The following is a 288,358-nucleotide window of genomic DNA, read 5'->3' as shown; positions in this document are numbered from 1 at the left end:
GGGATTAATACTTACCTTTGTTATCTTCGGTGTGAAGAATCTCAAGAGCTGTTTTACTCAGCCAGTTTGGAATCCTGCAAACAAAGTAGCATTTTTTACAACATGGTGAAAGGAGTGGGATTCTGAACTGAAGAAAGAGTTACAGTTCCCACAACTTCCTGTAAAGCAAAGTGTGACAAACAGCATGAACAATGATGGACATGGGAGAAGTGGGGCATGCCCTTGTGCAAGCAATGGCGGTTCAACAAAAGTCAAACAGGTTGTTCATGGAGGAAAGCTGAGCACAAAAGTGCACCACTAAGGAGATACTGGAACATGTTCATAAAGCAAGAGCTGAACATCTGTTTCCTAAATCCTACCAAAATTGAGAGGAACAAGAAGTTACAGCGAAGCACTAGAACTGCCAGTGACTGTCTATACAGCACAGATACTTTACATGTTTTCAGGGTATTGGGGAGGCAAAACTTAATCAGCCAAAACCACCATTCCACTTCTAATGTGTAGTTTCCAACACTCTTAGGTGAAATGTAAAAAAAAAAGTCAATACCTGTCATACGGTAAGAGAAATTAGTCGCCATAGTAAGGTAAAAATGTCCTTCTCCTCTTTCTTATTCTTCCACCGTATTTTTGCAGACCCCAGGCACTTTCATTCACTCATATGTATATCTGAAACAAACACATTGGAAATGTGAAAAAACGCCAAGTTATCAAAAGTGCCCAGCCATTTAAAGTAGAGATATCAAAAACACAAGCTAAGTTTCAAGAAACCTTGCCCAGCACAAAGCAAATAGGCACAACTGTCCAGAGGACACAATCTTTTAGGGAACACTTGTCTTCATGTTCCCCTAGGAGATGCTTCAATTGCTGCTACTGCGAGACAGATCAGAGAGTGCCTTACAGGAGTTTTTTTTAGCCAATAGTATTTATTTATTTAGTCTTTTTTTTGTATACAAATTGTTTTGTAGGCTATCCATGTATTTTCTTTTTTCTAATTTTAAAACAATTAGTTTTTCCGGAAAGAGGACACATCTTTGTAAATGCCTGAGTTCACTCTAAAACTATCCATTGATGGGAATGGCATAAAAGGTAAGTATTATTGGCTACAAGCTAGCTTAGGTGTCTCTACTATTAACAAAATCACTTTATATTGAATGAATAACTGACAGCTTTAAACAGAAGTTCATTTTTATTTTACAATCGGGACAATTATCAGATTATTTTTTAATTGCTTTTTGTCTAGATTTTTACCAAAAAATTGTCTGAATTTTTACCATCTGTTGGTTAGTATCACACATCTGCCAGCAGAGCACTCGCTCTGCGTCCCGCCTACAGATAGAAAATCTGTTGGCTCTGATTTTTGAATTACAGTCCGCCAATACAACCTTGTTACGTTTTATTTTTCTAATCTCAGTAGATTAGACAGTGCCTATATATTTTTTATGTTTAATCATTAAAGTGGGCCTCCCCAAAGTTGCATCCCTTACACCCTCTCTAATGCCACTCTATGCTATCCCAGTCCTCCTCTCCGTTTGTGCTCGCAAAGTCTCTCACCAGCACCGCTCTAACCCTTCCAACCTGATCTCTCTACACCCCCCACCCCCCCCCCACCCCCCCCAGCTCCTCCCTCCTGCTTTCTCTCTGGAGCCCTGGAACTCCCAGTCAGTCTGTAACAACGCTGAATTAATCTCTGCCTACACCTCATTACTCTCTTGACTTTCTAGCCCTTACGGAAACATGGATCACTTCCGAGAACACTGCTACCCCGGGGGGCCGTTGTCAACGTGAGCTCAAACTTTTTCAAGTTACTATATTTACTAACTGAGCATTTATTAAGTACAAACACAAGTAGCACCAAATGGTAGAACCAGTTCCTGTGGCATATATGCACAATACTAAACCTATAATTTTTTTAAAGGTAAGTGCTAAGTGGTTAACAGTGTGCAGGTGCAGGAATGCAGCAGTGATCAATGAACAGACAGACAATGATAATCCAGGTGCAATGGTGTTTTATTTGTACAATCCAATGTCTGATGAGAAAACGGCAGTAAACAATAACAATGAGAACAGGCAATACAGTGGCATGTATTGCTCTGTTGTAATCCACGGGTTGGTCCCGAAATAATAACAGTCCCGTTTCCTAAACACCCACACGTAACACAAAACACAAACACAAGTCAACAGTGAGTGATTGAGTGTTCGCTGTGTAAATACAGTTTATCATGAAACCGGTGCAGTGATGTCTGGATATGTGCTGGCCCTTGATGACAGCGCCGGATCGTGTTCAGCCATCTAATAATAACTACACAGAAATTCTTTAGACAGAACAAAACAAACAAAACACTCACAATTACAATACACGGTCTCCTCCCGGTTCAGCTCTAACCATACAAAGGAACAGGTTACTTCGCTAAGCCCCCTTTTGTACCTATCATGACCCCTTGGTTAACTAGTGCAACCGCTCCTCCAATCTATGGCTGCCACATTGTTTCCCTTCCGGGTCGATGATTTAGTGTATCGTAGCTCCGCCCCCTTTTTAGATGACCGACTTCCTTCTAACCCTGGGAATTAATTGTCTGGCCATCCTAACTGGTTTTGAAAGTTCCAAAAGTGATATTTCTTGCTACTGTGTGGCATGAAAGGTCATCTCCTATGGACTCAAGGTCAAGTAAGTCAATAATTTCTTGGTGGGTGTGTAATAGAAGGATGTGGTTCAATCGTGACTGTGACATTGTGCTCCGCAGGTATGTTTTAAGTCTTCTCAGGCTTGAGAAACTTCTCTCAGTTGAGGCAGATGAGGAAGGCAAAGCCATAAAAACCTTTCGCACTGTATGCACTTGGCTAAATACTCAGGCAGTCTCTCCCATTTTATTTAATTCCATGTGTTGCCTTAATAACATCACTGACAGTGGTGATTTTGCTATCTGGGTTGGAAAGTAAGTCCAGCTAACTATGCTGCGTGAGATGACAACATTATTATTATTATTTATTTCTTAGCAGACACCCTTTTCCATGGCGACTTACAGTCATAAAAAAAATCAAGAATCACAGTACAAGTATTAATACAATTAAGAGCAAGATAAAATACAATGACTTCAGTTCTAGTAAGTACAAGTATATTACAAAATACGTATCAATATCTGAGCAGATAACAGAGTCAGTGATAGTTACATCAGGATACAATTAATGCAAATTCTACAGATTGAATAACATCTGTCAAATAGTGTGCCTCTATTACACTAAGCTCTTCAGTAAAGTCTTCTCCTCTTGCACATTTAACCCTTTGCGGTCCTATGTCAGACCAGGACCGACATTACAATTTTTCCTTTCTGGTCCGATGTCGGACCCTGTCTAACACCATCAAAAAGACATCAAGCACAGGTCCCTCATCGAGAAATGCTTTCAATGGCCGAGTGAGGCTGATAGAAGCCGGAAAAAAAAACGAGGTGGATCTGAGCAATTCGCATAGTCCCTTCACCCAGACATAACACAGACATAAACAAACAAGATAACTGCTTCCGCATCCAGCGCTCAAAGAATATTGCGGACATTTGCCAAGCTTTTTGAGATGTTCTAGTAATAAAATAATGACTTGGATAGCATTACTCTAGTTTACTCTTTCTCAAAGTAGTTATGTTTGTTATTTACAGTATTCAAACTTTTTTTTTAGGTAAGTGTGACAGAGAGAGAAAGGATCGATGCTGTAAATCTCCCTCCCGATTAGAAAGGGCGCTGTGTAAGGGGGAAGGTAAGCTGCCTCCTAAATCTACCACCTCAGTGGTAGGTGGAAACCGGAAGGTGACCATATTAGGAGGGGCGTAGCAGCAAGTACTCAGGACGATTCCATTGCAGTCAGCTGCGGGGCAGCCCTCTATTGGAGAAACCATGGCGACGTGTTGACTGCAGGGAGGAGTTTGCTGGGTACAAAGGGGAAGCAGCTACGTCAGTTCCTCCTCTTGCACTGAGAAACTGAGCCACCAGCCGGAGCGTTGTGTTTTTTGGATTACGTGTTGTTTGTTGTGTATTTTCAGAGGCGGAGTAGGAGCGCGGGACTGCAGCCACGGAGCCAGTTCCAGATCACAGAGCACTACCCTTCACCAACATCAGCACACCCCGTGTGAATTACAGAGCACTCTCATGCACAGGACACTCGGTATTTCATTGTGGACACTTTGTTTGTTTTTGTATTTTTGTTTGTCAGCCAGCTGTGTTCCCCCCAATACCCTCGCAGGTAAAGGGGAGGTTTATTTTAATAAACACAGTCGTTTTTTTGGGAGAAATACTGTTTCAGGACTGTTATTTATTCACACACCACTCGCATCCGTCACAGTAAGTGAATAAATATTTTTTTGTACAAACTCCACGTATAATAGTCATTAATCGGAAGCTTACTTAACATCAAATAACAACATACGTTTTTAGCATAAACTACATTTTAATGGTGTTGCTATACACTATTTTATTTATCCCATGCCAAAAATAAACCACTAATCTTGGCTCATAACTAATAGCCTGTATTGGTAAATATATTTGTATTTTAAGGAATATAACCGATCATTCTCTAATTGTGTTTACCACCAGCTGAAGAAAGTACTTTATTTATTTTACATGATACAATTTTTCTAACAAACGGCTGCAACACGTTGTTTTGAGCAAATTATAGATCTTAATAATAGAAAAATTCATACTGTGGTATATATTGTGCAACTTTAGGGTTCTTTCAAAGTTTTTAAAAGTCTTTAAAAAAATACATAAAATTGCTATGCTTTTTTTCAGCTTTTTGGTGTAGTAAAATATGAAATGCGAAAGTTCAAATCATTGTGTGAAAAGAAGTGTTTGGCAGCGCCTGGATACACAATCATTACACAACAGAAGCACATTGGCTCGGTGTGCAGTACAGGAGTTTTTCTTTTTAATGTGGTGGTGGGAATGCAAAGGGTCTTGTGTAGGGCTAGTTGTTTTAAAATATTTTATATATATGAAAAAAAAGTTCCCCCTTCATCAGGGCCTACCTTCGGGGCGTTGGGCCCCCTTTGAGGCGTTGGGCCCAGGGGAAATGTCCCCGCCATCTCGGTGGGCCTGCCTGACGCGCCTGACAGGTGCTGAACAAATGGACCGCAAAGGGTTAAAGATCAGCTGCTCCAGTGATACTGCTACTGAGGTTTACCCAAGTTGGTAAACCACCTATCTATTTCACTTACTAAAAAAAGAGTTCCGCAGACTATCGTCTAACTTCTATTTTTTTATATATATTTAGAATCTCCAATTATTTTACCCCTGATTTTCTCCCAATTTGGAATGCCCAATTGTTATTATTATTATTTCTCCTTCACCATGGTGATTCCCCACACAGCTCAGGGACATGAGGCTCAGTGGGCGTCCTCCAATCCCACGGGCCAATCGGCATCTTTTTACACCCAGGAACTCGAGAGCAGCCCAGCAAATCTCTGCCCCCAAGGTCACTCCGCCTATAGGGGTCACCGCAGAGCGGTGAAGAGAAACAGTCTAAGCCGGATCCCACCTCCCCAACCCCGGGAGTGCCAAACCCAATGCAGCGCCCCCAGGGAATCCCCAGCGAAGACCAGCTGCATCGCACAACCAGGATTCAAACTTGAGATCTCTGGTTTATCATCTAACTTATATACAAAATATATAATTTGCCCCCCCCATATTCAAAGTGGGGGGGCACGTGCCACTTCTGCCCATGGGTTAGGTACCTATGCTCTTTCCTCCATCTCTCAGCACTTTTGAATTTCACACCATTGAATTGCATTCTCCCTGTCATCTGTTCACTTCCTTGACAAGCTTGACTTCTTCCTCTCTGCTATCACCACCTCTACTCTTATCATTTTATTAGGCTAGCTGGACCTGGTTTTCTCCAGAAACTGCTCTCCTCCTTCCCCTACTAGCTGTTGCTGCGATGACGTCACGGACCAGGAAGGAGTAGTAAACAAAGGCAAGCAACGGATGGAATGGCGGTGGTGGAACTGAACGTTGTTGTGCACAGCACACATGGCCTTTTCGGTCACCTCCCCCCTTAGACCCCAAAGTCCTGGTTAGCAGTCCTGGCCAAGGAACAGGGGCAGCAAGGTGTCTCCGGGGGCGGCCACGGTGGGATGTCCTCCTCCCACCCAAACAGCTGTAGAGTCCCTGACCTCCCCCCCTTTCTTCGTGGCCGGCAGCTCCCCTTCATGGGGCTCCAGCCACAGTATTTCCTGCCGCATGGCAGGACTGGTAGCGACCGCAGGCGAAGCAGAGCCCCCGGCGACCCCAGGCAAAGCAGGACCCTCGGGAGGTGACGGCAGCAGTGGCAGACCCTCGGGAGGCGACGGCAGCAGCGGCGGACCCTCCGGAGGTGAACTCGGGAGGGGAGCCCCTGGCCATGGAGGCGGCAGCGGGAGCTCCACTTCTCCCTCGTACCCTGTAACTGGTGGCCCACAGGTGGGAGGGGCAAGCAGTCCTCCCACGGTGGTGGAGACAGAACCAGCAGGTATTCACCCTTTTGCTGGTGGAGGTGGCGGAGGCAGAGGCAGCTCCCGCTGCTCTGCTCCTGGTGGTGGAAGCGGTGGAGGTGGCGGAAGCAGAGGCAGCAGGTATTCTTCCTCTGCTGCTGGAGGCCTAGGTTCTGCGACCAGAGGACAGTCACGAAGCAGCAGATGCAGCATCCGCAGTCACGGGGCCCAAGCTCGCAATAGAAAAAACAAGATCTCAGGTTAGTCTGGATTTATCATTGGTTTTAATAAAATCGATTTAATAAATAATATACCAGGACTGCGTTGTGAAGTTGAACTAAAAAATACTTCAATTGGAATAAATAATCACCAGTTTAAAAAGAAAATACGTCAGTATGAAATATACATTCCTGGAAAATAAGAGTACTAAAATGAAAAAAAAAACAAAAAAACACAAAAGATAAATGTGCACAGTGGGAGGGATATGATAGGGATATGGACTGAATAGCAATATTAATCAATTGTGCATTGATTGATTGTTGAAGTGAAAACTGACTCTCATTTATTGGCATCTTAGCTCTGTGTTACTATATTAAAGCCAATCATTATTATTATAGTAAAAACACTGTTTGTCATGTTATTTACAGATATATTAAAATGTGTATAATCATATTGGCTTTTTCCGGAGAAAAAATGACTAGAGACCTGTTTTTTGCGTCTTTTTGATGATGTTGGACAGGGTCCGGCATTGGACCGGAAAGAGAAAATTGCGATGTCGAACCAGGTCCGACGTAGGACCGCAAAGGGTTAAACTATTGCTAATGGTTACTATTTTAGTTTAGTTAATATTACAAGGTGAACTATTTACTGTGTTGCTGCAAAAACCCTCTCTGTATATAGCTGGAGAGTTGATACACCAAAACCCAGGCCGCTGAAACCTCTACAACACCATAGAGGACATCGTGTAAGGGGCTCCTGTTTATTAACAACACTGATTATATTATATACACCCGAGAGAGAGGGAGGGAGAGGGATCACCACGAAGCAAGCAGTACTTGTGCAAACAGACAGTTAATTTACCAGTATTGTTCTTTTGTTTCTACGTTGTTTCTGAGCTGCCGTTATGGACAAAATTAAGTTACTGGTATGGTGCGGTGCCGAAGGCATTGCTCCACCTCATGCTTTTTGGGTGGGCAATATACCTGAGGACATTACTACACAAACATAATTAGATATACGTAACAATAATGATGTTTTGGGAAGAGTAAAGTGTGTAGGAAAACATTACAACCTGAATGATGATCAGTGGTCTGCACTGTGCTACAGCAACCAAGATCTGATTGACCTGGACCTTCCAGAGACCTTGGATACTGGGAGCAATATTTCCCCTTTGACACTGAAGTAATGCCTTACCCACAACCCCCAAGGCCAGATTTCAAAAAGAAGCTGCAAATGTTTTTGGAGACCGAAAGCAAGACACTGAGCGACCTTCATGAAGCTGGAGTTCAAGCAGCCGCCTCAACCAGTGCTTCAGATCACCTACTGTCTACTATTGGGAAAGCACTTGAAAGAGTTTTGAAACCACCCCATGAAGGCACCTCTTATAAAAGGCTTACAGTGTTTTCTGGAGTGAAGCCCACCTTTAGCCAGGAGGATGATTATGACACCTGGATAGCACAAGCAGCCCAATTGATCTAAGAGTGGCAGTGTGGAGAAGGAGAGAAGCGGAAAAGGCTGTTTGAAAATTAGAGAGGCCTGGCCCTTGATGTTGTCAGACCCCTGTGTGTTGGAAACCCTGATGCATCGGCTCAGGAGTACCTCATTACACTTGAACACATGTTTGGAAGCACAGAGAGCGGAGAGAACCTATATTTAAGAGAAAAGCTGTCTGTATTCCTGGCCCGGCTGGAGAAAGTTACAGAAAGCGTATCTGAAGGGAGGTATAGAAGTCAGAGCCTTAGGAAAAGCACACTTAACGCAGTTACTCAAAGGAGCTATATATTCCGACATGTGTCTAGTTAAACTCAGGCTTAACCCTTTGCGGTCCTATGTCGGACCTGGTCCGACATTGCAATTATTCCTATCCGGTCCAGTGTCGGACCCTGTCCGACAAAACACGCAAAAAATTGGTTTCTAGTCGTTTTTTCTCCGGAAAAAGCAGAGAAAACCATTCAATGGCCGAGTGGGAGCGACAGGAGCCGAGACAAGCCGAAAAAAATGGGCGTATCTCATGAATAGTCATACTTGCCCCTGGCATCTGATAATGGAGGCCATAAGGAAACAAGCTGGCTGTGACTGAATCAGTGCTCAGAGAATATCACGGACATTTGCAGAGCTTTTTTCAGATGTTATAGTAATAAAACAATGACTTGGATCGCATTATTGAGGCGTTTGGTGATAAAACGAGTGATCAGGAGATGATTGATCAGTATGTACGACTATTATTATTATTATTATTATTTATTTCTTAGCATATGTGAAAGCTATAGTGAACGAAAGGGAGGGGCGGGGCTGGAGATGCCTAGTGAGTGCTTTGTTGATATGCAGGGCCTTTTAAACCCGTTTGACTGTGGAAAAAAAATAATTTTTAACAGCGCGTCTAAAATTAACTGCGCGTGTGAAAATAAATCGGACCTGACACACACTTAATAAATGGACTGCAGAGGGTTAAGATTACTATTTGGCACCCTAGAGCTTGACGCCGTTACATAAGTGGCACCCAAACAGGGACAGAACTACTTAGGCTTAACTCTGGTAAAAGAGATCAGAGAGGAAGAGGGAAGAGAGAGAGAGCCTTAAGCAAGCACCCCCCACAGCGCCAGTTCAAAGTGCATCATGCTTACACTCCTGACGTCACACCAGCACCTAAAGCAGAAATGGATAGCATAGTAGAGCAGCTACAGGAAATTAGAAGGCAAGTGTCATCCTTGACTGCTCAGCAACACCGCTATCAAGATGCCCGACCCCGTCAAGATGGCCATTCCAGAGGTAGTCAGTCATTCCCTCTGGGAGAGTATGCAGCAGAAAGGCTGGAACAAGATGGCATTCACCCAAACCATGAAAACTACTACTGCGGAAAGTGCACCAGAAAATCAATGGCCTACTGGTTTGTGTGGCCCTAAAACTGAAGTAACAATGAGATTAGATGATCAACCATGCCGTGGCATACTGGACACAAGCTCAAAGTGACAATAATCTTTGAGAATTACTACTGGAAGCCTGAGTCGGGATTGCCTTGGTCGGAGGAGCTGGCCTGTGCAAGGTCAGCCTTGCCCGTTGTGGGCCAAAGGAAGCCTCCGCTCCCACCCCAGAGTGTGGACTGGGACTTTTGGGACTTTAAGGGGGGAGGTGGCCGTTGAGGCCATGTGTGCTGCGCACAAGGGGGGGGGGGGGGGGATATGTGAGTACACCCGCCCCTGTATTATTATTTGTATGTATATATGTTTGTATTATTATTATTATTATTATTATTATTATTATTATTATTATTATTATTATTATTATTATTGTATTTGTATGCGGGCGGACGAAGCCGTCCATCCTAATCATTATTGTGTTTATGTGCGGGCGGTCGAGCACCGTCCGTCTTTTATTATTTGCTGTTTGAGACTGGCGAGAGAGTCGGTCTTGTAATGTGTAGTAGGTGGGTATGGGGTTAAAACCCCTTCCCTATAACTCTTGTGGGAATGTGGCTGGAGCCTTAATAAGGTAATTTATTAATAGGTAATTAAGGCTTCAGCCATGAATAGAAAAGACCTACTCTCGGCTCAGAGGGGGGTTGGATATTCAGAGGTGGAACGAGAGCGAGAGCGAGAGAAGTGAGAGAATTAAAAAAACAAAACGTACAGGACCAGTGAAAGCATTTGCCCAGCCTGACCTGTATTGGCTGTTCGATTTTTGTGTTCGTGATTTTGTTTTGTTTAAATATTTATTTTGATCTGTGAGCAGTGTTTTTGTGTTTAAACTTTTTATTTTGTTTTTGTATTTAATTAAACGGTGCGCTGCGTCTTTTTGCCCTGCACTACTGTCTGTGTTTTCTTTCCGGTTCCTGAACCTGACGTCACCACCCACACGCCACACAAAGCCATCTGTGACAGGCTATAAATAAGACCTTCCTTGCCTGCCATGGCTTTAATAAATTGATGTGATAAATGCCCCTTTCATTTCGGCTATCAGGCTGTCTAATTTCATAATTCACTTTACCAATAGCCCGAATCACTTCATATGGCCCCTGCTATTTAGCACATAATTTCTATTCTGACGAGGGAAGCAGCAGCATTACTTTGTCTCCTGGTCGAAAGGTTTGAATTTGTGCATTTTGATTGTAATGTCGCTGTTACCAGTGCTGAGACGCTTGAGGTTGTCCTGGGCCAAATGACCGACCAAATCTAGACGATCTCCAAGTAGAAGCACATGCTGCACTAAATTTTTGGACAAGACTTGGTGCTCCTCCCACCCCTCTCTCAACAGATCGAGGATGCCGTGAGGCTGTCGGCCGTACAAGAGCTCAAAGGGGGAGAACCCTGTCGAACTCTGCGGCACCTCTCTCACTGCAAAAGGAGGTAGGGAAGAAGCGATGCCTAATGTTTGTGCTCCTAATTCACAAAATGTCTCAGCATTTGCTTTACGGTCTGATTAAAGTGTTCCACCAAACCATCTGCCTGTGGATGATAAACAGATGTCCTGATGGGACGTATTTTTAATATTGTATAAACCTGCTGTAACGTGTTCAACAGAAAGGGAGTAGCTTCTGCCCTGGATGGCCCAGTAACCTCACACTGGTCACGCTGCGTTCCGACCCCCTTTGACTGGCATTTGTTACCATCCAAGCGTTCTCCCACTAAACTCCAGCCTTGTCTCATTGATGCTCCCTCCCATTTTTCAGTCCTTCTCTCCTTGTTTGTTTTTCTAGAACAGAAAACAAGCGAAAACATTTCAGCTTGAAAGGGGAAAATATCATCAATCAGTTCCCCTCTTTCTTTTTCTGCCATGTTTACTTGTATGGCTGAGACTGCCATTAATTTAATCAATTCTCTAAATTTTGGTCAGTCTCGGCCAGAATAACTGGGTGTGGTAGCCTTTCGACCACCCCTACTACCAGGTGACATTTTATCGGATCTGCCGATAAATATACTTTTAGGGTGGGGTATGTCGGCGTGTCTCCATGGATACAGAAGATAGCCACCTGACCTTGTGGCTGCCATGACACACCGCCCAGAAGAGATGTTGGAATTAATGTCTGCGCACACCCTGTGTCCACTAATGCATGGCTTTTCACATTCCCTAAAACCACATCAAAAGCCCCCCCGCCCCCCCCCCCCGACCATTTTCCCCTCGCTCACCTATTTCTGGTGCCCAATTACACGCTGCCACGTCACACTCCATTGCTGCGGGGGATGACCTGACCAGGTGTCCTGGTTGGTTGCACCTAAAACAAGTGGGGGGGACAGAGGGAACATGGATTAAATATCACTCCCATTGCTGGTATGGCAACGGGGCAGGGGCAGCACCTCTAACCCAGCTGGGGGTCTCCATGAAGAGGAGGCAAAGGGGCCCATTGGGGTCGGCGGTCTCGGTCTGGATCCCGGTGCTGGTACTGGTGGTGGTGGTGGATAAAGAGAAGATGGTGCTCGGCTGCTCCATTGGGCTGGAACCATGAGTATCCCTGTCCAGGTGGAGACCAGGGAGTCTTCAAAATCCTCAGCCCGTTTCATGGCTTCTGCCAGGGTGTCAGGGTTGTGGCACTGTATCCAGGCTTGGGTTTTGGCGCCAACCACATGGCAAAACTGCTCCACTACCACTGCTTCCCCCATTTGTAGGTTGGTCTTCTTGGCGGGGGTCGGCCAGTGTACCATGTGGTCAAACAACCATTCCGTGACCACTCTGGCGCGTGTATCTGGAGACCTTTGGTACTCCCTGGATCATACCCAGTGGGTCTCCACTGCAATGTTGAGGCAACGGAGGATGGCCAGCTTCACAAGGTCGTAATTGGCGGTGTCCATGTCGCTCAGTGCCTGGTATGCTGCCTGAGACTCCCTGATCAGGCAGGGTCCCAGCTGGCTCACCCACGGCCATGAAGCGGTGGTGGCTAGCCGCGCAAAAGCGATCAGGTATGCCTCCGGGTCATCCTCTGCCGTCATCTTCAACACCTGAGCTTTCGGGCTGTCATTGCAGGTGCTGCTGTAGGGTGTTGCATTACTGCCAGCCCTACCCTCTCAATGAGCGCCATATATCGCTACTCTCTCCTTCTTTCCTCTGCCTCTTGTCTGCTATCTAGCTCCTTCAGCAGCTCCGCCAGTGCGTTGTGGCCCATAATCCTGTGTTCTGACACCACGTGTGTCAAAGTGGCTTGCAGTGTACAGGTGCAGGAGTAATGCGTTGTTTAAATGAAAGGCAGACAATGATAATCCAAGTGCAACAGGTTTTATTTTTAATCCAGGTCTGGTGACCGTAAATAATATTTTCCAGGCAATACCCAGCAATGGGTATTGGCACTGTTCAAAACAAGGGAATTCCAGTTCCAAAACAGTAAACACAGTCCCGTTCCAAACACGATACACAAACACAGTCACCAGTCCTCAGTGCGTGCTGTAGTGCTCGTGGTGCTTTACAATTATTTATTTGTGACACAAGTGGAGTGCTGTCCGGGTTCATGCTGGCCTCTGGCGACAGCTCCAGATTTAATATAACAGAGTAAAAGCTATGCCAAGAAAAACATATTTTATCAGTTCAAGGCTGTACCTAAATTCTGAACATGTGTTTGTGAAAGTCTGTGTTAACAGCCCATGCCATGAATAATGGGGTCGCAAGTAGGGCTGAGTGTCGCAGTGTCTTAATGATACGATATGTACGCGATACAATACAGTAAATTTAGCATGAAACATAAAAATCACACAGTTGTCTCATTTGCTTGTGCAAGTGTTTTCAATAACGCTGGTAAAGCACTTTTGGTCCAATAAGCTTCACGGCCTGTTTTGCTTTTGGTTTCTATTTATTCTTTATAATACATTTCTTTAAAACCAAATTACAAATCAGTGCGCCAGACAAAGCTTTTGCCTTAGGATCCAATGGCTCCAGGCCAAAAAAAAAATTGGTCAGCAAATCCAATTGCTGGGTGTCACTTCTGGAGCAAGTTGGTTGCTACCATATTCAACTGCTTAAAATACAACAACTTGTTAAGACACCAACATGATACTAAAACAGTAACTTAACGTCTGTACTCACTTGTTTGTTGCCACATTCTGCTGAATGGTTAATCTATGCAGCTGATGACTGCAATGAACTCAGCATGTTTATATTTGAAATATTTTGCAAATGTTGAGTGTGGAATTGTTGACAGCGCCTCTAATTGTAGCATGGGAATAGCATGCTGCTGCTCAGTTAGTGAATTCCTGATCTGACAGCATGTAACACAGACAACATGTTACAGTTTATTTTTCAATAAAAACAAGTTTAAATTGCAGTGAGCTGGTTCTGCTATTTACGATATTAAAAACTAAATCTGTACACAACACTCGAACTCGTTTGGTCACCGTCACAACTGTTGCTTGAAGTTAGGGTTACCGTATTCGTGTTAATACAGCACATATCTGCACTTACAAGCATTTGCATTTGATTAAATTGTTATTATTATTTATTAGTGTATTTGTTAGCATCCTTCTCGCACTTCAGTTTATTAAAACAAGTGATATAAGAACATAAGAAAGTTTACAAACGAGAGGAGGCCATTCAGCCCATCTTACTCGTTTGGTTGTTAGTAGCTTATTGATCCCAGAATCTCATCAAGCAGCTTCTTGAAGGATCCCAGGGTGTCAGCTTCAACAACATTACTGGGGAGTTGGTTCCATACCTTCACAATTCTCTGTGTAAAAAAGTGCCTCCTATTTTCTGTTCTGAATGCCCCTTTATCTAATCTCCATTTGTGACCCCTGGTCCTTGTTTTTCAGGTCAAAAAAGACCTCTGGATTGACATTGTCTATACCTTTTAGGATTTTGAATGCTTGAATCAGATCACCGCGCAGTCTTCTTTGTTCAAGACTGAATAGATTAAATTCTTTTAGCCTGTCTGCATACGACATGCCTTTTAAACCCGGGATAATTCTGGTTGCTCTTCTTTGCACTCTTTCTAGAGCAGCAATATCCTTTTTGTAACAAGGTGAGTTTGCTTATTATACCAGAATCTAAATCATTAATGTAGATTAGGAATAGCAGAGAACCTAATACTGATCCCTGTGGTACACCACTGGTTACCTCGCTCCATTTTGAGGTTTCTCCTCTAATCAGTACTTTCTGTTTTCTACATGTTAACCACTCCCTAATCCACGTGCATGCATTTCCTTGAATCCCTACTGCGTTCAGTTTGAGAATTAATCTCTTATGCGGGACTTTGTCAAGAGCTTTCTGGAAATTTAAATAAACCATGTCGTATGCTTTGCAATTATCCATTGTCGATGTTGCATCCTCAAAAAAATCAAGCAGGTTAGTTACACGATCTCCCTTTCCTAAAACCATGCTGACTGTCTCCCAGGATATTGTTACCATATAGGTAATTTTCCATTTTAGATCTTATTATAGTTTCCATAAGTTTACATATAACGCCTTAACGCGCACAGATGTTTCAGATAGTTTTTATTGATTTAATCTTTCTAGTATAGCTTGTGCATATCGAGTTATCATACCTTCACAATCTGATGCCATCTGTAACTGTAATGGCGATGATGTGCTGTTGATCTAATGGTGTCATGAACACTCAGATTAGTTGTATTCCCTGAATACTTGATTCGAGCCTTACACATTTTACACACAGCATGACTCATATTAAGAACATAATGTAAGTCCACACTGGCTTTTAAACTGACCAAGCCTGGATGGAACTGTCTGCACAGAAGAGGGTGAAAGGGAGGAGCAGCTGTGCCCGGAGAAGGCCCAGAAGGGGGGAGCCAGAGCATCCAGCACACAGAGGAAAGGAGCCTGAGCATCCACAGCCCAAGAGGGGTATGCCAGCGTCTCAGGAGGCCAGAGAGGGAGAGCTGCACCAGTCTCCAGTGACCAAGGGAGAGCCATACCAGTCTCCAGCGACCAAGGGAGTGCAGCACCAGTCTCCAGTGACCGAGAGAGAATAGCACCAGTCTCTAGTGAACAAGAGAGAGCATCACCAGTCTCCAGAGATAGAGGGAGACTACCTGTCGCTCTCTCCTCCACTGCTAGAGGGAGACTACCTGTTGCTCCTGCTTCCACCACTAGAGGGAGACTACCTGCCGCTTCCACCTCCACTGCTAGAGGGAGACTACCTGCCGCTTCCGCCTCCACCGCTAGAGGAAGACTACCTGCCGCTCCCGCCTCCACCACTAGAGGGAGACTACCTGCTGCTACCGCCTCTGCCACTAGAGGAGGACTGTCTGCTGTTCCCGCCTCCGCCACCAGAGGGAGAAGCTTTGTTGTCTCCAGCACCTGAGGGAGAAGCCCTGCTGTTTCCAAAGCCAGAGGGAGTCCTGATACCCAGAACCAGAATTAAAATAAGTCCAGAGCCAGAGGGAGAAGCCCCGCTGTACATAGCCACAATATACACAGGCTCTCGCTCTGCCACAGGTGCTATTATAAAAAAATGTGCATTAAAAAAATTCCAAAAAGGTCAAGCAATGCACAATGGGGCTGAAATACCCCTCAAGTGAACTGTGTAAGAGTGGGTGGAATGCAGATAAAATAAGTCCTGGTACCCAGAACCAGCATTAAAATAAGTCCTGGTACCGAGTACCTGTGAGTACCGGCAGAATATCACCCCTGTTCCCTGCTCATTAGTCACAACGGAATTCTGCAGTAAAAATTCTTAAAATCTGTAAAGACAAAAATGTATTTTCTGCAAATAATTTGTCAAATTCTGCAGTAATAAAAATACTGTTTATGAGTATTAATAAATAAGAAAAAGTAAGTTGGTTGAGTAGGCAGTAACCCACAACAGGGTGTGCAGGAAGATATAGACCTATTTTACACACGCCTGGGTGTCTTGTGGCTTTAAAAAGTCCAGGTTTTCAGCCACTTCATGTAGTGCAACACACGCAAAATACCTAATTTTCAAAATAACATAAACAACCGCTTTTAGTTTATGGCACCTGCAGCAAAAACAAATTAAAATAAAAAAAACAAGGTCTAGGGTAATCAAGAATTTTTTTTTTTATGAAGTGATTAACACAGGCGTACGTGCTTACTCCTCAGTGCGACATGCGTTTTCAATTTGGTTTATTCAAAATGAATCTACAATTGTGTCTAATAGTATACAGTAATTTTGTAGCTGTTCATTTCTTGCAGTATTTAGGCCAGACAGAGCAGCGAGAGGTTGCAAACATCCCAATCCACCAAGTTAAACCACATCAACAATGTCAATAAATAGAGTCTGATGTACTGAGAAAAGAAATGCCAAAATGTAAATGTATTTTTAATGATTTAATGTATTATTATTATTATTGAACTCAATATAAAACTATGCAATACGTATAACACAATATGGCTACTTAAACTAATTAGCCACAAATTATACACCCAGGAGTGTACTGAAATTAGCTAGCTGCTTTAAAAAAAAAAAAGATAATACTAAGAATGAAATATATAAATGGTTTAATTAGTCTTACCAATTATTTAACAAAGTGTCCTGGTTTTGAGCTTTGAAAATCTGGGGTACTGTGACAGGCTGGCTAAGTGGTGACGTCAGGCCAGATGCAGAAAGAAACAGAGATACAGGCACTGCATAGATTTAATGTAAAGGCGCTTGCGCAGTTTTATTTTGAAACACAAAAATAAATAAAATATTCAAACAATAAACACTTGCTCACTGAGACAAATAAAAAGGGTGAACAAAACAATCACGAACACTAACACAACACACAGGTCAGGCTGGGTAAATCACTTTCGCTGAGCTTCTGTTTTACTTTGAATTTTAGTTTAGTTTTAGATCCAGCTCGAACAGGGAGAGCTGCAGGCTTTTTAAACAGGTGACCATCTCCCAATTAGCAACAAATTAATCACTTAATTCGGGATGGCCACCTTCTACACAAGGTTTTCAAGCTTCCCATCCACACTGCAAAACAAGTCATATATATATTTTTAAATAAATAAAACAAACAATAACACAGCTACGCTGTCATATTTTTTTAAAAAAATAAAACATAACAATAATAAACAAATACAAAATAATACAACTGCACAGGGGCGAGGAGTACCCCATTCTAAAATAAACAAAAAATATTGTTATTGTTTTTTAAATGTGTCGGGCTTTACTGCCCTGCTACATCTGGGGCTACGTCTGGGCAACCAGGCGCCAGGCGCCGGGCTGTGGCACAGGGGTGGTGAAGGTGGTCTCCTCACCTCCCCCCTTTCTTCATGGCCTGCAGCTTGCCACACTATTTCCGGCAGCGAAAAGTGCTGCTGGGGGAGGTGGTCTCCTGACCTCTCCCCCCACTTCTTTGGAGCCGACAGCTCCTCCTTCCGGGACTTCGGCCACAGTATTTCCTGCCTGGAAGCAGAGCTGGCAGCGACCCCAGGCGAAGCAGAGCTGTGGGCGACCCAGGCGACCGCAGGAGGGGAGCCCTTGGCCATGAAGGCGGCAGCAGGAGCTTCTGCTCCTCTCCTCGTGATGGTGGTGGTGGTGGTGGTGGTGGAGGCAGAGGCAGCTCCTGCTCCTCTCCTCCAGTTGGTGGTGGTGGTGGTGGAGGAGGCAGAGGCAATTCCTGCTCCTCTCCTCGTGATGGTGGTGGCAGAGGCAGTTCCTGCTCCTCTCCTCGTGATGGTGGTGGTGGTGGAGGCAGAGGCAGCTCCTGCTCCTCTCCTCGTATGGTGGTGTTAGAGGCAGAGGCAGCTCCTGCTCCTCTCCTTATATGGTGGTGGTAGAGGCAACTCCTGCTCCTCTCCTCGTGATGGTGGTGGCAGATGCAGAGGCAGCTCCTGCTCCTCTCCTCGTGATGATGGTGGCAGATGCAGATGCAGCTCCTGCTCATCTCCTTGTTATGGTGGTGGCAGAGGCAGAGGCAGCTCCTGCTCCTCTTCTCGTATGGTGGTGTTAGAGGCAGAGGCAGCTCCTGCTCCTCTCCTCATATGGTGGTGGCAGAGGCAGTTCCTGCTCCTCTCCTCATATGGTTGTGGAGGAGGTAGAGGCAGCTCCTGCTCCTCTCTTCCTTATGGTGATGGTGATGGTGGTGGTGGTAGTGGTGGAGGCAGAGGCAGCTCCTGCTCCTCTCCTCTCCTCTCCTCATATGGTGGTGGCAGAGGCAGTTCCTGCTCCTCTCCTCATATGGTGGTGGAGGAGGTAGAGGCAGCTCCTGCTCCTCTCTTCCTTATGGTGATGGTGGTGGTGGTAGTGGTGGAGGCAGAGGCAGCTCCTGCTCCTCTCCTCGTGATGGTGGTGGCAGAGGCAGCTCCTGCTCCTCTCCTCCAGGTGGTGGTGGTGGTGGAGGAGGCAAAGGCAGCTCCTGCTATCATCCTCGTGATAGTGGTGATAGTGGCTCCTCCCCTGCTGGCTGCGAAGGCGGCAGTGGCTCCTCCCTCTGCAGCGTCCCCAACCAGGCCCTGGTTCCACGCCTCTTCATATTGGGGGTATCTGTAAGGGCAGTCCTCCCGGACGTGTCCAAACTCGCCACACGCGCCGCACATAGGAGCCCCCTCATTCCTCCACTGCTCCTGTTCAGCTGCCCAGTCTGGGGGTCCAAATGGACTTGGAACCCAGGACTAACACCTCTTGCCCACCTGTTGTTGCTGCTTCCTGTAGCTCTTCCCCATCCTCTCCAAAAAGTAAAAAACAAAACAAAAACCTGCAGTACCTTTTCTGGCCTGAGTCCAGGAGGAGCTGTGGATCACACGATGATAGCACGTCCGACAGGCTGGCTAAGTGGTGACGTCAGGCCAGTGAAAGCAACAGAGATACAGGCACTGCATGGAATTGCTGTAAAGGCGTTTGCGCCGTTTTATTTTCAAACACAAAAATAAATAAAATATTCAAACGGGGAATACTCCATTCTAAAATAAACAAACAATATTTTTAAAGAGCAGGGCTTTAATACAGGTGCATTTTCGCGTTTTGACCGCAGCAGAACCGGGTTAAGCGACCACAACGCAAGAACGGACCTGGTCATTAAAAATGGCAGAGGTTGAAAATGTAGCCACAGCAGTTATGAGTATTATTGATGAACCAACAAGTTGGTTATGTATATAACACTGACTAATGTCACAGATATGTCTGTAAGATGTTCTATACCAATACATAATGCAAAAATAAATCTCTAGGCAAACATGTTCGACTGCAATTGTTTTGAGCCTAGTGTGTGTCTATATATATATATATATATATATATATATATATATATATATATATATATATATATATATTGTAAAACGATTGCACTCACTTGCGTTCGTTGCCCCTTTAAGAACTTGACCCAGCACACAGAAATTGGATTTTCAGCGCTGACGCGCTATTTTTTTTATAACACAAAATAAAACAAACACAAAACAAACACCTAGCTCTTTCCGAGCACTACCTACACACGCAGGAACCTAACTACCACAGGACGGCTAAGCCGTTTCCCTGTCCCAAAACTAAACCACACAGGTTTGCACTATACCTTTTTACCTCGTGACTGCCAGGAAGCAGAGCACTCCTTTCTGCCTCCTTCTCCTTAGCAGCCCCGAGCAGACTGCGTGCTCTCCTTTTAAACTCCGCACCTGGGTCTAATTCTCCAATAACGCCCAGGTGCGGATGATCATTAATAATAAAAACAATTAAACAATTAAACAAACAATTAAACTAAACAATAAGCAAATTAAATGAAACAATAAAGCAATCCATCAAACCAAAAGGTGCATTCTTACATGTTTTCTTTTGCAGGGAGGTTTTAACCCCCTCCCTGCCGTCTCTCACAACCCGCTATATCACAATATATACACTTTGTGCTTTCACACGATTTGATTGGTTCTTGTAATGTTGAATTTGCATATGTCCCGATTAGCATTACAAGAGCCAATCAAATCAAGTGAAAGCACAAAGTGGGCGGAGCTCGTTTGCATACAAACTCCAGATTTAGCTGACCAGTTAAATATTTAAAAACATAAGAACATAAGAAAGTTTACAAATGAGAGGAGGATATTCAGCCCATCTTGCTCGTTTGGTTGTTAGTAGCTTATTGATCCCAGAAGGTGCATTCTTACATGTTTTCTTTTGCAGGGAGGTTTTAACCCCCTCCCTGCCGTCTCTCACAACCCGCTATATCACACACCTCCCCTCTTGTCTTTACAAGACACAGGCCACGAGACGGCCACCTCCTCCCCTAAAACACAACCACCCACCCTCAAGTCCATAAATGTCCTTTCTTGCCCTCTTCCACGGGCAGGCTTGAGGGTGGATCGGTCCACATCCCGGCTCAGCCAGGTAAGGACCGTGCACCGGTGACAAGGGGACCCAACGGTTCGACAGGGGCGACCGGAGCGTAGACCGTGGCACTGGAGGATGCAGCAGTGGACAGAGATCTTCCCCTGGGAACCGGCGCAGTGATGTCCGATCACCCAGGGGAAGTGAAGCAGCGAACAGGGGGAGTGACAGCGACGTCTGGCAGCAGCCCAGCGACGTCTGGGTGCTCGGGGAGAGCGGAGCAGGGAACCAGGGCCAAAGCTGTGGCCAGTGCTGCAGACTCCTGGGCTCTAGGTCCAGCGCAGGAAGGTCCAGGAAGACCGGCCGGGTGTCCTGGAGCAAGGAGTGAGGGACTGGACGCAGCAGCGCCGGACTGGACCGTAGGGGTGGTGGTCGGGGCTGTGGTGGAGGTATGCGTTCCCCCTCCTCCCCGGGCTCCAGAAGCAGCGGCTCCTCCCCTCTGGGCTCTGGCAGCGGCAGCTCCTCCCCTCTGGGCTCTGGCAGCGGCAGCTCCTCCCCTCTGGGCTCTGGCAGCGGCAGCTCCTCCCCTCTGGGCTCTGGCAGCGGCAGCTCCTCCCCTCTGGGCTCTGGCAGCGGCAGCTCCTCCCCTCTGGGCTCTGGCAGCGGCAGCTCCTCCCCTCTGGGCTCCGGAAGCGGCAGCTCCTCCTTTCTAGGCTCTGGCAGCGGCAGCTCCTCCCCTCTGGGACTGTGGAGCTACGCTAGCCTGCTCCCATTCCAGGAGTAACCGCTCCAATTCTGTTGGCTCCCTCCTTTTCATTGGAGCCAACCCCATCTCTCTCTCCCATCTCTCCAGCTGCTCCTTCTGAGCAGCGGCATTTCTATTGACCTGCTCGATCAGGTCCCATAAATCCATTTTTCTCTGGGTCGTAGGGGCGCCCACACTCTCTGCCACCATATGTAAAAGGATTGCACCCACTCGGGTTCGTTGCCCCTTTAAGAACTGACTGTGACAGAAATACAATGAGTTCTGGTGATAAATCTTCCTCCCGACCTGTGAGGGCGCTAAAGAACGGGAGGAGAAGTATCTGGAAGGGCTGGCCTGACAGTTCGTTTCCGGGACCGGAAAGTGGGTCAGCCTGGAAGGAAGCGAGACTCTGTTGTAAGACCGTATTGATTTGACAGGTAAACGAGGGGCAGCTGCAAGTAAAAGGCAGCTGCAACCGTTTACCTAGATATCATGCGGGATTACATATAGGGGCCGGGGTAACGCTGTTCTTTTCCTTCGTTTGGGTTAAACCAAGGACCGAGAAGGACCTAAAAATCTGTTCTGCTCTAAAAGAGCTGTGTGTGTGTGTTTGTGTGCTGGAGTGGCTGAAAACTAACTGTCTGTCTTGTTTCCGAATCACCAGACAGCTAGAACATATCCGGAGCTGTCGCACTGGGCGAACACAAGCCGGATCACCTCCTCACGTACTGTCACAACGTCCTGTGTATTCACTCACCACAATCACGACTGCACGCACCCGAGACGGGTGACCGTATTCTTGTTTCTTTTGTTCAGGACTGTATCCTGTGTTTTGTCAGCCCGAGCTTTACACATCGTTGTGTATTGCCGGGCTTATTATTTTGAGCACTAGACCAGTGCTGGCAAATAAAGCCTATTTTTCCACTGGACTACCGTTGTCTGCTCATTACTCCTGCACCGCATCACTGCTACACAGCTACCCCTCACCACCCACTTTGCCACACGTGGTGTCAGGAAGTGGGATCATGGACCGCGACGCGCTGGCGGAGCTGCTGCAGGCACTGGAGAGCAGACGGGACGCAGAGGAGAGAAGGAGGGAGGAGCGCTATACAGCGCTCATTGAACGGGTAGGACTGGCCGTGGCTGCGGTAACGACCCCGACTACAACACCGGTGATGTCGCCCCCAAAGGCACGGGCGATGAAGATGTCGGCGGAGGATGACCCGGAGGCGTACTTGGTGGCATTCGAGCGGCTGGCTACCGCGGCGGCTTGGCCGCGGGAGTTCTGGGCCAGCCAATTGGGACCCTGCCTGATTGGGGAGGCTCAGGCAGCTTACCAGGCCATGAGTGACCAGCACGCCACTGAGTATGACCTGGTCAAGCAGGCTATCCTCCGCCGACTCAACATTACTACCGAGACCCACCGGGCGCGGTTTCGGGAGTACCGGAGAGCCCCGGAGACACGCCCCAGGGTGGTTGCGGAGAGGTTGTGCGACCACATGGTGCATTGGCTGACCCCCGGGAAGAAGACCGTCCAGCAGATGGGGGAAGCCATTGTGGTAGAACAGTTCTGCCATGTGGTCGGCGCCGAAACCCAGGCGTGGATACGGCGCCACAACCCCGACACCCTGGAGGAGGCGGTCAAATTGGCCGAAGATTTTGAGGACTCCCTGACCTCTGCCCGGATCGGGATCCTGTCCGCCCCTGCCCTTCGGAGCAGCCGCGCTCTCTCTCCCTCTCCTCCAACATCATCGCCACCACCCCCCTCGTTCCAGGGACCCAGACCTCCCAGAGCACCGACCCCATTGGGCCCCCTTGCCTCCCCCCCATGGAGATCAAGGTTGGCCCCCAGCTGGGGTAGAGGTGCTGCCCCTGCCCCGTTGCCATACCAGCAGCGGGACAGATTTCTAACCCATGCCCCCTCTGTCCCTCCTATCTGTTTTAGGTGCCACCAGCCGGGACATCTGGCCAGGTCATGCCCCGCTGCCATGGAGTGTGACGTGGCCGCGTGCAATTGGGCACCTGAGACTGGTAAGCGTGGGGAAAATGGTCGGGAGGGGCCTTGTCTGATTAATGTGGTGTTAGGGAATGTGAAAACCCACGCATTAGTGGACACAGGGTGTGAGCAAACCTTGATTAGGACAGCTCTCCTGGGCGGTGTGTCGTGGCGGCCACGAGGTCAGGTGGCCATCTCCTGTATCCATGGAGACACGGCGGCATACCCCACATTAAAAGTATATTTATCGGTAGGACCGATAAAACGTCACCTGGTAGTTGGGGTGGCGGAAAGGTTGCCACACCCAGTTATTCTGGGCCGAGACTGGCCAAAATTCAAAGAATTGATGAAAAAAATGGCAGTCTCAGCCACACACGTAAACGTGGCAGAGAAAAAAAAAAAGGAACGGATTGGTGATGTGTTTCCTTTTCACACTGAAATGTTTTCCCCTCTTTTCCGTCCTAGAAAAACGAATAAGGAGAGACGGACCGCAAAATGGGAGGGAGCGTTGTTGAGACAAGGCTGGGGTCTGGTGGGAGAGTGCTGCAATGGTAACAAACGCCAGTCGAAGGGAGTGGGAACGCAGTGTGACCGAGAGAGCGAGGTTACTGGACCGACTAGAGCAGATGTTATTCCAGCCCCTCTCGATGTACCGGACCCGTGGTACTCAAGCGCGGACCTAGTGTGGGGCCAACATAACGACCCGTCACTGGTGCACGCTTGGGGACAGGTCCGGTCCATTGAAGGTAAGGATGTTGACGGCGCTGGGGCGCTAGTATATCCACACTTCAGTATCAAGGGGCAATTACTGTATAGGGTAAACCTAGCCGCGGGCACAGGACAGTCTGTAACACAATTGTTGGTTCCCCCGTCTTGTCGGCTGGAGGTCATGAGGCTGGCGCATGATATCCCTTTTGCGGGGCACCTCGGAGCCGAGAAGACGAGGGAACGGATATTGGCTCGATTCTATTGGGTAGGTCTTCATATTGATGTGTCGAAATATGTAGCCACATGCCCAGACTGCCAGCGAGTAGCGCCGGGTCGAGTGCGCCCCGTCCCTTTGGTCCCACTGCCGATTATTTCCACTCCTTTCGAGCGCATTGCAATGGACATAGTCGGCCCTTTGCTACCTTCTGACTCCGGGTATACGCACATTTTAGTAGTGGTGGATTATGCAACGCGATACCCGGAGGCAGTTCCATTGAGGTCCACTAGTGCCGCTGCAATAGCCACCGAGTTAGCACAGATTATGGCCAGAGTAGGGATCCCCAAGGAGATTTTGACCGATCACGGAACTAATTTTTTGTCCAATACGTTACAGCAGGTGTACAAAATATTAAAAATACGTCCCATCAGGACGTCCGTTTATCATCCACAATCGGACGGTCTGGTGGAACGTTTTAATCAGACCTTAAAGTCGATGCTGAGGCGATTTGTAACACAAGAGCAGAAACATTGGGCATCACTTCTCCCCTACCTCCTTTTTGCAGTGAGAGAAGTGCCGCAGAGTTCAACGGGGTTCTCCCCCTTTGAGCTCCTGTACGGCCGGCAGCCTCGCGGCATTCTCGACCTGCTGAGAGAGGGGTGGGAGGAGCACAAAGGCTCGTCTAAAAATGTGGTGAAGTATGTGCTCCTACTCAGAGATCGCCTGGATTTGGTCGGTCGTTTGGCCCAAGACAACCTCAGATCGGCTCAGCACCGACAAGAGCAGCATTATAACAAAAATGCACGGATTCGAACCTTTCGACCAGGGGACAAGGTAATGCTGCTACTTCCCTCATCAGAGTCAAAACTGTGTGCTAAATGGCAGGGGCCGTATGAGGTGATTCGGGCTATAGGGAAAGTAAATTATGAAATTAGACAGCCCGATCGCCGGAATGAACGTGAAATTTACCACATTAATTTGTTGAAGCCCTGGCAGGCAAGAGAGGTCTTATTTATAGCCCCAGGCAATATGGAGGATGATTTAGGTCCCTGTCCAGAGACCCCGAGCACAAGAGCGATTTCAATGGGGGAACAATTAGTTCCGGATCAGCAAAGAGAGCTGCGTAAGCTTATTGAGGAGTTCAGTGATGTTTTTTCTGATGTGCCCGGCAGGACGAACTTAGTTGAATATGACATTATCTCTCCTCCAGGTGTCACAGTGCGAGAGAGACCGTACCGGATCCCGGAAAGTCGACGAAGTGGCGTTCGCAAAGAGGTATGGGATATGCTCGAGCTTGGAGTGATTGAACCTTCCAGGAGCGAGTGGTGCAGTCCTATTGTAATAGTGGCTAAGAAGGACGGCACCAACCGCTTCTGCGTAGATTTCAGAAAGGTGAATGCTATTGCCAAGTTCGATGCGTATCCCATGCCTCGGGTCGACGAACTTTTAGACAGACTGGGAAAAGCGAGGTTTATTTCCACTCTGGACCTGACGAAGGGATACTGGCAAATCCCTCTAACCCGCAGCTCCAGAGAGAAAACCGCATTTTCAACACCCGAGGGGCTGTTCCACTTTAAAACCATGCCATTTGGGCTACATGGTGCGCCCGCTGCCTTTCAGAGACTGATGGACCAGGTTTTACGCCCACATCATGAATATGCAGCAGCGTATATTGATGACGTGGTGATTTACAGCTCCACCTGGCGAGAGCATTTGGCTAGGGTTGCAGCCGTTCTTCAGTCTCTAAGGGCAGCCCGGCTGACAGCTAACTTGAGGAAATGTGCGTTTGCCAAGGGGAATGGAAGGGTGAGACCTGTGGTCACCAAAATCCAGGCTTTGGTTGATGCGGCGATCCCCAAAACCAAGACTCAGGTGAGGTCACTACTGGGCTTAGCCGGTTATTACCGCCGCTTCATCCCCGAGTACGCCACAGTGGTTAACCCGTTAGTCGACCTCACCAAAAAGAGTGCGCCAAATTTAATTAAATGGTCAGCTGAGTGTCAGGGGGCGTTTGATACGATTAAGCGTAAACTTTGCCAGGCCCCCACTCTTATTACCCCAGATTTCACCAAGAGATTCATCCTCCACACCGACGCCTCGGATGTAGGGTTGGGTGCAGTCTTGTCCCAAAAAGTAGCTGGAGTAGAACACCCGATATTGTACATAAGCAAAAAAATGTTACCTCGGGAACGCAACTACTCCGTAGTCGAAAAAGAGTGTTTAGCCATTAAATGGGCTACTCACTCTTTACGATACTACCTGCTGGGACACTCATTTGATCTTGTCACAGACCACGCCCCACTCAAGTGGTTAAGCACAATGAAGGACAGCAATGCCCGGATAACTCGGTGGTATCTGGCATTGCAGCCCTTCATGTACCATATGGTACACCGTGCGGGGAAAGACCACCAAAATGCGGATTATTTTTCCCGGGAGGGGGGAGCAATGGGAAAGGTAGATTTAGCCGAGTGTTCCTTCGGCTCCACTCTGAGCGGTGGGATATGTGACAGAAATACAATGAGTTCTGGTGATAAATCTTCCTCCCGACCTGTGAGGGCGCTAAAGAACGGGAGGAGAAGTATCTGGAAGGGCTGGCCTGACAGTTCGTTTCCGGGACCGGAAAGTGGGTCAGCCTGGAAGGAAGCGAGACTCTGTTGTAAGACCGTATTGATTTGACAGGTAAACGAGGGGCAGCTGCAAGTAAAAGGCAGCTGCAACCGTTTACCTAGATATCATGCGGGATTACATATAGGGGCCGGGGTAACGCTGTTCTTTTCCTTCGTTTGGGTTAAACCAAGGACCGAGAAGGACCTAAAAATCTGTTCTGCTCTAAAAGAGCTGTGTGTGTGTGTTTGTGTGCTGGAGTGGCTGAAAACTAACTGTCTGTCTTGTTTCCGAATCACCAGACAGCTAGAACATATCCGGAGCTGTCGCACTGGGCGAACACAAGCCGGACCACCTCCTCACGTACTGTCACAACGTCCTGTGTATTCACTCACCACAATCACGACTGCACGCACCCGAGACGGGTGACCGTATTCTTGTTTCTTTTGTTCAGGACTGTATCCTGTGTTTTGTCAGCCCGAGCTTTACACATCGTTGTGTATTGCCGGGCTTATTATTTTGAGCACTAGACCAGTGCTGGCAAATAAAGCCTATTTTTCCACTGGACTACCGTTGTCTGCTCATTACTCCTGCACCGCATCACTGCTACACAGCTACCCCTCACCACCCACTTTGCCACACTGACCCAGCACACAGAAATTGGATTTTCAGCGCTGACGCGCTATTTTTTTTATAACACAAAATAAAACAAACACAAAACAAACACCTAGCTCTTTCCGAGCACTACCTACACACGCAGGAACCTAACTACCACAGGACGGCTAAGCCGTTTCCCTGTCCCAAAACTAAACCACACAGGTTTGCACTATACCTTTTTACCTCGTGACTGCCAGGAAGCAGAGCACTCCTTTCTGCCTCCTTCTCCTTAGCAGCCCCGAGCAGACTGCGTGCTCTCCTTTTAAACTCCGCACCTGGGTCTAATTCTCCAATAACGCCCAGGTGCGGATGATCATTAATAATAAAAACAATTAAACAATTAAACAAACAATTAAACTAAACAATAAGCAAATTAAATGAAACAATAAAGCAATCCATCAAACCAAAAGGTGCATTCTTACATGTTTTCTTTTGCAGGGAGGTTTTAACCCCCTCCCTGCCGTCTCTCACAACCCGCTATATCACAATATATACACTTTGTGCTTTCACACGATTTGATTGGTTCTTGTAATGTTGAATTTGCATATGTCCCGATTAGCATTACAAGAGCCAATCAAATCAAGTGAAAGCACAAAGTGGGCGGAGCTCGTTTGCATACAAACTCCAGATTTAGCTGACCAGTTAAATATTTAAAAACATAAGAACATAAGAAAGTTTACAAATGAGAGGAGGATATTCAGCCCATCTTGCTCGTTTGGTTGTTAGTAGCTTATTGATCCCAGAATCTCATCAAGCAGCTTCTTGAAGGATCCCAGGGTGTCAGCTTCAACAACATTACTGGGGAGTTGGTTCCAGACCCTCACAATTCTCTGTGTAAAAAAGTGACTCATATTTTCTGTTCTGAATGCCCCTTTATCTAATCTCCATTTGTGACCCCTGGTCCTTGTTTCTTTTTTCAGGTCAAACAAGTCCCCTGGGTTGACATTGTCTATACCTTTTAGGATTTTGAATCAGATCACCGCACAGTCTTCTTTGTTCAAGACTGAACAGATTCAATTCTTTTAGCCTGTCTGCATCGGTGCATCAGCAAAACTCATATCAGTCAACCTGAACAAAACTGCTCACTGAATTATAATATACACTGATGTCTGCTCTGGAATATATTTAACTTTTTATACCATATTCTTGAAAATATGAACCTGTTTTTTTTTTTTTCATACTGTCCTTTCGTTGTTAAGATCCAACGCAATCGACCTCCACCGTGATTTTTAGCTCCTGCAGTTCGGCGGAATTTGGTACTTAAGCCTGGGGCTTCACGGGAACTATCATCATGGCCAAAGAGATCGAAATTTTGAGATATTAAAGAAAATAAATTCAAGGAAATTGATTGATCTTCAACGATGATTCGCCCTTATACATGCATAAGACAATTCTTACTGCACGGTCATGTGATCTTGTTCATCCAATCCCTGCGTTTAACTTATCTAAGCGATTTGTTTTAAAAATGTTTTTTTTTTATTTGTAGGGCTTATATAATAAACTGCTTCATGCTGACGTTTGCAATGAATCCCGCCACACTTGTCACTACACTACAGATAGTGTTTATGCGCTATTCTAGTGCCACCTAGCAGCAGTAGTAGGTACCACTGAAGAAAAATGCACAACTTTTAAGTTTTTTTGCTATTGCAATTGTATCACTTTTTCTTTTTTTTTTCTTTTTTTTACCAAACAATATCAGTGTGCTCAGCACGTTAATAGCATAGTAATTTATTAGGTTTTGTTAGCGCCATTCAAAAATAAAATAAATCATTTTATTGATTTTTAAGCAATAGAACCCTCATAAGAGGGCTTTACTATCTGGTAAGGCCAAACTCGTTATGTTAAATACTTCTGCAATTAACATAATGATAAGGGCCTTACCAGACAGTAAAGCCCTCTTATGAGGGTTCAATTGCTATTAGAAAATAAATACGTTAAAAACATAACATTTAAAGTTTTTATGTTTGTTTTTGTCGTGATTTTATGCGGCACTAGTTTTTCTTGCTACTGAATACAAACGTTTTCTTCATTATTCCATGAGTAATGCGGTTTGCTCAGAATTCTATCTGTGGTCTGGTAGCCTTCACTCAGGCTTCATTATCCAAGATGTTGATGCTTCATGGGTATTTCCAGTTGCCAAATGATACCTCAATACTAAATGTTCTACTTACATGGAGCTTCAGTTCAGGTACCTCATACAGAAAAGCGATTATGGTTTGCTCTTTTGTTACAGTTAAAATGTTTGTCTCTCATATTTTGGGAATGTTGTCTTGAGTTCCTCTGAGTTTTTGAGTTTTGAAATCCCACTTACAAAAACAAAAGTGTCTGTTGTAAGTGAAGATAGTAGCGTGAAAAATAAAACTGAAAAAACAAAGGAATGTGAACCGGGAATGGAGAGGAGTTATTGATCGTTTTACCAAACCAAAATAGAGGAAGACTTAAATATCATTGCAAGTGATCAGTTTTTGAGAAGTACTTGTAATGTACAGTAAGTGGGATGTAAGTTTGTTTGAACAATGGTTATACAAAATAAATGCAAAAGCTGAGTTTACATCTAAATTGTAAACTGTGTAATTGATGGAGATTTAATAAGTGATGATGAAATTGCTTTTGTTCCTGAACCTGTCCAGAAGATATGTGAAATAAAAAATTAGAAGGGGGGTTTATGTGGAAATTAATTTGTATTTTGAAAACTTTTTTTTACATTATGTAAATGCTTAATTGTATTACTTTTAGCAAACAATATGAATGCTAAACTGAAATCGCAAGCCCTTTTCTAAGTGTTATGTTTGAAATGTATGGCAGCTCGTTGAGGCCATTGCAAAAAAATCTTTATTATGTCGAGATCACCAGATAACTAATCTCAGGATCTTGATATTACCATTCTGTTATCTTGTGATCACAAGATAATTTATCCCAGGATCTCCAGAAAACAGAAGTCATTACTTCTGTTTTCCTGAGATCATTTAATTTATCTTGTGACCTCGACAAAATGACCTGCACTGTCGAAATCCTGAGATAAATTATCTAAGGAAAATAAAAATAATAACTTCAGATCCTGGAATACATTTTCTTGTGTTTTAACCCCGTTTAACCCCCTTTCTACCCCCTAAGCCCGGTGTCCCCATTGTCCCTTCTCAGAGATCATCTGCACAGGACATCCCTGGCGTTAGGGCTTGCTGTGGGCAGCATCACTTGTGATGGACCCTCTGGCATTAACAGTGGCTTCGGGCACTCCGACAGTGGCAACGCTTGCAGTGATGCAGGGCACTCTGGTAGTGGCGATACTGGCAGTGGCAGAGGGCATTCCGGTAGTGGCAACAATGGCAGCGGCATGGGGTACTCTGGCTATGGTTGACACCGGTGGATGCGGAGGGCACTCCGGTAGTGGTGGTGCTGACAGTGAAGTGAAGCTGGCAGTAGCATGCGGGTTTCCGCCGTACTGCCCTCTGCAGCATGTGTAGTTGCTGCTCAGGGCGGCATGGCTGATGCATGTCATTCACAGACGACAACTCCTTCCCCTCTGGCCCAGGAGACAGGCGGCTCCTCCCCCTTTAACTCTGGCAACGACAGCTGCTTCTCCCCCTCTGGCGCTGGAGGGAAGAGAAGGCTCCTCCTTCTCTGGCTGTCGGGCAGGGGCTCCTCCCCCCTCTCCACCTGTCGGCCTGGCAGCTCCTCCCTCGCTTGCCTCCGGGAATGGCAGTTTCTCCCTTTCTTTCACTTTCAGGCAGGTAGCTCCTCCTTCTCTGGCATTTGGGCAGGCAGCTCCTCCTCTAGATCTTGGAGGGGGCAGCATACCACTATATGCCCAAACTCCCCACAAACATGGCACCAATCCTGGTCCTCAAGGTAGCTGAGGAGAGCTTCCAATCCGCTGTCCCACAGGGCTTGGAATGCATTGGGACCCTTCTCACGCTTTTGGGCAGATAGCTGCTGTTAGGCAACCATGCAAAGCCATTCGTTTGCAGACCGACCTCGTCCTTTGTGTAGGCATTCATAAAGCAGGGGTTTTCATATGAGCACTCTTCTCTATGGTGCCCACACTGCACAAGTCCCGCAAAGCGGAGCCCCTTCAACGGGCTTCCCACCGCCTTTGTTCTTCGTGCCAGTCATCCATTTTCTTTTCTGTAGTTCTCCTCTAAGTCACAAGGGGACGCTATTCCACTCTGGCACTTCATTTGGCAGGATAGCATCATGGTGAAGGCTGTTAAGCGGCTGGAAGGAAACCCAGAAGTGGAAGACTGCAGTTTAAGAGCTTTTATTAACACAAAACAGGAAGAAAACATGGTGTGACAGGGCGAGGAGCCCTGCACATGAAAAAGGGGCAGGGCAAAGCCCTGCTGTAAAATGTATTTGTTTTGTATTTTGATTTAAATGTATTGTTTATTTATTTTAGAACAGGGTACACCGCCGCCCCTGTGCAGGTGTATTATTTTGTTTTGTTGTAATATTATTATTATTATTGTTATGATTTAATATGATGGCGAAGCCATATGTTTTGTTATTTTCATTTAAATGTGTTCTGGCAGAGGCGAGGTCGGCAGCTCGTGCTCTGCCAGTAGTATTTAAAAACCTTGTGTAGAAGGTGGCCATCTCCCAAATTTATTAAGTGGTTAATTGCTGCTAATCGGGAGATGGTCACCTTGATAAAAGCCTGCAGCTCTCTGCACTCGGGGTGGGTGTTCAGAGGAGAGAACGAGAGCAAGAGCAAGCAGAGTGTGTTTAAAAATACAGGATCAGTGAACGTGATTGCCCAGCGATTGCCCAGCCTGCTCTGTGAGCAGTGTTTTTGTTTTGTTTCCTTCCTGCATTCTGGCCTGACATCACCACATCGGCCGTCTGTCACACATGGAAATAAAACAAGAGGCTTAGACAAAACAGAATTCTTTAGGCAAAACAGAATTCTTTAGACAAAACAGAATTCCTTAAACAAAACAGAATTCTTTAGGCAAAACAGAATTCTTTAGACAAAACAGAATTCCTTAAACAAAACAGAATTCTTTAGACAAAACAGAATTCTTTAAACAAAACAGACTTCTTTAAACAAAACGCTCCTTACTGTTCAGGCTGTGCATTCACCTTCACTAAATCATCTTCTCCCTAAAATGACCTCTTTATATACCATTGTGGCAAAGTGGCTGCTGATTAAAACCAGATGCAGAGGTGATGCAGTGCAGAAACAATCACACGTGAAAAATGTAATCCAATTTGGAAAATGTTCTTTTTATTTTTACAGAAATCCTGGTCTGACGACCAAACAATAATCCTCCGGCAATACACCCCTGGTGTAAAGCTCGACAGGAAAATAATAACGATTTGTAAACACAAACAAATAATAACATGTTATCCACTCCCACAATACTACTAACACAAATCACCGGTCCGGGTGCGTGCAGTAGTTAAATAACAAATAACAGTGACTGTGGTGTTGTTGTTCCTGGTAGTGCTGGCCCAAGGCGACAGCTCCGGAGACGTGTTAGCCGTCTAGTGAATTCACAAACAAAAGACAATTACTAACAGTGCTACAAACAAACAAAACACTCACGAATATTTATTATTTATTTTGGGGAACTCTCCCAGTCCTTCCAGTTCCGTGCGTCTCTGAAACCAAGCAAAAGAACCGATTACAAGTCTCTGTCCCCTTTTTATGCTGTCACGCATGACCCCTTGGTAAAGTAATGCAGCTGCCTTACAATCAGCGCCTGCTACATTGTTTACCTTCCGGGTCAATACGTTCTTGCAACAGAAACTCGCCTTCTTCCAGACTGGCCAACTCCCCGACCCTGGAAAGAACTGTCAGTCCAGCCTGTCAAAAGAACTCTGTCCTCGCTGTTTAGCGCCCTCACAGGTCGGGAGGGAGATTTACAACCAGAACTCATTATATTTCTGTCACAACCATGTGGCTGGGGCTTGATTGACCATCAATTAATCAATCAAGACTCAGCCACATTCCATACATGGGTTTGGCAGAAATGGGATTCTAACCCCATCCCTGCGAAATTTAAATTCGAAGCATTCAAACTTTATTTATACAATGCATCAAAACCACACTATTTACATGTGCAGGGGTTCTGCCCTGCCACAGTCTTTTATACCACAATGAGCTTGTTCTATTTCTTATTTGACCTCTGCTTAAGCTGTGTATTAAATGAAGATTGTGTTATTCATGTATTATGGTTATAATAAAGACACATTTTGTTTTTAAATCACAAAACCCTTTAAAGATTAAAAAAAAGAAAGTAAAGTTATCCCTGAACACTGTGTATCCTGTCTCCATTAGAACGTATTAGTAGCAACTCTAATTTGGTTGAGAAGGTAGATCTTGCATTCAGAAACACTTTAAACCACAAGACGTCTATATTAAAAGAATACATACATTAATAACAACTTTTCATGTGTTTTTCATTTAGATTGAATGGCTTATAGGCTGATACGTTTAGAAGTGTTTGGTGGCTATCTGTTGAGAGTGTATTTCTCTTATAACTTGAAACCCATACTTTTATAATTGACATTAGCCTACCTGTATTGATGTTACAATCATCTTCTGCATTGTACTGGCTTGCTCAGTTGTGCTCTGAACAATATTTTCTGGACAAGTCCAGTGTCTTGTTGCTAGGATATCTTTTGTCATTTTTTATTTTTACTTTGGCCCGACACTGTGTACAACTTCTTGTTATGCCCAGTTCTTCTAATCTTTGAAAAGTTACCAAAAACTTTTGCATTTTTATGTGTCATTTCTAATTGGTTTCTTTGGTCTGCCCAAGCTGTCCAAATTGTGCCTCTAGAGGACATTTTGATAGCCCACTGCTTTTTTATAAGTGCAAAGACAAGATGAAAGATAAGATGAAAGACAGTAATTACAGGGTTTATTGTGGCACATTGACACATTGGCAAACATTGATGCTTTTGGCATCTTTGTTTTGTTGGTCCCTGATCATCAGGCATTTGTCAATAAGATTCATGTGCTTGCAATAAAACAGCAAACAATGAGGAGACAGTCGTTCAGAATAAAGTGTTTATTATTATTATTATTATTATTATTATTATTATTATTATTATTATTATTATTATTATTATTTTTATTTTTACAGTAGTCTCTGCATATAGGAACACCTCCTAAGAGAACACTTCGCCTAAGGGAACACCCTTGTGGTGTAACAGATTTTTCCCATTGAAAATGCTCTGGCTAAAAGAACAGGAACTTCGCTTAAAAGAACACCACCTTGACACCGATAGCGATTCGCTCACAACGGATACAGTACTGTTTTGTAAAAAAGGGTTCTCTTAGCCGGAGACCAACGGAACATTTGCAAACATACAGCACTGTACATTTTACACATGTATGCCCCCCCCCCACCCCCAATTATTCCTTAGGTTAGGTGGAAGTCGGTCATTTAGGAAGGGTTGAAGCTACGGTACACAAACTCAATGACCCGGACAGGAAACGGCATGGCATCTGAGGATTGGAGGAGCCGATGCGCTCGTTAACCTAGGGGTCATGGGGGAGGGTATATAAGGAGTTGTAGTGTAAGTGACCTGTTACTTTGTAAATGGTTAGCATACAACCAAAAAGGAGAACCTGCATCTGTTGTGTTGTGTTTTGTTAGTCTGTCTTGTAACACTGTCTGTTTGTGTCGTCTTGTCAAGAGTACTAACACTATCCGGAGCTGCAGCCGCAGGCCAGCAACAAACCTGGGCACCAGCACTTCACTGTTTCACAACATCTTTTCACCACAAGCACTGGTTTCACGCATTAAATAAACACTGTGTTTGTGTTCTGTGTTAGTTGTGGGTGAGGAAAGAACCTGGACTTTTGGTTTCTGGTCAAACCCGCAGATTACAAACAGAGTGATACACGCCGCTGTATCACTTCCATCATTTATTATTTACAGGTGTTTGCCATAAGGCTATGGACATTGTTAATTATTCAATAAACACCCTTGCACCTGGAAACCATTGACTGTCTGTTTTTTATCCACTCTGCACTGCATGCACCTGTATTCACTCACCACTTTGCCACACTTCCACATCAACCTATTGAAGGAATGGAAGGAGCACCCAAACCCACTCAAACACCGTTAGCGAGGTGAGCAAAGGAAGAACAAACAACAGAAGAATTCTTCCCATCATGAGAGGAAGAATGCCCTCCTAATCATCTCTGCCAGGTCAGCAGGGTGGACCGTCACGAAGCCACGCCCTTCCCTCAAAACCCAAAGACCTAGCGGATCCGCCAGCTCCACTTAAGTGCAGGAATAACACAAAAAAATAGACCCAACCCCCCCCCCCCCCCCCCCCAAGTTATAATAATTATTATGAATACCAGCGACCCCCAGGACTGCGAACCCGCATGGTGGCGCAACAACTGGTGGCTCTGCCCCGGCACCAATAGCACAGAGCAGGTCACCAAGCTCATTGCCATTGAGCAATTCATTAAGGTGCTGGGGCCAGACACAAGAAACTGGGTCAGTCGCCACCGTCCCACCACGCTGGATGCAGTGGTCAGGTTGGCTGAAGGGTTCAAGGATGCTCTACCTGCCGCTCCGGTGGTTGCCCTACCTGCTCCTGCCTCCAATAAACCGCAAGCGGCGGCACCACCACCACCACCACGCTTCACCCCCACTACCCACGGACCAGCACTGCAGCATCACCCCATGGGCGGCCTCCCTCCAACACAATGGAGAGCGAGGGTGACCCCCAGTGGGGTAAGAGCAGAGTACCCTTCCCCGTTGCCCAACCGGCAACGGGACACACAGGCTCTGTGGGCACCCTTTCGCCCCTCTTGTTACCGGTGCCAGGAGGTTGGCCATCTGGCATGGAATTGTCCAGCAGCCCTGGAGTGTGGGGTGACCTCCCATTTGGTTCTGACAGCACCAGGTAAGACCAGGGGTAATGATTGGGAGGGGCCTTGTATTGTTAATGTACGGGTTGGTGAGGTGAGCACCCACGCATTAGTGGACTCAGGATGTGGCCAGACTTTGATTAGGTGAGCTCTATTGAAGGGGGTACCTTGGTGGTCACGAGGGGTCGTGGTCATTTCCTGTATTCATGGGGATAACAAGGACTACCCCCTCACTAAATTAGATTTGACAGTTGGATGTCATGCCCGCCGCGTAATCGTGGCTGTGGCAGAGAAGCTGCCATATCCAGTTATTTTAGGCCGAGACTGGCCGTATTTTGACAGCATGATTAATAAAACGGTAAAGCCAGTCTCCGGTAAGACCATGGGAGCAGCGGGGGAAACTATTGGGAATATCTTTCCGCTGCACACCGATTTGTTCCACTCTCGATTTCCCCCCAAAAAAACTAAAAAGGAGCGAAGGGTTGAAAAATGGGAAGGAACATTAATGAAACAAGGCTGGGGTTTGGTGGGGGAAGCCTCAAGATCAGTCAAATGTAAGGGAAAGGGGGTTGGGACCCAGTGTGACCTGCGGGGGCAGGTTACTGAGGCCCCCAGTGCTGAAGCTACTTTAGCTCCGCTCGATATCCCGAAATTCTGGGACCGAGATGTGGACCTAGCGTTGGAGCAAAAGAACGATCCTTCGCTGGCACACATCTGGGGGCAGGTTCGGTCTATCAAGGGGAAGGATGTAGAGGATAGCCGGCCGCTTACATATCCCCACCACATTATTGTCGGGCATTTACTGTATAGAGTATCCCAAGCCACGAGCACAAGTCAGATTGTAACACAACTACTCGTTCCCCAGTCTTTTCGACGTGAGATCATGCGGTTGGCTCACGATGTCCCCTGTTCGGGCCATTTAGGTATCGATAAGACTTGGGAACGAATATTGGCTCGATTTTATTGGATGGGAGTGTTTAGTGAGGTGGCGCGATATGTAGAGGAATGCCCGGAATGCCAGCAAGTAGCGCCGGGGCAGGTTCACCCGGCCCCGCTGGTCCCACTGCCCCTGATCTCAGTTCCCTTTGAACGCATTGCTATGGACATAGTGGGTCCATTGAGCCAGTCTGACTCTGGATATACTCACATTTTAGTAGTGGTGGACTACGCGACCAGATATCCAGAGGCAGTACCATTGAGATCCACTAGTGCCGCAGCCATTGCTAAAGAGTTAGTGAATATCATATCGAGAGTAGGGATTCCAAAAGAAATCCTCACTGATCACGGAACAAACTTCATGTCTCAATGTTTGAAAGAATTATACAAATTGATGCAAATTAAGTCGATCCGAACCTCCGTTTATCACCCGCAGACGGACGGTTTGGTGGAACGTTTTAATCAGACCTTGAAACAGATGCTGAAGCGGTTTGTCAACCAAGAGCAAAAACATTGGGCTAAACTCCTCCCTTACCTAATGTTTGCAGTGAGAGAGGTGCCTCAGAGTTCGACCGGGTTCTCTCCCTTTGAGCTGCTGTATGGGAGGCAACCACGAGGTATTCTTGATCTTGTGAAAGAAGGGTGGGAGGAGCAAACAAAAACCTCTAAAAACATAGTCAAATATGTAATTATGTTGAGACCGCCTAGCATTGGTTGGTCGTTTGGCGCAGGAGAACCTAAAACCAGCTCAGCAGCCCCAGGAGCAACAGTACAATAAACAAGCACGTATTCTGACTTTTCGGCCAGGTGATAAAGTACTGTTGCTACTTCCCACATCGGAATCTAAGTTGTATGCTAAGTGGCAGGGGCCATATGCTTTCTCTACCCCAGATGGCTTGTTCCATTTCCGGACCATGCCCTTCGGGCTGCATGGAGCTCCTGCCACCTTTCAGAGACTGATGGACCAGGTCTTAGCTCCCCATCATCAGTATGCCGCCGCGTACATTGATGATGTGGTGATTTTTAGCTCCACCTGGAAGGAGCATATTGTTAGAGTTTCAGCCGTCCTCCAGTCTCTGAGGGAGGCGGGGCTAACAGCCAAGCTGGGCAAGTGTGCATTTGGTAAACAAGAGACCCAATATCTTGGCTACATTATGGGTAATGGCCAGGTGAGGCCGATCGCCTCCAAAGTCCAGGCGCTGGTGGAGACGGCGATCCCGAGAACCAAGTCACAGGTGAGATCGCTACTGGGGTTAGCCGGCTATTACCGCCGATTTATCCCCGAGTATGTCATCATAGTTAACCCCCTGGAAGATCTCACCCGAAAGGCTGCTCCAAAAATAGTTAAATGGACAGGGCAGTGTCAGGAGGCATTTGATTTGATCAAGAAGTGACTCTGTCAAGCTCCCGCTCTGATTTCACCAGATTTCAGCAAAGAGTTCATCCTGCAGACCGATGCCTCCCACATTGGTCTGGGGGCGGTCCTGTCCCAATAAGTTGATGGGGTAGAACACCATTAACTACTCCGTCATTGAGAAGGAGTGTTTAGCCATCAAATGGGCTACTCACACTCTTCGCTATTACTTGTTGGGGTGTTCTTTCTCTCTCATCACTGATAATGCTCCTTTAAGGTGGTTACATACAATGAAGGACAATAACGCTCGGATAACTCGGTGGTATCTGGCGCTGCAACCCTTCCACTATACAGTGAAACATCGTGCGGGTAAGGAGCATCAAAATGCAGATTTTTTTTCAAGGGAGGGGGGACCATTGGGGAATGTAGAGTTGGCCTTCGGCATCACTCTGAGGGGTGAGATATGTGATAGAGAGAGAAAGGATCGATGCTGTAAAACTCCCTCCCGATTAGAAAGGGCGCTGTGCAAGGGGGAAGGTAAGCTGCCTCCTAGATCTGCCTCGGTGGTAGGTGGAAACCGGAAGGTGACCATATTAGGAGGGGCAAGTAGCTGCAAGTACTCAGGACGATTCCATTGCAGTCAGCTGTGGGGCAGCCCTCTGTTGGAGAAACCAGGCGATGCGTTGATTGCAGGGAGGAGTTTTCTGGGTACAAAGGGGAAGCAGCTATGTCAGTATCTCCCCTTGCGCTGAGACAATAATTGACCGGCCGGAGCTGGTGTATGTTTGTTTGTTTTGTTACGTGTATGTGTGTTTTCGTAGAGGAGCAGGAGGACGGGAGGCTGTCGCTACCAAGCCAGCACTAACCCCAGAGCACTCCCCTCATCGCACAGCACAGCACAGCACAGCGCACGCACCACAGTCCCCTTTGGAGAGAGCACAGTTTCATGCACGGAGGATTGTGGTTAAGGAGTGTCTTTTTGTTTGTTATTTTTGTTTTGTTTTGCCCTGATTACCATCGCAGGTATCAGGGGGTATTATTTTCCTGTCTGGATTATTTTTGTGGATATTTCTGTTCTTGTGTGGATTATTAAATTACTTATTTTGGGAGAATACGTTTGGACATTTGCAGTCTTTTGCACCACATCATTCATCCTGTCACACAGGCCTAATGGGGAATTGCTAATTTAATGTAAAATAAGGCATTCATATATTATAAAATAGTCTGGAATCTACAACATGCAGTTAATTGCGCTGTGTGCACTATATTTTATTGTAAATTGTGAGACTCACTTTCCTGCAGTGCAACCTACCTTAGCGTACCATGGATCTGTGAGCAAGCATGGGGGGTTGAATACATTAGTCAAAGAATCAGCAAGTTTTAAGCCATTTGTAAATTCAATTCCTAGAAGACATAGCATGAGGCTCAAGATCAACTTATGGAAAAGTTGAATTTCTGTATGACATTGGGGCATGGGGGCATTAGAATAACACAGCTGAACACGACCAGAGTTTTAATTTTGGCAATGAACCCCAAGCCAGCGGGTTCTCTCTGATCTCAATAGGGTTGTATCCCACTTGGGACTCGTAACATACACATTCATAGCAGTCAGTTTTCATAGTTACAGTCCTAAGTGAAGTCTCGCTAAAACTGGTGAAGTAATTTCCTCTAGGGATGACCTAAATACTCTGACATGGGGCAATCAATAATAAAGTAATCAAATCAAGGCATGCAGAGGTATTTCCTGTTAGTTAGGATCTTAATATACATTGCAAGGATATAATGACATTTACTTTGGCTGAAAAGGCTCCAATTATGTTGAAATAATTCAGTTTTGAAATGAAAAGCTTCCAATGAGATTTTTGTAATGATATATGGTGCTCCTGATATGTGCTGGATTAGCAGTTATGTATGTTGAAATCCATCTGCATTTCTTCATATTTCACCATCAGCCTTAGAGTAAGTACTTTTAAATGCCGTTTCAATAGATTTTTTTACACCCCTTACTTTTTTATAATGTGTTGATTATTCTGTGTGGTTCTTGGTCCTGTTGCTCTTAAGATTTTTACCTGGCTTTGAATGCTTGAAGAATCATTGGACAGATTTCCGTATTCAGTTCAAATCATGTGACTGCTCAACTTTGGCCTCTGTACTTTCTTATGCAGGATGATTTATAATTCATGTAACATTGTTGTTTTGTGTTGTTTACAATTCTACTTTAAATATCAATGAACAACCCATGTCCTCAATTTGATGTGCATTTTACAAAAGCAACTAAATAAATAGATAGCATGGTGTGTAAAAAGGCTGTCCTTTACATGACCAGATCATTTGTTCTTCAATTCAAATTCTCTAGTATGTGCAACATACAGTTCCCTCTTGTTAGTTTTAGTCACAGTTGTCAAGCAGTGCGTCTACAGATTTTGGTAGAAGGCTTATTGTAGGCTCAAGCCTTGGCTTTCCAAGTCCATGTCATTGCAGGACTTTGTTCCAATCATGTCATTCATTATTTAATTGATCTTCAGTCTGTAGAGCAAACTGCAGATTTCCAACCCAAAAACTAGAGGCCAATTTAAATCCAAAGTATTTAAAGGATTATGAAAATGGGTGTTACACAGTGTTACACAGCTACAATAAGCAATATCTATGTGGCTGTACAGAGAGCCTGTAGATCTTAAACTACACATCTTACATTGCACATGATCAATGGCAGTTTGACCACTGCTGGAGATGAAATCCTTCAGCCTAGTGTGATCTTTTTGCTGGTACTACTGGCACTGCCGTTGTACCTATGAATGATCTGGAGAATGTGGGAACTGAGTACAGGGTTTGACTTGTGTGTGTGTTTTTAAGGAATCGGTTTACTATTACCCAATACATTTGGTGTTTCTCTATTCTGAATTCCAAGTTTTTCTTAATAAAACATCCATAACTAGAAAAAACTAATAAAATCCTCTGACAAATGTTTCTACTTTTAATAAGAAGACAACATTTTTTTTTTTTTAATTGTACTAGTTTATTTTAGTATTACTATTCAAAACATAATATCTATTTTCTATTCTCCACAGTACGATATGCATGTTTCCTTGCTGAATTCGCAGAGCCATAAGCATGTTCAGTCAGCTTCTGTACTTTGCAAGGGTTTATACAATAACCTGTAAACATTTCAAATACAATGGGTATTATGCTACTGAAAATGGAGCTTGTTAATGCAGGTCCGGCTGTTAAGTATTCAGCTGACAATACAGCATCATCCATTTTTGGGGTTATTTTTTAAAGTTGTTCAATTAAGTAGTTTTCATCCTCATTGGCACTGAATAATGCTGTGTTTTTTTATGAACTGATTTTATTGTTTTTGTTTTAGATTTTTGTATGTGAATTACTGTGTGTTTGCTATTTTCAGACTTCTGACTGACATTCTTGCATTTCTTTGAAAGTGTTCATTGCATAACCTAATGTTAAACACTCAGAGAGTGTGGGAATGCTGCATGAAATCAAGAACTTGTTGGTCTAATGTTTCTTCTTCAAAGTAGATTTTGGCAGTGATATTATAAACATGATGTCATATTATGTATGCATTTTGCTTTGTGAATTCTTCTTTTTCAAATGCTTGTCAACACACACTATCTCATCTTAATAACCTGAGGTGCTGCCAAGACTGTGAGGAAATATACTGTATCTTGATCTAAGGAACGGCTGTATATGGGTCATTTTTCTTTGTTAACATCCTGACAACTTTTTACACTTTTAACTTTCAAGTCTGTTCAAAGATCGTTTCAAAATGGCTGTTCTAGTGCACTGATAGTGTAAGGATTATTGCCCACATTGTCAAATAGGTAATACAGCAATAACAATCTATGATGTGGTGTTTTTTTTGGTTTTTTTGTTTTTTTTAATCGTTCTTCCTGCAGTGATTTAGGGGACAGATCTCAAAACCCAGTGCACCAGAAACAGGCATTTTGAAAAAAAGCTTTGAAACAGACTTAAAAATTCTAAGTGTAAAAAGTTGTCAGGATGTTAACAATGAAAAGAAAAATTACAGGTAAGTTATTTAAGCAGTTGTAGAAATACTACTTACTCTTTAAACTAGCAATGTATAACCGGAATTACATAATGAGTAATTCATAATTATATGTAATTTTCTCTGTGTCCCAGTAACCTAATATTAGATTTGGGTTTGGGTACTCAGTAAGAACCTCTACTGACACTTGCATTGGAATTTGAGAGTTCTCATGGTACAATATAAGAAGCTTTCATGTGCATAAGTTAGGCAACAGCCATTATGATGCCCACCTACAGCCAATGATATTAATGGCACTTTCTTCACTTTAACCGCACTTTAAAGGCAGCAGTGTGGAGTAGTGGTTAGGGCTCTGGACTCCTGACCAGAGGGTTGTGGGTTCAAACCCCGGTGGGGACACTGCTGGTGTACCCTTGAGCAAGGTACTTTACCTACATTGCTCCAGTAAAAACCCAACTGTAAAATGGGTAATTGTATGTAAAAATAATGTGATATCTTGTAACAATTGTAAGTCGCCCTGGATAAGGGCGTCAGCTAAGAAATAAATAATAATAATAATAATAACCCTTTGTCCATGTTAAGGGATGCAAATGCATCGCAGCATGTTTAAAATTAACATACCTCATAACTCATTGAAGAACATGGATTACACTTGAATTGCTTACCTTTATTTTGATAGCAAGCATGTCCTTGTCCGACTCAGGAAATGGAAGTACTGTAATCCTTCTTCAAAGTGCACATGGTCATTTTTTGGGGTGCATTTGTACCCCTTGCCATTCTCAGAGGGTTGCATAAAATATACATTTTTTCACATACCACAATCACAGCTCCTGCATACTGGCAGAATACATTGTTGAGTTGCGGGAGAGCTGAGGGAGATGTAGAAATGGTGTATTGCTTCTGAAACGATTGAATTAGACCTATATTTTAATTTTTTTAGCCAATAGTATTTTTATGAAACTGTGTGGCTATGGGTATATAACACATTAGTTGCCAGCCCTGTATTTGATAACTTAATTTTTTACAGTATCTTGCTAATTACCTACTACAGTACAATATTGAAAAAAAATATGGAAAAGGTATGTCTTTCATATAGGCTAGCTTGCACAGCTCCTGTTGACTTGCAGAATATAGTACTGAGGTGCCAAGGAGCTAGGATAATGTACAAAAGGTATCGCTTCTAAAATGATTGATTTAGCCATACAAATGAATTTTTTATCCCTATGTAGATTTCCAATTTCCAATCTTAGAATGAGTGTTTATGTGTGTATAATACATTCATTTCCAGCACTGTGTTTGATGACTGCATTCTTTACAGTACTCTGCGCATTACCTTCTACAGTACGTTATATAAGGCTACCACTATTGTGCAGCTCCTGTTGTAGAATCAATACCCGAGAGAGACGATGGGCAATTTGGAGTAAATATGCCCTCATTTACAGGACTTTGAAGCTTTTAGGGCGCTATTTGGGTTGCATTCTTTTTTCTTTTTCAAGGGTTGTTGTCTTTCTATCTTGCTTTTTTATGTATTTATGTATGTTTATGTATGTTTATGTTCTCTGTTTTTTATGAAAAGACAGAAGCTGCTTTTTCATACACAATGCACAGGTATGTATAGACAAATTATTTTACTACATTTTGTACATGTTGAGTTGCTCTGTACAATGTACTGTTTATTTATGGTTTATATTTGTGTTTATGGCATTTTAAGACATTTATTGTTGATAATGCTTTAAAAAAATGTTTTTTTAAAATGCTTAGTACCTGTACTTTAAACAACAGTTATTCAATACAGAACTGATTAAATAATAATATAAACCAGGTTTATGAAATGTTTTTGCTTAAATTATAAGCGTTTATGTATATGGGGCGCATTTGCACCCCTGTCCTCCTGTGTGAACTCAATTATTACTGCTGACATACAAAAATGGCAGATTATAATGTGTTTCAGGGTCCCTCTGGTGGTCACAGTTAGTAATTGTTGTTTTAAATAACGGATTCATGTCAGATTTTTCTCTATTTTTGTGTGATCTCATTGTCATTATCTCACTCCAATAATGTTTCTAGCATATTTTTGAGAACAATTGGTTTTGCCCCCAAAGTGACATTACTACAAGCATCCTAATTTAACTGTTGTAATAAATGGTAATTATTAGCCAGTCAGCACATTTCTATTGATTGACCCTTTGGGGATAATATAATTCGTACCAATTGAAGACCAAGAATTCCATGACTTTGAAGGATAAAGGTAATCCAGTTCTTAGAATTATTAAAGAACAAAGTACAAATTGTTTGAAATTGTTCAGTAATGTATTTACCTTTTACATGTGGCAGGTTGTAAAATAAATCACTGGATTTTGCGATTTTATCCAGAGCTTCTCCATTGCCGTGAGTGCCTATCAAATTCATGCTCTGATTCCCTTTTCTGAAATTGCTGACAGCTGTAGGTTTTTAAGTGAGATTTTGTTCGAGCACCAAAGAAGAGGAACAGCTGGATGCTGTTAATCATTGTATACAGCGCTGACAAGAGGGGGGACAACTGTACCAGGGCAACGAGTTCGGGGGGTGCAAACAATTACAAGAATTAAACAAATTACAATTCCAGGATAATTTGGTGAGAAATAATAATTGCAAACTTTCTACAGACCCGACTGACAGCAACTCTGCCAATCGGAACCTTAAAAAAAAAAAAAAATTGAGGCATTTCAAAGCCGTAACTACCGACAGTCAGCACTCGGTTATATGCGTTACCCAGATACATACTCCAATGGAAATTTATAATTTCTAGTCATTTCTCGAAAAACAAAGAATTTTAGGCAAAAGTTGTGCTTTTGTGGATGATTAAAAAAACTTACAAGAAATAGATGTCTACAATTATTTATTTCAGCAAATTTTTTTTGTTAAACTCCAAAAATGCTAATTCAAAAGTATTCATACCCTTTGATGCTATGATAGTATTGTCTACTAGGTGCTAGAAATTTCAATATGATAATGCATAATCTAATTCTAGAAAAGTCTTGAACATGCTGGATTGTAGGTGAACATTCTTAGTATAAAATGATTGCTGTCATTAGCAATAAGTCAATATGGGAAAAAGTAAAGAGCTATCTGAAGACCTTAGGCAAAAAATTATTTATTGTCATAAAGCTGGAGAAGGATACAAGAAGATTTCCAAGCATTTGAGTATCCAAATTTCAACTATTGTTTCTCTTATTAGAAGTACAAGACTCATGGTACTGTCACAACACTCCCTCCATCTGGAAAAAAGAAGGTTCTTTCACCAAGAACAAGTAGAACTGTGAGGAAGGTTAATAACAATCCGAGATTGACTGCCAAAGATATTCAAAGTGAATTGGCTGCAAGTGGGACTGGGGTTTCCTTTTCAACCATAGGTCGAGTATTGCATGGGAAGGTCTCAATGGTTGCAGGTCAAGGAAAAAGCCACTTTTAGGAAAATGGCACAAAGGCAATCACTTAAAGTTTGCAAAACAGCATCTCGGATCATGTATATGAGTTCTGGTGAAAGGTTTTGTGGAGTGATGAAACAAAAATCGAGCTATTTGGTCATGCTGATCGTCGTTACGTTTGGAGAAAGTCTGGTGAGGCGTACAAAGAAAAGAACACCAAACCTACTGTCAAGCATGGAGGTGGTAATATCCTTCTATGGGGCTGTTTTTCCTCTAATGGCACAGGAAATTTAGTTCCAATACATGGTAAAATGTGTGGAGTAGTGGTTAGGGCTCTGGACTCTTGACCGGAGGGTTGTGGGTTCAGTCCCTGGTATGGGACACTGCTGCTGTACCCTTGAGCAAGGTACTTTACCTAAATTGCTCCAGTAAAAACCCAACTGTATAAATGGGTAATTGTATGTAAAAATAATGTGATATCTTGTAACAATTGTAAGTCGCCCTGGATAAGGGCGTCTACTAAGAAATAAATAATAATAATAATAAAATGGATTCCATAGCATACCAAAAGATATTGGCCAATCATCTGAAACCCTCTGCTACAAAACTTGGTTTAAATCGCAACTGGATGTTCCAACACAACAACGATCCAAAGCACACATCAAAATCTACTTCAGAATGGTTAAAGAAGAATAAAATCAAGGTTCTGGAATGGCCTAGTCAAAGTATATATATACAGTATATATACAGTATATATTGTGATAAAGCTAGAGGTAGAGTCGTTAATGGGAGGTATGTGAGGGCAAGTTTGCTGGCAAATTATGACCTCACGTTACCGGAAGTAAGATGGCCGACCCGAGGGAAACTTCATTTCCCAGACCACCTCATGGTGAAAAATGATGTCACAGAATTAAGGATGAATCATCATAAAAAGGTACAGCCCACAACAGGTTAGTGAAGGAGTAAGGAGACAGCTTTGTGCTGGGGCAGAGTGAGTGGAAACAAACGTACGTGCCTGTTAATACCTGTTTGCCTGTGATTACCGACCTTGGATTGTTTGACTACCCGACTTGTTGCCTGAATCTGAACTTTGCTGAGAACCCGTAACGTGTACCAAACCCTGCCTGTGTTTTGACCGACCTTTTGATTGTGGAAAATAAATATATCAGGTGATTTATACCGTATTACTGTGTTGTGTAGAACTTTGTTTACAGATCTCTGCTACTGTTTACATGAGCACTTCGTACTTACCTTCGGACCTGTCACTATATATATATATATATATATATATATATATATATATATATATTAGGGCTGGTTAGGGTGATTAATCAACTAATGAATTGATCGGAGATTAATTTTTTTACAATTTAATCGAGCACAATTTTTTTTTTCACGTTATAAAGTGTCACATATCCGCCCTGACTGCTTACCCTCTGTGATCAAAGTATCATCAACGTCAGTCATTTGAACAGCACCAATGCAAAAGGCTACAGCAAGTGTGTTTACAATTTTTTTAAAAAGAGAGGTGTCTATTTTCACTGCTGGAAAGGGCGTTAATAGGAATAAAATAGCACACGATTTCAGAATTGGTAGGAGTGCTGCTCTGACAGATAGAAAGTTTGCATCCGACGGGTGCCGACATTCTTTGGAAGTAAACAACGGAACTCCCCAACTCATTATGTAAGTACAAGTACAGCTGTGTGCAATTTAACTTCTGTGTTCTACTTTTCAGTTTTAGTCTTTTAATTTATTTGAGCAAATGAAAACAACCTGTAGATTTGTTTGTTTGTTTTATTGTAAACCCGCAATGCACTTACCCGACAATAACTGTCAGGCCAGCCTGTCAAAATAACTCTGTCCTCACTGCTTAGCGCCCTCACAGGTCGGGAGGGAGATTTACAACCAATATTCATTATATTTCTGTCACATAGGCTGTAACAGGGGGGATCTGTACTGACTGTTTGGAGTATGTATGGTGCTGCAGGAAGAGGGCAGCAGCCTCGTAAGATCTGCCTGTCAGTCATGGCAATGACACGGAGAGGTGGAGAAGAGGGTGTGTTGGATTTCCCTCTCTCTGAGTGACTGAGAGGCGGGGCTTGGAGGATTGCTGAACCTTTAAATAACGCTCTGTTGTTCTCACAGATCTGCCCCTCTAAGACGAGAAACAAGCCAGTGGAAGTGCTGCTGCCGGACCAAGCACAGCCGGAGAGGACCAAAACAAAACAAAATAAAAAGAAAGATTATTTTTAGTAGCGGGGAAAAGACTTGGGCAGAACCCTGGAGAGTATCCGCCTAGGTATTGAGGGAACAAGTGAGCGTAGGACGGAGACCCGGGCCGTATGGGTAGCGACGGTCGGGGTGAAGCTGTAGAGTGCAGCACCTTTATTTTGTAGTTTCTCCCTTTTTCTTTCACCTTTTGTCATTCATTATTATTATTTTCAGAGCACCTGTGAGTGCAACAGCATTGTGAACTGTTTACCTGTGTTGGTATTCCCGTGGACCTGATTACTGTTGCCGGTACTCAGACCACGGACAACAGCGCCCTCTGGGGGCTAAAATAACAGTGCGCCTTGTGCGGCATTACAAATTAAATTCTGTCTCCTGTGTTCCAGTGAATTGTCCACCACCCTTCCAAATAGGCCTACTGAGTAAACAATGGAATTACTAGGAATAAAATAGCACAAGATTTCGGAAATTGCAATGCGCCGCTGTGACAGATAAAAAAAAAAAAATGTCTGCCTCCGAGATAGCATACAGTGAGTACCGTACGGTATACATTTATATACTGTATATAAACAAAGTTTGCATTGGATGCCGACAGTTTCTTCAGATCTAAACAACGAAACGCTCCAACACATTAATGTAAGTGCACAATGTAACGTTTGTGTTCTACTTATATTCTATTAATGTCTAGTATTTTTTTTTTAAGTATTACTGTTGCAATATACTTGTTTATCCATCACAGCCCATGTTTTTTTTTTTTTTTTGGGGGGGGGGGGGGGGGGGGGGGGTTTCTAGCATGCCAAATAATTTTATTTTATTGTGCAGTTACACAGTGCTTCCTCCAATTTTACATGACAAATGCAGCAAAAACAAAGCGAACGAGACAAGCTATGGTAATGTAAAAGTTAATAATTAAACCGTTTTAGATACTGTGATGCATTTTTTTTTTAAATCTGTGCTCTTTAGTTGCTTTTGTAAATTTTCATTTGCAAGTGAACTGTGACATTAGTGCCTTATCGAGCACTATATTCTGCAATTTTGAAGACTAACCTTGGATACTGTTTTAATTCTGTAAACTGTTGTTGTTGTTGTTTTTTAATATTTTGCTAAATTGCATTGCCTTTTACATTTTACGCAGTTCTGTGCATGGGTAACATTTTAATTTCATTTGGTGTTGGGTGGTTAATGGGGAATTTTACATACTGCTACAATATGTACCAGAAATTAAAAGTAGGTACTTGTAACAGAACTACAATTACTCTTGGTTATAAATATCAGCATAAATAACTAAGCAGTGAGAACAGAGTTGCCTGGACGGGCTGGCCTGACAGTTCTTTCCCGGGTTCAAGGGAAGTTGGCCAGCTAGGAAGGGGGCGGAACTCCGTTGTATTAACTCATTGACCCGGAAGGGAATCGACGTGGAAGTCGCAGATTGGAGGGGCGGCTGCACTCGTTTACCAAGGGGTCATGTGTGGTGGCATAAAAGGGGACAGAGAGACGCAATCTGTTCCTTCGCTTTGGTTTTGTTATTGAACCTGAAAGGACCCATGAGAGACCCAGTGATAAAAACTACAGTGAGTGTTTTGTTTTGTTTGTCTATAATTGTTTGTTTGTTATTATTAGATGGCTAACACATTCTGGAGCTGTCGCCAAGGGCCAGCACAAAACCCGGAACAGCACTTCACTTTTGTCACAAATAAACCTTTATCACCCACCACAAGCACTACAGCACGCACCCAGGACTGGTGACCGTGTTTGTATATTGTGGGAAAGATACGTGTGTTTATTATCTGGGACTGCAACCCGTTTATTTACATCCAGTGCATTACACATTGTTGTGTATTGCCTGGAGTTATTGATTGGTCACCAGACCAGGATTATAATTAATAAAACCCCTTTCCAAGTGGATTACAATTCTCTGTCTGTTCATTGCGCACTGCATCACTCCTGCACCTGTACACAATCAACCACTTTGCCACAGTACTGTATTACAGTCCATGTGTCCACAGTCGTCTCTTCTGGCAAGTGATATTTTCAGAATCATATCGTTCTGAATTAAAGTACTTCTGTGGAAAATATAGTACTGTACCAACAAAACCAGCTACAGTACATCTAAATGGAAGCCTGCTAATTTTAAAACACAGTCCTTTCAGCTATGTATCTTTTTTGTGTTCTCTGAAAAAACTGACAAGGGTAAAACAGGCCAAAATGAAATAATCAGATATGTGTCACACTCGTTTAACCGTCACTGAAGTCACAATTTGTCAGGAAGACATACCTCTTTGATTCATTAACCTATGAGGTGTGATTTTGGAGTTATGGGGGTGGGAATAATTGCTTTCAAGTTTGACTGGCCCGCCAGTGTTGCCAGATCAGAGGTTTTCCCTCCAGATTTAGAGGTTTTTATTCCTTACTCAAGGATTTCTGGAGGTAAGAATTTTGCAATGGTTTCTTTTAAAGGTAAATATGGATTTTAACAGGTTTTTCTGGATTTTTTTTTTTTTTTTAATGTTTTAAAGCTCATAATGAATTCAAACCCTCCCAAGCCCTCCCTTTACAAACATGGCAGATGTGGTTGTGATGTGAAATATCACGTGCCAATGTAAGAAAATGCCACAACCCCAGGAGAAAATATACAACGTTGCAAAGCCCAGGAAACTGCACTCACAAGACACACACTGTTCCTTCTCTTTTTTGAGCTTGAAAGCACTTAAGAGAAGGAGGTGTTCGCAATGGCTCCACCTTATAAGCAGAAATACTCACCAGCTTGGAAAGTTGAGGAGGCTTCAGTATTAACATCTAGTTGGAAATATGGGTAGTTTTATTGCAAATCTAATGCACTTATTGATGTTATAACCTCAAGTAACTACGGTCATAATCTTAACAAATCAGTTAAGCTTTTTTTCAGGTTTTATTTTTGTCTATTCATGTCTGACTTTTTTTTTAAATGTTTTTCTCAAACACCAGTAAATCACCAAAATAAGCAAATTTTTGCTTATAAGCGGCACATACTTTAATCCATTAAAAATCCAAATGGGCAGTTTGTGCCTAGACCCAATATGCTTTGCATGTCAGACAAATCATTATTACTTCTCCATTGGTACTAGGACTCTGGAAATTATGCTTTTTAAAATAAATTCCATGTTAAATCATTAAAATACGGCTTCTTTAAAGTTATTTGCAGAAAGTAGTCAAATGATATTTGTCTGCAGCAAGCAACACTGACATTGTGACCTCTTTGATAGAGTAGCAACATTTCCCAGAGTTCTGTATTTGGCTGGTTATAATTAAGTGCAATAAATGGGTCATTTAATGTAATTGTACTTTGTCAAATATGCATGAGAATGTTCTACTAGTGTTTAAAAGGTTTAAGAACCATTGGCACACATTGTATGGTATGGTATGGTAAACGGTATAAGGAGTCACTGCATGGGCGTCGCCTCCATGGGGGTCAACGGGGGCAGTATACGGTCTGGCCCCCTTACTTTCAAGTGGAGACCAGTATTCAGTGTAGCATAAGATTGGGTCATAATATCATTCTGTGTATGAAATTAAAAGAAATGGAATATACAGAGGGGGGTCCTAAGCCATTCATATCACAAACTCCCCACTGACAAATAATGCTTTTAAAAAAAAAGTCATAAACTAAAATACTGGACGAGTGGTTTATCTTCACTATCATTGAATAAATCCTGTGGTGCCGGCGGTGTCTTTCAAAAGGTAAAACCAGACGGCTTTGAATGCCTTGACACTACTGAGAGAGAACAGGACACCTCATAAATACAGCCGCCTGGGGGCGAAACAGTGGACCAATTGAGAACACTGGGATGTCTCAGAACGAGGACAACCAATGGGAAACACCCCACATGGACTCGGGCACAGCCCAAAATAAACAAACTATCCAATCACTGGGGTGAAGAGAGGATTACAAAAGAACAAACGCAACTTTCAAACAGGGCTCCTAACACGAAACCCAAGGCTCTTGACACACACACAAGTCTCTGAACTTTGACAATTTGAAGACCCAGCCTGCGACCGGCTTGAACAGAGATACCGTTTTCTGAAAATCTGATACAAGATAATTACTCTAGTGTTTGCCTTGGTGTGGGAGTCCGCAGCATAAGATGTCTAAAGTCCTAAAAATACTTGTAATCAAATCTCTAACTTAGCTCTAACAGGTTCTAGAGGCACATCATGTCACGAACAAAAGAAATTCCTGAAGACCTCTGGAAAAAAGTTGTTGATGCCTATCAGTCTGGAAAGGGTTACAAAGCTATTTCTAAGGCTCTGGGGCTCCACCGAACCACAGTCAGAGCCATATTGTCCAAATGGAGAAAGTTTGGGACAGTAGTGAATCTTCTCAGGAGTGGCCGTCCTGCCAAAATCTCTCCAAGAGCAAGGCGTAAAATCATCCAGGAAGTCACAAAGAACCCCAGAACAACATCCAGGGATCTGCAGGCCTCTCTCGCCTCAGTTAAGGTCAGTGTTCATGACTCCACCATCAGAAAGACACTGGGCAAAAATGGGATTCATGGCAGAGTAGCAAGGCGGAAACCATTGCTCACTAAGAAGAACATGAATGCTCGTCTCAAGTTTGCCAAAAAGCACCTGGATGATCCTCAAGAGTTCTGGAACAATGTTCTATGGACAGATGAGTCAAAAGTGGAACTTTTTGGCCGACATGGGCCCCGTTATGTCTGGCGAAAACCAAACACTGCATTCCACAGTAAGAACCTCATACCAACGGTCAAGCATGGTGGTGGTAGTGTTATGGTTTGGGGATGCTTTGCAGCATCAGGACCTGGACGCTTTGCCATCATTGAAGGAACCATGAATTCTGCTCTGTATCAGAGAATTCTACAGGAGAATGTCAGGCCATCCGTCCGTGAGCTGAAGCTGAAGCGCAGCTGGGTCATGCAGCAAGACAATGATCCGAAACACACAAGCAAGTCTACATCAGAATGGTTGAAGAACAAGAAATTTAAAGTTTTGGAATGGCCTAAACCCCATTGAGATGTTGTGACAGGACCTGAAACGAGCAGTTTATGCTCGAAAACCCACGAATCTCACTGAGTTGAAGCAGTTCTGCATGGAGGAGTGGGCCAAAATTCCTCCACGGCGCTATGAGAGACTAATCAATAACTTCAGGAAGCGTTTGGTTGTAGTTATTGCTGCTAAAAGTGGCGTAACCAGTTATTGAGTCTAAGGGGGTGATTACTTTTTCACTCTGGGGCATTGGGTGTTGCATAACTTTCTTTAATAAATAAATGAAATATGTATCATATTTTTGTGTTATTTGTTCACTCAGGGTCCCTTTAATCTAATATTATGTTTTGGTTGAAGATCTGATAACATTAAGTGTCAAAAATATGCAAAATTGCAGAAATCAGACACGGGGCAAATACTTTTTCACTGCACTGTATATACCAGTGGTTCTCAAATAAAAACATTTGGTGGCCTCATAGGCAGATACCAACACTACTGGTGGCCACACTGCTATTTTTTTCATAAACAATACTAAGTATCTCATATGGAAAATAAATAAATATAGACATATGCCTGTCTATTTTTTTGTCATGTATTTCTAGAATACATTTGTGTAAAAATATAGCAGTCAGTCTCAACTATATACCTAAGCTAAATTATATCAGTAACGTATTGAAGTTAAATAAATCTGCTTGAAATTAAAACAAAACAGAAACTACTTTCACTTTCCTGTTCCAATCACTTTCTACCCAATTCACAGCTAAATCTAACAAAAGTATAATGATTTGCAATGCTGTTATATCATAATATTATATGTATAACTGGAATATTTCAAAATAATAGATTGTGAATGCTTTACTTGCGCTTACCAGATGTAAAAAACGTGATCACATCACCCCCCGTCTTGCCCAGCTACACTGGCTACCTGTAAAGTTCAGGATTATTTTCAAAACTCTCCTGCTCACCTACAATGCCCTTCATCACACAGGTCCCCGAGTACGTCCTCAACCTGCTGACCCGCTATGTCCCTGCCTGCAAGCTGAGGTCCTCTGACTCTGGCCTGCTTGTTATCCCCAAGCAAAAGTGCACCACACTTGGAGAACGCTCGTTTAGCTTCATGGCTCTGACTCTCTGGAACTCTCTCCCAGCTTTGGTGCACGATACTCCTACCGTCACTCACTTTAAATCAGCTCTCAAGACCCACCTGTTCTCTCTTGCTTTCCATGCGCTTTAAGCCTGATATCTGCTATTAGCTGCTGTGTTGCTGCTTATATTGTATTATGCTACTATCATGTATTGTGCACTTTCCACTGTATTTAATGTATTATGCATTCGTTTTTTTTTTACTGTATGTCAGGTATAATGCATTTCTCTGTATTTAAAGTCTTATGGATTTCTTGTTGTTACTGCATCTTGTAAAGCACTTTGTGATGGTGGTCCACTATGAAAGGCGCTATATAAAATAAATATTGATTGATTGATTGATTTATTACTTTGCCCCACTGAATTAAGTATAAAGCACAGGCTGTCAAACAGTAGTTAACATTATAATTTTTTTCATCAGTGTATTTCAGGCAGAAACAGTACAAAATTAGACATCACTTTTTTTTTTTTAAATCCATGCCATTGTAGTTTCTGCACAATAAATGAAGTGGCAACAAGAGTCACAGCTGTTTTCACGTCACTTCTCTCATTGATCAACCAATGAGCACTGGCAGAAATGGGCAGAGATTTGTGATGCATGCCTAAATGAAACTGCCCGATTGGTTTAATAATGATTGGCACCAAAGCTGCCAAATAATTTCTCATGATCTTGCTACCAAGGATTCAGGTCAATAGGTCATCCATTGGTTCATTTTGAGAATATTTTAATGAGTTGTGTTATTTTGTGGTACGTGTTAAAACATGGTACGCAATGTACTATGCTTGCCCGGGCATGAGCAAATGATTTTAGCTCAGAAAACAAGGAAACACCTATCTGAAGAGGGTGCAATATACTGAGTTTGGCCCTTAAAGTTATTTTTAATATCATTTTTTTCAAAATTCAGCAAATGTATGTGACTTTAGCTGATGAGCAACAAAATGGGTCATTTAAAATTGTAAAGATATATGATTTTGTGGGTGAACTACAGTTTGTCTTGTCCATAGTGAGTTGTGCAGTAGTCAATCACAGCATTGACAGCGTACCACTTTCTGGTGTTACACGGGTCAAGTTTTGGTAGGCGTACCACATTCTGATGATGTACCAATTTCTGGCCCGACACCGGCATCAAAATAAGTCCCGTTACTGAGTACCGGCAGAAATGCAACCCTGTTTCTAAACATAACAAACCTTATGCACTTTCATTCAAAAGAGGGAAGAGTTATGAAGATAATTTCTACCTTGATTTTGAGTAGTGTCTCAGGTATAGTTTTTTACTTTTAAGCTGGTCACCTAAACCATACTATAGCTGTGAATGTATCAGATTTGTATTTGTCTGAAAACTCCTCAGAAGTACTAGTTTGTTTATTTGGTGAAATTGGTTGAAAACAGAATGTCAGTAGGAAGTACCTCTCAAGGTCACAAAGTCACTTCCATTATCACTGTCATTGCCACATTTCTGCATCAATCATGCTGGGCTCTCCAGAGAGATCTACAGCAGCAAAAAAAAAAGTTGTTTCACAGAGACAGGCACCAGAATGTCTAGCTGGCTTGACTACCTGTAACATTTCAAAGCAATGATCCATGAAATCATCTCTTCTAATAATTATATTTAGTTGAGCATGCAACAACTCAAATTTTTTTTTTTAATCCCTGTTTGTAAAAGTTCCTGAGTAAGAAGTCCAAAACTATTAAAACAAAACTAGTCCTTGTTGTTTCAACATGGACTTTGATGCTGTTATATTTAATAAGTTATAATTAGAATGTGTGGAAAGTTTGGAACATTTAGTCACTTATGGGGTTATGGGACACTACTGGTAGACATGGTGATAGCATTACTGGATTGAGGAACTAAAAGGTAAGATACAGTTTAAAAAAAAAAAGTTACAAATGTAATTTGAAGCTACTTGTTCTTTAGAGAGGTTCAATTCAGTAAATATAATTCAACTGTAGGGATTCCTAAGAGGGAGTAACCTTTTGATGGAGTCTGCCAGGCGAACAGCAAGGTTTCAAATGAATGGTCATTATGATAATAAGATGATAAACTGAGGCCCTGTTTACTTTGTGAGCATTAGGATCCCATGGCACTATTTCAGTGAAGGGTAGTGGTGCAGATGAACTTAGCAGATGTATCCTGTATAAATATCTTAAAATAAACAATGAAAAAGTAATTCAATGTAGGATAGATAGTAAATGTACAACAGGTAAATAATATCAGGAAAACAATGTAAAATAGCAGATTGGTTATATTACTAGCATATACATATCTATATATGTAGGTGGTATGTTTGATTTTGTTATTAATTTGGCTCTCAGTGAGGTAAAACCTTTACTTATAACAAGCAAAACAGCTGGGATTCCTGGGATCTTTGTCTTTATTACAGAGCAGAGATCTGTATTTTAACTGTAGTTTAATCTTGAACAAAGATTGTTTACATTGAATGTTTCAAAGTAAGAGTTGTAAACTTTAGTGGTCAACTAAAGGTCAGTTCTGGTAATCATGTATGAATTGAATAGCCAGGGGAATGGTAATTGAATAGCGAGGGGAATGGTGTATGAATTGAATAACGAGGGGAATGGTGTTTGAATTGAATAACGAGGGGAATGGTGTATGTATTGAATAACGAGGGGAATGGTGTATGAATTGAATAACGAGGGGAATGGTGTATGAATTGAATAACGAGGGGAATGGTGTATGAATTGAATAACGAGGGGAATGGTGTATGAATTGAATAACGAGGGGAATGGTGTATGAATTGAATAACGAGGGGAATGGTGTATGAATTGAATAACGAGGGGAATGGTGTATGAATTGAATAACGAGGGGAATGGTGTATGAATTGAATAACGAGGGGAATGGTGTATGTATTGAATAACGAGGGGAATGGTGTATGAATTGAATAACGAGGGGAATGGTGTATGTATTGAATAACGAGGGGAATGGTGTATGAATTGAATAACGAGGGGAATGGTGTATGAATTGAATAACGAGGGGAATGGTGTATGAATTGAATAACGAGGGGAATGGTGTATGAATTGAATAACAAGGGGAATGGTGTATGAATTGAATAACGAGGGGAATGGTGTATGAATTGAATAACGAGGGGAATGGTGTATGAATTGAATAACGAGGGGAATGGTGTATGAATTGAATAGTGAGGGGAGTGGTGTATGAATTGAATAGTGAGGGGAATGGTAATTGAATAGTGAGGGGAGTGGTGGATGAATTGAATAGTGAGGGGAATGGTAATTGAATAGTGAGGGGAGGGGTGGATGAATTGAATAGTGAGGGGAGTGGTGGATGAATTGAATAGTGAGGGGAGTGGTGTATGAATTGAATAGTGAGGGGAATGGTAATTGAATAGTGAGGGGAGGGGTGGATGAATTGAATAGTGAGGGGAATGGTGTAGTGATGTTTTTTTCTGACTTGCCTGGTAGAACAAATATTATTAAACATGCTATTATTACTCCACCAGCTGTCAAGGTCTGGGAGAGACCGTACTAGATCCTGGAAAGCCGCAGGGGTCCTGTCGGCAAGGAGGTGGGGGAGATGTTCAGGCTTGGAGTCATTGAGCCTTCCCGGAGTGAGTGGTGCAGTCCAATAGTGATCGTGCCTAAAAAGGACGGCTCCACTTGGTTCTGTATGGATTTTAGAAAGGTCAATGCTGTATCCAAGTTTGATGCATATCCCATGCCCAGGGTCGACAAACTCCTCAACCGACTGGGAAAGGTGCAGTTAATCTTGACTTTGGATCTGACGAAGGGATACTGGCAAATTCTACTAACTCAGAGGTTGCGAGAGAAAACTGCTTTCTCTATCCCAGATGGCTTGTTCCATTTCCAGACCATGCCCTTTGGCTTGCATGGAGCCCCAGCCACCTTTCAGAGGCTGATGGACCAGGTCCTGGCAACTCATTAGCAGTATGCCGCCACATACATTGATGATGTGGTGGTTTTCAGCTCTACCTGGGGAGAGCATATTATTAGACTTTTGGCCGTCTCTAAGGGAGTCGGGGTTGCCGGCTAATCTGGGCAAGTTTGCATTCGGCAAACAAGAGACCCAATATTTTGGCTACCCTTTCGTTTGCTATAGCTTTCACATATGCTAAGAAATAAATAATAATAATAATAATAGTCGTACATACCGATCGATCATCTCCTGATCACTCGTTTTATCACCAAACGCCTCAATAATGCGATCCAAGTCATTATTTTATTACCATAACATCTCAAAAAAGCTCTGCAAATGTCTGTGTAATTCTCTGTGCGCTGATTCAGTAGCTTGTTTCCTTATGGCCGCCCCTATCTGATGCCAGGGGCAAGTATGACTATTCATGAGATACGCCCTTTTTAATTTTTTTTCGGCTTGTCTCGGCTCCTGTCACTTCCACTCTGCCATTGAATGGTTTTCTCGGCTTTTTCCAGTGAAACAACGACTAGAAACCCGTTTTTTGCATTTTTTTTGATGATGTCGGACAGGGTCCGACATTGGACCGGATAGGAATAATTGCAATGTCGGACCAGGTCCGACATAGGACCGCAAAGGGTTAAAGGGCAAAACGAACCTGAGCTGCAAGGCTCGTTCACATATGGTGGCAGCGGTACAGAGCCCTACGGACCGAGCACAATCTTTTAAAATGGAAATTGAAGACCTAATAAGGAGGTTGGAGCAGTTTACTGTGATGCAGCAGGAAGAAAACTGCCTGCAGCGAGCGGCCAACCGGGTACAGAGACAAGAGTGGGGATTGCCGGAACCTGAGGTGTCGGAGCTGCAGCAGGTGCTGGCAAGAGTGGTGCAGCCGACGGAGCGAGAGGTGCAGCCGCCGGAGCGAGAGGCGCAGCCGACGGAGCGAGAGGTGCAGCCGCCGGAGCGAGAGGTGCAGCCGCCGGAGCGAGAGGTGCAGCCGCCGGAGCGAGAGGTGCAGCCGACGGAGCGAGAGGTGCAGCCGCAAGAGCGAGAGGTGCAGCCGCCGGAGCGAGAGGCGCAGCCGACGGAGCAAGGGGTACCGCTGCCGGCTACAGACAAGGGGAAGGAGGTGAGGAGCCCACCTCCAGCACAGCCCCGACCACCACCCCTGCGATCCAGTCCAGCACTGCTGGGTATGGTTCTTTGCCCCTTGTTCCTGGACACCCTGCCAGTCTGCCTGGACCTCCCTGCACTAGACCTGGAGCCCAGGAGTCGGTAGACTCCACCTGGTTCCCTGCTTCGCTCTCCCTGAGCACCAAGACGTCGCTGGGCTGCTCCAGACGTCACTGAAGTTTCCCCTGTTCGCTGCTTCACTTCCCCTGGGTGATCGGACATTGCTACGCTGGTCCCCAGTTGGAGACCTCTGCCCGCTGCTGCAGCCACCTGTTCCCTGGTCGTCGCTTTAGTCACCCCAGTCAACCCGGTGGGGTCCCTCATCACTGGTTCACGGTCCCTACCTGGCTGTGCCGGAAAAGGAACCAACCCTCCCTCAAGTTCGCCCAAGGAAGAGGACGAAGATGGGACTTGAAGGAGGGTGGTTGTGTTTTGGGGGGGGAGAGCCATGGGAGAGAGCCAAGATGGGGTTCACCTGGTTCCAGCCTTTAATCATTATCACCTGTCTGTAATTAGAAGGCAGGTATATAAACCTGCAGAAATGCTTGTTCCGGGCAGTCTCTAGTCTGTGTAAAACGAGGCTGTCACAGTGAAGAGTGAGAAAAAAGGTACTGTGTGAACCTTTTATTGTTTAGTTTGTGTTTGTATTTATTTTGTGTTTTGACACTGTTTTGAAAAGTTTAGTTAGTGCTTCAGTGTGAGCTAGGCTCGTTCACAATATATAGGGCAGCAGTGTGGAGTAGTGGTTAGTGCTCTGGACTCTTGACCGGAGGGTCATGGGTTCAATCCCCAGTGAGGGACACTGCTGCTGTACCCTTGAGCAAGGTACTTTACCTAGATTGCTCCAGTAAAAACCCAACTGTATAAATGGGTAATTGTATGTAAAAATAATGTGATATCTTGTAACAATTGTAAGTCGCCCTGGATAAGGGCGTCTGCTAAGAAATAAATAATAATAATAATAATAATAATAATAATAATAATATATATATATATATATATATATATATATATATATATATATATATATATATATATATATATATATATATATATTGTGAGATAGAGGGTTGTGAGAGACAGCAGGGAGGGGGTTAAAACCTCCCTGCGAGAGAAATGCACAGTTTTGATTTGTGTTGCTTTATTGTTTCATTAGATTTTCTAATTGATTTCTTAATTGTATTATTGTTTAGTTTAATTGTTTAATTGTTTTATTATTAATTATCATCCGCACCTGGGCGTTATTGGAAATTAGGCCCAGGTGCGGGGTTTAAAAGGAGAGCAGGCAGTCTGCTCGGGGCTGCTAAGGAGAAGGAGGCAGAAGGGAGTGCTCTGCTTCCTGGCAGTTTGGAGATAAAAAGGTATAGTGCAAACCTGTGTGGTTAAGTGTTGGGCAGGGAAACGGCTTAGCCGTCCTGTGGTAGTTAGGTTCCTGCGTGTGTAGTTAGTGCTCGTAAAGAGCTAGGTGTTTATTTTGTGTTTTGTTTTATTTTGTGTTATTAAAAAAATAGCGCGTCAGCGCTGAAAACTCAATTTCTGTCTGCTGGGTCAAGTTCTTAAAGGGGCAACGAACCCGAGCGAGGGTTAACCTTTTACATATGGTGGCAGAGAGTGTGGGCGCCCCTACGACCCAGAGAAAGATGGATTTATGGGACCTGATCGAGCAGATCAATAGAAATGCTGCTGCTCAGAAGGAGCAGCTGGAGAGATGGGACAGAGAGATGGGGTTGGCTCCAGTGAAGAAAAGGGAGCCAACAGAATTAGAGCTGCTGCTCCAAGAATGGGAGCAGGCTAGCTGAGCTCCGCAGCCTCCCGAGCCAGAGGGGGAGGAGCCGCCGCTGCCAGAGCCCAGAGGGGAGGAGCTGCCACTGCCAGAGCCCAGAGGGGAGGAGCTGCCGCTGCCAGAGTCCAGAGGGGAGGAGCTGCCATTGACAGAGCCTAGAGGGGAGGAGCCGCTACTTCTGGAGCCCGGGGAGGAGGTGGAAAGCATACCTCCACCACAGCCCCGACCACCACCCCTACGGTCCAGTCCGGCGCTGCTGCGTCCAGTCCCTCACTCCTTGCTCCAGGACACCCGGCCGGTCTTCCTGGACCTTCCTGCGCTGGACCTAGAGCCCAGGAGTCTGCAGCACTGGCCACAGCTTTGCCCCTGGTTCCCTGCTCTGCTCTCCCTGAGCACCCAGACGTCGCTGGGCTGCTGCCAGACGTCGCTGTCAATCCCCCTGTTCGCTGCTTCGCTTCCCCTGGGTGATCGGACATCACTGCGCCGGTTCCCAGGGGAAGATCTCTGTCCACTGCTGCATCCTCCAGTGCCACGGTCTACGCTCCGGTCGCCCCTGTCGAACCGTTGGGTCCCCTTGTCGCCGGTGCGCGGTCCTTACCTGGCTGAGCCGGGATGTGGACCGATCCACCCTCAAGCCTGCCCGTGGAAGAGGGCAAGAAAGGACATTTATGGACTTGAGGGTGGGTGGTTGTGTTTTAGGGGAGGAGGTGGCCGTCTCGTGGCCTGTGTCTTGTAAAGACAAGGGGGGGGATATGTGAGATAGAGGGTTGTGAGAGACAGCAGGGAGGGGGTTAAAACCTCCCTGCGAGAGAAATGCACAGTTTTGATTTGTGTTGCTTTATTGTTTCATTTGATTTTCTAATTGATTTCTTAATTGTATTATTGTTTAGTTTAATTGTTTTATTATTAATTATCATCCGCACCTGGGCGTTATTGGAAATTAGGCCCAGGTGCGGGGTTTAAAAGGAGAGCAGGCAGTCTGCTCGGGGCTGCTAAGGAGAAGGAGGCAGAAGGGAGTGCTCTGCTTCCTGGCAGTCTGGAGATAAAAAGGTATAGTGCAAACCTGTGTGGTTAAGTGTTGGGCAGGGAAACGGCTTAGCCGTCCTGTGGTAGTTAGGTTCCTGCGTGTGTAGTTAGTGCTCGTAAAGAGCTAGGTGTTTATTTTGTGTTTTGTTTTATTTTTTGTTATTAAAAAAAATAGCGCGTCAGCGCTGAAAACTCAATTTATGTCTGCTGGGTCAAGTTCTTAAAGGGGCAACGAACCCGAGCGAGGGTTAACCTTTTACAATATATATATATATATATATATATATAATATATGCAGTGCCGGCTGGTAGCCTAACAAACTAGAGGGGCTGGGCTATTAAAGCAAACATTTATTTTCAGAATTTACTAATATTGTGCTCAGTTAAAAGGCGTGTTGTACATAATAACATCATAAGCATATTCAATGAAAGCCTACCTTATTTGTAGAGGAACTGGCCTCTTGGTTTTTTTGAGAAGCAAATACTCCTATGACCTGGTGGGTAAAGTCAGGAATACTGCAACTAATCTCCTTTCTGATCGATAATACACTGTGATGGGGTGCAGCCTATTTTGTGGTGGTTCTGTGTTTTTTGTATTGTTTAGAGTGGATGTGAGTTTGGGGTGTGGTTCAGTGAATTTATGTGTGAGGAATGTGTGGAATGTGCCTGGGCTAATGAGGTGCGAATTGCCCAATTAGCCCAGGCACTTGTATAAAAGGGAGTGGTTGGGTTTGTTAGGAGGAGAGTGTTTGTTAGGAGGTGAGTGTTTGGAACAGTGAAAAGACGTGTGTGAGAGAGTGAGTGATTCTTTCTGTATAGTTTATGTTTAAAGCCTGTTTTTGTGTTCGTCTTTTTGGTTGGCCACCGTGCCTTTTTTTATTTGTGTTTTGTTAATTAAAATATTTTGGTTTCACTGCACTTTCTGTCTCTGAGTCTTCCCTCTGCTGCTATCCTGCCACATACACCAAGTGTTGTAAGTCTTTCTTGGGTTATTGTATTGCGCAGGAAAGTCTTTATACGTTTCACTGTACTGAAACACCTGTGATTCCGCTGTTGTTACTGGGGGAGTAAGGGCACTCTCCACAGTTGAAAGGTCTCTGAAGGTTGTTACTGGGGGAGTAAGGGCGCTCTCCGCAGTTGAAAGGTCTCTGAAATGGCCCTGAAAATTCATTTTTTACAGTAGCATTTTGGAAATGGTGTCCATTTCTTCTGAACATTATAAAGCACTTCAGAAACCATACAAACTTTTCGTTTTGTTTTTCAACACTATTTTATTTATTTATTTATATTTTTTAAATGTAAAGTATTTTTTATTATGTATTCTGCTTAGATATATGTATAAAACGTGTATTCTATGACCAGAGTTATCTTACAATACTTGTTACAATACCTGAAAGTTTTGTTGAAAAATATTGATGTTTGGGCAAATTACAAGACATTGTTTCACCTAAGTGATTGCAATGACGTAATACACATTTATTCTCAGTGTCTTTATAAGCAATAATGGACACTACTCTCGATTATTTAATCAAAATAAATATTTATGAATATAATAATAATTCCATTATTTAAAAAAATGTGTCAAATAAATACCTTCCAGTAGTGAAACCATGGAAAGGAAAAAAGACAGCAACTCCCATCAACAAACTCCAGATCCGTAGCAGATGTTAATAAAACAAACTTTATTCTTGTATTATCAGATCAGAATAGTATTTTACTAACGCGTTTCGACAAACACATGTCTTCATCGGAGTACATGGTAAAAAGTCTCAGGCTATACATCCCACACCTGACAACAATAGTTAATCATTAGTAATTAGGAACATGGTCTTTGTGAGTTTACTCAAATATACAATGAGCATCAATTAAAATATGTAATATAATATAACTATATCCTTAATATTTTACATCTTCTTTGAAGAAGTTCTACAATTAGGTCACATATACATTCAATATATTAGATTTCCAGTTAATTTACAAATATCTAATTTAACATAAATCTGTTAAATTATAATAAGGTGGGCAAGGTTTCTTCTTAATCAGACCATCAATGTCATGATTCAACAGATTTTCAAATGAAAATGTAATGGAGTTCAAATATGACTTATTTTTAAACAGTGTTGGTTCTAGGTTTGCAGTTGACATGCAATCAAAAGCTGTATTTTGTTTAGAAAAATAGTTTTTTAAATGTAATTGACTGTGGCAAAGTGGTTTACTGTATACAGGTGCAGGAGTGATGCGGTGCGTAATCAACAGACAGAGGGGTTATAATCCAGTTGGAACCGACGTTTATTTTTATAATTTCCAGGTCTGGTGACCAAATAATAATCCCCGGCAATACACAACAATGTGTAGCGCACGGGGTAAATAATAACGGGGTTGCAGTCCCAAAAAATAAACACGCGTATCCTTCCCACATCTACTAACACGGTCACCAGTCCTGGGGTGCGTGCACTAGTGCTAGTGGTGGGTGATACAGGTTTATACGTGACAATAGTGCAGTGCTGTTCCGGGTTTTACGCTGGCCCTTGGCGATGGCTCAGGAATGTGTTAGCCATCTACTAATAACAAACAACAACAACAATTAGCCCTTTGCAGTCCATTTATTAAATGCGCGTCAGGCACGCCAGGTCTAATTTATTTTCACACGCGCAGTTAATTTTAGACGCTCTGTTTAAAAGTATTTTTTTTTCCACAGTCAAACGGGTTTAAAAGGCCCTGCATAACAACAAAGCACTCACTAGGCATCTCCAGCCCCGCCCCACCCTTTCGTTCGCTATAGCTTTCACCTATGTAAGAAATAAATAATAATAATAATAATATTCGTACATACCGATCAATCATCTCCTGATCACACGTTTTATCACCAAACTACTCAATAATGCGATCAAAGTGATTATTTTATTACTATAACATCTCAAAAAAGCTCTGCAAATGTCCGTGTTCTCTGTGCGCTGACGCACTATCAGCCATCTTGTTTAATTATGACCGCCCCATTATCTGATACCAGGGCCATGTATGACTAATCATGAGATACGCCTTTTTTTTTTTTTTTTTCGACTTGTCTCGGCTCCTGTCGCTCCCACTCGGCCATTGAATGGTTTTCTCGTCTTTTTCCGGAGAAAAAATGAATAGAAACCCGTTTTTTGCGTTTCTGTAATGATGTCGGACAGGGTCCGACAATGGACCTGATAGGAATAATTGCAATGTCGGACCAGGTCCGACAATGGACCGCAAAGGGTTAGCGACGAAACAAACAAACACTCACCATACGTTATCACAGATACTCACACAGGTCCTTCCGGGTTCTATTCTTAAACCAAAGCGAAGGAACAGATTGCGTCTCTCTGTCCCCCTTTTATGCCGTCACACATGACCCCTTGGTAAACGAGTGCAGCCACCCCTCCAATCCGCGACTGCCACACCGTTTCCCTTCCGGGTTGATGAGATAATGCACTGGAGTTCGGTCCCCTTTCTAGCTGGCAGACTTCCCTTGAACCCTGGGAAAGAAATGTCGGGCCAACCCGTCCAAGGTACTCTGTTCTCGCAACTTAGCACCCTCACAGGTCGGGAGGGAGATTTGCCACCAAGAGTCACTGTATTTCTGTCACATTGACGTATAAGTTTAAAACAGTTTATTTTGATACCCAATATGTTTACATTACTGGTTGAGACAAATCTAAACGAGACACTTCAGCTTTGCTTCAGCCCCGCTCCGGCAGCCGAACCTAGGCTAATTAAAATGATCCACGAGTGGGAATGTTAGGTTTTTTTTTGTTTTGTTTTTTTTTTGTAAAAAATATAGCGTTAATTACATGGTGCTTTATGCATGGTTAATTCATGGAAAGATATGCTTCACTATATGTGCATTATAGAGAGAGAGAGTTATTTTATTTTGTATTTTAGTCATATGTGTGTTGTGTGTTCCGCGGCGCCCCCCCACCCCCCCACCCGGGCTTAAATGGCTTCCCATTTAACTTTCACAAGTATATATATAGTGTTTAAAATTATTATTTTTTGTTTTATTATTAGTTTTACTTGTTTAATTGTAGTTTATATAGTTTTTAGCGAAAGCTAAACATGGCAACGTACGTGGAGAGCGACAACGGGACTGAAGTTGGTTCGGAGGATTTCGATACCAGCGACAGTGATGCTGACTTATCACTCAGCAATGATGATGAAGAGGATGTGGAGCCAAGAACAGTACAAACTGTACAAACAGAAGAGCATGCAGCTACTTTACAGGTAAGCCAGCTGCAAACGGGAAGCTGTTTGGTTTGAAATGGCAGTGCTGTGACGAAATATTATCAAAACACAGCACTGGGTACAAGGCAATAAAGCAGGCGTCTGCGGCAGTCAGATCCATCAGAATGCCTGCGCAAAGTAGGTGTGTACACGCATTTGTGACTATCCCTCCAACACAAGGGAAGCAGAGACCGCAAAAAAGGTGCAGGGTCGCCTACAAAAATGAAAACAAAAAAAGGACACGAAAAATGTGCAGTGGTTGTGAAGGCAAACTTGGGTTCTGTTATATTGAACATTTCAATAAATGGCACAGAGCAAGTCGATACTGGCACACGTTTTGATGTTGTTTGATTTTTATTTGATAATTACTGTTTACTGATTATTATTGTTATTTGCGTTATTAGCAGCATTTTTGTTTTCATTGAACTGTAGGCAGTCCCTGCGAGCCCCGACTAATGATGAAGTGATGAACACATCGAAATTTTGCCCTCTCCGGTCTGATAACGACGCAAGTCAAGGAATGTCAGGAATGCAAGAGGGCACACCTTCGCTGTAAATTTAAACAAGGGACTGAATTAAATAAATTGATGATGTAACAGGGTGAAGGAAGATGGAGGGTGGAAAAACTGGTCTCCAGACAGACTGAGGAACTCGGCTGACTGACAGACACAAAGAATAATCCCAGGCAATACACAGCAATGTGTATTGGACTGTTCCAAAACAATGGGTTGCAGTCCCAAAACAATAAAACAGTTTGTAAATAATAAACACAGTAGCACACACTATAGTGTCAGAGTGGGTCATAATATCATTCTGTGTATGAAATTAACAGAATCAAAATATATAGTTGGGAGTCCTAAGCCATTCTCTGTGTCTACTTGGTTTCTGGTCACAAACTCCCCCACTGACAAATATTGCTTTTATAAAAGAGTCATAAATTAACTGCTGGACAAGTGTTTGATCTTCCCCCATCGCTGAATGGAGGAACAGAGGACCAGTTGAGAACAAGGGTCCGTCTAGGAATGAGAACAACCAATGAGAAACACCCCACGTGCACTCGGGCACAGCCCAAAATAAACCAATTAACCAATCACAGGGTTGAATAAAGAATCACAAAAGCAGCCGCGCAACTTTCAAAGGACACTAAGAAAGCTCCAGGCAGGAAACGGAGCGCATGGTCCACACAAGAGAAAGAATGCTCCCAACATGAGACCTAAGGCTCCACACAGAGAACCAAGTCTCTGAACTTTGACAATTGGGAGAAGTGCTTCTGAGGGGAAGTGGCGAGGTCTGAAATGAAATGAAAGCTAAACTGCTCTGAAAAAAGTTTCTGAAGTCATGGGAGCATAATTGCTTGAATTCACGGAAGGCAAGGAAGAACCAATGTTCTGAAGAGTGGCTAAAATCAGCTTTGAAGAAGCCGTAGCTCTTTGCCCTACCTGAGACTGAAACAGTTAATGAACAGATGGAAGCATAGCCAGCAGCTGGGCCTAAGAATTGCAACGAGAACACCTCTACGAACTACATAACTTTTCAATTGTAACGCATTATCTGAACTGAGTTACGTCTGATCAACAGAACTATTTCCAGCTGGAAAACTGCTGACAAGTCAAAGATAATGCTGCCAGACTATTGGAAATCAACAAGCTGATCTCCATTTGAAAATAACGATTTGTTTATTGCAAGCCGATGCAATACAATGCGTACTTCACACAAAGTACCGTCTTCTTTCATTGGAACTTCAGATTCAGAGAGGGAAGCTGCAGTATTCATCAACAAAGAAGATTGACTACTTCTTTGTTGAAAATCTATAAGTATTCAGCATATTAGATACTTTATGACTCGAGAAATTAACTGTAGCAACTGCTATCAAGTTAGTGGATAAACTGTTCTTGGAATATAATATAACTTCCTGTTTTAGGGTGTGTAAGAAATGTATTTTGTTTGTTGAAATGTGCAAGTCAAAGGACCCTGGGAATGAACTGTCAGGCCATCCAGTCCAGATTTATCACTAAGAATCATTCTCGATTTAGTAAAGGAGGGTTGGGAAGCAAATCCAAAAGAGCACAAAATATAGTGAAGTATGTGTTCGAACTAAGAGACCGCCTAGAATTGGTTGGTCGATTGGCCAAGGAAAACCTGGCAGCGGCACAGCATCTCATGGCCAAAATGGTTTAATAGATCAGCTAAAAAAGGCACTTTACTGAGCGTTTAAAAGGGACCAAAAACAAAGTACACAGAAAGAGTACTTGGAACTGCAAACACAAGTCAAAAAGGAAGTTAGAAAGGCCAAGAGAGAGATAGAAATCAATATTGCTAAGGGGGCTAAAACCAATTCCAAAATGTTTCTCCAATATTATAACAGCAAGAGAACATTCAAAGAGGAGGTTAAATGTCTAAGAGACACAAATGGCAAAATCATAGACAAAGAAAAGAAATAGCAAATATATTAAATGATTACTTTTCACAGGTTTTTACAAAGGAGGACACAGACAACATGCCCCACATGTCGACCTGTTCCTATCCAGTTTTAAATAACTTTAGCATAACAGAGGCAGAAGTGTTAAAGGGACTAGGAGCTCTTAAAATAAACAAATCCCCTGAGCCGGATGAGATCCTCCCAATAGTACTCAAAGAAATGAAAGAAGTTATTTACAAACCACTAACCAAGATCAAAAAGTCTCTTGACACAGGGGTTGTACCGACAGACTGGAAAATTGCAAACGTAATACCGATCCACAAAAAGGGAGACAAAATCGAACCAGGTAACTACAGACCAATAAGCCTGACTTCTATTATATGGAAACTGATGGAAACTATAATAAGATCCAAAATGGAAAATTACCTATATGATAACAATAGCCTATCAGCATGGTTTTAGGAAAGGGAGATCGTGTCTAACTAACCCGCTTGATTTTTTTGAGGATGCAACATCGAGAATGGATAATTACAAAGCTTACGACATGGTTTATTTAGATTTCCAGAAAGCTTTTGACAAAGTCCCGCATAAAAGATTAATTCTCAAACTGAACGCAGTAGGGATTCAAGGAAATGCTTGCACATAGAAAACAGAAAGTACTGATTGGAGGAGAAACCTCAAAATGGAGCGAGGTAACCAGTGGTGTACCACAGGGATCAGTATTAGGTCATCTGCTATTCCTAATCTACATTAATGATTTAGATTCTGGTATAGTAAGCAAACTTGTTAAATTTGCAGACAGCACAAAAATAGGAGGAGTGGCAAACACTGTTGCAGCAGCAAAGGTCATTCAAAAACAAGGTCCTATTTGTGTATTTCCGGTACAGGACCATGTTAGGAGATAGCCGTGAATGCGAGTGTTTTGCAATGTTACTGCCTCGCTGTAAGACAGACCTACCTCGGTGCAGTAAACAAACATTTTCACACAAAATCTTTACAAAATAAGAGAAATGGTGTCATCGAAGGCACAAGGACAGTCTGGGCTGCTATATACTGCACCTATGCTGAATAGTTGAGATCTTGATTTAGAGTTGCTGTTAAGTCATTGCTCCCAGAAACACTGGAGGGTGGGAAGGGGGCATTCCTGTTAAATGACAGGATGGATGTGTGGTGACGTCAGGCCAGAGTGCAGGAAGGAAAAAATACTGACACTAGCACTGCAGTGCAAAAACACTGACACCAGGTACTGCAGTGCAAAAACACTGACACCAGGTACTGCAGTGCAAAAACACCGACACCAGGTACTGCAGTGCAAAAACACCGACACCAGGTACTGCAGTGCAAAAACACCGACACCAGCACTGCAGTGCAAAAACACTGACACCAGGTACTGCAGTGCAAAAACACTGACACCAGGTACTGCAGTGCAAAAACACTGACACCAGGTACTGCAGTGCAAAAACACCGACACCAGGTACTGCAGTGCAAAAACACCGACACCAGCACTGCAGTGCAAAAACACTGACACCAGCACTGCAGTGCAAAAACACTGACACCAGGTACTGCAGTGCAAAAACACCGACACCAGGTACTGCAGTGCAAAAACACCGACACCAGCACTGCAGTGCAAAAACACCGACACCAGGTACTGCAGTGCAAAAACACCGACACCAGGTACTGCAGTGCAAAAACACCGACACCAGGTACTGCAGTGCAAAAACACCGACACCAGCACTGCAGTGCAAAAACACCGACACCAGGTACTGCAGTGCAAAAACACTGACACCAGGTACTGCAGTGCAAAAACACCGACACCAGGTACTGCAGTGCAAAAACACCGACACCAGCACTGCAGTGCAAAAACACCTACACCAGCACTGCAGTGCAAAAACACCGACACCAGGTACTGCAGTGCAAAAACACCGACACCAGGTAATGCAGTGCAAAAACACCGACACCAGCACTGCAGTGCAAAAACACCTACACCAGCACTGCAGTGCAAAAACACCGACACCAGGTACTGCAGTGCAAAAACACTGACACCAGCACTGCAGTGCAAAAACACTGACACCAGCACTGCAGTGCAAAAACACCGACACCAGGTACTGCAGTGCAAAAACACCGACACCAGGTACTGCAGTGCAAAAACACCGACACCAGGTACTGCAGTGCAAAAACACCTACACCAGCACTGCAGTGCAAAAACACCGACACCAGCACTGCAGTGCAAAAACACTGACACCAGGTACTGCAGTGCAAAAACACCGACACCAGGTACTGCAGTGCAAAAACACCTACACCAGCACTGCAGTGCAAAAACACTGACACCAGCACTGCAGTGCAAAAACACTGACACCAGGTACTGCAGTGAAAGACGCTGTGGTGATGTTTATTTTTAAATAACAAAAATAAATGTTTAAAACACAAAACACTGCTCACAGAGCAAAACAAATATTTAAACAAAAACACAAAACCGAATAGGTCAGGCTGGGCAGATTGCTGTCACTGTCCCTATTCTTTTTGTTTTAAATCGCAATCGCAATCGCAATCGCTCTTCCTCTGAACACCTACCCCTTGCAGTTAAAGCAGCAGGTCTTTTATATCCTGGCCGAGGGGTTAACTGGTGATTAATTCTCTCATTATCCCTCGGCCGTAGTCTGCACAGGTAGAATTACTATGCGTGACTGCCAGCTAATTCAATAATTACTAGCTGACAGTCACTCATTCCCACAAGGTATTTTAAAACAACAACAATAACAAAACAACACACGGCTACGCCGTCATATATATATTTCTAAATAATATACAAAAACGAACCAAAACAGATACAAAATAATACACACTAAACACAGGGGCAGAGGGGTACCTAAAATAACTAAACAAATACCTTTGTTTTTAAATAACAAATCAAAACAAATACATTCATGGCAGGGTTTTGCCCCGCCCCCTTTCCATTTATGTTACAGGGACACATTTGTGGATCCATAAACCTTTTACATTATGCAATACACACACACAGTGTATGCAATACACACACACTGTATGCAATACACACACACACACACTGTATGCAATACACCCACACTGTATGCAATACACACACTGTATGCAATACACTCACACTGTATGCAACACACACACACACTTTATGCAACATACACTGTATGCAATACACTCACACTGTATGCAGTACACACACACACACACTGTATGCAACAAACACTGTATGCAATACACACACACTGTATGCAATACACTCACACTTATGCAACACACACACACTTATGCAATACACACACTGTATGCAATACACTCACACTTATGCAACACACACACTTATGCAATACACACACTGTATGCAATACACTTACACATATGCAACACACACACTATATGCAATACACACACAGTATGCAACACATACACTGCATGCAGTACACACACACTATATGCAATACACCCACACTGTATGCAACACACACACACTGTATGCAGTACACACACTGTATGCAACACACACACTGTATGCAGTACACACACACTGTATGCAATACACCCACACTGTATGCAACACACCCACACGGTATGCAATACACCCACACTGTATGCAATACTGTGGCAATGCGCCCCGCCCCTGTGTGCATTTGTGTGTTATGTGTTGTATGTTGCGTGCGTGTGTTAATGTTGGTGTATAGTCATTGGTACACGGGATATAAACGGGTCTGTGTTTCACGTGTATTTAAAAAGTGTAGATTTGTATTTAGGCACGAGGAGAGCACAAATCACTTCACGTGCTGGTTAAATGTAATATGTGAACACGGGGTTGCACAGAATTAATTCACGTGCTGGGATTCAAGTGAATAATTAATTAGTAATTGAATCCCAGCACAACAGTATATATAGATGCACATTTTCATTCAGTCGGGGTTGGGTGTTCGGTGAGTGGAGAACGGGAGAGAGAAGGAGAAAGTAAAACTAAATAATAGTAAAAATAGTGTTTTTACTCACCGTGTTTGTTCGTTTGTCTGTGCATCCACCGTTTGTGTGTTAGTACGTTTTGTTTGTCCTTTTATTTTGGCGTATAGTGCCGTGTCCTGTTTTGTGCTTGTGTTCTGTTTGTTAAACCTTTTTATTTATTTGTTATTAAACGCTGAGTGCAACCATCGCACTCAGTTTCTCTCATCATCACCGTATGTCTGTGTGTTTCTCTCTCTGGTCTGAGTTCCTCCCTGCAGCCACTGTACACACTACACACACTGTATGCAACACACACACACTTTATGCAACATACACTGTATGCAATACACTCACACTGTATGCAACACACACTGTATGCAATACACTCACACTTATGCAACACACACACTTATGCAATACACACACTGTATGTAATACACTCACACTGTATGCAACACACACACTTATGCAACACACACACTTATGCAACACACACACTGTATGCAATACACTTACACATATGCAACACACACACTATATGCAATACACACACAGTATGCAACACATACACTGCATGCAGTACACACACTGTATGCAACACACACACACTGTATGCAGTACACACACACTATATGCAATACACCCACACTGTATGCAACACACACACACTTATGCAACACACACACTGTATGCAACACACACACTGTATGCAACACACACACTATATGCAACACACACACTATAAGCAACACACACACTGTATGCAGTACACACACTGTATGCAACACACACACTGTATGCAGTACACACACACACACTATAAGGGTTCACTGGCTACCTCTAATCAAGTTCAGAGTGTATTTCTCACACACTCTTTGTCATACAAAGAGTGCAAGAGAAAAAACATATTATAAATCATTCAATCTAAATATAAAACAGATAAAACCCTGATATTAACATACGTAATCTGTTTATAGAACCTGTTGTGGTTTAAAGGTCTAGAATGCTTTGCCATTGACTTTCTGAGTGTGAGATTTACACTCAGCAAAATTATAAGTGCAGTTGCTGCTAATAGGTTCCAATGGGGATGTGATACTAATATAAGTATAATGGATGGCAGGGCATAAAAAACATGAAAACTTGTATGAAAAGCAATAAACAAGTCGGCACTTCCACCCTAGTGGGTTACAAGTCAACACATCTTCCCTAGTGGCTTACAAGTTAGCACCTCTTCCCTAGTGTGTTATAATGCTTTTCCCACTTAGAGCCATCACAGACATGAGCCGTATGGGTGCATGACTCAGATCCGATCAATGAGGAGCCACTTCTCAGCATAATCAGTGTCCACATTAATCAGTCAGCTACAATACCCCTTGTAACTCGTGCAGGTAGTCTTAGAATCTGGCTGTCCACTTGATACCCCCTGGTGTATTAGTATACTACCAGCCTTTAAAAAAAACATTTATTATGGGCTTCCCTGACATTCAGAACGCTTCCAGTTTACTATTGGAGGGATCAGCAACCACATATGGTAAGTATACTGAATACAGACTTTGTACTTCTAAATACACTTTTTGTTGTAAGGCAATAAACCATTACAGTATGCTATTTTTGGATAATTCCACACAATAAGTAAAATTTGCTTCATGAATAAACATACAGTTTGTCACAAACTTTTCATGGCAAAATAGATGGAAAACAGAACTTCTTTCAATTTATTCCAGACACAACAAGGTATGCCAGCATGTGCAATTTGTGTTCACATTACATGAACCTTTATATTTTCCAAACAAGTTTACCAATCTACACTTTCATCTATTGCTGACAATTATAATTTCTGCAAAAACTATTCAAAACCACAGCATGTTCCAAGTCTTAGTGCATCCATGCAAAAGACTAATAACGCTGTTTAGGAAAACTATCCAGATGCTTTTACTCTCCAAGTGGCAGCTGGTAATGCTTTTTCAGACACAAATCAAAAAGCAAACTCAGTAAACCGTACAATAACCTGAAAAAGAACATTATACACTACATTATCTAAACTGTTCCTTGATCCAAGTCCCAGCACATTTGAAAAAAAGATAGGCAATGATATTTTCTAAAAATTATTTGCAACTTCTAAGAATATGTTGTTATATATGTTATTTTTCACTGAAAGATAACACACTTCCATTCCCTGGAGCATGGATGTATATGGGTTCTGAGCTGTTAAATCATTATGAACCTATGGACATTTTTGAATATCTTGTATAACTTGAATATTCATTAGAAAATAACTACAAAACCAGGCACCCAGATTTTACTCCGATGACGTTATATTGGAATTCGTATGAATGTGTGGCAGTTACTGCACTTTAACATGTTACGAAAAAATATGGCGAAACATATGTTTTAAAATTAACCGACTTACCTATTTTCAAATAAAATGAATGATTTTTTTTTTTGTTTGCATTTTTTTATTTTTTATTTCTCATATAATCTCAGTAATGTTGTTGAAGCTGACACCCTGGGATCCTTCAAGAAGCTGCTTGATGAGATTCTGGGATCAATAAGCAGCTAACAACCAAACGAGCAAGATGGGCTGAATGGCCTCCTCTCGTTTGTAAACTTTCTTATATTTCCATTTATTGAGTTATGTTATTTGAAATATAAAAGAATGTGTGGATCTCTCAAGTTTACCTAAATATTTCACAATATAGAAACTACAATAAAGGATGTTAATAAGCAGTTAAGTAGCTGCCCAGATGTAAGTAAAATGCTATTTAAACTGCTCTAAGGCAGAGTGGTAATAAACGTGTCATCACCAGCTGAGATGACAATGGTAGCTTTTAGATGTGGAAGAGCTTCATTTGGTTACATGTATACTGTACTACCCCAGGTAACAACAACAACAACAACTGAAATAGTTCCTTATCATATTGCATATGAAAGAGCTTGAGTAATTTATAAACTACAATATAACTACAATATTACTAAGGACAGTAATCTATAAGAGGCAAGCATGAAATTATATCCATGAATACCAGCTCTACATGTTTGGAGTGCAAGCTGATATCAGTCTTTGCAATTAAATTGCTTAAACGGTAAGCAAATAACTGACAGTGAGGTTCATGCGTCAGTGTATCAGGGTATCAGTTTTATTTATGGCATCAAGCCAGAGTTATTATACTTACACAATGTGTTTTATAACCAATTAAAACCACAGTCCCTCAAACTTCAACTGTTTAAAAAAAATGCACACTTAGTAGTTAAGTAGACTAAGTAGTTGCACTCATGGCTTTAATTACAACCACCTCCAGCCTTCCTCTCTTTTTCTTGACCATGTTCTATGTTTACTCTCATTGTATATGATTAGAGTGTCTGCAGTTCATATTTGAAAGGATTTAAAAACAGGGAACAGTTTGTGGTTCATTCTTCTGGTTGATTATTTAAGTTCTAGCTCCCCTTAGTGGTCTGTCTTTATACTGTTACTGATTTGGAGAGGGGACAGTATAGAATTCTTCCATGCCACCCCATTTTCTTTTTCAGTGTTATCAACTTTCATTCAAGTTCCTTATCATTTTTCTCATTGGCCTTCCATGCTTCATTTTTTAGCATTGTAGATTCACTTCCTTTGCAGCAGATATTAGCATCCCACCTGTAACCACTTAAAGGACTTAGGCTGGGACCAAATCAAAACTGACAACCCGCTAATAATCGCACTTAACAAAACTGTATTTAACAGTGTTTTCTTTTTATGAGTAGAATAAATAAGATACTTACAAAAAAAAAGAAAACGCTATTAAATACCGTTTTGTTAAGTGCGATTAGCAGGTTGTCAAAGTTTTGATTTGGTCCGGGCCTTAGTTAGCATATGCAGCAAAGGGAGTTTTGGACGCGCATTTATCTTCTGACCAAATGACTTTAGATTTTTGTCTGATTTGATGAAAGGTGTTTAGGCAATCTGTCAAATTTTGACTATCAAAATGTAGTCAGTTGTACAAAAGACCGAACATTACTGTATTTCTAATATGTTTCTTGTCTTTCATATGGACACCTTTCATAGGAGGCTGTGTGGTCCAGTGGTTAAAGAAAAGGGCTTGTAACCAGGAGGTCCCGGTTCAAATCCCACCTCAGCCACTGACTCATTGTGTGACCCTGAGCAAGTCACTTAACCTCCTTGTGCTCCGTTTTTCGGGTGAGACGTAGTTATAAGTGACTCTGCAGCTGATGCATAGTTCACACACCCTAGTCTCTGTAAGTCGCCTTGGATAAAGGCGTCTGTTAAATAAACTAATAATCATATCAGTAATACATTTTTTGCATAGGCAGCTGATTGGTCGAATGCAGTGATGTAACTTTGAAAATCCAAATCGCCCAGAATGGCGGCAACTGGGGAAGGAGAGATGTCTTCATAAGTACAGGTTACCGGGTAAGAATTAGTTATTAGTTTACATAAACAATTACTTAATGACAATACTATCGAGCATTTCATGTGAATCAAAATATAAAACAAAAACACTGTGGTGTTAGATACAACATGAAACTCCTCCTAGTTAACTTATAATATACAGACCATAAATGATCCCATAATAAATTGATTATGTAAAAACCATGTATAATAACAATTTATTACAGTACACAAGCTACAATGTGGTCTTAAGTTCCGTATGATTGTTTTCTGAGGCAATGAAATTAAATACAATAATATTAACACGTGACAGTAATGTTTCTACATTGGAAGGCTTTTCACTGCCATGCTAATAATCGATTGAAAAAAAGAAAAACATCAAGAATGTTACATTATACATATCCAGTTGCACATAAACTTGACATTTTAAGAATCTAATACCCCAACTGGGACATACATTTTGCTGCAGATCATGCATTCTGACAAGTGGAACACGCCTGTCGCATCGAGACTTCTGGAATAATAATGTAGGATTTACTGTTTTCCAGGACACTCATGCTGTTCTCACATTATTTTGGTAGTAGTGCCTTTCGGGTAAAAGGGGGGTGAATACTTTTGAGAGCCACTGTATAGATTAGAAAGTACAGTGAAAAATCTTTTCAGTACATATTGATTGCTGGAATTATCCATCAATTAATTAATGATATGTAGCTACAAAACTAGCAGATGATATAAGCGAGCAATATATTTCAAAATTATTATTATTATTTTTACAAAATACAGGCACAGAGGAAGAGACCCTAAAACTGATCCAGCTGTGTGCGGCAAATGATGTCCTTTTCACGGGGGAAATGAAACGACGGGAAGCTGGGCTGGGAGTGACATTTGAAACGTTTATGTAGCCTGCACACTTTTATCACTTCCATTATACACTGAGTGTACAAAACATTAGGAACACCTGCTCCTTCCATGAAATAGACTGACAAGGTGAATCCAGGTGAAAGCTATGATCCCTTATTGATGTAATCTGTTAAATTCATTTCAATCAATGTAGATAAAGGGGAGACAGGTTAAAGAAGGATTTTTAAGCCTTGACACAATTGAGACATGGATTGTGTATGTGTGCCATTCAGAGGCTAAATGGGCAAGACAAAATATTTAAGTGCCTTTGAACGGGGTATGGTAGTAGGTGCCAGGCTCGCCGGTTTGAGTGTGTCAAGAACTGCAACGCTGCTGGGTTTTTCACGCTCAACAGTTTCCCGTGTGTATCAAGGATGGTCCACCACCCAAAGGATATCCAGCCAACGGCAGGCCAGTGGTCGAAAACGGCTCATTGATGAAAGAGGCCAAAGGAGGGTGACACGAATTGTGCAGAGCAACAGACGGCCTACAGTTAGTCAACCGACAGTCCAGTACAACATTGGTGCTGAAAGACCCATAAAAGAATGCACAACTTGACACGAATGGGGTATGTCCAAGTTCCACTTCTTTCAGCAAAACACAAGAAACTGCAGTTGCAGTGGGCTAAGGAACAAAAACACTGGACACTGGAGGATTGGAAAAACATTGCCTGGTCTGATGAATCCCGGTTCCTGCTGTTTCACGCTGATGGGAGGACTAGGGTCTTCAAGTGGGCACCTTCTATCCTCAGTGTTTCACTGACTAGCCCACGACACCTCAAGAGGGCTCGACGGTGATTCTGGCGTCCCAGCATCACCCCCCTCCATTCCCCACTCAACTCAGCCCAGCTTACTTACCTGTACATCAGCGTTTCTTTCTTTCTATTGTGCTTAAGATCCCCAGCCAGAATCTTTCCGTCTCAACCACAGCCAGTTGCTGCTCCTCTCTGCTGCGTCAGATAAGTTCTTTACTGTGCGACGCAACTCTTGGCCACTGAATCCGACGTCTCTGAGAAACCGGGTTGTAGAGTGTGCCACAAATCCTCGACAACCCACCTCCACTGGGTAAACCCGGACTCTCCATCCTCGCTGTTCCGCTTCAGTGGCTAGTTGAGCATACCGCAGTTTATTCCTCTCATACGCCTCATCTACAGCATCCTCCCATGGCACTGTTAACTCTACAAGGTGAACAAGGCATGCTGTATATCAATGTTTGAATTCTGGAGCATTAGCTAATATTGGTGAATTATTGTAAACAATGTTTAATATATAAAAGTTTTTTTTTTTTTTTTTTTTAAATTTCCTCTTTATGGCTAGATGTATTACCGTACTTAAACTAAAGGAACCTGTTGAAATCATGATTTGCATAATGAGGTTTCCTTCTTTCACCGTTTTCAGTCCTACACATTTTAATAATAATAATAACCACAACAAAGCATTTCCTACAACAGACAAAAAAAAAAACAGTTAGCTATACCACAGGCCATTGCAGGCCATTGCCGATCATTACTTTGATTACTCAACAACATACATTTGATATGTATCAAACGTTCTTAAAATAACAGAGAATAAACTTCATCCATTTTCTGATTAAATGATGTGTCACAGATGTTGTTTTAACTAACAATAAAGACTTAATAATGTGTGTACACTGTAAGGCTTAGGTAATGTAATGGAGCACAGAGCTTCTCCATCACAGAGCGCAGACGGTAAAATGCTATTTCTTTAAAATGACTTGATTTTCTTATTTGATGAAACTGACGGCTCAAATTAAGGCAATAAAGAATGGTAAAAAACAAAACAAAAAAACCCCAGTCAATCACAATTCTCTCTCAATCATTAATTCGCAGCAGACTGCATTGAAGATCACAGTGTTAGAAGATTTTGTATAAAGGCGGTTGTACATGTATATAACAATAATTTGGCTATCACCTTTATTCAAGGCGAGTTGTAGAGTAGTAATTGGTAGCTTTATTAAATGCAAAATGTGAGACATTCTATACAAACAAAATAAAATATAGTAACTTTAGAGGGAAAGTTCAGTTAGTGTGCCTCAAACAAATAAAATTATCAAGGTGTTGTAGCAGAAAAAAAAAGCTGGGAACTACTGATCTGGAAACAATGGTCTGAATAACTAATTTTATTTAGGAATTAACTTTATTTAAAAACGTGTTATTGAATTTGATGAACATCATATTAAATTTTCTCTGTCATTTTTTGCTATGTTTATACAATGTCATAATCTAACCTCAAAATTCAAAATTTAGTTTTTCATCAAATAGTTTGCTGTCCAAAAACTGATCTAGCCCTAATAATAAAATACATTATTATTATTATTTCATTTTCTTAATTGTATTGTGTAAAATTCTGATTTCCGATTTTCAGGGCTTCATCTTCTACAACTGTGGAAAGCTTTGTGAGTGGGAACAGCGTTTTCTCTGCTGAAATCTATTGGGCTCTCAATGTAATCAGTAAGCACAACTCTTTCAAGAGCTCTGAGGGGATGAGCAACCTTTTCCATCTGATGTTTCCTGATAGTGATATCGCATCCAAATTGGTGAAAGCAAGACAGCATACCTAACCACTTTTGGAATCGCACCATACTTCAAATCACTGATGTTGTCAAAAGTGAAATCTGCAAATAACTATGTCCTGTTTGATGAAAGTCTAAATGATCATCTGCAGTCGAAACAGATGGATGTGCACATTTGCTTTTGGGACGGAGATCAGGTGACTTTGAGATTTTTAGACTCACATTTCATGGGACATGCAGCTGCTAATGACCTGTGTGCTTGTGTTCAAGACAGCAGCGACTCTGTAGGAATTTGTGGCATTCTACAACTATCCATAGATGGCCCCAATGTAAATTGGAAGACTTTCAACATGCTTTCGACGAACCTTGAGGAGGAAACTGGCCATCAACTGCTTAACATTGGGAGCTGTGGACGTCACATAATGCACAATGCATTCAGAGCCGGTAGCAACAAAACCGCCTGGGGTGTGGAACAAACTCTGAGTTCACTCTTCTGGCTTTTTAAGGACTCCCCAGCCAGGCGCAAAGACTTCACAAAAGTCACTGGTTCCAATATCTTTCCAAAGCAGTACTGTCAGCATCGCTGGCTGGGAAACGTTGGTGTCATCGAAAGAGCTATTGAAATGTGGCCACATGTCCAGAAATAAGTGTTAAGAAATATGTCCAGTGTTAAGACTGGTAAACTGCCACAACCCAAGAACAAATCTTTCAGTGTTGTTGAGGAAAGCTGCAGTGATTCCATGTTCATCGTCAAAGCCAATATATTTTAGTCCATTGCTAGACAGTGTATGCCTTTTCTGACTAAATATCAAACAGACAAGCACATGTTGCCTTTCCTTGGTGGTGATTTGCTCAAGATTGTGACAGACCTAATGCACAGATACATCACAGCTGATGTCATGAAAAGGGGGAAATCTGCATCAAAGCTGTTTTTAGAGGATTTGACTGACAGTTCAAACCATAAAGAAGTCTCTGAAGTGAATGTTGGGTTTGTTGCAGACCAATTGCTCAAGGACTTAAAGTCCAAGCAGAAAATCCCAGAAAAAAGTGTCTTTGCAGTGAAAGCAGAAACAAAATAGTTCCTCCATGCTGCAGTGGCAAAACTACTGGAAAAATGCCCCCTTAGATACTCTCTCGTCAGAAACATGGGATGGCTGGATCCAAGGCAAATAATTAAGGATGCTGATGAATGTGAAAGGCAGTTAAAGAGATCACTCCAGACTTTAGCAAGTGCTAGACAAGTCAGAGAAATGCGATCAAGTGATTAGGCAGTTCAAGGATTTTGCCAGCTTTTACAGTGCCAGTGTAGAGTTCCTCCAATTTGATCACTCCCAGTCAAGACTAGATTGTTTTTTCCATGAGCACCTGGCAAGGAATGAGGGTTGGCAGGAGCTGTGGGAGGTGGTGAAGAAGGTTCTTCTGCTCTTGCATGGACAAGCCTCTGTAGAGAGAGGCTTTTCAGTGAACAAAGAAATAAGCGTTGAAACATGAAGGAGAAAACTCTTGTCGCTCAGCGGGTGATCTCAGACCATGACAAACATGTTGTTGGAGTAAAGAACTTAAAGATCACCAAAGAGGCTCAGGAAGGCAGAGGATACATGCATACTTAGATGAAGAAAAGCGCAAGCAAGATGAGATGCAGAGAGAACAAAAGAGAAAAGCTGTGATGGATGAGATGGATGCAATCAAGGAGAGGAAAAGAAGGATTGAGACAAACATCAAAGCTCTCATGGTATCTGCTGACAATTTCACAGAGAAAGCTGAGGGGAAGATAACATTAATTTCAAAATCAAATGACTTGAGGAGATCCATGAAAGAGAAACAGCTAGAGCTGAAGGCTATCAACAAAGAGCTGGACAGCAAGCTGCTTGAGTTGAAAAATTGAAGCAGGAACGTATACTTTGTAAATAGTGTCAATAAATGTTTCAGCAGAGTTTTCATCAAACTTTTGGTTAGTATTTTATTTTCTATTATTATTATTGCAGACATTTAGCAGACGCCTTTATCCGAGATGATCCACAGGGTATATCAAAACATAAACTACAATGTACTATAAAAACAACACTACAGTGTAACAACCTCATCACTATACCAAATTCAGTCACACACAACAGTGAACATTTAAAAGTACAGAGTAAATAATTAAACGAATATAATTGAAAATAGACAAATATGCCAGCAGACTAAATAGGACAATTCAGAAATACGATAGATGACAAGTCTGGGAAAAAACAAATGGAAAAAGTCTGGAATTTTGATGGTGAAAAAGTGTAAGAACCCTGACTCTGACAATAAAAGATTGCGTAGCTTCTTGCTCAGTCAAAGGTAAAGGCGCTGAATGATGATGCTGAAGTGCATCCCATTTAACACTTTTAGCTCCACCCTACAACCTACTCCCTCGCTCACCCAAGTGCACACTCTGTGATGTCAGTAAAACCTCATGCGATGTATACACTTGTCGAAGGGTGTAGGATGCAAGGGAATGGTTTGGGACGCAGCTCGGAACTCTTTGGATTCCCATGATGCACCGGTTCGACAGGGATGGAAGAAAAGGCGGAGTTGACTATCTTTATAGATCTTTGACTGTATCCCGTTAAGACCGCCCACGCACCATTTGACAGGCTGCACTAAATGTCAGTTTATCAACTGAGATGATTATTGGCTGTTAGTTACGTTGCAAGTTAATTATATCCTGTGGTTACTTACTAAAGCCCTGCCGTGCAGCATTTTACAGGCAGCGCAAAACGTGACAATAAGCAGATTTGTGAGATGATATTGAGAGGCATTTTCTCAAGGAACCTATGGTGCATCAGAGGTCATGTTACAAAAAATTTTGCGTCCCAGACGCCAAATAAATCCATTGGATGGAATTGCATTCATGGGAAGCACGGAATGGGAAAGGAACCATAAAATACTAGCTTGTTTAAAAAAAAAAAAAAACTTTTGTGGAATATAACAGCATTGACTAAGGTACACACCAGTCCTGTAGGTGGCAGCAATAAGTCTCATATTTGGCTTGCACAGCAATATTAAGAAGTTTGTTTACTTTTACACGTTTCTGGCGCCAGACCGGAGTCTGTGACAATGGTGAAGCAGCTGTCAATTGGAAGTTTTTTTGCTAAGCAGTCAGCGTCTTCTGGGGATTCTCATGAAAAAGATCAGCCATCTACTTTTGACTGTACGAGTACTACAGTGTCCGATAAGCAGTAGTAATGCAAAAAAACGCAAAGAAAAAATGCGTTCTTATAATTTGAATGGGCTTGTTTATTGAGATGACAAGATGTACTGTAGTGTGTGTGAAAAAGCTGCTAGGCAAAAAAATGCATATACACGCAGATGTACAGATTGTCAAGAATCTTCACTTAAGACGCACGCCGATGCTGTTATTGGAATGCAGAAAAATATGAAAACCTACGTAGATGAAAGCAACAAAAAGTGCTTAGAATCCTGTCTCATCATGCGAATGGTCTACTGTTAGTATATAACATAAAGAAAAGTGTGTCTGTGTTCATACGGATATCTATACACAGAGATTGTTTAAACTACGATCTAAGCACTGTTGCAGCAGCAAAGGTCATTCAAAATGATCTAGACAGCATTCAGAACTGGGCAGACACAAGGCAAATAACATTTAATAGAGAAAAGTGTAAAGTATTGCATGCAGGCAATAAAAATGTGCATTATAAATATCATATGGGAGATACTGAAATTGAAGAAGGGAACTATGAAAAAGACCTAGGAGTTTATGTTGACTCAGAAATGTCTTCTCTAGACAATGTGGAGAAGCTATAAAAAAAGGCCAACAAGATGCTCGGATATATTGTGAGAAGTGTTGAATTTAAATCAAGGGAAGTAATGTTAAAACTTTACAATGCATTAGTAAGACCCCACCTAGAATATTGTGTTCAGTTCTGGTCACCTCGTTACAAAAAGGATATTGCTGCTCTAGAAAGAGTGCAAAGAAGACCGACCAGAATTATCCCGGATCTAAAAGGCATGTCGTATGGAGACAGGCTAAAATAATTGAATCTATTCAGTCCTGAACAAAGAAGACTACGCGGCGATCTGATTCAAACATTCAAAATCCTAAAAGGTATAGATAATGTTGACCCAGGGGACTTTTTTGACCTGAAAAAAGAAACAAGGACCAGGGGTCACAAATGGAGATTAGATAAAGGGGCATTCAGAACAGAAAATAGGAGGCACTTTTTTACACAGAGAATTGTGAGGGTATGGAACCAACTCCCCAGTAATGTTGTTGAAGCTGACACGCTGGGATCCTTCAAGAAGCTGCTTGATGAGATTCTGGGATCAATAAGCTACTAACAACCAAACGAGCAAGATGGGCTGAATGGCCTCCTCTCGTTTGTAAACTTTCTTATGTTCTTCTTATGTTCTTATGATATAGCATAGAGTTTAAACGTTCATAATGTACCAAAATGCACACCCCTGGAGTTATTAACCTTTGTGTTTACAACTGATTGCTTTAGTATCTGATGGATGGGACGCAAATTTTTGTGCATGTGTGTTTGAGGAACCCATGAACAGAAACGCTAGCTCGACCTCTGGTGCATGCCGAGTCTTTTTTGAAAAATTGTGATAATAAACCAGGTATGATATTAAGCGATGTGAACCCAGTTAATCTGTATAGCAAAAAAAAAAGCAAGGGAAACGAAACAAAAACCAAGACATAGCGTTAAACAATTACAAAAAAAAACAACAAATACCAACATTCCATAAGAAACCGCTGTGCACTGGCCTTGTATTACTTGCTAAACATTTTGAGTGCATATATTTTATTAGGGGTGAGACGATACACCAAGGTCACGATACGATACGTATCACAATACACAAGCCATGATACGATGCGTATCGCGATACTACTTGACGGACTTGAAAATAATTACAATTTCAATTCTATAGACACAGATTCAGTTCAAAATAAATTGAGAGGAACGGTAGTTCCTCGTACAAGTTAGAAAAACTTACTTGAAACTACCGAGAGTCTCTATACAGCTCCAAGAGTTTTGCTGTTTTCACCATGTTGCAGCAGCAAAACTAAATCACTTAGAATTACCATCTGTACCAGTACCAAAAGTCTGAAATTTTCTTACATCAAATGTGAAAAAAAACATAAATACCATTTCATTTCATTCACCGAGCCATAATTAATGTTCAGGAACAGCAAAAGCCTCAATCTTCTAAGAGAACACTTGCAGTTACACATCCATTCAGAGGCTTGAGTAACCCCAATTTCACCTCATGCTATGCAAATGCAACATTGCAGTGCCTTCTTCACTTGCAACCTCTGAAGGATTCATTAAAACACAGTCAACAAGAGGCTATCCGGAGCTTTGCTCACAAATATGATCACTTGCCATCGACTGCGTCTCTAACTACTGTGGATGTTTGTCACTTCTTAGGAGAACCTTTCAATAGAGTTGAGCAGCAAGATGTTGCAGTTTCTCACCAAATTCTCTGAAATTTGTCCTGAAGTATCTTGCATGGTTTCAGTCACAATAAGTCATGACATTCTATGTACTAGATGTAACTACTGCTCATCAAACCGAGAGGTGTTGCATGTTTATCCTCTACATGTACCTGCTGGTACAGATTCCATGTGTTTGGAAGAACTCATTTATAGAAATGACAAATGGGCAATGATTCCTGGTAGCAAATGTAGGCAATGCAAAACTTCTCCAATCATGAAACGTGAACTTATTCAATCAGCAGGAAGAATGATTGCAGTCCAACTTATGCTTTGGGAAACCAAACCAGACGGGACCGTTACAAAGTGACGCAATGCTAAGTTTACTGCTATGCAGAAGAGCAAAATTACTGTGGACAACAGGATTTACCAATTAGCTTCCATTATCATACACCAAGGACAGGGTGTTACTTCAGGACACTATGTGTCTGTTCTTGCTGTGGGTGCTACTGGAAAATGGGTGAATGCAAATGATGCACTTATTGAATTCAAACCATGGCCAAGAAATGCAAAGGACATGTATATGGCCTTTTATGAAGAGATCTAATGATTTACAAAAGCCTTACATTAGCCTAAGTTCATAACACCACTATGACAAGGAGAATAATGTTTTTTTTCCAGCATTAAAATGTGTTAGTATACTACCCTTTAGCACTGACATGCATATGTACCTTTTTAACCATTCATAATATTGTAGTTTTTTACCTGTGTAAATATCAATACCTACCAAAATAGACATTGTTTTCACCACTGATGCAACTATAAGAATACAATGTTTACACTTTCAATACTATCCAAAAGTCCCTTCTACCATTATTTTATTTTCAAATCTTTTCTCATTTCTCTTATATTACTCTACTTATTACTCTCTTGTCTTGTCTGTCTTTCCCTCGCTTTGTTCATCATTTGATGAAGTAAAAAAAAGAAGTGATATCTATATCAAAAATGTAAAAATACAAGTTAGAAAAACGCAACAACCATTTAATCAAACAAAAAAGCCCAAGTTATGAGAAGCATTTGGGGTAACCTTGTCAAGCATCAAGCAAATAGGCACAATTGGAAAGGTGCTGGGGCCCAACATTCACACAATTGTTGCTTCTAACTTGGCTTCTTTTTTTCATCGCTCCACTTTACATTGAAATGCTCTTTGTACAACTTCAAGGGCATTGTGACCACTCCCTTACCAGCTCAAAAGTCACATCTGCAACAAAAAACATTGACAATGCACAACCAAAAAAAAAGGCTCCAACACCCCAGCCCTGGATCTGCAATGCCTGCCCCGTCAATTGTCACGTCCCATACACTTACCTTGCATTCTCATTATCCCTTGCACTCATTGCCATTATTGGTCTTGTTCATCATCTTCATTGTTGGAAATATACTGCTTCATGCTCTTTGAGGTATTCTTGTATGTATGGGCTAAATGTCTGTCCATGTGTGCCCTCATCTACCTGTGCCTTACCTGCATGTTGTCTGTGTGTCTTCCCAAAGCATACTTATCTGCGCCTGTGATGACGCCTCTCCCATTCCCTGTCTGTCTTTCTCTCTGTAGTAGTGCTTGTAAGGATAACCAAGAACACTTCAGTCTGTGCTGAGCACTTTCCTTGGCACATGTGTCTTAGCATCTTTAGTCTGGTTAAACCCAGCTGATAAGGGAATGAGCATTTCAATGTAAAGCGGAGCGATCAAAAAAAGAAGCCAAGTTATAGATTTTTGTTATAGATTATATTTATTTCCCACAAAGAAGTAAACCACTAGTTTGAATTAAGACAAAGCAGTATGTCAGCTAGAGTTCCTGGGATATCCATTTTAGCTGAATTAACCAAGTCTCCTTACCACATTTCTGAGAAAGGAAAAAATACTAAGCAATGTATTTGATAACTATTAAAGTACAAATTTTGTTCATGTGTTTCTTTAGAAAAATCAAAATATGAAGTTTTTCAGCATTAAGTTGTGATGTCTAATCAAAAAAAAATTCAATATTTTTAAAAAGTACATCAGCGTTTTTGCTTGCATCCTTAACTTGAACTCAATAGATTATTATACAACTTACTATTATTATTAAACCATACTTTATCACTAAGTATTTGTATTTTTGAAGTTAAGGTTGAGTATATTATTTTTTTGTATGCTATTCTATACTGTGCTGTTTTTAAATGTGGTTAGAAGAAAACAGAGATCCTCGCAACCCCCTGCAGGCGAGGCAGGACAAGTCATGCACATGCTTACGCTTTGTGGAAGTTGTCAGCATATATAATATTCTATATCTATGGTTGTCAGTAGGTAGATGCAGAGTCTGCGTCGTAGGATGACGTACTCCCTAGCAACGCATGGACGCCATTCCACGGAGGGGAAACTAGATTTTTGCAATAGTGTTATCGTTTCTGTCCGACTGAGAAACCTGTTTTTACCTTGCAAAACATTAAAATGGCCTACCGGTTTTCTAAACATTTTTTTTAAATTCTGACTCGTGTTTTTTTTTTTTTTTTTTTTTTCAATCATAGCCTACTGCATGTGAGTTGTATTTGTAGTTAAAATAACATAGGCTACTTATTGATTACTAAAAAAAGCTATACTAATAACGTGCATCGTCTCACATTTTAAATATTCTAATAAACTTTACTGTGATCATGTGATTGTGGAGTTTTGCTTTCGTTGTTCCGCTATACAGTGCCGAGAAAGTTTGTGAACCCCTTAGGATTTTCACATATTTCACATATTTCAAACCTAAAATGTTATTAGATCTTAATAAGTCCTAATAATAATTAATCTAAGTCCTAATAATAGCAGCTTCTTGAAGGATCCCAAGGTGTCAGCTTCAACAACATTACTGGGGAGTTGGTTCCATACCCTCACAATTCTCTGTGTAAAAAAGTGCCTCCTATTTTCTGTTCTGAATGCCCCTTTATCTAATCTCCATTTGTGACCCCTGGTCCTTGTTTCATTGTTCAGGTCAAAAAAGTCCCCTGGGTCAACATTGTCTATACCTTTTAGGATTTTGAATGCTTGAATCAGATCACCGTGTAGTCTTCTTTGTTCAAGACTGAATAGATTCAATTCTTATAGCCTGTCTGCATACAACATGCCTTTTAAATCCGGGATAATTCTGGTTGCTCTTCTTTGCACTCTTCCTAGAGCAGCAATATCCTTTTTGTAATGAGGTGACCAGAACTGAACACAATATTCTAGGTGGGGTCTTACTAATGCATTGTAAAGTTTTAACATTACTTCCCTTGATTTAAATTCAACACTTCTCACAATATATCCGAGCATCTTGTTGGCCTTTTTTATAGCTTCCCTACATTGTCTAGATGAAGACATTTCTGAGTCAACATAAACTCCTAGGTCTTTTTCATAGTTCCCTTCTTCAATTTCAGTATCTCCCATATGATATTTATCATGCACATTTTTATTGCCTGCGTACAATACTTTACACTTTTCTCTATTAAATGTCATTTGCCATGTGTCTGCCCAGTTCTGAATGCTGTCTAGATCATTTTGAATGACCTTTGCTGCTGCAAGAGTGTTTGCCACTCCTCCTATTTTTGTGTCATCTGCAAATTTAACAAGTTTGCTTACTATACCAGAATCTAATCATTAATGTCGATTAGGAATAGCAGAGGACCTAATACTGATCCCTGTGGTACACCACTGGTTACCTCGTTCCATTTTGAGGTTTCTCCTCTAATCAGTACTTTCTGTTTTCTACATGTTAACCACTACCTAATCCATGTGCATGCATTTCCTTGAATCCCTACTGCATTCAGTTTGAGAATTAATCTTTTATGCGGGACTTTGTCAAAAGCTTTCTGGAAATCTAAATAAACTATGTTGTATGCTTTGCAATTATCCATTGTCGATGTCGCATCCTCAAAAAAATCAAGCAGGTAGGTTAATTAGACATGATCTCCCTTTCCTAAAACCATGCTGGCTGTCTCCCAGGATATTGTTACCATATAGGTAATTTTCCATTTTAGATCTTATTATAGTTTCCATAAGTTTACATATAATAGAAGTCAGGCTTATTGGTCTGTAGTTACCTGGTTCGGTTTTGTCTCCCTTTTTGGGGATCGGTATTACATTTGCAATATTCCAGTCTGTCGGTACAACCCCTGTGTCAAGAGACTATTGCATGATCTTGGTTAGTGGTTTGTAAATAACTTCTTTCATTTCTTTGAGTACTATTGGGAGGATCTCATCCGGCCCAGGGGATTTGTTTATTTTAAGAGCTCCTAGTCCCTTTAACACTTCTGCATCTGTTGTGCTGATGTTATTTAAAACTGGACAGGAACAGGTCGACATGTGGAGCATGTTGTCTGTGTCCTCCTTTGTAAAAACCTGTGAAAAGTAATCATTTAATATATTTGCTATTTTTTTTCTTCATCTATGATTTTGCCAATTGTGTCTCTTAGACATTTAACCTCCTCTTTGAATGTTCTCTTGCGGTTATAATATTGGAAAAACATTTTGGAATTTGTTTTAGCCCCCTTAGCAATATTGATTTCTATCTCTCTCTTGGCCTTTCTAACTTCCTTTTTGACTTGTGTTTGCAGTTCCAAATACTCTTTCTGTGTACTTTGTTTTTTGGTCCCTTTTAAACACTCTGTAAAGTGCCTTTTTTCGCTGAATATTTTTTTTAATTGATCTATTAAATCATTTTGGCCATTAAACAAATTACACAAACAATTTACATTGCATGATACTTTTTCAACATTTATTTATCCACAAATGATTCAACATTCAATATCCATGTGTGAAAAAGTATGTGAACCTTTAGATTCAGTAACTGGTGGCACCCCCTTGAGCAGCAACTAAGCGTTTCCTGTAACTGTTGGTCAGTCTCTTACATCGGTTTTGAGGAATTTTGGCCCATTCCTCCTTTCAGAACTGCTTCAACTCTGTGACATTTGAGGACATCCTTGCATGGACAACTCGATTCAGGTCCTGCCACAACATTTCGATGGGGTTTAGGTCCGGACTTTGACTAGGCCATTCTAAAACGCGGAATTTCTTCTTCTGCAGCCATTCTTTTGTAGATCTGCTTGTATGTTTAGGATCATTGTCTTGCTACATGACCCACTTTCGGTTCAGGTTCAGCTTCAGCTCATGGACAGATGGCCTGACATTCTCCTCTAGAATCTTCTGATTGGATGCAGAATTCATGGTTGTGTCAATGATGGCAAGCCATCTAGGTCCTGAGGCAGCAAAGCAGCCCCAAACCATCACACTCCCACCATCATGCTTGACGGTTGGGATGAGGTTCTTCTGTTCGAACACAGTGCTTGGTTTTCACCTAACGTTTCTCATTGAGGCCAAAAAGTTCTAGCTTTGACTCGTCTGTCCAGAGAACATTGTTCCAGAAGTCTTGTGGATCATCTATGTACTCTTTGGCAAACTTCAGATGGGCAGCAATGTTCTTTTTAGAGAGAAGTGGTTTCCTCCTGGCTATCCTTCCATGAACACCATTCTTGTTTCCACACACCTGTATGGTGAAGACCAAACTCACAAAGTTTCTGATCTTTATATAGGGTGTGGCCTCCCAAACTCATCCCTGAAGATCTACCTAATTATTTAAACACCTGATTCTAATTATCCCCTTAATTGAGCTGATAAAACCAGGGATTCACTTACTTTTTCATACATCATTTTGTTTCAAAAGACATGGAATTGGTTAATATAAACCCTATTGGATATTTCAGAAAAGACTGGTTTTGATTTAAGAAGGCTATCATGGTAAAACTATGGAATTTCCATAATTATCATTGGGGTTCACAAACTTTTTCTCGCCACTGTATATGCTCACGTAGACAGCCAGACGGCAGTTCTCCAAGGAACTGATAGGATTACAATAGATATTTGGATAACACATATCTAGACTTCACAAGCAATATTCTATTCAAATACATACTGCTGTAACCTCCGCGGAGGTAGAGATCACAAACTGATTTGTGTACATGTAAAAAATAGCGTATTGTAAATTATATTAACAATAAAAGCATGTATTGTAATAAGTCGTCAAAATGACTACTTTTGGCGGTTCTAGGTAGAAGTGCTCATAACTTTTTGCGATTCTGACTTTCAAACGCTGTCAGGGTATTTAATATATGTATTTAGGAAAAGTCAAGAACAGACAACCGCGGATCTTTAACACAGGCAGAGTCATTTAAATTTTGGAAGTGAAAACCGTCAAAATGACTACCGTGGCGGTTAGGGTTAAAACACATTTTGGCTGTTGTCATCTGGCTGAAATCCCAAATAGCTCCACACCAAGCTTCTTTCACCGGCATTCGCCATTACTGCGGCAGTAATTTAATTTTCCCAAACGCTAAGTGGAAATGAGTAAGCTTAGTTCATATTGTTTTTAAAAAACACAATTATAGAATTACAGAGCTCAAAAAAATACACCATATCGTAAAATGCGACTCTTCGATATTTTTATTTTACCCCGATATTGAGTATTGTAGGATTTTGGTGTCATGATATACTGTAGCTATCGATATACTGCAGAACACTAGTGTGTGTGTATATTCTTCGGATGAGACGTGTGACTCTGCAGCAGTTGCATAGATCACCCCTAGTCTCTGGATAAAAGTGTCTGCTAAATTACTATAATAATAATAATAATAATAATAATAATAATAATAATAATAATAATAATAATGTGTTTAAGAGGTTTATAAGAAATATATATGCAGTCAGAAATGTTTAGCAAATAATACATTCCATAAGAAAGCGCTGTGTACTACCCTTAAACAAACATTTAAATATACCCTCCCGTATTTTTATATTAATTAAGTTATTTGCATTTAGAATCACAATATCTCTGGCTAAAGAAAAATACATGGAAACACACAATAGAATGAGAAAAAGGTTAGACTTATTTTTCTTTTTCCATGGAAATTGCCCCAATGTCTGTTTTGCCAATAAAAATAGAGGTAGCACACTAATGATGATATTTTTATTATTCCTGAAAAAAATTCCACTTGGTCCTGTCCTTTTAATTTTGACATTGGTTTACGACAGTCTTCGAAGTGCCATGTCAGTGGTGTCATTTTCAGATGTCAGGAATCAATAGAACCGTACTAGAAATTAAACATGCACTGCATTACAAAGGGTGTTTACAACTATATTTGTAAGATTTTATAATGATATTACAGAAACGTTCTGCAATTCTTGTAAACTGTGCAGGGTGTTCTGTAACACTAAGATACCCTCATAGCACAAAATAGATTTGTTAATGTGCTATGCTAAACTTGTGCTTATAGGCCACAGTAACCCCTCATCACTCAGCAATGCAACCACCAGTAGCAATAGCTTCACTCTAATATGAACTTCATGTTAAAACAAAATGTGTCTGGGAAAAGATGTACAATTCTTAACTCCAAATCAGTTACATTTTTAAAGAAAGGCTAGAGCTACAATTTGTTTTTAAAATTTGACAATTTACAATTTAAGAAGCTGCACACAAAAGCTTTATTGATTGAGCTATACTGAGAGTTGAAGTTGTGCGGTATGCCTTTCTTAACATGAGATTTGCAACAGTATTACAGGAGATAAGGAAGTGTATTTCTATCTCAGAAAGATAATTCTTTAAATTGTCCCTGAAATTTGACGCACATTGGCAAATAGAAAGGTGTCAATCGAACCGAATTGGAACGGCCTGCCCCCTCCAGACGTTCCACAATCGGAAAACACATCTCCAAAATCTTACATAGTACGATGACAGTATGATGACATCAGAAATCAAGAAAAAATGTTCCACTCTGCCAAAAGTTGTTGTAAACATCTTCTAGTTGAAATGTTTTGTCATTGAGTTTTAGTTTCTTTCAATACTTCTAGTCAAAAGGTTGTAATTGATTTATAACCTGTTTCAGCACTAAGTGAATTTGCAGGTACCCTATCCCAGGATGATTTAATTTAAATGAATTAATTTTTAGATGAGATTAAATATTAGATTGGTTTCCTGGTCTGATGTTTGAGTGGAGTTGTTAGACCTACAGTATAGTGGTGATTTTATTTATTTATTTATTTATTTATTTATTTATTTATTTATTTATTTATTTTCTCCCTTTCATGATTAGTTGGGCTTTGTCATTTCTTTCCCTTCTTTCACTGAGACCTAACAGTAAGATTCATTTACAATGAACTTATGATACTGGGTCAGTTGAAAGTCCCTCTCTTACCACCAAAGCACTCATTACGACTCTACACAAAGCAGAGATGGCTTGATCTTTTAAATCGGCCCAAAAGAGGGGCTCCACTGATATAGGATGGTATACCAGTCTTACAACTCTGGTATAGATATTAATATAAACCACTTTGTAAATGTTTGTTATTGCTTTTGCTAGCAACATATTTTGAAATAGGCTGATGATGAATTGGAGGATTTTGACTTCAGTTACAAGGTAAGAGAATTTATTTGGGGAACTGACTTATTTAGATTTTTCCAGAAATACTGTAAAAAGGGTTTAAGGTTTAGCCATGAAACTGCACATTCTACTGTTTAAAATCATATTTGACTTGGATCTTTCTGGTAATGGTTAAATGTTTAATACCTGGCCAGTGTTTAAACTATATCTTGGCTATTTACATTTTTTCTGTCAGTTTTTAATAACATGAAATTTAACTTGTATGCTGTGGCTTTAAAGATTGAAAGAAACATTTGAAGTGATGAGGTTAAAACCAAGGAAACTGACTAATTATTTACTCTATTGCTTCGCTTAAAGCAGTTAATGTTCAAAGTAACCATTTGCTGTGAAGGGGCAGAATTGACAACAGTCACTGTCCCAGCTGACAGACATAATCTCTTTGAATGATGCCTTGCTGTGGTTTGAACTACATTGCAAAACATGGAGCCGCTGAAAACAATAATTCTGCCAAAGAAAGTCACGTTTTGTGATTCTGCTTGAATAGTATGTTTTACACTGTTTGTTTGAATAAATGCATTGATCTGAAAGGATTTATGCTCTTGTTGTCTTTTGATTTCTAAGTGGAACTCTTCTTCCAGGGCTTGGAAATGGAGGAACCTGCTGTTGGTTTTTATACCTACCCTGTGGTGCCTGACCAGGGAAAACTCTTTCCTGTGAGGGCAGCAGTGTGGAGTAGTGGTTAGGGCTCTGGACTCTTGACTGGAGGGTTGTGGGTTCAATCCCCGGTCGGGGATACTGCTGTTGTACCCTTGAGCAAGGTACTTTACCTAGATTGCTCCAGTAAAAACACAACTGTATAAATGGGTAATTGTATGTAAAAATAATGTGATATCTGTATACTGTGAAATAATGTATAATGTGATATGTTGTAACAATTGTAAGTCGCCCTGGATAAGGGCGTCTGCTAATAAATAATAATAATAATAATAATAATAATAATAATAGTGAAACACCTTGAGACCCCAAATGTGGTAGGTAGTGCAAGTCCCATCTGATTCATCAGGTTAGAAAATATTAAATGGAAGGCTTTGTTGTTTTTGTTTTCTTTGCTCATAATTTCCATGTTTTAAGAAAATGTACCTGTTGAGATTTTGGAGAGCACCCAAAACATATTGACGTCTGATTTAAAGCACAAACTAATTAAAAATACCTGAGTAATGTTATGTAGTTAAGGCTGGAAGTTAACAGAACTAAAACTGAACTTGTTCAGTGATTTTTCTTTTAGTTTTATTGTAGTATTGAATGTTTTCTGGTATTCAGGTACATATAACTCGACGACATGCAGGACAAGCTCGATTCTGAGAACGTGAAGGAAGCTATAGAATTTGTTGACATGCAGACAGTCTTCCACCGCTCTCAGCATAAGTAGCATAAGCATGAAGTGATGATAACGAGCTGTTGAACTGTTTTGCTCATTTTTAAATGTATTGGTCTTGGTGATTGTCAGGATGTGAGTGGTGCAGGAATGACGGGAAGTCCAAATAGGACTGTGGCAGAGCAGGGCTCTGTCCTTGTAAATATTGGCAGGGGTGGGGTTAAATTCTCCTCCCTGCCCAGGTTTATTGCATCAGGTGGGAGCAATTATCAATCAATTAACACCCAGCCACCTGACATAAAAGGAGGCCTCAGCGCCTCAGTAGGGAGAGGTAGCTGAGGAAGCAAGGGTGTTTTTCTTTGTGTGCTGTTTTTTTGTTCATTTTGCAATCCAGTGAAGGCAAAGCTACGTACTGTTTATTTCCAGTGACAACACACACATGTCTCCAATGGTGTTTTGCTGCTTGGGGTGATATCCAGGGTGTTCGCTGGCTTCGGCTCCCAATTATTCGCTGTCTACAAAACAAACAACACATCAGGCTCGATTTTTATATTTTCAGCACAAGGGGCTGTACCCGCGTAGCTGCATTCCCTTTGTACTGCCAAACTCCGCCCTGCAATCAGCATGGTGCCACGCTTTACACATTTATTTTTCCCTATCAATCAATTCCTTAATTTACCCAGGTAACAATTTACAGTGGTGGCCTGGACAAGTAGGCTCAAGCTGCAGCAAGACAACAGCATCCATCATAAATAAGTACATACAATCAGTGTTGTTATAACGGCATATTCCATACATGCAATACTTAAATTACAAATAAAACTGCACCATAAATATTAAATACAGTAATCTAATACAGCCCAGTCATTCTAGAGTTAACCATTACAAGCATCAGTCAATAGCCAATCCAAATAATGACTAAAATATATGTACAAACTGGTTAATTTGAAAACCTTTTGTAAAAAATTTCAGGACCATAATTCTGTAAATGTATGCTTATTCCCACAGAGTGGAAATCTGGAAACCTTGGATAAAACTGTTGAGGTAGCTGTTTAAAAGGCAGTACACAAGAAGAAATTGCTTAATGGTGTCAGGCTGATCATTTTCAGAGTTAGAGTTGTCCAGATTACCCATTATAAGTTAGTTACAGGCGTTGATTCAGACAGGGGCGAAATTTACAGGCATTATTAACATCAGGTAGATTACGTTTACAATTAGGCATGTTTAAAATTGAAAGGTAGAGCCCAGCACACATTCACGCTAAATAATCAAGAAGTGCAGTTAACAGATGTATTGACACGTCAATTGCAATTCAAAGTTGCTGCAGTATGTCCACTATTTTGTCATTTCAAATATGTTCACAAAACAAACATTAAACTTTTAAAGCTACCGTGTGCAGCACAAAAGCACATCATGAAAAACCACATTTGTAGGTGAGAAACGGTAGAATAAAAGTCACTACATTTAAAAAAAAAAAAAAATACATAGAAAAACACATGAAATTATTGGTCCACTAAAATAAATGAGCGTGAGCCGCAATATTTCCCCAGGCATTATTAGCACATGATTATTAAAAAACGAAAACGGGAATGGTGAAAATGTAACTTTCATCTAATAGCTGGCAGTGTGTTGGTGACTGACTTGGCAGAGTCTGGTGTGTGTGTCTATATATATGACAAACTGCCATTTTATTTATTAGTTATCGTTTGCATATTCAGATATTTGTCCCAGCACTAATATATATATATATATATATATATATATATATATATATATATATATATATATATATATATATATATATATAAGGAAGACCGGGGTTGGTTGTCACAGTGCTCATAACTATGACACTAGATGGTGCAGGCAGGTGATACTAACACTGAAATGTGTGTTCCCTTTCAAGTCGAAAATAACCATCAAGGTATGGGATATTGCCGTCAGGCAGTAGGGATTGGCTGGTTATTTTCTCTTTCAGGGAACCGGGGTTGCATCCGCAGCCTATCGTTCTATTGTCTGGAACTTAACCATCTTCTAATTTGGGGTCAATTCCATCTAACATAAAGGTTAGCACAGATTTCATTTTTTTTCATACCCAAAGTAAAAAATGTATATCTTGTTATTTATGTTATAACTCTTAGTATTGGAGTTTGTTTGAACTGATGGCCATGTTAATAGAACCAGATACAGGCTATCTTTTGGTGTAAAAACAAAACCAGTAGGTTCTCCCAGTAGTACTGAGAGAATTAAATTGTCATGTAAAGTCGGGTTGGGGCAGGTTGTCACATAGTTTTTGGGGGTTGGTTGTCACGTGTAAATCCTATAGGATTTAGACCTATATATAGACCTATAGGTCTATATTTTTTATGTTCACATATAACTATAACATATAACTTTATACTACTTTTTAACTTTTTCTGTCATTGTAGACAGTAGAAACTTTATGTTATTTAAAAAAAACCAAAACATGTTGCATTATTGTCTACTGTAAAACCAAGAACATACTTTGTGACAACCAACCCCAGTATGGGGCAGGTTGTCACAGGTGACCGGCGCATTTTCAACCATCTAAATACCATATTTGGAATAAAGTTACACTGAAATAAAAAACATCAATTTGTACATGAAGAGTTATTCAATATAACGAGGAACAGAACCTTGCATAAAGTCACCAGATTGAGGAAAATAATAAACAGTAAAAAGTGTGACAACCAACCCCGGTCTCCCCTATATGTTTATATATATATACACACACACACAGACACACACACACACACACACAGTGCTCAATATATTTTTTTCTGTCAGTAGTCACTCACAGAAATTTGTCAGCAGAAGTAATTTTAAATTGCTTACGAACTGCAGTAGTACATTTATGTGATAATTAAAATAAGTCACAAAGGTGAAATTTTGCACAGGATTAATTTACTGGATTAAGTCAGCGGAAATGTAGCCATAAGAAACAAAAATAACGATGTTATAACTGTGTTTTACACTTTTTTAAAGCTTTAAATGTTTTACAATATTGATTGGCCTGTTAAAGTATAAAGGTAAGTGTTTTAAAGGTTATAAAGGTAAATGTTTTCAGATAGTCGGGCTGAACTTTTCTGTGAAGGTGTTTTCGGCTGCAACGTGTTCCTTACTTGCATTGTGTTTCATCCGTGTTGACAGCTGTTTACTGAAAACGGAGAGGCATACAATTAAAATCGTATATTATGATGGCAACGCTACCAAAAATCTATTCTAGTTGTTTTTTAGGAATTAAATGTTTGTGGTAAATAAATGCTTATTAAAAAAAAAAAAAAAAAAAAAGATTTGGGAACACACACAAACAGTACTTGGATCAGTGGAAAAATAGAATTGCAAGTATGTTCACAGTCCGTAAACAAAATGAAACGCCCCATACAAAACGAATGCAGCAAATACAGTAATTCTATATGATAGCATAAACATGTAAAAGTAATACATGATGATGTATTTACATCTCAGATAGCTCATCCTATATGAAAATGACAAACTGAAGCTACTGTAAACTATACATTTACTATATATTTAAACAGCAACCTTTGGCAGGCACGATAATGTAAAATGAAAAAACCCACAAACCTAAACCTCCTTTAGCAAATGCATTGTCCAGCTTAGTACCTGTGCAGATTGTGCAGTGAAATCTTGTCTGTTTGTCATTCCGCAGTGCCAAAGTCTTCGTCATCTTCTGTATTGGAATCGGTAACAAGCCAACAAAATTTGGCTTTCCAATCATCAGTTGTTCTTTGTGTGAGCGAGACCCCAGTATGTTTTCGTTTCTTTTGGTAGTTACGATTTTTTCATCATCTTGTAGAACCGTGTAATAATATCTTTGCAGAATTTTCAGCAAACTGTAGACTAGTATCAACTGGCTTGAAATAATTCAAAATGCTATGTGGTTTTCCAGCAGCCATAATGCAGGCTAGACTACTTGGTGGGCTATTTGCTGTTTGATTTACTGTATTTTTTTTATTTTATTTTATTTTTAATCTCTACATTGTTTTTTTTTGACATTTTCTTCTTTCATATTGCTCTTATGTATAAAACTTGCTTTTCCTTTGAAATGACGGTTGTTTATTAATATATATAGTTCCCTTTCAAGTCGAAGATGACCACCAACATTAAGTATGGGATATTCCCTGCCCTAGAGGTAGGTAGTACTGAGCTCTCTATATCAGAGCTGCCGAAGGCCCCTTCCTGTGATGACGCACTCGGCCCCGCCTGCCGAGGGTACAAAACCATCACTCACCGGAAGATCTCCCTCTTTTTCCTTCTCAAGACGGTAAGGTAAGACCTCTGTGTCTAGAACTGAGCATGTTGATAGGAAGAGCCCTAGAGTCGATTCGGGTCGGTTGTAGTTCCTAGCATTTGTGCTGAAAGCTAGCTTGCCGCTTTCCTGGAATCAACGACTCTTGAAAAAGACAGAGTCTTTCATCTTTCTGTCTTTCAATGGCCCCCCTTGGTGGGGCGCTCTCTTTTTACTGTCTGTCGTATGTGAGCGGCTGTCTGTGCAGCCACCTGCGAGTCAGGGCCGGATTAACAAATTCTAGGCCCCTGGGCACGAAGGCATCATGGGCCCCTCCCACCCCTCCTCCTATCAACTCAACCTCAGCTAGTTATATATGTAAAACTATGTCGGTTACAAAATGCAATTGATTGTTCAGTAGGCTACAGCAGCCAATGAAAAATGAACAGCACACCATCTATAAATGTAATTAAATCATACATTCCAGCAGCGAGCATAATAGCATGCAATTATAAATAAACATGCCTCTTACCTTAGAAGATCGGCCTCTTTCTTGATTCTTCCTTGAGAATTCAGTCACCACGTCATCAAAGTCCAGCTCTCTGACAAGTTCGGACTCAATAGCCATCAATGAAAGCGCACTAAGGCGTTTCTGACACATACTTGTTCTGAGTTCGTTTTTTATTCTTGCCATTTGCGAAAACAATCGTTCACCCTCACAATTAGTTACAGGTAGAATCAAGAAAAGTCTGAGGGCAACAAACACGTTTGGAAAGGTTGATTGTAGGCCATTTCTCAACAGAATCTGCAGCAGTTTTGAGGGTGATTTATCCTGCTCACCTCTTACAAAGAATTTAAATTGAATGAGCTCGTCTGCAAAGCTCTAATCTAAATCAGTTGGGTAAGCAGAGGAAAGTGTATTGGCCCGCTTACAAATATCACTGGTGTCAGACTCCTTGCCATCAAACAGAACTCCAAAGCAATCATTCAGAGGCCTGTATGCATCCAGTCATTGATTGAGACAGCTGAGTAACTGATCAATCATTTAGCGCTATGCACAAGCCAGACGTCCTGTCTCAGGACTCTCTGCCTAGCATCTCGAATGCAGTACACAGTGCGCTTGGGATGCACGGGTTATTGCATAAGCACTGCTCAACTGGCACATAGCTCACGGTGCTGCACAGTATCTGTGAAAACAGGATACTCGGTGCGCACGGGGCTCAGCATACCTTGCTGTAACGCTAGTGAGTGGACACACTACGTTAACACTTACCAGTGTTCAACGTAGTGCGAGCAGTGCCTCAGTGCTTATGCACAAAGTCAGCACCATATCGGGGTCCTTCCCTGTACGGCCTGCGACGCATCATACCCACAGGACGTATGGTGCTCGGTAGGCAGGTGCTTAGTACATCAGGGCGCATAACGCCTCGGGTGCTCGATGCATGAGGTGCCTCATTGCCTTCTGCCTGTAGAAGGTGCTTCACTCAAGCTACGCGTAAGCTACGCGCTGCCCCGGTCGTGTGACTGCACGTAGTCCAGGCTAGACACCCCTGTCCAGTTACTATGCTGTGTTTACTCTTTTTTCTGCTTAACAGCCTACATCGCTCTGCGATTGCAGTCTGCTGAAAGCCTTACAGCGATTGCGGTTTTCTGCTTTCCTCTGCTATTAAGTCGCCCTGGATAAGGGCGTCTGCTAAGAAATAAAATAATAATAATAATAATGTCGCAGTTTAAAAGAAAAAGAGACACGTGTTCCTCCACCGTGCCCCGGCTCTGCCGTGCCCCGCTGTGGAATTGACTCTGCTGGACTGCCTCAGCCCACCCTCTCGGTGCGCTTAAAATATTCAGTTCACCCAAGTAGCCGTGGTGTCTGCTTTATTACCCTCACAGCTTGCTGTTGTGTGCGTGTATGTGTGTTTTTACTTCACTGCCTTGCATTTTTAAAAATAATAAAAAACGATACAAGCGCGATTCCTCCATCGGGGCCGAGCTATGCTGCGCCCCGCTGTCGAGATGCTTACGCTAGCTTGTTTCAGCCCACCTACTCGGTGGGCTGGTAAAAACAAAACAAAATCAGTTGCCCGCTTTGCCGTGGTAACTATTATTTTCACCCGTCAGCTTGCGTGGAGGGTGTGTATTTTCGTTTCTTTACTGCCTTGCAGTTTAGAAATAAAAAATAATACAGCCGGGACCCAGCACTGATGGCCCCGTTGTTGAGCGGCTTCTGCTGGGTTGTCTCAGCCCGCCTACTCGGTACACTGTTTAAAAGCAGTCACACGCGCTGCCGTGGTGACCACTATTTCACCCTCAAAACCTTGCTGTTGTGTGTGTTTTATGTGTTTTTTCTTTACTGCCTTGCAGTTTAGAAAAATAAATAAATACATAAATAAATAAATAAATAAATAAATAAATAAACTGTAGTATGATATCGTTAGGTTACCTACCGTAACCCTGGTTCCCTGAAAGAGAAGACAACCACCAACATTAAGTATGGGATATTCCCTGCCCGCCTACCGAGGGTATAAAACCGTCACTCACTGGAAGATCTCCCTCTTTTTCCGCTGAACCCGTGAGGGTGACCGGAGCAACCTCATGGTTGGTGGTCGTCTTCTCTTTCAGGGAACCAGGGTTACGGTAAGTAACCTAACGTTCCCTTTCAAGTCGAAGACAACCACCAATGACATTACGTATGGGATAATGTATACCAGAGCCATCGCGAGGGAGAAGGAACGGCAGCATATGAGGGACGCACAAGCGCTGTCTAACCTAGAGGTTAGCGGTGTGAACTTACATCCTCAAGGACCCTTATGCCTACAGATGGCACAGCAGGATCTACCACATTAACACGGTAGAATCTGGTGAAAATATGCGGCGTAGCCCAGCTAGCCGCAGCACAAATCTCAGACATCGAAGCGCCCTTAAAAGGGCCCACGATGTAGCCAACCTAGTTGAATGCGCAGCTACTCTACCAGGTGGGGGTAACCCAGCACCATCATATTCAGTTGAGCACCGTGTCTGCAATCCAGTGTGACAGACAATGCTTAGAGGGGCTGTCCTAGGGTCAGTGTTCCATGACAGACAAAGAGCTGGTCAGATTGACGCAGCTCTCTTGTCCTAGCACGTAACATCTCAATGCCCGCACTGGGCAGAGAAAATCTCTCATCCTCCGTTGAAGCAACAGAGGTGGATGAAAAGACTCCAGTTCTACAGACTGGTTAATGTGGAAAGCTGTAATCACCTTGGGGAGGAAAGCGGGGTTGGTGCGCAGCAACACTCTGCTTCCATCCTCCCACATGCGCATACAGGAGCTGTGCACAGACAGCACCTGCAGCTCACTGATCCGCTTTACGGAGGTGATAACTAAGAGGAAGGCTGTCTTCACAGACAGATACTTCAGCTCAATGGAGTTTAAGGGCTCAAACGGCCTTCGTGAGAGCCTCTAGCACAATATTAAGGCTCCATACGAGGAGAACAGTCCTCCTAGGAGGGCGTAATCACTGTGCGCCTTTAAGGAAATGGGTAGCCAAAAATGCGCACCCGGAGATATAGAATCTATGGGGCATGGCAAGCAGAGATAGCCGCTGAATACACCTGCAAGGTGGAAGGTGACCGTCCAGCACCAAGTAGTTCTGCAGGAACTGCTATATGACTGGCCTAGGGCAAGTGATGGGGTCATGGTTTCTAGCCAGACACCAAGATTGAAAATACTTCCACTTATAGGTATATAAAAAACCTAGTGGAGTCTGCCCTAGCGCTCTGCATGGTACCCACAACTGCGTCCGATAGCCCTAGGGCTAGCCAGCAGTCCCTTACAGGGGCCAGACCCATAGCTGGAACCTGCGTGGCTCCGGGTGCCAAAGAGAGCCTTCCGCCTGACTAAGGAGATCCAACGAAGTGGAATCTCCCAGGGCTGACTAAGCAACAGCTGGCACAGGGTCGAAAACCACATTCTCTTGGCCACCTGGAGAACTGACGCTTTCTCTAACCCCACTTTTCCTAGAAAAGCCAGGAGCAGCGGTATAGGCGGGAAAGCGTACAAATAACGCTTTGGACCACTCGTGGGCTGTTCTCAGTTCCCACGCATTATGTCCAGCGATCCGACCAGGGTCCGTGAACTCCTCCACCTGCCCAGACCGGCCCCCCAATAGAGTTGGGTGCGTCTGTCATCACCAATTGACAGTTGTGTATCACTCCTATGCTTGCGCCTTCGCTCAGAAGAGAGGCTTGCTTCCACCAGCGTAGGGCTTCCCAGCTAATTCATCACCCTGATCACTTGCAGCCGCAAGGGAGCTAGGATGGCATCCATGCACTTTGAAACGTGCGGGGGCTAAGGAGAGGTTGAACCACAGCACAGAAAACTCAGGACGCTCCCCTGTAAGGCAAAGCGGAGATACTTCCTGTGCACTAGACGATTAGCAACGTGGAATCTGTGTTCTTTCAGTCCAGTGTGATAAACCATTCGCCCGGCCGGACAGCCTGGCAAGTACGGCAGATGCCAGTACGGCAACCACCGGTGCAGGCGGGGTCAGCTCCAGGGCTGACGCTATTGGCTGAGCTAGGGCCACAGCAAGGGCTTGAGCCTGCTGCCTGGCCAGGCCCAGCGCCGCGTACAGCTCAGCCATGTACTGAAGCACTCAGGCACCAAGGGTGCAGACGCTCCGAGGACACTGAGTGAGGTAGAATACAGTACTGGTGCACCGAAGCATCGGGGCACCGAGTGCAGGTATTATTCACATGCTGTGGTGCTAAGCACTGAGGCATGGAGCATTTAAACACCAAGGGTGCTGACTGGGGGCGCCCAGCCTTAACCGTGTGAAGTCAACACAACCTGGGGTAGCGCAAAGCATACACCGGGGTGGATACCCAGACTCGAGTGGCTACGGTAGGCAACCAGACAAGAGCAGTACAGGGGAGCGCACGGTGCTGCACCATGGTGCAGAGCGGCGATAACCTGGTTCTGGACCGCGTGCAGTCACGCAACGTGGATAATAATAATAACGTGGCAGCGCATAGCGTATGCCAGGGTGGAGCATAGGCTCAAGGAGCTGCAACCTGTTATTTCTTTTTAACTGCAAAGGCAGTAACAGGAACATACAGGCTTATACCCAGCCATTCAGCTATGGGAGAAACACATTCACCATGCCAGGCGGGTGACCAAGCGCGCCGAGTAGGCGGGCTGAAACAAGCCGGTGGATTCAACTCAACCGTGGGACACAGCAGAGCTGGTTTCCCGTGGAAGAATCAGCTTATTATTTATTTTGTTTATAACTGCCGGGCAGTAAGAAACAAATGTGCACACACACCACAGAAGCTGTATGGGTAAAAATATCAGTCACCACGGCAACGTGGTTAACTGATTTTGTTTTGTTTTTCTAGCCCACCGAGTATGCAGGCTGAAGTAAGCCTGCCTATGTAACTCAACAGTGGGGCGCAGCAGAGCTGCCGGTGGTTCCCTTTCAAGTCGAAGACGACCACCAACATTAAGTATGGGATATTCCCTGCCCTAGAGGTAGGTAGTACTGAGCTCTCTATATCAGAGCTGCCGAAGGCCCCTTCCTGTGATGACGCACTCGGCCCCGCCTGCCGAGGGTACAAAACCATCACTCACCGGAAGATCTCCCTCTTTTTCCTTCTCAAGACGGTAAGGTAGGACCTCTGTGTCTAGAACTGAGCATGTTGATAGGAAGAGCCCTCGAGTCCATTCGGGTCTGTTGTAGTTCCTAGCATTCGTGCTGAAAGCTGGCTTGCCGCTTTCCTGGAATCAACGACTCTTGAAAAAGACAGAGTCTTTCATCTTTCTGTCTTTCAACGGCCCCCCTTGGTGGGCCGCTCTCTTTTTACTGTCTGCCGTATGTGAGCGGCTGTCTGTGCAGCCACCCGCGAGTGAGTTGTCTTTTCCTATAGAGAGTCACACAAGTATCCTCCTCGGGGCTAGGCCTGCCATATCCCCGCTGTCGAGTGACCCAGCCACGCTCCCTTCCTCGGGGCTAGGTACTACCGTATCCCCGCACGAGCGGAGTCGCCGGCCGAACCTGACCGCTGCGGTGTGTCGGTTCATGTGCGTTCGGTGTGCTTGCTCTCCTTTTCTTCCTTCTTATAAACTAATTTTTGCTTGACAAAAACTTCACCCACTGCGGCTTCGGCCTCTGTCCCCCCCTGGTACACGCTTCGCGCTGACCAGGTGTGTGTGTTGACCACACGGTCTGGGTGCGCACTTTGCGTAGCTGTGGCACTGCAGCGCACGCATAGCCTGATTCTCTTGGCACAGGCTGCGTATTATCTGACGCCAGCGTAGGAGCTTAACGCACACGGTACTTGGTCCCAGTATGCAGTGTACGTAGAACAGTATTCACATACGCTCCCGCTGCACAAGGCGTCTGGAACATTCGAGGACGAGCAGTGCTGTGCACGTTGCTCGCATTGCGTAGGCGCTGAGCTGCTAGCGCATACCTCGTGGTGGCGCACGGTATAGTGCAGGCCTAGTCTGTTGTGCATCAGTTCCAAAAAAAAAAAAAAAAAAAGGGGAACAATGCTAAATATAAACAGACCCATGCAGGGGTTCCATGCCTGTACGGCTTGTAATGCCAGTATCCCACAAGAGGATAACCATACCCTCTATGCACGTTGCGCTCGTTGCGTAAGTACTGCTCTACTAGCGCATAGCTCGTGGTGCTGCATGGTAATACCAGTGCACACGGAGCGCAGCTGAAGCGCTGCACGCGGTGTACATATTACACGGTGCAGGCGTAGTTGGTTGTACACTAGTGCCCATACGCTGCGTAGTACACGGTACACTTGTGCCCACGGTACCCGGATCAGGGTAGGCGATGTTAATAGTCTTGGCTGTAGCCCTAGCGAAATGTACACTGTGTTAGTACCTGTGAAAGCAGTGCTTAGTGCTATGCACAAGCCAGACGTCCTGTCTCAGGACTCTCTGCCTAGCATCTCGAATGCAGTACACAGTGCGCTTGGGACGCACGGGTTGTTGCGTAAGCACTGCTCAACCTGGCACATAGCTAACGGTGCTGCACAGTATCTGTGAAAACAGGATACTCGGTGCGCACGGGGCTCAGCATACCTTGCTGTAACGCTAGTGAGTGGACACACTACGTTAACACTTACCAGGGTTCAACGTAGTGCGAGCAGTGCCTCAGTGCTAATGCACAAAGTCAGCACCATATCGGGGTCCTTCCCTGTACGGCCTGCGACGCATCAGACCCACAGGACGTATGGTGCTCGGTAGGCAGGTGCTTAGTACATCAGGGCGCATAGCGCCTCGGATGGTCGATGCACCAGGTGCCTCGTTGCCTTCTGCCTGTAAAAGGTGCTTCACTCCGCGGTAAGCTACGCGCTGCCCAGGTCGTGTGACTGCACGTAGTCCAGGCTAGACACCCCTGTCCAGTTAATACCATGTGTTTACTCTATTTTCTGCTTAACAGCCTACATCGCTCTGCGATCGCAGTCTGATGAAAGCCTTACAGCGATCGCTGTTTTCTGCTTTCCTCTGCTGTTAAGTTGCCATGAATAAGGGCGTCTGCTAAGGAATAAAATAATAATAATGTTACAGTTTAAAAGAAAAGAGACACGTGTCCCCCACCGGGCCCTGGCTCTGCCGTGCCCCGCTGTGGAATTGACTCTGCTGGACTGCCTCAGCCCACCCTCTTAAAAATATTCAGTTCACCCAAGTTGCCGTGGTGTCTGCTTTATTACCCTCACAGCTTGCTGTTGTGTGCGTGTATGTCTGTTTTTATTTCACTGCCTTGCATTTTTAAAAATAATAAAAAACGATACAAGCACGATTCCTCCATCGGGGCCCAGCTATGCTGAGCCCTGCTGTCGAGATGCTTACGCTGGCTTGTTTCAGCCCGCCTACTCGGTGGGCTGGTAAAAACAAAACAAAATCAGTTACCCGCATTGGCGTGGTAACTATTATTTTTACCCACACAGCTTGCCTGGAGGGTGTGTATTTTCGTTTATTTACTGCCTTGCAGTTTAGAAATAAAAAATAATGCAGCGATTATTTCCGCCGGGACCCAGCGCTGATGGCCCCGTTGTTGAGCGGCTTCTGCTGGCTTGTCTCAGCCCGCCTACTCCGTGCGCTGTTTAAAAGCAGTCACATGCGCTGCCGTGGTGACCGCTATTTTACCCTCACAACCTTGCTGTTGTGTGTGTGTGTTATGTGTTTTTTCTTTACTGTCTTGCAGTTTAGAAAAATAAATAAATAAATAAAATGTAGTATGATATCAAACGGCAGCGCAGCTGCACCCCGCTGTTGAGTTACATACGCAGGCTTGCTTCAGCCCGCATACTCAGTGGGCTTGAAAAACAAAACAAAATCAGTTAACCACGTTGCCGTGGTGACTGATATTTTTACCCACACAGCTTCTGTGGTGTGTGTGCACATTTGTTTCTTACTGCCCGGCAGTTAGAAATAAATAATAAGCAGATTCTTCCACGGGAACCCAGCTCTGCTGTGTCCCAAGATTGAGTTGAATCCACCGGCTTGTTTCAGCCCGCCTACTCGGCGCGCTTGGTCACCCGCCTGGCATGGTGAATGTGTTTCTCCCATAGCTGAATGGCTGGGTATAAGCCTGTATGTTCCTGTTACTGCCTTTGCAGTTAAGAAATAACAGGTTGCAGCTCCTTGAGCCTGTGCTCTACCCTGGCATACGCTATGCGCTGCCACATTATTATTATTATCCACGTTGCGTGACTGCATGCGGTCCAGAACCAGGTTATCGCCGCTCTGCACCATGGTGCAGCACCGTGCGCTCCCCTGTACTGCTCTCCTGGTTGCCTACCGCAGCCATTCGAGTCTGGGTATCCACCCCGGTGTATGCTTTGTGCTACCCCAGGTTGTGTTGACTTCACGCGGTTAAGGCCGGGCTCCCCCAGTCGGTGCCCTCGGTGTTTAGATGCTTCATGCCTCAGTGCTTAGCACCACAGCATGTGAATAACACCTGCACTTGGTGCCCCGATGCTTCGGTGCACCAGTACTGTATTCTACCTCACTCAGTGTCCTCGGTGCGTCTGCACCCTTGGTGCCTGAGTGCTTCAGTACATGGCTGAGCTGTACGCGGCGCTGGGCCTGGCCAGGCAGCAGGCTCAAGCCCTTGCTGTGGCCCTAGCTCAGCCAATAGCGTCGGCCCTGGAACTGACCCCGCCTGCACCGGTGGTTGCCCCGGATGTTACGCGCTGGCATCTGCCGTACTCGGCAGGCTGTCTGGCCGGGCGAATGGTTTATCACACTGGACTGAAAGAACACAGATTCCACGTTGCTAATCGTCTAGTGCACAGGAAGTATCTCCGCTTCGCCTTACAGGGGAGCGTCCTGAGTTTTCTGTGCTGTGGTTCAACCTCTCCTTAGCCCCCGCACGTTTCAACGTGCATGGATGCCATCCTAGCTCCCTTGCAGCTGCAAGTGATCAGGGTGATGAATTAGCTGAATGACTGCCCAGTCGAGGAAGGAGCAGTGGCCCACACAGTGCAAGCCTACCTGTCGGACGACAGAGTGGCTGCCATTTGCAACTGTCTGGCCCTGTTCAACAAGGGTTCACAGTATAATTGGTGTTGTGTTAAAAACTATTGGGTCTGATGGCCTCGGCTTCATCACCCACCCAACTAGGGTTACTCCACAAGCGCCCGATCCAAGTGTGGCTCAGTGCCTTAGGCTGCACTCCAAGCGTGACAGACACCGTCAGCTGACCGTGTCTCGCCTAGGCTGGGAAGCACGACGCTGGTGGAAGCAAGCCTCTCTTCTGAGCGAAGGCGCAAGCATAGGAGTGATACACAACTGTCAATTGGTGATGACAGACGCACCCAACTCTGGTTGGGGGGCTGGTCTGGGCAGGTTGAGGAGTTCGCGGACCCTGGTCGGATCGCTGGACATAATGCGTGAGAACGGAGAACAGCCCACGAGTGGTCCAAAGCGTTTTTTGTACGCTTTCCCGCCTATACCGCTGCTCCCGGCTTTTCTAGGAAAAGTGGGGTTAGAGAAAGCGTCAGTTCTCCAGGTGGCCAAGAGAATGTGGTTTTCGACCCTGTGCCAGCTGTTGCTTAGTCAGCCCTGGGAAATTCCACTTCGTTGGATCTCCTCAGTCAGGCGGAAGGCTCTCTTTGGCACCTGGAGCCACGCAGGTTCCAGCTATGGGTCTGGCCCCTGTAAGGGACTGCTGGCTAGCCCTAGGGCTATCGGACGCAGTTGTGGGTACCATGCAGAGCGCTAGGGCAGACTCCACTAGGATTTTTGTATACCTATAAGTGGAAGTATTTTCAAGCTTGGTGTCTGGCTAGAAACCATGACCCCATCACTTGCCCTAGGCCAGTCATATTTCAGTTCCTGCAGAACTACTTGGTGCTGGACGGTCACCTTCCACCTTGCAGGTGTATTCAGCAGCTATCTCTGCTGGCCGTGCCCCTGTAGATTCTATGTCTCCGGGTGCGCATTTTTGGCTACCCATTTCCTTAAAGGCGCACAGTGATTACGCCCTCCTAGGAGGACTGTTCTCCCCGTATGGAGCCTTAATATTGTGCTAGAGGCTCTCACGAAGGCCGTTTGAGCCCTTAAACTCCATTGAGCTGAAGTATCTGTCTGTGAAGACAGCCTTCCTCTTAGTTATCACCTCCGTAAAGCGGATCAGTGAGCTGCAGGTGCTGCCTAAGGCAGCAGCATAAGGAGGCACTGGTAAACCGCATTTTCTGCGAGTTTCCTGTGCAGAAAAATGTTTCTCCTGCAGCTCTACAGAGCGCTCTCCATCCCTCACCTCACAGAGAGGTGGCTCCGTCGTCACCCCGCGGCTCTGTGCCAAAGGGAGCCACGCACCCAGGAATAGAGAAGCTCTGGGCAGCAGTTTCCCACAGGCACATGTGCCTGATGGGGACAACGTTTGCTCCGTTCTATTTGGTTCTGGCCCGCTACCAACCAGTGTTCCCATCCCAGTCTGGTACCAAGCAGGCCTTCTTGACAGTCCTGTTACTGTCTTTAGCAGCTGAGGCAGCAACTGTACATTCTTAATGTACATTGCTTGCTATTGCATATGCCTGGGTTTATATCCTTGTGCCAGCAGCTTCAGGGACCAGCACAGCCAGCTGTGCCTGTGACCAGACAAGGTGCAAGAGCCTCAGACCAAACAACAAGATGAGCAGCGGCCCTAGGGGTTTGCTGCCACATGTCCAGGGCCCCTTCTCAGGGAGCCATCTGGAGCATTGGTGTCAGTGCACCATAGACATCCGGGTGTATACTACACTTCAGACCGGCTACTTACTGCAGTTCAAGTATGGCTACAGCATCAGTTATGGACTCACAGGACACTGCTGTGGTGTCTCAGGAGGTAGCAGCTCTGCTGCAAGAACAAGCTATTCATATGGTACACCCCCTCCAATTGGAGAACGGGTTCTACTCCATGCCCAAGCTGAATGGTGACCTTAAACCAATCCTCGACCTGTTATGAGCCAAAGGAGGTTCAAAATGTGACGATGCAACAGCTAAGTTATTATTATTATTTATTTATTAGCAGATGCCCTTATCCAGGGTGACTTACAATTGTTACAAGATATCACATTATTTTTTACATACAATTACATTTATTTTTTTTGACATTATTTTTACATGCAATTACCCATTTATACATTTGGGTTTTTAATGGAGCAATCTAGGTAAAGTACCTTGCTCAAGGGTACAGCAGCAGTGTCCTCCATCTGGGATTGAACCCACAACCCTCTGGTCAAGAGTCCAGAGCCCTAACCACTACTCCACACTGCTGATAAGACACAGACTCACAAATGAAAACAGTGCATCATGTATCCGCCTCAAAGTAACAAGTTACAACCCAGACATCGCAAAGCTTTGCTCATCCAAGCAACAGCAGAAGTCTCACTAAAGTTTCATTTATTGTTGTATTGTTGTTGTCTGTAGCAGAAAAACTACTAGAAAGTGTATTTAAGAAGTGAAAGCATGTTTAGCAGTCTCGCCATCTGTAAATAAATCCTGATATTATGTTCATGTCAAAACATGAGACATTTTTTCCATATTAGATTCCTTCCTACATCATCACCTTCTCCAGTGTGCAATGCCGCTTAATGTCAACAGCCAGCATATTTATCACCAATTACAACACGCACTGTAAAGTGGAGAATAGGCTACATTCAAAACAAAAATATGGACAATTTGAAAAAAATGAATTACACAAGAAAGAATTACAAAAGATGTAAAAACTGACCCAACACAGGTTCAGCGCTTACGTGCACTTTTAATAATACAAACAAAACAAAACACAAAATAAACACCTAGCTCTTTACGAGCACTAACTAAACTTACTGGAACACCCTGACTATAAGTGGGATGGCTAAGCCGTTTCCCCACCAAACACAACATCAGAAACAAAATCAAAACAGGTTTAAATTTCACTCGTTACCTCTCGACTGCTCAGAAGCCGCGCACCTCATCTGCCTCCTTCTACTCAGCAGCCCCGAACAAACTGACTGCTCCTCTTTTATACCCTCCACCTGGCTCTAATTTAATAATAAGCACCAGGTGCAGGGGCTAATTAAGCAATGAAACAATAAAGCAAAAACAATCAAACAATAACAAATACAATTAAACTAAACAAACGTGCCTTTCGCACATGTTTTCTTCCAGGGAGCATTTAACCCCCTCCCTGCTGTCTTACAATATATATATATATATATATATATATATATATATATATATATATATATATATATATATGCATTTTATCTTATTGTATTTTTATAGAGGGCATGGGCAGTATTTGCTGTAAATAGGCAGTTGATTAAAAAGAGTGGGGGGCTGTACGTTACCGTTACTGCCGCTAATGAGAAATTATGAATTATTTTTCTGTGTGAGGTCTGTTTGTCAAAATGTAAAAAAAAAATTATGTAGTTAAAACATGATGTATACTATACTATTATTTATATACATCTATTTGAGTTGTTTTATTTATGTGTCTAATAAAATGAAATAAAACGAAATTTGAAAAATACAACTCAAAATTATAAATAATAAAATTAATTTCACAGGGCTCTAAATAACTAAAGTTATTCTGAGTTACGTAGCCACACATGCCATATATAATTGTGTTTGTGTTTCAGACTTCGTCAGATCCCAGCTGAGCAGCTGAATTTTCCTTGCCAGGCAATCAAGGTGAATCTGGCAGGGTTTAGACCTCCTGATATAGATGATGAAACAAAGAGAGTTCCATACAAACCTGACTGGAGTCTGGAAGCACTGTGGACCATACTAAGCCTGTTGCAGGAGAAAAAACTTCTAGCTTTTAGGGTGGTAAGCTTTATATAAAAATCAGTTATCTTGCTAAAAAATGTTTTGGATTAAGTGTTTTATGGCATGCTAATCATCATAATACATGTATATATTAATTCAAATCTTACATGGTAGATCTCCTACACAAATCTAATTATGTTCACTACTGTTTGGTGCTTTATCTCTCATTGTCTTGCTATAGTATTGCATGTTATTATTATTATTATTTGTTTATTTAGCAGACGCCTCGATCCAAGGCGACTTACAGGAGACTAGGGAGTGTGAACTATGCATTAGCTGCAGAGTCACTTACAACTACGTCTTACCACTCCTGAATGACAGAGGACAAGGAGGTTAGGTGACTTGCTCAGGGTCACACAATGAGTCAGTGGCTGAGGTGGGATTTGAACCGGGGACCTCCTGGTTACAAGCACTTTTCTTTAACCACTGGACCACACAGCCTCCTCTATGTGTAAACTCATTATTTGTTTATCTGTGTGGTCTTTTGTTATGATCCATCGACATACTTTTCACCACAGGTTTACTGTGCTTGGAGATCGTTTTTTAATCCAGAGCGTTATGTTTGTAATGTGCTTATGTCTGTGGCTGTAAAGAAAATGCCTTTGATCATACGCTATGGGTACAAATTGAAGTTTATTGAGCGATAAAAGAAACCTATCACGTATATTTGAGCATCAAAAGAACCTTATCACTTATATTTGAGCATCAAAAGAAACGTATCACTCATCTTTGGATAAAATGCACTAGATGTGATCGAAAAATGACAAACTCTGTCTCAGAGCAGGTGCAGTGACTTTTTATTGTGCTCGCCAACAATTGACATTTTACTGTCTGAAGTTATGGGGGGATAGGATAATGTGAAAGCCACAGGCTAGTAGCGTGTGGGCACTGTTGGAAGCAATACAAGCAGTACCTCTGTGACCCATGCTTTGCACCAGGTTCAGATGTTGCCTTGTGGAATCCTGGCCCATTCCTCTTGTAGTGCCTGGATAAGCATCTGCCTGTTCAGTGGTCTCCGAGCCCTAGAAGCCACACATCACCCAAGTTCATCCCACGAATGTTCAATTGGGCTCAGGTCTGGGGAATAAGGCATCCATGGCATGACTCTCATGTTCACATTCTGCAAGACAGCTGTCGTGACACAAGCAACATGTGGACGTGCGTTGTCTTGCTGGGATGTTGTCACCAAGTGAGGCCTTAGGGCTTGGTCAACATATCGCTGTGCAGTCATGTTGCCATCAATCACTACCAGCGGACTTCTGTAGCGACCAGACACTCCTGCCCAGACCATCACACTTGGACCTCCCCACCGATTGGTCTCTCATACACAACAACTAACATATCGTTCACCACGTCTATGCCATACTCGCCGACATCCATCAGGGCAGTCTATGCAGAATCTCGATTCATCACTGAAGAGGACCTGGCTCCACTGAAGGCGAGTCCACCTAAGGTGTTGTTGGCACCACCTCATTCTGTTGCGACGGTGCACATTGCTGAGCCCCGGACCCCTGTATGGTCATTTGGCCTGTAGATCATGACTGTGTAACCGCCTTCTTACAGCTGAACTGCTGATGCGTGGATTGTTATGACCTGCAGTATCAGATGCTGTTTAACTAGCAGAGCGAAAACAGTCATGAAGATGCTGCATATTGATCTGTTGATCTTGGGCAGGTGTTGTGACTCTTGGTCTCCCAGTTTGTGGTCTGTCATTGACAGAGTGTGTCTGGTTATACCGTCTCGCCAGGTTTGAAATTGCTGGCTGTGAGCACCCAAGACGGCAAGTCACAGTACGCTGCCCTAATCCAGCCACCAACATGCTGATTGCATGAAGGCGCTGCTCTCTTGACAGACGTGGCATGTTGGTGTTTTTCTGTGATTTTCTTTATTGCTTTTATTCAAGCTTGCAATTCAACAGCAGAAATCACTGGTCAACGTCCAATCAATTGTCTCACTAATTAGGTGATTAAGTGCATATGCTTCAGTCATAGTCACTTAAGTGTGTCATGGTCAAGGATGAATGATCGAGTGATTAAAAAGAAACAAAAACCTTTCGTCAATGTCCATCATGTATATACCTTATTTTTTTCCAAAAATAAATGTTCCATAATAGTGATGTTTCTTTTGATGCTCAGTATAACTTGTTTACTGTCGCATATTATGGTACACATCATTTGTAACAGGAATAGTAGGTTTGTAACACTTACAAAAGCTGCTTGATTTTTCACTTGGAAAGCAGTATCATGTTCTGTGGGTATAAATACATAACTAAGTTAAAAAAAGAACTGAAAATAGAACTTCAGTTATAATAACCATCAAGTTCTATTACACATGGCCATAAAAATGGCAAAGTATGGCTTGTTATGCTGCACTACAGAATTGAGATTGGTGAGTATCTGGAACTCTTATCATCAGTGCTTGAAGAATTGCGTGAAATTCCAGTGCCTCACGCACAGTAAGCTCCATAAGCAAAACAAAAGCTTGTCACCATTGGTACCATTTTCAGGACACAACCCATTTTAAAGGTTATCTTTTCATAAAGCGAAGTTAAGATAATTAATTTCCAAAGAATGTGACAGTCTTGATGTTTTTCTTTTCAGTCAAAGGATCCAGAGCCCATTGTATACTTGTATGACGGGAGAACAGTAGTTCACGTGCAGTTTGTGGAAAGTGGTTTTGCAGAGTATGATTAGGAAAACAGGTACAGCAACACTTGTTTTCCTGCTAAACCTACTCTATTTATGCAGATGAAGCACACACATTCATTAATATTTAAAAATTATGTTTTTATTTCAGAAATGAGCAGAGCGAAAAAGCAGGACATTGCTGTGTTGTCCATTATATTTGCCTTTAGATTAAAATGTGAATGTTTTTTGTTTTATTACAGTTTTTGGTAACTAAAATATGTGCGTAAGCCTGTGTTCAGGAAATTGTTTACAAAAAGAAAAGCCAAATTCTTACTAAGATGACAGGCACCTGAAGGAAATGTTCTGTTAAATGATCATTGTTAATTAACTTTTTGTTGTTATTACTGTTAATGGTAATTAGTAACCAAAACATACATTTGTTGCAGATTTTTAGAGCAAGAAAGCCTTGTTTAAAGGTTTAATCTAGAAACACTGCTTGAAAGAAAATCTTCTGTTCAGTGACCATTTCAATGTTTATTTTTCTGCAGAGTGAAATGAAAGTTTTTTGCATTACGCTTTGAATCTGTATATTATTTAATCTCTTAGAAGTCAATTTACTTCCGGCCACAGAAATGAGGTGCGTCACCTGTTAATTCCTTTGTGTTTTACACTGTACATACAGTTGTTGCTAATCCAGACTATCTGTACAGTTTTTGGAGGATGGAAAGTTAGCTCAATTCCCTGCTATGATGGTTGTTTAAATAACTGCCTTTAACCAAAGTACTGTAACGATATAAAACAAAATATCTGGACTGACCATGCAACAAAACGTGCTTATTACAATATGCTGTTTGTTTTCCAAGATGTTGGGTCTACAGAATTGGGCAGATATGTTCAATACATCGTCCCACACCAGCAACAGAAATGTAGGATACAAATACAATACGTGGTAGTAAAATAGCTGGTCCACTACACCAGACCGATGTAGCATCCAGGCAGCAATGGTTAACAGAATGCTTGGTTATATAATAAAGCATTGTGCAATATAAATCAGGGGGGTATGACAGAGCTGTAAAATGCCCTGGTGAGACCACACTGCTCACTTTGGAGACACATTGGGATCCTTGATGAGCCATCTCGATGTGATTCTAGGAACAAATAATGGTTAAGAATGGGACAAGCATTGGTCTCTTGTTTTAATTTATTTATTTATTTTTTTTCTTGTCAGCAATTTCTCTGTCCATTTTCTTTTCATTGGAGATGTCCTTTTTCCAAAACGAATAGACACTACCAGCTAGAAGCAACATGTATGGCTATAGCCCAAGTCTTGGCTCATTAGAACAAATTGTGCTACAAATGTGAAATACCATCTGTACCCTGAAAATCAAGTTAATAATTAATACATTTTAATATAAAATTAATTTACAGTGTATGTATGTATGTATGTATGTATGTATATATATATATATATACACACATATACACATATACACACACACATATACACATATCAACACACACACACCTACATATACATACATACATACATGAAGACTTAACATTTCCACTCACATTTACTGCACAAAAAAACGTAGAAAGAAAATAAATAATTCTAAGCCATGTCAAGCCCTAAGCCATCAATCAGCTACTGCTTTTGTTAAATATTTTTAAACTGGCGAGCACCTTTTGACATTCAGATTTAAGCCCTGAACAAACTTCAGAAGTCCAGGTTGCTATGTTTTAGTGTCCATTATGATATTTCCATCTTTGTCTTTGCTCCTTACTCTGCCAGTAGGGTATTTAGTTTCTTGTTGACCATTGGAGTAGACAGTCTTCACCGTTCCATCCGGGTACTCTCTTCTCTGGTACTCTGGGGTATGCAGTTCTCTTTGCCCGTTGTTGAATTCAATAATTTTGCTCCCATCTCTGCATTAAATACAAATATGTATTTCATACATAACTTCTACACTCACTAGGTAATACCAAGTTCACTGTAGACAAACATAATTATGACTGAAAACAATTTATATACTAGGGCTGTATTTTCAGCTGGGCCTAAAATCAAAATATCAAAAACAAATTCTTACCCGTTATAGGCACTAGCAATATTATCACTGCCCTGCCCCACCCCTTTGTTCTGTTAAAGATCTGTGTCATGTTTAAGCTATAGCATTGTACCTAAGATCAATTGTTTGTGAAATACTCACAGCTTTACTCTTATAATCGTGCCATCTGGGAATATGCTTTCTTCCTGCCCATCAGGATACAAATTCTTTATGGCCTGATCAGGAAAAGTGATTTCTTTCCTGCCATCTGGAAAATGTTTTTCTGCAATAAAAATGTTGATTGAGTTGGGTAACTCAGATGCACACACTAACTTAAAGCAGAATTATATAACGTGTATATAAAAAAGGGATTAAGAAAAGTCTACTTTAAATTGGTAAACAGTTTGGGACAATGCAAATTAGGCTTTTTTTTTTTTTAATCCATCAATACCCTTAATGAAAGTATTACATTTAGAGCTACCGAGAATAGTAATGAATAGCTATAACATATTACTTAATTAAATGACATCAGATTATACTTAACTCCCGTAATAAAATTATTATTAATCAATTGAAAATTCAAGCAACAGATGGTCATTTTCAACAACTTATTTACAAAAAACAGTCCAGTATCTTAGTGTCCATTTCTAATACGTTTTTGTTAAGAAACAAGACAGCATCCACATTCTTTGCTCTAGCGCCTGGAGGGCTGCAGTGTCTTCTGGCTTTCGTTCCACACAAGCTCTCAATTACTCAATTGGTCTAATTATTTGATTAACTGGTCACATTTAACACTTCTCTTCAGACCTCAAAATGTTTCATAGGTAGGTACCTTGAATCAAGTGCATTTTTAAAACCATCAACTGTAAAAGACCTTGAAAAATATTAAATATGTCAAATTGAACAAATAATGGGGACTAACAGCGCTGAGATGTGATGCTTCTTTTGGAAAGGGAGTTTTTGTTTATGTGTAGTGGTATTTCAGGTTAATAAATTGCAATCTTCCGAGTGACGTCTGATCCTCTGGGGCTGATTGTACTTGAGACCAAAAAATGAGATTGGATCTGGGATCACAGGACCCGGATTAAGAGAAGGTGTTTTACTATGCAGATCCAGATCAGGCTCCACTGACCTGTAATCTGGAGCTGCACACGCCATAACTAGGGAAACTGACCAATGAGAAGCAAACATGTGTAGCGCTTAGCTGAAAGACCCCAGCTGTCATATTTGTATACAGTATGAGATCACAGCAATGCTGTGGAAATGTATGGCAAACTGATGGACAGAGGTAAAGGAGGGTACACTTGTCTTGCATCTCCATTTTCACCATCAACGTTGTGGTCAATTGCATTAGTTACATCACCTTTGGCTTACTCGAATAAAGTGAGCAGATAGGTTTGTTGATTGTTTGAGTAGTATTGTTCCTTGGGATAACAAAATACTGAGCTCAAGTCATGTGATTTCATAAAAACACCAGGTGCTCAGTGTTTGGTATTTGAGTTGAGTTAAAATTGCCAAAATGAGTTGATTAAGAATCTGTATAAAATAGCCATTCGAAAAGATTTTAATTAACGCAAGAACAGCATGCCCCGCTTGAGTAATGAAGATCGCCTGGTTGCTAATCAATATGATTGAAGGTGGCCTGTCTGTGAGAGAAGTTGCCCAGAGAATTATTATTATTATTTGTTTATTTAGCAGACGCCTTTATCCAAGGCGACTTACAGAGACTCGGGTGTGTGAACTATGCATCAGCTGCAGAGTCACTTACAATTACGTCTCACCCGAAAGACGGAGCACAAGGTTGTTAAGTGACTTGCTCAGGGTCACACAATGAGTCAGTGGCTGAGCCGGGATTTGAACCGGGGACCTTCTGGTTACAAGCCCTTTTCTTTAACCACTGGACCACACAGAATGAGATGTTCTGCTTCAACTATCAGCAGACTAGTCCAGAGAAACCAGGAAACTGTCTCTGTGAGGGACAGGCCACGTCCTGGAAGGCTGAGGGTCACCACACTGGCCCAGGACCGTCACATCTGACTGATCTATCTGCGTAATCGTTTTCAGACTGCAGTGGCTACAGCACGAGAAATCCCAGGAAGAAATAAACCGTGCATCAGCAGAATGACTGCAAATGATTTGCATGCTCGGAGGCTATTCAGGGGTAAACGTTGACAGCTGAGAGACAAAATCACCGTCTTCTGTGGGCAAGAGAACATCTGAGGTGGTGGCAGAGAGAGTGGAGGAGTGTTTTATTCACAGATGAATTCCATTTTGCCCTTGACAGACGGAAGACAACGTGTGTGGAGACGTTGTGGTGAGCGTTATGGTGACTGTTGCGTTGTTCAAGTCATCCGGTGGGGTGGTGGAAGTGTGATGATGTGGGGAGGAATCACCTTTAACACATGAACGCCTTTGGTGCAGATTGAGGGCAACCTTACTGCTCAGCAATACACTGACGAAGTCTTGATGCAACATTTTTTCCATTCCTGCAAGCCAATCCGGAAGTGTCGATTTTCCAGCAGGACAATGCAAGACCACACAGTGCTAGGATTACAATTGCATGACTTCAAGAAAATAATGTCGAGGTCTTGCCATGGTCAGCTTTTTCTCCTGACTCGAGTCCAATAGAACACATGTGGGACCAAATCGCCAATGCCATCCACAAGAGACAACAGCAATCAGCCAATCTTTGGAAGCTGGCTGCAGCTACACAGGAAGAGTGGCGGAACATCCCACAGCAGTCTATCCAGAGGCTGATCGGGACTATGCGTCAACACTGCAAGGATTGTGTTAATGCTCAGGGAGGTCAAACCCGATACTAACTTTGTAATGTTTTCATTTTGACAGTGTGTAGCGTTTCGTACTAAAAACATTGATTCTTGATTCTTTGATATGTATTTTTGTTCACATTTTCTGTGATTTTGTTTGATAAATATTTGATTATATCCATTAGATTGGAGTGTTGCTAAATATACTGATGCACAAAAGAAAACGTTTTAAATATTTTCTGTTTTCTTTTTTTTTTTTTTTTCTTTAAAAATTTAGTCGTCGCCAATTATTTTTACCCCAGTTTTCACCCCAATTTAGCATGCCCAATTATTATCTGTATCCCCGGCTCACCGCTCGCAACCCCCCCGCCGACTCAGGAAACGGAGGCTGAAACACGCGTCCTCCGAAACGTGCTCCTTCCAAGCCGTCATTTTTCGCACTGCAGATCCACAGCAATGCTACCAGACCTATAGTGCCGGAGGACAACACAGATCTGGCGGCTCCGCTGCAGAGCCACAGGCGCCCTATCGGCCACAGGGGTCGCTGATGCGCGGTGAGCCGTGGATTACCCTGCCGACCTAAGCCCTCCCTACCCGGGCAGCGCTCAGCCAATTGTGCGCCGCCCCCTAGGAACTCTCGGTCACGGTCAGCTGTGACATAGCCTGGATTCGAACCAGCGATCTCCAGGCTATAGGGCACATCCTGCGAGGAGCGCCTTTACTGGATGCGCCACTCGGGAGCCCCTGTTTTCTTTCAGAAGCCTGTATTAAGTTCGCCTCTTTTAAATAACAGGAGTCTTTTTCGACCGGAGAATATTCCGAGTGTCTCTTTGCTGTTGCTGTGTCTGCTTTTGCTTCACAGCAAACTAAGACTACTATTTTTTTCTAGTTGGCTCTTTCAGGACTTCACCTGCACGGCACATCTCCTGGTACAGAGCCGGTACCACTCGGTACCGGTGCAGGGCCGGTACCACTGTCCCGTTGTCAGTACCAGTGACCTATTCGGTACCAGGGCACTCCTACGGCAACCAGAGTCAGTACCAGTGGCCTGGTCAGTACCAGGGCCGGTTCTAGCTCTGGCACGTCTTGTGCAAATTTTTCTAAGAGGACACTAGAAAGCAGGCTGGCCCGCTGTTCTAGGGACCGTTCTGCATCCCTGTCACCTGCGCAGCATCCACACTCGCCCCATTCATCCCCTGCAGTGTGGTCACGAGAGTCCCCACTCCCTGTTACACCAGGAGCTAGGAAGCAGTCCTCTAGGGGTAGGAGCAGGACTAAGAGCCCTGACACAGAAGCTGCCATAGCAGGCATTCTGGCTATATGAACATTTTGACTGAGTTGCTGCGAGGCCCCTTCGTTGTCTCAGTCCCCAGGGTTCAGGCACCATTGTCTGACCCAGAACCATCACAGGAGAACACCTTGTCTGACGACATGGACACCCAAGAATTAATCTTCCCATCCGAGGACGTGGAATCTGATATCTTGGCTTCCTTATCAGACACGACAGAAGCCGCCAAGCCCATAAGCCGGCAAAGCAATGCTAGGGCTAATGCACAGAACCACTTTCAGAGTGTGCAGCGCGGAGGCTGCTGCAATTACCGGTGCCCTGCTCACAATAAGCAGTCACAGACGCTTCCAACCTAGGTTGTGGCGCCTTCTGGAATGGCCAAGAGGTGCAGGGTGTGTATAAACCCCCATGGAGCCATGGGCAGTTCATCGGACAACACTACAGAGATGGCTTATATCAACCACCAGGGCAGTCTCCGGTCTCCCAGTCTCAACCGTGTTGCCCGGAAGCTTTTGCTATGGTTTCACAAACACCTACTTTCTAGAAGATAAGTCCACCTGCCAAGGGTGAGGAACTGGGCATCGGGCCTTCTCTTGTGAGGTGCCCCCCCCACAGTTCAGAATGACAACTTCACCTGGAGGTTGTGAACCTCATCTGGGAGAAGTTCAGGTGCGTGGAGATACACCTCTTTGCAACCCAGGAGTCCACCGATTGTCCCCACTGGTATTCCCTAATGGAGAGCTGTCACTCTCTTGGCATAAACGCACTGGCCCACAGATGGTCCAAGACTGCTGTATGCTTTCCACTGTTGCCACTGCTATCCACTGTGCTTGAAGATCAGGCAAGATCGGGCTTGGGTGCTCTTACTAGCCCCGAAGTGGCCCAGAAGGTCTTAGTTCTCGGCACTGGCACAGCTCCTATACGGTCAGCCATGGGAGTTACCGGCCCGTCGCAACCTGCGGAGTGACATCCAGACCCAACAGTTGTGCAACTCTGGGTCTGGCCCCTGACTGGAAAACATTTGAGTCACCTCGGGTCACCCTTCAGAATGCCAGGGCAGCCTCTACCCCAGGGGGTTCCCAAATTGTGGCCCGTGATGGCACTGTCTGCGGCCTCGTCAAACATTTCTAAGATTTTTCTATATTTACTTGGAATGAAAAAACTTGGGCCATTACAAGTACATTTTCTGCTCAATATCGGTACAAGCAGCGCACATCACAGTGCAGCGCTACTGTAAGAACATGAAAACAAGACACGTGCAGCCAGGGGCACCGATCAACTGCAAGGGTGGCGATTACTGTCCCAAATGATCGCCGAAAAAAGTCAGCTGCATAAATCCCATTCAAGCAGAAACTAGGTAAATTCCTTAAAATCTAATAATACTAATTAGTCTTGAGTTTCATTAACATACACACTATAATAAATCACGTTAAGCCCTAAAAATAACCTGCTTAACTCTTTGCGGTCCATTGTCGGACTGGGTCCGACATTGCAATTATTCCTCTCAGGTCCTTTGTCGGACTGGGTCCGACATCATTATAGCAACGCAAAAAACGGGTTTCTAGTCGTTTTTTCTCCGGAAAAAGCCGAGAAAACCATTCAATTGCCGAGTGGTAGCGACAGGAGCCGAAACAAGTCGAAAAAAAAAGGAAAAAAAAAAAAAGGCGTATCTCATGAATAGTCATACATATGGCCCTGGTATCAGATAACGGGGCGGTCATAGTAAACAAGCTGGCTGAGTGTGTCAGCGCACAGAGACTATCATGGACATTTGCAGAGCTTTTTTCAGATGTTATAGTAATAAAATAATGACTTTGATCACAATATTGAGGAGTTTGGTGATAGAAGGAGTGATCCGGAGATGACTGATCGGCATGTACGACTATTATTTTTATTATTATTTATTTCTTACATAGATGAAAGCGATAGCGAAAGAAAGGGTGTGGCGGGGCTACAGAAGCCTAGTGAGTGCTTTGTTGATATGCAGGGCCATTTAAACCCGTTTGACTGTGGAAAAAAAATACATTTTAAACAGCGCGTCTAAAATTAACTGCGCGTGTGAAAATAAATTGGACCTGATGCGCCTGACGCGCACTTAATAAATGGACTGCAAAGGGTTAATTCTAACTGCACGTAATGTGAAAAGCGCTTAATGTGACTTAATGTGCAGAAATACAAAACGAATGCTTACAAACTGGGGCTCCTGAGTGGCGTATGCGGTAAAGTACTCCGCCCGGAGTGCAGGATGCGCCCTATAGCTTGGAGATCGCCAGTTTGAATCCAAGCTATGCCACTGCCGACCATGGACGGGAGTTCTTGGGGGCGGCGCACAATTGGTCAAGCGCAGCCCAGTGGGGGTAGGGGTTAGGTCGGCTGGGGAGTCCTTGGCTCACCACACACCTGCAACCCTTGTGGCTGGCCGGGCGCCTGCAGGCCAGCCTGTACGCAATTCGGAACTGTGTGGTCCTCCGACGCTGTAAGTTCTGAATATAGCTGCACGGCAGGCTTGCAGAGCGAGAAAAAGCAGACGGCTGACGGCACTCGTTTCGGAGGACATGAGTGCTCGTCTTCATCTCTCCCGAGTTAGTTTGGGGGTTGCAGTGGTGAGTCAGGTTCAATAATAATTAGACATTCCAAATTGGGAGAACTGGAAAAAAAAAAAGAATAAAAATAACTGTTTAAATTTTTTTTTTTTTTAAATAAATGTGTACATATATATATATATATATATATATATATATACATACAGACATGCTCACATTTGTTGGTACCCTTACAGCTCATTGAAATAATGCTTCATTCCTCCTGAAAAGTGATTTTATCATGTATACTTGCATGCCTTTGGTATGTCATAGAATAAAGCAAAGAAGCTGTGAAAAGAGATGAATTATTGCTTATTCTACAAAGATATTCTAAAATGGCCTGGACACATTTGTTGGTACCCCTTAGAAAAGATAATAAATAATTGGATTATAGTGATATTTCAAACTAATTAGTTTCTTTAATTAGTATCACACATGTCTCCAATCTTGTAATCAGTCATTCAGCCTATTTAAATGGAGAAAAGTAGTCACTGTGCTGTTTGGTATCATTCTGTGCACCACACTGAACATGGACCAGAGAAAGCAAAGGAGAGAGTTGTCTGAGGAGATCAGAAAGAAAATAATAGACAAGCATAGTAAAGGTAAAGGCTACAAGACCATCTCCAAGCAGCTTGATGTTCCTGTGACAACAGTTGCAAATATTATTAAGAAGTTTAAGGTCCATGGAACTGCAAGAGGAAAATCGACCCCAGACTGAACAGAAGGATAGTGCGAATGGTAGAAAAAGAATCAAGGATAACTGCCAAAGAGATACAAGCTGAACTCCAAGGAGAAGGTACATCAGTTTCTGATCGCACCATCCGTCGCTTTTTGAGCGAAAGTGGGCTCCATGGAAGACGACCCAGGAGGACTCCACTTTTGAAAAAAAACACTAAAAAAAACCAGACTGGAATTTGCTAAAATGCATATTGACAAGCCACAATCCTTCTGGGAGAATGTCCTTTGGACAGATGAGTCAAAACTGGAGCTTTTTGGCAAGTCACATCAGCTCTATGTTCACAGATGAAAAAAATGAAGCTTTCAAAGAAAAGAACACCATACCTACAGTGAAACATGGAGGAGGCTCGGTTATGTTTTGGGGCTGCTTTACTGCGCCTGGCACAGGGTGCCTTGAATCTGTGCAGGGTACAATGAAATCTCAAGACTATCAAGGCATTCTGGAGCGAAACGTACTGCGCAGTGTCAGAAAGCTCTGTCTCAGTCGCAGGTCATGGGTCCTCCAAAAGGATAATGACCCAAAACACACAGCTAAAAGCACCCAAGAATGGATAAGAACAAAACATTGGACTATTCTGAAGTGGCCTTCTATGAGTCCTGATCTGAATCCTATCAAACATCTATGGAAAGAGCTGAAACTTGCAGTCTGGAGAAGGCACCCATCAAACCTGAGACAGCTGGAGCAGTTTGCTCAGGAAAAGTGGGCCAAACTACCTGTTAACAGGTGCAGAAGTCTCATTGAGAGCTACAGAAAACGTTTGATTGCAGTGATTGCCTCTAAAGGTTGTGCAACAAAATATTAGGTTAGAGGTCCCATCATTTTTGTCCATGCCATTTTCATTTGTTTTCTTATTTACAATATTATGTTGAATAAACAATCAAAAGCAAAGTCTGATTTCTATTAAAAATGGAATAAACAATGGTGGATGCCAATTACTTTTGTCAGTTTCAAGTTATTTCAGAGAAAACTGCATTCTTCGTTTTTTGTGGAGGGGTACCAACAAATATGAGCATGTCTGTGTATGTATATGTGTGTGTATATATATATATATATATATATATATATATATATATATATATATATATATATATATATATATATATATATATATTGTTTCTTTCTTACAGGAAGTTAAGTATTGAAACCTGAGCAGCTACTGTGGGTGTGCCTACTTTAGCAGCTTGTTGCAGTTTTAGTGCAGCTATCCAAGCGCCACTATTACAAAGGCTTGTTCGCAAGCAGGCTATTTCTAGTCTCGTGTTTGTACTGACTAAGAAATTAGTCAGTGGCTTGTGCAGGTGGGCATCCCTGCTACTCGCTATATAACAGTAACTAGTGACTTTTCGCCCCCGATCCTAAGGGACTGAGGTTACTGTTTCGGTACAGGCTACTGCTAGTCTCGTGTTTGTACTGACTAGTGGTTTAGCCAGTGGCTGACTTGCAGGTGGGCATCCCTGCTACGTGCCACTAGCAGTAACTGCATTCATCGCCCCAGTTCTTGCTTGTGGATTCGAGGTTACTGCTTCGGTACTGAGGGTCGGTTCCGAGTGTCAGTATCAAGGACCCGTGTCGGCACAGAGTGTCCCGTGTCCGAGTGACGGCAGTGAACCGGGTCGGTACCACGTGCCGGTACTGAGTACAACCGGGTCAGTACCAAGTGTTGGTCCCCAGTCTCGTGTAGGTACCGAGGGTTGGTACCAGGTGCACTCAGTGTCAGTACCTAGTGTCGGTTCTGAGCACAATGTCTTAATACATGTCACAAAGACGGCCAGAGTGGGTGGCGTCAGACCAGAGAGGAATACACAGACAGAGACGGTGGTGATGATGAGCTGAGTGCAATGGCTGCACTCAGCGTTTATTAACAAATAAAAAGGTTTAACAGTACAAAAACAGGACACGGCACTGGTAGCCAAAAGAAACATATAAACAAAACGGACTAAACACTTAACAAACGGTGCACGGAGACAAACAAACACGGTGAGTACAAACAACTATTATATTTACGATCTTACTTTCAATTACTCCTCTCTCTCTCACCCGTTCTCCACTCCCGAACACCTAACCACGACTGAGTGCTACGTGTCTCTATATATACTGTTGTGCTGGGATTCAATTACTAATTAATTATTCACTTGAATCCCAGCACGTGAATTAATTCTGTGCAACCCCGTGCTCACATATTACATTTAACCAGCACGTGAAGTGATTTGTGCTCTCCTCGTGCCTAAATACAAATCTACACTTTTTAAATACACGTGAAACACAGACCCGTTTATATCCTGTGTACCAATGACTATACACCAACATTTACACACGCAACATACAACACATAACACAAATGCACACAGGGGCGGGGCGCTTTGCCACATATACCCCCCCTTGTGCGCAGCACACATGGCCTCAACGGCCACCTCCCCCCTTAAAAATCCAGCAGTCCAGGACAAAGTCTCGGGCTGGGAAGGGAGGCTTCAGTGGGCCCATGGCTGGCCATGCTGTCAGCACCCCTGCCGGTAGTGGCACGGCTGACAGCCTGTTGGTCCCGTCCTGCAGCGAAAAAGCTGCGGGGGCAGGTGGTCCCCCGACCTCCCCCTTCTTCGTAGCCGGCAGCTCCCTCCTGTGGGGCTCCGGCCACAAGAACTCCTGCAGCGAAACTGCTGCTGGGGAAAGTGGTCTCCAGACCTCGTCCCCCTTCTTTGTAGCCGGTAGCTCCCTTTGGTGGGGCTCCGACCACAGTACTGCCGGCAGCGAAGAAGCTGCAGTGGGAGCAGGTCTCCGGACCTCCCCCACGATCTCCGGCAGCGAAACTGCTGCAGTGGGAGCAGGTCTCCGGACCTCCCCCACGATCTCCGGCAGCGAAACTGCTGCAGTGGGAGCAGGTCTCCGGACCTCCCCCACGATCTCCGGCAGCGAAACTGCTGCAGTGGGAGCAGGTCTCCGGACCTCCCCCACGATCTCCGGCAGCGAAACTGCTGCAGTGGGAGCAGGTCTCCTGACCTCCCCCACGATCTCCGGCAGCAAAACTGCTGCTGGGGTTGGTGGTCTCCAGACCTCCTCCCCCTTCTTCGTGGCCGACAGCTCCCCTTTCTGGGGCTCCGGCCACCGTACTCCCCGTGGTGGAGGTATGGGAAGCAGAGACAGCTCCTCTGCTCCTGGAAGTGGCAGAGGCAGCTCCTGCTCCTCTGCTCCTGGAAGTGGCAGAGGCAGCTCCTGCTCCTTTGCTCCTGCCGGTGTAGGTGGCGGAGGCAGAGGCAGCTCCGGCTGCTCTGCTCCTGCCGATGTAGGTGGCGGAGGCAGAGGCAGCTCCTGCTCCTCTGCTCCTGGAAGTGGCAGAGGCAGCTCCGGCTGCTCTGCTCCTGCCGGTGAAGGTGGGAGCAGCGTGTAGTCTCCCCCTTTTTCAGGGGACTGGTGCTGCTCTGCCTCTCTTGCAGCGGACTGGTGCGGCTCTGCTTCTGAAGGGGAAACCAGCAGGCATTCTTCCTCTGCTGGTTGTGCTGGGGAAACCAGCAGGCATTCTTCCTCTGCTGGTTGTGCTGGGGAAACCAGCAGGCATTCTTCCTCTGCTGGTTGTGCTGGGGAAACCAACAGGCATTCTTCCTCTGCTGGTTGTGCTGGGGAAACCAGCAGGCATTCTTCCTCTGCTGGTTGGGCTGGGGAAACCAGCAGGCATTCTTCCTCTGCTGGTTGTGCTGGGGAAACCAGCAGGCATTCTACCTCTGCTGGTTGTGATGGGGAAACCAGCAGGCATTCTTGCTCTGCTGGTGAAGGTGGGAACAGCTGCCTCTCAGGCTTCGGATTCCCGCGGTCCCCCCGTCTGGGCGCTGGACGCTCGCGGTCCCCCCGTCTGGGCGCTGGACGCTCGCGGTCCCCCCGTCTGGGCGCTGGTTCCTCCTCTTCATACTGGGTGGGGCATATGGCTAACGTGTGCCCATAAGCCCCACAGCCAGGGCATAACTCTGCTGCGAGGTTCTTTAAAAAAACCTCCCAGCCATCATCCTCGACCTCCTCCCTTTTGGGCTGTGGACGCCCCGACTCCTCCCTTTTGGGCTGTGGACACTCGGGTTCCCCCCACTCAGGCGTAGGACGTTCGGGTTCCTCCCACTCAGGCGTAGGACGCTCAGGCTCCTCCCACTCGGGCTGTGGACGCTCAGGCTCCTCCCACTCGGGCTGTGGACGCTCAGGCTCCTCCCACTCGGGCTGTGGACGCTCAGGCTCCTCCCACTCGGGCTGTGGACGCTCAGGCTCCTCCCACTCGGGCTGTGGATGCTCAGGCTCCTCCCGCTCAGGTACTGGAGAGGGCAGCGACTAGATATCTACCTAGTCGTCTTCCTCTTCACTTTCCCCTCCTCCAAAACGGAGAAGGAAAAAAAGCCGCCGCTCACGTTCGGCAAATGGATAAGATCTGAGAGGTTGTGTCACTGAGCTACTACAAGAGCACTCAGCACCTACTCCGCCGGCACCCTTGCAGTGGCTAGTGGGCTAGAGAGTGACATACTCAGTGTGTTTACATGGCACTTCAAATAGTGTTCAAATCCGATTACAGAGTAATCAGATTCGGAATTCCTGCCATGTAAACTCTACAATCAGATTTAGGAATTGGATTTCTCTCCGTAATCTGATTCCAGGTAATCGGATTTGCGGACAGGGGTTACCCGATTCAAATCCTTTTCAAATCTAATGTCGCTGCCTTGCAAAATGATCAGATTACAATATTATTTTGGCACTGCACGTGTACTAAAAGCCGAAATCAGTTCTAAGCATGAGCAGATGTGTTTGTTTCGGTTTAACACGATGTCTTGTCAGAAAGAAGCAGCAACGTATTATTGGAGTGATGAGGAAACAGTTTTTTTTAATTAAATGTCTCGATGAATTAAAAATGATAAATCACCTTGATGGCCGAAAACAGCGAAACAACGACCCCTTCAAAAGAGTGGTGGAAAAAATGGCATCTGCTGGATACGACAGAACTGTTGACCAAGTGAAAACGAGATGGAAGCTTTAGAAAGCACAATACATAAAAGCAAAGAAAAATAATGAACAAGTGGTGCCGAGCCTTCTAGCTTCACGTTTTATGAGCTAATGAATCAGCTCCCGACCACTTGCTGTCCTTCCCAACCAAGGCGTCGACATAGGAGTTCCAGAAATGTCTGAACTGTCTTCAGATAGCAGTGGCCATGCTGAGTCTTTCGAAGGTAAACACAAGCTTTATACTTAAATCACACACACTTTAATAATTAAGTAATGTTTTTTTTATTGTTATTTTCGTTATGATGTTAATTGTGCAGCAATCTGCCTTCTTATATGGCTCAATAGTTGATAACGTAAGGTAACCTTGTGTGTATATATATATATATATATATATATATATATATATATATATATATATATATATATATACAGCATACAGTATTATGAAATGCATTGTTTTTCACCAGAATTTACCTGGTGTTAAGACTATGGTTATAGTTATACTAAAATATTAAACAGCATCATTACAGATGTACTATAAGTACCTATGAAGCCTCAACATATTTTTTATGTGGAATTATTTCTGGTAGTGTACTACAAATAAAATATTTGCTACAGATAAAGTTGAATGGGGGGAAAAAAAGAGGTACTGTTAAGCCAAAAACAGACACAGTATTGCATTCATTTGTACTTGGAGGCTGTGTGGTCCAGTGGTTAAAGAAATGGGCTTGTAAACAGGAGGTCCCCAGTTCAATTCCCACCTCAGCCACTGACTCATTGTGTGACCCTGAGCAAGTCACTTGACCTCCTTGTGCTCTGTCTTTCGGGTGAGATGTAGTTGTAAGTGACACTGCAGCTGATGCATAATTCACACACCCTAGTCTCTGTAAGTCGCCTTGGATAAAGGTGTCTGCTAAATAAACAAATAATAATTTGATTTTTATAAAATTTGTAAATGATCATTTTAATTTTTAGTTTTTTTTTTTCCCCAAAATTTTTTGAGCTTTGGATGGAATATGATGAATAACTGATTCTGTGCAAAAAATAGTTATTATTAATAATATTAAATTTGGTAACACTATTTTAATTATCAAATTTCATATTAATAATAATAAAACTGTTACAGTAACCTATTATAACCCTATCATAATGTTAAACTGCCCTTACAGCTGAAAGAACCAAAAAAAAAAAAAATAGGTCTACTTTAAACTTAATGTTAAAAAGCTCTGGATATCAGATCTCATACATTTGTATTTTTTTATTTTTAAGGTGCTGAAAGGGTTGAGTTTGAGAAATATTTTTTGTTACAATTTACATGTGATATATAAAGAGACACCATCAAAAAATTTAAAATTTGACCCACCAGCTAATCGCAAATTAATACAAACCTGGTACTGATGGCGTCTTTTTTGGCTGTCAGAGGGTTATTCCTTCTACCCCAGAGGGAACCCGCCATCAGTACCAGGTTTGTAATTTGCAATTTATATATATATATATATATATATTTATATATATATATATATATATATATATATATATATATATATACACACAAAATACTACAAAAATTTAAAGTTCAGTAGTAGTTTGCTTTTAAAAAGTTCAGTTTACTTTAAAAAGAGAAGCAGCAGTTGGAAGTGACAGTTAGAAATTGCAACAAATTGTACCAAATTCTCCCGGTTGCCATGGAGACCAGTCAGCGTGCAGAGAGCAGGGAGATCCAGTACCCTGTTGAACTGAGCAGTGCACAGGCCAGGAAGCAGCACAAACCGAGTGTGCTGAAAGCGAATCCGGAGTGTCTGTACACAGACTACACTGGGACAGGAGACAAAAAAGTTGAAAAGCAACCTCATCTTCTATACTGAACACATCAATGCCTGGCACACTGCTGTGTGTAAGAAGTACAGCAACACTACAAAAAAGGGAGACAAATCCGTGTAGGAGGAGATGAAGCGCAGAGAGAAGACAATCACCAAGGAGCTGCAGGGACTGAGGGAGCAGCTCCACAGATACACAGCCCCCCCCCACCCCCGCTCCCACCCCCACCAGCAGGAGTTCCCCGACTCCAGAGTGGTCATCTCCACGCTGCTGCCCCGAGCCGACACCCATCCACACACCATCAACGCTCTCAACAGAGATCACCAGAGGCTACTCTGCATTGCCCAACGTGCACCTGCCTAATGTACACGCGCACCCAACAGTGGTCCCCTGGCACCTCTACGACAAGTGCACCTCAACCAGGAGGGGGTCAAAGTCTTTGCCAAGACCCTGAAGGATGCAGCCATGGGCCGCAGCCCAGCCAGCCCCCCGCGCAGCAGTGCCAGCAGAGCCCAGCGCAGCATGCAGGCCCCCACACTGGAGCGCACCCATCCCACGCCCCCTCCTGCCCCCGCAGCACCGACCAGAACGCCCTCCCCCCCCCCCCCCCATCCGCCCCACTACCGCAAGGCCAAATGACAACCAGCATCAACTCAGCTACGCCGCAGCTCTAGCCCAGCCTGCCCCCACTGAACTGGGCGAGATCAAACAGCTCCTCAGCATCCTCTGCTCCAGGCTGCTGAACTGAGACCTGTATATCAATATGATTTCCATTACACGAGAGTAGATGTTAAAACTTCATGCTGATTTGAACTCGGCTCTCGCCAAGATGAGCACCAACTAAGACGTAGCTTTACAGTAAACTAATGTGATCCATATGCGTCTCCATCCATTTACGTTTCCTTCCATATGATGATGTAGATATCCTTCTGTCTGGTGTTAATGGCTGAAGTGTAATGCTGGCTCCAGGGATCAGCTTATTTTGCCTCCCTGGCGCATCAGCACACACAACGGCTGCGATGCTGGCTCCGGGGATCAACCAAAGTGCGGCCTCCCCAGCGCATCAGCATGACAACCGTCTGGATTGAGCTAAGTAGGGTACATCTCTGGGGTTTTCAAGTGGGCACCTTCCATCCTCAGTGTTTCGTCGACTAGCCCACAACACCTCAAGAGGGCTCGACGGTGATTCTGGCGTCCCAGCATCACCCCCATCCGTCCCCCACTCAACTCAGCCCAGCTTACTTACCTGTCCCCAGCCAGAATCTTTCCGTCTCAACCACAGCCAGTTGCTGCTCCTCTCTGCTGCTTCAGATAAGTTCTTCACTGTGCGACGCAACTCTTGGCCACTGAATCCGACGTCTCTGAGAAACCGGGTTGTAGAGTGTGCCACAAATCCTCGACAACCCACTTCCACTGGGTAAACCCGAACTCTCCATCCTCGCTGTTCCGCTTCAGTGGCTAGTTCAGCATACCGCAGTTTCTTCCTCTCATACGCCTCATCTACAGCATCCTCCCATGGCACTGTTAACTCTACCAGGTGAACAAGGCGTGCTGATCCAGACCACAAGACAATATCTGGTCGAAGGTTAGTGGTGGCAATCTCAGGTGGAAAAATAAGCCGTTGACCAACATCTGCCAGCATATTCCAGTCTCTAGCAGCTTCCAGTTGTCCTGGGCGAGGATTGGTTTTAACACCTTTTCTTGGTGGTTGCTCTCCTGGGCAGAGGAATGTTGTCTTTTGTGTGTAATGTTTTGATGGAACAGGTGGCAACTTATTGGTCATGTTACGCTTGTCTTCCAATGCTAAGGCCAAACATCGCAGCACCTGGTCATGGCGCCAAGTAAACCGTCCTTGGCTAAGAGCCACCTTACATCCTGTCAAAATGTGCCTTAATGTTGCAGGTGATGAACACAAAGGACATGAGGGATCCTCTCCTACCCAGAGGTTTAGGTTCTGTGGTGATGGGAGAACATCATATGTTGACCTGATGAGGAAACTGATCCTGCTCTGTTCCATTGACCATAGGTCTTGCCAGCCAATCTTGCGTTGTTCCACACTCTCCCATCTCATCCATTCTCCCTGTTTGGCCTGGGAAATGGCCTTTATACACCTCATCCTCTCCTCCTGCTTTTGCACCTCGTTGACTACCAGCTTCCTTCTTTGAGCTGGGGCCGCCTTGTGCCATGTAGGAGGAGTTGAACTGAAACCAAGACACCCTCTTCCATGCTGAACTTGCCCCATGATATCACCAATTTGGTGTCATTTTTCTCTCGGACTCCCTCTATATACTACTACAACCCACAAAAAAATCTGACCAAATACAATGTGAAAAATGTGCAAAAATGCAGAAAATCAGACAGGGGGGCAAATACTTTTTCACAGCACTGTGTATATATATATATATATATATATATATATATATATATATATATATATATATATATATATATATACACACAGACGTGCTCAAATTTGTTGGTACCCCTCCACAAAAAACGAAGAATGCACAATTTTCTCTGAAATAACTTGAAACTGACAAAAGTAATTGGCATCCACCATTGTTTATTCCACATTTCATAGAAATCAGACTTTGCTTTTGATTTTTTATTCAACATAATATTGTAGATAATAAAACAAATGAAAATGGCATGGACAAAAATGATGGGACCGCTAACCTAATATTTTGTTGCACAACCTTTAGAGGCAATCACTGCAATCAAACGTTTTCTGTAGCTCTCAATGAGACTTCTGCACCTGTTAACAGGTAGTTTGGCCTACTTTTCCTGAGCAAACTGCTCCAGCTGTCTCAGGTTTGATGGGTGTCTTCTCCAGACTGCAAGTTTCAGCTCTTTCCATAGATGTTCGATAGAATTCAGATCAGGACTCATCGAAGGCCAATTCAGAATAGTCCAATGTTTTGTTCTTATCCATTCTTGGGTGCTTTTAGTGTGTTTTGGGTCATTATCCTGTTGGAGGACCCATGACCTGCGACTGAGACAGAGCTTTCTGACACTGGGCAGTAAGTTTCGCTCCAGAATGCCTTGATAGTCTTGAGATTTCATTGTGCCCTGCACAGATTCAAGGCACCCTGTGCCAGGCGCAGCAAAGCAGCCCCAAAACATAACCGAGCCTCCTCCATGTTTCACTGTAGGTATGGTGTTCTTTTCTTTGAAAGCTTCATTTTTTTCGTCTGTGAACATAGAGCTGATGTGACTTGCCAAAAAGCTCCAGTTTTGACTCATCTGTCCAAAGGACATTCTCCCAGAAGGATTGTGGCTTGTCAATATGCATTTTAGCAAATTCCAGTCTGGCTTTTTTATGTTTTTCTTTCAAAAGTGGAGTCCTCCTGGGTCTTCTTCCATGGAGCCCACTTTCGCTCAAAAAGCGACGGATGGTGCGATCAGAAACTGACGTACCTTCACCTTGGAGTTCAGCTTGTATCTCTTTGGCAGTTATCCTTGATTCTTTTTCTACCATTCGCACTATCCTTCTGTTCAATCTGGGGTCGATTTTCCTCTTGCGGCCGCGCCCAGGGAGGTTGGCTACAGTTCCATGGACCTTAAACTTCTTAATAATATTTGCAACTGTTGTCACAGGAACATCAAGCTGCTTGGAGATGGTCTTGTAGCCTTTACCTTTACCATGCTTGTCTATTATTTTCTTTCTGATCTCCTCAGACAACTCTGTCCTTTGCTTTCTCTGGTCCATGTTCAGTGTGGTGCACACAATGATACCAAACAGCACAGTGACTACTTTTCTCCATTTAAATAGGCTGAATGACTGATCACAAGATTGGAGACATGTGTGATACTAATTAAAGAAACTAATTAGTTTGAAATATCACTATAATCCAATTATTTATTATCTTTTCTAAGGGGTACCAACAAATGTGTCCAGGCCATTTTAGAATATCTTTGTAGAATAAGCAATAATTCATCTCTTTTCATAGCTTCTTTGCTTTATTCTATGACATACCAAAGGCATGCAAGTATACATGATAAAATAGCTTTTAATTTCATCACTTTTCAGGAGGAATGAAGCATTATTTCAATGAGCTGTAAGGGTACCAACAAATTTGAGCACGTCTGTATATATATATATATATATATATATATATATATATATATATATATATATATATATATATATATATATTACTGGCTGTGTTCTGTTAAGTCAGCCTGTTGCAACCAAGTGCAGGGTATCACTTATTTTTCTAATTCACAGAAATGATGTAGTCCACAGCATGTTGCAATCATGTATGGACTAAAGGTGATGTGAAAGTCACTTTTTTTCATTAGAATTCTCCATCTGGCTTTCAGCTTTCTGCTTTCCAAATGCTATTTCAACACACATTCTAGCAGAACTCAAATACACACTGAATGATTCCTGTTGGGGTGTGGTTCTTGGTGTGGAGGGATATAGCTTCATCAGCCATTCGAGGAGTGGATAGGCTGGATCCCCAGAATCTGCAGAATCACTTCCTGACCATTTATCTGTCTTGAGCACTGAATGAAAATAAATTTACTGTTACCCACAACATATCATGCATTTTGACTACATAAACGATTTACAGTACATGGAAATGTACTAGTGCTCAGTAATCATCAGGATACTAACTTATAATGAAGCTCACTCATATTTATACTGTATTGGAAAGCTATACTGAGATACTAAAACAAGGTAAAATTCATATACTATACTACTAAGGTAAAAAAAAAAAAAAATATTGGATAATACTAATTTCATTAGATGTCTTTAGATTTATCTTGTAAAAATACCAAGAGTACGCTACAAACCCTAACTTTTCCTTACACACTTTTGTATTGACAATAAATAATTGTGTAAAGTATGTAATACCTAAAATTAATATTTTCCATTTATTTAAAAGGCTGCTGGTTGGTTTCGCATGAAAATGGAAATATCAATGCTAAACACTCCATTTGGTAGTTTTGATATTTCAATTTTCATGTGAATCTGATCAGGTTTAAGCGATTTACCTTTGGAATTTGATCAGCCTTTTCAAAAAGGGACGAGCTACGAAGAACCCTTGCGTCGTGTGCTGAGCCTGGCACGGAGCAATTGATGTTCCAGAAGCTGTAAAGAAAGGTGTTACACGTATCAGCATTTACTGGAAGACTGAGATCGTACCTGACGTGAAGTGAAACGGGTGATATATGCTTGTATAATATGGATTATTGTAAATCATTTTCTATTATTACATTTAAAGTATTCTAATGGTAATCTCAATAAAATACATTATTCTACTTGCAGATACTTATCGTCAACCACACCCTGCATGCAGTACAACGAAGTCCATCCCTCGCGTTTAACAAAATCTCGGTGACCGTCAGAAGGGGCGGAAATAAGTATGTGGGTACAGTCCACACACAATACTATTTGGGGACATTATTTGGCCAAATTTATCTTAGAATCTACAAGAAATAGATGTTGCTTCCTCCGCTGTTGGCACTCTAATTATATGACCAAGCACATCTGACACGAAACCCTTGCAGAACATATACATAAGGCCCTGTGAAAATCGCGGAAATTTTCTTTAAAATTCATGGCATTGTCACGGTTAAAGTATTGTATCTCGCGGAATGTGCACGGAAATATCAAATAAATTACGTGTACAGATTTTTTTTTTTTTTAAACAGCAAATATACAGATAAATGCACTGACATCAACATTAACATCAAAGTTACTCAAGCACTTTACAATATCTTGTGAAACGGTGTTGTAATTAACAGCCTGTAGGTAAAGTGTATCTGCAAGGACAGCTTTCAGTTCTAGTACGTCAGGTGCATGTTCACCATTTAGGTCTTGCAAAACAAATAAAATGTGTAACACATACTGTTCTTGGGCATCAATTGACTCGTCAGTGTGACCACTGACAAGCAACCAGCCTGTTTTACCAATTCCATAATCTTCTTGTGATACTCGGCAACTTTAGGTAAGTATTCACGTCTCAGCTACACTGTCTGAAGAATTTCCGTAGCTTTTGGTTAAAAGGGATATTTGCGCTAACAAACGCCTCTGTCAGCTCAAAAATTAATAAGTGGACTTTTGGAATATGGAAGTCACCGTTTTTTGTTTCTTTGCAAGTAAAGCAGTCGAGTTTCGGTAGTGATCTACAGTAACGTTGCAGGACATACAGAACAAGAGCTTCCCTCCATTGCTGTGTAAACTCCTGCTGGATACTGCTTTACGTGATCTGCTGCAGACACATTTTAGCCTTTTTAGAGACATCAATTTTCTTGTTTAGTGTGTAGTATTTTAATTTCCCGCTTTGATTGCATATAGTGACATGACATAATCACTGTGCGCATGGCGACTATTACACTGGAAGCAACAGCTGTATACAACATTGGGGTATCGTTAGTATTGCCCTGTCTGTCTTCTACTAGAGCTAAACACTGACAACGGAAAAGCATTAGCATTCCAATGTTAGCATTCGTATTTAATTGCATCAACATCATAAATGTTGAAATGCAAGTAATAATAAATGTGTAATCGATCTGCATTCTGACTTGAAAGAAGTTCTGAAAGGGTATAATAGCTGCAGCCTGTGTCTGTGACTTGACTGGCACTTCGCGCCTAAAGGTTTTAAAAACATCATCAGAAAGCATTTGACCCCTATCAGGTAAGAAAATGAATAAAGAATATACTATATTATAATATTTTTTTTAATATTTTCTTTTTTTTTTTTGACAAAAAGTTATTTATTTTCTTAGCTTTCATAACAACGTTATGAAACAGAAAATAGGAGGCACTTTTTTACACAGAGAATTGTGAGGGTCTGGAACCAACTCCCCAGTAATGTTGTTGAAGCTGACACCCTGGGATCCTTCAAGAAGCTGCTTGCTGAAACGGGGCTCCCGAGTGGCGCATCCAGTAAAAGTGCTCGCTAGAGTGCAGGATGCGCTCTATAGAATGGATGTCGCGAGTTCGAATCCAGGCTATTCCACAGCCGATCATTTGGCCGAGCGTCGCCCGGGGGGAGGGAGGGTTAGGTCGGCCAGAGTGTCCTCAGCTCACCGCGCACCAGCGACTGTAGTCTGGCCGGGCGCCTGCGGGCTTGCCTGTAAGCTGCCCAGAGCTGCGTTGTCCTCCGACGCTGTAGCTCTGAGGTGGCTGCACGGTGAGTCTGCAGAGTGTAAAGAAGCGGGCGGCTGATGGCACACGCTTCAGAGGACAGCGTGTGTTCATCTTCGCCCCTCCCGAGTCAGCGCAGGGGTGGTAGCGGTGAGCTGAGCCTAAAAATAATTGGGCATTTCAAATTGGGGAGAAAATAATAAAAAACTAATTGGCAACGACTAAATTAAAAAAAAAAAAAAAAAAAGCAGCTGCTTGCTGAGATTCTGGGATCAATAAGGTACAAACGAGCAAGATAGGCTGAATGGCCTCCTCTCGTTTGTAAACTTATGTTCTAACGTATATATATATATATAAAAAAACACATTACAAAGCTATATTATTGCAATATCAAAAATGTACAGTCAGTGGGAGATATTAGAAAGAAAGGGTTTTATGTTTTTATGTATAAACAAATATAACAACGGTGACGTATGCAAACCTCAATTTGGACATTTTTAAATAGGGAAATCTGATTACATCAACGTCATGTATATCGAGATAACTTGCCATGTAAACTCTGTATTGCGATTGCAAAATCCAATCCCGTGGAACCCGATTACAGAGGACACGGGGCTTCCTTCGGATGATGCTGAATCGGACATCCTGGTTACGCAGCTTCCGCTGTCGCCGGAGCTTATGCACTTGGCTTAATGCAGAGAGCTACTGCAGCATTACAGGTTCCTTGGCCTGAAACAAAGGACGCGAGGCGCTTCATTTATGACGAGCAGCCCTCTATCACTCCTGCTGCCCCTCCGGTTCACAAAGATCCCAAAGATCAGCCTGCTTCCAGTAGCTGTCACAGTCTTGGGTCAGTTTCTGCTCTCAGTGAGTTTGTCAAAGCCACCACAGGTGTGTCTTTAAAAGCCTGATACCTGCAAAAATTTAAATCTTGTTAGCAGAGCTTCCATCTCTACATTCCCATTCCCATCAACAGTGGGAAGACTTCAAATAAAGTAAACTGTTTCTATCAAAGAGACGTCTATATCTGCCGCATTAACACCTTTCACTCAAAAAAGGTGATCGCACCTTGTACAAGGGAAGACAGGTTTTACATTCATTCGTGACAGCTCTAAAGCACATTATGTGCAGCAAGCAAACGTTTTGTGCGTTCTTCTATATGCATTCTGTATAAATTAAGTTTACAGCTTTATCCCACCTTCCCACATGTAGACTTGATTAAATGACAAAAACTGTATTCTGTATATGAAGAGAAGTGTTCGTACTCATCTCCCCATTCAGATTATTGGAAAAGTTCAAAATCGTCGAGTAAATGTACAGTGGTGGTATAACTTAGTTCAAGTGAGCCTACATAAACACCTAAATAACTTAAATAACCCTTAAATACACCTTAACGATATTGTGATATTCTGCAACCTCTGTAACTCGCCCCGGATAAGGGCGCCCGCTAAGCAAATAAATAATAACAAATACCGTACTTTGTATGACAGAAACTACTTTTTTTAAATAAAAGTAAACGTTTGTTGAGTGATTTTAAGTACACACAAATACATATTATGCTATGAAAAAGACGTTTTTAAAACATTTATTTTTGCTAAAAACACATTGTATACTCAAATACAGCGATCGATTTACTTTACACCTTGATATTTAAAACAACAAATGTCACAGTTTTTAAATGCCAGAACCGTACACGCGCAATTATCTATTTTGTGTATGTACTGTATTAAAAAAAAAAAAAAAAACTGCGGGGGCAGGGTCCGTGGGTGGCTAGCGCCAGCCCTGTTCCAGCTATGCTGGTAATTGATTCAGGCACAAGGCAGTTTGGCTTGTCCTCTGTAGTTGTTTTTGCTCAATGTACTTGCGACAGTTTGGGTATACTCACCCATTTTGTAATGGTTAACATTCCCTACTTGAAAGGGAACGTTAGGTTATTATCATAACCCTGGTTTCCCTGAAATAGGAATATCGTCGCAGTTCTTGAAGGAAAACAACGATACTGTCAGGGTGAGTAGTGGCTTTATGCTCGCGAGGGCAGAGCAGCACTACGTCACCCGCCTCTGACGAGTGTCTTTCAGGTTTCAGGTTTCAGGTTCAGGTGTCTTAAAGGGGGAACACCCATTTTGTAATGGTTAATATTCCTATTTCAGGAAACCAGGGTTATGATAATAACCTAACGTTTTTTTTCCCCCTTCACTTTACAACGTCATTTCCACGTTTGTTTTTATTTGAAGTGTTTAAAGTTAAATTTCAATTTTCATTTGTTTGTTCAGCTTCAAAAAGGCACAAGTAAACCTCATGTTATTACTTTATGAAAACATGTCTATGGCCACGGTTTACTGTGAAGAAACGGCAATGGCAACGAATGAAAAAAATAAATAAAATGTGGTGTCAACGTTATGTACTATATTTCAGGAATAAACAAAACAACGTATATCTTGAACTGCTATTTGGCATCCTTTGTTTTGTAGTTAATTCAGTGGGGTAAAGTAAGTCCTACACAACTTACTCTTTATTCCTGGGATATTTTTCTATTTTAAAGTGTTACATATTATAAGGTCTTGCTGTAATATAAAGGCACACACACAGGGGCCACTCCCCCTGCCCCTGCTGCTATGCTGTGTCTCTGCCTGCGTTCAGAGCAATATAATGGCTTTTATTACTTTTTGAAAAACGAACGAATATTTGAATTATGAGCGAATATCCGAACATGAAAATCCTGTGTTCGTCCCAGCACTAATAATGAGTCACTGTTACTAATCTATGGGCTAGCAATGTCTGCTATTAGAAATGTACCCATATTACTCTAAGGGAACTTTTTTTTCCCCTCAAAATGCAAATTTTGCCCCTATGAAAATAATAAATGTAGAAAACTACCAAATGAAAGAACAAAAAGGATCTGGGAAAGTACCCTTTTCTCGTTTCTATATTGCATTAACCCTTTAGGGTCCAAGCTATTTTCGCCTGTTTTTTACTGTTAGATTTGTGCCTTTAACTCTTTAGCTATATAGGTTACAGGTTCATGTCATACATGAAATTAACGTGTACACACTAGGTACACTAGGTAGGTCTGCCATAGAGCGCAGCAGTAACACTGCAAAACACTTGCATTCATGGCTCTCTAGTGCCAAGGTACAATCCTGGGAATACACGAATAGGACTTAATTTTAAAGCCCTGAATCTCTTCTTTCGAACTGTAAGCAGGGCTGTCTTTTACAGTGTCTGAGTAATAAGATGTAAAGTGCCAGGTCGCCGGCACGATTTAACACTGTGCGGACCCTACAGAGTTTTTTTTTTTTTTTTTTTTTAATTCAAGGCATACCTCGGATACTGAAGCAGTTCTTCCAGGGTGGAAGCAGCAGCTTGTATCTCGTTCATCTTCAAAAAGTGAGCAGTGTCCTGTAAAACACAATAATAATTTGGTGGACCTTTTAAGCTAACAACTATAATATGAAAATGAGAAATAATCACTTTTTACAAATGTATAAAGTTAATAATTATCATAGATGTAATCTAACACTGTATACCAAGATGTACATACTGTATTACCAATATTATCAAATATTTAATTTTTTCAGTGCAAGACACAAAATATTAACTAAACGTTAGATTATTATCATAACCCTGGTTCCCTGAAATAGAAATGTAACCATTACTGCATGGGTATTTATCCTAAAAGACCCAGAAACCTGAATAAGATATCAAAGCTGCAAGTCAGAGCCTGTGACGCAGTCGTGCCCGCCCCCGAGGGCATAACTGGACCGCAGACACAGATCTCATCATCATTTTTCTTTCAAGCCTGCTGCAATCATGGACGTAGCGACCTTGAAGGTTAATGGTTACATTTCTATTTCAGGGAACCAAGATTATGATAATAACCTAATGTTCACTATCAAGTACGAAATGTAACCATTACTTCATGGGTAGAAATACCAAAGCTGTCACAAGGCAATATTGCAGACCAACTGGAATGCCACAAGGCTCGGCCAAGGCCACCTTGCTCGTTAAACTGAGGAACCCCAGTACAAGTAGCTAGGGCTAACAACTGAGGGAGAAACTCGCCTCTATGTCTATTTGTAAGGGTTGACCCGGAAGTCGTCCTTAATACTCTAGTTCCAAAGCCAGGGTTTTTGTGGATCCACGACCTAAGTCTATAGAACCTAGTAAAGGTATGGGTAGTAGACCACACTGCTGCATTGCAAATGTCATTGACAGATGAACCCTGGAATAAAGCCCACAAAGTTGCCCTGCACTTCGAAAAGGCATGGGGAGCTAGAGAGAGGCCAAACAGCAAGACCCTGAACTCGTACACTGTTCCCTGAAAGGCGATCATCAGGTGCTTAAGTGCACCGGTTTTTATGGGATTATGGAAATAGGCAGCTTTGAGGTCCTCCGTGGTGAACCAGTCGCCTGGCCTGAATGACTGCAGCAACATCTGTTGCATCGTCAACATTTTTAACCTCCTTCGGCTCAGAAACAGGCTGACCTGCCTGAGGTCAAGGATTGGTCTGAAGCCACCATCCCACTTGAGCATGGAGTAGAACCCATTCTCCAAATGGAGGGGGTGTACCATATGAATAGCCCGTTTTTGCAGCAGAGCTGCTACCTCCCGAGACACCACAGTAGTGTCCTGAAGGTCTGTGACTGATGCTGCAGTCACACCGCGAAAGGGAGGGGGACCGTGCTTGAACTGCAGTGAGTAGCCAGTCTGAACGGTAGTAAGCACCCAGATGTCTGTGGTGCACTGATGCCAATACTCCAGATGGCTCCCTGAGAAGGGGCCCTGGGCCTGTGGCAGCAAACCCCTAGGGCCGCTGCTCACCTTGTGGCTTGGCCTGAGGCTCTTGCCTCTGCCTCGGGCGGCTGTCTGGCCACAGACGCAACTGGCTGTGCCGGTCCCCGAGGCTGCTGGCACAGGGATAAAAACCCAGGCATTTTTGCAAATATCAAGTAATGTACCATAAGAATGTACAGTTGCAGCCTCAGCTTGCTAAAAACAGCAACTGGACTGTCAACAAGCCTTGCTTGGTACCAGATTGGCAATTGTAAAACCCCTGACGGTAGCTGGTCGGAATTGGGACTGTACCGGACGGTACGAGCTCGGTTTGGTACCGGTTTGGTGCCTGTAGCACCAGGTTCGTACAGTAGTGTAATGTTGCTGCCCTCAAGTGGGTGTCTGCTCAAGCAACAACGGCGCTGTACAGTAATGAAACAAGGCGGAAGCTTTGTAGACCAGGGCACCTGCATGACCGCAGTGGACCTCTCGATCAATGGCATAAGCTCTGCTGTTACAGGGTGAGCTTAACTGCAGTGGATGTGCTACCTGACTCCACATCCTCAGGATGGGAACGCCAGCTCCTTGGTACGCAAAGCGCTCTGTAAAGCTGCAGGAGAGATGAGCAGAAAAGGGTTTGATAAAGACACCAACTGGGCTGTCAACAAGGCCTGCTTGGCACCAGACAGGCAGACTGGCCTTGCATGCGTCACAGGGACAAAACCCAGATATTATGCAAATAGCAAGCAATGTATAGTAAGAATGTACAGTTGCTGTTCGGTACGTGTACCGGGTCACCAAACGGTGTAGGTCTGCGACCCACAGTTACCGCAGAAGCAATATATAGGGTGCCCACCTGTATAGCTTCAGGCAAACAAACATAGCCCTAAGACTAGGGGAAACATGCTGTCATAGCCCTGACAGCCTTCGCAATGGTACTGCAAGGAGGGACCAGACGCAGAGCTGAGCCCAGCAACTGAGTAGTGAATCAGAATGGTAACCTTGTTCGTTGTACATTACTTGTACCGGCGGGAACAGGGTAGGTCTGGACCTACAGCTACCACACAAGCAGTCTATAGGGATGCCTACCTGTAGGGCTTCTGGCTAGCTGACTGTCAGAGCCCTACATTACAAATTAACAAATTGGATAATAAATAAGCATTTATGGCCATATATACAAAAGGGACCAAAAGCAACCAAAAAAAAACGGAATAATTGAAAAACTTGCAAAACAAAAAGAAAATAAGACATTCAGATTATTCGTGCTAGGGACCCTGATCATGTGGTGCAAAATGGAGCTATTCACTGTGGCTACTTGACGACCATGGCAACCTGACCCTGACAGCTGACTTGCGACGTGCATCTGATCCACAAACACTTAAGACGAAAGACAAATTTATATTTATCGGAAAATAGGTCCTTTTGCCTTCAATGTTACCATTTCTCTTCTTTTATAAAGATTTTGTCTAAGAATGTTTGTTTACTGCACCGAGGTAGGTCTGCCATAGAGTGCACTAGTAACATTGCAAAACACTTGCATTCATGGCTCTCTAGTGCCAAGGTACAATCCTGGGAATACAATTAGAAATTTGTCTAATTTTAAAGCCCTGAATCTCTTCTTTCGAACTGTAAGCAGTGCTGTCTTTTACAGTGCTTGAGTAATAAGATGTAAAGTGCCAGGTCGCCGGCACAATTTTGAACACTGGGCGGACCCTACAGAAGTTTTTTCTTTTCTTTTTTTTTTTTTTAATTCAAGGCATACCTCTTATACTGAAGCAGTTCTTCCAGGGTGGAAGCAGTAGCTTGTATCTCGTTCATCTTCAGGAAGTGAGCAGTTTCCTGTAAACACAATAATAATTTAGTAAATTAGCTAACGACTATAATATGAAAATTAGAAATAATAACTTTTTACAAATGTATACATTAAAGTATGTATACATTAATAATTATCATAGATGTAATCTAACACTGTATACCAAGATGTACACACTGTATTACCAATATTAATCAAATATTTTATTTTTTCAGTGCAAGACACAAAATATTAGTTAAACATTAGATTATTATCATAACCCTGGTTCCCTGAAATAGAAATGTAACCATTACCTCATGAGTATTTCTCCTAAAGACTCTGAAACCTGAATAAGATATCAAAGCTGCACGTCAGAGCCTGTGACACAGTCGTGCCCACCTCCGAGGGCATAACTGGACTGCAGACACAGATCTCATCATCATTTTTCCTTCAAGACTGCTGCAATCATGGACGCAGCGACCTTGAAGGTTAATGGTTACATTTCTATTTCAGGGAACCAAGGTTGTTATGATAATAAGTACGAAATGTAACCATTACCTCATGGGTAGAAATACCAAAGTTGATACAAGGCAATATTGCAGACCAACTGGAATGCCATAAGGCTCGGCCAAGGCCACCTTGCGTGTTAAAATGAGGAACCCCAGTACAAGTAGCTAGGGCTAACAATTGCGGGAGAAACTCGCCTCTATGTCTATTTGTAAGGGTTGACTCGGAAGTCGTCCTTAATACATTAGTTCCAAAACCAGAGTTTTTGTGGATCCACGACCTAAGTCTGTAGAACCTAGTAAAGGTATGGGTAGTAGACCACACCGCTGAATTGCAAATGTCATTGACAAATGAACCCTGGAATAAAGCCCACGAAGTTGCCATGCCCCCGAAGGAATGGGCAGTGAGCTTTCTGGAGGGGCAAGTTGGCCAGCTCATAGGCAGGTCTGCATATGTCTGCTATACATTTGGACAGCCTCTGCCTAGACAGGGCTTGACCATTGGACTTCATCCCAGAGCAGGCTGCCTCATCGTTCGGACTGCCTCCAACTTTTTGGCCTGTCAACGTAGCACGCCAGGGCCCGCACTGGGCAGAGTGTAGGAGCTGCAGCTCCCTGTCAGACTGGAAGGAGGTGGAAGAAGCCTCCAAATCCACAGACTGGTTGACATGGAATGCCGAGACAGTGTTCGGAAAAGGCAGGATCGGTATGGAGCGTAACCCTTGTCCTGGCCTCTATAAAAATTAAGCAGGTAACATTTGAACTCAGCTGAATGCCACCGAACCACTTTCAAAATGTTCTGCCCCACCGGAATGGCTGCCAGATAGACCTTTAAATGTAGAGGAAAATTCCTCTCAATCAACAGGGCCTGCAAAACTGTTGTATTACTGCCATGGGACAAGCCGTGGGGTCAAACCCACAATGCAGACACCACGTCTGTAAGACGCTCCACTTGTACCCGTACTGGTGCCGTGTGGACGCTACTGTGGCATTTTGCAAGGTGTCAAAACAGCCATTCAGGGGCCAGACCCAGAGCTACAGACTTGATGGGTCGGAATGCCATACGGTCCCCCTTGCCTGACTGAGCAGGTCACGGCACTTGGGCAGTCTCTGCAGCTGGCCGCTCAGGAGCTGCATCATGGTTTAAACCAGAGTCTCCTGGGCCAATAAGGGGCTACTAGAAGCACCTTGGCACGGTGCCTGATGTTCTCCACACACAGCGGAAGCAAGGCGAGCGGTGGGAAAGCATAACACACTGGTGTGCCAAGGCATCTACCTCAAACTCCTACATGCACCTTCTTAATTCTGTGCCATTAGCAGTTATTTTGCTCAAGATTGATACTCCACATGGTTTTCGGTGAGGAGGTGGGGAAATTGTCTCAGCTCCTATTAAAAACACTAGCACCAGGATATTTCTATGGTGGAACTCGGTGCTAATTTCTAGGAGTTATTTAACTTGGCATGACCAACTTTAGCACTACTATATGTGTATGACGAAATGTATGACATCTTTATGGGTCAACCTAGTATTCCAGTGTGTAAAACCAGTGGCAGAAAGAAACAAAGTATCTAACGAAGTTAGGAACTGTAAGATTACAGCTAAACACAACCTTTGATTAAAAAAATAAATCACATTTTAAATCCATTTTGGTTTTACTGCATTACCAATTTAACTGTTTAAAATCTAGACAGGAACATTCTACTATCATACCCACAGTGAAGTGGTGAACCCCACTTTGAAATATGTATGATTACAGTAGACTTGTTAACCAAACCCGGTAGTCCAAATGGACCTATCATAACTAAATACATGCCCAGAGCAGCTGTAGAAATTTTAATTAAATAATAATAAAACTATATTATATATATATATATATATATATATATATATATATATATATATATATATATATATATATATATATAGACACAACGTTATTTTGGTATGGTACAGATTAGGATCAGTACTCCAAACAAATCAGTAATCTAAACAGGGTCCATTCTCAACTGGTTATGTGTAGTGGGAGACTTCAGGTGTCCATATATTCAGTACACATTTTTCATGACGCTGTGTCCTAAAATTCACAATCAGAAGACCAAAACAACTCACTTAACAGTAGGTTAATTCAATGCAAGATGGCCCATGGAGGAGACATTTCAATTGTATACTGCTAAAACTGCTGGGTAGGTAGTTAACCATTAAATTAACAACTGTTCCACATTTAAACATGCATTGGTTAATCTGATTATTTTATATTATGTAGTCAATATTTATTCTTCATATCCCCCCACCCTCCTCAATGTCACAAAAACAAAGCAGCTCAAGGAGCATAATGTAAGTGACATTACATGAACATAAACATTAATAGAATTGCTCTGTGAAAAATATCTTTATCACTGAGAGGTTAAGACAGCAGTCTTTTCATTTTCATTTAAAGTAGGAGGCTAGAAATCCCCAGCACGGGTGCAAGTGGCAACGCCCCCCACCGAAAAATAATTTCAGGGTTTTACAGGGGTCTAAATCCTGTATATCCTGGGCCTAAATATGTGCCTCAATAGGGACCCAAAATTCATTTTTTATGATTTTAGGCACTGAGATTTAAAGAGCAAGTAAAAGTTACTTATGTGTCTATAAAAAGTAATTACAAAATAATGTATTTATATTAGAATTTTAAAACCACAAACTTGTCTTAGCACACAGTTAATTTCAAAGTAAGTAAAGTCCACATATTCCGTTTGGTTTTGCAATAATTACACACAGAAAAAAGTGGTGAAAGAAAGACAGAACCAGACACCAATGAAACAGAGAAATTATATTTCAGGCACAAAAACAAATAATGTCACATTATATAGATACCATAATACCAAGTGAGACAGAAGAGAAAAATGTGAAGCAATTTCTAAATTAAAGATGATAAGAAACAGTATTAATTGGTAGTACATTTGAATACAGAAAAGGTAAGACATGAGCTGTGCTTTGTTTTCTATATTTTCATGTATTCAATTTTTTCCTTTGCATTTTATAAAAATAAAAAAAGACATTTTTAAAATATTTATGGAACCAACCAGTTTTATTTTCTTCCAAGATTCTGCGTATACATACTTTCCCATGGCGCCATTTCTCATTAATTACTGAGTCCGAGAATGTGCAAGTGCATTAATAAATAAATAATACATTTAAAAAATGTGCTTGCGACAACTGCAATTTCTAACACTGTTGATTTTATGGTTTTCAGAAGTTCGTTTCAGTTGCATTATCTGTAAACATTGAATCCATTTCTACAGTAAGTTGTATTATTGTTTTTCTTTCGTTTCTAATATATATTTTTTAATACTGTTGCGTGATTAAAATAAATACCAATAACAATAAATAATGTATTGGCATTTACTTAAACAACACAGCTTGAAAGTAAAAGTCCAGTTATAGGTAAATGAAATGGAAAAGAGTAATGTTGAAACGGAAAATCACTTTGGTGTACAAATTACATACAAATGGTTTTGTATATTCATTTTATTAATTAGCACAACCCGACATACCGCTTCTTTAGGAGATTAGCATGAGTTACTATAGGAAATCTGGAGCAACTTCCCTTTTTGGCTGGTGCTTGCAGTCTGATTATAAAACACTGCAGTACACAGCTTACTAGAAATCACATTCATGTTTATGTAGTACCCTGGACAAGGGTGAAAGTTATTAACGTAGATTGTATACACTCGATTTAAGACGTTCAATGTAATAATGTTGTAGCCAGTGGTGTAGTGCTATATTTAGAAGCGAGGGGTTGCTATTATCTAACCCAGCCCCTCACCCCAGCTGCTATGTCAACACTACAACGCCACCTGCAGCCCCCGTTTCCCCACACACTCAACAGAACCGCAGTTTATCACAAGTACTTACGGTATTTGAAAAGGCTAACACATGTACCAATTGATTACAAATTCAGACAATCAGGTATTGAGGTATTATTGTAAAGCAACTAGACTTACAGCTATTTATATTAGATAATTAAATAAATACTGTACATATTTTTACAACCAGTTTCATACACTAATACACACATGATTAAAACGCCATCATTATTATTATTATTATTATTAATCCTATGCGTAACACTTCCCCACTCTCTAGGGTGACCAGATTTTCAAAGCTCAAAACCGGGACACATTGTTCAATAATTGATAAGACTAATTAAACAATTTAAATATAGGCTATTTCAATGGTTATTTAAATAGCCATCCTCTCACTCTTAGATTTATTTATTTATGTATTTATTTTTAAGCAGCTAGCTAATTTCAGTACACTCTCGGGTGTATAATTTGTGGCTAATTAGTTTAACTTGCCATATTGTGTTATATATGTATTGTTACTTATTATTATTGAAGAGGGGTTTTGTGTGAATGTATTGTAGATAGTGTGTGTTTATTGTAATTAATCCACCTCCATCCACCCCTCAATTTCCAGGATCCTTCAGCTTCAGGTGGCAGGAAAGCTCTGGGCTCTCAGGGGCCTGCAATCCACCATCTACAACTACTCAGTGACTGTTTTACCGCTTGAAAAGATCCTTCAGCTTCAGGTGGCAGGAAAGCTCTGGGCTCGCAGATCTCTGCAATCCACCCCTCAGTTTCCAGGATCCTTCAGCTTCAAGTGGCAGGAAAGCTCTGGGCTCTCAGAGGCCTGCAATCCACCATCTACAACTACTCAGTGACTGTTTTACCACTTGAAAAGTTAATACTCCAACTGAGTGGCTAAGGAAAACAAAAACTGTAAAAAATGTGGCCATTGCAGTGTATTGTTTGCAGAATGATTGACTTTTTAGAGGAAGATTTCCAAGGGGATTTTGTTTGTAAACGATGTCAACCAATAGAACACCTGGAATCCAGGATAAGCGGCCTTGAGGCACAATTGGCTGACATGTACTGCAATAAAGATTTAGTAGAATTGGCGGACTTAGTAAACACGCCCTACAGAAACATTGTGTGCACGCCACTAGTAGGGAGGAGAGATTCCGACCAGACAGAGATAGATGGGTGTCTGTGGCCAAAACAGAAAGAAAGGACATGCACGCCGTATAGAGGTGACATCTCCAGAATTTGCTGTGTCCAACTGGTACCAGCCCTTACTAGATATTGATCTGGACTCCGACGGTTCAGAGGAAATTGGAGGGGCAAATGGGCCCCTAGTCACCCAGGAACCCACTACCCCCAGAAGAAATGAGTCACTCTTAGAGGATGTTTCAGATGAAGTTAGGAAAAGATTTCAACCTCTTCGTCAACACAAGAACTGTGACACACCTAACAAGATGTTCATAGTGGGAGATTCTATTATTAGAAATGTCAGCCTAACCCTTAGAAATTCTCAGGAGGTGGCAGTATGTTGCTTACCAGGAGCAACGGTCTCTGATATTGAGGCCAACCTGAATAAGAAAATCACAATCAAATTTCCACATTAATCATTCATGCTGGAACAAATGATATAAGATTCAGAGAATCTGAGATTCTAAAGAAAAAATACATTTCATTGTATCAAAAGGCTATGTCATTATGTCAGAATGTAATTTTCTCTGGACCTTTACCTGTTATTAACAGAGGATGTGAAGCATTTAGGTTGACTATTTTCCCTAAATAGTTGGTTATCCAAATGGTGTACATCTGAGAAACTGGGTTTTATTGATAATTGGGATAGTTTTTGGGAGAGGCTGGGGTTCTTCAAAAAAGATGGTCTCCACCCAAATTGGAAAGGACTACTAAGATTAACAGAAAATATAGGACATCACTGTAACAATCTGTGACTTAGTGGACCATTGTTTGGGTCTCAGTTACCTGCAGATTAAACAATCAGTGTATTCTATAAAAATAGTAACCGTCCCCCGTCATAGAAATGTTTTATCTTTTACCTGGGGTGCATGTACTCAAAATGTAATTAGTATTAAAACACAAGCAGGGAGTACACTGAAGAGTATTACACAAAACCCTTCATTTCAGCAACCTGATCATAGTGAGGTAGCTGTTGATGAGGGTAATAATAACATTGAAATCCTTATTGCAAGTTGTAGGGACTGTTTTGGTAGATCTATCCGCACCCAGGGGCTGACTTCCAAGTATCTTATTAAAGTTCCTTTAAATACAGCTACTCCTTTATCTCAGTGCAATTAAATACATGTAGCTCTACTTAACGTGCGGTCCCGATCTAATAAAGCTCTTTTAATTAGTGATCTCATCACTCACTGTAAAGTTGGATTTTTATTTCTGACTGAGACCTGGCATAGTGTGGATGATAATACTTCTTTAATTGCAGCCTCACCTTCCAGCTATACTTTTATCCAGCAAGCACGTGCTGGAGGGCGGGGAGATGGACTAGCTAGCATTTTCCTTGATATCTACAATTGTAAACAGAACAGTATTGGGGAATTTTCATCCTTTGAATCTTTATCCTTCATACTTGATAGTCGACTCCCTGCACTTATGGTAAATATCTAAATCGCCCACCTAAACCAAGACAATCTTTCGTACCAGGATTTTCAGAGTTCCTGTCTATAATTTCCACTAAATATGATAGGATTCTTATACTTGGAGATTTTAAGTTGCACACCGATATTATATCTGATTCGAAAGCTATGGCCTTTTTAAGTTTATTAGATTATTTTGAGTTTACTCAGCATGTAACAGGGCCTACACATAACAACAGTCAAACTTTAGATTTAGTCATATCTCGAGAACTAGAAATTATCATGTCCCCAACTATCGACCCTGCATTATCAGATCATTTCATAATTTCATTTGAGGATATATTGCCTCAATGTAAAAAGACTGTAGTAAGTTCTGTTAAAAGGTGCATTATAAATCCTGCAGTTGTTCAAAAGTTTTCTGAAGTAGTTAGTCTATGTCCACCCATCTCAACAAGTTCTCTATCAACTGATGAGTTAGTTGACAGATACAGCCATCAACTAAAAACTGTTCTTGATACTGTGGCTCCAGTACAAATTAAAACAGTCTCTGTAAAACGTAGAGCACCGTGGATGAATAAAGATATACATCAAATAAAAAGAAATTGTCGCAAAGCAGAGCATAAATGGAGAGATAAAAAATTACAAATACATTACGATATTTTAAAGCACTGCCTATCAAAGTATAATGCAGCATACAGCAAGAAGTGCTTTCTTCTCCAGTCTTGTTGCAGAAAATAACAATGCTAGAGTCCTTTTCTCAACTATTGATAGATTAGTAAACTCATCTCCTATACCTGAATATTGCATTGTGGCCTTACCTATCAAGTGTGAAGAATTCTGTAATTATTTTGATGGAAAAATACTTAGTATTAAGGATCAAATTCCACTAAATGATTTTGAGCTCTGTGTGCCACCAAAAACAATCGAAACAAAATTACATAATTTTTCTCTGATTAACTTACAAGACTTAAATAAAATAGTTATGCACATTAAATCTTCTACGTGTCTTTTGGATCCTATACCAACCAGTCTCTTGAAGGAGGTGTTTAGTAAGCTGTCCAATGATGTCCTTGATATAGTTAATAGCTCTTTGTCATCAGGAAGGTTTCCTTCTTTAAAAACCGCTTTAGTGAAACCTTTACTTAAGAAATCGAATCTGGATAGTTCAGTTCTAAGTAATTTCAGACCTATTTCAAACCTTCCTTTCTTAGCAAAGGTACTTGAAAAAGTCGTTTTTAAACAAATTAATAGTTTCCTTGGAAATAATAACATCTTCGAGAAATTTCAATCAGGATTTTGCGCTAACCATAGCACTGAGACTGCACTTGTCAAAGTGGTAAATGATCTACGTATAAGTACAGATTCTAAGTGTTTATCTGTACTGATCCTTTTAGATTTGAGTGCTGCTTTTGATACTGTGGATCACAAGATTTTAATTAATCATCTTAGATAATGGGTGAGCCTTTCTGGTAGAGTCCTAAACTGGTTCATATCCTATTTAATGAATAGACAGTATTTTGTTGCCTTAGGAGAATCTACATCTGGACTAGCTAATATTACAGGTGGTGTTCTGCAGGGCTCCATTCTTGGTCCCATGTTATTTTCTTTATACATGCTGCCTCTCGGGGAGGTTATTCGTAAACATGGGCTGAATTTCCACAGCTATGCAGATGACACACTGATTTATATATCTGTTAAACCAGGTGACACAACAGCTATCAATGTTCTTTTCAAATGTCTAGCCGATATTAGAAGCTGGATGTCTCAGAATTTCTTACAGTTAAACTCCGATAAGACAGAAGTCTTACTTTTAGGCTCTAATCAACAGATGGACTCAACAAATATTAATCTAGGTATGCTAAAATCAAATGTAAAATCTGAAGTGAAAAACCTGGGGGTTATTTTTGATTCTGCACTTTCCTTTGAACCACATATAAAATACATTACTAGAGTGTCCTTCTATCATTTAAGAAACATTGCGAAAGTTAGATTGTTCTTGTCCTTGGATGATGCAAAGAAATTAATGCTTTTATTTTTTCTAGGTTAGATTACTGTAACGCTTTATTCTCTGGACTTACAAGTCATGCTATATCACACCTACAGCTAGTGCAAAATGCTGCTGCTAGACTGCTAACGAACAAAAAAAAGGGCTCACATTACGCCTGTGTTGGCATCATTGCATTGGCTTCCTGTGCGTTATACAGAATTGATTTTAAAATTTAATTACTAGTTTTTAAAGCACTGAATGGACTATCTCCACAATATCTAAATTATATGCTAATTCCTTATCAGCCTGAACGCACTCTGAGGTCTGCAAATGCTGGCCTTTTATGGATTCCAAGGGTGAATGGTAAAAGGATGGGAGAAGCTGCTTTCTGTTTTAATGCCCCCACACTCTGGAACTCCTTACCCACTTTTATCAGAGATTCACCTTCAATTGCACTCTTCAAATCTCGATTAAAAACATACCTTTTTAATACAGCTTTTCCATAACATTTTTATGTTTTATTCTGAGTTTTATTGTTACTCCTGTTTTTGAATAACTGTACTCTTTTATTACTGTTTATTATTTTTTTTCTGTATGTAAAGCGCTTTGAATTGTATTGTACATAAATTGCGCTATATAAATAAAGGATTATTATTATTATTATTATTATTATTATTATTATTAGTGATGTGGTTTAACCTGGTGGATTTGGATGCTTGCAACCTCTCGCTGCTCTACCTATAGTGTCTGTGCTAAATCCCGCCAGATTTGGATGAGTGGCCACAGGTACCCTTTATTTGAATGTTGCGATTGAGTTTTCTTTTAAATACATTTAGCTTATTTTATCTACATTATTTCTTATATATGGGTCTAAAAATAAAAACTGTTCCAATTATTACATGTAACTGTAAAACGCTGACACCTCAGCACAGTGTTAATACAGGTTCTCTTCACCTCTCTACATTATTCACACCTGCTGTTCCAGACAAAGCACGCTATATTAAATATTTTTTTCATTATTTCTCTCTCAATGGTTTCTTACTGTTATTGTATTATTTGCTTATTTGTATGGGTTATACACATGTATCATACATGCCAACAGTCCCTATATGGGTCGTACAGTCCCGATGCATAGGAAGAAAGTCCCGATATTTACACCTAGAAAAAAAAAAAAATCATTTATTCTGCACAGTAGAGTTCGTGAAAACCACACGCAGTGCTCTTCGTGCGGCTGACACATCTGCTGATCACGATACAAAGCAAAGAACGCCCCCCCACCCCACCCCACCCCGCCCTGCCCCGCCAAACAGTTTCCAAATGTTGGCAAGTATGCATGTATATCTCCATACATTAATACGAGCAAAACAGTTGAATATTCGACACGTGAAGTACGGAAGCGGTGCTCTCCGTGCCAGAAGGAATGTTACACTGAAGCAATTTAGTAAGTCAAAATAACGACACAGTAAGTCGAAATAACAAAATAGTAAATTGAAATAACGAAATAGTAAGTCAAAATAATGAGATAGTATGTCAAACTTATAATGGAAATTTAAAATGTATTTCGTTTTTTTTGGTGGCGGAAATGGGCTTCCATAAATTGGTCCGAAAAAGAAGGGAACTTTCAGTGGTGTAGTCCTAAATCTTACAGTACCGGAACGCCAATTAAAATATATATTCTTCTAAAACAAATGATAGGAACTCACGTTTTATTTGTACATTGAACTTGAGGGTACATTCATTTTAATAGGTAATGAAGCGTCTCGCATGCGACGTATAGGCTACTGCCCCAGTGCTGAGATTGCCGTTTTTCCAGCCAAATTTGGCCTGTTTTGAAAGCATCTAGGGGGATAATGTTGTCTCTGGTGATTTGTTTATTTTTTTTGGCTATTTTTATCATGCATGTCTTTTTTTCCTTTCTATTATGTCATCTCCAGCGCAGAACTTCAGTCACCACTATGCCCTTTATAGTATATCACGTCCTCCCCCTGTCTTTTTTTCTGGAGCTCTGCATATAATAAAATTACGAATCACACTAACGCTCAGTATTTTTATTTGTCACCAATTTAAGAACTGTATCAGTACAATTAAAAAAAAAAGTGTTTTTAAAGACTACCAGCCGACAGTGTTGAACAATTTAAATTGATACACTACATTATGATTAGCTAAAAAAAACAGCGGTTCTGGTATTGTAAGTTGTGAGTAACATTACCTACCAGTTTTTATTATTTTATTTTAAATAAATGTGTAGCACTTATTTATGGTTTTGTAATACATATTAAATCTTAAATTTAAAACAAGGAGGCTGTGTGGTCCAGTGGTTAAAGAAATGGGCTTGTAACCAGGAGGTCCCTGGTTCAAATCCAACCCCAACCACTGACTCATTGTGTGACCCTGAGCAAATCACTTAACCTCCTTGTGCTCCGTCTTTCGGGTGAGACGTAGTTGTAAGTGACTCTGCAGCTGATACATAGTTCACACACCCTAGTCTCTGTAAGTCGCCTCGGATAAAGGCCTCTGCTAAATAAACAAATAATAATAAAAAATGCAAGGGCAGTCGTTCACTCCAAAACAGCTTTAAACCCGTGTTTATGGCCACAATCGTAGGATGCACTTTTGCTGTCGTCGTCAGCATTTTTTACAAGAAAAGTGTTATCCTTAAAGTAGTACTGTAGTTTGTAATAGAAGTACTAATGTTCTCTTCACATGCATGTCAAGTCTCAAGGTTTACCCGTGAAACTCAGTTTAATAGAAAATGCAAATATTACCCCTCCATATAACAATATCATAATAAATAAATAAATAAATAAAATAAAATAAAATAAAATCTTACACAAAAAAAAGCTTTTAAATATGTATTTTGATAATGTCACCACAACATATGCAGGTTTGTTCACATTACTGAAAAAAAGTAACTTATTACTGGTTACTTCAGAAAAAAGTAGCGCGTTATGTTTATTTTGTCCTGCGAAACAGTTGTGACTATTCTTTACTTTTTAACTATACGTCTGGTAATTAATTTATTTATTAAATATGACAAACATGTTTTTAAAACTATGCATATCTTTCCTGTGAATTTTTTTTTTTTTTAAAAAGCAACTGAAAAATGTTTTTTATAGAGAATAATGAGTGTTAAAGTTGGTTCATATTTCAAACCGACAATTTGTGGTTGAGTCGAGGGTCTCTGACCGTGCGACAGGTCGGAATTATGTCATCCACACTCTTGCAACGTGTCTTTTTTGGAAAGTCGTACAGCCTTTTCTCATGCGTCTGCGACCTGAAATCTCATTGGGGTCGGATGATGCTGAAAAATGTCAACATTTGCTGCATGGTCATACGCTGGTAACCATCATGGAGCAAGACTTCGAGGAACTTTTAATAGAAGTTCATAAACATCCACATTTACAGTGCCTATGGAAAGTCTACACCCCCTTGAACTTTTTTCACATTTTTTTGTGTCAGTGCCTCAGTTTCATGCATTTAAATTAGGATTTTTTCCACTTATATACACACCATACTCCACACTGTTAAGGAGAAAAAGGTTTTTATTGAGAAAAAAATTATATATATTAAAAATACAAAACTGAAAGATCATAATTGGATAAGTCTCCACTCCCCTGAGTTAACCCTTAGCGGTCCATTTATTCAGCGCGTATCAGGTGGGTCAGGTCCAATTTATGTCCACACTCGCAGTTTAAATATTTTTTTTCACAGTAAAACAGGTTTAAAAGGCACTGCATATCAACAGGACACTCAGTACTGCATCTCCAGCCCTCCCCACCCCTTGTTCGCTGTATTTTTCACATACCTCTACATAGTAGTGCATACCGATAAATCATCTCCTGATCACTCGTTTTATCACCAAACTCCTCAATAATGCGATCCAAGTCATTATTTTATTACTATAACATCTAAAAAAAAGCTTTGCAAATGTCTGTGATATTCTTTGAGCGCTGGATGCAGGTCCGACATAGGACGGCAAAGGGTTAATACTTGGTGGAAGCACCTTTGGCTAATACAGCTGTGTGTCTGTTGGGATAGGTCTCTACCAACTTTGCACACCTAGATTTGGCAATATTTGACCATTCTTCTTTACAAAACTGTTCAAGCTCTGTCAAGTTCCTTGGGGAGCGTTGATGGACAGCAATCTTCAAGTCATGCCACAAATTTCGATTGGATTTAAGTCTGGGCTCTGACTGGGCCACTCAGGGACATTTACCTTTTTGTTCCTTAGCCACTCCAGTGTAGCTTTGGATGTGTGCTTTGGGTCATTGTCATGCTGAAAGGTGAACTTCCGTCCCAGTTTCAGCTTTCTTGCAGAGGGCAGCAGGTTTTCCTCAAGGACTTCTCTGTACTTTGCTCCATTCATTTTCCCTTCTATCCTGACAAGTGCCCCAGTCCTTGCCGATGAGAAACATCCCCATAACATGATGCTGCCACCACCATGCTTCACAGTAGGGATGGTGTTCTTTGGGTGATTCGCTGTGTTGGGTTTGCACCAAACATAACGCTTTGCATTTAGGCTTAAAGTTCCATTTTATTTCCGTCAAAACTTTTTGCCACATGGCTACAGAATCTCCTGAGGTTTTTTTGCATACTTCAAAATGGGATTCAAGGTGGGCTTTCTTGAGTAATGGCTTCCTTCTTGCCACCCTACCATACAGGCCAGATTTGTGGAGTGCTTGGGATATTGTTGTCACATGCACACTTTGACCAAAAGTTGCCATTGGCCTCTTGTTAGCCTCTCTGATCAGTCTCCTTCTTGCTCGGTCATCCAGTTTGGAGGGGCGGCCTGATCTAGGCAGGGTCTTGGTGGTGCCATACACCTTCCACTTCTTAATAATCGTCTTGACCGTGCTCTAAGGAATATTCAAGGCCTTTGATATTTTTTTTATACCCATCCCCTGATTTGTGCCTTTCAACAACTTTGTCCCGGAGTTCTTTTGAAAGCGCCTCGGTGCTCATGGTTGAGTCTTTGCTTTGAATTGCACTACCCAGCAGAGGGAACCTACAGGAACTGCTGGATTTATCCTGAAATCATGTGAATCACTACAATTTAACACAGGTGGAGGCCACTTCACTTGGTGTGTGATTTTGAAGGTGATTGGTTACACCTGAGCTAATTTAGATTTGCTATTACAAGGGGGATGGACACTTATCCAACCAAGCTATTTCAGTTTTAATTTTTAATTAATTTTCTACAAATTTCTAGAATATTTTTTTCACTTGGAAGTTGTGGGGTAGGATGTGTTGATACATGGAAAAAAAAACTATTTTAATGCATTTTAAATTTTTTTGAAAAGTTTTTAAGTGTAGACTTTCTATAGGCACTGCATATAACCCCTCACTTAAAGAATATAGAGATACCCAAATAATAGTAACAGCGTTGGTATGTATTATTCAGAAAGAAATAGAAAAGGACTGGAGAGAATGTAAAGCTTGATGGTGAAAACTGTGATAGATTTGTGAAGAGCAAGAAAACCCTGAAGTAAAGAGAGGAGTCAGAAGCTTGTGGCCACACTTTGCCAGGAATTGCCAGTTGCTATGTGCAGTGTGACTGCAAGTCTTTCTACAGGTGTCACTGGCATCGCATATGTATTTTTGCGTTGACACAATGGTCCCAATCTGTTTAACAAGCATTGTAATACAGTATTTGGCAATTTACAAAATAGCATCCCAAAAATCACTCCAACAGGTTTTTTGCACACACAAACTCTGGGTCTGTGAAAAAATCTTGTTTCAGCTTTAAAATGGTACGGTAATTTTATTAATCTGTTGCTTCATAGTTTTCTTTTATTTATCATTTTTGACTCTAAGGTCCACCTCATGGAAAAATGACCGCTGGCGGTCATAGCTTTAAATTGGGCAGTTACGTTAAGTGACAGCATGTAAAAAGTGAAACTGTCAAGGGAGCAGCGAGGGTGGCAAAGCTCGAGATGAACTTCTTATAATAGCCCGCTAGTGGCAAGAAAGAGCGCACCTGGGTTTTGGTCGTAGGGACCGGCCAATCAGCCAAGGCTTTCACCTTAGCAATCAGTGGTCTGATCTGGCCGCTCCCTACTCGATACCCCAAATACTCTGACTCACTCTTCCCAATTGCACACTTCTTTGGGTTAGCAGTGAGCCCAGCCTCTCGCAAGGATTGCAGTACCGCCGCTACCTTACCCAGATGACTCGGCCAGTCCTCACTGTGGATAACCACGTCATCTATGTAAGCAGCGGCGTACTGCTGATGGGGCCGCAAAATGCGATCCATCATCCGCTGGAAAGTGGCTGGTGCTCCGTGCAACCCAAAGAGCATGGTCCTAAATTGGTACAACCCAAAGGGATTCGAAAACGCCGTCCTCTCTCTGGATACCTGGGTCAGGGGTATCTGCCAGTACCCCTTCGTTAAATCCAGTTTTGTCATAAAATGAGCCGTGCCTAAACGCTCCAGCAACTCATCTACCCGGGGCATGGGATAAGCGTCAAATTTCGATTTTTCATTAACTCGCCTAAAGTCAATGCCAAATTGAGTTGACCCGTCCAGTTTATCCACTAAAACAATTGGAGTTCCAGTCACTTTGGGACTCCTCTATTACCCCAGTCTGAGCATCTCGTCAATTTCCGCCTTTATTACCTGCCGTTTGCGTTCAGGTATGTGGTACAGCCTCAGGCGAACTGGCGCCCCCGGCTCAACTTCAATGTGATGGTGGGCTACTCGAGTCTGCCCAGGGATGGGAGAAAACACATCAGGAAACTCCGCCACCAGCACCTGAGCCTGACATTTCTGTGTTGGTGTCAGACTATCTGCACTGACCCTTTTTTTACCAAAACAGAAAGATCAGGTCCCAGTTCTGTGACATCATCTGCTTGCGCCACTAACAAAGACTCCTGTTGCAACCAGGGCTTCATGATGTTTACATGATAAATGTGCTTTTCTCTCTGTCGCTCCGGCTGGCAGATCTCATAATCCACCGTCCCAATCCGGCGTGTAACCTTATAAGGTCCTTGCCACTTCTACAGAAGTTTAGACTCAGAGCTGGGTAATAATAGAAGCAATTTATTCCCTGGCTGAAATGTGCATAACCGGGCCCCCCTGTTATATTGGGTCTCCTGTCTGCTTTGAGCCTGCTGCAAATTGTCAAGTGCCCACTTTCCCACAGACTCAAGACGTTTGCACAGATCCAACACATACCGGACAGTATTGGTCGAATTATCCTGCTGTTCCTCCCACATCTCTCTGACCAGATCGAGCATACCCCGAGGTCTCCGCCCATACAGCAGCTTGAATGGTGAAAACCCTGTAGAAGCCTGAGGTACCTCTGTGATAGCAAAGAGAATGGGGAGGAATCCGCTGGTCCCAGTAGCACATGCCACTGTCAATAAATCTGCGCATGTTTTTGAGGGTCTTATTAAAACGCTCCACAAGACCATCGGTCTGAGGGTGAAAAACCGAGGTCCTAATGGTCTTAAGCCGGGACATAAAGTTGGTGCCTTGGTCGGTCAGTATTTCTTTCGGGATCCCCACCCAGGAGAAAACCCTCACTAGCTCGTTGGCAACCGATTTAGCGGACGCAGAGCAGAGGGGAATGGCCTCTGGATAACGTGTAGCGTACTCCAGAATGACCAATAGGTGTATGTATCCTGCCGCACTCTGCTCTAGCGGTCCAACTATATCCATTCCAATACGCTCAAACGGAGCTTCCACTAGAGGCAACGGCATCAATGGAGCTCGTGGGACGGCTCTAGGTCTTCTGACACTCCCCACAGCGTTTGCAAAAATGCCTGACGTCACCATCCAGCCCCTGCCAACAGAACCGTGTCACGAGCTTAGCTTTGGTGTTGTCCGTTCCCAAATGACCAGACAAGGGAACAGCGTGAGCCAACTGCAGCAAATCCTCCTTAAAGGGCTGAGGAATGAGCAATTGGTGACGCACTTCCCCAGTCTGTGGTAATTTCTCAACACGGTACAAGAGAGTTCAAAGTGAGTGTTCGCGGCAGCACGTCTGGGCTCGACCACCCGACCATTAACCACAACTGCTTGGTCAAAGAGCCTGCCCAGCACGTCGTCACGCCCTTGCTCGAGTCGGAAGTCGTGGGAACGAGTTAAAAAATCAGCTCCCATGGCTTCTAGCTCGGGATCAGGTCGGTCCTGAGCGGAGGCAGCCGAGCCAGACCCCTGCGCTGGCTCCGCGGCCTCCCCCCTAGACTCTTCACCAATCGCCCCCACCTGAAACTTCTCGGACTCCCTCCATTGCCAGCTCTCATTCTTAGCGGCCCAGCATTTCCGTTTAGTTTTGCGGGGTCTAAATGTATGGCAATAACAACATGCCGGGTCACGAAAGGGGAAGATCTCTCCAATTATCTCTCCGTCACAGCAGCCAACCAATCTTTAAACTGCTCGCAGTCCCGTCCCAGAACCACAGGCACTGGCAATCGAGGACACAAACCCAATTGCACTCACGTCACCTGCTGGCCGATTTTCAAATTCACATACATTTTGGGCACTTCCCCATGAACACATTTAATATGTACCTGTCCCGTTATTTGCTTATGCCCCGGTGAGATTAAGCTCTCTTGTATTAGGGACTAACTACACCCTGAATCTAAGAGAGTCTGGGTTTGCATATCATCCACTGACACAGGAATTACAAAACCCGTCTGCTGGAGTGACTGATGGAATGGAATAGTCTTAACCCTTTGAGGTCCATTGTCGGACTGGGTCCGACATTGCAATTATTCCTCTCAGGTCCTTTGTCGGACTGGGTCCGACATCATTATAGCAACGCAAAAAACGGGTTTCTAGTCGTTTTTTCTCCGGAAAAAGCCGAGAAAACCATTCAATTGCCGAGTGGTAGCGACAGGAGCCGAGATAAGTCGGGGGGGGAGTAAAAAAAAAAAGGCGTATCTCATGAATAGTCATACATATGGCCCTGGTATCAGATAACGGGGCGGTCATAGTAAACAAGCTGGCTGAGTGCGTCAGCGCACAGAGACTATCATGGACATTTGCAGAGCTTTTTTCAGATGTTATAGTAATAAAATAATGACTTCGCAATATTGAGGAGTTTGGTGATAAAACGAGTGATCTGGAGATGATTGATCGGTATGTACGACTATAATTTTTATTATTATTTATTTCTTACATAGATGAAAGCGATAGCGAACGAAAGGGTGTGGCGGGGCTGGAGAAGCCTAGTGAGTGCTTTGTTGATATGCAGGGCCATTTAAACCCATTTGACTGTGGAAAAAAATACATTTTAAACAGCGCGTCTAAAATTAACTGCGCGTGTGAAAATAAATTGGACCTGACGCGCCTGACGCGCACTTAATAAATGGACTGCAAAGGGTTAACTGGTCGGATGAGATCACATCCCATAGCGGGGCAATCCCGGTTGATGTGGCTCACCTCCCAGCTTGTTCCACACAACAGTGAACTGGTTTCTCACCATGAAGTTTCAGCAGGAGGTTGAGACACAGGAGCCATCAAAGGGGCTCGGCGGTAGGGTGGCCGTGCAAGACCCCGGTCCAACAACGCAGCAGCCCGTAGGTGACCCCACTCCGCCCCAGTTCTCGGGCCGGGAGCTCCCATCGCCACACTCCATCCAAAGACCTGGCTACCCCTCCCCCAGTCCCTTCTCCCTCCCTGGGGCCAGTAGAGGGGGTGGCCTGGCGTTGCACCCACAAGCGCGGCCCTGGGGCCAAGTACTGCAGGAACCGCTCGACTACGATCACCTCCACGAGCCTGGCAGTGGTGGTTGCTCCCGGCCGTAATCCTGCAAATGGTGCGCAATGGCCCTAGGCTGTTTCTCCTCCGCAAAGCTCTCCTCCCGGAATTTGCGGCAATAACCCTCCGGAGTCGCCCCTACGCGGTTGAGGATGGCTGCCTTTAGCGTGGGGTAGTCTACCTTTGCCGTTGATTCCAGGGTCTTCGCAGCTGCCTGTGCCTCCCCCGTCAACTGTGGCAGGAGGTAGCTAGCCCATTGCGCCTGGGCCCACCCAGCAGAGATCGCCATAGCCTCGAAGATCTCAAGATAGGCTTCGGGTCGATCCTCAGCCATCTTTTTCGTAGGCCTTAGTAATCCTGGGTCCGGTCCCACAGGTCGGCCACCCCCCTGCACTACCTCCGTTAGGGTTTGGCGCAGGAGGGCCATCATAGCAGCGAATTGCTGCGGGTCCATTCTGCCTCCCTCTGCTCTTGAACTGCTTTGGTTGGGCAGTGCCAGTGAATCCCACTTCTAACACCAGAAGGGTGGTGGGCAATTCACTGACACACACGGGAGACAGGAGGTTTAATTGAAAACACCGCACTGGTGCCCAGTTTTATTATTTTCTGTATTTTCTTTTAGCCCGCAGAGGGCACTGTTGTCCGTGGCCTGAATACCGGCAACGGTAAACAGGACCACAGAAATACCAATACTAGTAAACAGTTAAATGCTGGCGCACTCACAGGTGCTCTGAAATAATAAATAATAAAAGGCGAAAGCCGGTCAGCTTGGGTCTCCGTCCTACGCTGTTATGCTCTATACACCGGGGTGGGCCAAGTTTCCCCTTCTACTCACACACGTTCCTTTCGGATACGTAACAATTTATTTTATATATTATTTTCTTTCTCTCGGCTGGCTGTCTTCCTCAGCCATGCTTGCCTATTTTGTTCTCTCGCTCCAACCACTTGCATTCCTGCCTGGTCTATGTTTACACTGGCCTTCTCAGCCAGCATCTCTAGGTACTCCCAATCACAGCCACCTGAATGCATAAAGCACAGTACTTATGGGCCGAGCAATCCCCCAAGGCCCACCTCTCAGCCACTCAGAGGGGGAAAGCCAACACACCCTCTTCCTCTGTGTCATCGCCATGACTGACAGGCAGATCTTACGAGGCTGCTGCCCTCTTCCTGCAGAACCACGCATGCGCCAGACAATCAGTACAGATCTCCCCTGTTACAGTCTTATTATAATAAATTATTATTATTATTTGTTTATTTAGCAGACACCTTTATCCAAGGCGACTTACAGAGACTAGGGTGTGTGAGTTATGCATCAGCTGCAGAGTCACTTACAATTACGTCTCACCCGAAAGACGGAGCACGAGGTGAAGTGACTTGCTCAGGGTCACACAATGAGTCAGTGGCTGAGATGGGATTTGAACCGGGGACCTCCTGATTACAAGCCCTTTTCTTTAACCACTGGACCACACAGCCTCCTGACTATTTAGACTATTCTAAACAAACTACCAATATGCTATACGATACATGAGTAAAATTATATTATTATTTGTGGGTGCCTTCATTTAGAACATGTTAAACTTATTTTAGCAAGATTGCTAGTTGGTTGTTTTTTGTTTTTTTTTAATCCCTTTGATTAAGTTAAAGTGTAAAAAAAAAAAAATTCTAGGATGGAGCCCACCTGAAAGCGACTAATGCATTGATTTTGAGGAGTTGATTCACACTGGTGGGGAGGGGAATCCATGCTTTGAAGTGGTTGACACAGAATGAATGGAAGATCCACATCTGTCCAGTGCTGTTCTTTGATGTAGAAAACATGGTGATTTAGTGGGATAGGAGGGTTAAACAAATCTGTCTTCACTTGTCTGTGCATCAATAAGGCAAATGTTTGCTGTATTTATATTTTAGTGATAAATACAGTTCAGTTTCATTGCCCAGGTGAGGTCAACAACACGTACATCACCACAGACCACGACAGAAGCGCATCAGTTCGGTGTACAGTACTACAGAATCATTAGTGTAGCGCAGCCTTACCCTGAAAAAATATATATGGTGGTGGACGAAAACACAAATGGTCTTGTGCAGGGCCCTGGGGAAAATTCCCCTCCCCACCCTCTTGGTGGGCCTCTGCATTTTTAAGAAAACCATTAATTATTTCCCTGTCTTAACCTGTCAAAACCCCAGCCCCTCACAGGCAATTTCCGCCTGGGGGGCTGTGCCCTTAAATAAATCACAATATCTTCCAAAGTATAGACAGCACAGGCATGGTTCAGGGCTTGAATTCAAGGTAACCCCTTGGGCATCAAGACTAAAACCTCAGGTGTGATAAAAGTCTTACTCAGTACCACACTGGAAGGAGATATCCAGATAAAATACATAAAAAAAACAACAAACGCTTTTCATTTTTTTATGTTCTATAGTCATTTTTTCAACTTGTAGCATATGAAAAGAGCCAGATTTTTTCCAGTGCTTCACCAACATGTCTACTATACTGGGTAAAAATTTGGAACTGTTTGAACAAAGGGATCAAATTCTACAGGAGTTTTTACAAAGCTAAGCCCAAGGGTCCCCAAACCTCTCCAAAAATAAACCTTTTGTAAATCTTTATGTCCAGTGATGCACTAAGTTCTAAAAGGGATGTTAACTTCTGGCACCTCACATGCTATCCATTGCCACATGCATTAGCCTTTGTAAGGCTTTTTTTTTTTTCCCCCTTATCTCATTCAAGAGGTGGGCGTGTTTGTTTGCACATCGATTACTCTGTAATGGATTGGGCTACAAACAAAGTAAAGGTATGAATGGAAAGCTTGTGACCTCCCCTACAACGTGATCAGGGAGACTTCACCGTCATCAAGGTTGTAAGACCAGAGCAGCAAAACGCAAGCTAGTCGATCACATTTGTTTTGGAAGCATGGGGGTACTAGACACATTGCGAATGGGATATCTCAGCAGTGAAATGACGGATTCGAAAAATTCCTTCGCTGTTTGACGGTAGGAAAACAACGAATTTGATATTGAGTCAGCTTTTTTTCTCTTTTGCTTTTGTAATAATATTACAAACGAGTTATGAAATATAACGTTTCCGTGTAGTTTCCGTGTTCCGCCCGGTTTCATGATATTTCAATGAAATATGCGATTGAGCTAAAAAATGTAATAATCAGAACCTCAATCATAAGTGGCTAAGAAAGGACAGATTTCATATTTTGTCCTGATTTTGATGAAAACACAAACGTAAAGGGCAAAGTGCTTGAAGGGAGTTTGAGCTGGGTGCTGGGGATGTTCCATTAGCGCTGCCCAAAAAAATGGGAGGCTAAAGTGGCTAGCAAATCAGGAGCAAGAAAACAATAGTCCTAGCGATTGTCTTTGCTGTAATATTGATGAAGAAATATGTTTATTGCTATAGCACCATGTTTCGTTATGTCACAAGGCATGTCGTATGCAGACAGGCTAAAAGAATTGAATCTGTTCAGTCTTGAACAAAGAACACTACGCGGTGATCTGATTCAAGCATTCAAAATTCTAAAAGGTATTGACAATGTCGATCCAGGGGACTTTTTCGACCTGAAAAAAAAAACAAGGCCCAGGGGTCACAAATGGAGATTAGATAAAGGGGCATTCAGAACAGAAAATAGGAGGCACTTTTTTACACAGAGAATTGTGAAGGTATGGAACCAACTCCCCAGTAATGTTGTTGAAGCTGACACCCTGGGATCCTTCAAGAAGCTGCTTGATGAGATTCTGGGATCAATAAGCTACTAACAACCAAACGAGCAAGATGGGCTGAATGGCCTCCTCTCGTTTGTAAACGTTCTTATGTTCGTATATTCTTATGAACATGAATTATTTTTCTAGCACACAATTCCAGCATTTGCACTACAGAGCTTACTTGGGATTTTTATGAGGATTGTGATTTGGAATGTGGATTCATTAACTTTAGTGCTGCTCTGAAAAATACAGATCTTTATGGAAAAAAAAGGTAAATACATAGGCTTACACCTCATAGGTATGTATTTCTGGAAGTAATTTAGTCCAGTGTTTCGAATACGCACCTATTATTTTGCTGTTGGTCTTCATAATATCTGCATATACATCTCACACTTGACACAAAGAAAAGGTGCACTTAAATATGAAATGATCTGGAATAAATTAATTCACAAACGTATGACAGGATGGGCTTTATATTATTTAAGAAAACAGTTTTGTTTGTTAGAAACCAATAAGAGATCAGGACAAAAGTTTATAAAGCCAGTAGCCATGTCACACTGCAGAGCGGGGTCTATATTAGCCTATACAGATTGAGTCCCATCCGTCATTTATACAAATTTTACTTGCTTGGAAGAATACTTACAACAAAGAATAAATAAATAATAATAATAATAATAATAATAATAATAATAATAATAATAATTAAAACAATGTAATTAATAGGTCTCTAAAAAGGGTACCTGTGCAAAAAAAAAATAATAAAGAAAACAATTTGTTGTATTTGACATAGCATGCTGGCATGCAAGTTAGGTCATACACTAGTTGATCAAATGTACAGATGAACGGGTGGGGAGAAGAAATTTGCATAACTTCAAACCATTGCTATCAATTCAGTTTTTTGCTAACCAATACAATTCATTTGAAAAGCTGACATTTTTAGAAATCAACTACGTGGATATTATTTGTATACGACAGTTTCACAAAACGACAGTAACATCTTCACACAAGGCCATCTGTAGACAGACTGGGGGGCAATGAATGTGTAAATTAACTTAATAAAAATTAGGAAGAAAACTGCAATTTTATGTCATTTTAAAGACAAAATTACACTAGAGACTCACATGTATTGTTAGAGATAGTGTGTTTTCAGTCCTCCTTTTAATTATTAAAAATTATGGCAGTAATTAATGTGCCACCGTTCAGTTCAAATGAGAATCCCATATGCTTAACTGTATGAAAGTACAATGTCACTGTGCCCCAGACACGGGAATAGGTTTTGTTAATGCATTTGACTGTTGCATTTAAGTTAACTAAAAAGAACCAGCAACAAATGTTGTCAACATGTATGAGGTATAAGCTGTGATGGTTTTTCATTGTACTTCACTGAGAATGATACATTAAAACATGATGTGAAAGCAGAACTAGAGATACTGTAGAAACCCTGTACAATGTAATACTTCTAATATGTTGAAACTATGTATGTACAAAGAAATACATTCCAGTCCAAAGTTTTTATCAACCATTATTACATACTTCTATAGAAACTTAAGCACACATTTTTTCCAGTTACCTATTATATAACGTGGTTATTTCCATTTCTTAGTTCAGGAAGTGTCCTTGTATTTATGTTTAAAGTGACATTATTATAATGCATTTCTAAAATATACTTTATTTGAGGATTTCATTAATCTATTCCAGTTAGAATTCCTAAATTGAAGATATCTATAAAATAACATGTGGTATCACAAATGTTCTATACATTTGTCAAGGGGTGGTTTCTTGATCCCGATTAATATTAAAATTGGACTATCTTACCTAAGGTAACAGAAGTTAACTTTATACTAGGGAGGGAGACAGTTGTAACCAGGTAAACACAAAGTGTGTGCTTTATAGCTATGAAATGAAAAGTACTTTGTGCTTTCTTTTGGTCCCGGATTTAAATAAGAAGCCTGGTTTGTGCTGCTTCTACTCCACATCAGTCAAATCAGTAATTCAGCTCCAAACTTTACTTTGCCAAGTTATCAGAGGACAACAGGGTTTAAACGGCAGAGGATTTCCACTTCTCATATAATAACCTGTATCAATGGTCTCTTGCTCTTACCAATAAGGTTTTTTTCCTCCCCAAATACATGTAAACAGAAGCACCTTGTTTCATGGGGCGGGAGCCAGGGCTGCGAGAGGAAAGGAGTGTTTTTTGCAATTTAGGATTGGAGGCTCGGCCTCTAGACAAGTGAGAGAGAAAAGGACGGGCCGGACTCTAACTGAGAGCGCCTTCCCTATGGAGTCAAAGCTAGCCCTTATAGCCTCTGGGCCCCTGAAAAGACAGAGTCCTCTGACTTCTTGGAGAGTCGTTATAGGCTCGGCCTCACAACTGGGTCCCAGTTAGCGACTGGATTCGACCCTCGGAGGACTGAGGGTCGAATCCATACGAAGCCTTGATGTAAGGAAGAAAAGATGATCTGAAAGAACACAAATAATTGTTAGTTATGGGACTCAAGCAGTAAGAATAAGAGGGCCACGTCCCAGGAGGGTAAAGGAGGAAGTGAGACAGAGCCTTCTTTCTTGAGGTAAGATATATAGCGCATGAGCTGCGAAAGAATAGTGTGGCCGGTGGTCCCCTCTGACCACACGAAAAACCTGCATACTGGAACTCCAGGTCGAGGAAGTGAGACTCACTATCCCCCCAGAGGGGTCCAACACAGAGGCACGCGGCATATGAAAGAAGTGAGGAGGAGGAAGGAAAAAGCAAAACACAAGAGAAAGAGCTGAGCTGTGACTGGGTTTATAGGGAGTCAATGATGATAGACAGGTGAAATTAGGACGGGGCGAAGCCCTGGCTCACGCCCCCTGAACTCCATTAAAGTTAACATATATCCAGCTTTGGTGACCTGATTAATCCAGGTTTCACATACTGGAAAAGGAAAGAAACGTAATTTGGATATTATCAACTGTGACGCCACTTACTGACAACTTTATTATTATTATTTGTTTAATTTAGCAGACGCCTTTATCCAAGGCGATTTACAGAGACTAGGGTGTGTGAACTATGCATCAGCTGCAGAGTCAATTACAACAACATCTCACCCAAAAGACGGAGCACAAGGAGGGTAAGTGGTTAAGCTCAGAGTCACACAATGAGTGAGTCGGGATTTGAACCAGGGACCTCCTGGTTACAAGCCCTTTTCTTTAACCACCGGACCACACAGCCTCCTATTAGAGTTTCCAGGGCTAAAGCGCGCACATGCACGGTCGCTGTTCATGCTTTATGCAGCTTTAACACACTGAATTTGCAGCTGCGCATTTCTGACGGTTGACTCTTGCATGTGTCATGGCTTCCAAACAGATCTGTCTCTCACTGATAAAGGTTCTGGAGACCCTACGTGAGCCCTGTGCTAAGCAAGTGTAAGTAGCAGAAAAGTCTGGCATCTTAATCTATTGTTTCACGCATTCTAAAGAATGGTGATGACATTTTGAAGCACAAGCACAAGCTGCTTGCAAAATTGAGATGGATTTACAGCTGGAGGTGGTGATTTGTAAAAAGCAGACAACATTGGACACAAATTGTGTGCTTCAGCATTGATTGTATGTCTGTATACCAACATTCTTTGTTTGCTTTACTCATTGTAAGGACAATTGTAGTACATTGTATTGTATGTATATACCAACTAGTTTGGGTATTTCGTATTCTTCATGTTGCATATACAGTGCCTATAGAAAGTCTAGACCCCCTTTCAAAATTTTCACCTTTTGTTGCCTTATAGCCTGGAATTAAAATTCATTAACCCTTTGCAGTCCATTGTCGGACTGGGTCCGACATTGCAATTATTCCTCACAGGTCCTTTGTCGGACTGGGTCCGACATCATTATAGCAACGCAATAAACGGGTGTTTAGTCGTTTTTTCTCCGGAAAAAGACGAGAAAACCATTCAATTGCCGAGTGGGAGCGACAGGAGCCGAGACAAGTCGGGAAAAAAAAAAAAAAATAGTCATACATGGTATCAGGTATCAGATAACGGGGCGTTCATAGTAAACAAGCTGGCTGAGTGCGTCAGCGCACAGAGACTATCATGGACATTTGCAGAGCTTTTTTCAGATGTTATGATAATAAAATAATGACTTGGATCGCATTATTGAGGAGTTTGGTGATAAAACGAGTGATCCGGAGATGATCGATCGGTATGTACGACTATTATTATTATTATTATTATTTCTTACATAGCTGAACGCTATAGCAAACGAAAGGGTGGGGCGGGGCTGGAGATGCCTAGTGAGTGCTTTGTTGATATGCAGGGCCATTTAAACCCGTTTGACTGTGAAAAAAAATACTTTTAAACAGCGCCTATAAAATTAAAAAAAATTAATAAATGGACTGCAAAGGGTTAAAATATTTTTTTTTCATTCATCTACACATCCTAGCCCACAACTTCCAAGTGAAAAAAATATATTCTAGAAATTTGTAGAAAATTAATTAAAAATAAAAACTGAAATAGCTTGGTTGGATAAGTGTCCACCCCCCCTCGTAATAGCAATCCTAAATTAGCTGAGGTGTAACCAATCACCTTCAAAATCACACACCAAGTTAAGTGGCCTCCATCTGTGTTAAATTGTAGTGATTCACATGTTTTCAGGATAAATCCAGCAGTTCCTGTAGGTTCCCTCTGCTGGGTAGTGCAATTCAAAGCAAAGACTCAACCATGAGCACCGAGGCGCTTTCAAAAGAACTCCGGGACAAAGTTGTTGAAAGGCACAGATCAGGGTATGGGTATAAAAAAATATCAAAAGGCCTTGAATATCCATTGGAGCACGGTCAAGACAATTATTAGGAAGTGGAAGGTGTATGGCACCACCAAGACCCTGCCTAGATCAGGCCGTCCCTCCAAACTTGATGACCGAGCAAGAAGGAGACTGATCAGAGAGGCTAACAAGAGGCCAATGGCAACTTTGCAAGAGCTACAGGCTTTTATGGCCAAGACTGGTCAAAGTGTGCATGTGACAACAATATCCCAAGCACTCCACAAATCTGGACTGTGTGGTAGGGTGGCAAGAACGAAGACATTACTCAAGAAAGCCCACCTTGAATCCCATTTTGAAGTATGCAAAAAAACCTCAGGAGATTCTGTAGCCATGTGGCAAAAAGTTTTGTGGTCTGACGAAACTAAAATGGAACTTCTTGGCCTAAATGCAAAGCATTATGTTTGGTGCAAACCCAAACAGCGCATCACCCAAAGAACACCATCCCTACTGTGAAGCATGGTGGTGGCAGCATCATGTTATGGGGATGTTTCTCATCGGCAAGGACTGGGGCACTTGTCAGGATTGGAGAAAATGAATGGAGCAAAGTACAGAGAAGTCCTTGAGGAAAACCTGCTGCCCACTGCAAGAAAGCTGAAACTGGGACGGAAGTTCACCTTTCAGCATGACAACGACCCAAAGCGACACTGGAGTGGCTAAGGAACAAAAAGGTAAATGTCCAAGTGGCCCAGTCAGAGCCCTGACCTAAATCCAATCGAAAATGTGTGGCGTGACTTGAAGATTGCTGTCCATCAACGCTCCCCAAGGAACTTGACAGAGCTTGAAAGGTTTGTAAAGAAGAATGACCAAATATTGCCAAATCTAGGTGTGCAAAGTTGGTAGAGACCTATCCCAACAGGCTCACAGCTATAATTGCTGCCAAAGGTGCTTCCACCAAGTATTAACTCAGGGGGGTGGAGACTTATCCAATTATGATCTTTTAGTATTGTATTTTTAATATATAATTTTTTTCTCAATAAAAACTTTTCTTCCCTTAACAGTGTGGAGTATGGTGTGTAGATAAGTGGAAATAAATCCTCATTTAAATGCATGACACAACAGAACGTGAAAAAAGTTCAAGGGGGTGTAGACTTTCTATAGGCACTGTACATACACTTGAAAATAGGGGCTTTTTGCTTATTGGCAACTGGATAAATGACAACTTTTTACTGGGAACCAAGAGGTTGCTAATAAGCGGCATCTACTGTATTAATATTTGTATAATTTTTTAAATTTTATTTTACTACTAAATGTACCACTCTTGATTTTTGTATATAACTATGGACTGAGCACTGATGTAGATCACGAGTTTACAGTATAAACTGCAAGATATAACAGTTACAATTAAAACTACACAATTTTTAAAAATGTTTTATTTATTTTTTAATTGCCTGCATCAGCAAGTGTTGTATTCTAAACAGTAGCCCCAATCTCGAACACTAAAAATATGTATTGTATCTATAGCAACATAAAAAAATAGCAACCATTGCTTGTTTGCCATTCTTGGTGGCTAGGACAGTTGTAGCCCATTTTACCCCACTGCTTGCTTATTAGAGATCTTAATTTATAAAATCGCTTGGATAAATTAAGTGCTGTGATTGGCTGAACAAGATCACATGACCGTGCAGTAATAATTGTCTGACTGAGCGCAATGTTCTACCTAAAAAGACAGTTGTGAAGAACATAAACAGGTTTCAAAATGAATCAAGCACATTTTATTGCTATGTATTCTAAATATACTTGTGGTATAAACAGAATATTGAATGAATACTGAATTACCCCTCCTCGGGGCTTGTGGTTTACGGGGACATCCTCCTGCGGTGAATAAAAAAAAATGTAACACGAACGATCATTCACTATCCTCTGTATGTCTGAATAGATAATGGTCCTCTCTTCCAATAAATACATATGATTTTAATAAGCATATCTTCTCAGCGCTATCCCAAAATGTTATCCATTCTCTGTGGGGCAGACATTTTTTGCCCCACCTAAGACCCCTTGTTAACTAAATATCTTGGTATTCTGATTAGATACCTATCCCCTTCTTAAACATGCAAAATATAAAAAAATATCAACAGCCCAAATGTTGCTCATTTACTACTAATGCAGTGACTATGTGTTTTTTATCTTAACCTAAAAATTGGTTTGTGCAATACTGAACATTATAAAAGTCTTGGCAGTTGCCATTGAAATAAACTATTTTTGGGCAGAAGGAAGAATAAATACGAAGATTGAACACGTCAGTCTTAAAAAGAGACACTATACGCTTTTGTGTACATGATAAAAATCAGTCTCAAACTATACATTAAACCATATTAGAATGTGAACATTATGCTCAACAGGGTGTAGCATCACCAAAGTGTTTCAGGGCCCATTGACACATCCTATGCTGACTAGCAAACCAGCAAAACACACAAGTTCACTTCCAAGTGACCCTTTAGCTCTGAATTGTGATGTGAATTCAGAAGAAACCTAGTTCTTTTCATTATTATTTTTTTTCTGGATACTAAATTGTTCTGGAGGGACGTGTGACAATTCCTTAATGATTGCTGCCTTCTTTCCGGGTGGAAATCTGCAAAGCCTGCTTCTCCAGAATGGCCTTGCACATGGGAAATACAGATTGTACATATTACATTTATGTAATGGCGGGAACTATTTGTATTACAAAAATCAACCACACTAGGGACAGCCCATTAGTGTGTTTAAACTTCTTTGCTTCTAAAAAGGAATGATTTGCTGCTGAAATTCACAATTAAAATGGCCACATGTATCCTGTCCCACATAAAAAGAGACAGCTAAAACAATACAATTAAATCTAAAATATTAATTCATTAAGAAGCTTACCTTGATTAACGTTCATGAAGGGCACCAGAAATTTACAAAATAAAAGTATAATGCAAATAGAAATCCATACCAATACCCATACAAATAATAATAAGAAGGTAGCCTGCTCACTGAATGGGTCCAACATTACTCTTAAAATGTAATCTTTACAGGTATAACTGAAGCAACAGACTTGTCAAATTTGTGTTTTTTTGTGTTTTTTTTTTTTTTAAACATTTTTAAATGGGAAAACTTTGTATAATTGTTAACAATAAAGTATTGTTAAATTCAGATCATTCTCATCTGGATTACGAATTCTGAATACAAGACCCTGGTATTTGGAGGATGATTTTGTTTTTCTTGCATCGCGTAACCTGAAGTCAATGGTAACTTAGTTCAGTTTGTTGTTTTTGAATAGGTGTAACATGTATATAGTTTATTTACTATCACTACCCATGTCATCTCCCTCCGCTCTCAACAATTTATTCTGCCAGTATGCAGGAGCTGTGATTGTGGATGCAGAAAATGCAAATTTTTTGTAGCCCTAGGAAGGTGGAAATGGGTTAAAATGCAACCCAAAATATGTACCATGTGCACTTTGAATGATTACTCCCGCTTCCAGTGTCAGACAAGGATGTTCTTGGTATCAAAATAAATATAAGAGATTAGACTTTAATCGCATGCAAGGATATCCCTTGATCTTCAGAGAGTTATGAAACATGTTCATTTTAAACCTGCCACCTCCCAAGGGTTAATGAACTGTTTTTAAGTTAGGCATCCTGACCAGAGCAATTTACTAACAAAAATGCTTTTTTATAACTTTTTAAACCTGGATTCTTGCAATTGATTCTAGTTCTGTGGACAATGTGGGACACCAACACCAGTTTCCTCCAAAAATACCCCAAGGTAGCCAAGCATTTAGCAATTGGCAGGACTGCAATGTGTGTGTGTATATATATATATATATATATATATATATTTTTTTTTTATTTGCTTTTGGAATACTATGGAGTTCTTATTAAAAACAGACAACAGATATTGATTCCAATTTGGTACAACATTTTGACCGCAAGAAATAAAATACTTTAGCAGACCGACTGAACGTACATGGTTTTCAATTTCACAAAAATATAACCAGGCAAGTTAAAACTATACCACTGCTCATAAAATGTACTAATACAAGCCGATTTAACAGCAAACAGAAATTGCCTCCATGAGGATTACCTCTATAGCTAAACAACTTCTCAAAAGAACACAACAGAAACATTTACATATTGCTATGAAAGAGCCCCTTACCTTTTTTTCCCCCCTTGTATAATAAGCTTTGGGAAAAGTTCAGAAGAAAATGTTATAGTTCAAGTCATGCTCTGGGTACTTTATTTACTTGGACTTTCACCATTTTGCAAAAAAGTAACATCCCCCTAAATGAATTACAAAACAAAGGATTACATACAGCAGTTTAAGTAAAAACATTTTTTATTCACAAAAATATATAGTACATAAAGTAGATTTTTTTTTTTTACTTTTTAAAATTTGTATTCCTTGCTGTTTTTTCACAATAAACAGACACATTTTCATAAAGTAATAACATCATTACTGACATTTAATGATGCCTTTTTGTAACAAGCAAACAAAAACTGAAATCTAAATAAAACGTGGAACTCATCATTTTGGTTCTCGTTTATTACATTCCACATAACAGAAAATCGCATCAATAACAATTCCAATAAGTTGGGCCAGTTTTGGAAAGTATGAGGCATTTCTGAGTGACGTACCCGCATTTGTAATCCCTGATTCTGCACTACTATTTTCTTTCCATTTTATGCTTGTTGGAATTTTCTGTCAACACTATTTTTGCTAAGCCTATGTCAAACATCTAAAACATACTATATACAGTGAACTCTCATTAATACTAATTTAAAGGGACCAGCAAAAAAAAAGTGTATTATCTGCAATTCGTATTCTCAGGAGTCTAAGTCAAATGCATATTGTCAGTTTTTATTGAAGTTACAATAACTGAAATACACTTAAATTACAGTACAATGAAACGTATTATACATTTAAATGTACTGTGTGTTTTATTGAAAATACAGTTGTAAGTGTACTGCCAATGAACTGCACAATGTTTTTGTGCTACTTCATGGAAATGGCATTGATGCACAAGCACTGTGGCAACTCTAAATGCATCATATGATCTGTTGTCTCAAAACAGCACTAAAATACAGAATGCAGGCGCTAATCTGGATACAAGTTAACACATTTCCCACTCAGCTGTTCAAACTAGTGGCATTCATTTTATTCAAGTTATTCTTCCCTTAAATTAATTTGTATTGTAAGAAGTAATTTACAATAAGCGACTGCTAAATTTAGACAGGACCATGTAGGAAATTCAGGAAATTCATCAATATGAGTTTGTGTTAATGAGAATTGACTATATTCTTTATTAATTTAATAATAAATAAGTCCCTAACTAAAAGTGAGAACTATTATCAAAGATTAAGTGTTGAGGACAGTACTCAAATGTACAGGTCCCTAATCAGTCTGTTTTGGTTAATAAATGGACTATTGGTTTTATTAAGTAATGAACTAATTTTGCTTCATACAGTCGAACGAAACCTGCTGAATAATGTTAAGTTAACATATTGAATTGCATGCCTCTTTGTAGTTTTCCATATACTTAATGAAAAACTGACAAATTGAAAAATGTGACATTTTGAAATCTAACATGAAATACTGTGCTGCTATGATGGCTTCCGGTAGACTTTTGCAATATCATTTAGTAGTTTATATGATTACATGATGTTAAATAAAATATCTAAATTATGTTCATATAGTTTTTTATTTTTATTTTGTCTCAACCCTAAAAGTCTAGGTGATGCAAAACTTTTGGCCATAGCTGTACACATCTTGATAGTAAATGAGGGATATGCTTAAGCTAATCCACACACGTGTTTTTTGTTTCCAAATATTTTGGCAGTTGCAAAATAATGCTAGTGTTAGAATACAAAGGCACACTACTGAGGTGCAAACATTTACTGCAAAACCACATAATTCTAGAAATGTAATACAAAAAACATTTAAGTTTGTGGTTTCCTTCCCGAATAACTGCCAATGTTTTTACTTGCTAACTGCTGTTCAAAGGCCTTAAAACGTAACCCTTTGGATCTCAGTATGCTGGTCATGCAGATTGCTAGAGTAGAAGTAGTCCATGAGGCAAGTGTTAATCACACATTTGTTTACAAAATTCTTAACTTGGAACAATAACTGTCACATTACATTGTAGTGTAATAAAATGATCACGCTTATATATTTTTTTAATTGTAGAAAGAAAAAATGTAAGAAGCTGTTGATATATCAAATTACTTGAAACATTTATGCAACCAATACAATATTGTTTTCATCAAAGCATCTTCATCGTGTATATTGTTAGTCTTTAAAAACTGTTGGTTTTCAAAAAAGATTCAGATAACTAGATTGCCACTATATTTCTCGTCTGCTTCAATTCATTTATTTATATATAAGTAAAAAAAAAAATGTTTATATATATTCTACCAAGAACACAAAGGGTAACAAAAGCACTCAAACTACCTTACATGCTGTGAAAATCAGAAACAAAAAATGACAGGGTAGTATGGTTTGAATACCAACCATGTCCTAAGATGTTCCCATACTGAACAGAATATGCATTGCACTTCTAAAATGATTTGGAAAGTCTGATGCATCACTACAATGAAAACATTGTCATTGCGTGTTGCAACTATACAATATGTTATCTGGTACACGGATGGGGAGCAGGACAACAGACAATAACACCAAAAAATGAAGTGTTAAAAAAACATACATTTTTTCAAAATTACCATTGTAAAATTGTATTTGGCACCAACAGTCCCTCTCTGCTGAAGTACAGGCAGATGTGAAACCAGGAAATACCTGCCTTTGCAAGTCTGGGGACATACCAGCTTGCTAATTTTACTGGTAAATAAAAAGCAATGGGAGGCAGTTACAAAAAGAAAACACAACTTCAGCAGATAGACTAAAAATGATGGAATCTTGAATAGTTACTGTCTCTGGTGATGCACTATACAGTAAATATCTGTAAAATGCAAAGGAATTAAGGACATTTCCTCTTTGGCCAATGATTGAAAGGGTACAATGACTAATTCAACTGTAGTAGTATTTTTCCAGTATCAGACATGATCAGACTCGGACTCAGAGAGATTTTGTGCCTGATGACTCTGGTAGTGACAATGTACCGAGTGACTCTTCCTCCAGTGAGAAATCCAGCAGTAGTGAGGAAGAGGAGCCAATGGACATTGAGCCTGAGCCCCTACCAGAACAGGGTACAGTAGGTCCTGGACCAAGGGGTGGTGGATTTCAGACACTCTAGGATTGGACCCCTCCCTAACAACATCCGGCCTCAAATTCTACCTTTTTCGGGCACACCGGGTACCAGGGTGAACACAACTGGATTGACCCCAATTGATTTCTTCCAGTTGTTCATCACTAATGACTTTCTTTGAGTATTTGGTTATTCAGACCAATTTATATGCCCAGCAATACATGGCACAATATGGGGAGAACCTGTGGCGATATTCTAGGGTGTGCAAATGGGTCTCCACTAATCTAATTGAAATGAAAAAATTCTGGGGTTTATCCCTTGTGATGAGACTGGTGAATAAACGTAGAATTGATTTATATTGGTCGACTGACCCTGTTCACGCTTGCCCAATTTTCCCTGCCACCATGAGCCGGGACAGGTTCCAATTAATTTTAAAATGTTTACACTATAATGACAATTCTAATGCTCTCCCGATGGACCATCATGAATTTCTTCTTGATCAACTACAGAATAAATTTGAAGAGACATATTCACCTGGCAAAAATATATCTGTGGATGAGTCCCTCCTTCTATTCAAGGGGAGGCTCATTTTTAAACAATATATTCCCATGAAACGTGCCCGTTATGGGATTAAACTGTACAAACTGTGTGAGAGCTCCACTGGGTACACTCATCGGTTCAGAGTGTACCCAGGGAAGGACTCTCAGATTGAGCCGCCTGGTTCCAGACCACTGAGAGAACTGTGTGGGATAAGGGTTTTCCCCTCCTAAAATTTGGGCTACCATTTGTATGTAGACAACTTCTACCCAGGATTCCCTCTGTTTAGGTTTTTGTACACATCCCAAACAATGGCTTGTGGCACAGTAAGACCAAACCAGAAGGGATTTCCCCATCAATTGGTAGCCAAGAAACAGAGGTGTGGCGAAACCAGAGCTTTGCACTGAGAGGAACTGCTGGCAATGAAATACACAGATATAAAAAAGATGTGTACCTCCACACCACCATTCACAATTAGGCCTCGGTAGCAGTTCCTGTGCGAGGTTGGGACACTCGCACAAATAATCCTGAGTGTGTGCTGGACTACAATAGACACATGAGAGGTGTCGGACCAAATGCTGGAGCCATACAATGCTGCAAGAAAGACCATGGCATGGTGTAAAAAATTTGCCATGTACACGGTCCAGATTTCTTTATACAACAGTCATGTCGTGTACTGTACGGCTCCAGAAAACAAGCTTACTTTTCTAGCCTATAAGACTTCTGTCATCTCCAGCCTTTGCCAGCCAAGAAATGCCAGAAACAGTAAGATTACAGACAGTGGCCAGACTTTTTGAATGTCATTTTAGACGGACGCTGCCACCATCTGGGAGTAAAGCAAGGCCACAAAAAAAGTGCTGTGTATGTTCCCGCAAGGGCATGCGGAGAGATACACGGTACTACTGTCCGCAATGTCCCTGTCAGACAGGCCTCTGTTTGGAGGAGTGTTTTGAAAGGTACCACACAGTACATTAGTACTAGAACGACTAAACCCCAGAACAAACCACCATGACCAGAAACAAATGTAACAAAAGGTACTAAAAGTCACTTCTTGTCATGCAGCAACATTACCTTGTGGAAGGGGAAAGTTCAAAGTGACCTAGTCTCAGCCTAGCACCTATAAACTATAGAAGGGTGCACATATTTGGTATTTCTGAATTCAGGACACTCAGGGCAATCCAGAAACACTGTCTTTTTAACAGTGGAACAGCAGCTGTTAGATTCACAGGTCCAAATATCAGGGAAAAAAGTGACTTTTATGATATGCAGTGACATTACCTCAAATTGCAGAAAGATTATGGGGAACACCCTATTGATGCACAAGGTCATGTTACCCATTTATAAAATCCTCATCTTGTGCAGTTTCAGAAAATATACACTTATATATACTTATCTTATCTTAGGTGGAGTAGTGGCCATTTGAAATCAGGGTGGGTACAACAGACCATAGGCTGCATTTTTCAAAGTGACCTAGTCTCAGTCTATGGCCTATAAACGCCTGATAAACTACAGAAAGGTGCATATATTTGGTATTTCTGAATTCAGGACACTCAGGGCAAAATTAAACAACTCATCACTGCTCTTAAATACTAACCTGTATTGGTACATGTATTTTGAGCAATAAGACCGATCATTTCCTAATTCTGTTTACCATCAGCTGAACAAAGTATTTATTTATTTAATTTTATATGTTAAAATGTTCTAACAAACTGCAGCACCACATCATTTTGAGCAAGTAATAGATGTTAATACTGTTGTAGTATAACAGAGTGTACAACTTTAGGGTGTTCTTTTAAATATTCCGATTGTCTACATAAAAAATAACGTACCAAGTTATTTGTTGTAGCAAAATACAAAGTGTTTAAATCATTCTGTGAAAATAAGTGTGATTTGATTATTTTATTTTGTGAATGACAGTAATTTAAGTGATTTACATTGGTCTTCATTTTTTGTAAGCCTTTATTTTAGAACTTGTATGATGTACTGTATACCGTGATATTAAGGTTACCACAGTATTTTTATTTTTTACGGTTATCATACCATGCAAATTTTATGCCGTCCCATCCCTAATTGTGATAGGACTGTACTTTCACAATATAATGACAACCTAATTCTGCTCAAAGATGGTCATTGTTGCCAGTTTAAGTTCAAACTGGGGGGAAAAAAATAAATAAATAAACTTTATTCAGTTACAGGTGTGATAGCACAGAACTCTGTCATACATATAAAATAAAGTGAACTGCAGTCCTATGTATTTACTGTATCAGATATATTGCTGATGTAGTTTTAAAAAACTTTTTTCATATTAATAAATAATTCGTAAATCTGAATAACGGACTAACTCTAATATATCTGAATACCACTATTGTGTTGCGTACTGTACACCAACGTGCATGTCCTATAACAATTGCAATCTAAACTTTACAATCCCTTGTTTGATATCTTTAAAAAATATGCAACTTTAAAGCAATTGTATGGTGAAGTTTAAACTTCATAATAATACATTTAATAATAAACACAGCAACATGCATTCGGACACACAAACTGTCTCCATACTATTACAAAATGTGGAAATTGCACTTCCCACAAAACAGTAATGCAGTAAATAATCAAAAGAATATACACCATATTTTATGCATGTCAAGAATAAGATTAATATTGCCAAACTAAAAGTAACCTTGATATACTCAGGGCAATTATAGGGAAATGCACCTTTTTTTCAACAGAAGTAGTATTTTGATCCCTTTTGCAGAGATATTACCTAAAGTAGCTGTTGTTTTGAGGCGTATGATTTAAGATAAACCAGGGTCTTATTCAGTGAACAGCAGCAGACAAAGCATTTGAGCAATCTGTTTGACATGGATTATAAATGCAATAAGGCCCTTCAGGGCGTCCGTATACAAAAAAAGTCTTGGATGCAAAAATGACCAGCTAGATTTCCTTATACAACTACCTGACTCATTAAGAACTTCAAAACTTATTGACAGCAGGAATATATGCCTTACATGGCAAGAATCAAATCTGCAGCATTTGCTCAGATATGATGGAGCAGAAAGCTATAGGAAGGAAATTCAGGTCATCCTCACTCCATCAACGACTTACAGCATACGGCTTGGACATCCATTAATGGAACCGTACAGTGCTGGTGTTTTATTGAATAAGTATTGTCATAAACATAATTCCTTAAAATACTTCTAGAAAATTATTTAAAAGTACTTATATGGAAGTATTTTTACCTTTACATTTTCATGCTGCCAACCCAATACTCAAAGCATAGTTTCCATTGCTTTGTTTGTTGCTATATACAACTGCACACAGCTGATATTTTAAGAGAGATACAAAAACTTAAAAGCTTAGCCAGACATTTTCAGTAATTGTGAAAATTAATATTACCATCCAAAGTTCAATGACAATTTAACATTCTAATCTAAAACATTTTAACATGCATTTACTATATTGTATACAGGAAATATAACCATTAAAATCATGAACTGCCTGGCCAGTGTTAAACTGTACTAAAGCTGGAGTGGCATTGTTTAATTGTATGTGTATTTTCCACATAAAAATAATGTGAATTTTATATAGTAAATTCATTTTTTGCAATACACATGCACTCAATATATTTAGCTAGGCGTTTCTTACCTAACTCAGTCAATGTCTTGGGTTACTGCATTTGTACATATGAATAACAACTTCTGAACAAAATGTGTATATTTAATAAAAAAAAAAAAAAAAAATACCCATTTTGGGTTCCCATGCAGCAGTAATAAACCTAGTGCAAGGAAGCATTGCTACATTGCTGCAGTGTTTACATTTTGTCCCTAAGTTTCCCTTATTCATATGTGGAAATGCAAGACTGAGCCTAGAACATTGATTAAGTTGGTGGTAAAAGATCATGAAATATATCAGCTGGGAATACAGTTTCAAGCACACACGTTATTGACTTAAATCAAAACAGGACTAACTTTCAGCATACTTAAATATAAATAAATAATAATAGAATTTAAAAGGAGTTTAAAAAGTGTGTAGCTAAAGGCATGCCAGAAATTACACGACGTTACAGGGAACAAGAATCTTTCAATGTTGCTTCTAGTTGACCCAGACTTAACCCTTTCAATACTGAGAATGCCATTTCAGACAGTCAGTTATTTTTTTGTAGGAGTTGCTGCAAAAGCATTTTTTCTTAAAGTGTGCAGCCAATTTTATAATTCAATGAATATGTAATTAAGTAATAAATCCAAAACTTTCATGGTTCAGGCATACAGCAGATACAAACCAACAGTAAATAGCAGGCTACTACTAACTTCAATAGAAATACCTAACACAAGTCATCAAAAAAACCCTGGAAGGAATAATCAGCTATATGAAGTGGATGTAACAATTATACTTTGTTGTACTGTGCACACAGACCACCTTGATGAAATATGCAGCACAGAAAGGGTTAAAGCTCTGTCAAACTTGTAGCCAATCAACTTTTAAACAAAATACTGTTTTTTGTTAAATTAAGTGATATTGAACAGGATTTGTGTAATGATAGACAGATAGAGATAGCGATAGATAGACAGAGACAGACAGATAGACACACACAATCTAACTTTACTATAACAAACCCCCTTTTTTTAACAAACCAAGCAGCAAGAACTTTTTTTTTTCCTGCCAATGGAAATTAGCCCTATAGAACGGTCACTTTTACAAAATCTACCTGGATAAAATGATCTCGGTAGTGACTGACACTGAACTTGTGTTATTCTCAGTGAAAACAAGGACCTTGGTAGGCTAATTCAAAGAGAAGGCTGATTCATAGATAACCTATTGTAGTGTGAATCATGTGTGATGTATGCAACCGTTGCCATCTTCACACAAACTGCAACCATGGTAACAGGCGTGAGGAGGTAACAATAGAGTGAAACAGCGTGCATTTAGAAAAGCACGAAAAATATGAAGCAATCTATGCTGGATGTTTTACAAGAGAAAGGGCATGTAATTACTGTATTCAGCATGTAAGTGTACTTTTTATTTTGTTCATTTATTTACTGTTTTCTTTTAAATATACAGTTTAAATATTGCTCCATGTGAAGTTGTCTTGAAAGAACTACTGTATAAAAATGTTCAATTCAATTTGGGTGTTTCTTCACTATTGTGATACAGCAAATTGCAAAACCCTATTATAGTGAACAACCTGATAAAACCAGGGCAGCAGTGTGGAGTAGTGGTTAGGGCTCTGGACTCTTGACCGGAGGGTCGTGGGTTCAATCCCAGGTAGAGGACACTGCTGCTGTACCCTTGAGCAAGGTACTTTACCTAGATTGCTCCAGTAAAAACCCAACTGTATAAATGGGTAATTGTATGTAAAAATAATGTGTATAAAAAAAAAAAGTGATATCTTGTAAACTGCAAGTCGCCCTGGTTAAGGGCGTCTGCTAAGAAATAAATAATAATAATAATAATAATAATAATAATAATAATAATAATAATAATACGAACATTCCTCCAGGTCCTAGGGGGGTTTGTTATAATGAAGTTAGACTGTGTGTGTGTATATATATACACACACACAATTAGTCAAAAGTTGACATACCCCATTGGAAATGTATCATTTCTAGAAATTTCTCAAAAATAAAAAATTTAATCTAATTCTAGAAAAGTCTAGAAAATGCTAGATTGTAGGTGAACATTCTTAGAGAGTATAAAAGGGTTAGGCATAGGATGATTGCTGTCATTACCAATAACTCAATATGGGAAAAAGTAAGAGAGCTATCTGAAGACCTTAGGCAGAATTATTTATTTGTCAAAGCTGGAGAAGGATGCAAGAAGATTTCTGGTACTCACGGTACTGTCACAATGCTCCCTCGGACTGGAAGAAAGAAGGTTCTTTCACCAAGAACAAGAAGAATTGGGAGGAAGATTAATAACAAATCTGAGATTGATTCCCAAAGATATTCAAAATGAATTGGCTGGAAGTGGGACTGGGGTTCCATTTCAACCATAGGTCGAGTATTGCATGGTGAAGGTCTCAATGGTCGCAGGCCAAGGAAAAAGCCACTCTTAGAAAAACATCACAAGGGCAATCGCTTAAAGTTTGCAAAACAGCATTTGAATGATGGATATGTGTTCTGGTCAAAGGTTTTGTGGAGTGATAAAACAAACAATCAAGCTGCAAGTTGTTACGTTTGGAGAAAGTCTGATGAGGCGTACAAAGAAAAGAACACTATATCTACTGTCAAGCATGAAGGTGGTAAGGGGCTGTTTTTCTTCTAATGGCACAGGAAATTTAGTTCAAATACATGGTAAAATGGATTCTACAGCATACCAAAAGATATTGGCCAATCATCTGAAACCCTCCGCTACAAAACTTGGGTTTAAAGCGCAACTGGACGTTCCAAAACGACAACAATCCAAAGCACACATCAAAATCTACCTGTGAATTGTTAAACAGGGCTTTAGTTTCATTTGTGTGTGCTGGAGGGAATTCCCCCCTATGCTGCAGCCAATGGGGGGGGATTCCAAAATTTTAGGGGGGAATGGCAAAAGAAAAGGCACTTTTGCATATAAGAAACTATATATATTTTACTGCATCATCATTCATACTGGTGTTGCTTTAAAATAAGCTGCTTTCAGGAGACCTAACAGCTGTTCATCACTGTGAGACAGAGCACTCTCATTTGCTTTTGCCATTGCCTGACATGAAGTTTTTGCTGCAGCAGAAGAAAAAGGGGCTTTTCTTTTTTTTTTACCAACGCTCCATTTCTTTTTTTTTTTTTTTTTTTTTTTTTTAAACTCTTACACAGTCCTATTTCCGCCTGTTTTTCACTGTTTTCATTTATGTACAGTGGCTCTCAAAAGTATTCACCCCCTTGGACTTTTCCACATTTTATTGTGTTACAACATGGAATCAAAATGGATTTAATTAGGACAAGGCCGCCCAAACTATGGCCCGCGGGCCAAATTTGGCCTGTGGTCGTACTTGATTTGGCCCGCGGAAAGATACAAATACAAAATTAATTTTGAATAAAGCACATCAAAACAAACAAATAGTTTCTGGTTTGGAAGTATATAACACAAAAATGCTATGTGCTTGCTTCCGCTTTGAAAGTGGACGACAAAAAAAATTAAAGTGTTTTTTTGTGAATGAGTGAGGTTTGTGACGAGTGAATCTTAACATAGCACACGTGTTTACAATAGCAGACGCAGTCAATGAGTTTTAACAGGGCGTACCTGAACTTTTATTTCGGCAGGTAAACAATATATACACAAAATAAACAGTACACAAAACAAAACCTAGTTCCGTTTTGGAACGCAATGCTCTCTTTTTTCTTAATTTATTTCTTTTCTCACTCTCAAACTTCTCGTAACTTTTCGTTTTCTTTTAACCACCAAGCCTCTCAATAGAATCTCTCTGACTGCTAATGTCACGTGTTGTCAGAGTGTGCAAGATCGTGCTGCGCATATGTGCATTGTGAGCGAGAGTACGATAATTTCAAAATGGACAGTGGTTGGTCAAAAAAAAGAAAGTGGAGTACAGAAAAGAGGCAATTTCAAGACAAATGGGGTGAGAGCTATTTTTTTTTACCAAAGTTAAAGAAAGAGCTGTTTGTTTAATATGCCAAGAAGCCGTTGCTGTAATGGAGTATAATATTAGATGACATTACAAAACAAAACATGCATCGTCATACTGCAAATATACAGGCCTCGCACGAAATGAGAAAGCAAGTGATCTGAAAAAGAAGTTACATGTCCAACAAGATGTGCTTACAAGGGGATCACAAGTACAGGAAAATGTCACCCGTGTAAGCTATGGCATTGCCGAGTTAATTTGCAAGAGCGGTAAACCGTTTGCCACGGGTGAATTTGAGAAAGAATGCCTAACATTGGCTGCCGAAAATATATGCCCAGCGAAGAAAGATCTCTTCTCAAACATCAGCCTATCAAGAAACACTGTGACTCGGCGCACTGTGAAACGTAACCTCAGTGAACAATCAGACTTTCATAAAAAAAAAAAAAACTACCATGTTACACAGCTTGGTTCTCTCTAAACTAGTTGGATTTATTATTCATTTTAAAACTTTTTTTTTTGATTAGCAGTGGGAAGTGTCAGACGTGCTCTATGCAATGTTTTGCAACGATTGGTTTCAAGCACGTTAAGTGTTTTAGAATGCCCTATGAAAAGTTTGGAGATAAGAGGAGTGACAGAGTAATGGTGTGTGTGAATAATTATCTATTTTACTTTGTTAACGGGCTCCCCAGGATTAAAAAAGCTGGAGCAGCAAAGAAAGCAGCAATGTCAGTACGAGCTGGGACAGAGGCACAGCACTAACTGCAGCCACTAGGAATACGGCTAAAAGACATTGGGGATTATATGTATATCTGTTATTTGTATCTTTATTATTTAAGTATCTTGCAGAGTTTATATTGATGCAAAATCTTAATGGAATAAATATATAATCTTACACCTGCAAATGACAGTAGTAGTAATCCAATGTTATTGGTCTGAGCAAGTTCGAAAAGTGTTTGGCCCTCCGGCTTCAGTCTAACCTGCTAAATGGCCCACAAGGTATTAAAGTTTGGGCACCCTTGAATTAGGAGTTTTTGCCACTGATCAACACAAAAAAGTCAATAATGTCAAAATGAAAAATAAAATCTACAAATTGTTCTAAATTAATTGCAAATATAAAACAGAAAATAACTGACTGCATAAGTATTCACCCCCTTTGCTATGACACACCTAAATAAGCTCTGGTGCAACCAATTGTCTTTAGAAGTCACGTAATTAGTTGAACGGAGTCCACATGTGGCAATTAAGGTGTTTCACATGATTTCAGGTTAAATACACCTGTCTCTGGGAGGTCCCACAGTTGGTTAGTACATTTCCTAACAAAAACTAAATCATGAAGACGAAGGAACATTCAAAGCAAATCCGGAATAAGGTTCTTCAAAATCACCAATCAGTTGTAGGCTATAAGAACATTTCCAAGGCTTTGAATATCCCCCGGAGCACAGTAAAGTCCATTATTAAGAAACAGAGAATATGGCACAACTGCGAATCTGTCTAGAACAGGCCGTCCTCAAAAACTGAGTATCCGGGAAAGAAGGGCACTAGTCAGGGGGTCCACCAAGAGGCCTATGGCAACTCTAAAGGAGTTACAGTCTTCCACGGCTGAGCTGGGAGACACTGTGCATACGGCAACAAAAGCCTGGGTGCTTCACAAAACTGGCCTTTATGGGAGAGTGGCAAAGAAAAAAACTCGCATCAAATTTCGGCTAGTTTGCCAGAAGGCATGTGGGAGACTCTGAGACCAAGTGGAAGAAGATTCTATGGTCTGATGAGACCAAAATAGAGCTTTTTGGCCTCAACGCTAAGCGCTATGTTTGGCGCAAGCCTAACATCGCACATCATCCTGAGAACACCATCCCTACCGTGAAGCATGGTGGTGGCAGCATCATGCTATGGGGATGCTCTCTGCGTCAGGGCCTGGAAAGCTCGTGAAGATAGAGGGCAAAATGAATGCAGCAAAGTACAGAGAAATCCTGAAGGAAAACCTGCTGAAGTCTGCAAGAGACGTGATACTTGGGAGAAGATTCATCTTCCAGCAGGACAATCACCCCAAACATACAGCCAAAGCCACACTGGAGTGGCTTAAATAAAAAGGTCAATGTCCTGGAGTGGCCCAGTCAAAGCCCGGACCTCAATCCAATTGAGAAAATTGCTGTTCACCAAAGGTCCCCATCCAACTTGGCAGAGCTTGAGCAATTTTGCAAAGAAGAATGGGCAAAAATTGCAGTGTCCAGATGTGCAAAGCTGGTAGAGACTTCTCCAAATAGACTCATGGCTGTAATTGCTGCCAAAGGTGCCTCTACCAAATATTGACTCAAGGGGGTGAAAACTTATGCAATCAATTATTTTCTGTTTTGTATTTGTAATTAATTTAGAACAATTTGTAGATTTTATTTTTCACTTTGACATTATGGACTTTTTTTTCTGTTGATCAGTGGCAAAAACTCCTAATAAATCAATTTTGATTCCATGTTGTAACACAATAAAATGTGGAAAAGTCCAAGGGGGGTGAATACTTTTGAGAGCCACTGTATGTTTAACTACTGGATAGTTTGTACTATTAAAAGCTGAGCTTCTAAGCTTTCCAACGATACCACCACTTTCAGTCTAGCTGCTAGCCTAAGCTGTGAACTCTGCCACATGATGAGAGGCTTAACTTCAGGAGATCATAGTTCCGGCTAGGAGTACCGCATACACACACTGAATACGTCTTTGGAAAGCCCAGAGTCTGTACTTTTACACAAGCCATAAACCAGGTAGGTCGTTTTTACAGTGCCTGAGTAATATGTGCGTAACATTCGGTGCGCTGGCCCCCCAAAATGAATGGGGCTGAGTTTTAAGATTTAAAGCGAAAGTCACCGCTTGCAAAACACGACCTAGATAGACTTAATATCATCTTTTTTTTCAAAACTGTTTACTTCCTACAGTGTACTGAGTTTCTATAATCCATAAAGATAGCAGACGAGAATCATGTACGAGAGAATAAAGTCTTGCGGCACTTAAAATATCCAGCACTACTTTTATTTATTTATTTTAACAAGAACTATTCAGAGTGTGGCTCATAGTGCTTTTGTCACTGACACCCACTTCCTTATAGATTGTTATAGCGTTTTAGGCATTCTAAATTGGGTGAAAAATACAGGAGCTTAGTGTCTTAAACTATCTCTGCAGGATTTTCCCGCACTGAAAGTTGCAGATATGCGGAAGCAACTTGGAAAATGCGAGATTCTCGCAATCCCACAATGAAATTCAAGCCCTGGGTTAAAGAAGAATAAAATCAAGTCCCAATCTAAATCTGATTGAGAATCTTTGGTATGAGCTGAAGAAGGCTGTGCACAAGACAAGTCCTCGGAATTTGAATGAACTGGAACAATTTTGCGTTGAAGATTGGTCAAAAATCACTAATCATGCCAAAAGCTCATTGCCAAATATCCTAATCGTTTAAAAGAGGTTATTATTGCTCAACTAGATGTTAATGTCATTTTCCTTGTCAGGGTATGAATACTTTTGAATTAGCATTTTTGGAGTTTAAAAAAAAAAAAAAAAAAAAATCTATTTCTATTTCTTGTAACTTTTTTTCCTCATCCACAAAAGCAAAAGTTTTGCTACTAAAGATTTTTCCAAAAAATCTTTTTTTTTTGAGAAATTTCTAAAAATTATACATTTCCATTAGGGTATGTAAACTTTATATATATATACACACACACACGATAGATAGATAGATATAGAAGCATGTACCAGTCTTCTGTTTCTTTTTTCTTTTTTTTAATTATTATTTCAGATTCAAGACTGCACAAGAGTTACAGCAAAAATCACATTTGCATTCAACACTTGCTGACAATGCGGCTACATACACTACAAAACCTTTAAGAGAGTAAGCTGCAAATTATGGTCACAACTAAAGTTGAATCTAGTTATACATATTAATGAAACAAATAAAAGAAACAGCAGGTAAAATGTAAGAAAGGGTATCTGCACTTTTTGATCTAAAAAGGAATACTCAAAAGACATTGAAATGCTCAGTATCTACGACGTTTATTAGGTCCATCAAAGTTCCCCCCTTGGTTTCCTCTCCCAAAACCACCAGGTCCACCACCCACAGCCCCTGCACTAGCTATTGGTGATTGTGGAGCTTCAACACCAGGCCTGCCAGCCAAAGGGGAGCCCATTTGTGGTGGACCAGCTTGCAGGAATCTATCACTGTGCTACAGGTTTATTCAATAAAGTACAAATTTGCAGTCCGTTGATTGAGGCCACAACACCCATGAAATTATTGGATTGGAAATATTCCAAGTGTTGGTCACGGAGGTCAGCAGACAGTCCAGCAGTACCAGGATCAATTGAGGAAGAGGGAAAAAGGAGTAATTTTATTAGTTATTGTAAAAATGGATGATACTTATGGCACACTTGTTGTAATGGTAAACTTTTCTACTGTTCCCTTTACTTTTAACTGAAAGAGCAGATACTGTAAGGACAATAAAATTAATTATAAAACATCACAAACTTCAAAAAATGCACTGCTGATTATAGATTTATTTCTGCACCAGAAGGATGTAATTTGCCTAATGGTAGAATACAGGGATGCTACTAGCGGGGTACAGCATAATCCTAAATAATAATAATAATAATAATAATAATAATAATAATAATAATAATAATAATAATTCTTTATCCAGATACAATTAGAATTATAAAAATAAAGCCCCGTCAACTATATTTTTAAGTGCCCTTTTAGGCAAAAGCTAATATGTACATGTTAACCCTGTTTCAGAAAATAAGTTTTGAATTTGATCAGGGCAGAATATCTTCTTGGCTACAAACAGGAGTTGTAACACCAGCTACCCGGATAAAAAGGGTAAAGTTTAACCTTTGATAATCCATACATTTTTGTCAATCGGTAGAACCAGTACAAGTACTTCTGTTTTATATAGTTTAAATATTAAGTGTTGAAACCTGACAAGTACATTGACTGGTCAAACAAATGGAGAATGCAAAAATATTAAGTGTTTGCAAATGTATGTGATCAAACGTTATGTCACCAATATAAGCAACTTGCGAGTTGTGTGCATGCTTTTGAGAAAATGATGGGAAAGCAGGATCTCAGTGACATCACAAGGGGCATGATAGTGAGTACCCATGCAATCAGCTCACCCGTTAACACTGTGGCAGCTGCATTGAACAAGACAGTATTCTGAGTGTTCCTGGAAACTTCATCGCAAACCTGAACTCTGGTTGCAATGACTGTTTGAGCCAGCAGGAGTGTGTTAGATATTGCGACAGCAACAGAGGTACTACCAAAATCACACAAACCAGAAAAATTGGACAAGCCACCTGTTACCACTTGAACAATGCACTGGTAGCTATAGATTGTGTATTATTAAAGTAATTCTAACATGTGTTGGCCAGTCAATGTGTAACACTACAACACATTCATCAATGTTTGCTGATCATCCAGGAATTCTGATCAATGCAGTCTCACTATTTCTTTGGCAGAGATACCATCAGATTTCTTGCTCTTTGAGACAGCCCTAAGGGATGTCCAGAATTAATCACCAAATACAGTAAGCATACATAGCATGCTCTTTAAGACCAGACCCTCAAAAGCATACATAAAAATGCTGACATCCGAAAGCCCTATATTTTCAAAATGTAATTACTCACCATAGTGAAAACAGACATTTTTGACTTGCTTACTGTATTCTATATTGCAGAATTTGAGCACTGGTTCAATATTTGATGGCCTTTCTCTCTCTATGGCTCGCAAGAGGATCATAATCTGCAACTTAATTGGCTCATGGATCTCCAAAGTGTAAAACATGTATCTGTGTGCATAAAATGTCGATATTTTTGGACAGACCCTAATAAGGAGGTCAAACTTTAATAAAAAAAAAAAGTAACAATATAAAATAAATCTATCATTTGAAAAAATCCACAAAAGCAGAATGCTGAAAGAGATTTACGACAAAGAGATCACCAGTAGTAGTGCATGAATTTAAAACAATCATGTGCCGAGACTGGTAAACATTACTGCTATGTACAGTTCTGCATCAGCTATATGCAGTGCACTTGTATGCATGATCAAAAATAAAAGCTTCTATATCAATGTGTATTAAATTAGTCAGAATTCACAAGTATTATTGGTTCAGTGGTCCATTATTATAATAGGTATTTAATTTGTATCGGCTTAGAAAATACCAATAAGTAATTATTAATGCTTATTAAAAAAAAGTACCTTTATAAACCTGTTAGATTACATAGGAGGTTAACATATCATTATGTTCAGTATCAGCTATAAAAGCAGTCTACAGGAGACTTTAAAGAATGAATTTACTTATAATTAGATATTTCAATTGACTTAAACATTAGTTTCCTACTACGAAGTAAGAATGCTGTGGAAACTTGAAACAGTTTTCATGAAAAGCAGAAGTAAAAAGCATGTTTAACTAATCAAAATGTAAATAAAGTGCAAGTTTTGTGAATATGCCCTCCCCCTCTGTATGCATGCCTAAAACAACAGTTCACAAAATCTTTACTACATAAAGTGACAAATGATGGGGTTTGCAATTAAGTACCATGTCAATTTATACTTAATATGGGAAAAGTTGCAAATATCATGTGAAGAAATGTTTTATTTAGAATGAGTTTTTTTCTACTTTGATCTAACCAGCTCAGATTGTTATACGAAGTACTGTGTTTTTGCATTAAGGTACTTTCACGCTTGTATATTTGATAATCAAAGAACAAATATATAGGTAAAATAAGCATGTCTTATTTATAAATCAGCTAACTATGATTTTTTATTTTAAAAAAATACAATAAATTTAAAATGACTTCAGGTGAACTAAGAATGCCACAAGCAAATGTCATCTTAACATTAGTATACAAAAATAAATAAAGCAAGAGCACATCCCAGTGTGAACATACCTTTAATGCAAATGTGCCTCAAATAGCAGCAAATGAAAGATCACAGAAATTAAATGATTCTAGCAATACATTACCATTGTTCCGTTATCTGGCATCATTGGTGCTCCCATGTTTGCTGCTCCTTCTGGCCCCATGGCAGGACCAGGTCCCATAGCAGTGCCAGACATTGCTCCTCTGTTGTTCATATTCATACCCATCATTTGAGGAGGGCCTTGGTTACCAGCAGCTACTGGGCTATACGTATCTATGCAAAACAATTTTTCTTTTACTCACAGGTATCAGTCACAGGCCAAAGCAGTTTAAAATGGTGCAAAAATCTAAAGCTTAAAGCAGGCTGTGTGAAGCTCCTGTTACTTCCAAACACAATGAATCAGTGTTTATTCTTTGGGACTGTACATTTGCCCCAAATAAAACACAGCATCAAAACCATAACCCCCAAATTACCTACTTAACACTACATTAACAGTTACCATATTTTCAGTTATGTACTTGGAACTAGAAATTCAGAATAGAAGAAATGAACTACAATGCCACTGTAAACTGTGAAATGTTTTTTTCTATGGTACTACAACAAGGAATGTAAGACTTGATACAAGTATTTTCACACTTTCTGATACTACTTTGTTCAACCCAAATATTAGTATTTTGTTAACCAAACTTAAAGCTGTCTTTTTGACCTGGTTTAAAATTAGTTTCTCAAAATAATAAGGTTGTTTAGTTCAACCTGGCACGTGAGTATCGAATTATAGAAACTTTAAGGCAAATCAAAAAATGCAATAGTTACCACATAACGTGGCTATCAGATTAAGATACCATCAACTTGTCCTCAAGACAATGCACTTATATAACTGAAGTGCAGAAAATGCATATACCAAAATATTAAGATGATTAAACATTAAAATTGATTCAGGAAAACACACGTCACTCAGCTCCTAAATTAAACCTGAAAAGTGTAAATCAGAAAAGTTCACAAATGCTCATATACATCCAAGGAGGATATTCCAGAAGTACATTCCATATAGTTAACGAAAAACAGACATTTTGAAATCTAACATGAAAAACTGTACAACTATTAAGGCTTCTGGTAGACACTTGCAAGAATTGTGCAGTTTCTTTGATTACATTATGTTCAATAAAATATCTAAATTGTGTTACATATTTTTATTTATTTATTTATTTTAATGAATGTCTCAATCCTAAATTTCTTGGTGATACTAAACTTTTGGTCATAGCTATATGTCAAACTTCTACTTGTACCCAATAGATGATGACCATGATGACCAGGGGTGTGGAATTAACAACAAGATTTGTCTGAGGGACAATAAGTTTTACCATTGTACTTTGCCTGTTGGACAAATGGTTTTATTTTTTTTATTTTATTTATTTTTTTTTTTTTTTACTACGTTCATTCTGTTGCTAGAAAAACACTCTGGGTAGATTTCTAGAGAGACACGCAAGTTTCTGAAAACTTAATTGCAGAAGTCTAGTACATACACACAAATATTTAAAAAATGTGTACCTTTAAACCAAAACTGCATACTTGCATATACATATTCCTTTGATTCATAAACCCTCAGTCATACATACAGTAACAAACGCACTTAAATGAATGCAATGGTATTATTACTAATTTACATTTTGTCTACACTAGGAGCCCAGTAAAGTTTGACTGCCAGCTCTAGGAATAACAGATAACATAATAAAATTACTTCTGATTTATCCATTTTGCACTATAAAAAAATAAAAACATCTTTCAGCTGGCAACCGACAGAGACTATAGTAAAAATAATCCATATTTCAGTGTTATGCATTTTATGAATTACATTTTAAGTTAGTTACATATTTACGTATTGTCATTTACTAACTTAAACACGGAGTCCGAGTAAATTACAGTACCTTTGTGCCGGGTCTGCTAAATAAAGAATTTACCGTAGATATGATAAACATTATAGATTTAAATGTACAGAAATTATGCAAACACTTGTGTCGTCGGTGCATCATATCTCACTTTCCTTCTAGCCTAGGGTTTAACCTGTTGCAGAAAGACAGGTCCCACTTACAATATACAGAAAAAGGCGTAATTTTAATGGAATTGATTACCTTTCTATCATCCGGAAGCCTAGTGAAGAAAAATATTTTGCGTTGTTTTATAGGGTATTCTGGCATTCCAGCAATATATTTCTATACCAAACTGGTGCTCCCGCATAGATATAAAAATATAACTCAAGGGTGCTCCAATTGACGCAAGATGTGTCCTTCTCTCCAGTAAAGCATTTTATACCATGTCTTATAAAAACTAGACTGCCAGTAATGTGAATGGTTCGTATTCCCATGTGTCTTTACAAGGCTGTCTTTATATGTTTTTATTTTTTATAAAGTGATACGTTATCATAACTTGCCATTATTCCTGAAACTAAGGCAGCTGCAGGATTTTCTTTTTTTCTTCTGCGCAAGGTAAAAGTGTGCTGTATGAAACAGATCACATTTAAATCATTTGGAAAAACTGTAGTTAACTGTCTCAGTCTTTTCAACTTTGGGTTCAAGAAAAAAAAAAAAAAAAAACAGAGCGTCGTATAAACCTAGTGCCACCGTCACTTTACATCTTAAGTTTGGTTATTCTACTTTTTTGTGTGTTTTGTGGGACATGGAGGGGGCAAGTAGATTTTTTTCAATAATTCCACACCTCTGTCGATACAAAAATGCTGAATACAGAAGTGTATGTAAGAATAGATGTTCTTGAAATTCACTATTTTGAAATAAAAAGCAGAATATTTAAGAAAGTCAATATATATTATATATATATATATATCATCTACAGTACAACACTGCATATCCAACCCCCTGTGGACTGGGGTATAGGCGGATGTGAAAAAGTTCAAAGTAAGCAAACGTAAACAAGATTAAATTAGGCTACAAATACAGTGTTGCTTTGGAGTTTGCTATATGCCATCTCCACGCAAAGCTTTTAAAAAAAAAAAAAAAAAAAAAAAAAAGAAGGGGTTAAATGTGCAGTAACCTGCTACTGATGGCTTCTGAAGTCCCTGCCTCCCTGGTTCTGCTTTCTTAATATCTCTGGTCATGGTACTTTGCGCGCTTTCTTGATATTGCCAACAGTCGATAAGCATTGCGCTTATGAAGCTTGCTTTGTTAATTCAAATGCATTTAAAAGCTACAACACACTGCCAATATCTGCAAGCGTGTGCTCCATTATATAAACACATTGCACAAAAAATGGCAGGGATGGGGTAAATTTCTATCCTTGCCAAATGGATGTGAAAATGTGGGTTTTGTTTAATTAATGAATAACCTGTTTAATTTAATTAGTGTCAGCTGCCTGTGATAAGCAGACAGGTATAAAAATAGAATCAAAAGGTTTGTCTGCGTGAAGCAGCGGTCTGTGTGTGAAGGCCAAAATCCTGTGTGTGTTACACAACTGGTGAACTGTGTGTAAAAGTGTTTTTGAAACCAGTAAACTGCTTAGCCATCCGGTTTATAGTTTAAGGATTTAAAGAAAAGTTTAGTTTAGCACTCCATGTGGGAGTTAGGTTTTTGTTTGGTTAATTTATTTTCTGTAAATAATAAAAGTGCTAAAAAAAATGCCTGCTACTTTGAAGGGCGCAAATGAAGGTAGCTGAAGGATTTGTTGAGAGAGAGAGAGAGAGAGAGAGAGAGCTCCATAAGTATTGGGACAGTGAAGTCAAAATTGCTATTTCTGCTGTACACTCAAGAAAAATGAGCAGAGCTGTGAAAAACAACCCTAAAATAAGTGTCTGTGAAATCACCAACAACCTCCAGAATGCTGGGGTGAAAGTGTCACAATCTACTGTTCGCAGAAGACCTCAGCAGCAGAATTACAAAGGCTACACTGCAAGATGCAAACCTCTGATCAGCAACAAAAACATAAAGGCCAGATTATAAATTTGCTAAAAAAGTACAGAGATGAGCCAGTAGAGTTTTGGAACAGAGTTATATGGACAGATGAGACGAAGATTAACATTTATCAAAGTGATGGGAAGGCAAAAGTGTGGAGAAAAATAAAAGAAACTGCAGATGTTCCAAAGCATACCATCTCATCTGTGAAGCATGGTGGAGGTAGTGTCATGGCATGGGCATGCATGGCTGCCTCTGGAACGGGATCACTCATCTTTATTGATGATGTAACAAATGATGGCAGCAGCAGAATGACTTCAGAAGTGTACAGAAGCATCTTGGCTACCACTGTACAAGAAAATGCCACCAGACTCATTGGGCTACGCTTCACAATGCAACAGGGCAATGACCCAAAACACACTGCCAACGCAACCAAGGAGTTCATCAGGAGAAAAAAGTGTAACATTTTAGACTGGCTAAAAAGTCTATCTCTTGATTTAAATCCGACTGAACATGCATTTCACTTGCTGAAGAGGAGACTGAAGTCAGAAACTCCCCAAAACAATCAACAGCTGAAAATGGCTGCAGTAAAGGCTTGACAAAGCATCTCAAATGAAGATACCAAGTTTGGTGATGTCAATGGGTCGCAGACTCACTGCTGTTATTGCCAGGCCCACCGAGAGGGCGGGAAGGACGGGGAAATTTCCCCGGGACCCAACGCCTCGAAAGGGGGCCCTGATGAAGGGGGAACTTTTTTTTTTTTTTTTTTTTAATATATATAAAATATTTTAAAACAACTAGCCCTACACAAGACCCTTTGCGTTCCCACCACCACATTAAAAAGAAAAACTCCCATACTGCACACCGAGCCAATGTGCTTCTGTTGTGTAATGATTGTGTATTTAGGCGCTGTCAAACACTTCCTTTCACACAATGATTTGAACTTTCGCATTTCATATTTTACTACACCAAAAAGCTGAAAAACAGGCATAGTAATTTTATGTTTTTTAAAGACTTTAAACAACTTTAAAAGAACCCTAAAGTTGCACAAAATATACCACAGTATGAATTATTCTATTAAGATCTATAATTTGCTCAAAACAACGTGGTGCAGCAGTTTGTTAGAAAAATTGTATCGTGTAAAATAAAGAAAGTACTTTCTTCAGCTGGTGGTAAACACAATTAGAGATTAGAGTTATATTGCTTAAAATACAAATATATTTACCAATACAGACTATTAAGAGCAGAGATGACTGGTTTATTTTTGGCGGGGGCGGCAGCGGGAAATACCAATCCTTCCCCAGGGCCCATGACGCCTCTCGGCAGCCCTGGTTAGTTGGTAAAACATGTATGTCTTGAAACCACCAGAAATAAAAGGTGACATTCTGTACTTTTGCCTCATATTCATCTTTTACTCATATTTTCATAATGCTGGAGTGTACAGCAAAAATAGCAATTTTGACTTCAATGTCCCAATACTTATGGAGGGCACTGTGTAATATATATATATACATATGCATACATACACACACACACACACACTGTGTCGATTAAAATTGGTAGATTAATTTGTGCACATTTTTAATAAAGGTAACGATCTTATAGCAGCTGTCCGGCATAGTAATACTAAAAAATCAATAGAATCTAAAATAAAATGAAAAAAAGCCCAATGGGAATTTGGTCTTTTTAAAAACATGTTTATTATTATTTTTATTTTAGTAAATATAACATTTTCACAGAACAACCGTTGTTTCAGGCCACTGTAATTTGAATGTTGGAAGTGGAGGGTACATCCCTTCCTGTGTCCCTCCCTTTATTTTTTTTATTTTTTTTAAAAACAAACAAACTCCAAATTTTCTGAGAAAGTTCTTCTTGAAAATTGATTTGTAACCAAATCGACTACAATGTCTCCACTGTCTGATAACATTTTAAAATTTGTATAAAGCAATACTGTTATCATATACACACGTATTGCACAATAACACAAAGCAAATTAAATATCTACTTGTTGACGCGTTTTTTATTTTAGCTAACGAGGTGTTCACGTGTGTCAGCAATGCACTACCAAAAGCCACAAGGCACTGATGCCAGCTCCCTAGCAACAAGCCTCCTATGTTGTTGTTGGGAATGGATTATTTCAATGTAGCGGGTTTGTGCATTTGAGAAACGAGAGGAAGACTCATGAAATTAATTGGAGACTGAAGTTGATAAGAAGCAATTACCCTCCGCTGCACAAATTAAAACGGTGTGCTGCTTTTTATACGAAAAACGAGAAAAAGCAGGTTGCGTAGAGAATTTATACTGGACCCTGACGCACCCAATAAAACGATGGAGTGGTTGTACAGTATTTATTTGTTAGCCTATCTGTTTTTCTATGGGTCTCTCTCTATATCGCGGCCCTCGATATATAGCGGATTTATATTGGACCCCTACACCGCGATATATCGAGTGGGTGGTGTATAAAAGATTCTGCACGATTAAATTGTAAAAATAAAAAAATAATCTGCGATCAGCTCTTTAGTTGATAATCTGTCCGATTAATCTGTTACTTGGAGCAGCTCTAATTTATTTATTTATTTTATTTATATAATAATTCATTCCCTGCACACTATTTTAATATACTTGAGTGCATACAACACAATAAGTGCAGTCATTGTTTGAATAGAAAGTTAGTCACGGAACTGCATTATGGAGCAAAGCACTTAACGTGAAGGACTTATGAATGGGAGGTTTACTTCTTAAAAAACTTTGACAGTTCATTGCTTAGAAAGACTGTTACTTGTATCTGTTGGTTCCAGTATCGTAGAATCAATCTAGTCTGCTGTACCGCCTGCATGCTTCAAACATGCCTTCACTTTTCAAAATACACTTTCTAGCAGTTATTCTGCTACAGGCAGCAACAACAGAACAATTTAATCCTGTCAGTTTCGACAGAGTACTGTTTTTAAAATTCAGGATCTCTGCAAGCCTGTGCATCAAGCTACATCATGTCAGTATGATACAGGGTGTCCCACTTGAAAGTAGCCCCGTAAGTATTTCAGTTAGATCTTGGCATTCAGTCCATGTTGGGAGTGACGTTCCTATATAAACCAAGTTTGTAATAACTAGGATTCTTGTACTTGTATTTGTACGTTGTAATACTTACTGGGCTCATTTCAGTGGGATGTCCTGTATAACCAATGCTATTGCAAATTTGAATGAGATGGGTGCAGTAATTGTATCAATTAAATGTGACTAAAACCAAGATTACATTTTTTTTTTTAATCACAAGATTAATAGCGATTCGTTTTTTTAATCGCTTGACAGCCTAGAGAGAGAGAGCGCGAGAGCGAGAGAGAGTTTAACCCCAAACTAATACCGTGGGTCTATTCATTTGATCTAACTGGTGGCGGACTTTATGTACAGATTATTACACTGTATGACATTACTCAAATATTCAGAGATTTATGAGCTATGAAATGTGACAAAGGTGATGGGCTTCTATTGACACCAGATGTACCAATACTCTGCTGAAAGCATTGCAAATGTTGGTTAATGACACAGAAAACACACAAGTTGCTAAGCAGATCGAAATCTGTTATAAATCGTGATCAAAAATATCCAGAGATTTCATAGATCGTTACAAGATGAAGATGACATTCACTTTACATGTCCAGCTAAAAGTGTTCTAGAAGTAATACACCATAGTACTATAACCAACAATTGTACAGTAAATACAAATTGAATAATGTACAGTCCCAAAAAAAAATAAAATCACAGAACATAAGAGAAGCATACACAGCTGCTTGTGTATGTGATTATGACCCTACCTCCCATATTAATTGCTCCTCGGGGACCCATATCACCCATTCTCATTTCCTGTTCTCTCTGGAAGTAAAAACAGTTTGCAACCTATTGTTAAAATACTTTGCCATTGATCTTGTGTTACAGAGGTTTGGATAACATCACCATAATATAGCATCTATATAATATCAACACTACTTTTTGATCTGATTGTTAAACCTGTTTTTTGAAATAAGTTAAAAACACCCACACACAACATTTTTGCAACAAAAATGTCCAAAATTGTCATCATTCTCCACAACCATACAATGGGGATGGGGACTGTTTTTTTGCTTTCAGGAAAAGGGTTACATTTTTCAGCACAAAATATACACTTGGCTTCCTGTTTATTAGTTCTCTCTCCACTAAATCAAGCATCAAATCAAGTTTTGAAAAGGAAAATGTCATTCTTTACCCACAATTATGGTGATCTAACAGTAATGTTATGAGATATGGCGAGTGCATAGCTGTTTAAAATTATAAACGTCCATTTATTGCAAGGTTAACCAGGGTCTTTATCTAACCAAAAAGACTGATACAGTTGCTTTACTTGGTCCTGCAGTCTGTAAGTGTATTGGCTAAACTAAGAATTTCTATAGAGAAATAACACTGGAGCACTACTTTTGTTCAAAGTGCTGTGTTTCTGACATTCTAACATTAATTCAAGTGTCTTATGTTTCTATAAGGAGGGGAAAAAACAGTATAGTTGTTTATTATAATGTCAATCTATTATTATAACTTAAATAAATCTAGATATCCTTATGTATTTTGTACAGGGCTCCTCCTTTATAACAATGTAGCAAAGAGCCACAGGTGAGACCATGCAACCAGTGTTCTGCTTACGAGGGAACACTGCACCACATACTTAGAACAAAAATAACATAAAACATACAACAGAAATGGTTTTTTTTTCATATTCAAGATTAAGGACACTACAAAATGTATCTTAGTAGGTTCTCAAAACAGTCCCCCATAATAAAAATGGATTATTCATGCATTACTTTGAGACACTACGTTCATATTTTTTGTCTACTAGTCTTTTCATTTGACAGCAGTGTGGAGTAGTGGTTAGGGCTCTGGACTTTTGACCGGAAAGTCATGGGTTCAATCCCAGGTGGGGGACACTGCTGCTGTACCCTTGAGCAAGGTACTTTACCTAGATTGCTCCAGTAAAAACCCAACTGTATAAATGGGTAATTGTATGTAAAAATAATGTGTAAAAAATAATGTAATTGTATGTAAAAATAATGTGATATCTTGTAACAATTGTAAGTCACCCTGGATAAGGGCGCCTGCTAAGAAATAAATAATAAATAATAATAATTTGCATGCACACACCTTTCCGGGATGCTACTGTGATGTCATTGTATAGCAATAGAAACATTTAAGCTTTCAGGTATTACGTAATATTCCTTTCTAATAGAACGGACAATAGGCCCCATAAAGTATAGAATTATAAAAGTAATAGTAACCATCATTACTCAACCCAATGCTACAAAAGACAAACCAAAGTACTTTTCTGATCAGCAACCAAGGCTGCACCAGAAGGTTGATCTGACCGGAGAAATAAATTAATCCTTGCTATTGGTTTAAAAAAAAAAAAAAGGACTTAAGGAAACATTTGATTTTTTAACTAAAACAGTAATTTAAAAAAAATTCAATTGGAGTCTATAAATCCAAAGTAAAGGTATAATTGGATTGGTTTTCCTGTATGGATTTTTTGTAATGAAAATAAATCAAGGACTGATGCTTCTTCTTTGCCTCTCAGAAACAGTGGGAAAAATGTTTACATGAACATTTACTCACTTAGATGAGGCTAACATAACTTTATTCTTTTTTTGTTTTAATCATTTACTGCTTATCCAGTACACTGTACACAATCTTTAAAAATCAAAGTCCTGAAAGCTCTAAATTACTTTGTGTGTGGGGGGCGGGCAGGTTTGAAGTCTCCCATTTCCAGTTGTGTGTCCTGTCTTACATTAGTGCTAGTATGGTAGGTAGCCAATAAACTTTCGGACTCTGGATTCGTGTTGGACAAGTCACATCAGTTAATTTTTATTTTCATTTTCCTGATCTGAGAATTAAAGCTCAACCCTTAAATGGAAGAATCTGACATGAAGATTGCCAAGTTATGGGGTAAAGGAAAGGGAGGACGGAAATGCGATGTTTGGCCAATTATTGGATTTCGTGTAGACAGTAAATGCTTTTGACATGATGTTAAAAGTAATGTTAATTAACAAGTATATTTCAGATCAAAATGACTTCTGTTTATATAACAAACAAAAAAACACAACACACACACACACACAACACTATTGATTTAATAATGTCTTAGACACATGGTGAGGATTCAGGCACATTCAGTTGTTACCTGAACACTAGTACTATATATATGTGTTCTCATTTGAATGTATGTTGTGCTTTGCTGTTTAACATATGCACAGCAGCGTTTTTAGTTATTGGATCTTCTGATAAAAATCCTAATGTTTGTTTTTGATATTGAAAAATAAAAAGCTGTTGATGCTGTTAACTGTTAACATTGTAATTTTATTGGCACCTAACAGGATGAGACAGCAGATGTTCTTGTCTATATAAGAGGTGCTGGGTCTTTGCTATTCAGCACATTTATATTAGTAAATTATTTCTCTCAAGATTTTAGAGCAACTGTGAGCCAACCCCATGTCACTGTAACATGGTGGACTGGAAAGGAATACAGAATTAAATATAATAGTTAGAATATACAACATATTTCCCATTTAAATTGAGAATGTCATGTGTGGGGACATTATAGGTAGGGCAGCTCATGAACCTTACCCTTCAAATGCACATACTCTTCATATTCGCCTTACCCACAACAAAACATGCATCCCCCCAAAAAAAAGATTAAAATTACACTATAAATAAAATATTTAAAAAATCTCCTTACCCTGCAGAATTATCCTGAATGAGAAAACAAAATATAATTTCACCTTCCTGCTACATCCTCCAATTTAATGCAGGAACATTCCCAATAGGTTACATATATCGCATTACACCTACAAACCCCATTAGGATTGAAAACATGCGTGCTTTTGTTACATTACGGCCTTTTCAGCCAGGCAGGTCACCCCTAAGAACTCGCACCGCAGGTTCAATCCCTCGCTCCTGCCCTTCACGGACTGAAACATTCACATGAAGTTTGTGCCAGATGATTAGGCAAGTGTGCTAGATTACAGAATTACTGTAAAAAAACTAACACCAACTAAAAAAGGTAAAATGACAAAACTATTTAAACAATTGAAATAATAAATACAATTATATATAATTATTGTACATGCCCATTAAGCAAACTTTAAACCCAACCCGTTTAAACCATTCCCATAGAAAGATGTTCATACAGTCAACACTCGGATATCCGTTACCCAGATACACGTCAGTCGCGTTTTACTGCCCTTGTATTAAGAATAAAATCAATCCCCATTATATACATGTAACAAATAAGTGCACTTACCCGTCACACGCTATTTCCAACTCCGTCACCAGTTTTCTGATACAAAGCCCATCTCTTCAATGTTACAAAGTACTTGTTTATCCGTCAGAGCCCACTTTTTTTTGTTCCTCGCATGCCAATTCATTCTGTCTTTATTGTGCAGTTACCCAGCACTTCCTCCAATTTCACATGACAAAAATACAAAAATGCAGCAAAAACAAAGCAAAACTGTTTTTTTTAATCTTTTGCTAAATTGCATTGCCTTTTACGCAGTTCTGTGCATGGGTAACATTTTGATTTCATTTTGCTGTTGGGTCGGTAATGGGGATTCTTACATACTGCTACAATACGTTATCGGATTTAAAAGTATGTACTGTATTACAGACAATGTGTCGACAGTCGTCTTTTGGCAAGTGGTATTTTCAGAATTATATTGTTCTGAATTAATCCTTATGTTGAAAATATAGTACTGTACCAACAAAACCAACTACATTACCTCTAAATGGAAGCCTACTTATTTTAAAACAGTCCTTTCAGCTATGTATTTTTGACATTGTATCTTTTTTGTGTTCCCTGAAAAAACGGACAAGGGTTGGAACAGACCAAAATGAAATAATCAGATATGCGTCACACTCGTTTAGCCGTCAGTGAAGTAGGGGTGAGACCGAATAGTCGAACATTCGACTATTCGATAACGATGGCACCTATCGACAAGTGAATCCAACATTCGAAAGTTAAAAAAAAAAAAAAAAAAAAATGTATATATTGATTTTATTTTAAAGCCTGTACTGCTGATTGGCTCTCTATGTAGCGGTAATGAAGATTGACTGGAGGGTGGGATTTGTTATTTCTTGTCTGTGATTGGCTAAACTAGAACGTACCTCGGCTAACGATGGCTTCCTCACAGAAAAGTTCTGCATGGAAATACTTTGACAAAGTAAATGAAAACACTGTTAAGTGTAAAATATGTGCAGTGCAATTAAACTACCACAAATCTACAACTGGTATGTTAACCCACCTAAAAGCCAAACACCCTTCTGTGACGCTAGCAACGACAGAAAAGGAAAGAGGACTGCAACAACCCGCCATTGCATCCTTTGCGGTGAGGCCTCGTCAGTGTGACAACGTACGTGCTGAAAAAACATCAGCCCTTATTGCTAATATGGTGGCAAAGGATATGCTTCCCATAAGTTTTGTTGAAGGTGAGGGATTTCGGGAGTTGATGAAATTTGTGGAACCTGAATACACAGTCCATGCACGAAAAACCCTGCACTAAAACAATTACCACTCGACTCGAAAAAAATGCATGCCGATTCAGCAGCGTCTGTCCGCAGAAACTTGTCAAAGGCTGAGAAGGTGGTGATTACTACAGATGCGTGGACTGCACCGAATACCGAGTCGTACGTCATAATAACCTGTCATTTCATTGAGGATTGGGAAATGAAAAACGTAGTTCTACAGACTCGCGCCACGCCAGAGAGGCATACAGCAGAGAATCTCGCAAATGTGTTAAACACCGCTGTAGACCATTCGGGTTTAAGGGGGGAAATCACTGCCTGTGTTCACGACAATGCCAGCAACATCATCTTCGGAGTTTGTTGAATGGGACTCGAATTTGTGCTTTGCACACACTCTGCAGCTCGCCTTCAACGATGGCTTTAAACTTGGTGCCATACATAATGTAGTCGGTGCGGCCAGCCGTTTTGTGTCACATTTTTATCACAGTGCAATAGCTACTCAGGCTCTGAAGTTGAAACAAAAACAACAAACTCTGCCTGAGCACCGTCTGCTGCAGTATTGCCGGACCTGATGGACATGCTGATTTTTTTAAACAAGAATAATTGAACATGATAATAATAATGGACATTGCTAGCCTAACTATTCCTAAAGTTTTTGTTAGGATTTTTTTTTTGCTTCCATGGAAGGCTAGTGCGTTAATGCCACTCAGGCCTTTTTGTTCATTCATTCATTCATTTATTTATTAATATTATTAAGCTAGCTACATACATACATAGCAAGCTATTGCCTATACAGGCAATTTATTTTTTATTCACTGGAACTCGAACGCACAGGTATGTTGCCGATTTGATTTAACGTAGACCGGTAGTCTGCATGTTGTGTGTGGTTTGAAAACGTGGGAAAAGTAAATCGTTTAGTTAAGTGGATTGTATAAATTAGCTAGCTAGATAGTCTAATGCATTTTGTATTTCGCGGTTATGACCGGAAAACATTATTGCCACAAGGATGCTAATGTTAAGGCATTTGCCTCGCAGCTCACATTGCTAAACTATTATTGAATGAAAATTAAATTAATAATTGAATAAAAATTATACAGGAGACGCCCATATTTTTTAAGCAAGCGTTTTTTTTTTTTTTTAAATTGTCATAACCTTTATAGTTCATTTGAAATTGTAATTAACGGAAAAGCTTGTGACAATATCGGCAAAAAAAAATAACACTTGCTTGCAAAATACGAGAGTCTCACACGAGAGTTGACAGGTATGCTTATGTTATTGCTGCTGTTATGGCATTTCTGTATGTTTCCTAATAGGAAGGTGTTTTTTTACATAGCCTAATGTTTATTTAACAAAGTTGTTAAAGTTGTTGTGTTAGCTAAGTATTTTAAAATAAAGTTCAGAATTTATTGCAATTGCAATAATTGTCACTTTGCATTATTTCGCATTTAATGTACGTCTCATTTTGAATGGGGGGGGGGCGACTATTCGATTATCGATCTCAACAGCTGTGGAATTATCGATAGTCAAAATATTTGTCGTGCACATCCCTACAGTGAAGTCAAAGTGACTGTACTGCTGGATTCAGCTTTTCTCGGTGCTACTTTTAAAGGCATCGTTTCTTTTCAAAATGTCTGAAACGGTTTGCCTTGTGATTATTCATTTTTCACTTTGCTCTTTGTGATGGTTTTGGGAAACTTTTTTAATAAAGTGCAAATTTTATTTCAAGAGATAGTTTGTTGTGTGGATGTTTACACATTTTATTAGCTGTTCAACAACTGCACAATTCAGAATGGCACCGGCCAGACATTTGAGTAAATATGCAACATCTTGCTTTTGTTTTGGTTTTTATACTAGTTTTCATCTTAAAAGAAGAATTACATGACCTGGTGCCGGATTGCAAACAGTCAGATTTACATTGATTTTAGGCAGCAGAGACTTAAAAATCATGCCGGATTCCAGAAGAGACAGGTTTCGGATTGTAGAGAATATCACACTATTGATTGTATTTGTAATCAATTGATTTGCAATCAAATCAACTAGGATGTCTCTGTTGTCTGATGACTTTTTTTTATTTGTAAAAAGCAATTTGAAATATTACTTCAAAGTTCTCAATATAATTCTCAGTAACATCTCTATAAGCCATATCCTGCAAAATTCAGCTATTCTTACACTGCTTACCCTATCATATTTATGTCCCGCCTCTGCTCACTAATGATTGGACAACTTCAAAACCAGGGCAGTTCTCCGACTCTCCCATTGGTTAAACCTACTAAAGACCTTTAACCGAGGCAGAGAATACCTTCAACTGTTTATGTCCCGCCTCTGCTAACTTATGATTGGACTGCCGCGGAGGAAATGCAGCAGTTCTAAAATTCTGCATGTTTAAATTGTTAAAAAACAAAAATAAAACATCTGGTAAAGCCCTCTTATGAGGGTTATATTGCTATTAGAAAATTGATACTTTAAAACAAAAATAATATGTTGCTAATACAAACTTTTGTTTTCAATATTCTATGAGTAATGCGGTTTGTTCATAATTCCATCTGTGGTTTGGTAGTCTTCAGGCTTCATTATCCCAGCACAAAACTGTCGTTTCTATTTCCAATATCCTAAATACCTTAATACAAAAAAAAAAAAAAAATATCCTTCACCAACATGGAGCTGTTCTTCAGTTCAGGTACCTCATGCACAAAGCTAATGTGAACAATTTGTAAAAGGACAGCTTACATATATATATTTTTTTTTAATCAGGATTTGAGTGCAGGTTCGTGTATTTGTTTGTTGCGCTGTTTTGGGCGATCGAGCTGGCTCATGACATCCAGTTCACCAACTAAATATATTAATGTGGAGGGTGGACACGCATTGTCTTCAGACATAGCTGGGATCAAAAAAAGCATGGGGATTAATACAGTTACAGACATTTAAGCAGCTCACTTGCTCTTTGTGTAACTTTAGCGTAGTTTTTACAGCAAGGGTATTCTCAAACAGCTGCTTTAATACTATAACAAGTGTACACCGCAGTTCATGGTGTATTTGTAAGTGGTTTTATACAGAACTGTAAACCCACTAGAGATATACAGCATGACAGGACAGACACAGCAAAAAACAACAATAAAACAAAAAGCTGCCGGCATTAATAAGGTGAAATACACCACTGCTAACCATAAAAGCGCCCACTTTCTGTCGTCTTGGAACCCACAGTAACAAATGACCTGTTCCCTTGCAATATTTAGAGCTGTGTCACATAAGGACAAACAAGCAAATTAACATTTTCAAGTGAAATGCAGGTTTACATGTGAAAATGTGTGTGGTTTTCCTGTGTTTTTCATTATTTACACGAGTAAATGAGATTTGCCCTATCCCTCTTTGGTCGTTTTTTCCGGCAACAAACCTGATTCACACGAGTAATTCTCCCAAACATGCACGCGCATCACCACTTCACATGTAAATAGCCTTGCATGGAAACTGGCCCATTGACAGACAATATTCATTCAGAGGCATGTACTAGAACAGAGATTTTCTTTCATCAAGCAGAAAAAAAGGTTAAATACATGAATATTGTATTTATGCATTTTCCGGTGGATTGATTTGGAACAGTGATTAAACATAAATTTTAAAGATAACATTTGATGTCCTTTACCAGAGGTTAAGGACCTCATATTGACCAATTAGGTTAAAGGAAATCTCCAATCCATTTTCTAATAAATAATTTTAAGGTAACACCTGGTACTGTAAAACAGGAGTGCAAACACATTTCTTTCCCTGTTAAGTGTTCCTGGATACAATGCTCTGTCACCCACATATAGAAAATTCCTGTGAAGAACCCTGAAAATGTAAATGCTTTTTAATGAACAATAGACATGACGGTATTTAAACAAACAAACAAAAAAACACAAAAAATTATACTGGATTCTAGAAAGATTCTGTATCGAGGTGTCATAATATTCCAGAGCTCTGGACCACCGTTTCTTGAATGCAGCCACCAGCAGAATTTTGTGCAGCCACAGCAGCCCCCCAGCAACTCCTCTGTTAAATCAACCTTTACCTTAAATCAGCATCGGTATCCACCTTTCATTCAGAAAGCTTGACTTGACAAAGTACTAAAATTACTAATATACTGAAAATTTAAACAGAGGCTTGGCCTAAAATGTGAAAAAGTGTGATCTGTTTCACTGATATGGCCAGAGTTTAATGACAATCAATCAAACAGTTCATTTTTACTGGACAACATTGTTAATGAAACTTAGTTAAGAGAATCATAGAATACAGCTGTGCACCAAATTTAAAGACATTGGGATTTATTAATTTGATCTAAACAGTGGCAGACTTTGTGTATCAAGGTTATTAAAAGCAAACATCTAACAGCTCTTAAGTTAATTTCTGTCTGTAAAAATATGTAAAATGCCTAGAAGGGTCCTGCGATTGAAGCGATTTAAAAGTGTTGTTTGGCTCCTCCAATTGAATTTTTCCAAATGTATCTGTGAAAGGGTACATTTTTACAGCAAAACAAATGGAGATAAATCATAGAATACAGCTGTGTACCAAACATTAAAACAACTCAAAGTGTACTTTCTCTGTTCAGAAACCTTAACCCTTTAAGAACCAAGTGTTTGGGCTGTATTTGACTCTCTTCCTATAAAAATTCACTAAAAATCTATTTTTACAGTACCATCTGGAAATGGTTTTCCATTTTTTTTTTTTTTTAAGAACATTCTGGGGAACATTAAAGAAAAAAAATATTTTTTTTCAGCACTGTATTTAGTATGTTTTATTGTTTCTGTATTCTGCTTAGTGTTTTCAGAGATACATGTATAAAAAAAGTGCGATTCTATGACCTGAGGGACCTTACAATACTTCCTGAAAGTTTTGTTGAAAAAATTAATGTTTGGGCAAATCACAATACATTGTTTCACCTCAGTGATTTTTAGCCATTTGCCATTCTATCTTTTAAATAATAATTTTTCTTTTTTTTTGGTTCAGGCCAGTGTAGAGAATATTTTACAGTACTTCAGAAACTATAAAAAATACTTTGATTTTCCATGATCACGGTCCTTAAAGGGTCAAGTGTTTTAGCAAGATAAAATGATGATTCGATTTCATTATTTCCACCTTTACAAAAGTGTACACTCGTTTACATTCACCTTCTCCAAGTGCAACCCGCGTGGAGGGCTTCAACCAGCCAGTAACTCTGTCCCTTTCCACAGCAGGACAGGTCAAATCACTATATTAAACACAACATTTATGTACAGTATAGGAGGTTTTGAGTGAAGTGCATGACAAAAATTATGTACATTTTAGAATGATTTAGTTTCTCACGGTCCATTTTATCATGTTTTCATGAAAAGAAAAAAAGTGGGGCGGTTAAAATGTACTGAGGATATCTGTGTAAAAATATTTATGCTTAAGGGTAGTGATTTTTCTGCCGTATGCTAAGCTATCAGCATTCTACAAGAGGAGAAATGACAAGCACCATGCATGATATAACACATGGCTTTGTCACCACATGGTTGAAAATGAAAAAAAAAATATATACTGCTGGCATTTGCTTAGCATGAGATTTGTACTTTTGGAATACATACTATGATTGAATTTGGCTGGTCATTCATTCAAATGCATAACATTTAACATACCTATTCAATTAGATCAAGCATGAGAATGGTGCCGAGCAATAAACACGAGTGCCAAAGCACACAGGACGCAATGTGAACGAAAAAAAACTGAAACCTATATACAGTTTTTTCCACTCCGCTGAGGCAAGTAAGCTAACTTCACTCCAGTGAAACTATGCAAGGAAGGTGCAAAGACTGGGGTTTATGTTGATCTTAGTCATTCTGTCCTTTAGAATGACATTTTAAGAAACTGTTTTCCAAACAGGTCCTCTGCCTTTATGACCTTTCAGTAATAGAATGAAAAGATAAAAAAATAAGGTTATGCAAAACATTAGAAATTTGTAATAATTCAATACAATTACCTATGAACCATCCCAGTATCAACATGGCTACTGTACAAACCACTGTAACTGTTGTCGGTATATAACAGTAATGCATGTACTACTGTAATAACCAAGCACTGCAGCTTATTCATATATTTAATTTATGTTGTCTTGAAGGAGTACACATTTAGTAGTTATATCACAAATGACCTGAAGGTTTCCTCATACATTGTGCCTTGTATTTTGACCATGCAGTCAGTTCATTCTACTAGACAGACAACCCTACGAAGGCAGAAACAATTTAACATTAATACATAGGGCTATTTAAAAAGTTTATTGCCCACTTTTGAAAAAAATATTTTGCTAATGATTTAAAAGTATGCCATCCATCAAGAAGTGCTGTGTGTCCCTGTAAAATGCAACAATTACATTTATTACTAGTACTTTATTTGACACAAATGATTCCCTGTTAATGCTATAACACCTATATGGCCATTGGTGATGGTCCTAGAATCTTGTTTAACATAATACAATGCTTCCTTCTGCCAAGTTTCATTACACTGCAGCAATATAGATGATGCCCCAATTCATATTTTGCACATCTTTTATTTTGACTACTGTACTAAATGTACAACACTACAGTCTGTCCCAAATACAAAGTTTTGGCAAGAATGACCTTTGCATTCTAGAAGGTGTGCTATGTAGAGCTATTTATTCTAAATAAGATCACCAAAGCCAACTGAACAGCAACCTCAATCTAGGAACATTTTTTGTTGCTTTAAAATACAACAGAGGGCAAGTTATGCTTTGGCTTGTCAAAGAAGTATTTTCTAAATCAGAAATCATCTGAAATTGAATCACCTCAGTGTTATATATTGTTCGAACAATTTAATACAGGTAGAGAATGTAAAACAACTACTATAAATAAACTGATGTATTAGAAGTTAAGCCTTGCTGATTTACTACTATTGCTAATTGTATGTTTACAAACAAGAGTTTCAAGTATTGTATTTGTCACAGATGATTGAGTAAGAATGAGTTTGTGAAGTGCTAGCTTTCCACAAATATTACATTTCACATATTTACAAAAGCATACAATCTTGGAACACTAGCTTTTAAAAGCTAGTTTCAAGTTGTAAAGATGTAGCTGTACACGTCACTTAACATCTTAAATGTAAAACAAAGATTTATACAGATAATATAAATTAAAACTTGATTTTATATACAGTTCTGTTAGTTGGAGAAAATACCTATTTGAAAAAAAAGAAACTCCTATAAATCACCAACTACACTACAGTGGTAGCCAAAACCAGCTATTAACGTTGCAATACTGTCACAGTGCGATAACGTAAGTGTTGCAGCTTAGCCATTCTGTTTTTTCCGACTACATTAAAATCAGCAGCACTTCATTTGTCCTGCCACCAGGTAGCAAAAGAGTTCTTCAAGACAGAATTGACACAATATGCCAAGGCCAATCACGATATCAATCAATAAATACAAATGTATTTATACTTATGTCATAACGCACATGCATCAACATTTTAAATTAACATAATAAGAGAAAAGCAATAGGCAAGTGTATGTAAATAAACTATAATAATAAACTAACTGACAAACAATTAGCAAAGCACCCCTACATACGGTAAAAATGCAGCAGCGGCTCTAACAGTAATTATGAATACGAGACCACTACTCAAAACAAACATGAATTTTAACACAATGGTTCTAAACACAGCACTCCTACACGTTAAATGCAACAGCAGCTTTAAATTAATTAAGAATACAGGAGCAATATTTACGACATGCAAATACATTTAACAGAATAGTTCAGCAACTGACCAGAACATTGGGGAACTCCTCACTTTGTCATAAATGACAAGGTAGAAGTCTGTCTTTGTTTCTTTAAAATAAAATGTGCCATTTCATCGTAGCAAAATAATCATTGTGTGAAAGTCCCTGACTTTGAATGAATTCACAAATGATGTTCAAAGCCTTTAAAGTTTCTGCTCAGAATAAACGGGGCAATGATAAATGACGGTGGTTCTGGAAAGACTAAACAAACCAATCAGTGTGCTTCAAGATACTCTCGCGATCACAAGTCAGTTTTGAAAAGATTTAATAAACAATTTGAATTTGATGATGGCGAGTTATCAGGTTACAAAACAGTAATGTATCCGTTTTGAATCGCTTAACAAATAATTACTATTGGGGCCAAAAGGTGTTCTTTTAACCCTTTGCAGTCCTATGTTGGACCAGGTCCGACATTACATTTTCCTTTTCCGGTCCGATGTCGAACCCTGTCCAACATCATCAAAAAGACATAAAACACTGGTCTCTAGTCGTTTTTTCTCCAGAAAAAGCTGAGAAAACTATTCAATGGCCAAGTGAGACCGATAGGAGCTGAGAGAAGCCGGAAAAAAACCCCCACATGATTGAGAAGTTTGGTGATAAAACGAGTGATCAGGAGATGATTTATCGGTATGCACGACTATGAAGAGGTATGTGAAAAATATGATGCAGTACTGAGTGTCCTGTTGATATGCAGTGCCTTTTAAACTTGTTTTACTGTGAAAAAATACTTTTAAAACAGTGCGTCTAAAATAAACTACGAGTGTGAAAATAAATTGGACCCGACGCGCCTGAGATGCGCTGAATAAATGGACCGCTAAGGGTTAAGCAAAGTTCCCGTTCCTTTAGGCGGAGCATTTACAATGGGAAAATTCTGTTTCACCAAAAGGTTGTTCCCCAAGTCTTCTCTTAACACTAGAACCGCCACGGCAGTCATTTTGACGGTTTGAGGTTTTCAAATTTAAATTACTCTGTGTGTCTGAAAGTTATGCGGTTGTCCATTTATGACTTTTCCTAAATACATTTAATAAACACCCTGACGGCATTTGAAAGGCAGGAGCATGAAAATAAGGAAGTTATAATCCTACCCACCTAGAACCGCCAAAGCCGTTATTTTGACTGCCTTTTACAATTCATGTTTTTATTTCGAATATAACCTACAATATTCTATTTTTATATACAAGCCTGTTGTTCTCTACTGGACCTGGCAGCCATCAATTCCTTCATTTTGTACAAGGAATGCACCGGTGAAAATATCAGTAGGAGAGATTTCATCTTGAAGCTAGCCACAGCGCTTCGGCAGAAACATTTCAAATCAGAAAACTGAAAAGCAGCAGGCTGCAGCAGCTCAACCTGGATTCTGTGCTGTACCAAGTGACACACATGCAAGAGAAAATATGTTAGTTTCATTTTAAATTAAAAACAAATTTTGTTTTTACAGTTTTGTATGTACATATACCTGTTTACACACGTTCTTTTGAAATGTTTATTTTATTTTAGTTTTGTATTTTTTGAAGTAGTGCTTTATATGTGGTAAGTTAGAAAATAAACCCTTATGTTAAATTGTTCAATTAAATACAGCGTTTCGGCTGTGCAGATGTTTGATATGTTGTGCTTGAATAAAACTTTTGAGTTGTATCCGATAGTTTGTCTTTCATTAGGCTTCCAAGCCGTAGGCTGGGGAAGCCTGTTGTTTTTGTTAGGATTATTATTAGGCTTCCAAGCCGTAGGCTGGGTAAGCCTATTGTTTTTGTTAGGATTATTAGGCTTCCAAGCCACAGGCTGGGGAAGCCTATTGTTTCTGTTAGGATTATTATTATCATTATTTTTCTTTCTTCCGAGACCTCATCGCAGGCTTATGAAATCGGGTGTGTAGGTAGGTGGCTATGTGCAGATAACAGGTCAGGTGTCCTAACTTGCGCAAGTCACATGGTTTGGCAGCCATATTGGATTTTGTGGAATTTGTTAAAACGCCTATGTATCGGAAACCGTTTACTGCAGAGTTCTGAAAACTGCTATACATGTTGAGGGATAGTCCATGATTAACTGTTGTTAATATGTAGCTGACTGGTTCTGTGGTTTGGCAACCACATTGATTAATGACATAAAATTACCATAAAAATATAAAATCATCAAAATTCAAAACATCTTTTCTGAAACCGCTTATCCGATTGAAACAAAATTTGGAATAAAACATCTCAGTATGGTCATCTGTTACGCTTGTTCAAGGGAAGTTGCTACTGTGAAAATCATGGCGTCTACGCTGCATGACATCAACATACGAAACTGGCTATAAAACTGCCTATAACTTCTTATCGGCTGCACCAAAACGCACGAAATTTGACACGGATGTAGAAGACTATAGGATGTTGTGTCGTGGTCAATATGCGACCTTTGGTCACATGGTGTGGCGGCCATCTTGGATTTAATGAAAATTTTGGACAATATTAAAAAGTCTTCTCATGAACGGTAAATAGTACAGCTATGACATTTTGTACATAGTGCGCACATGTCCACGATTGATTCTACTTAAGGAAAAATGGATCGGTCACTTGGTGTGGCAGCTATGTTGGATTTTGCGTAAAACGCTTAAACAGCAACTCCTCATGAGCCCTTTGGCTGATTGACGTGAATCTTGGGTATACGTTATCTTTGTGCTGTCCTCTAAAAAAGTTAGTCAGGAAAAGTTCCTAGATCAACAAACATGACCGCCATGAGCCAATCAATATGGCTGACATGCCAGTTTGCCCAAATTTCACTTTGCAAGCGTATCTTTCAGGTAATGAGTGGTATAGACAGAACTGTTCAGAATCGCTTGCTCTATTAAATACAATTGCAAGGATGAAGATCGCAAAGTTATTCACAGAGAATCCCGCCCCCAAATAGCGGACATTTTTGTATAATAGGAGCTGATCAGCTTGTTCTGCTGTAATGTTGTTTGTTTACTTAAAACAACCACGTGGACATGCAAGTGTAGCCAGGCAACCAGAGGGAAACATGCGTGTTATAGTTCTGTCGAGCTAGTAAATTAAAAAAAAAAGAAAAAGAAAACTTCAACCAGCAGAACTTCAAAAGCGCATCACGTTCTGGCTGTCCCTTTAGAACTGCAGTGCTCTCTGACACTCGTGTCAGACAGCGTAACGACATGAAGCTGACAGCACAGATGTACTAAGCCTGCCGTGTACTTGTGTATTTATGTTTTTGTCTTTTAAATATAACAGGTATGTGCCTCACTTTCCCTCATTAATTCCTCTCTAAGGTATTTTCCGTTATGTTTTGTCTTTAATTTAGTCAAATTCATATTTTTAAAATGGTATGTATAGTTAAGGGACAAGTGGCCATCGGGTTATTAGCGGCTGCTAGATGGGTGGGTTTATACTAATTTGTGTTGAAGTAATTAGTTAAATTGTTGTTTTGTGTTTGTATGATTATTATTTACACTATCATTATTATTTATTTTAAATTCTCTGACACTCGTGTCAGACAGCGTAACGACATGAAGCTGACAGCACTGATGTACTAAGCCTGCCGTGTACTTGTGTATTTATGTTTTTGTCTTTTAAATATAACAGGTGGAACTAAATAAAATAGAGCTGGTTTATTGGACTCCAACAACCTGGTCTGGGTTCATTAATTGAAACAAACAAACAAAAAAGAAACACACAACGCAAACTACACAATGTAAATAAAAATTATCACCCCGCTACCTGATTTTAATTCGAGCTACAGTAATTACTTCACCGGAGCGCTACAGTTGTGTCAATAGAGAGGGCACAGCGAGTCCGCCCATTTATAGAAGAACCGGGTTTATTTATTTTATTTTTTACTACAGCCCCGAGAAACGGTAGGCGTTCGGGCTATCCTGGAGGACCATTGGTTTTAGATGGCCTGACTCCAGCGCGTCAGTTCACAGTTACCTAGATTCTAAAGCAGAGAAGGGGCGTTACACAAGCATATATAACTGTAAACATACCGATACACACACTGTAAGTAGGGTTGCCACCTTTTACACAGACCAAACCCAGACATGCTTCGGAAACAAATTCTGGAAGTGATCACGCAATACCTACAGAGTTTAGTAAGACTGTCTCTCAAATCTTGCATTTCTCTCTCCCTCCTCTTTGTTTTATATGCATGGTGACTGACTTGTGAATACTTTATAGCTAAAGCACTTAATTGTAGTAATTTCTTAAAACCCACAACTAATTTGGTATTATATACTGCCCCTGCTAAACATTACATAAAAGCAGTTTAGTAATACTACTTTTATATTGGAATATTAACTTCAGCTCTACCTACTGCTTGGAAGCCGTAAAGTTGCTTGCAACTCTAGTTTTAATATTGATGTTGTTTAAAATGTCATGACTGCTGGTGGCGGTTCTAGTGTTAAGAGGTTTCCTATATGCAGAGACTATATGTATGGCAATAAATCATACATACCAGGTTTATACAGTTACTTAAAAATGGACTCTCATACATTACCTTTCAAATCTGTATCTTTATAATTGTGATGATCTTTGTCATAAAACTAGGTACTCTGGGATACTGTTTTACCCTGCTGGACCACGTGCATTGAAGCTGTTCTCTGATTGATCAATTCCTAGTTGTTGCACGACAAAATAAAAAATAAAGAGGATTGAATCCTATTTATTTTCGCGTCGCTCCAGTGTTGCCCTGGTATCAAAAGTTGAAACAGAGCAAAGTGGCAAACGTACCGAGTCCCCTTCCAAGTGAATTGAGACCACCATTCCAAGTGACCTCGGTTCACTTGGTTTGATGCGCATCCTGGTGCGATGGTTCTCAGAGGTTTCACATATCACTCCACACGAACCAATCGTACTTCAATCCGCATCAAAGGGTCAAACAAACTAGGTGTGAAAGTGCCCTTAATTATGGGTGATCTCAAGCAGACAGGAAAAGGCAGATTGTGAAGAACTGTTTGTACGAGTTTTTTTCATTGTGAAATTTTGCAATTGTGATACCATATCCGATGTCTATGGTCCGAGTACTATAAACATATTTTCTGTTTTGAACACTAGTTCTCCGAACTACCGCAAAACCACCAATATTTTAAACATTTAAATATTGTATTTCTTGCTCTTATTGTATTACTTGTATTGTAACACTTGAAATGTATTTGCTTACAATTGTAAGTCGCCCTGGATAAGGGCGTCTGCTAAGAAATAAATAATAATAATAACATAAACATTTATTTTAAATTTTATTACTACATGCCCCACCTACAGAAACTGTCCCCTCCACTTTTGAAGCCAAAGTTACACCAGTACAGTTCAGGAAAATCCGGCACCTATGCTTTTTACAAATGTTTTCCATATTACCTGAAACAATTTAAAATGAAGAAACCAGATGTTTTTGTACCATCTGGTTCAGTGCGCTACAAAGATAATTCTAGGAACAAGACATTTCATACTTTTTTAATGGGAGGCAGGGTCAATGCTAGTTCTATGTAACCAGCAAAACGAATTTCATACAAAACTAGTATACAACAAAACAATAAATAACATAATTACTGTACTCACTAGTCGTCCTAAATTAATTCTTACTGTACATTGTCGACTTTTGTCACCCTTGGGAAATGCATTGTTGACAAGAAACCTATTAATTTCCTTTTCGGTCTTAAATGTGCACACAGCTGCATGGTAAGTGAAAATAAATGATGGCCATGTATTTACAAATAAATACACACAAATTTATCAGATTAGAAGAGGGATATTTATTTATTTGCTCTGCTTACTGTTGGTGTACGTACCCATTTTTAACAACATATTTTTTTACTATTAGGCATCTCTTTAGCAAAAGTATTGCTTAACTTCTTGATATACTGTAGACTTCAGCATATTCGATCTATTACCGCAACCGTGCAGTACGAAACTTACTTTAACTCAATGTTAGCTTTGATCTTTTGGTATTCATGAGCTTCATTGTGTGACATCCGCTGGTGAAACACTATTACAGTCATAATCTAGCCTGCAGAAGATGTAGGGCAGGTTAACAAAACCGCATATCACACTGACTTCAGTTTTATCGTGGAGAGTTCCGTACCATATTTCGACATTTTTATAGCTGGTTTTGGCTACCACTGTAGATACTTATTTAGAGATACATGCAGGTAAATCAAACAGTTTACTGCATTAAAAAAAAAGGGTTCACAGAAATCCACCCTAGTCATTGTAACTTGCTGATTGCCAACACAACCAGAAACGAAAATCAGAAACAGAATACGTATGTCTGATGAAGCAGTAAGACTTTTAAAAAAACAGCTAAAAGAAAGCCAACGAGACTGACTGCACAGCATTACAGTAACGTACTAAGCAATCCTGTGCTAGTGTATTGCAACACCCTCAATGTGTAACGTGGAGAGAAAATTGGTCTTTTACTCACGTTATCCATAAAATTGGACTTGAAGCCATCTTGTTGCCGCCTCATTTCCTCTTGCTCTCTCTGCCGCATCATTTCTTCTTCACGTCGTCGTCTTTCTTCCTCATGTCTAACAATGCAACAAACAATATTTCGCCTTTTGCAACCAAAAATTATGCACCACCTTATCCAAAATCAGACCATAAATTCTTTCAACACTGCAGACCTCTAAATTATATTGGGGCATTCCCCAGATCTGACTGTTTTAGATGGATGTTTTTGTAAAGTTACAAAGTAAATCAACTATATCGTTAGGTTATTATCATAATCCTGGTTCTGTGAAATAGAAATGTAACCATTACCGTATGGGTATTTACCTCCTAAAGATCCAGAAACCTGAATAAGACATATCAAAGCTGCTCGCAGAGCCTGTGACACAGTCCTGGCCCACCCCCGAGGGCATAGTGACAGATCTCAGTGTCATTTTTCATTCAAGCTTGCTGCAATCATGGACGCAGCAACCTTAATGGTTACATTTCTAATTTCAGGGAACCAGGGTTATGATAATAACTCCATTTTCCCTTTCAAGCATGAAATCTAACCATTACCTAATGGGTGAGTGTACCAAAGCCGTCAAGGGCAATATTGCAGAACGACTGGAATGCTACAAGGCTAAGTCGAGAAGCTGCCTTGTGCATTACCCCAGTAACAGTAGCTAGGGCTAAAAAATTGAGGGAGAACTCACCTCTGTTTATGTTGTAAGGATCAACCCCGAAGCCACCCTTAACACTCTCGTTCCAAAGCCAGGGTTTTGTAAATCCAAGACGTTTAGTCGATAGAACCACGTAAAAGCATGGGGAGTGGCCCACACCACTGCATTCCAAATGTCTCTGACAGATGCACCCTGGAATAAAGCCCACGAAGTTGCCATGCTCCTGGCTAGTGAGCTTTTCTGAAGTTGGCCAGCTCATAAGCAGTCCTAATCGTGTCTGCTATGCACGTGGACAGCCACTTGTTACACAGAGCTTGACCATGGGAATTAGCCCCACAGCAGACAAAAAATTGTTTGGACTGCCTCCAACTTTGTCAGACTGGAAAGGAGGTGGATGGAAAGCCTCCAATTCTACAGACTGGTTGTCATGGAATGCCGAGATCATCTTCAGCAAAAAGGCCAGATTGGTACAGAGCGTAACCTTTGTCCTGGCCTCTCTAGAAGTGAGCTCCTGGGGACATGGCAAGCTGAAATAGCTGCCAGCTAGACCTTTAAATGTAGAGGGGGATTTCCCCTTGTCAAACAGGTCTTGCAAAAATTGCATTATTACTACTATGGGACAAGTCGTGGGGTCAAACCCGAGGCCGACAACACAGCTGAAAGACGCCCCACTTATACTCGTACTGGAAACATGTGGATGTTGCTCTGGCATTTTGTAGGGTGTCAATAACCTAATGTATCAGGATGCCATAAGGCAGGGCTCTACAGCACAACAAAAATTTAAATTTAGGCACACGTGTGCGACTAGAAATTCCTAAAGGTTGACTATAAAAAAATAAAACGTTTAAGATGAAAGTATAAAAAAAAAATTAGAAAATTTACAAATCTAAACTCTCATAGCTCAATGGTTATGTACTCTGGGAATGCAGTTTATTGGTATCCACTGCCCATTGTTAATCACACATTAAAAACACCGCCAATTTCACTGATTTATCAGTTTGATGGCTACTCATTTCGACAGTTTGAAAACTTGTCAAACCAGAGGAGGAAAATACATTTTCATGAAATTGGAGAGGTTGTAAAAGAAAACCGTGATGAACAAAATTTAGATATATCGGCATCTTTACAAGAAATGAGAAATGAAGATGTGTCAGATGATGAAAGCGAAGAGGGAATTTTGAAAAGGGCTAGGTTGACACAGTTGATGGAGAGTAGCAAAATAAAATACAATTTCAACCGACAGTGGCTAAAAGATTTTCTCTGGCTTAAGTTAGACAATGTTAAAAAAATAATCCATGTTTTCCACGTTTTGTCAGGATGCAGGGGAACTGATAGCATACATTTTTAACAGGGAGCCAAAAGTTAAAATGTGAAAATATATTAAAACACAGTACTTCAAAACGGCATGCAATGTGCATACATCCAGAAACGTCAGCCAGACCATCCCACTACCATCCAGGCTGCCATAAACGGGCAAGTAGCACATTTGGAGGAAGATGCTACCAGGCAGTTAAAAATAAAATGTAACATTGCATACTGTATTGCAAAAGAACTGCCGTTAACAAAATTTGGTCCACTGATTTTGCTGCATAAAAAAACAACATTGACATCAACCCAACATATGATAATGACGTGTGATGTGCAATAATGATCAGTCAAATTGATGACTTCCGCTCATTACCTGGCAATTTTAATAGATTGGTACACAGATATCTCTACCAAGGAATGTGAGATTGTGTATGTCTGAATTCTTTACAATAGAAAGCCCGTCAATTGGCTTGTTGGACAACAGATGCTACTGCATTCACATGGAAAAGGTAAGTCAATTAATCTCTTGATCATGTTTTAATTCTATAAATTAAAAAGCACATTAAAATTATGACTGTTGCAATGTTCTAAAATTACGCTACTAGATTTGGATTAGCGTTTTGTTTATTTAAAATAAACCCATTACTTAAAAAAAAAAAAAAAAAAAACTAGTAAAAATAGATCTAACTGTGCATACACTTTGGGAGAAGTGAGACAACAAGCAGTAGAAAAGTTGACGAGCACAGACAGTAGCGCTTTACCAGGCAAATTGAAACTCTGGTGATTTCAGTTTGGTCTACTGCCAAGGCTGCTGTGGCCACTGACTGTGCACGAGGTTTCTTTGACAACAGTAGAGAAGCTGGAAGCTTTAATCAGTTCATACATCAGGAAATGGTTGGGAGTTCCACACTGCCTCAGCAGAGTATGGTAAAGGAATACTGCAGCTACCAGTCTCCGCTCTAACCGAGGAGTTTAAGTGCGCCAAGGTCCGACTGGAAATGATATTAGTAGAGTCACGCGACAAATGCGTATGGAGGCAGCACCGGTGTTGAAAACTGGAAGGAAGTGGGCGGCAAAGAAAGCTGTGGAAGATGCAAAGGTTGCCCTTCGAATTGGTGATATCATAGGGCATGGAAGAAGGGGTCTTGGTCTCAGTTCAGCTCCTCCAATATAGCACAAGGCAGCCCCAGCTTGTGCAGGGTTGTAGTACTGTGGTGCTCTGTTGTGCAGGGTTGTAGTACAGTGGTGCTCTGTTGTGCGGGGTTGTGGTGCAGTGATGCTCTGTTGTGCTGGGTTGAGGTGCAATGGTGCTCTGTTGTGCTGTGCTCTGGGGTCTGTGGTAGCTCAGTGGCTAAAGCTCCCGACTCGCTAGTCCTCTGCTACACAAATAAACAAACAAAAGCACAGTGCTCCGGCTGCGTCCCCTTAGTACTGAGATTTGCAGCTCAGATCCTTTGTCTCTCTGTCATAACGCCCTATGGCAGTGTTAGTAATGTGATGTGTTTTGAAGACGGGGACGAGAGATCAAAATCATCAGGTGACTTTACTATCCAATTACATTCCGTGCAAAAATCCCTATGTCTGTGAAGACATTGAGAAGAGCTGGAGAAACCACAGCAAAAATCAACAATCTAAAGTAGAGTATATAAATAGTATTTCATTTTATTTTACAAGAATAAAATATGTTTTTTGTATTCCTTTTATATTGTGTGCATAATTTTATACATACTCTTGAATATTTCTGTTATTATTATTTATTTCTTAGCAGACGCCCTTATCCAGGGTGACTTACAGTTGTTACAAGATATCACATTATTTTTACATACAATTACATTATTTTATTACACTATTTTTTTTAACATATAATTATCCATTTATACAGTTGGGTTTTTACTGGAGCAATCTAGGTAAAGTACCTTGCTCAAGGGTACAGCAGCAGTGCCCCCCACCTGGGATTGAACCCACGACCCTCCGGTCAAGAGTCCAGAGCCCTAACCACGACTACTCCACACTGCTGCTGTTATTATGTATATATGAAATGTTTATTTTACTGTGTATACATTTTGCTAACTATATATGTATATATTCTCTCACACACACACACACCATATAAAGTTTGTTTTTGTTGTTCATACAAAAATAAAATGTAAAACAAAAAAAAAAAAAGAAGATACAACTTGTGTGTTTTGCTTTATTGAATATGACTATTTAGTACATAGGAGCCTAAAGGGTTAATAGAAATTGTATTAATGTATTGACTTTTTTTCCTAAATATTATTTTATATAACATTTCAGGGGTAAATCATTTCAAAATCTGGTACCTGGAGTCCACATTCATTTCTGAAGAGGTTAACTTAAATCGCACATGTGCACCTTAAAAATAAATAAATAAATAAATAAATAAATAAATAAATAAATGGTTAGCATAGAGCCCTGTAAGTCTGCATCAGAGTTGAAAACCAGGTCTCCTGGGCCAATAAGGGGCTACTAGGAGCACCTTGGCCCGGTCCTGCCTCATTTTCTCCAGACACAGAAGGAGCATGGCGAGTGGTGGAAATGCATATGACAGTTACCTCGGCCACTGGTTTGCAAAGGCATCTACTGTTAGCGGGTCCCCACCTCCTATTATAGTGAACCAGAGGGGACAGTGGGTCGATTCCTGGGGAGGCAGAGATCTATCTCTGCTCTCCCAAACCTGTCCCAAATGAGGCTCACCACCTCCTTGAGCGAAGATCCGCCACCCAGTTTGTCACCTTGGGCAGATATACTGCCTGCAGTGAGAGGAGGTTCTCATGTGCCCAGAGCAAAAGCTTCAGGGCCACGCGATGGCGACTGGGAGACCTGAGGCTGCACTGGTGGTTAATGCAAGCCACCACTGTTGTGTTGTCTGTACGGACAAGCACATCTCCCTCGACCCTCCTGCAAAAAACTCCGCAAGGCCAGGTAAACTGCCTGTAGCGCCAAAACATTTTTGCGGAGACCCTGCCAAGGGGGGTTCCACACACCTTGCGCACCCCTGCCATTCTACGCAGCGCCCCAGCCCAGGCTGGACCCATCACTGGTGACGATCTCCCTTCTGGTTGTAGCGGACAGTGCAGTCAAATCAGGTTATTGCTGGATATTAACATACGCTGTTTACCCCTTCTCTGCTGAGGACCTTGTAACACCCTGTGCTACAGGCATTTTTTGAATTTGGGACTCTCCTGGCTTACATCAAAATTACTCTATGTTCCTTTTCAGGTACCTTGTGAAAGTATTCGGCCCCCTTGAACTTTGCGACCTTTTGCCACATTTCAGGCTTCAAACATAAAGATATGAAACTGTAATTTTTTGTGAAGAATCAACAACAAGTGGGACACAATCATGAAGTGGAACGAAATTTATTGGATATTTCAAACTTTTTTAACAAATAAAAAACTGAAAAATTGGGCGTGCAAAATTATTCAGCCCCTTTACTTTCAGTGCAGCAAACTCTCTCCAGAAGTTCAGTGAGGATCTCTGAATGATCCAATGTTGACCTAAATGACTAATGATGATAAATAGAATCCACCTGTGTGTAATCAAGTCTCCGTATAAATGCACCTGCACTGTGATAGTCTCAGAGGTCCGTTTAAAGCGCAGAGAGCATCATGAAGAACAAGGAACACACCAGGCAGGTCCGAGATACTGTTGTGGAGAAGTTTAAAGCCGGATTTGGATACAAAAAGATTTCCCAAGCTTTAAACATCCCAAGGAGCACTGTGCAAGCGATAATATTGAAATGGAAGGAGTATCAGACCACTGCAAATCTACCAAGACCTGGCCGTCCCTCTAAACTTTCAGCTCATACAAGGAGAAGACTGATCAGAGATGCAGCCAAGAGGCCCATGATCACTCTGGATGAACTGCAGAGATCTACAGCTGAGGTGGGAGACTCTGTCCATAGGACAACAATCAGTCGTATACTACACAAATCTGGCCTTTATGGAAGAGTGGCAAGAAGAAAGCCATTTCTTAAAAGATATCCATAAAAAGTGTCGTTTACAGTTTGCCACAAGCCACCTGGGAGACACACCAAACATGTGGGAGAAGGTGCTCTGGTCAGATGAAACCAAAATCGAACTTTTTGGCAACAATGCAAAACGTTATGTTTGGCGTAAAAGCAACACAGCTCATCACCCTGAACACACCATCCCCACTGTCAAACATGGTGGTGGCAGCATCATGGTTTGGGCCTGCTTTTCTTCAGCAGGGACAGGGAAGATGGTTAAAATTGATGGGAAGATGGATGGAGCCAAATACAGGACCATTCTGGAAGAAAACCTGAGTCTGCAAAAGACCTGAGACTGGGACGGAGATTTGTCTTCCAACAAGACAATGATCCAAAACATAAAGCAAAATCTACAATGGAATGGTTCACAAATAAACATATCCAGGTGTTAGAATGGCCAAGTCAAAGTCCAGACCTGAATCCAATCGAGAATCTGTGGAAAGAACTGAAAACTGCTGTTCACAAATGCTCTCCATCCAACCTCACTGAGCTCGAGCTGTTTTGCAAGGAGGAATGGGCAAAAATTTCAGTCTCTCGATGTGCAAAACTGATAGAGACATACCCCAAGCGACTTACAGCTGTAATCGCAGCAAAAGGTGGCGCTACAAAGTATTAACTTAAGGGGTCTGAATAATTTTGCACGCCCAATTTTTCAGTTTTTTATTTGTTAAAAAAGTTTGAAATATCCAATAAATTTCGTTCCACTTCACGATTGTGTCCCACTTGTTGATTCTTCACAAAAAATTACAGTTTCATATCTTTATGTTTGAAGCCTGAAATGTGGCAAAAGGTCGCAAAGTTCAAGGGGGCCGAATACTTTCGCAAGGCACTGTATATTTTTGTCACTGAAGTTTTTGTGCTTTATTATTTGGACAAAAAATACAGCTATTATTGTAAACAAAATGCAACTTCATAAAATGTATTATACCTGCATCACATTTACTCCCTAAAATGTTAATGGTTTGGTGTAAGAATGTAGAAACTTTTAATTTGCTGGATGTGTATGTGGAAATCTTTTCGGTTTTGGGGGGTTTACATGCTCTAGACAGATACCAGGCCACTTTTAATTTGCCACTTTGAAAAACGCAGCACATGGTCTATTGTACCCACCCTGATTTCAAATGGCCACTACTCCACCAAAGAATAAGATAAGTATATATTTTCTGAAACTGCACAAGATAATAATTATATAAATGGGTAACATGACCTTGTGTGTCAATGGGGTGTTACCCACAATCCTTCTGCAATTTGAGGTAATGTCACTGCATATCATAAGTCACTTTTTTCCCTTATGTTTGGACCTGTGAATCTAACAGCTGTTGTTCCACTGTTAAAGACAGTGTTTCTAGATTGCCCCATGTGTCCTGAATTGAGAAATACCAAATATGTGCACCTTTCTATAGTTTGTCAGGCATTTATAGGTCCTATTTGAACTTTCCCCTTCCACAAGGTAATGTTGCTGCATGACAGCAAATGACTTTTAGTACCTTTTTTTACTGGTCATGGTGGTTTGTTATTATTATTATTATTATTTGTTTATTTAGCAGACGCCTTTATCCAAGGCGACTTACACAGACTACGGTGTGTGAGCTATGCATCAGCTGCAGAGTCACTTACAATTACATCTCACCCGAAAGACAAAGAGGTTAAGTGACTTGCTCAGGGTCACACAATGAGTCAGTGGCTGAGGTAGGATTTGAACCGGGGACCTCCTGGTTCCAAGCCCCTTTCTTTAACCACTGAACCACACAGCCTCCTGTTCTGGGGGTTTAGTCGTTCTAGTACTCATGTACCATGTGGTACCTTTCAAAACACTCCTCCAAAACAGAGGCCTGTCTGAGGGACAGTGCAGACAGTAGTACCATGTATCCCTCTGCATGCCCTTGTGGTAACATACACACAGACTGTTTAAATTCATTCGGGATGTTTCACAGTACAATCCAAAGATAGCCACCGCTTGCATTCAAATAGGCTGTAAATTACATAGAACAACTGTGTCACATTAAATATATTTTGTTGGTGAAATGTAGTGAAATTAAAGCCAACGACTGAATATGTTATGTAATAACTCCTCAATGCGCGACCCTGAGTGAAAAAAACGACAATCCAGATTTATTTATTTTACCATTTATTTCAATTGGACGTACCACATACATCCTTATCACTGGGAAAGTGGACGTACCAGGTACGTCCGTAGCACACAAGAGGTTAAACTTGTTTGAGAAAGTTTCAAGTTAATGTTTTCCTCTCTCCCACCACCAAATCTGTTCTGAAATCTGCTATGAAGTGGGAATAGAATCAAATACGAAAATGGCTACAATCATGTCCTGAGAAGGCAGCTCTAAAGGGGGCTCTGCTCTACACGGTAAACTCTAACCAGAAAAGGGGACGATTGCAAGGACCCCACGACGGCCTCGTCACAAACTGCTTGGAATTAACTCACACAGAAAGGAACTGAAGAGAAACTTACAGCTGTTCCGATTCTGAGACCTGCATCCCGTACCATAATTCTAACCAAGGTTGTTTAAATTAACTTAAACAAATTTCCAGGTGACTTGTAATCAGAAGGGTATGTAATTGAGGACTTTCAGTGAAATATTCATAATTACCCAAGACCAAGTGTTTGCGGTAGAATAAACCAGACACATTCTTTAAACTGAGTATGTCTGATCAACGGAACCCATTCCAGTTGGAAACCTTCCGACAAGCCAAAGATAATGTTGCAGGACTGTTGGAGATCAGGATTTACCTCCCTTTGAAAAGAAATATTGTTTATTGCAAGCCGACACAATACAATGTGTACTTCAAGCTTTCGTTGGAACTTCAAACCGAGAGATGGGAGAAGCTGCAGTGTTACTCAAAGAAGACTGACTTCTTTGTTGAAAATCGAAATATTCAGCATATCAAATATTAAACATTTTATGACTCGAGAAATTCACTGTAGCTAATGCTATCAAGTTAGTGGATAAATTGTCCTAGGAATAGAATATAACTTCCTGTTTTGGAGTATGCAAGAAATGTATTTTGTTTGTTGAAATTGTTCAACTCAAAGGAGTTCTCAAATGCAGAGAATTTCATTATTGCCCCATTTCTGAATTAATTTGAATATAGAATCAATTGAGGTTGATAATTGTCAGTTTAGTAGATCACATCTAAACAATTAACACGGTAAAACTAATTTGATAAATTATTTATTGGAATGTTGGATTGTTTTGAATGGGAAGTTGAATTAATTCTCATGCATTTTGATATGAAACATCGATTACAACGAGAAATGAGTATTGAAAATACTAATGCAACTTAATAACTTGATCAGCCATAATTAATATTAGTATATTAACCATGTATGCTAAATGTTGTGGTCATTGTAATCGTTTGACTAAGAAATCAATGAACTGTATACTGTTCACGCATACCTCTAACCAATTACCTTTCCTTTCTGTAATATTAGATTAGTTGTGCACCCTTTTTATTCTTAACTTAAATTATTGTTTTATATTTCTGGCACGTTGTGTGAATGTCGATTATTGTCAAGAAAATTCTGGTTCTACATGATGTGGAACTCATAAGGTGTATATATATATTTCACTACATTTTGGCGTCCCTGAGATTTATTTTTAAATAAATTGTATACCTAATTCTCTACATGATGACACTGCACAGCAATACACCGAGGCGTAGATGGGCCGGCTGTTTCCACCAACTGAGTGGCTTTAGACAGTGATGAGACTCTGTCAATAGGCGGTCGCGGTTCAATGCGAGCTGAAAAAAACTGCTGTTGAACCAGACCTGCAGAGAGCGCATGCGCAGGAGACAGAATGGCAGGGTTTGGGAAGCTGCTGCCCAAAGATCTCCGGAACGTCACTACCGTGAGCGCTTCATTGAGCTGAAATAGTTCCAGACAGGCGGCCATTGTCTCTGCACTCTGCCGTCCGACAGAGTGGACAGAATGGACTTGGAGTCCAAGTATTTTAAACAAGAAAATAAATTAACTCCAGTAAGAGCTATGCAGCCTTGGGGGGGGGTAAATACCCATACGGTAATGGTTACATTTCGTACTTGAAAGGGAACCAACGCCTCTTAACTCTGCATACCTCATTTCAATCTGCTTGCGCTTCTGAAGTTCTTGGTTTCGCAGTTCTTCCAAACGCCTTAGCTCTTCTTGACGCCTCATAAGATCTATCAAAGACAATAATATATGGACACATTTCTAAATGGAATATTTACTTTGTACAAAATAGCAAAACATGTCAAATCTATCTATTCCAAACAGTAAGACTGCAATTTATTTATTTATTTATTTATTTATTTTAAATTGTGTAATTTCTTGACCACCAAAAAACAAAAAGGTGGATGCTAATTTTACACAATTGGATGTCAAAGTAAAAGGACATTGCACACTGGATCCGATAACGCATCTGAATTTAATGTGCGTCTAAACAGAAAAAAAACGATCATGTGCATTCCCTATTGCACCTTGCACACTGAGGCCCAAATTTATAAAAGGGGAAAAACCAACCGCAAAAACGACTTAATGTGCGTGTTCAGTACGGCCGCACTCAGCGTCAAAATAACGACCTATTTTATAACACTAATTAGGTAAAGCAGGCGATTCCGCAATCAACCAATTTAAATACCAGCGGTGGAGAATTACACACCTCTCACAATAAATAATGGGTTTGGGTCAACCCTGCGTGTGTACGTTACACATTCCAAAAGAAAATGAATGGCACACAAAGACCTCAGCCTGGTACTAGCCATGGTGATGAGGATGCTCGGAAGCGAAAACTGAAATTTACCAATATGGAAGTGGAGATTTTGGTACAAGCAGTACTTGTAACACATTAAGATGTGTTACAAGCTCGAAATACATCACCAAGACAAAAGAATAAAATATGGAATGTGTGGTGGCTTCTTAAGAAACAAATGTACCACTTCAGAGTTTGTAGTAGGTTGCTTATACATTACGACGCATCATCCAGTTACTGTGCTTCGCATATTAGTTCAACTTCTTATTTCATATAGAATATTCCAGGCGTATAGACTTTTCAGAAATACGTTTTATTTACTTACATCCATGGCAGTCAAACGGGTGGATAATCTTTCCATTGTTGTACAGCAATATGTTCAGCAACAATACAGCTTCATACGAACAGTCTTCAGTTTAACTACGACATATCTTCTTAAAGTCTTATGCAGTTACAACACTCCTATTTCTTATGTTTGTCTGTATTTCTTACTCTATGTATGATTTTAAAGCACATCTGTATGGTATATATGGTAACTGCGTCATCTGTCCGTGTCTTTTTTTTTTTTTTTTTTTACCGTTTTCTTTCAAACTCGAATTTAACAATACTGCCTGAACCAGTATTGTTAAATACCAGAATGCCATATTACAAAAAATAAATTCTGTAGGCATTACTAAAATAACCGTGGAGGATGAGCCCTCATTGTATATGAGATTTTCTTTTGTGCGCCTCAGAATATCGTTCCACTTTTCTTAATCTCCTCCACCGTTCATTTAATAATGCCTACACTAATAAACAATACCGGTATTATAAACCGTAATTTACAAACTGACTTGATCAGAAAGGTTAAAAAATGAGCTTGTCACAAAATGTTATTAAATGTTTCTTTGTCCTTGAAAACAAATTAACGCCTGATTTTCAGAGTTCTAAAAATAATCAAGTAAATACGAGGCCCGCAATTACGGGCATCTTTAATAAATTAGACAGAATATTTAATAGACCTCATTTGCAAAATCCCCTCCCAATTTTAGCCGTTTCGTTCAGAAACGCCCCAGAAGTATATATGATACAGAATTACATATGCATCAAGGGCTAAAGCGCACAGAGATATTGCCCCCCAAATCACGTATTAATTGCGTGTTTATACCATTGCGTGCGTTTTATAAATCCCATCCAAGGATTCAGAACCCTCAGCGCCCGTATTACGGTCGTAAAACATGCGCAATCCTTTTCTAAATGATGCTTCAATTTTGGAATCGAAACAAGTTCAATTTGATCCGATTTGACGTGCATTAAAAATAACATTGACCAATGAAAACCGACTGGGAAGACAGGTGGGTTCTTGCAGTACCCTGAACAAAATGGAAAATCTAATTGTGTGTGCCGCCAAACAAAAAACACTTTGATAAATTCAAAGACTACAAAGACTGTAAAAAAAAAAAAAAAAAAAGAAAAAACACAACACATATGAAAAGACATTGCCATGGATTTGGGCATGTGTATCATAAAACATGAAAACCTATACTGCACAAAATCCACGTTATTACAAGCATATACCTTTTATTTCAATTGTAATCGAGGAAGTAAAGAAACAATGGCCTAACCTGGAGACACATATCGGAGAAAGAAGCGTGACAGGGCAAGAAAGGTCAGGGCTTAACAGTCAGAAAAGAGGGGCAGTACATGAAAGTGATGGAAAGTATTTTCGGTAGCTCATTGCTAGCTTACCAACTTTTAGATATATGTTTATTACAGGCGCGAGTGTTTGAAACATTAAATATTGGTCATATGGTTCCTGATGCTATGACAACCGTGTTTTGTAATATCATATTTTTTTATATGTATTGCGTAACATTATTGTAGTCTTGTAGAAACGTAATAATAAGCAAATGTTTTCCATCAGCGTTTGCTGATCATTGTTTATACAACATTTAACATTTTTTGTGTTCAAAGTTATGTAAGAATTAACAGAATTGTATTTATTTTTTATTATAATACTGAAACTAGTTATATTTACTACAAAGCCTCTACTCCACTTCAGCGCTCTGAAGTACGATATTAACACATCTATCGTGCAATGGATTGAGAGACGACTTTTTTGGATGACAGATTCTAAATGACTGAAAGGATCCAGTGTAAAGGCCTTAAGGGGATATCCATTTTAAAATCACTTTATCTCAAACGATAAACAGATAAAGACTAGTCTAGTCTGATTTTTTTTTTCCTTTAATATTTCTAATTAGTTTGGGAAGGCAGAAATAAATGTAAAGAAATAGTTCCTAAAAGCGATAACTGATAGGTACGAAAATGTACTAATGTTTTGCTTATCCTTTGTTAAGTGTACATTAACTTCTCAGATGTATTGTTTAGTTTCTTTTTGGCCGTTAGAACATTAAAATAATTAGATAACTCCTGAGCAACCAATGTAATTTAGTATGTTAACGTAACATTATTCAACAGGTTTAATTCGACTTAAGCAAAATTAGTCAATTCTATTGGGTGATGCGAAACTTTTGGCCATAGCTCTCTATCTCTATATATTATTTTCTATACTTTCACTGTCAACAGATAATGTTTCGACGCAGATTCATTTCGAATTCTTTACGTCCTCTTCGTAACCGTCTTTTTAGGTAGAACTTTGAGCTCACTCTATCAAATTGCAGCGTCTCGTTTCCTACCGGTCGCTAATGAAGGGGCTACAGGCTGTTCGGATAAGTCAGACGCAGTCAGATAGGCAACTGGCATTTCTTGACTAAACTCGTTCTCAAAGGAATCAGAGTCCAAATCAAAACAATACAAATTTCAGACATTTTGAAGTTGTTATAAAACACATATCTTGGCATTATTGTTTGAACTACTGAAGCACGGCTCCGTTCTGAATTTCAGCAGCACACCACAGGATTGGAATGTAAGCAAAAACACATTTGAAGCTTATCTGAGTAAGCATGTTATCCCACTGAAGTGGAACAACAATAACTTAAAAAAGGGGTAAAAACTATAACATTTTTTTATATGTAGACAAGTGTGCATATGGTTTTGTTAAATGATGTCGGAGGTAAAAAAACACAGTTTGCAGAAAGAATACTGGTATAGCTGAATGCTCGGGAGGTATATTGTTATTTTACTGTTGAAACAGATAAAAAGAAACCAAACAATACATCTGAGAAAAATGCACAAAACAAAGGCAAGCAAAACATTAGTAAACTTTCATACCTCTAAATATTCACTTTAAATCTTAATATTTGTTTCCCGATTTATTTAAAACAGCCCTATCTACAGTAGATTTATGATGTTTTAACAAATACATTTCGTAGTAAAGGACACACAGCAAATCTCATTACCTTGTCTCATTAGCATAAGCTGATGTTCATGACGAGCGGCTTCCATTTCAGCTTCAAGTTTCTCTTTCGCTTCTCGGATATTTCTGTCAACCTGATCACGCTGTTGCTTTTCCATGTCATCAAGGGCCTTCCATCGAGATGAATATTCAAACTCAAATGTTCCAGGCTGAGCAAAACGAGGGGGCTGCTCTCTTTCCCTAAAATAAATTGTATTTCTTAAAAGAAAGTAGTTTACAAGTAGTTTAGGTCCAATCAATCTGAACAAAGCAGATGCATCAAGTAGTAGTACATGTGCCTAGTAATTGGTTATATCTGAATATTTGGTTGAAAAAAATGTCTACGTTATAAAACACATTTAATTCCATTCTGGAGCCCACAGAAACTGTGATTATTAAGTGTTAGTTAACGTTTTTAAACAATATGAAAAAGTACACATTTTCAGGTGTGATATAGCTTGCCTGCATTTTTCAAATACAAAGGACTATACCATTTTGTTAAAACACTACATTTTGAAAACACTAAACCCAAAACATTTTTGCAAAGCCGGCAAGCGAGATCTACGGTGTCCATATAGGTAAGACAGACTCAAAAAGGCAAAGCTGAACCTGTACAGGAACACTGAACCATTCACTTTTCAGTCAGCAATCCTAAGCAGCAGATTTTGTCAAGCTACTAAATCCAGATCTTAGCTTGTCCATTTTTCTGCCTGGCCTCACTGGATGCATGATCAATAGGGATCGTTAAAGGTGAACCAAGCCCAGCCAAATGTGAGAGTGCAGAAAGAAAAAAATGTTGTTTGCATTATTTTGCAAGAATTGCATTATAACGAGATCATTTTCATCAGCGATAAAGATGTCATAGTGCAGCAGGGGTGAAGTGCAGCTGGACAGTGAGAAACTGTCATGTATTTGTGCACAAATGCAAGCAGCTTTTTAAACTAGGCTAAAGCAATCTGAAAAAAATGCATTTACACAACAGATTATTAAAAATGCAAGTAATATTCATTACATCTATTGGACAAGGCATAGTAACTTGTTTTACGAAATACACATTATTCGACATCAATGTTTTTTGTTTATGTAAAATGTGTATGCAGTAATACATATATTCTTCGCCATTAATGATTATTTTGTTAATTGACAATATGCAGGAATAAATACATTCTCCAGTGATACACCTGCATTTACTAGTACGCTTCGGTATATCATAAGATGCTTATGATAATATAGTGCTGGGACGAACATAGGATTTTCACGTTCGGATATTCGCTCAATTTAAATATTCGCTTGTTTTTCAAAAAGTAATGAAAGCCATTATATTGCTCTGAATGCAGGCAGAGACAGCATAGCAGCAAGGGCAGGGGGCGTGGCAGTGGACCCTGTGTGTGTGTGCCTTTATTTTACAGCAAGAACTTACAATATATGTAATACGTTAAAATAGAACAATAAGCTCCCTAGTGGCACATCTGGTAAAGGCACTCCAAGTGGAGTGCAGAATGCACCCTATAGCCTGGAGGTTGCTGGTTCGAGTCCAGGCTATTCTATTGCCGACCGTAGACGGGAGCTCCAGGGGGCGGCGCCCTGGAGGGGGGGGGCGGTTTTCGGTTAGCCAGGGTGTCCTCGGCTCACCGCGCACCAGCGACCCCTGTAGTCTGGCCGGGTGTCTGCGGGCTTGCCTGTAAGCTGCCCAGAACTGCGTTGTCCTCCGACGCTGTAGCTCTGAGGTGGCTGCACGGTGTGAAAAAAGCAGTCAGCTGAAGGCAAATGCTTCGGAGGACAGTGTGTGCCGAGCCTAAAAATAATTGGGAGAATGCCAAATTGGGAGAAAATAAAAATGTAAAGCGCTTTGTGATGGTGGTCCACTATGAAAGGCGCTTTATAAAAAAAGTATATTATATATATATATATATATATATATATATATATATTAGAACAATATCCCAGGAGTAAAGAATGCGTTGTGTAGTCCTTACTTTACCCCACTGAATTAACTACAAAACAAAAGGATCCCAAATAGCAGTGCAATTCTAAGCCAGCTTTCCAGAAGCCACAAAAGCAGACCACACACACACACACACTTAATGCAGAAACTTAATGAAGTGGTGGATTGTATCCGCACCGAGGAGTGTCCAGCGAAAGGCAAAGAATGCAGAGCATGTGGCAAGCAGAACCAGGGTAAAACACTGAAAATCAGAAGCCCCAATTATAGATTTGAAACATACTAAGATTATACAAATAGGCAATACTTTTCAAAGAGCGTCATTGACTGTTATTCCGAGTGGTAACGATTGTAGTGGAGTGACACTGATTGTGTCAGGCTGCTCTTATAAGGAAAGTGCTTTCCAGACAGTAATTTCAGTTTCAAAGTTTTATTTACAATTATATTGACAACACAAAAGAAAACGTTAGGCTATTATCATAACCCTGGTTCGCCAAAATAGAAATATTAACCATTACAAAACGGATGATGTCTCTTGAAGAGCACAGGAAACTGACAACTATACCAATGCTGCTCGCCAGAGCCTGTGATGCTGCTGAGGGTCCGCCCCCGAGCCCATAAGAAGCAGAGTCACAGGAGTCTGTACTCTCAACTTCAGATAAGTGAAATATACTTTCTAGGGTTGTCAAAAATACAGATACTTTGATACTACCGCGATACCAAATTTCAAAAAGGGTTCTGAGCTTCATTAATTATGCATTCGGTAATACCGAAAAACAGAAAGTATCGGAGCAATCTGTACTTGTATAATGAAAATTGCGTGTTTGCGTCCTTCACGTAAAAGATGGAGTCGTACTAAAAAAAAAATAAAAATAAAGCTTCCCTTTTTGTCCGCGCAGGGACACCATACACTCCAGGTGGAAACAACAAAGAGACAGCCGGGATTCAGGAATAAAAGGTTAAGATGGAAGGCACACAAGCCCAGCAGCCCGCGCTCTTAGAAAAAGAGAACAGTAGGAGTGCTGTGTGGAAATATTTCGTTTATGAAGCGAATGAGCAGGGCAAAGCAAAAGATCCATCCAAGTCCATATGCAAACGGTGCTTTAAGACGGTACAAACAAAAGGAGGCAGCACCTCAAATTTAGCGAAGCATTTGGCGGACAGGCAGCCTGACCTCTTCAAATAATTCAGACAGGTTAGCGACAGCGTAGATTATTGAATGAATGCATCACATATATAAGTTAAAAATACATGTCCTCAATGAAAACGATTGGGACATGTGAAATTAAGAAAGCTAGCTAACTTCGCGCTAATATATACAGTGTTGTGCTCTACGTTGGAGTGATAGATAGTATTTGTCTGTCTTCACATTAATGTTACAAATAACAACTCTAATTATCTGTCAACGTATCAAACACACTTAACAGATTTCTCTCTGAGGTTAGTCTAGCTTTATTGCGGTCGCCCCTCCAGGCTCGGCCTTCTAAGATGTAGTACACGAGAGCGATATATCATAGGCGCATATGGCTGTCACTCTTGGAAAGGGGCGGACTGTGGCTTTCTAGTTATACCCAATATGGGCATCTACGTCAGTGAGAATCTGACTGACTGCTTCACGCTGCGTGAGAAAGCACTGGATGGAGCAAATATTTATTGACAACAAATGTTTTTTTTTCTAAAAAGCATATTTTATTTTCATCCTGCCATTCATTAGTTTTTTGTTTATTATTATTTATTTCTTAGCAAACCCCCTTATCCAGAGCGACTTACAATTGTTACAAGTTATTATTTTTACATACAATTACCCGTTTATACAGTTGGGTTTTTACTGGAGCAATCTAAGTAAAGTACCTTGCTCAAGGGTACAGCAGCAGTGTCCCCCACCTGGGATTGAACCCACGACCCTCCGGTCAAGAGTCCAGAGCCCTAATCACTACTCCACACTGCTGCCCTATTGTTTCTTTACTAAATTTAATGGGTATCAAATCAAACAATGTATTTTTTATTTTCTGAACCCCCAGTTTGTGCTGATTTATTCCACATATGGTACTTACCTGAAACCCCAGTAGTCACATTTATAAGCACAAATATATCTATCTATCTATATATCTATCTATATATATATATATATATATATATATATATATATATATATATATATATATATATATATATATCTATCTATATCTATATATAAGAACATAAGAACATAAGAAAGTTTACAAACGAGAGGAGGCCATTCAGCCCATCTTGCTCGTTTGGTTGTTAGTAGCTTATTGATCCCAGAATCTCATCAAGCAGCTTCTTGAAGGATCCCAGGGTGTCAGCTTCAACAACATTACTGGGGAGTTGGTTCCAGACCCTCACAATTCTCTGTGTAAAAAAGTGCCTCCTATTTTCTGTTCTGAATGCCCCTTTATCTAATCTCCATTTATGACCCCTGGTCCTTTTTTCTTTTTTCAAGTCAAAGAAGTCCCCCGGGTTGACATTGTCTATACCTTTTAGGATTTTGAATGTTTGAATCAGATCGCCGCGTAGTCTTCTTTGTTCAAGACTGAATAGATTCAATTCTTTTAGCCTGTCTGCATACGACATGCCTTTTAAACCCGGGATAATTCTGGTTGCTCTTCTTTGCACTCTTTCTAGAGCAGCAATATCCTTTTTGTAACGAGGTGACCAGAACTGAACACAATATTCTAGGTGAGGTCTTACTAATGCATTATAGAGTTTTAACATTACTTCCCTTGATTTAAATTCAACACTTCTCACAATATATCCAAGCATCTTGTTAGCCTTTTTTATAGCTTCCCCACATTGTCTAGATGAAGACATTTCTGAGTCAACATAAACTCCTAGGTCTTTTTCATAGTTCCCTTCTTCAATTTCAGTATCTCCCATATGATATTTATAATGCACATTTTTATTGCCCGCATGCAATACTTTACACTTTTCTCTATTAAATTTCATTTGCCATGTGTCTGCCCAATTTTGAATGCTGTCTAGATCATTTTGAATGACCTTTGCTGCTTCAACAGTGTCTGCCACTCCTCCTATTTTTGTGTCGTCTGCAAATTTAACGAGTTTGCTTAATATATCAGAGTCTAAATCATTAATGTAGATTAGGAATAGCAGAGGACCTAATACTGATCCCTGTGGTACACCACTGGTTACCTCACTCCATTTTGAGGTTTCTCCTCTAATCAGTACTTTCTGTTTTCTACCTGTTAACCACTCCCTAATCCATGTGCATGCATTTCCTTGAATCCCTACTGCGTTCAGTTTGAGAATTAATCTTTTATGCGGGACTTTGTCAAAAGCTTTCTGGAAATCTAAATAAACCATGTCGTATGCTTTGCAGTTATCCATTTTCAATGTTGCATCCTCAAAAAAGTCAAGTAGGTTAGTTAGACATATATATATATAGATACAGACACATACATATACAGTGCCTTGCAAAAGTATTCAGACCCCTGACCAATTCTCTCATATTACGGAATTACAAATGGTACATTGAAATTTCGTTCTGTTTGATATTTTATTTTAAAACACTGAAACTCAAAATCAATTATTGTAAGGTGACATTGGTTTTATGTTGGGAAATATTTTTAAGAAAAAAAAAAAACTGAAATATCTTGCTTGCATAAGTATTCAACCCCTGTGCTGTGGAAGCTCCCAGTTTACACCCATGAAAGAAATTGCCCTAACGAGGACACAATTACCTTACCATTGGCCTCCACCTGTGAACCATTAAAGTTGCTGTCACATTTTCTGGATAAAAACCCCACTGTTGAAGGATCATTGGTCAGGAAAATGAAGACCAAAGAGCATTCTACAGAAGTTAGAGAAAGTAATACATAGATTAGGGAATGGGTACAAAATAATATCCAAGTGTTTGGATATCCCAGTGAGCACAGTTGGATCAATAATCAGGAAGTGGAAGCTGCATCACACCACCCAGGCACTGCCAAGAAAAGGCCGTCCCTCAGAACTCAGCGCTCAAACAAGAAGGAGACTTGTGAGAGAAGCCACAGAAAGGCCAACAATCACTTTGAAGGAGCTACAGAGTTCAGTGGCTGGGAGTGGAATAATGGTGCACCAGTCAACCATATCAAGAGCTCTGCATAACACTGGCCTGTATGGGAGGGTGGCAAGAAAGAAGCCGTTACTCAAAAAGTACCATCCGAAAGCACTTTCTGGAGTTTGCCAGAAAGCATGAGAGTGACCCAGCTGCGATGTGGGAAAAGGTTTTGTGGTCAGATGAGACCAAGATAGAGCTTTTTGGCCAAAACTCAAAGCGCTATGTGTGGCGCAAACCTAACACTGCCCATGCCTCAAGACACACCATCCCTACAGTGAAGTATGGTGGTGGCAGCATCATGCTGTGGGGATGCTTCTCATCAGCAGGGACTGGGCGTCTTGTTAAAATTGAAGGAAGAATGGATGGAGCAAAATACAGGGAAATACTGCAAGAGAACCTGCTTCAGTCCGCTAAAAAACTGAAGCTTGGGAGGAAATTCACCTTTCAGGAAGACAATGATCCCAAGCACAAGGCCAAAGCAACATTGGAGTGGCTCAAGAACAAAAAGGTGAATGTCCTACAGTGGCCCAGTCAAAGTCCTGATCTCAATCCCATTGAGAATCTGTGGCACTATTTGAAAATTGCGGTCCACAAGTGTCGTCCAACCAACCTGAACAACCTGGAGCAAATCTGCCAAGAAGAATGGGCCAAAATCACTCCGACACCGTGTGCAAAGCTGGTACATACTTACCCCAAAAGACTTAAAACTGTTATTGCAGCGAAAGGTGGCTCTACCAAATATTAATGTGTGGGGGTTGAATACTTATGCAAGCAAGATATTTCAGTTTATTTTTCTTAAATATTTCCCAACATAAAACCAATGTCACCTTGCAATAATTGATTTTGAGTTTCAGTGTTTTACAATAAAATATCAAACAGAACGAAATTTCAATGTACCATTTGCAATTCAGTAATATGAGAGAATTGGTCAGGGGTCTGAATACTTTTGCAAGGCACTGTGTGTAATTAGAATTATTATTTATTTTATATATATATATATATATATATATATATATATATATATATATATATATATATATATATATATATATATATATAGTAATATAGTAATAAGATTGCACCACTCACTCGGTTCGTTGGCCCTTTTAAAAACACTGACCCAGGCACAGAAATGGATTTTCAAAGCGCGGTTGCGCTATTTTTAATAAACAATACAAAAACAAAAATAAACAAAACAAACACCTAGCTCTTTTATGAGCACTAACTAAACAAAACAGGAACCTAAACTAAAAGACAGGACAGCTAAGCTGTTTACCTGTAACACAAAATGAACAAAACAGCACACACAAAAAGGCTCTACACTACCTTTTCCTTTTAAATTACGGCTGTACCCACACACCAGCACACAGTCGGGCTTCTACACTCTTCAGCAGCCCTGAGCAAACTGACTGCATCTCTTAAATACCCTGTACCTGGTTCTAATTTTCAATTACCACCAGGTGCAGGGGATAATTAACAATCAAATAATTAACAAAAACAATTAAACAATTAACAAAAACAAACCCACAAGGTGCCTACGCACATGTTTTTCTGCAGGGAGGATTTAACCCCCTCCCTGCTGTCTTTCAATATATAATCATATATCTTTTCTCTGTCAATAATGTACAGAGCACTCGCCTGAATCACTTAATAAAAATCTAAAATTCATCCACTGTAGTTTTACTTTATCCTCTTTATTTCACTACCAAAAACAAGCTGAACTATTAAGTCAATCATAGTCCTACACAAAAAATATTCTTAAGTGATAATATGTAAATTACGTTTACTGCACCTGCACCGTTTGACCTAGAGTCAAGATTGTTACCTTTATTAAAGGAATGTTCTCTTATTTTGTGTGTTAAGATTTTTATTTTTTTGCTGTGGTATTGAAGAGGTATCGAGTATCGTGAAATTGAACTGGTATCGTATCGAAGTTCAAAATTCTGGTATCGTGACAACGCTAACACTTTATTTTTTTTTGGTAATGTTTCGATATATTCTGCATATTTGATACATTGTTGACTGAAATCGCTGAAAAGAATTGTAAAACTATTTTAAATTCAAAGTGATTTTATACTTATATATATATATATATATATTAAACACACACAGTGCTCCCTCTCTAGAAAGCGGGTCTCGGGGAACACATAACACACATCTGACTAAAATACAAAATAAAATAACTCCCTCTCTATAACGTACATATAGTGAAGCAAAAATGTAACTTTCCGTGAATTAACCATGCATAAAGCACCATGTAATCAACACTATTTTTTACAAAAAAAAAAAAAAAAAAAAAAAGCTAACATTATTATTTTTTTATTGTTATTTATTTCTTAGCAGACGTCCTTATCCAGGGCGACTTACAGTCGTAAACATTCCCACTGGTGGATCATTTTAATTAGCAGTAAGAGCCTGGCTAAACGGCAGTCGGGAGTTCTGTTCGAAGTGACAGACAAGCAAACCAAGTGCAAGATGGACAGCAGGTCAGGAGGGGAAGAGGGAATGGGCTCGCCCCAGGTTCGGCTGCAGGAGCGGGGCTGAAGCGAAGCTTAAGCATCTTGTCTCCCGTAGAAAGCCGCAGCTCCTCTTGCAGCAAAAAAGCGAATATATTAGGAAAGAACCATGTAATAGGCCTAATATTTATTTCGTTATAAAACACATGCTGACTAAGATGTCTGTGTTATAGTGACAGCACAGCTTTTCTTCAGTTCAGATAATGTATCAAAAGGGAGAGAAAAACAGTTAGAGGGAGAAGTTGTTTACAGTTTGAACACCAGTACTGTACTTACTGTAGAAATATTACATGAATAGTATAGGGAACTGGGGGACATGCTGTAGGAGTGTTATAACCGAGGCGTGTTGTAACCAAGAGCTTTATAGCGAGGGAGCACTGTAAAAAAATAAACCTTTCTTAAATATGTATATATAGGATTGTATTAGTAATATTTACCATTGCCCTCATCATTTTTGTTCTGAATGTGTTATTTTTGGCTTGAATGTTTCTGTTTTATTTGTGTAAAAAACCATTTGTAAATAGAGAGAAGTTGAAATGCGATTATTTATAGTTTTCTTTATTATATTATTTAACAGAATTCCTAATTGTGCCAGGTGATTTTTTGTTTTTCTACAAATCAGATATCAGTAACTGTGTAATAATGTTTGCAAGTTGCATCTGCTGAATTGCAATGTTCAAAAACGGCTTTAAAACAAAAAGTAGGACTCGCTTTATCCATTACTATTAAGTTGTATCAAATGAAAGCCTTTGAGACAAAATGACCATTGAAAACACAACTTGAAACTTAAATGTAACATACCATTAACACACTGCTGCAGTTTAACATGAACGCTCCAATGCTTCAGCATCGGCACCAAACCGGCTTTTTTTTTTTGTAATTTCTAATATTAGACTATAATGCCAACACAACATTATGTTTAAAACGGTTCATTATAGTAAATTGTTTTTCAAGGAATACAATATTAATAATTTGTCAACATTAATGCCGCTCCACTACATCTCATGGCATTAACTGACAAATTGATCATTAACTACCAGGAATGGACCAATTAACACTTATTGTCTTGCCTATACCACCTATTTAAAAAAAACAAAACAAAAAAAACACATTTTTCTAAGTTTTTTTGCCAGGGAAGAAGCTAGTCAAATGGCTTTACATCACTTTCATTGGCTGACTTATTCTATGACGTAATGTTGCTTCTACAAAATCAACAGTCCTTTGCACATCACTTTCTACAAAAAAAGTATCCCTTTCTACATTTTTCCAGCAACATGTAGACCAGTGTCCCCTCGGCTTAAGAGCCACAAGGTAAAATAATTACCCCAGCATGATAAAAAGTATGGAAGTAACTCGCCTCATGACTGCTGTAGGGGTGGACTGGGAGGCCGGTGTGATCACTGTTGTGCAGAAAACAGGGTTTTGCGGGTCCACAACGTTTAGCGGGTAGAACCTGGTGAAGGTGTGGGAGGAGCCCCACACTGCCGTGTTGCAAATGTCTTTGACAGATGCACCCTAGAATAAAGCCCATGAAGTCACCTGGCTCCTGGTGGAATGGCCAGTTATTTTCTCTCGTGGACGAAGGTTTGGCTATGTCATAAGCGGTCCTGACTGTATCAGTCAACCACTAAGACAACCTCTGTTTTGAAACTGCCTGTCCTTGCGACTTAGGCCCATAGCAGACAACAAATTGCTCTGCTCTCCGCCAACTTTGTGTCCTGTCAACATAATGCGCTAAAGCTCGAACTGGTCAAAGCGCATGGAGCTTTCGCTCTTTAATTGGAAGAAAAAGGAAGGGGGTTGGAAAGCCTCCAGTTCCACTAATTGGTTGACATGGAACGCTGAAATGGTTTTCGGCAGAAAGGCAGGGTTGGTCCGAAGGGAAACCTTTGTCCTACCCTCAGAAAAAATTAAGCAAGCCTTCAATACAGAAAAAGCTTGCAATTCACTCACCCAAGCACCATGCTTTTATAGGCATACTGAGAGCGTGTGGAGGCTGCTCTGGCATTTTTCAGGGTGTCAATCACCCTATTTGACAACCCTAAATGACTCAAGTGTAGCCATTCAGGGGCCAAACCCAGAGTTGGAGTATCGCTGGGTTGTGGTGCCACAAGGTGCCCTGCGCCTGACTGAAGAGGTCGTCGTGCTTCGGCAGCACCTATGGCTGGCCGGTCAGGACCTGTATCAATAAAGAGAACCAGATTTGTTTTGGCTTATTAGAAGGACCCTAGCCCTGTTTAGTCTGGTCTTCTCTAAACTCAGTGGGAGCAGCGCAAATGCTGGGAACGCGTACAGAAGATGGTCCGGCCACTGGTGGGTTAGAGCATCTATCCCCAGGGAGTTCTCATGCTTCATAGAGAAGTACTGAGGGCAGTGGGTTGTTCACCGCCAGACCTAAGAAGCACAGGCAGGGGTTTCGCTGTCGCTCGTCACTCTCGTAATTTGCGAATGTTTTTTGAAAGTGACGACAAAAAAAAAAAGTGGAATCGTCACTAGTGACGATCGTTTCTGTTTGTACTATAAAAAAAAAATCCCTTTTGTTAAAGTCACACACAACGTCTCGGTCTTTAAAAAGAAGGGATCGCTAAACCATAGAGTCACTGTTGCTGATCAGATCAGCGCCTCGGCCTCATCGATTCATTGACTCTGCAACGTTCTCATCCAGTGGTAAGCGATGTAAATACACAGTCAGCCATTCAGCACCTCAGTTACCATGGTAACCCAGACTGCTTTATGAGGCTGTACTAGGTGCTGGCATAGCTTTCAGCCTTGCATTATTCTTTGCAATCTGACAGCTTCTGCCGCTGCGCTTTCACGACTACAGGAGAGTTCTGCTCAAACCTTTGCATCCGCAGTGTTAGCGCCATTGCGCCAATGTCCCGCTGAAATTCTCTTAACGCGCTCGTGTGTCCCCCTTCCCTGACCAGACGCAATCAATACCAATACGCAGTAAATGAATGTATGTTGTATTACCATGACATGTCGGACGACAGGCTAATCTTTTTTACTTGTTTCTTTACACTTGCGTTTTCATAATTAAACTCCCGTGCTTTTACTCCAGTCCAGTAGAATGCGCTCACACCCGCCCTGGTTACACAGGCAGTAAAACATCAGGCTTGCTAACAACATGGCCCGGCGCAAATATAACCTCATATCCGTTACACCCGACCATTGCTTCTGGAAGTATAAGTAATAAGCTTGAAATATAGGTTATTATAGTTGTGCTTAAAAATACTGTCTGCAGAAGATTTGTGAACCGAAAACATATCATTACCTAAAAAAAGAAAAAAAGTAGCCTACGGTAACGTTATAAAATATGTGAAATGTGTCTTTTCTATGACCAAAAATGGTAAAATTCAGGGCCAAAATTATTCCGTATGTGTTAAGCACCAACTGTCTCTTGACCATTTCGCCAGTAGGCCTATAACGAGCATGATAAAATTGTATATATACAGTGTATGTGGTTTTACACAGCACAGTATATATGCCTACAATACATCTTGCATTGAGAAAACACCACTGGAATCGGAATAAAGGAAATTCTTATGTAATACAGTTCATGTGCAGCATGGTTTTGGTAAGTATCATTTACTAAACTATATAATTATGTGCAGTATTAAAATAAGTTAAAAACATAGCAAATCCACAAAACCAACGAAATACATAGTGTATATTAGACATTTTATTTGTAGTGTTTTGTGTAACACGGGCCATCGTTTAACCTGAAGCAGATATACGCGTTTATCATATCAACAACACCAACGTGTAAAAATAAAGCAACAATTGTTTTGAAAACTGTCCAAAATATTTACTTGGTGGCTAAGAATGAAAAATGTCAAGATAAAAATGTCATTTTTTATATGGAAATTGTCAAAATAAAAGGGGAAGCTGGAAGAATTTACCAGTCAGGACAACGGCATTTAACCCTTTGCGGTCCATTGTCGGACTGGGTCCGACATTGCAATTATTCCTCACAGGTCCTTTGTCGGACTGGGTCCGACATCATTATAGCAACGCAAAAAACGGGTTTCTAGTCATTTTTTCTCCGGAAAAAGCCGAGAAAACCATTCAATTGCCGAGTGGGAGCGACAGGAGCCGAGACAAGTCGAAAAAAAAAAAAAGGCGTATCTCATGATTAGTCATACATGGTATCTGGTATCAGATAACGGGGCGGTTGTAAGTAAACAAGTTGGCTGACTGAATCAGCGCACAGAGACTATCATGGACATTTGCAGAGCTTTTTTGAGATGTTATAGTAATAAAATAATGACTTGGATTGTATTATTGAGGAGTTTGGTGATAAAACGAGTGATCAGGAGATGATCGATCGGTATGTACGACTATTATTATTATTATTATTATTTATTTCTTACATAGGTGAAAGTGATAGCGAACAAAAGGGTGGGGCGGGGCTGGAGATGCCTAGTGAGTGCTTTGTTGATATGCAGGGCCATTTAAACCCGTTTGACTGTGGAAAAAAATACTTTTAAACAGCGCGTCTAAAATTAACTGCGCGTGTGAAAATTAATTAGACCTGGCGTGCCTGACGTGCGATTAATAAATGGACAGCAAAGGGTTAAATACTACTACTATTAAACTGTATCTGTTGGTAATGTGGTTTCTTCTAGCAGTTTTCAAACTGCGGTACTCGAGAAAAATTCTGAAATGGCAGACAACGCATTTTATTTAGTACCACTTGCCAATCTATTGCAAACTTTTGTCACGTAATCAGCGTTTAATCGCTAACACCAGACTGACGCGCTGTGACAGCGTTCAGTGCACACATGGCTAATTTACATATTAAATATGTGCATTTTAAATAAGCCCCGTTGTTTAAATGTAATATAAACAGTTGGGCGGTTACTGCAGTTTGTCTGGGATACAAAAAAAGACATTTTAAAAAACTAAGCCTAGTCTTTAACTCATTTTATTTCCTGTGTGCGTTCATGCCTGCAAGTCGATATTTTATTCTTTTCAATGACACGATTAAAGTTTATTGTAACTTAAGTACTACATTTCAAAATACAGAATGTATGGCCAATCAGAAACCATAGTATTGTCATGCGGTCTAGTTTGACAAGCCGTTACGTCTGGTGTGAGAGTAGTTTTAGCTTTCAATCCAGTGAAAAAATGTGGATTGTTTGCTCAATACTAGTACATTACTAGCAAATGGCGATCAAGGCGAAATACCATCAAAGATTAAAAACGCCAAAAATGTCTTGCGACTGAAGCTCTCTCCAATTTCCCTGCCATTATCAGTGATTTGTGTGGTAACAAGCATGGACATCTATGACACTGATACTAGGTAAGCGTTTTATTGTTGTTTTTTAATTAGCATCAGTACTGTACGTTTTATTCACGAATAATTAAAAAATGCCAGTAATATGTTGTCGTATTGAGGCCAGCTGCAGAGATGCGTAGATAGTGTACTTTGCCTTCTTTTCTATAACTTTATCATCAATATAAATACATGATTGCGGTAAACTTGTGCGCGCGAATTAAAAAACAAAACTGTTAGCCAATAGTGTAAAATGTAATTCATAATGCATTCTTTGTCTGTATGTAGCTTTTCAGGGCAAATAAATCTGGTTCTTGAATTTTAATGTTCTAAAACTTTACAGCTGAACATTACCAATTTATTTAAACTGTAGAGCATTATTAAAACGGTTTAAATTAAATTGTTTTGGTCAATACAGTGATTTAAGGTATAAAATAAAAACAGGATTCATAACACCCTTGAAGACTTGAGCTGTGCGCCAGTAGTGACTACTGAATATCTGGAGTGACTAATGTTTTTAGAAAGTATTAGTCACTAGTGACTACAAAAATCTAGAACCCAGGGGAAACCCTGCACAGGTGACCGGTTACGATGTCTGTGTGAAGCCGTGCTTGCTCTGGAGACATGGCGCAGATGAGCCAGTCGTCCAGATAATTCAGAACTCAACTTGAGTCTCAACAGGGCCAATATGGCTTCCATGCACTTTGTGAAGACACGAGGAGTCAGACAGAGGCCGAATGGCAAGACACAACATTTGTACACGGTCCCCTGAAAGGCGAACCATAGGTACTTCTGGTGTGCCAGTCTTATAGGGATGTGGAAGTAGGTGTCCTTCAGGTCCACCGTAGTTGAACCAATCGCCTGGTCTGATGGACTGCAACAGCTGTTGCATAGTCAGCATCTTGAACCAGGTAAAGGTTTAATTGTCTGAGGTCGAGGATCGGTCTTAGGCCTCCATCCCGCTTTGGCACCAGAAAGTAGAATCCGCTGTTGGTGCCGGAGAGGTCTACAATGCGATTCACCCGCTTCTGTAATAGAGACGCTACCTCCTGAGCCACCACAGCAGCGGCTTGTGGGTCTGTGACAGATGTCCTTATCACAGCCCGGAAGGGAGGAGAGGCATGTTGGAATTGAAGGGCATAGCCCTGTTTGACAGTGTAGAGCACCCAGGTGTCTGTGGTGCAAGTATCCCAGTGTACCAGGTGGTCCCTTGAAAAAGGACCCTGGGCCTGAGGCAGCAAACCCCTAGGGTTGGTTCTTTGACTGTGGATCAGCCTTCGCCTGTTGCTTTGGAGCAACGTGCCTGGGTTTACGCCGGTCTCCTCTAAACCCTTGGTTAGAGGGGCCTGGTGCTCCCGCAGCAGCGGAGGGCAAAGGATGGGCCTGACCCTGTGGAGCACGGAATCAGGGGCGCCATTGGTGCCCAGATTGCCATGTTGGATGGAGGGACCTTACCAAGGTCGGTAAAGGACCTAACCAGGTGCACCTGGTATGCCACTAGGACATGTTGTAGCTACCCATTCGTGCTGAAAAGGCACTAGCAGCATAAGCCTTCTTTAGAATCATCTGTGACCCGGCATTGCTTGTTTGGGCACACAGCGTCCTTGGACAGCAGGGACAGGTTGTCAGTTTGTGTGCATCAAAAACCTTATAAAGCGCATCCGCTACATGTGGGACGGCTGCGGATGTTGCTGGGTGGTCCCAGGAGGACAGCAGCTCAAAATAGGAAGTCTGGATGAGCTGGGGGAGACACATGAGGAGCGGAAGGCTGCTCATCATAGATAGTCTCTCAGTTGGAGCTGCCGGCCATGGGACTTGCAGGGCTGCCGTTGCTCTCTACATCAGGGTTATGAGCTCAGCTGACAGCGATAGTTGCAGATTCCCCTTCTTCCAGATACGAGACTCGATCTCCCACCCCTTCAGGGGGGATCAACGGAGAGAGCATCCTCTAAGATGTCCAGCACCTCTGGTGGTGGGACAGGGGGAACTTGGAACGGAGGGACTGACTGTGCTTGGGATGGCAAAGCCAACCGCCCTTGCATCAGCTCAGTCAGGATCTTCTGTTGACGCATAGACAAGTATTACACTTGTCATAACTATCTGCGCTAGGCAGCTTAGCCTTGCAAATAGTGTACGGATAGAACACCACGGCTGTGGAGTGCTCAGCACCGATATATCCCACTCGGTGCCAATTGAGCTTGGCGTCGATGTTCGGTGGTGATTTTTTTTTTTTTTTTTTTTACACGTTCGGTGGTGAGGCGAACTCAGTGCCAAGGTGGAACATCACAGTGCAAGCACAGGACCGAACCAAGTGGTGATCACTTCTGAAAATCGGGAGATCAAACCACTAGTGGCAATATCCGAGAGGCTACTGGAACGGTCAGTGCAAGCCTGAGGCAGAACCAAGTGATGATCTACACCTGAACTCAGGAGACTGAATCACTAGTAGCACTCAACAAGCCACTGACTAGACCAAACAACCACTGTAATATCTAGACACTTCAGTAATCAGCTTCTCCACATTTACTCTATTGCTTAACTGTCAGTGTGTGTATTGGGGGAGGGGCTCACATCAATGTTTGCTTCTGGGGGGGGAATGAATCGATGATAAAAATATTCATTGAGGATGGCAAGTTGCAATTAATCAATTAATTCGAAGAAGACAACTCAGTTTCTTTTTTGCCACTACACCTCTGTGTATACAACATTAACTTGCATATTTAAGAAATGGATCGCAAATGTGTCATGGAAAACAGATCTACTAAATTTAAAACAAGCGAACAACCCTTTTTAATCTGAAAATAACAAAGATATGCTAAACTCTTCGTCTTCCAATATACGTTTCTTTCTGCAATAAGCAAAATTCAAGATTAATTACTTCATTTATTTTGAACTGGAGCGTAGATGTGCGAGTATGCAGACATGCAATGGTTTAAAAAAGATGAAGTTTCCAAACAATGAGAAACACCTGCAACCAGTTAATTGTTGGGGCTGGACTATATAAAGCTCACCTAAGTGGTACACAGGTGTTCGGACAGCAGGGAGGAAAAGCTATGTGTTTATAAAAAAAAAAAAAAAAAAAAAAAAGAGTAAGAAAAGCTCTATACATTGTATTGATATTGACTTCTGTTTGGATATTGGACTCATAGTTTTCCATAATTGTCCTTTTGTTGGTGGAGTAAAAAGCTTAGACTCAAAGAAGAGCTTGGTTTCTGTTTGAAGAACAGTGTGTTCAAAAAGCAGACTGCTTCACCACATTGTTTTGTCAAGTGGACTTCCATCCTGACCTGAGAGTTCCGCAACACCAAAGTACAGTACATTGTTTGAGGGTGTAGTCTGTGGCTGCAAGATATTAACAGAATCATCTAAACAGTTTTTTAGGCATGTACAGTAAACTGTCAGTAACTAACAAAATAGACAATCCATCATTAACACACTGGAATTACTTACTTATGATATTGTGGTGTTTTCTGCATTAATTTTTCTGGAAATCCATCTTCATCGTCAAACTGCTCCATTGGCTCAACAATAGCAGGACGGGGCGATCTGGAACAATAACATTCAGCTGTACTTAAAGGTAATGTGAAACATTGTTATGGCTATAAATCTAGCATATAATTAGAATTAGCAAAGAAACAAGATTAAAAAAGCACCTCTAGAGGAGTGTCCACCCCACAGCACTAGTATTTTTATATAAAGGCTAACAGTTTTATAATATTCAAACTTTTCTTGTCCATATTTTCCACCACTCTGGTTGAAATACCCTGTGAAGGGGTTATACTGTAGAGGCAGTCAAAAATATGTCACAAGCCACATTTTTCCACATATCTGTTAAACTATATCCATTTGTCACGAAGCTTGGTATTAACATTATTTAGTTTAGGAATTTGAAAATATCATATTATAGAGCTATGGGGGGAGGGGGGGGCTGTCTTTCCGTACATCTATCCATCTGTATGTCACACTTACATTTTTGAATAACCAATCTTCTTATCCAATTGTCATGAAACTTGATAGTAAAATTACAATGATTTTGCATAAACATGAATGTGGGAACAATATGGAAATGGGAATCACTCACGTTGTTAGTAAGTATGCTCCCTCTGCACATCTATCCATGGCTTTTCGAGCTGCAGGTTTAGATGCAAATTCTACAAACCCTTTCCCAGTTGGCCTTCCACGGTCATCTACCACGACAATTGCTCTCTCCACAGGACCAAACTGAGAAAAGGCCTGTTCAAGCAGCTCATTGGAAACGACTGGTGACAGATTCCGTACAGTCAAAGCAGCACCATGGGTAGCAAATCGAATACGGAGCGGTCTGTTTTTTACTATAGTTCCATCTAGTGCTGCTTTTGCAATTTCAGCCAAAGTCCTTGTTTCCTGTAAATACAAATGATAAAATGTTCTATTCCAATCCATTTTTGTAGGTAACATTTTGTGAATAGCTTAAAAAAATCTTTTGTAAAGAGCATGGTAGTAAACTGTCTAAAGGTGGCAATAATGCCAATTTTGATGACCAATGTGGACTGTGACCATCCTAGACAAATATCATTATTTTAACGCATGTTTAAAGTGCTAACCAACAATATATACACATATAAACATACAAATACACACACCACAACAATTTTAATATATTAGGAAATGAAGTTACAAGATCAATAGTATAATATATTCTCTCAAAAAGTAATCATGACAATGCACAATATATTGCTAGGTCTACTTTAAAAAATCATTCAAAACACATTACCGTAAACATCAAATGCCATTATTAACATTGTTACCAAAATCATTCCCACCTTCAGTATCAATTCAAATTATTAAATCAGAGCCGCTTTTGGGATAGAGACTACAATAGTATTAGAATTCTTCTGTGTTATGTCTCGTGATATGAATTGATTTAAAGTTTAACTCTAAATGTTACGCAATTGGTTAAGTATTTTTAGATTGACTATTGATTATATGGTATGACTTGCTGTGATTTTATGTAATTGAATTAGTAACTGCCAATTGGTTAAGAGTATATAAGTAAATGATTTACAGTGTCGTTAACATTTACTAGGTCTGTAACCTGATGAAGACGCTGAAGTGTTGAAAGGCATTGCTTGTTTTACGCTAAACTACAGATGGATATAAATAAAGATTCACCTTTATTAAACTGTTCGTAATTTAAATGATCTATAGGAGTGTGTTGCCATACCGGTTTCTGGTACTGGGGACAAATGGATACTACAACCAGCTGTATCAGAGACAACTGCTCTAATTGTTTATTTGTGGTAAGCACCTCGTCACGATAAACTATTGGTGCATGAATTACTTTTTGATTTTATACATAATAGCTGGGCTTCAGTGAGTTACAGGAAAATAATTCCATCTAGGGTTTCTGTGACGTCATAAATTATGAGACCGAAGGTCAAGTAATTTATAAACTGTCACAGAAACCCGAGATGGAATTGTTTTCCTGTAACTCAGAGAAGAGGTCCAGCTATTATTTTTTATAATACATGGATACCCTTGTGATGCTACTATTAAAGATGAAGTTCAGCAGTTGGGTTTTTTTAAAAACAGTGTTTCAGTGCTGTACAGATGTTTAATGTCGTTATCCGTTAGTGCTTCAGCTTTATTTGGATGATTGCCTTTACCTTGTTTTAATTTCTCATTCCTCTGAGATACGAATGTACCTGCTTTACATTTTTTAAGTATTCTCATTCTGTTGATCATTTCTGTACTGTGGGAGTTCTTGAGTGATTGAAAACAAGACATTCTGTGTTTGAATTGAAAGTGATGGTCTCGAGGAGTCGAATAGGTCAATGTTCAAGTATATTTTCTTCTAGAGAAATTATCACTTTCTGACGTCACTACTGTGGTATTATGCATTTTTGTCGAATGGCTCAGGATGCAAATATAGTCTTCAACCATGATAGATTATACACACACACACACACACACACACACACACACTGATGCACAATGAAAACACAAAAGCCTAAGGTTTACATACATAATGTTATTTACATTTTAAATAGTGAGCAGATAGGTTTGTTGATTGTTTGAGAAGTATTGTTCCTTGGGATAACAAAATACTGAACTCAAGTCATGTGATTTAATAAAAAATGCCAGGTGCTCAGTGTTTCGTATTTGAGTTGAGTTAAAATTGCCAAAATGAACTAAATAATCTGTATAAATAGCCATTCGAAAAGACACAGGAACAGCAAATGATACGACCATGCCCCGCTTGAGTAATGAAGATGTCTGGAGAATGAGATGTTCTGCGGGAGATGTAGCAGGAAATGGAAAGATCAGACTCTGAGGAGTTAGTGACAGAGAGGGAGGAGACAGCCAGGCTGACAATGACAGGAGAAGAGGCGCTTCAAGGGGAGTGGCACGAAATGACAGGCAGGAAGAGAGAGAGAGCGCTGGGTGGATCAAACCTACTGAAAACAGCAGGGAAAAAATAATTGGAGTTCAGTCCGTCAGAAATCTGGGCAACAAGAGTATGGAGTAGTGCTGACCCATATGATTATTTTATTAGTATGTTCACCCAATTTGATTGAGTTGATGGTGACAGAAACAAACAGGTATGCTGAGGCGATACGTACTAGCGGTACTCTAGCCCCCCATTCCCGCTTTCACGACATGAAACGGCTCTGCCAATTGTGCGCCGCCCCCTAGGAATCCCCGGTCTCGGTCAACAATGACATAGCCTGGATTCGAACCTAAGATCTCCAGGCTATAGGGCGCATCCTGCACTCCACGCGGAGCGCCTTTACTGGATGTGCGACTCGGGAGCCCCTTCCCCTGCTCTCTGAGACGCTGCACAAAAAAAAAAAAACACTGGCACTTGTAGCACTGTCAAAGTAAATCAAAAAGGCATGCCACAGGAATTCAAAAATAATAAAATAAAGCTGGGAGATCGCCCGTTGTTTTTGGAGAAAAGGCCTTGTAGCAGGGTGGTAGATAGCCCTGCTGTGTAACTGTATTTTGTTTAGTTTTAGAACGGGGTTTCCCCCTCCGCCCCTGTGTTATTTTGTATTTGTTTGTTATGATTTATTTATTGTATTTGTGACGGCGTACCGCTGTGTTATTGGGTTTTATATTTATGTCGACGAAGTGCCGTATGTTTTGTTATTGTTTTGTTTATTTATAGATGACGGCGTAGCCGTGCGGTTTTGTTTAGTTTAAAATGTGTTCTGGCAGAGGCGAGATTGGTCCTCTGCCAGGAATAATTAATAAACTCGTGCAGAAGGTGGCCATCTCCCAAATTAATTAAGTGATTAAGTTTGTTGCTAATCGGGTCACCAGCATAAAAGCCTGCAGCTCTGACAGGTAGCGTTAGTGAATGCTCTGACAGAAAGAGAGGATGTTCAGATCAGGGACCCAAAAATTCAGGAAGAAAGCGCTATGCCCAGCCCCTTGCTTTGAACTTTACCACACAAACTTAATCTACAAACAGTGAAAAGAAAGTTTACCTGAAACGTCAGCCAAATAATTAATTAATAAGAGTAATAATTTCCTAACGCTAAACATTAACGTTTTGTTTATTAAAAATATTTACTCCTACACTGAAGTAGTTCATACTAAAGAAATAAAACATCAATATTAAATATTAAATACATTGTACAAATAATTGCCTAATGAGTAACTGTGCACCTAAGTGGAGAGTAGAGCAAGCTGTGAAAAAAGCAAGGACGTCATCATCTCCAGGGCCTAATGGAGTTCCGTACAGTGTACAAGAGTGCTTCTGGAGTTGTACGAATCCTGTGGAAATTGATGAAAGTGTAATGGGAAAAACAGGCTGTACCAAGAGCTTGGTGCCGAGCAGGTGGGGTCTTTATACCAAAAGAAAAAGATTCTACAAGCATCAGTCCGTTTTGCCCTATTCCCTGTTAAATGTGGATGGCAAGATTTTCTTCAGCATTATTGCTCAGGGATTGTCAACTTACCTATTAAAAGAACTGCTTCATTGACACTTCAGTAAAAAAGGCAGGCATTCCAGGTTTCCAGGGATTCTTAGAACACATCAGTGTGATCTGGCAACAATCAGCTAAAAAGGAGAGGAAGGCACGCCATCTCACATTCCTGGATTTGGCTAATGCATACGGTTCAGTGCCACATGAACTTCTTTGGGCAGCATTTGATTTTTTCAGTGTACCGATGACAATAACAAATTTAGTTAAAGCTTACTTCGGAGATTTGCAATTTTGTTTTTCATCTTCAGAATTCAGCACTAGATGGCAATGCCTAGAAGTTGGAATAATGGCAGGATGCACCATTTCTCCACTGGCTTTTACCATGGCAATGGAAGTAATTATTAGGACATCAAAATGGGTAGTGGGAGGGGAGCGCTTGGCTTCTAGAATGCGACTACCACCAATTCGAGCATACATGGGTGACATGACAACCATGACTACAACACTAGCCTGCACTAATCCACCTGTGCCCTGGACCCCCTCCCCACTCACCTCTTTCAAGCTGCTGCTCCTGCTCTACTTCCCTTCATCTCCTCCCTTCTCAACACCTCTCTACTTTCTGGTCTCTTTCCCTCTGCCTTCAAAAAAGCCTCTATCACTCCCCACCTCAAAAAACCTACCCTCGACCCCACCTCCCTCCAGAGCTACCATCCTGTCTCCCTCCTACCCTTCCTCTCCAAAACCCTCGAGCGGACTGTACACTGCCAGCTCTCTGCTCGACCCTCTCCAATCTGGCTTCCGCTCTGCTCACTCCACTGAAACCGCCCTCCTGTCTCTCACCAACTCACTTAAGTCTGCCCGAGCTGCCTCTCTCTCCTCTGTCCTAATTCTCCTCAACCTCTCTGCTGCCTTTGACACTGTTGATCACTCTATTCTACTATCATCTCTCGCTGACCTGGGGATCTCTGGCACTGCTCTGGCCTGGTTCTCCTCCTACCTCTCCAACCGCACTTACCAGGTAACCTGGCGTGGAGCAACCTCCACACCTCACCCTCTCTTAACAGGAGTCCCCCAAGGGTCAGTCTTGGGTCCTCTCCAGTTCTCTCTCTACACCCGCTCCCTGGGCCCCCCTCATCGCATCCTATGGTTTCTCATACCATTTCTATGCTGATGATGCTCAGATTTTCCTCTCCTTCCCCACCTCTGACTCCACCATCTCCTCCCGTATCTCTACCTGTCTGTCTGCTATTTCCTCCTGGATGCACTCGCATCACCTCAAACTCAACCTCTCTAAATCTGACCTCCTTTTCTTTCCCTCCTCCTCCCCCTCCTCTGATCTCTCTATCTCTGTTCCTCTGGAAACTACCACACTCTCTCCCTCTTCCTCCGCTAAGAACCTCGGAGTCACCCTGGACCCCTGCCTCTCTTATTCCCAGCACATCTCCACTCTGGCACGCACTTGCCGATTTTTGCTGAGCAACATCCGAAGAATCCGACCCTTCTTCACCAACTATGCCACCCAGCTCCTGGTCCAGGCCTTGGTACTCTCCCGCCTAGACTACTGCAACTCCCTCCTGGCTGGCCTCCCTGCGTCCGCCACCAGTCCGCTCCTGCTCATCCAGAACTCCGCTGCCCGCCTGCTGTTCTCTCTGCCTCGCTTCTCCCACGCAACTCCACTACTCCACTGGCTACCGATCACCGCTCGCATCCAGTTCAAGACTCTTGTACTAGCCTACAGATGCCTTGACCAGACTGCACCCAGCTACCTCCAGACCCTCATCTCTCCCTACACCCCCACTCGACCTCTCCGCTCCGCCTGCACTAGAAGACTGGCTCTAGCTCCTCTACGCTCCCCTGCCTCCAGAGCCCGCTCCTTCTCTACCCTCGCTCCGCAGTGGTGGAATGACCTTCCTACAGATGTCAGGACCGCCCAGTCCCTGACCACATTCCGGCGCCTCCTTAAGACTCACCTCTTCAGACAGCACCTGTAGAACTCCTGCTTTTCCCCTGGGACACTTATCACCCTTCCTTAACCCTTTGCGGTCCATTGTCGGACTGGGTCCGACATCATTATACCAACGCAAAAAACGGGTTTCTAGTCGTTTTTTCTCCGGAAAAAGCTGAAAAAACCATTCAATTGCCGAGTGGGAGCGACAGGAGCAGAGACAAGTCGGAAAAAAAAAAAGGCGTATCTCATGAATAGTCATACATATGGCCCTGTTATCAGATAACAGGGCGGCATAGTAAACAAGCTGGCTGAGTGCGTCAGCGCACAGAGACTATCACGGACATTTGCAGAGCTTTTTTCAGATGTTATAGTAATAAAATAATGACTTTGATCACAATATTGAGGAGTTTGGTGATAGAACGAGTGATCCGGAGATGACTGATCGGTATGTATGACTATTATTTTTATTATTATTTATTTCTTACATAGATGAAAGCGATAGCGAAAGAAAGGGTGTGGTGGGGCTACAGAAGCCTAGTGAGTGCTTTGTTGATATGCAGGGCCATTTAAACCCGTTTGACTGTGGAAAAAAATACTTTTAAACAGCGTGTCTAAAATTAACTGCGCGTGTGAAAATTAATTAGACCTGACGTGCCTGACGCGCACTTAATAAATGGACTGCAAAGGGTTAAATGCGCTTTATTTGCTCTTATCTGCCCCCTATTTTACTGCATTTAATCCTGTACTTCAGAGTACTGTAATCTGCCAAGTGTTTAATCTGTAGTACTTTGTATTTAATCATATCCTGATGTAACTATCACTGTCACTGTTATCTGCTGTATTATTGAATTGTATTTTGTCACACTTGTACTTGCTTGAACCAAAGTCATTGTATTTATCTTGCTCTTATTGTATTATTACTTGTACTGTAACACTTGAAATGTATTTGCTTACGATTGTAAGTTGCCCTGGATAAGGGCGTCTGCAAAGAAATAAATAAAAATAATAATAATAATAATAATAATAATAATAATAATAATAACAATCGGTTATTGGGAAAATTAACCAATAATATTGAATGGGCACAAGAAGAGTCTCTATATTTAACGGTAAAGTAGTGTGTTGGAACATTTTATTTAGATATACATTTTTGGTCATTAGAATACAACTCACAGAATGGGTTTAACATTGTCAGATTCTGGTTAAATTCCTAGTTAGACAGTATGTTGAAAATGATCTTTCTGGTCACTTTGTCCTTGCTTGGATAAGGCTTACCTCCAAGACATTTTAAAATAGGTTTTAGCCTCTCCTTTGATTTCCAGTTCTAACATGCAAGGTATTTGCCATTTAGGGTGGATCATTATTTACCAACATATTGATAAACATCTTTACAAACTAGATATAAAACAGGTTTTCTTAAGAAATTACAGTTGATTTTATGAGGGTTATAAAAACTAGCTACTTCAAAGAGAAACTGTTTTGAACCAGATACTTTGAAGCTAGGGTTAGGAGAAATGGACAATTAATCAAGTGATAAAGAGAGTTGTGTCTTTTTCTGATTGGTTTAAGGAACAATCATGCTGTCACTGAGAGACTGCATGTAAACTGAGAATACTGAAATGTTCTTGGTATTGCTCGGATCCATGCTTGGAAAGAGGATACCTGCAAACAGGTGTCACTATGTAACCTTTAAGATGTCTGGTTGTAACTTTGCAACTCAGAACTTTTATCTTCAATAAATTATACTTATCTGGATTCAAAGGAGAAGCCCATGACTTCTTTCCTTTCTTATTTTATTTCTTATCTCAACATAGTGGATAAAAGGTTCTACGTTAATGGTGAGGCAATACCAACAGTGTGAGAAGCCAGTGGAAAGTCTTGGGAGATGGTATGATGGGGACCTAAAGGACACAGCTTGTGTGGGAGAAGTGAGACAACAAGCAGTAGAAGGGTTGACAAGCATAGACAGCAGCGCTTTACCAGGCAAACTGAAACTCTGGTGCTTTCAGTTTGGTCTACTGCCAAGGCTGCTGTGGCCACTGACTGTGTACGAGTTTTCCTTGACAACAGTAGAGAAGCTTGAAGCTTTAATCAGTTCATACGTCAGGAGATGGTTGGGAGTTCCACGTTGCCTCAGCACAGTGGGACTTTATGGTAAAGGAATACTGCAGCTACCAGTCTCTGCTCTAACAGAGGTGTTTAAGTGTGCCATGGTCCGACTGGAAATGGCATTAGTAGTCACACGACAAATGCGTAAGGGAGGCAGCACCTGTGTTGAAAACTGGAAGGAAGTGGGGGACAAAGGAAGCTGTGGAAAATGCAAAGGCTGCCCTTCAAATCGGTGATATCATGGGGCAAGTTCAGCATGGAAGAGGAAGTCTTGGTCTCAGTTCAGCTCCTCCTACATGGCACAAGGCAACCCCAGCTCAACGGAGGAAGCTGGTAGTCAACGAGGTGCAAAAGCAGGAGGAGAGGATGAGGTGCATAAAGGCAGTTTCCCAGGCCAAGCAGGGAGAATGGATGAGATGGGAGAGTGTGGAATAACGCAAGATCGGCTGGCGAGACCTACGGATAATGGAACAGCGCAGGATCAGTTTCCTCATGAGGTCAACATATGATGTTCTCCCATCACTACAGAACCTAAACCTATGGGTAGGAGAGGATCCATCATGTCCTTTGTGTTCATCAACAGCAACATTAAGGCACATTTTGACAGGATGTAAGGTGGCTCTTAGCCAAGGACGGTTTACTTGGCGCCATGACCAGGTGCTGCGTTGTTTGGCCTTAGCATTGGAAGACAAACATAACATGACCAATAAGTTGCCACCAGTTCCCTCAAAACATTACACACAAAGGATAACATTCCTCAGTCCAGGGGAGCAACCAAAAGAAAAGGTATTAAAACCACGCCTCGTCTAGGACAACTGGAAGCTGCTAGAGACTGGAAAATGCTGGCAGATTTTGGTCAACGGCTTATTTTTCCACCTGAGATTGCCACCACTAACCTTCGACCAGATATTGTCTTGTGGTCTGGATCAGCACACCTCGTTCACCTGGTAGAGTTAACAGTGCCATGGGAGGATGCTGTAGATGAGGCGTATGAGAGGAAGAAACTGCGGTATGCTCAACGAGCCGTTAAAGCGGAACAGCGAGGATGGAGAGCCCGGGTTTACCTAGTGGAGGTGGGTTGTCGAGGATTTGTGGCACACTCTACAACCCAGTTTCTCAGAGACGTCGGATTCATTGGCCAAGAGTTGCGTTGCACAATGAAGAACTTATCTGAAGCAGCAGAGAGGAGCAGTAACTGTCTGTGTTTAGGTGCAAGTTTAGTGACAATGTGCAATATTCTGAGAAGACAAGAAAGGAAGAGGAGCTTTTTTTGCAGGTCAGAAACTTTTAGAATGTTGGCAGCCATCTTGGTTGGGCAGGCTGGCAGCACAGTGTTCCAAAGCAGGAAGGCAGCGAAAGAGTGGATCACTAGTGGATTGATTGTGTTCACTGTTAAATAAAACTAAAATCCTACAAATTCTATTCAATTTTTTTGTGTGTGATCTGTGTAACGGGGAGGGGGTAAGTATTTAAGAAGGACAAGTACATTTTTCTAGCATTTTTGTCCCTTGGACAATATTTCTTTCTTTTTTAATTGCACACCCCTGAAGCAGGATATTGTAAAGAAGGCAGTTGTCAAATACAGTGCTAGAAACGAATGTGTTCCACACAGATGCAGTTTCACGAAAACGACTAGAAAAAAACGACTATGGACTAGAAAAATAAATATGTCGGTCTAAATCAGTAATTTTTTACATTTTAACAACCTATTCTGCCAGTAAGTTGAAGTTGTGATTGCGGTATGGGAAAACACTTCTATTTTCTGCAACCCTTGGTACAAAAACATTTGGTATGAAAATAAAGGTAATTGATTAATGTTTAATCACATAAAAATGCTAATTTTAAACACACTGGGGTGCATGTTTTTATGTTTCCTCAAACATGCCAAATTGTGGCTTTTAAACCACTGGACCTTTGCTTTCACAAATTCCTTTTCAGAAACAGTTGGTTGGCAGCCAACAAAAGTTAAAAATAGTTTATTCAAGGTTTCTTTTTTTAAAACCTTTTGGACCAACTTATACTTTGTTTCTACTGCAGAACAGTCTGTGAGGTAACATCGTTACCTTGTCATCGCTCTTGTTTTAATTCTTAATAAACACAAGCATCAATCCTGCAAAGACAGTGCTTTTGCCCTTGTTGTAATACTACTTTCAAGTAAAATAAAAGACTGACTTGAAGTTCACTCTTGTTTTAAGGGAGACTTTCAAGTGTGTTTATTGTTTAGCATAAACCATTTTCCAGGTAAAGTATAGTATTTCCAGTGCTAGGGCTCACTTTTTTTAATGAATATTCAATTTCTTTTTCATTTCAAATTAGCTGGAAAACAAATTCTTACCATATAGAACCTAGACAAACTCTCTTCTGCAAAGTAGACTGCATTAATTTCATAAGTTATTTATGTATTGATTTTTGAGGCATTATATATTTTTGTATTAATAAATTCTGTTTTATGAATGATCATGGTCATTTTTGCCACTGTATTGCAATAATTGCCCCTATAGTTTGTTTAATTTTAATGTAAAGTATATATACAAATCGTTCCAAGACAATAGTTTGCTGGTTGTTGAAAATGTTGTAAAAATTATGGTACATATTGTACTACTTTTGCTTGTATCCTTGTTTGATTAGGAAAATTGATTTTTTTATATATATATATATATATATATATATATATATATATATATATATATATATATATATTATAAAAAGAAAGAAAACTGGTCAATAAAATGTATGAAATCTATTAAATCTTCATTAGTCTTATCTGAGATGCCAAATATGTCGTCACTGTATCCAAGATATAACATTGGTATATGTCCCTTGTATTGTTGAAAAAATTTATTTTCGATCCATCCCATAAAAAGACAGGCATAAGAGGGCCCCATTTTTGTTCCCATACTGATACCTCTAACTTGTTTATAAAAGTCTCCATTAAAGGAGAAACAATTCGAAGAAAGGACGAGTTGGGCTAGTTGCAAAAGAATATCGGTAGCAGGTTTTTTTACTGTCCGTTTATCAAGGAAGTATTTTAGTGCTTGTAAACCGTCACTGTTGGGGATAACTGTGTAGAGGCTTTTGACATCCATTGAGAAGAAAGTTATATTTTCACTGTTACCATTTAAAGAAAAATTATCTATTTGCAAAAAATGGTTAGAGTCTTTAACGTATGAAGGTAGAGATTCCACAATGGGTCTGAAGACATCATCAATGAACTTGGAAATTATTTTAGTGGGGCAGGAACATGCTGATACAATAGGACAGCCTGGGTTGGTAGGCTTATGAATTTTAGGAAGTAAATAAAAACGGCTACAGCGAGGGCTTTCAACAATAAGATTAGAGACTTTAAGATTAGAGATTAAAGATTAGAGATTAAATGAGAGACCTTTGGATAAAACAGAGTGTTCAGCAGTAGTAAGTGCCAAATTTTCTGGGGTTGTAACAGTTTTATGCGGTCTATATATATATATATATATATATATATATATATATATATATATATATATATATATATATATATATATATATAAGAGAGGGAGAGGGGGGGAGGAACTTCAAGACATAATGCTGTTCAATTGTGATATGCTGGCTTCAAAAAGTCTTTACTTTTATAGATTATATTTCGTACAAAACTACTTATCACATGCATTTTCCTTGTATGGTGTGTATGTTTAATATTGTATTACAGTAACTGGTTAAATAAGAAACATTACAATTAAAACTAGATTTGTGAGAATAAGTGATTACAACCTCTGTCACAAAAGCAAACTGCTAAATGTTATTTTATCTATCTCATTTTGCTACATTGTACCAGCAACCTCTTGGTAAAATAATCGTTACACACACAGAGTAACTTGAGGCATAAAACCCTACTGGGAAATAGGGAAAGTTGTTGGAAAATATGGTAAATGCATATACACCGCTGAAAGTACTGTACTTGAAGTGTGTATGCAATAAATTTGATAGGCACTGCGTCAACAAAGAAAAAGACAGTGTCAAAAAAAATTACAAAAAGGTAGAATGAGCTAAATGTGTTTAAACTACAGTACTAAAAAGCATAAAATTGTTAATTTGCACCTCCCCAAGCTAAAGCAAGGGAACAAATTATTTAACAATGCTTTTCTGAGTACCACCATACTAGTATGATGATCTTCAAAATAAATAGGGGAGGGGGGAGGGGTTATGTTTTTTTATTTATTTTATTTTTTTAACAAATAATAAATTAAACCAATTCCTAGTGTACATAACCAAATTGGAAATGTAAATATACTATATCTGGATAATTTTAAAAAAATGTCCTCACCAGCCGAATGAAGCCAAAGCCACGGTCACGATTGATAAACACCTCGTTTGCTTCACCATATTTTGCAAACAGCTTCTTGAAATCGTCCTCAGTTAGGTCAGTTGGTAGGTTACCGACATAGAGCCGGCAGCGCTGGGTGAATGTCTTCTCGCCGGGCCTCTTGAAGTTTTTTAGGTCCAGAGTTAGTCCTAACTCGAGGGGTTCGCCGGCGCCTGGTTCTCCTCCAGACGCCGCCGACATCTTCGGCTCCTGCTTATCTGGCGAATCGGACTCGCGTTTCTGATTTTTATTTACTGGAGGCGATGAGCTGTTCTGGATTTTAACCTGCTTTAGATTTCGGTTAGCCATTTTTTCAAGTTTGGAATATTATTCGTTTTTAAAATCCGTCTTGGTAAACAGTAATATAATAGAATGATGGACACGTGCCACTGAGATTAGACTCTGTTCTTCTGGAAAGATTTTTCAAGATGGCGTAAGAAAAATTCTCACTGCGGCAGCTAGTGACGTCATCACACATTTACACACAGCTCCGTGAAATGTTTTTGGTCAATAAGAATACATTAATATAGTAGAAATTGAGGGGAGCCAAAATATAATAAAATCCAGATTATTTTTTATTTAAGAAAAAAGAAGAAAATTATGATATGCAGCAAACACTGCCAGGTTGTCCCTCACATGGTATTCTGTATATCAAATTGACATCTCCGTGTTGCTTATTTTCATCCACTGACCGTTTTCCCCTTACATAAACAAATTTCATATATTGGCTGCTTCTGTGAAAAATGGGAATTGTGTTTTTATTCTTCAGATTTCAAGCAAACAATGAATACCCATCTTCACAAAGCACGATCATACTTTAGCGTCTCCAGGAATAAGGGGTTCCAGGGATAAGACTGCAGTGAGAGCAGGTATGTGATGTAAAGCAAGTTGTATAACTTTGTATAAGTTAGTGATCAGCAGATTTGTCAGCCGCATGAAGAGTGTGAAAACAGTGTGTGGTTTTCACTAACTCTACTGTGCATAATAAATTATATATTTTTTCTATGTGTAAATATCGGGACTTTCTTGCTATGCATCTGGATGCGGGACATTTGCTAGGAAATAGGGACTGTCCCGACCATATAGGGACTGTTGGCATGTATGCATGTGTTCCCCCTGTCATCTGACTGAACACAGGTGCCAGTTGGAATGCTTCAGTATACTTCTTTATTGAAGGTACAATACAATACAATGCAATTGGTCTTTTTATAGAGCCTTTCATTACAGAGTTATCACAACGGGCCAAATAAAAAATATATGATTTTAACCTAGTCTCAGGGAGCGAATTCCACAGTCTAGGAGCATGATTGTAAAAAGCAATTCCACCCATAGAAATCAAGCTTAAAGAAGGAACAGAGAGTAGACGAGTTAGAGGAACGACGAGAACGACCCGGAGTGCAGGTCTATGGCTTCACCAGCTCACGGATGTAATTAAGGCCAGGTTCCCTACAAGCCTTATAGGTCAGAAGTAGGGCTAAAAAAAAAAGTCTTCTTAACAGGCAGCCCATATAAGGAAGCCAAGACAGGGCTCATGTGCAGAATACAATGATCAATCCTGGAAGAGACAAAAGCGTGAATCAGAAATTCGGCATCCTTTTAAGACAGCATGGGTTGAATTCTAGAAATATTCCTAAACTGAAAATAGGTTTTAGTAATCACATGGATGTGAGAGTCAAAAGAGAGCTCAGAATCAAAGATAATTCCAAGATTCCTTGCTGCATATTTAAGTTCAAGTTGATTGTCATCAAAGAACAATGAAAGAGAAGAGGATTTCTCAGCTGGTGTCTGGATTCAGTCAGCATAACTTCAGTTCTGCCTGAATTTAGCTGGAGAAAGTGGTTGAGACACAGGAAGAGAGCAGAAGATGTGTGTTTGTCAGAAGGATTAAGAGATATTAAATCTGAGTGTCATCGGCATCGAAATGAAAACCCATGTTATGTTTTCTGATATTGCTTGCTGCCCAAGAGGGAGCAGGTACATACTGAAAAGAAGGGGAGTCAAGACCAAAACCTGAGGGACCCCAGAGGTTACTGGCAGAGAACCTGAGGAATAACCTCCCACTGAAACAAGCTGACACCTCAAGGAAAGGTAGGACTTAAACCAGTCAAGCGCTGAGCCGGAGATACCAACATCAGATTCGAGGAGGTCAATCACTCTCCCATGGTGTACAGTATCAAAAGTAGCAGTGAGGTCAAGCAGTATATGAAGAGACAAATGACCAGAGTCTGTCTGCAGCAGAAGATCGTTAGTAACCTTTAGGAGTCATCAAGGATGTCAGTGTCCTGAGGCAAGCACGACATAAATAGAATTACCTGTAGGGTGTAGTATATTATTAATTGTCTTAAACAGAAAAGCTGGATTCCCTTTGTTTCAGGTGATCAGGTTAGATAAGTAGATGGTTTTGGCTTGGGAGAGAAAAGCCTGTAAATAGATTGGTGTTCTTTAAATGAGATGTAGTGGACTTGGAGTCTAGATTCTCCACATTCGCTCACGTCTCCTGCAGTGAGCTTTTTGTTCTCAGAGAGCAGTCGTATTTTTTCAAACCGGTAGCAGTAATAAAACTAGAACGTGTTGCCTATATATATATATATATATATATATATATATATATATATATATATATATATATATAATTTTCTTTTCTTCATTTGAATACATTTCTAAATTAATTACAAATATAAAACAGAAAATAAGTATTCACCCCCTTTGCTATGACACACCTAAATAAGCTCTGGTGCAACCAATTGTCTTTAGAAGTCACATAATTAGTTGAATGGAGTCCACCTGTGTGCAATTAAGGTGTTTCACATGATTTCAGGTTAAATACACCTGTCTCTGGGAGGTCCCACAGTTGGTTAGTACATTTCTTAACAAAAACGACATCATGAAGACGAAGGAACATTCAAAGCAAATCCGGAATAAGGTTCTTCAAAAGCACCAATCAGGGGTAGCATATAAGAACATTTCCAAGGCATTGAATATCCCTCCGGAGCACAGTAAAGTCCATTATTAAGAAATGGAGAGAATATGGCACAACTGTGAATCTGTCTAGAACAGGCCGTCCTCAAAAACTGAGTATCCAGGCGAGAAGGGCACTAGTCAGGGAGGCCACCAAGAGGCCTATGGCAACTCTAAAGGAGTTACAGTGTTCCACAGCTGAGCTGGGAGACACTGTGCATACGGCAACAATAGCCTGGGTGCTTCACAAAACTGGCCTTTATGGGAGAGTGGCAAAAAGAAAGCCATTGTTGAAAAAAACTCACATCAGATCTTGGCTAGAGTTTGCCAGAAGGCATGTGGGAGACTCTGAGACCAAGTGGAAGAAGATTCTATGGTCTGATGAGACCAAAATAGAGCTTTTTGTCCTCAATGCTAAGCGCTATGTTTGGCGCAAGCCTAACACCGCACATCATCCTGAGAACACCATCCCTACCGTGAAGCATGGTGGTGGCAGCATCATGCTATGGGGATGCTTCTCTGTGTCAGGGCCTGGAAAGCTCGTGAAGATAGAGGGCAAAATGGATTCAGCAAAGTACAGAGAAATCCTGGAGGAAAACCTGCTGAAGTCTGCAAGAGACCTGGGACTTGGGAGAAGATTCATCTTCCAGCAGGACAATGACCCCAAACATACAGCCAAAGCCACACTGGAGTGGCTTAAAAACAAATAGGTCAATGTCCTGGAGTGGCCCAGTCAAAGCCCAGACCTCAATCCAATTGAGAATATGTGAAAAGAGTTGAAAATTGCTGTTCACCAAAGGTCCCCATCCAACTTGACAGAGCTTGAGCAATTTTGCAAAGAAGAATGGGCAAAAATTGCAGTGTCCAGATGTGCAAAGCTGGTAGAAACTTATCCAAATAGACTCATGGCTGTAACTGCTGCCAAAGGTACCTCTACCAAATATTGACTCAAGGGGGTGAATACTTATGCAATCAATTATTTTCTGTTTTGTATTTGTAATTAATTTAGAACAATTTGTAGATTTTATTTTTCACTTTGACATTATAGACTTTTTTTGTGTTGATCAGTGGCAAAAACTCCTAATTAAATCCATTTTGATTCCATGTCGTAACACAATAAAATGTGGAAAAGTCCAAGGGAGGTGAATATTTTTGAGAGCCTCTGTAAATATATATATTCATCTCTTCATTGGCTTGAATATTGTACATATCTGTTCTTTAATCTTTTGAGCAGATCTTGCATTGTCATTGGTAGTTTGTCCACAGTTTTAAACACTTAATTATAAATTATATGGTAAAACTGTAAGAAACAAAAAAGCTGACAAATGTTTTGACAAAATAGAATTTGGCCACAAGTTTACAGTGAAAATCCCCTCTGCGCAAATACCCATACACTGTTCTGTATCATACAGTTTTCCAGCTACTTACTTTGTGTATACTGATATTGATACACTCATCTTCCCCACAATGTTGTTTTCATTATAGTGGTTCTGGATTTCCTGGTTGCAATTTTTGACACTTTCTCTGTGAAGCACTTTTCTGATAACTCTGAATGCTCTAGGCCTTGTATACTGCACAGTCCAACACATAACAAGTCAGGATGTCCAGATCATGATGTGACAACTTTATTTCCGAATATCTAGTGGCCATGGTCGTACACTATCACATGCTATTTAAATTCCCATTTCCATTCAGGGTTGCCAACTAGCATACTTTCTTGTATAAGTCCCAAAGGTTGTAAAATTTACAATAAATGTACCTCTGTAGTTGGGTGCCACACATCCCAATGGCAGGGGTGTGAGGTGCACTCACAGCTGTGCACCAAATGTCAAGACAATATCTCAAAGTGTGCTCTGTCCAGCAGGAAACAAATCACATGCTGTACAGTACACTCAGTATGTATGTCAGTCATATTAGGTCACTGTTAAGGCCACTAACACATTTAGTCTATGTCCACACTACATAACTGATCTCTACATTAGTGGAAGCCATGTGACGCAACCTTGGCTTTGCAACGCTCAGTGCTAACACAAACAGCAACCTTGTGTTCCAGTCTCAATCAGGCTGCTCAAAACTGCCCCTACTGCACAGAAATGGGTACTGCACCTCACAGTCATAAAACAGAAAAGCTCCTAATTTAACATTGTGGCATAACATTATATATACATGTATACTGTATATTTAATGAAAAAATGAAGTACACACTGTTTGTATTTTTTAAATGTATTTCATATTATATTACTGTGTTTTTAAAAATTAAGTCAAAAGAATGATAAAGAAATGACCTCCTGTCCTGCAGTGTGATACACCAGAAATGTTAATCATTTAAATACAAAGCTACAAAGTCTCACTCAAGGAAACCTGACAATTGTCAACGATATTTAAGAAGGTTTTGCATTCTATGGGCAACAACAAGCATGCGCGTGCGCATAGATTGAAAAATAATGTAGGGAAAAAAAAACAGAAAAACTGCCTGTCACCGCCCACGCGCAAAGAACGCAGTGACGTCAGGCGCATGCGCGAGGAGATTTATGGCAGGGGACAAAAGTGGCGCTACATCGTTCCCAGCTCGAATCGGGTAAGAAATTTAGCGACACATAACATTTTATGCTTAATTCGTTAAAGTTGTAGCAACTGCTGATGGAGGTTGCCAGGTGCGTTGTAAGGCGCTGAAGTCTGGCCGCCAGGGCCCGGAGTCCAGTTTAATTGAGATTTTGCTGTACATTTTTACCCCGCCTGTGATTTTTCCTCCCCCTCTCTGTTGTGGCAGGGTGCTATTTATTGCCTGCACTCACTTGCGTATTGTTTCGCTCGCTCTCTAATGGCGGACGAGAGGCAGTGCTACTGACTGATTGCAAGGGGCAAATAGAAGCCCCGGGAGCAAACAGAAGCGGGGAGGGGAACCTTAAAGCTTAGGGGGACTGGATACGAGGCAGTTATTTTTTTCTGCGTGGTAAATATGTGCTTCTGTTTCAAAATAATTCCCGTTTAAACGTGCACTTAAATTAAAAGCAACAGTAACTGAATTGAATTGAAGTGGTACCCCCCAGGGTAAGAAAATAATTCAGATTTTTCTCTTCTTTGCCTCGGGTATACCCTGTAGGCTATTTGGAATTAAAATAGGTTCTCATTATATAAAGTAATGGGGGGAAATAAAATAATTGGACTTTATTGACAATTTTCTAGCAGTATTAGTATTACACGTTCTGTGTGCAAGTTAAAGTTCTATTCACATACAAAAATAGAACTGAAGAAAAACACACCGTGCGTCGCTGGCAAACCTTTTTTTCCCTTTTGTTGCCCAGTAGGTGAGTTTTCAAACCTGGTTCTGGCAGCCGCATTATTGTATTGGTATTAAATAAAGTGCGATTACCAGTATTCAGTGAAATATTATAACAATGGCGCAGTCGTTGGTGTTGGCCTGCTCCTGCTACTCCAGTGCCTGCGTGCAAAGAGGCCAGGGGTGGGCTCAACGCGCTTTGCTTAGTACTATACTATAGTAAACAGAGTGCTTGTTGTAAAGTAACTGCCCGGGAAAAACTACCGGCACTGGTTCAAGTTAAGGGTGGTGTTTAAAAAAAAAAAAACATGTAAGAAAAGTTTATAAGTTTATTATTTTAGTTTTTTAAATAGATTTGTTATACATACTTTTCTTTACCGTTTCCATAGTTTCTTTGTAAGGTTGTGACACTACAAAGGTGTGTATCTTCCTTGACAAGGGCATAGTTGTGGCAGTGAATAATATGACCAATATTGTTTGCTTTAGAAATAACTTGCTGTTTATTCACAAATGCTTCTGTGTTGCTCACTGACTGGCCGCATGTTGGGAAGACCTTGCTTCCAGATTGCAGCTGTATTTTTTTTTTATTGCAGCTGTATTTTCTTTTAAAAGGATAGGCAACAGATTACCGGATTAGAAACCTCCTCCTATTAAACACAGAAACATCTCCTATTATTCAACACATGTAAATATTTAATTATAATTGTATTTGCAAGGCATGTTTCTGCTATAATGCCTCATGGTCAAGAAGAGTCAAATTAATAACCAATGCAGGGACCAAGAACTAGGTTGCAGTTCTTTGTGCCCCACCCATTTGGCCATCTTTAAAAAAAAAAAAAAAGTTTTATCCCAGATGATGTGGATAACCTGTAGGCACATGTCATACTTTATAGTTTTATATAAAGAATCATGTGCAGTGAAACTTGGTTTGGACAGTATGACCTGGTTTCAGAATCTGGGGTTGGAGGTGTCTATAGCCCATTTCACACTGGCATGCTCTAACCGAGTCGCGACCTGGTGTCATGCGGGTCGGCTACATGATTTCACACTGCTTATTGAGGAAGTATGGTTGACCTGGTAACAGAAGCAAGTACACAATGCCCCAGAAGCAGCAACATTTACATGACCACCCTTTCATCTGTACAGTTTCTCTGTATTGAATCGTCAACCCAGATGTTGATTAGAGCACATTTTTCTTTGTCCTTGCTGCAATCCGGCTCATGGTGTGTCTATAATCATCAGACATATGGCTAAAGAGAATAAACAGAAATGTTCCTTGCAAAATTGAAACCTTCAGCAGGTGTGGCTGTTTGCTACTTTGTCTGCTTACAAACATCCATCATGCATTTTGCCTCGCTCGACCCGGGTCAAAGTTTGACCCACATCCTATGGTGGGTTGCTGCCGACCAAGGTACGTGGTTTCACACTATGTGGGATTGTGACTAGGATAGCCAGAACCCGGATTGGGACCTGGGTAGGAGAGCTAGTGTGAAGAGGCTTATCTGTTTTTCATTACATACCAAATGTATGTCGCATTATATGAATGTATGTTATTCCATGAGAATTTGATACAGGGAGGAAATGTCACTTCAGAATTTCACAAAAGTCAGTGTACATGTTCATGATATTTATAAACTCATCCATACCAAATGGGGTCTTATTGTAGAGCTCATACTTTTTTCACCAAAAATGCAACCTTGAACAATGTTAACGTGAGCCTTGCAGAGCAATTGGACCTTTTTGAAGCACATAGTTTGCCACACAGCTGTATTCTAGGATTGTCTCAAGTTCCTTTGCAGGTGGTGTCCAGTAAAAATGAAATGTTTCACTGCCACTTATATGTATCTGTGATGCAGCCCAAACACGTTGATAGTGTATTTACAGTGCCTTGCAAAAGTATTCAGACCCCTGACCAATTCTCTCATATTACTGAATTACAAATGGTACATTGAAATTTCGTTCTGTTTGATATTTTATTTTAAAACACTGAAACGCAAAATCAATTATTGTAAGGTGACATTGGTTTTATGTTGGGAAATATTTTTAAGAAAAATAAAAAACTGAAATATCTTGCTTGCATAAGTATTCAACCCCCACACATTAATATTTGGTAGAGCCACCTTTGGCTGCAATAACAGCTTTAAGTCTATTGGGGTAAGTATGTACCAGCTTTGCACACAGTGTCGGAGTGATTTTGGCCCATTCTACTTGGCAGATTTGCTCCAGATTGTTCAGGTTGTTTGGATTCTCAGTGGGACTGAGATCAGGACTTTGACTGGGCCACTGTAGGACATTCACCTTTTTGTTCTTGAGCCACTCCAGTGTTGCTTTGGCCTTGTGCTTGGGATCATTGTCCTGCTGAAAGGTGAATTTCCTCCCAAGCTTCAGTTTTTTAGCGGACTGAAGCAGGTTCTCTTGCAGTATTTCCCTGTATTTTGCTCCATCCATTCTTCCTTCAATTTTAACAAGATGCCCAGTCCCTGCTGATGAGAAGCATCCCCGCAGCATGATGCTGCCACCACCATACTTCACTGTAGGGATGGTGTGTCTTGAGGCATGGGCAGTATTAGGTTTGCGCCACACATAGCGCTTTGAGTTTTGGCCAGAAAGCTCTATCTTGGTCTCATCTGACCACAAAACCTTTTCCGCAGCTGGGTCACTCTCATGCTTTCTGGCAAACTCCAGATGTGCTTTCAGATGGTACTTTAAGTAACAGCTTCTTTCTTGCCACCCTCCCATACAGGCCAGTGTTATGCAGAGCTCTTGATATGGTTGACTGGTGCACCATTACTCCACTCCCAGCCACTGAACTCTGTAGCTCCTTCAAAGTGATTGTTGGCCTCTCTGTGGCTTCTCTCACAAGTCTCCTTCTTGTTTGAGCGCTGAGTTTTGAGGGACGGCCTTTTCTTGGAAGTGCCTGGGTGGTGTGATGCAGCTTCCACTTCCTGATTATTGATCCAACTGTGCTCACTGGGATAGCCAAACACTTGGATATTATTTTGTACCCTTTCCCTAATCTAGGCATTTGTATTACTTTATCTCTAACTTCTGTAGAATGCTCTTTGGTCTTCATTTTCCTTCAGATTCACAGCCTGACCAATGATCCTTCAACAGTGGGGTTTTTCTCCAGAAAATGTGACAGCAACTTTAATGGTTCACAGGTGGAGGCCAATGGTAAGGTAATTGTGTCCTCGTTAGGGCAATTTCTTTCATGGGTGTAAACTGGGAGCTTCCACAGCACAGGGGTTGAATACTTACGCAAGCAAGATATTTCAGTTTTTTATTTTTCTTAAAAATATTTCCCAACATAAAACCAATGTCACCTTACAATAATTGATTTTGCGTTTCAGTGTTTTAAAATAAAATATCAAACAGAACGAAATTTCAATGTACCATTTGTAATTCAGTAATATGAGAGACTTGGTCAGGGGTCTGAATACTTTTGCAAGGCACTGTATATTTGTATTTTATTAGTATTGGTGTTGTACAATAAAAATGACTTGTGGACATATTTGTTTGATTCTCCCATAAACTATGACAATTCAGGAACCGTTAATGATACATATTTATTTATACTTCCTCTTTACAGCACATCTTTTTTCATGTTATTTGATACTCACAAACTGTTGTAAGAGAATTCTTGTAGTAGAATTGGACGTCTATAATAAACTCAAGTTATTATGGCTTGACAGCAGTGAGTTGGTATGTCACTTGTGTTTGCATAACGATAAATGTCACCTGAAGGGATACATATTCCTGATAATTAACTACAGTGCACTCCGTTTATAAGAATTACTGATATAGGAATCAACCGCATATAGTGATCAAAACCACTGGGACAAAATTATTCCTACACTAACCATGCTTAGGGCTCCTGATTTTCCATTCTGGGAATGACAAATTCCGTTTTTCAAAATGACCAATTCCGATTTTACCAATTTATTAAGAATTAACAACGTAATTTGAACATAAATAATATTTTTACATTCATCTATTGAATTCATTTTTTTTCTTGAGTCCCTTAGATACTGTAGTTTTCAGGAAAAATCTTTCTTAAAGCAGTCCACTAGTAACAATGTGCTGTAGGTCAGTCAACAAATAAAGGTGTTTTGAAAAAACAGCTTATTGCTGACATTACAATATACAGACTAGTCAAACGAGGGGCATTATTACAAAAATATACCATTTTCATAAAATTACAAATTAACTACAATGTTCAGGACACTTATCTCTCCCATCTGTAGTTTCATCTGCAACAACGCAGACTGGTTTATGCTGTACTTGCTGTAAAACTGCTTGCATGTGTTTCTCGTATACCCTGAACAGAGTTGCCTTAGTTAGAGCAGGGCTCTTCAACTAGTTTTTTTTAATTAAGGGGGCCAGATTGGGGGGAAAAAAGTTAGGAGTAGGCAGACCAGAGTATTTTAAGCAATAATATATAACTTAATGTTCATATATTGAACAAGACTCCAGTGTCAAGGTATAGTCTACATGACATCTGCTTTCTGCTTTAATAATAGAACAGTGTGAGACTTTAACAGAGTTTCATTACAAACATTTTAAAATGTATGTAACATATTAATAGTATAACTGTTGAGAAGAGATCAGCGCTTCTACTTTTGAGCTTCTAACTACTGTGCCCTCTGGATATGTATTTCCAAAAGCTCCTTGTTTGGTTTCAAAATGCCTTTTCATATTGTATTCCTTAACTATAGACTCACATTCATTGCACAATAAACACACTGGCTTTGTGTTCGGTATAGTTGGTAAAATAAATAAATATTGGTCCACTCGTTGAATCTACAGTTTTTCACCATGTTCTGTTATTTGTTTATTTAGCAGACTCCTTTATCCAAGGCGAGATATTTCAGTTTTTTATTTTTCTTAAATATTTCCCAACAGAAAACCAATGTCACCTTACAATAATTGATTTTGAGTTTCAGTGTTTTAAAATAAAATATCAAACAGAACGAAATTTCAATGTACCATTTGTAGTTCAGTAATATGAGAGAATTGGTCAGGGGTCTGAATACTTTTGCAAGGCACTGTGTGTGTGTGTGTATATATATATATATATATATATATATATATATATAAGAACATAAGAAAGTTTACAAACGAGAGGAGGCCATTCAGCCCATCTTGCTCATTTGGTTGTTAGTAGCTTATTGATCCCAGAATCTCATCAAGCAGCTTTTTGAAGGATCCCAGGGTGTCGGCTTCAACAACATTACTGGGGAGTATATATACAGCTCTGGAAAAAATTAAGAGACCACTGCAAAATTATCAGTTTCTCTGGTTTTACTATTTATAGGTATGTGTTTGGGTAAAATGAACATTTTTGTTTTATTCTATAAACTACTGACAACATTTCTCCCAAATTCCAAATAAAAATATTGTCATTTAGAGCATTTATTTGCAGAAAATGACAACTGGTCAAAATAACAAAAAAGATGCAGTGTTGTCAGACCTCGAATAATGCAAAGAAAATAAGTTCATATTCATTTTTAAACACCACAATACTAATGTTTTAACTTAGGAAGAGTTCAGAAATCAATATTTGGTGGAATAACCCTGATTTTCAAGCGTCTTGGCATGCTCTCCACCAGTCTTTCACATTGATGTTGGGTGAATTTATGCCACTCCTGGCGCAAAAATTCAAGCAGCTCGGCTTTGTTTGATGGCTTGTGACCATCCATCTTCCTCTTGATCACAGTCCAGAGGTTTTCAATGGGGTTCAGGTCTGGAGATTGGGCTGGCCATGACAGGGTCTTGATCTTGTGGTCCTCCATCCACCCCTTGATTGACCTGGCTGTGTGGCATGGAGCATTGTCCTGCTGGAAAAACCAATCCTTAGAGTTTGGGAACATTGTCAGAGCAGAAGGAAGCAAATTTTCTTCCAGGACAGCCTTGTACTTGGCTTGATTCATGCGTCCTCCACAAAGACAAATCTGCCCGATTCCAGCCTTGCTGAAGCACCCCCAGATGAGTCCAATTTTCAGCTTTGCCCAACACCTGGTCGTCTAATGGTTAGACGGAGACCTGGAGAGGCAACCAGCCACAGTGTCTCGCACCCACTGTGAAATGTGGTGGAGGATCGGTGATGATCTGGGGGTGCTTCAGCAAGGCTGGAATCGGGCAGCTTTGGCATGAATCAAGCCAAGTACAAGGCTGTCCTGGAAGAAAACTTGCTTCCTTCTGCTCTGACAATGTTCCCCAACTATGAGGATTGGTTTTTCCAGCAGGACAATGCTCCATGCCACACAGCCAGGTCAATCAAGGTGTGGATGGAGGACCACCAGATCAAGACCCTGTCATGGCCAGCCCAATCTCCAGACCTGAACCCCATTGAAAACCTCTGGAATGTGATCGTGAGGAAGATGGGTGGTCACAAGCCATCAAACAAAGCCGAGCTGCTTGAATTTTTGCGCCAGGAGTGGCATAAATTCACCCAACATCAATGTGAAAGACTGGTGGAGAGCATGCCAAGACGCATGAAAGCTGTGCTTGAAAATCAGGGTTATTCCACCAAATATTGATTTCTGAACTCTTCCTAAGTTAAGACATTAGTATTGTGGTGTTTAAAAATGAATATGAACTTATTTTCTTTGCATTATTCGAGGTCTGACAACACTGCATCTTTTTTGTTATTTTGACCAGTTGTCATTTTCTGCAAACAAATGCTCTAAATGACAATATTTTTATTTGGAATTTGGGAGAAATGTTGTCAGTAGTTTATAGAATAAAACAAAAATGTTCATTTTACCCAAACACATACCTATAAATAGTAAAACCAGAGAAACTGATAATTTTGCAGTGGTCTCTTAATTTTTTCCAGAGCTGTATATAGTTTTGCAATTATAATTGCAAGTATGTGTGTAATATATATAATATATATATATATATATATATAGTTTTGCAATTATTTGTTATTTTAAGATTTGACATGTTGCTATTTAAAAGGTTTGGTTAGCCTTACCTCTTCTGTCTCTGCATCCTCTGAAAGGACAATTGTGGGGATTTGCTGTGGCATTTGTGGTTTTTCTTGTTTTTTAAAGAAGATATCTCTGCTTTCATTTTTAATATGTCTTCATTATCATTCTGCAAAAAATGTAAAACTTAAAAAAATCCTTAACATTTTATAAACTCTACAGTTTATGAATCGGTTGTATAATAGCCTAATGTTCACATAAAATATCTAATGCAAACATCACATTTATAACTTACTGTAGCTCACTTTGATTGTTGGCTGTCAATGTCTACTTGTTTTTCCATCTGAGATGCCCTGGCCTTCACACATGCCTCCTAGGATCTTCACTTATTTTTTAAGCAATAATAAATAACAATATAATATTTCAATATTAATAATTCAGAATGGGAATGGTTAAGAGTATTTTATATATATTAAAAAACAATAACTCACAAACTCATCAGACCCCATGTCGTCATTTTGGTGATTCAGAGCTGCTTTCATTGAGATACCTCTTCTTTGTCTTTTCTCAGTCTCTTTCCAGCCTAAATTTTCATTTCTTTTCATATACTCTTGTGCCTTCTTTTTTGATGTCTTCTTTACTATCTGCAAAATTGATGAAATTGAAATTATATAGTTGCAGTATGATTATTTTAAACTATTATCTTTTTTTTTGTTATAGTTACAATTACAATAATTATAAACATATGATTTATTTGTGTTGCTATATTCCTAAGTAGAATGTTCTTTTTACCAATTGCAGTCGGGTAATGTTAGTAATTTATATCCCATAAGGGTTTCTCTGACACCATTTTATTTATTGTCTTTCTGTGTAAGACGAGGCTCTGCATTTCAAATATTGTGTATGCTGCCCCCCCCCCCCCCCCCCAAAAAAAGGTTTATTTCTTTTCCATATTTTATCCACTTATATTTCAAATGTTCAATTTGGCTGATCGTTAAAAAATCTAATAAACAATATTCCTCCATTTCTTTTCAAGTTGACATCTACAATAACTGTACTTACTTACTTTCAGTTTAAAATAAATAGCGCGTGCCTCAATCAAATTCTACCGCTTATGGTATTCATATCATACGGGTTTCCAAAATTGTTAATTTTACTCAAATTAATAATAATAATAATAATAATTACATTGGTACTAGTAAAATGTGTAATGCTAGTGGAGCTGGAAACTGAGAGCTCCTCAACAGTTTTAAGTGAACCTGAGAACATAAGTGACTGCAATTTCAGAGTTGGTAAGTATTTAAAAGAAATTACTATTAATTAATTTGAAAAAAAAAATCTTATAGTAGTTTTTTTTTTTTTTAAGTTTGTTTTGTATCGACGAGTATAATGGTACTTTTTCTTTTTTTAGATAGACGGATGCATGCAATGAAGTAGACGCCGACATAGATGACATCAGTTTTAATTTGATTGACGACAATGAAGATCTGGATAGGAGTACAGAGGTAAACCATAACAATAATAAAAAGGCAGGATACCAGAGTTTGTTACAAAGCGGTTTTAAATTGCTAACCAATTTATTTGTCACCATTCAAAATGAAAACTGAACATCCTTCTCGTCCCGCCTGTGTTCCTACTGCATATACGCACAGTTAAATTCGCCACACACCTATGTGTGTTTCCATCATTTTTTTATGCGCTTATGAAACATCAGCTTAAGAAATTCAAAAATGTTTTATACTGTATGTAAGCGCAATAGATACACTAAATACATATTGTGAATGGTAACTGGTAATTCAAGCCAAACAGAGCAAAATAGTCAAAATCATGTAGTGTATGTAGTTACCCAAAGATTTTTTATCCAGGAGCCAGTATTTCAAGACAACAGAGTGAAGTTCTGCTAATGGGTCTTGTATTGAAACATGAACTTTCTGATACAGTGCTGGATGATTTACTGGCAGTTATGAGTGCTCACTTCCCAAACTATACTGCATTATCTAAATATCTATTAAATCAGAGATTTAAAGTTTAAAAAACTTAGGGTATCACTGTTATTGTTCAGAATGTGCCTGCTACATCAGAAAAATAGGCATTGAGAATTGTGGTATGTTGTTTAAGAAAAAAGCAGACAAAGATGGAGATTATTTTATAGTCTTGCCACTGAAAAATCTAATTAAACAGCTGCTTGCAAAGAAAGATTTCAGGGGGTTATTGTTTAAACAAAGAGAAACAAATGGAACATAGTGACTTTAGATGGAAATATATACAGAAAACTTAAAAGCTGAAGAAAAGATTGGAAAATATGATTTAACCTTACAATGGAGTTGTGATGGTGCATCAGGCTATATGGCCAATTCAACTTATGATAAACGAATTAGAGTCAAGTGTGAGAAAACAACATTATTATCGTCATTATGGTTTGGAAAAAGTAAACCATGGATGGACGCATACCTGCAGCCATTTGTAGATGAAGCTACAAATCTTTCTATTAATGGCATTAATTGGACAGATTATGACTTTAAATTGTTTAACACGTCCTGTGCTAAGATATTACACACAATTTAATGGAAAGCATGTCTGCGACTGGTGTCTCCATCCATGAATAGTTGTAAAAAAAGGTTTGGGACATGTTCGTGTCTATCCAAAGCAACAAGAGCAGCGAAGCTTAAGACAGCATAAATATGATGCAAAATGTGCTGTGGAAGGAGGCAGTGCTGTGCATGGAATTAAGGGGCTTAGTGCTTTGATGTTCATTCCAAACTTTAACATCGTTGCAGGCTTTGTTCCTGATTACATGCACTGTGTTTTGCTAGGGATTGTATGACAGTTAGTTAATCTTTGGTTTGATATTTCTAACTCATCAAAACCTTATTCTTTACGTAGATATATGGGGACATTCAACAATATGTTAGTAAACATTAAACCACCATCTGAAATAACTCCTACACCTCGTTCCTAGAGCAAAGAACATTTTAGAAAGCATCTGAGTGGAGAGCATTTTTACTTTTTTATTCAATAATATTGAATAAAAAATAATGCAGAGATAAGCTTTCTGGTGGGGGGTAGCAGTGTGGAGTAGTGGTTAGGGCTCTGGACTCTTGATCGGAAGGTTGTGTGTTCAATCCCAGGTGGGGGACACTGCTGCTGTACCCTTGAGCAAGGTACTTTACCTAGATTGCTCCAGTAATTTTATGTAAAAATAATGTGATATCTTGTAACAATTGTAAGTCACCCTGGATAAGGGCGTCTGCTAAGAAATAAATAATAATATCAGAACACTTATGAGTAACACCCCAGTGGCCTTTCACGGAAATAACATCTTATTTATTTGTATTTTATATGTGTTTGTATTTTATATATGTAGGTGCATTCATTCATGTATCTGTATTTTTATTTATTTATGCCATTAAATTAACTAATAATAATAATAATAAAGTGTTTATTCTACAATTACTGATTTAGTTTGTTGTGAAATCTCTACAAATTATACATTTTCAGTGGGTTAACCTTTTGAAGACAAGCATATGCTCCAAAGATATGTACATCTTATCAAAACATTTGTTTTGCTTTATCACTAGCTTTTAGGAACGATATGCTGTCTTAAAGTACTATTACAAAATACTATGATGTGGTATACTATACCGTGCTATACTATATTATAGCACTACTATAAAAAAGTACTATATATTACTATATTAAGCACTATTATGATGTACTATAGTACTACTATGATGTACTATAGTATACTATAGTACTACTATATTATACTATAGTACTTTTTTGTAAGGGCAGCTTGTGTTATCCAAGGGCAAACCTTTCATTTCTTCATTCGCCATCTCGACAGCAAAGTGTTGTATAGCGTAAGCTGTATTGAAAGAAATGTCTCGCAACCCCTGACAACCGTAAGTTCATATTATTATTATTATTGTCTGTCATTACCGAAACTAATACTATTTAACATTACTACGTTGTCACTTGCCGCTGTTTCGGAAACTTATCGCTGTTTTTTTTTTTTTTGGTTTCTGGTTAAATAACAGAACGCAACCTGCTTGTCAGGCACATGACTATCTACATCATGAGTGCGTTTTCTATCCATTTATTGAGCGAGTTTTCTAAGTTACTCGGTAAAATTGCTTCAAAAATAGTAGCGACATAAGGGCGAAAAAATGGTTTTCCATCCACTGCAAATTCTAGCGAGTCAAAGGGAATTCCCTGTGACGTTTCATGATGTCAGTCTAATTTGCATGTGTCGCTACGTTTTCAGGTTATTCGCAAGAAATATACTTGCTAGATGATTTTCCATACATTTTTTTTACTTGCTCGCTAGTCTAGTGAGTGTATTCTACCAAGTTAAGCTGAACCTGGGCCCTATTCCACGTATGCAGTTCACAAAACCAACAATAAAACGTACATCCCGTATGGGGAAAACTGAACCTGCAGTTCAGTGTCAAAAATGATGTAAATAAGTGTTGCATGCGTAAAAGGTACTTACAAAGGTAAAGGTATAAAACCTGCAGCATTGTTTTCACATATTTTCCCACTAGTTTAAAGGTTGCTTATTCTATTTCTGCTCTTTTGTTAGAAGTCTTCCAATTTTGTGTACCACAGTGTAGGCTACTAGGATGCATACTACTAAACTGCATAAGTAGCAAGAAAAAAAAAGTTAAAAGCCATTTAAAAAGTACACGTGTGTGTATATGTGTGTGTATATATAAATTACAGTGCCTATAGAAAGTCTACACCCCCTTGAACTTTTTTCACATTTGTTGTGTCAGTGCCTCAGAGTTTCATGCATTTAAATGAGGATTTTTTCCCCACTTATCTACACACCATACTCCACACTGTTAAGGGGAAAAAAAGTTGTATATTAAAAATTAAAAACTGAAAGATCATAATTGGATAAGTCTCCACCCCCCTGAGTTAATACTTAGTGGAAGCACCTTTGGCAGCAATTACAGCTGTAAGTCTGTTGGGATAGGTCTCTACCAACTTTGCACACTTAGATTTGGCAATATTTGACCATTCTTCTTTACAAAACTGTTCAAGCTCTGTCAAGTTCCTTGGGGAGCGTTGATGGAGAGCAATCTTCAAGTCATGCCACACATTTCCGATTGGATTTAGGTCAGGGCTCTGACTAGGCCACTCAAGGAGATGTACCTTTTTGTTCCTTAGCCACTCCAGGGTCGCTTTGGCTGTGTGCTTTGGGTCGTTGTCATTCTGAAAGGTGAACTTCCGTCCCGTTTCAGCTTTCTTGCAGAGGGCAGCAGGTTTTCGTCAAGGACTTCTCTGTACTTTGCTCCATTCATTTTCCCTTCTATCCTGACAAGTGCCCCAGTCCCTGCCGATGAGAAACATCCCCATAACATGATGCTGCCACCACCATGCTTCACAGTAGGGATGGTGTTCTTTGGGTGATGTGCTGTGTTGGGTTTGCGCCAAACATAATGCTTTACATTTAGGCCAAAAAGTTCCATTTTAGTTTCACCAGACCACAAAACTTTTTACCACATGGCTACAGAATCTCCTTAGTGTTTTTTTGCATACTTCAAACTGGATTCAAGATGAGCTTTCTTAATGTAATGGCTTCCTTCTTGCCACCCTACCATACAGGCCAGATTTGTGGAGTGCTTGGGATATTGTTGTCACATGCACACGTTGACCAGTCTTGGCCATAGAAGTCTGTAGCTCTTGCAATTGCCATTGGCCTCTTGGTAGACTCTCTGAGTTTCCTTCTTGCTCGGTCATCCAGTTTGGAGAAACGGTCTGATCTAGGCAGGGTCTTGGTGGTGCCATACATCTTCCACTTCTTAATAATCACCTTGACTGTGCTCCAAGGGATATTCAAGGCCTTTGATATTTTTTTATACCCATCCCCTGATCTGTGCCTTTCAACAGCTTTGTTCCAGAGTTCTTTTGAAAGCGCCTCGGTGCTCATGGTTGAGTCTTTTGCTTTGAAATGCACTACCCAGCAGAGGGAACCTACAGGAACTGCTGAATTTATCCTGAAATCATGTGAATCACTACAATTCAACACAGGTGGCGGCCACTTAACTTGGTGTGTGATTTTGAAGGCGATTGGTTACGCCTGAGCTAATTTAGGATTGCTATTACAAGGGGGATGGACACTTATGCAACCAAGCTATTTCAGTTTTTATTTAATTAATTTTCTACAAATTTCTAGAATATTTTTTTCACTTGGAAGTTGTGGGGTAGGATGTGTAGATAAATGAAAAAAAATAATGACTTTTAATTCCAGGTTTTATTTATTTATTTATTTATTTATTTATTTATATATATATATATATATATATATATATATATATATATATATATATATATATATATATATATATATGTTTGAGAAAAAGGGAAACTGCTGTGTACCAAAATGATCAATAAGAAAAAAGAAAAAAAAAGAGAAAAGGATATTTCAGGTACTTAAAGGTAGAATAATTGATTCCAAATCAATTATCAGGAAGTTTCAGGCTACAAGTCCTTCATCGACTGAATTCAGCCTGAAATATCCTTTTAATCTTTTTTTCTTTTTTCTTATATATAAAAGAAAAAGACAATTAAACATTCAGTGGAGACTTGAGGAGACTAGTGCCGCCAAATCAGCCAATCAGACCACTTTTAAAATGGGAGAAAATAATTACTGAATGAAGAATAAAATGATTAACAAATTCCAACATTATTTCTCAGTTTGTGTTATTGTGTACATCTGAAATAATACAAAATAATGCTGACAGTTCTCTCATTTACAAATTGCAGTGGGGGGGGGGGGGGGTTACTGAGTAATTTATTTTAAAAAACGGTAACGCATTCAATAAGATTTGCTTGTGTGATTGTCAGGAAAAATGAGCGCATTTTTGGCAGTGACACGATAAAATAAAAAAAAAATACTAATACTCCTGATTTGGTTTATATTTGGGGGAAACCCCCGATACAGTCCATATATGGATAGTATTCATCACATGATTTGAATAAACGTATAATGTGATTCAGAAGGATTACCTAAAAGTCAGGGAGCAGACTACTTGTTCGTAGAAAACAAATTCATGATTTCAAAAGTACCATTGAATAACATAATAGTCAAACAACTCACACACCAGGAAATTAAGTTTCTACCACTTTATTTATCAGTAGTCTAACATTATAAAAAAGGCCAATTTATTTTACATTTAATATCTATCCTATCTTTCTACCTATCTATGTATATCTATTATATAAACTTTGAACTTAAAACATAAACAAATCAAGTGCAGAGACATCATCATATTCGTTCAGTAATTGTAAAAATAATTGTATTTCTTATTTGCTCCACGTCTGTCAACTTGTTTTTATCATCAGAGCATGCGCATTAAACAAGTTGATGTCACTGGAATGGTGTGGAAGGGCGCTAGACCAGAAATACGCTCGTTATAGTTTTCCATGCAAGTGTTGAACAAAATGTCGCTGCAAGTAAAAAAATAAAACCACCTCTTGTGAGTGAGCTTGTCATGCGAGTAAAAACTTCTTAAGTCGACTTAAACTGTTTTCCATAGCATTTGTCGCATATATTTTCTTATTCGCGTAAGTTTTACCGAGCTTAAAAATTGGATGGAAAATGGGCTAATGACAGCAAAAGTGAAATGCATCTCTGCAGCATACTGGCCAGGGACTGCTGCATTCGCCAGAAGCTGGGCTACATAATTCATAAATTGTAATCTCAACAGCAAATTAAAAATTAGAGAATTATTTCCATGTGAATAGGCCATAGTATTAATGCATGTTTTTTTTCTCCTTTGGACAGTGGTTTTTAAAAAACAGCCATTTTTCAACTTGAAAATAGCCCAATTCTATAAGTAGTAGCCAAATTAATATTAAGTCTGATCCTTAGTCTGTGAACAGAGCTGAAATACCAGCACTTAAAGTTCATGATATAAATTATCCTGTCAATGTTTATTACAGTACATTTTTTAAATACTGTTAGTAAATCTACAATAAGCTACCCTATTAACCAACATTAACCACTACAAAATATTCTTTTAATAATAATACTACCTATAATAATAAATACCTGAATCTGAATTCCACAGGGAGTGTGCAAGGCTCTCGCCAGTAGAATGTAGTTTATATGCAAGTTGTTGTTGGTGATCCAGTAAATGCTAATCCACCCGGGACTGATGTTAAGCCCCGTAATTGTCTTTTTGAACAAATTCATGGAACCAACAGTCATTTTACTTTTTCATGTTTTTGTTCTAAAAAAATCTTCCTCAATGAATTCGGTTTAAGAGGTTTTACTTCAACTCTAGGTGGACGCTTAACTGTGAGTTGTTTTTCCCCCCTTCATTTTACAGCGCCATTTCCACGTTTTGTTTTATTTGAAGTGTTTAAAGTTAACTTTCAGTTTTTCGTTTGCTTGTTCAGCTACAAAAAGACAGAAGTAAACCTCATGTTATTACTTTATGAAAACGTGTCTATGGCCACTGCAATGGCAAGGAATGGGGAAAAAAAAAGTAAAAAATAAATAAAATGTGTCAACTTTATGTACTATTTCGGGAATAAACAAAACAACTTTTAGCTTGAACTGCTATTTGGCCTCCTTTGTTTTGTAGTTAATTCACTGGGGTAATGTAAGTCCTACACAACGCATTCTTTACTCCTGGGATATTTTTCTACTTTAACGTGTTACATATCGTAACATCTTGCTGTAAAATAGACACATATACAGGGGCCATGCCTTGTACCGATTTACCACCTTGCTAGAATTTGGCTGTCAAAAACATCCACATTTTAAGTCCACATTAGGCTGCTC

General features: G+C 40.6%; 2 protein-coding genes across 20 annotated transcripts in view; one reads left to right on the top strand and one right to left on the bottom strand.

Annotated features, from left to right (window-relative positions):
* Positions 1-113,189: 113,189 nt before the first annotated feature.
* On the bottom strand, positions 113,190-266,871 carry LOC117407178 (paraspeckle component 1-like). 10 transcript variants are annotated; one of them, XR_009329349.1, is made up of 12 exons: positions 266,353-266,870; positions 254,164-254,465; positions 253,533-253,628; positions 236,273-236,487; positions 232,278-232,362; positions 222,158-222,263; positions 203,256-203,313; positions 195,651-195,820; positions 146,234-146,310; positions 137,600-137,696; positions 118,601-118,721; positions 113,190-118,319 (listed from the first exon to the last, which is right to left on the bottom strand). XR_009329349.1 is itself a non-coding variant. In XM_059028776.1 (11 exons), the coding sequence occupies exons 1-11, from the start codon at positions 266,698-266,700 to the stop codon at positions 137,030-137,032; spliced, it is 1,632 nt and encodes a 543-aa protein (XP_058884759.1). In that variant the 5' UTR covers positions 266,701-266,870; the 3' UTR covers positions 135,145-137,029. The 10 variants fall into 10 exon arrangements, 5 of the variants coding, with proteins under 5 accessions (XP_058884759.1, XP_058884760.1, XP_058884761.1 ...); XM_059028776.1 differs by lacking the exons at positions 113,190-118,319; positions 118,601-118,721 and adding an exon at positions 135,145-137,107; XM_059028777.1 differs by lacking the exons at positions 113,190-118,319; positions 118,601-118,721 and adding an exon at positions 136,979-137,107 and having other exon boundaries at positions 236,273-236,469; positions 266,353-266,867.
* A 4,951-nt stretch (positions 266,872-271,822) lies between these two features.
* The window catches only part of LOC117407112 (zinc finger MYM-type protein 2-like), a 73,214-nt gene continuing 56,678 nt past the window's right edge, over positions 271,823-288,358 (top strand). For 3 of the 10 annotated variants that reach the window (XM_059028774.1, XM_059028775.1, XM_059028765.1), the window contains exons 1-2: positions 271,823-271,927; positions 280,973-281,066. The gene's annotated coding sequence lies outside the window, so the exon portion shown is untranslated. The other 7 variants (XM_059028767.1, XM_059028769.1, XM_059028766.1 and 4 more) reach the window with 7 other exon arrangements.

This window comes from Acipenser ruthenus, chromosome 8 (assembly GCF_902713425.1).
Source record: "Acipenser ruthenus chromosome 8, fAciRut3.2 maternal haplotype, whole genome shotgun sequence".
NCBI lineage: Eukaryota > Metazoa > Chordata > Actinopteri > Acipenseriformes > Acipenseridae > Acipenser > Acipenser ruthenus.
This window is presented reverse-complemented; position numbering and strand designations above follow the sequence as displayed.

Coding starts and splice junctions, on each gene's coding strand:
- LOC117407178 (XM_059028776.1), bottom strand. CDS start 266,700: ATGGCTAACCGAAATCTAAAGCAGGTTAAAATCCAGAACAGCTCATCG. Junction 232,363..236,272: donor GCTTATGCTAATGAGACAAG/GTAATGAGATTT, acceptor TGTCTTTGATAG/ATCTTATGAGGCGTCAAGAA. Junction 137,697..146,233: donor GAACTGCTTCAGTATAAGAG/GTATGCCTTGAA, acceptor CTTTCTTTACAG/CTTCTGGAACATCAATTGCT.